Here is a 230086-nt window from a genome sequence, read left to right as displayed (position 1 = left end):
GAAGTAGGAGATGGGGCCAAAAAATGCAGCGCGAAAGTCCACAGGATTAGACAAAATGTGGAAATCATCTCCAGTCCGGCCCAAACAGACAGCGAAAGAAAAGGATAGGGATGAGGGAGGCACGGGAGAAGGGGAACAAAGTGGGTTGCGATTTTCGCCGCTGCAAAATGAGGAGCCTATGGCAGGGAACTCCCCAATCCTCTCAGAAATACTAGAGGTAGTCCAAGAAACTAAGGCTTCAATGGAGTCTATGAGCACTCAAATGGGTGAAGTGAGAGCTGACATTTCATCTATTAAAGATGAAATAAATATGTTGAGACAAGAGTGTAAAGAAGCGGAAGCTTCCGTAAAGAAGTAATGAATGGAGAAATGAAGATAGTTAGACAGGAGCTTGCAGACTTGAAAACAGCCAATAAATCTGTTAAAGATAAGGTCAACGGGGGGCGGAGCTAAGACCGCGATGTGAGAAGACGTGCGGCAAGCGAGCTCCCGCCGCTACCCCGATATACCGCCGTGCCCAGCCTGAACCCCGGTGCTAAGCACCGCTAACTACATACCCCAGACAGGGGAGACCACCTTGCAGCCGCCGGAACTCCCGAAACGCCGCATCCACGCCTCGATATGCCGGGCGGCAGAGCCGGTAAGGGGATGAGGAGGGCCTCTCAAAATGGCGCTGAGGCTACTCCTGCCCGCGCTACACGTGCTGCTGAGGCAGCCAGAGGTGCTGCAGAGCGCCTGGGGCAATTTGCCCGGAATAAACCCAAAGCAAGGGGGGACTGCTGGGCTGGTACCAACTACTATTCCCCTGGGAGAGCAGCAGCAGCCAGGGGCCGTTTTGGAGAGGAGGAGATGTCTGAGACAGAGGCTGCAGAGGAGGAACAAGCCACCAGCCGTTCACCTAATACCCAGCATGATAATTCTCCCTCTGATACAGAAGAACCCACACTTAAGGACATTCTCAAGGCTGTTTCACAATGCAATAAGTCACTGGCAGCTCTCAACTTTAAAGTGGGCTCTATGGCAGAAGATATGTCTATAATGCGTCATGATTTTAAAAAGCTCTCAGAGCGTACTACGGCTTTGGAAGACAGAACATGCGATGTTGAGGATGCACTCCCGCCTATCCAGAGAGATGTTCAAACGCATTCTAGAGCTTTAGACGCTATCCTAGCCAAACAGGACGATCTGGAAAACCGCCTAAGGCGCAATAATGTCCGCTTGGTAGGAGTGCCCGAAAAAGTAGAGGGGACACGACCGACTGAATTCTTTGAAGAGTGGCTGTTGGAGAAATTTGGCAAGGACATTCTAACCCCGCTGTTTGCAGTGGAACGGGCCCATAGGGTCCCTACAAGGCCATTCCCTCCCGGCGGCCCCCCCAGACCTGTGCTGGTCAAAGTTCTACACTATCGTGACCGTGACATCATACTACGCAAGGCCAGAGATATGGAGGGGCTGTCAATTAATGGTCAACGAGTATCCTTCTTTCCGGATTACTCGGCAGAGGTACAGAAAAGAAGAGCGAAGTTCCTGGATATTAAGAGACGTCTGCGAAACCTACAAGTTTCCTACTCCATGATGTATCCGGCTCGCCTACGTGTTGCTGCTCTGGGCACCACTCACTTTTTCAATTCTCCTCAAGATGCGCTCAGTTGGCTTGACACGCATGAGCGACAGTTAAGAGATGACAACAACGGCGCAGACCAGCACCAGGAATAATCCGAACTTTTACTACTGTTTTTCAGGGGCCGGGCCGTGAGTATGGTCTGACATATGGTTGTGGTCTATACCTGGACACTTTGTACTTAACACACAGAGGGGTATATGACATATATGTTATTAGGGGTATGCACAGCGGTTTGCTCGCTGCTATTTTTGAAGAGTTTTTTTTATTTCTATTGTAGAAAGTTCTAATGTAAAGTGTATTTGTATTGCTAAGTTCCGCTCCCACTCTATCTGAGTAGCCTTGGGAGTTGAGGAGAGCTGTGGAGTAGATCTCCCCGTTCCGCACCATAGTGTCTGCTAGATAGCTTTCCCCCACAAACAACGTAAGCGTAGATACTTCCGCCTGGGGGGCCCCTTGTCATCGGGACCTGTATTTTATTAGGCGACTACGGTTGCGCACTGTGTGGGCATATGTGGGATGCTCTTGTTTAAGTTTTGTTAATAGGTTGGGGGGTTGGAATTGGGGGAGTTGACGAACGCTTGGTGGGGGTTAGAAAATACTACAAGTGTATTTGGATATGTTTGATAGCTCTGGGCCCTGTTCGTGGAGCGCTGCTGCCCTCTTGTGGGAATAGAGGGTATGTCAGCCTAGATAAGATATATCTTGTTGCATATCCATGGCTTCGCCTATAACAGTAATTACGTGGAATATACGGGGAGCTGGCGAACCAAAAAAGAGACAGGCAATTTTGGACACACTTAAAAATTATACCCCGGTAATCTGCTGTTTACAAGAAACGCATCTGATAAAAGACACCACAAAATACTTAAGCCCTAAGTGGGCTGGCCTGTGCTACCACTCGGTGCATTCATCTTACTCTAGGGGGGTTAGTGTGCTCTTTCATAGGCAGGTACCATTCACTTGCCATGATTCAATGATTGACAAAGAAGGCCGTTTTATATGTTTGTATGGGGAACTTTGCAATGTCCGCATTATAATAATAGCAGTGTATATACCTCCACCCTACTCCGCTATAGTCTTACAGAAATTGTTATGTTATGTGGAAAAATATCCGGGTATCCCTCTACTTATGTTGGGAGATTTCAATAATGTACTTGATGCTGCCTTAGATAAACTTGGTAACACCTGCCCTCCAGCTGTTTCACACTTGCCCACTCAATTTGGCCGCACAATAAATGACGTTGGATTGGTAGACCTATGGCGCATGTCACACCCCATAGACAAACAGTATTCCTGTCACTCCAGAACGCACAATACATTATCCAGGATTGATTTGGCCCTGGGTAATTCACTAATGATCCCTATGATTCTAGAGACTAAATACTTACCAAGACGTCTCTCGGATCACTCCCCACTCTTAGTACGATTGAGGCCCTTGTTAGAACCTATCAGAGGATTGCGGTGTAGACGCTTCAATCCGTTCTGGCTGACAGTGCTATCTGAAAAGGGACGTATAATAGAACTGCAAACCATACTTATGGACTTTCTTGAACGTAACGAGGGGTCCACATCTCCTCTCCTAGTGTGGGATTGCACTAAAGTCTGCTTTAAGGATAGCCTGGTCAGAGAGGTAGCTGGGGTGAAGCGAGAATCTAGGGAATTTGGGGATATTCTTGGCAAGGCTGTAACGACAACAGAAGAAACATATATTCTCAATTCATCTGAGACTAACAAATTGTCATGAGAGGGGGCGCAAACCCAGTTCTCTGAGCACCTACTAACTATGGCTGATAATAAATGCTTCTTTTGTAGGCAACGGTTTTATGAGGAGGGGGAGAAGGCTGGACACCTCTTAGCTATTATGGCCTCTAGTCAGAGGACAGCCACTCACATATCAGCAATCAGGGGTTCAGATGGCAAAATAGTCACCCAGGATCAAGATATATTGAATAGCTTTAAAACTTTTTACTCTTCCCTATACTCATCTAAGGTCAACCCCACGCAGGAGCAGTTAGGCAGCTTTTTGGATGGCCTTAAGCTTCCCAAATTAGATAGTGAACAAAGAATGGCTCTGGAAGCTCCGTTTACATTAGAAGAGCTAGAACTTGCATTAGATTCTATGACCAATAATAAAGCCCCGGGTATAGATGGAATCCCAGTGGAAATTTTCAAAACTTTCAAAGACATCCTGCTTCCTCGCCTACTCACTCTATACAATGAGGCTTTAGATCTGGGCCACTTGTCACCATCAATGAGAGAGGCGGTTATAGTAATTCTCTTGAAACCAGGGAAAAACCCACTGGAAATGGACTCCTATCGCCCTATTTCGCTCCTTACAGTTGACATCAAACTAATGGCCAAAATGCTAGCGACTAGAATGTCCAACGTCATCACATCAGTCATACATACTGATCAAGCAGGATTTATGCCGAATATGTCCACAGCTGTCAATCTACGCCGGCTATATCTTAACATTCAAGCCTCCCGTAACAGATTACCAGATGCAGCGGTCGTGTCTTTCGATGCAGCCAAAGCGTTTGATAGTGTGGAATGGCCATATTTATTTGCAGTACTCCGAAAACTTGGGTTCGGACCGAAATTTTTAGCATGGGTGCGTTTGTTATACTCCTCCCCAATGGCCAGATTACAGATAAATTCACTACTTTCCTCCCCGTTTCCATTACATAGAGGGACCCGTCAGGGATGTCCACTGTCGCCGCTACTATTTGCGGTTGCAGTGGAACCTCTGGCGGCATCCCTACGATCCGCAGAATCCGTTAAGGGTTTCCAATATGGAAGACATCAGGAGAAAGTTGCATTATATGCTGATGATTTGTTGCTCTTTCTAGATGACTGGACCTCTTCTCTGCATGAGGCAATAGGTATGATAACATCTTTTGGGTCCCTATCCGGGTTTACTATTAACTGGACGAAATCAGTAGTAATGCCCCTATCCCCACAGGCGTGTCCTAGACTACTGGCAGAACATGGCTTATCAATGGTGTCAGTGTTTAAATATTTGAGTGTCCAAATATCGGCAGATCCCACTGAATTTATTGAGCTCAATATCCTACCCCTGATCTGTAGGTTTCAAACGAAAGTACAGGACTGGTGTAAACTCCCCCTTACTGTAATTGGCCGTGCCAATCTTATTAAGATGGTTATGATGCCACAACTATTATATTTCCTTCACAACTCCCCCATGTGGATCCCGGTGAAATTATTCCATAAGGTCAATAGTATCTTTCGGGATTTGCTCTGGAAAAAAGGGATTCCGAGAATTAAGATTGTCACTTTACAAAGGTCCAAGGAAGACGGCGGCCTATCATTACCTAATCCGTGGTTATATTTTATGGCAGCCCAGTTGCAGCATCTCCGTGGATGGGGCGACACAGCTGCGGGTTTGTCCTCCCAAAAAATGCTTCGCCATATCCTAAATAAAGACAATTTATTGGAGGCATTGGAAGGTGGGCTATTTCAAAATGCAGATAGGGAATTTGTGACACTTAAGTGCATAAATAAATTGTGGTGGAAAACGCGCAGTCTGCTAGGGATGGAGGGATATATCTCGCATACACCCATATGGCCGAATATCCAATATCCTGAACTAGGTAAGCTTGCTCCGTTTCCCCAATGGATAAATAAGGGAATCACGACTATTGCACAATTGTATGAGGACAACACTATGAAGTCCTTTGAACAGCTACGTTCTGAGTTTAACCTTCCACACTCATGCTTCTATCAATTCCTCCAAATGAGACATGCAATTACTCAGCAAGAACGCTCTCAACCCGTTAAGAAATCGACCAATAACATTGTAGTAGATATGATAAATAAGACAGGAGACACCAGGGGTATAATTTCTATTAATTATTCATATCTGAGGGATGCACATATTAAAAAATTCCCTACTGATCTAAAATCTAAATGGGAGAAGGATGTGGGAACCATTACTGAAGAACAGTGGCAAGAGGTCCTAGAGTCCGCACCCAAAGTATCAGTTAGCGAGGCGCAAAGAATATCTAACTTATATTTGCTGCATAGGGTTTACTTTACTCCCGTTAGGCTGTTTAAAATGGGATATAGGAGTGATGATAGCTGTCCAAGATGTAACGGTTCTGATGCAGACCTCATTCACCTGATGTGGAACTGCCCCAGATTGCGTCGCTATTGGCAAGAGGTTCTTGACTTGATTGATCAGACATATCCCACTACTATCGCACGTAATCCTCTTATATGTATTTTGGGCTATATGGCTGAGGTGCAGGTGTCTGAGAGTCATAGACTGGCAGTGTTGCGACTACTTTACACAGCCAAGAAACTTATAGCTTTCCACTGGAAAGATACCGAGCCACCACAAATGTCTGAATTTATTTCCAGGGTTAATCTTCTGCTACGATTAGATAAATTTGTTTATCAGAAACGAAATTCACTGAAAAAATTTGACACCATGTGGGGTCCATGGCTCGATACCCCAGGATTAGCCCCTCTGACCCTTACTAGAGATAGAATACTCAGAGGCACTGTAGGGTAGTGGCTATCACTGTCATGTTAAAGGATAATGTGATGGGTGATTATGCGGAGGTCTATGACTCACAGTTTATTGGCAACTAATCCTTTACCAATCCTGTTCGATTTATATCAATATGTACTATTATATGCTTTGAGTTGCATGGTGTGAAATAGGAGATCAACCGGAACCAGGGATATCTTGGATGGACTTTCTCTTGAAACCTATAATCCCACACCGGAAAGAACTCTAACTCAAGCGCATGTATATTTTCTGGACATTTCACCCACCAAGCGGGGGAAGGATGGGGGGAGGGGGAGGGGGGGATTTGTGTTCTTATTGTTTATACTACTAAATGTTTAAAAAAAATGGAAAACTATGTTGTTGGTTTTCAATAAAAATTTATTTGATCAAAAAAAAAGATAAGGTCAACGACTTAGAAAACAGATCCAGAAGATCTAACATAAGAGTAGTAGGCTACCCTGAGAAAGGGGAGAATAATGACATCTCGGAGGAGATTCAAAAATAGCTGTTGGAGATTTTTGGCTCAGAGGGGTTTTCAGAAGTTTTTGGAATCGAGCAGGGCCATAGGGTACCTTTTAAAAAACCTCCGCAGGGGGCTAGACCCAGAGCCATTTTAGTAAAACTATTCTGCTCCCGGGACAGGGATTACATTTTGAGGCACAGCAGGGATATAGACCCTATTCTGGTAAATGGCCACAAGGTTTTTTTCTTTCCTGACTATGCGAGGGAGACGCAAAAAGCAAGAATGAGTTTCAGAGGCATAAAAAAGAGGCTTCTTAAAGCCAAAATGCAGTATTCATTGCTTTTTCCAGCGAGACTTCGGGTGGTGCATAAGAATAAGACCCTCCGAATTGCTTTTTTTTCTCCAATATAAATGGGTTCTAGGGTAAGAATCCTTGCTTGGAATGTGAGGGGCCTTAGTGATAGACTGAGGAGGTGTATGATCTTTGACCTGATTAAAAGACATTTACCAGCAATCGTATGTTTAACCGAGACTCACTTAATAACAGGATCGGATTAGGAAAAAGTGGGTTGGAAAAGAGTATCACTCATTTGGGAGTATTTATTCACGTGGAGTATCAGTCCTTATCCACTCAGATATTGACTTCAAGCTACATAGTAAACAGATAGACAGGGAGGGGAGGTATGTATTTTTATGTGGAAAAATAGCTGGTCAGCAGATTTTGCTGGCATTTATGTATATTCCCCCACATTTCTCTCCAGGTATATTTGGAGAACTCTTAAAATTTAGGAAAGGTAAGATACCCAGTTCTAATAATCGGGGACTAGATAGGATGGGTTTGGGGAAACGGGAGGGAGGAACCACTACTGATAGAACCTCCAAGTTGACCACATTATGTAAAGAACTTGGTTTGGTAGATGTATGGTGCACTAAATATGGCATTAAGAAAGCATTTTCCTATTTGAGCAAAACACACAATATACTGACGTGCATTGACCACTGTCTAGCACACCAATCCTTCGTCCCTAACATTATCAAGATGCAATATGAACCAATAATTGTCTCTGATCACGGCCAAGTGATGGTAGAGATAGGGCCAGAAGAAAGAAAAATTTTAAGCTGAACCCATACTGGCTCACTATATTGGGGGACACGCTAGATGTAAAAAGATCGATAACCGACTTTTGGACGGCAAACCAAAATTCTGCAGACAGATGGACCACTTGGGATGCCCTTAAGGCTCATCTGAGAGGAGCGTTTAAAAAAGGTATAATAGATGCTAAAAGGGCGTCAATCAGGAAGAACGACAGCTTAAAACAAAGTATAAGGAAGCGGGAAATAAGCTGCGGGACCAACAAGATGAAGAGAAGGGCAAAGCATTGTTGACTGCTAAAGTATACTATGAGAGGTTCTTGGAGGGAAAAGCACAACACAAAATGTTTTTTAATGGGCAAAGGTACTTTACGGAGGGAGGTAAAGCGGGGAAAATTCTAGCCCAAATGATTCAACCTCCAAATAAAAATAGCTATATTTCTGCAATTCAAGGGGAGCGGGGTGCGATTGTAAAGGAACCAGGGGAGGTGACAAAACAATTTGAATCTTTCTACAAAGATCTATACACCTCGGGAGCGCCCTATTCAAAAGTAGATTTCGAGGGATACCTAAGTAGAATAAAATTCCCCACCCTCTCCGATCAGCATAGAGAGAAACTTGAGGCACCAATTACTCTGGCAGAGTTACTTGGGACTGTAAAAGGATGCACAAAGGATTCATCCCCAGGGAGAGATGGCTTACCTTTTGCTCTACACAGGAAGTATGGGGCAGAATTAATGTCGTTGCTCTTAGATATCTTGGAGGACCCAGTGGCGAAAGGGAGAGTTTCGGGTTCTATGTCAGAAGCAAACATCATAGTAATTCCGAAAAAAGACAAAGATTTGTTGGAGATGGGTTCTTATCGACCCATCTCACTATTGAACACAGATGTAAAGATTGTAGCCAGACTGTTAGCAAATAGACTCCAGGAGGTTATTACCACTATTATACACACAGACCAGAATGGATTTATGCCAGGATGTAGAATGAACGAATGCATCCACAGGTTGTATTCAGCAATAGAGATGGGGGAGGGGGGGCTCCGCTCCATCCTGTCTTTGGACGCCGTGAAGGCGTTTGACAGGGTGGAGTGGAGCTTCCTTTGGTCCGTATTGGAATGCTTTGGTTTAGGCCCCAATTTTATCAGATGGATCCAGAGTCTATATGCGGTTCCTAGGGCAAGAGTAGTGGTGAACGGATATCAATCGGACCCGTTCCCTCTGTCCAGAGGGACAAGACAGGGGTGCCCCCTGTCCCCTCTACTTTATGCCATATATATTGAATCACTGGCAATCCTGCTGAGGCAGGATGAACAGATAGCGGGTGGGGGGCATCTTGACAAACTTTGCCTATATGCCAACGACCTGATTCTATATCTTCAAGACACTCCTAACATGGTCCCAAGGGCAGTAAAGACGATTGATGAATATGGGAAATGGTCTGGTTTACAAATTAACTGGGAAAAATCTCTTCTATTGCCTCTGGATGTGGGAGTAAGGGAGAAAATGCAGGATAAGAAGATCTCGATATGTGAAGGTAGTTTTAGGTACCTCGGCATCCAGGTCTCAAGTAAGTTGGATAGGTTTGTGTAATTAAATCTAATCCCCCTCCTGGGGGCCATTAGGGATAGAATCCACTGCTGGGACAGATTACCCCTTTCTAGATGATCCTGCTACCCCAAATTTTATTTGTAATCTCTGCCAGCCCAGTATGGATAGAGGAATCATACTTCAAAGTCATAGAAGCAATGCTGAACGACCTTATTTGGGGGCATAAGAAAGTTCGCATGAAGTTGGGTTACTTGTATCGCCCCTTATACTTTCGATATTGGAATTAACGAAAGTACCCGACTTAAGGTTTAGGTATATAGCACAATTCTTTGTAGAAGGCAGGTTTAAATCTTTCGACCAACTCGCAGAAGAATATAATCTTAATAGAGGAGATTTTCTGGGCAAATAGTACACGCTCTAGCGGACTTTAGGAAAAGGAAAGGATATGGCTTGAGGTTAGTATCACATGATTGCATAGAGATTATTAAGAAGGGTAAAAGTATAAGGAAAATGACTTTTAAGATTTATAAGTAACTGGTGAGGAGCACGACACTTAATAATAGACACAAATCACAAGATAAATGGGAAAAATTAGTAGCAAAAGAGGACAATGTTCCTATTGTATGGAATAGTATTTATAGAAATATTAGACACTGTTCGTTGGGCTGGAACCACAGATTAATCCAGCATAGCATCTTACACATGATTTATTTTTCACCGGCACAGTTATATAGAATGAAGGTGAGGACGGAAGATAGATGCCTGAGATGTGGTGGACGAGAGGTGGATTTTGCCCATGTCATCTGGTTTTGCCCAATAATGGGAGAGTTTTGGTTCAAGGTTTTTGCTTATATCTCGAACATACTAAGAACAACAATTACCCCAACAATTAGGGTCGCGATTCTGGGAGATATGGATAGAGGCGGAGTAGATCAAGGCACTCAGCTACTGGTGCAGAGAGTTACGCATCTGGGAAAAGTGTCACAAGAAATTGGGGGAATGCAGGGGCCATTTCCATAGAAGGATGGTTCAATTTGGTGGAGAAAATTAAGAAATATGAAAAAGTATGGTTTAAAAGGCAAGGATCAGAAGGGAAGAAAAAATGGGAGAGTGTATGGGGTAAATGGAATCCGGAACCCTAGTGGCGAGAAAGCTAAAATATATATTTTTTTTTTCTGTTGGCAACGGGGAGGGGGGGGGGGGGAGGGGGAAATTGTGATATATTGAAGACAACGGGATTAATCTTTTTGAAGGAGGACTGTATAAGGAATAATAGGGCAAGAGAAAGAAAAATGAAAAACGGAATTTAGAAATTGTAATGGCTCTGTTACTGTTGCTATGGATATTAATAAAATACTTTTTCACGAGAAAAGGGAGGGGGAAGGGAAAGGGGGGGTTTACACGTTGTAGGTTGTGCACTTATATGTAATGTACACTCACCGGCCACTTTATTAGGTACACCTGTCCAACTGCTCGTTAACATTTCATTTCTAATCAGCCAATCACATGGTCAAGACAATCTCCTGCAGTTCAAACCGAGCATCAGTATGGGGAAGAAAGGTGATTTGAGTGCCTTTGAACGTGGCATGGTTGTTGGTGCCAGAAGGGCTGGTCTGAGTATTTCAGAAACTGCTGATCTACTGGGATTTTCACGCACAACCATCTCTAGGGTTTACAGAGAATGGTCCGAAAAAGAAAAAACATCCAGTGAGCGGCAGTTCTGTGGGCTGAAATGCCTTGTTGATGCCAGAGGTCAGAGGAGAATGGGCAGACTGGTTCGAGCTGATAGAAAGGCAACAGTGACTCAAATCGCCACCCGTTTACAACCAAGGTAGGCAGAAGAGCATCTCTGAACGCACAGTACATCGAACTTTGAGGCAGATGGGCTACAACAGCAGAAGACCACACCAGGTGCCACTCCTTTCAGCTAAGAACACTAAACTGAGGCTACAATTTGCACAAGCTCATCAAAATTGGAAAAACGTTGCCTGGTCTGATGAGTCTCAATTTCTGCTGCGACATTCGGATGGTAGGGTCAGAATTTGGCGTCAACAACATGAAAGCATGGATGCATCTTGCCTTGTATCAACGGTTCAGGCTGGTGGTGGTGGTGTCATGGTGTGGGGAATATTTTCTTGGCACTCTTTGGGCCCTTGGTACCAATTGAGCATCGTTGCAACGCCACAGCCTACCTGAGTATTGTTGCTGACCATGTCCATCCCTTTATGACCACAATGTACCCAACATCTGATGGCTACTTTCAGCAGGATAATGCGCCATGTCATAAAGCTGGAATCATCTCAGACTGGTTTCTTGAACATGACAATGAGTTCACTGTACTCAAATGGCCTCCACAGTCACCAGATCTCAATCCAATAGAGCATCTTTGGGATGTGGTGGAACGGGAGATTCGCATCATGGATGTGCAGCCGACAAATCTGCAGCAACTATGTGATGCCATCATGTCAATATGGACCAAAATCTCTGAGAAATGCTTCCAGCACCTTGTTGAATCTATGCCACGAAGAATTGAGGCAGTTCTGAAGGCAAAAGGGGGTCCAACCCGTTACTAGCATGGTGTACCTAATAAAGTGGCTGGTGAGTGTATATGTATCATTGGAAATATTTTACTCTGTGATTTTGTGTGCAAATAAAAATTTTCTGGTTAAAAAAAAACAAAAAAACATCCTAGAATAGCCCCTACCGAAAGAGTCAGCCTTGAAGAGCAGTTGGTGGATCATAATTCGCTTGAGACAAAGGAGACTGAGTTTGGACAGTCAGACTTTATAAATTTTTTTGTGTGGTAGGATCCAAATCTCCTTGAAGGAAGGGGACTACAGTCATTTCTTGACGGGCAAACGGTTTAGGAAAAAAATAACAATAAAATAAAAGTGGTTAAAACTGCCCTAAGGAAGAGTGACTGCGAGTGTGTGCCGGCACTAGAGATATATAGAAAATTATGGGAAAATTGCTTGGTAGGATGAGAGGCAATTCGGAGGGAAACCAGCACTACAGATCGTGAATGAGAGAGAGGGAAAAGAGGCTGTAAAAAGATGTCAGAGAATGTTGGAAAAGGACAAGTATGCCAAAAGATGGTTGATTGTATGTTAGTAAATGGAAAGGTTCTTAAAAGAACAAAGGCTGGTTGCATAATAATGATACGATGGAAATTGCAAGTGGATAGAAGAAAGTTACAGAGGAAGTCACCAGAGGAGGTTATAAAGAAACAGCCATAGGAAATTGTGTGTTGTATGAGTGTTATGACGATGACGGACAAAAACGTTGGACAGACAAAAGACAAAGACAAAACTCAAGAAAAGTTCTACCTCCACCCTAAAATGGTGGATGAATTGCAGAGTGTATGGAAACAAAGAAACAGACTGGCGGGAGACATGTGCAGTGTGGCACCTAGACCCAGCCCCCACACTGGAATATATCCGGTCATGACTAGATTAGAAAAAGTGCGGGCTCCAACAAAGAACAAAGAAATAGTCTTCAGATGTTTCTCCTGTAGGGGGCATCTCACTTTGATATACTTTAGTAGACCAGTGGTATGGAGAATGATGTATTGCCTAAAGATCTTTGGATTTGCACCCACAGACAGCTCAGCTGTATTTGGCTATTGTTGTAACTATAAAGGACAACTAAGATATAGTACCCAGGGAATAAATGTGGGAGACTGTGCCTGCTTATCTAGGAGTCACCAAAAACCCGGGTAGTAACATATTTTTTACGGATTTTGGTCTTCTGTGGGGAGAGCTCCTGGACGGTTGTGCAGTCCCAATTGGATTCCCTGAACTGACCCTTGCCAGATACTGTAGATGTTCTATGAGTTTATTCCTTTATACAGTCCTGCAGATTATGGCAAAGATATAAATATGTGTTTTGTCTATATCATGTATAGTGCTAATGGTATTTCATCAGAGTTTCCAGATGTGAGGAAAGTCCAGCATACAATTGTGGACATTGTTCATTGCAGGCTTGGACCTAAGACACCTTGTGATGCATGTTTAATAACATCGGACATGTAGTGTAAAACTTTATAAATACACCTACACAATTTGTGTAGGATGATGGAGTGAACTTAGATGTTACAATGGTGTGTTAGATTCCTTCTTTGTTCTCCTGGTATGCTGGGACACGTAGTACTACAGACACCACAGGGAGAAGGAGGGGGCTGCCCCCCCCCTGTCTCAGTGAACACAGGGGGGAGGACATGATGGAATGTTAAGAGACAAAAGGAACAATGAGAATGTGTGTTCATTACTGAGGACTGATAACCCTGACGGCCCTAAGCAGATTTTGGGTTTGATTCACTGCAACTTCTGTAATTGTAATGTTTTAACCAGGAGTAAAACCTCCCCATGATCCCATATTATTAGTCATATTCAGCAGCTATGACTGAAATTATTATTAGGAGCTTTTTAAGCAGAAGTTATATCACCCCTAGAAGCCTTCTACCTACGTCACTGGCTCTATTGATGCTTCTGCTCAGTAACACTGTCCCACAGTATGTGTCCCCAGTATGACTGTATAGGTTATAATAAGATCTAAGGTATTTGTATGCTGTATGTATCCTATTATACAGCATTGATACATCGTCATTGGTCCCAAAACTGTGTTTTTCTGGAGTATATTGTTCATTTTCTATTGTTCTCATTTAAGTTTTAAGCCAAGCACCTCAGAGGAGAGGAAACAGGACAGGAGCTCTGCTGATCGTGTGTAACATGACAACCTGGACCCTTCTTGGTTTTGTATCCTACTGCTGCCTTTGTATAAAAAGCTTCTGTAGTTGTTTTGGACTGTTACTATTTCACCTCTTCATGACTAGAAACCTTGGTTATAATGTGCCCTCTTTATGATGTATTACATTGAATCCAGCTCCACTACTTTCGCTAGATTCAAAGGGGGGAGACATGAGGTAGACGGGTTGTATTTAAAATTTTGTATTAATTTAATGATAAATGAACCAGTTACCTTTTAATATGTCAAAACTGAATATATCATTAATCTGCATTTTGAGTTGTTTGTAGATGGCTTTAGAAACCAGGAATGAGGTAAATTCTACATCAGATATGCAGTGGTCACACAACATGAGGTAACAGAAGCAGAACCACTCCTAACCTACCTGTCTGTACAGGAGGCGGAGGTGAGGGCACTGATGTAGGGGTGTAAAGTGGCAGAGGGTAAGAATGTGAGTCTTTTGGGATTCTTTATGATTCCTAACCTCATATAGTAAGTTTATCAACAACTATGAGACTTTGAAATAGCTGATAGAGGCCTTAGTGTTACAATAAAGGTTCATGCTAGAAGGTAAAACCTATAAACCTATAACACATGAAGTGACCATACTGGTTACTAGAAAGCCTAGGGGAAAGGAACCTGGATCAGTACAGTCCGTGACCCTCCCTGGCCTAGTAGGGTTATCTATACTCCTATCTTTATAGAAACAGGCTTCACAGGTGAGGAAGCAAGACTGGAGTAAAACTGGGACCAAATGGTTGGAGGGTGGACTATGGCAAAAAGGTGACAAGCAATGTCTGCCAAGGGCCCTTAACCCTATGATGGTTCAGTGCACCCACAGGGTGAGACACCAGTCTAAGACTCTATATGCTCCGTGGTGGCTAAGTATTGAGTATCACTTAGATTCACTTTTGCTATTGTCCATTTACACAAGTATGTTTATATATGCTTTGTACAATGTAGGGAGAGTAGTGAAAACCCTCATATATACACTCTGAAGCTGCTTTACCCCTTCCAGAGGTTGCAGATTGGCTAAGTACAGCTACCAAAGGTAAGTAGCTATGAATATATACTTGTGTGTGTGGACCTCTTTTCTGGGTAATCTAAACCCTATCCTGTAACTAAAGCAACTGTAAAGACCACAGCCAGGGATCGAGGAATATGTTAGTCCACTTATTCTAGAGACTAAAGTAATAATCCCTATTGGGGCAGTAATATAGTTGACGAGAGATCTAGGGATTAAATAGGCTTTTCACCTACTGAGGTTGTTTTTAGAATTGCCCCATGGATGAACATATACTTCCCTAAGGTTGTTCAGAGGTGTCATAGAGAATTGGTGGGATGTCCAAAACTTGCAGATACATTTGCATACCAAGATACTTGCATAACCAAGTATCTGTTTCAGTTCCAGAACCTGATAAAGTAGCTAGAGCACAGGAGCAGCACCCAGGTGATGAGATGGTCCTGATGTGACTCACCTGAAAATGATGGTTCAGTGCACCCACAGGGTGAGACACCAGTCTAAGACTCTATATGCTCCGTGGTGGCTAAGTATTGAGTATCACTTAGATTCACTTTTGCTATTGTCCATTTACACAAGTATGTTTATATATGCTTTGTACAATGTAGGGAGAGTAGTGAAAACCCTCATATATACACTCTGAAGCTGCTTTACCCCTTCCAGAGGTTGCAGATTGGCTAAGTACAGCTACCAAAGGTAAGTAGCTATGAATATATACTTGTGTGTGTGGACCTCTTTTCTGGGTAATCTGAACCCTATCCTGTAACTAAAGCAACTGTAAAGACCACAGCCAGGAATCGAGGAATATGTTAGTCCACTTATTCTAGAGACTAAAGTAATAATCCCTATTGGGGCAGTAATATAGTTGACGAGAGATCTAGGGATTAAATAGGCTTTTCACCTACTGAGGTTGTTTTTAGAATTGCCCCATGGATGAACATATACTTCCCTAAGGTTGTTCAGAGGTGTCATAGAGAATTGGTGGGATGTCCAAAACTTGCAGATACATTTGCATACCAAGATACTTGCATAACCAAGTATCTGTTTCAGTTCCAGAACCTGATAAAGTAGCTAGAGCACAGGAGCAGCACCCAGGTGATGAGATGGTCCTGATGTGACTCACCTGAAAAGTCTTTTGAAGGGTCATCCCAAGTACCTGTGACACATCAACGTGTAGAAACTACAACGAGACTGCGACAGCTGAAGAAGGGCGCAGGACCCAGAGACTGCAGAACATGAACCTGTGTATATTGATGCTGCTATGGACATTGTTACTCTTACCACTTGCAGCATCACTAAGAAAGATTGTGATCATAATGTCTTTCATGGGCTATGCAAAAGAAAGCTGTGACAGTGTGTGCGCTGTACTATGTCTAGTAGTACTCAGGAGTTGGTAGGGTGACATGTATAAGGATATAGACCAATAGGATATAGAGATTCCGCCCTTTACAATGGATTTACATGAATTGTGTTGTGATGTAATGTTCAGGATGCTCAGGAAGGAAGTAGGTGAAGTGGTCAGATAAGTCCTGGATGTGTGACTAGCACATGTCAATGTACCATCTGAGCAGTACCTGAAATTATTCACAAAAGGGAGGAATTGTGAGGGAATAGAATCCATTTTCTATTTTGTTCACATACCATGTGTTTTACTATACTCAAATACCATCCCCCCGAGTACACAGATCATCTTTCCGTTACATCCTGTTGATGGCTATTGGAATGTGGACATGCTCAGTAGGTTCCTTTGTCCCAAGAACCTATAAAAACTGTCTGCAACCTAAATAAATTGGAATTCTCTCAAACATGTGAAGGTCTGAGTGATTCACCGAGCAGCTCGTACTATACAATGATTTGGACCCACACATCACAGAGATGGGGATATTTCCCTAACAGCGTTAAGGGGTTAATTTTTTCTAAATGTATGAAAACATTATAAAACCTATATGGGGTATCCCATTGATCGAAATTACCCAAAGAATGAAGCAGACAGGTCATTTGCGGCCACAGTGAAAGCCGTAAAATCCAAGACCACAAGAAAATCGCGCAAATGTGATTTCTCACCATTTTCACTGCATTTAGAATTTTTTTTCCGCTTCCCAGTACATGTCATGGAATATTAAACATAGTCACTAAGAAGTGCAATTTGTTACGCAGAAAACAAGCCCTCATACAGCTCTTTACATGGAAAATAAAGTTATAGATTTTTAAAGGTGGGGAGTAAAAGATGGAAACACAAAAACTAAAAAGGGCCAACAAGACACAATATATGCTACTGACTGAGGACAAGCCCGGTACAGGTTTCGAAATGCGTAGGAATATGCCTTATAAAAGGTCAAGGCGCAAGGTGTACCCCACGCAGGGGGATTAGTATGTATTGATACATAGCCAACTTCTGTTCAAAACAATAAAACATAGGGGAACCAGGGTGGGGAAGGGGACACAGGGGAAAGGAGAAAAGCATACATGTAACAAGAATTGTATAGTATAGAACAGTGATGGCGAACCTTTTTGAGCCACAGTGCCCAAACTTCAACCAAAAGCCACATATTTATTGCAAAGTGCCAGTGTAGCAATTTAAGCAGTAATTTATTTCTCCTTGTTCATTGACAACTTTCAATCCTTCAATCCAAGGACACCAACGCAGATGAAAGAAGGAGGGCAAACTCATCTATCATTGTAGGAAGATTCTGCGGGCAGATTCTTTGAGTTCTGTCTGGTGAACTTTATTCTGGGGTGATGTCCTGGGTGCCCACAGAGAGGGCTCTGTGTGCCGCCTCTGGCACCATTGCCGTAGGTTCGCCACCACTGGTATAGAATATGGATAGACCAAGACTATGTGTGGAGAAGTGCTGGAGCCATGTTGATACATAATGGACCATTAGGGGGGACAGGGATAGAGCTCTCTCGAGGGTGGGGGAGCCTTGTGAAGTGATCCAGGGGTGCCAGATCCCTTCAAACAGTGGCCTAGTCGCTTCAATTCTCTCAAACAGCATCAGTAGGTGGATTCTGTTCTAAACCGCGGTAAAGAATAGGTCCGGAGATTTCCATTTAGCTGCTGTGTGAATTCTAGTCGCTAAAGCTATAAATTGGCCTAAGCAATGGGCTCTGTTTTCAACCTTTACTGGTTCATCTCCTATTAGGAGTACTGCTGGGGTTACAGGTGTTGCTTTACCTAACAGAGAGTGGATGAGGGTTTTCACACGGTTTCAGAAGGAGGCAACTATGGGGAAGTGCCCCAATATATGGGCCATATCTCCCAGGGCATGTCAGCCTCGAAAGCAGTGATTAGCCAGGTGGGGGTATATATTGGCAAGACATAGCACATGGTACGTTCTAAGAAGTATCCTAAGAGACGTCACTGTTAACAAAACCTGCTGGATGCCTTTCGCTACAGTGGTTCAGCAGTGCCTCCACCTTGGCAGGGAGAACTGGATACCCAAGTTAGACTCCCATAAAACGTGACTTGATGTCCGGAGGGGGCGCATTGAAAATAACAGTATAGCAGAGAGATTGTACCTCTACTGAATGGGTCATTTATACAGATATTTTCAAATGCTGCTGGAGTTTGAGGATGTACCGCATGGGATTGATTGCACAAAATGTAATAATTGGTCAAGTTGGAGAATTCTGAGGGAGGAACCTCATTTTTGGATACAGCAATCTGATAAAAGAAAGAAAGTTCTTGCAGCTCACCTTTCCATGTGTTTAGAGTCCTGATTTTAGTTGCTGGTTTGTGGCTTGGAATAGACAGGTGTTTCAGCACACATAGGAGTGCACAGGCGAACCTGTTTGGACTACAGGTGTGGTCATCACAGACTTTGGATGAAACAGAGGGAAATTGCAGCACATCCTCTTAAAAAGGTATCAAACTGTATTCTTAATTCTTTAAAAAACATTGTACAGTGGTTGGACTAAAGCCTATGCATTTCGAGCGTATCCACGCTCTTAGTCATGGCATAAGAAAAGTATAGTGCAGTAAAATATTTAAAACAAGCATCAGGTAATCGAGGGACTCACCCGCGGCAAATTATGTCTGCCAGGAGGGGAAGGAACGCAGGGAGGTTGGTGACCCCTGTCGGCTCCCGTTCGGTGGCCTCCGGTCCGGGAATGGAGCGCTTTCTGCAGCCGCAGAGCGCGGCCTCCTCTCCTCCAGAAGCGCCACGTGCGCCCAAGATGGCGCCCGGACACAGCCCCTGCTCTGCTGTCGCACAGCCGGCGCCGCAAGATCCGCTGACCGTGCAGCCTGGAGAACAAGGCTGGGATGCCTTATTCCAGCCATAGGTACAAAGCAGCCAGCAACCCCTGCCAATGTCCTCCTCAGGGGAACCCAGGGCCCTGACCCCAGTACACCCCAATGTCCCTTTGGGTTTAGCCTCATCATCACAGGCCTCCACACTGGGGGGAAATATGCCTCATGCGCCCATGGACTTTGAAAATCCAGGGATTAACCCCGTGCAGGCAGAATTCCAACTACTGAAGGAGCTGATACAAGCCCTCCCCACCAGGCAAGACCTGGACTCTGCGGTTCAAAGGCTTGAGCTTTCACACAATCAGGCCTTAGAGGACGTCAAAGAGGAGCTTGAGGAGGTCTCTGTGCGTACCACGAATGTTGAAAATACGACCGACATTCTCTTGCAGGGAGAATGTGCAAGTGGATGGCTCGGATATATGTATCTACCCTGATGTTTTGGCCCGCACCCTGAGCATGAGATGCTTACTGCAACCTCTCCTACACAGCATAAAAGAAGCTGGCGCATCCTACAGGTGGGGCCACCCTTTTCACCTCATTGTTCGACATAATGGGACCCCGTTCTTCCTAAGGAGCCCTGAAGACCTCCCTGATCTTTTTTGTTTCCTGAATATACCTCCAATTTCCATCCCTAACTGGCTTGGAACAGATATACCCAGAGTGCCTTCACTACAATCTCGACGAACGAGTGCGTCAAGACGGGGGAGACGTCCCTCACTAGAGGACACCATACCGCCACTTCTATGTTCACAACCTTCTGGAGCTATAACACCGCCACTTTTATCTCCCCATCCTTCTGGAGCTGCCTCTCTGGGTCCGGACTTATCCGCGGGCCTACCATTGGAAGCCTGAAGTTCTCCGAACTTCCTTCATACATAGTTCTCAGGTATTGGCACTCGGTGCCACGCACTGGATTTATGTCCACATGTATGTTCAACTGTAACTTATGTTTGTTTCATTTTTCTACTGTGCTTTTGTAGATGGAGACGTACTCTGAGTTTTGTCTAAATTACATTCACATTTCAGTTTTCCTTAAGGTCTAATAGTCATTATCACTGGGTCACTTGAATGTACCATTTTATTTTTAATGCCATTGCAAGATTTAGCCGTTGCTGATCTATGTCACCATCTAGTGGCATATTTTCTTAATTACTTATATAATCATATGATTAGCTATAACTTGCCCCAGAAGTCAGTTGTTGATTACAGACTAAATGATGTCAACTTGCGTATACTGTTTTGTGAATTTTGTCCAACCTGGGAGGTTTCCTGTTAAATCTCAACATACAACACCATCTGTAAAAGGGTATTGTTTAGGTCTTTACGCCTTTGCAACACTATCCGTATGGCCTCAATAAGGGTACCTTATAGGTAAAAGTAGTCATCAAGGCCCGAGATTTGGGCAAAATACCTCCCAGTGTGTACAACATCTAAACTTATCTGTTGCACAAAAGATAGTAGGTGTTATAGTTGCTATCTCAGAAATTAAGCACTGAGCCTCTCCCACCGGCCTTTGGATCTAATATTTCACCTGAATGCGGGTGAGAGAAGTCGATCGCTCTAAGATTGCAATCGTTCATTTATGCCTGTTGGTAATGGAGCCATGCCTTCTACGTTCCCCACTCTTTCTCCTCCTGGTAGGGGGAGTTGTTTCCCTGGCTTTATTTTCCAGGGACCTAGGGTTTGCTTCCTTCTTGTATCCTAATTCATCCCCTTACCCCCTGCTGAACCTTGGGTCCGCAGGTCGCTCCCACTTTACCCAACTTACCTCCCCATATTCCTATTGTCTTTATTTCTCTCCTTTTCCTTCATTCTACCCCTGTTATCCTATTATCTCCCCTTCTTTCCACTATGGCGGCGTCTAGGCCGGAGGGCAGACGAGACAAACTAACACTTGGCTCCCTTAAAGGAAACCTACCACTTGTAGTGGCAGGTTTCCGATGGCAATATCGGGCACCAGCTCAGGGTGAGCTGGTGCCGGAGCTTATTTTAGTTAGTGTTTTAAACCGCGGTATCGCGGTTTAAAACACTTTTTAAACATTGTAGCCGGCGCAGGCAGGTACGCGCTCGGCGCTTACCGTGCACGCGGCTCTCATTCACTTCCTATGTAGCCGCGTGCACGGTAAGCGCCGAGCGCGTACTTGCCTGCGATACCGCGGTTTAAAACACTAACTAAAATAAGCTCCGGCACCAGCTCACCCTGAGCTGGTGCCCGATATTGCCATTGGAAACCTGCCACTACAAGTGGTAGGTTTCCTTTAATGTAAAGGGACTGCACAGTCCCGAAAAGAGGTCTATCTTGTTCAATAGTTGAAAGGAAGGAAAATCCAGGTTGCCTTTATACAAGAAACACATCTTAGTGAGGCTAGACCGTACAATTTCACAGACAGGAGATACCCAAATGCCTATCATAGTTATACTACTGACCCGAGAGAGAGAGGCACCTCAATTTTCATAGCGGCTTCAGTGCAATGGTCCTTTGTGGACTCATGCTGTGACTCGGAAGGGAGGGTGATTATGGTTAAGGGCAAAATTGTGGACAGCATGTACACATTTGTCTCCCTGTATCTTCCAAACACAGGACAAGCCCAAGCTATGACTTCCTTGGACCTCATAGAGGATTTTGCTGAGGGGCACCTGATAGTGGGTGGAGATTTCAATGTTGCCCTAGACCCTAGCGTTGATACTTCCTCGGGCTCCTCCTTGTCGCAGCATAGTCTACGCAGACTGAGAGGTTTATTACATGACCATCAATTGATTGATACCTGGAGACTAATGCACCCGAGAGACAAGGACTACACATTTTACTCTCCAGTGCATAACGTGTATTCCTGACTGGATTACTTCCTAATTCGCCATAGCGACTTGGGCCTCATCCAGAAGGCGGAAATCGATAATATCACCTTTTCGGATCATGCATTGGTCTCTACGGTACTTAACCTTCTGGACATATCTGACATCCAATGGCAGTGGAAATTGAATACATCCCTCTTAGATGACAGTGTGATCTCAGACGAAATCCGAGATTCCCTGCAGACGCATTTTCTCAGGACCACAGAAGAGGGGATTGACCCGTGTATTGCTTGGGAAGGCCATAAACGCAACATCCGCAGCTTACTCATTACACATGGTGCCCGACGAAAACGGGAAAGGGCTAAAGAGATAACTACCCTGTTAGACAAAATTTTGGAACTAGAGACGTCACACAAGCGTACGCCTACCGACGATCTTCGAATTTCCCTGTTTGAGGCACGTGACTCTCTTAAAACTCTGTTAGTCGGTAAAGCAAAGGGAGTCCTGGCGAAGTGTCGTCGGCACTTCTATGAGTACAGCGACAAATGTGGCAGATCCCTAGCCAGAGCATTACGTATTCAACGATCGGTACTTACATTCCAAAAATCATGACACCATCGGGACTCCCTAAACATTTAAACTCGGACATTGCGGCAACCTTACGTGACTATTATCAATCCCTATACAATCTTGACCAACCTCACACAGCTTCAGCTCGAAATGCATTACAAGATAGAATCCAGACTTACCTATCTGACTCTTTCTACCATCTCTTTCTGAGGAGGAGGCAGAAGCCCTAGAAGCCCCCATTACAGATTTAGAGTTCCAACTGGCCCTTAAAGAGACCCCGGGGCCTGACGGCTTCTCTTTACCGTATTATAAGAAGTTTTCGGGCCTCCTTGAACCACACTGGACAAAGGCTTTCAATGAGTTAGCTTCGGGAGCCTCCCTTCCTAGGGACGCGTTAAGAGCAACCATAGCTGTCATACCTAAACCAGGAAAAGGCAATGTTCAAATTACCGACAAATCTCGTTATTGAACCAGGATCCCAAACTGTTTGCGAAAGTTATAGCAATGAGACTCGCTCCCATACTCCTGAGCTCCATTCACTCCGATCAGGCTGGCTTCCTCTTGGGAAGGGAAGCGAGGGATAATACCACAAAAACCATTAACTTGATATACAAGGCTCAAATGGAACAAATCCCACTAATGCTCCTATCTACGGATGCAGAAAAGGCCTTTGATAGAGTAAACTGGTCTTTTATGTCCGAGGTCCTTCGATCGTTCGGTATCCGAACCAAAATGTACCGTTGGATCATGCCACTTTACTCCAGCCCCTCAGCCTCCATCCGCGTGAATGGCACTCTTTCTGGGGGCATGGAGGGCTCAGCAATTACGACACTATTTAATTTCTCTTCCTCCTTGCTCTCAATTTTCTAAAAATCAAACCTCATTTGAAAGCCTTTGTTCCAGCACTGGGACTGTAAGACATACGCTCTCCTCCTCCTATTCATGTCTGCTAGCCGTACCGGATGACCCTGGCCCTCAGTTTTTAAGGCAATGGGAAACAGACTTACATGTCACACTTACACCTGAACAGAAGGAGCGCATCTTCAAGCTTTGCCATTGCACCTCAATCAGCTCGAGATACCAGGAAGCCGGGTATAAACTCATGGCTAGGTGGTATAGGGTACCTACTCGATTGCACACGATCTTCCCGCTGGTGCCCCCCCACATGCTGGAGATGTGGAGGGGAGGAAGGATCCTTCTTCCATGTGTTCTGGTCTTGTCGGGTCCATGCCCCATTTTGGCAAAACTTGCAGCACTACATCTCGTCAATCTGTGGAGACTCTGTGGGACTGGACCCTCCTCTCCTACTTCTCCATCATTGTGATGTTTCAGCGCAAACATACAAGAAATCAGTATTGCGCTTCCTAATAATGGCTGCCCGTTCTTGCATTCCAGCTCTATGGAAGCAAACCAATCCTCCAACAATGACCATGTGGGTTAACAAAGTAAATGACATAATGCGTATGGAAGACCTTACGTCTTCCTTGCACGGCACCCATGCGAAATTCAGCAAAACCTGGCAACCATGTATCCTCTTTCAGCAATCGTCTGAGTACAGACAACTCTTATAAGGATCTGGGGTGGTCCCCCTTTCCGGACTGCTTCGGTTGTCCTCCTGCCACCCGGCCTAGACGCCTCCTTCTATCCTCTTACTCGCCAACTTGACTACCCCTCTAGCCCTATCCCCTTCCCTTACTCCCCTCATCCTATTACTCCCTATTGTTTCCCTCCCTATGTTTCTTTGGGGAGTTCCTTATGGGCACTTAATTGAGTCTAAGGTCTCCCTAGTGGCTTTTGTTATTGTTTTCTAAAATTACATAAAAATGGTGAGAGTGTGGAGGGAGCTGGGGCGTACACACGAAGAAGTACACCAAAGGTTACATACTGGTATATTTTGTCATTTATTACGGTTTATGTTTGACTGTATGTACTCAATGTTATAAGGACTGCGCTCCTGCTCTTTATCTGTATTCTTACTGCCAATAAAAACAAAACAAAAAAAAAAACAAGCACCAACCATTTACAAAGCAGAGGAAGGGAGATGTGTGCAGACATACCTCGTCACACAGGTAAATATAAGACCGTGTTCACACAAGACCATATTCTTCTTATAATATTAAATGCAACATTTGATACACATATAAACATCTGAAAATAATTCAAGTATGTTACAACACGAGATCGTGCAGCTCAAACTGATATAGACCACAAATGGACATTGATATGTAACCAAATATAAATATTGAATACTTCATTGTATGATGGATCAAAGACCGTTAGTATAATGTATTGGGAAAGGGCAAAAACTCTTATAATTACCAAAGGGGTTGGGATGAAATGTCAGTTCTGTAATTTAAACCTGGGAGGTCACATTACACTAGTGAATATAGGACTGTGTTCACACACGACCATATCCTTACTTCCATATTAGGGGCAATATTTGGTACGAATATAAACATATATGTAAATCAAGTATATTACAACAAAAGATTGTACAGTTCCAAATTATATAGACCACTTATTTATTAAATGTTGAAGACCGTTAGTATAATGTACTGGGAAAGGGCAAAAGCTCTTACAATTGCCTGTGAAATTTGACCACCTAGGTTTAAGAGTGATGCCACACATGGCGTTTTGAAACAGTTTTTGGTCCGTTTTTAAGCAGTCCGTTAAAAAATGAATGCGTTTTTTTTGGAAACGCATACGTTTTTGCCCGTTTTAATTGCGCAAACTTGGAAATCCTGTCAAAAACGTATGCGTTTTCCAAAAACCGTATGCGTTTTTTAATGAATTGCTTAAAAACGGACCAAAAACATGTGTGGCATCACTCTTAAACCTGGGTGATCAAATTTCACAGGTGATTAGTGTACTAAATTTATCAGCATGTATTCTTTCTTGTGAGCAGATTTAGGGTGATGCCACACATAGCGTTTTGAAACCGTTTTTGGTCCGTTTTTAAGCACTCTGTCAAAAAACGGATGCGTTTTTTGAAAACACATCCGGTTTTTACAGGTTTTCGGAATTTGCGCAATAAAAAACGGACCAAAAACGGATGCGTTTTCAAAAACAGAAGCGGTTTTTAACGGAGTGCTTAAAAACGGACCAAAAACGGTTTCAAAATGCCATGTGTGGCATCACCCTTAGGGTGCTGTCCCACGTTCCGTTTTGGCTGCAGCCCGTCCCGGTGGGCTCGGTTTAGTCTCCGTTTGCAAAAACAGCCAAAACGCAACGTGGGACAGCGCCCTGAGGTCTTGGACAGAGGCTTAAATTTTGCACCTGCTGAAAACTTCATTCTGCTCAATACCCTGTAGGATGTAAATCATTTTGGACACCAAAGGATTTTACCGATGTAGTACATCGAGATGTAATGTCTGTAGTTATGCCAAACGATCCATTACTTTCTTTTTCACCTTCAGATAACTCTAGGACAGATTCTATAAAATGTTTTTTTAATTCCGATACCACATTTGTGGTTTATGTTGTAGAGTGTTATCTCTGCAGAGTTCCTTATGTGGGATGCACTACTAGAAAATTTAAACCAGAATTGCTGAACAAAGAGATTCTACAAAGAGTCAAGAACAAAATATGCCAGGTGCCTCTAGACACTTTTCCAGAGTGCATCAGGGGATGTTTCCTCATTTCGTTTTTACGGGATTGAACATGCTATGGTATAACATACTTGAATTATATATATATGCATATATGTGTATCAATTATTGTATTTGAATTTTGGCAATTATAAGAGCTTTTTCTCTTTCCCAGTACATTATACTAACGGTCTTCGACATGTAATAAAAGAAAAAAAAAACAAGAAAGGGAAAAAGCGAAAAAAAGAGAAAAATATACGTTTTGGATTTTTTTTCGAGACGATTAGAGTATTTGTCCGTTCCAAGTATATTTATATTAATAGTCTTTGATCCCTTATACAATGAGGTCTTTAATATTAATATTTGGTCATATACTGTTGTCCATATATCAAACTGTACAATCTTTTGTTGTAATATACTTGATTTACATATATATTTATATGCGTACCAAATATTGCCCCTAATATGGAAGTAAGGATATGGTCGTGTGTGAACACAGTCCTATATTCACTGGTGTAATGTGACCACCCAGGTTAAAATTTCAGAACTGACATTTCATCCCCCCCCCCCCCGACATTTTAAAATGTTTTTCCCTTTCCCTGTACATTATATTAACAGTCTTTGATCCCTCATACAATGAAGTCTTCTATATTTATATTTCATCACATGTCCATTTGTGGTCTATATCAGTTCGAGTTGTACAATCTCCTGTTTTGATATACTTGAATCATTTATATGTGTATCAAATGTTGCATTTAATATGGAAAGAAGGATATGATCTTGTGTGAACACGTCTTATATTTACCTGTGTGACGTGGTCACCCAAATGTGTCTGCACACACCTCCTCCTTTCCTCTGCTTTGTAATTGGTTGGCGTTTGTTTTAAATATTTTACTGCACTAAACTTTTCTTTTGCCATGATTAAGAGTGGGGGATACACTCGAAACGCGTAGGCTTCAGTCCAACCACTGTACAATGTTTTTTTTAAAGAATGAAGAGTAAAGTTTGATACCTTTTTAAGAGGATGTGCTGTGATTTCCCAAATATGACTTTGGATAAAACAGAGGTTTACCTCTGGACATCGGGTGCCGCAAATGGGTGATACCCTTCGTCACTCACCATCGGAAGTCCCTCGATTCTAGTCCTGGAGGAAAAGAGGACTATGAAAAAGGGGTAACAATGAAGAAGGATTCATTTGCAATTTATGTCGGAATCTAAGAAAACGGCAAACTTTTAAGGAGTAAAGTGAGAAGGGGGACAGGGTCTGCAATAAGGGTGGCATTGGGCCTGTCCTCCAGAACAAGCTTGGTAGTGAGAATGGATAGATTAGCTGGGATTCAAGTGACATCCATCTGGGTGCATTTTTGAGAGTGGCAATAGAGGCAAATTGGGCTACTTGAGTCGCTTTATAGTAAACTGTGAAATTGGAAAGTGACATACCACCCAGGCTTTTATGTTTGAACTTTGTAGATAGTGCCAGGTGTGGGCGTTTGTTGCTCCATATGAATTTGGAGATATGGGAGTTGATAAGCTTGAATGTTTACAGGAATTAAAATGGGTAAAGATCGGAAAAGATATAAGAACCATGGTAGGGTAACCATTTTTATTGTATGAATAAGGCCTAACCAGGAAAGAGTGGGCTCTGACCAAATCTGTTTGTAATTGTTGTATTGTTAGTGTGTAGTACCGGCAGAACAATGTGGACCTGTAGTTTGTTAGGCGCACCAAGAGATATGTGATGCAGTGTGGGTTAATTTTTAAAACCGGAGGTATTTACTTGGGCTTCTTGAGTCCTGGCTGGGATATGTAAACAGAGCACTTTGGATTTGCCCATATTCACTCTAAGTCCTGAGTGGTAGCTGGCAAGGTGTTGCGAGAAGTTCGGAAGGGATGTGTGAGGGCTAGTGATGGAGAGGAGCAGGTCATCTGCAAAGAGACTTACTTTGTAAGTATCCTGTGTGATTTTAAAGCCCTGTATATCGAGGTTGGCCCATATGGCTTCCAGCAGAGGTTCCATAGCCAGCGCAAAGGAGCCTGGGGATTCGGGGATAGCCGTGGTGTCCATCTCTGGTAATATGAATATGTGTGGGCTGCAACGTTGGGAGCAACTGGGTGATCATAGAGAAGTTTAAGAGTGAATATAAGGTCTTGTGGAAATGTATAGTGTTCCAGGTATGGGCAGAATATGGTATTGAACGCTGAGCTAATATGGAAGTAAAAAGTTTCAAGTCCAGATTTAGTAAGGATATGGGCCTTTAGTTGCTGGGGAATAGAGGATCCTTTTTTGGTATAGGTATGACTGTAACATGGGCTAAATAGAAGTCTTGGGGCATTTGTTCACGCTGAAGGAGGGTGTTACAGCAAGTGCAGATATGTGGTAGGAGGAGGTAAGTGACTGATAAGCCATTGGAGCCTGGGGCTTTACCCATCTTGAAGTGTTTGATTTTCTCTGCAATTTCTTCATCAGTGACTGGACCTGTAAGGGTTTCTGCAGCTGATGCTGGCAGGGGTGCTGAGTGGACCGTGTTCAGGAAGCTATCAATGCTAGTGGAGTCTAGTTGGGTTGATGGAGTATATAAGGATTTATAGAATTGGCAAAATGTATCGTAGGGAGGGAGGTAAGATGGAGAATACCCTGCTTATGCGTTCCTTTTGTTGTAGGTAACATGTTAAGATTTTGTCTTTTTTTTTTTTTACAAATATGCAAACAAAGAGGCTTGTGTCCATTTTACTGCTCTTTCAGTTCTTGTTGTGAGGAGAGCCTTTAAGCTAAAGCCTAATATCATATATTCGTTTAACCAGATGCAATGTGGGTGTAGTTGGTTTTCTAGTGTGTATTGTAGCTGTGTGCCATCCCTTTTTCGATCGGTCTCTAGTGGTCATATGGCGTTGGTAATGAATTGTTTTTGTCCTAACCGGTTGGTTAGTGGTAGCTGTAAGAACTAAAGTTCGACTTGATTCTATCTGGGAGCAGATTGTAGGATCTACCAAGAGTGCCTGGTTTAATCTCCAGAGATATAGGGATGAGATTTGTGCGCCAAATTTAAAAACTAAAAACTGAGTCATAGTCCGACCATGAGGAGTGTGTCTCGAACAGTGATGGCGAACCTTTTAGTGGCCGAGTGCCCAATAAGCAACCCAAAACCCCCCCTTATTTATAGCAAGGTGCCAACCAATAATTAAAGCAGTAACTTATTGCTCCCTGTTCTTCAACAACTTTGAGTCATATTGGCCTCCTGAGGACAGAAAAACACAGTGGAAAGATGGAAAATTTGCCTCATTTTAGCTTCTTTCCAGTGTCCCAATGTACACAGCCAATCGTGGGGCCAGCAGGAGGTCCTCCAAAGATAATTCAGCCCTTTGTATTCATTCGCCCTCTTCCTACAGTCCCTAGTAACGAAATAAGTATCAAAGTATGACTGAAAGCAGCATCTTTTAAGTTGCTTGGAACTGCAGGAAGATTCTTTGAGTCCTGTCTGGTGTGCTGGGGCGATGGCCCGGGTGCCCACAGAAAGGGCTCCAAGTGCCACCTCTGGCATCCGTGCCTTAGGTTCGCCACCACTGGTCTAGAAGAAAGTAAGGAAAACAAGGAGGTAGTTTCAGTAACTATATAGTCAATTCTTGATTAAGTATGGTGTGCTGATAATAAGTAAGTGTAACCCCGTATGTTGCCATGTGATTCTCGACATGTATCGGCCACGATATGCGTTTTAAGCAATTGCAGGAATATGCGTCTATCAAGACGCATCACATCAGATCTGCTCACAGCCGAACTGTCATAGCAGGGTTGACTGTAAATTTTAAATCACCACACTAAATTATACAGCGATAGGTGAATTGGCAGAGTTTGTGAAATATTGCTTTAACGGTGGGGATTTGGAGGGTCGGAGGTGCATAGCAGTTTACTATGCAAATGTGTCTAGATTGTAACGTGCCAGCTAGAATCAGAGTAAATATCCAGGGGGTTGGAAGGGGTAGGAGTTTGAGGAGTATAGCTACTCCCCTTGTCCTTCGTTCATATGATGCTAAATATACCCATCTGTATTGTGCATGGCAAAAATTGGGGCTTGAAGTAGTAGAGAAATGCGTCTCTTGGAGACAAATAATAACCCATTGGGTTGATGTCTGCAATAGTCTTGGCTCTATGGCTCTATGGCGTTTAAGAGGGGGAATTAAGCCTCCTCACATTATGTGATAATCCTCTACACATAGTAATCTTATGAGGAATAAAGGTCCACCCAGTGTTTATTTCAAACCTGGGAAAAGTGGGACAGAGAGGAATGGTAGAAAACAACAACCCTGGAAAACATTAACATACGGACATATAGTCTGGACAAAGGGGTATCAAGGAGAGGACACATAGTTATGTCCCAACATATCTCCAGGGTCATGCAGTAGTACTAAACATTTTGTGTAAAGTTCAGACGTGCGGATAGAGCATACGCCGTTACATCAATTGGGTAACAGAAGAAACCCATAATAAGAGAAAACAGAAGTGTAAGTCAGCAGAGGTCAACAACTCACGGTTTGAAGTAGTCAACCGTGCCTCATCCGACTAAAAGATTGTCCATTTCAAGTATAATACGGAGAACGTTCATTGTGGCGCGGCATGCTGCACAATTGTTGGATAGGGAAGGGCTGAATCCTTCCTCGTTATAGGGCTCTACAGCTTCCTCCAGCTGCATCGACCATGTGTTGCTCCAAGTCATCTGTTCTAGTAGCAATATCTTGGAGCTGTTTCATAAAAGTCTCTACAGCTGTTGACAACTCCTTGAGGAACGTTTCCTGGATGGACCTTAGGAAATCTTCAGTTGCCATTTGAGTGGGTTGAGACTCCTGAGGCGGCCTTTTCAGGCTGCAGAACTGCCTAAAAACACTGGCCACAGGGATCAAGAGTCCCCCTGAAGCTGGTCGGGTGGGTAAGTGGTAGATATCTCCACTTACAGACTCCGGAGGCACAGGAGGTGGTGTGATGGACCGCAGGCTCAAAATTGAGGCCCCAGATTCTTGAAAAAAATGTCCTGGAGGGCTGCCAGGAGTTGTGTAGGCCTCCTAGCAAGGTTCCTGAGGTGCCAATGAGGGAGGATGGTGTGTAAAAGGGCTAGGATGGCAGTGGATTTAAGTGCCCAAACAGTGCAGCAGATTATTGCGTCCTGGTAGCTCATCTGCTCAGACAAGCCCTGTATATATACATTTTTAATGTAACCTATACTATTTTTCATGAATTGGAGAGCCCAACTGCAATTTTTTGGAGCTAAGCTATAGTCCAAAATCTTGTCCTTATTTATAGCACTATACCCATTATGCGTCTCTGGGTCATCCAAGGCTGCCCCATGGATTAAGGCTAAATCAAAATTGTAAGAAGCAGTTGTGGCTTGGAAACACCCAAAGGAGGTCAGTGTATTTTTACATCTATATACCTAAGGCCGCATGTACGTCCCCATAGACGGCAATAGCGGCACCGATCCGGGCCGCACACCGCAAAAAGATAGAGCAAGCTCTATCTTTCGGCGGATGTGCGGCCGTGTGCCGCTATTTCCTATGGAGGGAGGAGGGGTCACCTCCTCCTCACCTCCAGCACACGGCGGGCATACCGCGTGTGAATGTACCCTAAGGAGGAGAAATACAACCTACTGCAGAATATCAGTCCATTTTCTTTATGTTAACTACATACTGAGGGATGCAAGCCGGACATTCAAAACGGGTTGGGGCAGAGTGTGTGCCACAAGTACCCCAAAGAGGGGGTAGGGACCGCATTAAAATCACCAATACAGATTACAGGGCCAGGGGGCATAGCAGCTAGAATCGGGGGTGCCTGCGGGGGTTGGGTGGGGGGAGGAAGTCAAAGGGGGAGGGATATATACTGATGCAATAGTAAAGGCAAAACCCTGTAGGGCACAGTGCCGTACAACGTATCGGTCGTAGTGATTAAATGGCCACCAGTAACACTTCAATGGAAAGGGCTTTAGATACAAGGATAGACACTCCTCTAGCCTAAAAGAGTAAGAGGAGTGGTATCCCCCTTGTCACCAAGGCAAATTTCAGTGCAAAAACTTGCATGTTACATGGAGATTCCTGATCTATCCAGACAGTATAAATCAACCTGAGCTTGATCACTCACACACAGCAGGTGGGGGATGGTGCAGCGATTGTTTACTTCACCTGTCAGGCACAATACAGGCGGTCACCTACTTAAGGAAGACCCATAGTTACAGGCGGACTCCTGCCCACTGACATGTGGTGAAGCTCTCTGGATGCTTTACTGAAGTCCAAGATTGCAACAATCAGCTCAAGTGTGTCTGTAATGAAGCTTTATTGATCATCCTTGGTCCCATTACAGCAAAAAAAATTAACTCCAATTGTCACTGGGACCAAAAATTTTTGTCTGGATCTACAATTCGACTTCCATACAAATTCAACTTAAGAACAAATCTATGGAACCTATCTTGTACGTAACCCGGGGACTGCCTGTACAGTGATTATATCATTCTCTGGAGCAGTACATACTAAGGCCTCATGGACGCAAGCGTATGGTCTTCTCTGTTCTATATATTCTGGCCATAAAAACAGGATGTATTGCAACAGTATGGTAACTTATTGCACCGAATCCATAATATGTTGGGTTAGCAAATGATGGATGGCTGAGATAATGCACCTCCCACTGGTTCTGGATACTGCACATATATATGGGAGCATACGCATTGTAACGTAAAGAACATATACAGTGGCAAATAGGACATGCTCTATATTTTTATACAGCTTGCTTACGGTACAGTGGATAATACAGCCATGTACTTAGATGGCTGTGTTGCCCATTGGAATGAATGTGGTCATATTCTGGCTGTATTTACGGCCATTTTTAAATGGTCGTGTGCATGGGGCCAGCTATGGGATTAAGCCCTTAACAGCCAGGCCCATTTTTCATTTCCCACCTTCAAAAATCTATAACTTTTTTATTTTTCCATGTGAAGAGCTGTATCAGGACTGGTTTTCTGCATAACAAATTGCAATTCATAGTGATAGTATTTAATATTCCATGCCGAGTACTGGAAAAAATTCCAAATGCAGTGAAAATGGTGAAGAAACACCTTTGCGCAGTATTCTTGTGGGCTTGGATTTGTCATTTATGGAGCACAGTGAAAGCAGTCATGTCTACCTCATTCTTTGGGTTAGTGCAATCATGGGGATACCAAATTTGTATAAGTTTTAAGTTTTCATACATTTACAAAAATTAAAACCTGTAAAAAAAAAATTCTTCATTTTGGCATCTTCTGGCACTAATAACTTTTTCATACTTCAGTGTACGCTGTGTGCAGTGTCATTTTTTGCAACTTGAGATGACATTTTCATGCTACCCTTTTAATGACTGTACGGCCCTTTGATCACTTTTTATTGGATTTCTTATATTTTGCAAAATGGCATTCTCAAATTTCGGCGCTACTTTACGTTACAGGTTTAAACTCCAGGAAAAACTTATTATATTTTGATAGATCAGACATTTTGAGATGCAACAGTTAACAGATTAACAGACGCAAATCGGTGCTAGCACGTGAGCACTCTTCATACAGTCCTTCCGCTCCCGGACATTCAGGAATGTAAAAAATGTGGTAAGGGGTTAAACAAGATATGCTTCTGCATCATTGTAGCTACAGCATTCTCAAGGTATGTTTGGTTCATAATGCATGAAATCAAATGGTAGATTTCCTTTAAGTCCTCTAACATTTCAACTTAAGACTTTAATTGGGGCCATATCAGCATAAGGGAAACAGAAATAACAGAAGTAAAGACTGCATAGAGAGAGGACATAGATCCAAACAACCATACAGTCATGGCCAAAAGTTTTGAGAAAGATACAAAAAATGTTAATTTTTACAAAGTCCGCTGCATCAGGTTTTATAATGGCAATTTGCATATACTCCAGCATGTTATAAAGAGTGAACAGCTTAACGTATATAATCGTGTATAAGCCGAGTTTTTCAGCACAAAAAATGTGCTGAAAAACGTCCCCTCGGCTTATACACGAGTCAATAACCAAAAATGAATTACAAATGGACTAAAAAAAATAATAAACACTTATATACTCACCCTCCGGTGGCCCCGATGCGCAGCGCTGCTTTCCCGATGTCATAGCGGCTCCTCTTCTGGCTTCCCGGCTGCTCTTCTTGCTTCAGAGTGCCCGGGAAAGAACAATGGCAGCGCCGAGCAACCATACCGCAACCAACTTCTCCATACCGTCCAACAGCAGTTTGGTGATCAACATTGCCTTTCCAAGCATGATGGAGCACCTTGCCATAAAGCAAGGGTGATAACTAAATGGCTCAGGGAACAAAACATGGAATCATGGCCTGGAAACTCACTAGATCTTAATCCCATTGAGAACTTGTGGTCAATAATCAAGGGTGGACAAACAAAACCCAACAAATTGTGACAAAATGCAAGCATTGATTGTGCAAGAATGGACTGCTATCAGTCAGGATTTGGTCCAGAAGTTGATTGAGCGCTGCCAGGGAGAATTGCAGAGAAGGGGAAGAAGAAGGGTCAACACTGCAAATGTTGACTTGCTGCAGTAACTCATTCTGTCAATGAAAGCTTTTTGTTACTCATAATATGATTGCACTTGCATTCCTGTATATGATAAAAACATCTGATACACACACATAAAAACCAGAGGGCAACAGATCATGTGAAAATATAATATTTGTGTCATTCTCAAAACTTTTGGCCATGACTGTACATACAACATGACCATACAGAAAACAGACAAGAGCATTAACAAATTCAAGCAAGAACTCCCAACAAGAAGAATCCCCTGTCTAACAACCTTGCAGTAGTAGTGCAGTCCTATAACCACAAACTGTTGAAACAGGAAGCGCTTGTCCCGGGATCCCAACCCCTAATTTCAGGGGTAGATCAGTTATATTATAGAGAGCACCTGAGGGTAATGTTGGGGTAAGGGAAGAGATACGAGTTAGGGAGGCCAATAGGAATGTGCAGCTATAGAAGGGAGAGGAAGAAACTCATTCCTAGCTCAACTAGCTGAAGCATGTTGCTGGAAATAGACCCCAGCCCTTAAATGGAAAGGGGGGCAAATCTTCATAACATTACAACAAAACTAGCCCGCCTTAAGTACAGTAACGATAGAGCCATAGTAATCACTGACTTTAAGGCTTACAGATGGCAATAAGTAGTATCAGTCTTCAATCGGCGGAGGGGGGGGGGCAACTACAGGAGCCCACGGGGCAGCACCCACCCAATGAAGAGCCTCAGTCAGAGAGGCAAAGAAGCGGCCTTCTGACCATCTAACACTTGAAGCCATGCAGGGAAGACAACCAGACAACCTAGTACTTGTAGGCGGCTGCGGAGTTCAGTAAAGTGGGTGCGTTGTTTCCGTACAGAGGCCGAGAAGTCTAACCCTGTTGTTACCAAGCAGAATCTCACCTTTTCTTCTGACTGTCCTTAGAATTGTGTATCTGTCCTGTTCTGCGGTTGCTTTCTATAGAAGGACAGGAAGCAGAGATTTTATGTTTACTTCCAGTGGATAAAAATATGCCCAGGTCATGTGATGGACATGCAGGTGTACGTTTTATCACAGAAAGCAATCAGAGCTATGTGAAAATAATGGTTCATGTGCCTGTGCAACATCCCATGACCATGGACAAATCTCTCTCCACTGGAAGTAAACATAGCACAGATCTTGAAAAACATGAGGAACGGATACACAAAGTATATTGGAAAATTGTAAAACTTTTCCTTACACAAACCATATCAATTATCATGGTTAGCCATGTGTCTTAAAAGGCTTTAGATGCCACACCCTCACTACAGCCTGAGAACTATCAATTTGTGAAATTCTACACCATACTTGGCATATGTCAGCGTATGCCCCCCCATTGTCTTTTTCAGTACACAATCTTTACAGCTCACAATAAACAAACTCATTGTATTTTAAATTCTGCTTTATTAGTGAAAAATCCTATTAATAGAATTCTTCATGGACCTTTTCTATTTTAATCACAAGTGTATGGATTTATTTTTAACAAAAGGTTTAAAAATTGTTTATAGATACATTAACCTCTGTCAGCCAAAATATTTACATTGCAAATTCAAGGGATGTTATGTAGCCGCCTCTTCATTCAGAGAAACCTCCATTCTGTATGGGGATGTTGAAATATTTTTTTCTGGGAAAATAAATATGAAAATTAATGAAAACAAAGTGGCTTGACACGGTCAGATTTATTACTCAGAGTAAAATTGGTTGCAGATTTAGATTAGAACTCATTTTCACAAGGTGTTTTGCATGCGAATATTAAAAAAATATGTAGTCTTAAATTTCACCAATTGTGGAATATTTAGTTTCTAAAGATGTAGAAAGCCACAATAATGTGATGTTTTGCAATACAAATCTACACAAAGTAGCAGTGCTAGAAGCAGATTTTATTTACTGCGTACTGATGAAGCCTTCAGCAACTTTTAGGACAGTATTTTCAGTACCAAATATACAAAAAGAAAACAAATTTGATTTTGGGGGTAAAGATAAAGAGGCCTTACCAGCAAAACGCTTTGGAGCCATAACACGATGCTGGAACATTTGTTCACCATTTTGTACAATATTTAAAAAACTCCAAAAAATGCAAACCTTTTTCAACTTGTTCCACTATTAAACAATCATCTTCCTCGTCATCATCCTCCTCTTCATCTTCCTCTGTATCAGCCTGGAAACCATCAGACTCCAAAGTGGTTACCTAAAACCAGAGAATTAAATAATTGCATTCAATGTCATTACTGTCATACCACTACATTGTAGCATCCTGTGATTTTATCAATCCCCCCCCCCCCCTCAGAACTTAGCCTGTTGCATTATTGTGCTGCAGGGTTGTGACAGGACAGTAAAGAGATTCAATACAGTAACAAGTCCCTGGAAGGTTAGAGCATTTCCAGATGTTTAGGATCACATGACCCTTCATCAGGAGGAAATAACAGGAGCAACCTGCAAAGCATTTCTGAATTAGGGGGCTTAACTTTTGCCACATTTCAGGCTTGAAACAAAGATATAAAATTGTAATTTTGTTGGTGAACAATTGGGACACATTTATGAAGTGGAACAAAATTTATTGGATATTTTAAAGTTTTGTAAAAAAAAATAAATAATAAACTGAAAAGTTGGGTGTGCAATATTATTTGGCCACCTTTCGCCACAAAGACAAGTTTCCTATATATACTCAGAATGTGTTATTTTGTTATCCTAATGTCATTAACAAAAACGCAGCATTCCACAGATATAAATCCCACCTGTATCAGTACTGCTGTACACAATTTCAGTTTTCCCTATACACGACCCTGTAACTTTTCTTAGGGTCAGGTGGCGGCCATCTTGGATTGGGATCGTGGAGTGGACATAGCTTTACTGAATTAGATTAAATACTGTACATAGTGGCACAACTTATAAACTAATTTTTCTAATTTAACTAAGTAATCCAATAAAGCTAGGTTTTTATTTTTTCTACAAATTATATTTTTTGATAAGTGTTCAAAAGTTATTACCACAGAGACATGTCAGATTTATTTATATATAAAAAAAGTGCTGAGCCTTAATGCACAAACTAGCTGCAGCTTTAAGAAGTTAAAAGTACTTACGTCACCGACTGTTCCCAAAGCCTTCGCTTTTTTCATAAATTTTGTGATTGGCATACTGCCAGCAGTTTTCCTCTTGCTTGATGTGGACACTGTCTGCATCTGGCCTCCACTGTTTCCAGTTTCATCTTTGCTACACAAATTCACTTGGGTGACATAAGTCCACTGGCATGGCACAGGAAGGTTTTCATTCTGGAAGCTTTTCAAAACATCAGCGTGCACATACCAACACAGACGATGATCTGGACGCTTTTCATACACAGAATTCTCTGAAATTATGCGCTTCAATCGAGCTTTGGAAGGAATATTAATGCTAGTTTGATTACGAGAGTTAGGGCTTGCAGTTTCAGAACCTGCTGGGTTGCCAGCCTCGTTGAATAAGAACATGCCACGCTTACAGCACTCTTGGAATTCCTTAATAATGGTTTTGCTCCCAAGCACATTTCCATGCAGCAAGGGTAGGAGATGTGCAAGAACTGAAAAGGAGGGAAAAAAAACCAAAAAACCAAAAACTTTTAGCCTTTACTTCATCTTGCCAGCAAACCGCTCCCCTCCCCCAAAAACCAACGTTCTCAATAAACAAGTTGTCCAAGTTTATCATACACTGGAGATCAAAATGAGAAAACACTGTATAATTTCTTAGAGGACCTGTCACCCCAAAAATGACCCCCACAAAATGTGCCCCCCCATACTCCTCACCCCAGCCCCTTTCTCCCCAGACAGGTTTTTTTAAAAATGTATGTGTGTTAAATTGCTTTAAAGCGATCAGACCTCTTACTAAATAAGAGGTCGGATTCTCCTATCTTGAGCCCGGGCAGTCAGCCTTATTCATTAGAGGGACGGCCGACATACCCCCTCCACGCCCCCTGTCTGCGGCGACCTGTAGGAGAATCCGGCAACATCCTGCCTTTCACCTATTGTGAGATCTTGCTACTCCTTACCTCCTTTATTTATCACGGTCTACCCTATTCATGTGGAAAACTCTTCCATATGTCTTTACTTATTGCTGCTACACTTTGCACTTTATTTATTTTTTTCTACCATTTGCCATTGGGTATTGCTGCTATTTATATATATTTGTGCATTATGTTAGGATTACTATAGCAACTGTTTTGGGATCCGTGTATTTTCCATTATTGCACCTAAGTATCTACAGGCGGTCTGGAGGGGAGCATCACTGTAGCCCTGCTCAGTACTCTCAGGAGCACAGTGTTTAAATTTAACGCATGGGTTACATTTTTTAGATGTTTTTATTCTATGTATATTGCTTCAATTTAATAAAGATGCTTTGATTTGTTTATCCGGGTCACTATTGCATCCCTTTGTCTTTGAATTTTTTGGTATGACTTTTTGATGCATGACCATTTCAAATTATTGATTGCAATTATAAGTGCCTGCCTTCCTTTGGTTGTTTGGATTACATCGCATGTATTGCGTAATCGATGCCGGCTCTCCGAGAGGCGGTGCTGTAAATAAGCTGTAAGCGCAGCGCGGCCGGCCGGCAATGTATAGGGGAAAGTCTGCTTACAGATATTTTTGTCCCATGTATCAACTGTGAGGCTCTTGTTATGGCAGTGGTTTAAAGGATTTTTTTCTTCCAGGACACTACATTTTGAAGCAAAGTCATGTGGATCAAATTAGGTCTACTCTCTTTCAATTGTCATGCACAGTTTTTGGATACCAGACTATATAGATTATAAATATAATTTAGCAAAAACTTAAATTTTACAATAAAAATGTATATGGGGAGAGATGAGGAAGACACCTAAAAATTTGCAAATCAAAAAGATCATCAATTTCCGCAGAGGAAAAAAAAAAAAACTACATGGCCTATGTTACTTTTTCAAAATGATTTACATTTTAATGCTTCTGTATTAGATGCAGAGGAATTTCCGCACAAAAAACCTATGTGGAATAAACATGTATCATACACAACAGTACTCTAACAAGACAAATTGTCAAAATCATTACCACAAATGCCTGACCAATATTCCAAGCAATGCCTGGATTCTGCTTGGCATATAGGGCATGTCCCCTCCTCTAGAATTCAAAATGAAATATTTGGTCTTGGATAGTTGTGTGAACTAGCCCTAAGGAGGTACTGCAACTTGAAGACCATAATGACTGGAAAATTCCAAGGATCTAATGGGCCAAAGTGGGGCCATCATTGTCTTCTTTGAATTTGATGAAATTCCCAGAGCATCCCAGGCAAATGGCCAATAGAAGATTGCTGCAGGGCCTAAGAAAAAAAGAAAGGCTACCCAGCCTCCTCTCACTCTTGGTCCCAACACCAGTTGTATACAACCAACCAACTCCTTTTCAACAGGAGAAGCGCTGAAAAGACATGGTACCCTTCAGGAGCTGCATGGATGCGGTGAAGAGTCTGCACTAACTAGCCATTCCATAGGGCTATTTTGCAGTACTTTCAGGGTAAGACCAGAACAACTTTTGGACTGCATTTCACACACTGTAAATTAAGATTTCATATCCAACTACATAGAGTAGTAAAATAAAATTTAAAATAATGTAGAGAAAAGCAAAAAAATGTCTTACTTTCTCGGTCTTGTAGGCTCTTACTGGATTGGAATTCTTGTACCACGTTATCTTCCCCGGCAGCAGGATCTATTATACATGCAGCAAATTTCTGAAGGAATTGGATTTCCAAGGAGCAGTTACCAAGCCAAACACATCCAATCACTAAGGGCTTCAGTACATTAATTTTCTTTCCTTTAGACTGTAGCTCATCCCATTCCTTTGCTTTTAGCCTTTGTAGTACCTTCTGATTTTCTGGATTTTTGCATTCCTACAAAATAGAGAAGTTATTCAGGGAAAGTAAATGACAGTCCGGTTCCAACGGCAGTTTATGTGCCTTACATTTGTCTTTTCCTCATTTACCTCTTGGATCATCATTGCAGTGAGCCGGTTGACGGCCACTATAAGGCTATTTACATGTGTTGCCGATTTTGGTGCAGAAGATATGCAGCGTAATAAAATAGCATAAAAGTGAACTTTGGATAAAGTAACGTAGACTATCTTTTTTCTGTGCAGAAATGGATGCCCAGTACAGAAAATAAAATAATGATCATCCTACTTTTCTTGTGATTTCTTGCATTCTGACATTGAAGTCTATGGGAGTGTGAAAATCTGCATCAGTTTAGCAATAAAGAGAGGGGGGGGGGGGGAAGAAACATGTGGAAAATCCTCCATTGACTGGAGGCAGAAACCTGCAGGTCCTTCAAAGGTAGAAGGCAAACAGACAATTACTAGTCAAAACTAGTCCTGGAGCCAAAAAAAGGGGGGCACTGCTGGACCTTATCCCAACCAACAGACTGACAGGGTATGAAAATTACAGGTTTGGGGGGTGGGTTTGGGCAATAGTGACCACGAAATCATTGATTTTATATTATCCTTTACCAAGATGGTCAGTAGATGACAAAAAACTCTGTAAACTTCAGGAGGGCAAATTTTAAGCAGCTAAGGGAGGTCCTTAAAAAGGCATAAACTTGGACAATGTCCTCCAAAAAAAAAAAAAAAAAAAAAAAAAAAGGGACATCTTCTAAAAAAGGTCTTTGAGGACTTCCGGTTCCGGCGCGGTGATGTGAGGCAGCAGCTTCCAGAGCTCCCGAGCACCGGCCAACAGAAAACCTGCAAGGAAACCGGGAGCGAAAGCAGCGGGCACGCCAAAGACATCGGGACGCCACAGCCATGCCCCCCCCCCCAGAACGAGATCAGTCGCCAATTGGAGCGGGTTACACTCGATACGAAAAGACACTCAGATGAGTTAGATGATATCGAAAACCGCTCCAGAAGAAATAACTTGTGGCTGGTGGGCCTATCGGAGTCAATTCGCCCAGGTGACTTGCAGACCTTTTGCGAAGTAGACCTACCAAAAGCCCTGGGGCTCAAAGGTAGATGCAGAGTGGAGAGAGCCCACCAATGCTCAATTGTTTACCATAGACCTTAATGCCATGCGACCACGTCAAGTCATCATGCGCTATCTTGGATTTCAACGACAAAACCGACAGAGCGTTTCGCCAGAGGAAGCGCCCCCTAATGTTCAGAGACGCAAAACTTTCGTTATTTGAAGATTATTCGGCAGAGGTAACCAAGAAACGTAAAGGTAACTTCAGCACCATTTGCTCTATGCTAGTGGAGAAAAGAATACGATTCCATCTGGTGTTTCCAGCAACACTGCGAGTATTCTATGAAGATGGGTCAATGGGAGTTTACCCTTCCCCAGAAGAAGCGGAAAGATACCTGAAGAAGAACAAGGTCATCCATCCGACATGGAACGTCAAAGATGATAAGAAACGAGCAGCGTCCCCACAACAACGTCGCCGGCCAAGACGTCGTTTTTGCAGCCTGGACTCCAGAGCGTCATCCCCGGAATGCCGGCACCCCTTTCCCCCCCTGAACCGAGGGGACTGAGAGACAGAAGGACGCAAGAAGCACTTGTCGGAGCGGTAAGGGGCTTTGGGCCCAACAAATCAATACAATGTCACGATATAGAGACTTTGTTTTATAAGATCTGTTATAACCCATAATTATACTTAGCGTTATTAGAACTACGTTATTTAAGTAAAGTAAGCTGTAATCCTTCCCTAATCGCTCTTCGCTTTTTTTTTTTTTTTTTTTGAGTGGGGGGGGGGGGGGACACAAAAGTTAGTCTGCAGGTGGTAACATAATGAGGAATCTATTTTTGCCCCCGATGATCAGACAAACGGCTAGGCCGGGGAGCTCGGGACGCTCATCACATACTGAAAAAAGTGAAGTCCCAAAGCCCAAAGGGAGTGCAGAGGCGGGGGAGAAAACTGGAGGGAGGAGAAGAAAATAGAGAATTGCACAATCCATCTCAAAGGCTGATAGAATGTTACTTGTTGATGTCTTATTTATGGGTTGGTTTAAGTTGTATTGTCGTAAGAAGTAATACTCATGATAAAGACATGATATACAGTGTAAAGGGCATGGGGGGAGGGGAAATAGAGCCAAAATGGAGATCTGAACCGAACACCAATCCTCCAAAAAGAGGAAACAACCTCACAGCTGATTTTAAGTTAATAAGGGAGTTATGAAAATAATCACGTGGAACGTGAAAGGATTACGTTCACCGCAAAAAACGTTCAAAGGTATTGTGTCACTTGGGTAGAATGCGCCCGGATGTGGCGCTCTTACAGGAAACCCATTTGGAGGAATGTGACTATTTCCGCCTCCAAAAATTTTGGGTAGGACAGGTGTTCGGGCACCCTCCCAACAGGGCAAAGCAGGGGTACTAATATTTCTATACAAAAATTTCACGGGGAAACTGGTGCAGCATGACAAAGAGGGAAGATGGCCCTCGATTCAGATTGAATTTCCAAATGAAACTTGGTCAATTTATAGTGTGTATGGGCCAAATGACAGAAACAAAAACTTTTTTACACAATTTGCAACAGTACTGCTAAATGATCAATGCGTCCTAAAGATAGAAGAAGGGGACTTAAAACACAGTAATGAGGCCAAGTGAAGACCGAAAGCAACAGAGCAGACCCCAACATACAACAGCACATTCTAATCGAACGGCAGAGCAGTTATTACATGAATTAGCGACTCAAACAGGGCTAAAAGATACATGGAGAGTACTGCACCCAGACGAGAGGGAGTTTACTCACTACTCACACCCACATCTGAGCTGGTCGCGTATAGATTACCTACTCCTATCGGATGGGGCATGCCAACGATTGCTCTCTTCTGAAATAGGGGAAATGATAATATCAGACCATGCCCCAGCGCAGATTGACTTACATGACATACAGCCCAAGGGCACAGACATATTATGGCGCTTTCTTAGAAGGGTGGTGGATGGAACATGACAATGACAATAGTGTACACAAGGAGGATCCGGCCCAATACTGGACCTCAGCTAAAACAGTGCTCAGGGGTAGGCTTATGGCCTATGTAGCCAACTTAAAAAAGAAGACTGAGCAGCAATATATGAAAGCTAGCGACCTGTTAAGGGAAACATATACACATTACTTAAGGAATCAAAACCCAGACACGAAAGCGGCCTGGGATCAAGCAAGGTCAGAACACGATCTCTGGCTGGATAAGAAGGAAGAGCTACACCGTCAGGCTTTTGAATCGGAGTTGTTCCGTCATGGCAATAAGTCAGGCCGCCTACTGGCAAGGCTGGCAAAAGGTAGATTCACACCAGCACATATACAGGCATTGCACACCAGTAGGGGGAGCGTAACCTCCACTCCTAAGGAGGTGAAGAAGATCTTTCAGGACTATTATGAAACATTGTACAAGGACGAGGTACAAGGGATAGAGGGTGGCCCCCTTTTCTTATCTCAAGTCACACTCCCCAAACTTACACAGACGCAGCTAGAAACCCTCAATGGAGAAATAACAATAGAGGAAGTGAGTAGGGCCATTAGCGAATTGAAGAACGGCAAAGCCCCAGGCCCTGACGGCTACACAGCGGAGTTCTATAAAGCTCTGAAAAAACAAATAACTCCTGTGCTGACCACCTACTTCAACACCTTGCTGCAGGGGGGCGAAATCCCCAGACATTCAAAAACGGCTTACATAAAATTACTGCCAAAAGAGGGCAAAGATCCCTTAAACCCAGGGTCATACCGCCCGATTTCTCTAACAGACCAAGACATAAAGCTGATTTCTAAAATCATGGCGACGAGGCTGTCACATTATATGCCCCACCTGATAGGAGACTCGCAAGTGGGCTTCATAAAGGGAAGAGCAGCAGTAACAAACATACGGAAAAGTATTGACAGTCTTAGACAGAATAAAGTACAGTCCACAACCAGGAGAACATCCAGCAATCCTAGCACTGGACGCGGAAAAAGCGTTTGATAACATCAGATGGCCCTGGTTGTGGGCTGTGCTTGAGAGATTTGGAATATCGGGGAAATTTTGCACGTTGTTAAGAAGTCTATATGATTCTCCCAGGGCCCGGATATGTACGGGAGGATTTCTTTCCACCCACTTCTCGTTACAGAAAGGGACACGACAAGGGTGTCCGCTTTCACCCCTCCTATTTGACCTTGCTCTAGAACCTTTAGCAAGATCCTTAGAGGACTAAACACTATACAAGGGCATTGGAGTGGGAGAGAAGGAAGTGAAATTGGCCCTCTTTGCCGATGATATTATCCTTTTTCTTTCTAATCCGATACTTCACCTCAAAATTTGGAAAATTTGCAGGATTTAGCATAAATGCCTCAAAAAGTGAATTATTAGAAATTATGCCAAGTAGCCCGACTGACACATGGCCAAGCACTCTACAAATACGACGAGTAACATCAACATAACTTACTTAGGGATACAGGTGGGCCGGACGCCAGAATCCATATACAGGCGGTCCCCTACTTAAGAACATTCGACTTACATACGACCCCTAGTTACAAACGGACCACTGGATATTGGTAATTTATTGTACTTTAGTCCTAGGCTACAATAAACAGATGTAACAATTATCACAGGTGTCTACCATGAAGCTTAATTGTTAATCCTGATTCTTATGACATCCCAATATTTTTAAATCCAATTGTCACAGAGACCAAAAAAGTTCTGGCTGGGATTACAATGATGAAATATACAGTTCCGACTTACATACAAATTCAACTTAAGAACAAAACTACAGACCCTATCTTGTATGTAACCCGGGGACTGCCTGTATTCTCTAAATTAGCCCCCTCTCATAAGAAAGATGATCAGGGAACTTGAGAGATGGCAAAATCTCCCATTGACGATGATGGGGAGATGTCACCTAATTAAGATGATAACTTTCCCCAGAATGCTATACCAGTTGCAAACAATACCTTTGTTGCTAAAACACACAGATGTGAACACTCTGATGAAGGCCTTTCAGAACTTCATCTGGAGAGGGAAAAGATCACGGATAGCGGCAAAAAAATTAATGCTGCGGAAACTAGAAGCAGGGGTCAATTTACCAAACTTGTGAGGCTATAACTTGGCAAGCCTATTTAGACATGTAATAGACTGGATTCACGACACATCCAAATACTCTAATACAGCGCTGGAAAGGGCACTAGCAGCACCACATGATATAGTGACACTGATGCATCTCAACTACTCCAAATGGCCCCCAATTGCAAGACAATCAATAGTACTACGGGACACGTTGATAGCCTGGAAGGAGGTGAGGAAACTATATAATTTGCCTTATCAAATTTCTAAACACATGCCGCTCTGGAAACACAGAGATTTCACACCGGGGAAGGAAAGCACACTATATAACCCCTGGAAAGCAAATGGGATAAAAAAAGTGGGCAACTTGTTACAGGATGCTGAGCCACAATGGAGTACAGAGGCAGAACTTCAGACCAAATACTCATTAACAGGCTGTGTGACATTTACATACATGCAGATGCAAAACTTTTTACGCGCACAGATACAGAATATAACGGGAGAGGCCTTGGAAACCTCATTCCAATTCTTACTAGGATCGGCACAGAGCACTCGAAATATATCAGTACTCTACAGTGACATAAAGGATGGCATGCTCTAAGGAGTAAAAACTAAAGTGGGCAGATGCTGGGCCCGCAAATTCCCAGAATGGGATGCACAAACGGGGATAGAAAGGGGGTGGGCACAGATAATAAAGTGCATTCTGAGTGAACAATGGAGGGAGACGTATTTCAGGATAGTATACCACGCTTACTTCGGTTTCAACCTCCCGAGGGCACAGGCAAAGCCAGACAGATTAATTGCATGTCCGAAATGCTTGATCCCAAATACAGACGTATGGCATGGACTTTGGTCCTGCTCTAATATCAAAGACTTCTGGAATCAAATCAGAGCTCACATACAAGATAAATGGAAAATTAGGTTACCCTTAGACCCATTGCTCCTCATTTTTCATGACGTAGAAGGGGACGGTAGTCGGGAAGAAGAGTTGAGAGTTAGCACAGTTTTACACGCATTCATACTATCAGCAAAACGAGTAATTATGAATCACTGGATAAAACAGTCCACACCTTCTGTTGCAGAAGTAGTAGCTCAAATGAAATACTTAGCGAGACTGGATAGATTGGAAACAATGAGACAGAAGGAAAAGCAGACAGAGTTTCTTCCGGAAATGGAAGACTTTCATTTCTACGCACACGAACAGGTCGGAAATAGTTTAGTAGAATTAGTGACTCCTTTCAAGCTGACAACATGGTACAATATGGGAGTACTTAAGAACTCTCTGGAAGCCCTCCAAATCTGATAAATGCAGAAGGCAGGATATCGGACAGGAGGAGATCATAGCTTGAAACGAGAACGTAAAACACTAGTCAACACGTCCCCCAGGGACTTGGGCAGTGGGTCAAACAAAACAAAACGGAAAGAGGAACAACATAACACCCTTCCTCCCATGCACTATTTAATATTAATAAGCAAAACCCTGCTGGGTTATACGCTCATGAGATATACATCTATCTATTCAGACATGTATAGCTTATAAGCACTGTTAATGTCACTTTATCATGCTAAACCTGCCTGTAGTAAACAGGCTTGTTATTATATGTTGTTAATTACATGTTGAAAACTTAATAAAATGTGTTTAAAAAAAAAAAAAAAAAAAAAAAAAAAAAAAAAAGAGAAGAAGAAGGTCTTTGAGAAACACATACCAAATGGGAAAAGGCATAAAAGAGAAACAAGAAAAAGCCAATGTGGTTAACTAGTACAGTAGTGCATACAGTACATAAGATAGAGAAGGCATTTAAAGGAAACCTACCACTTGGAATCGTCCTTCTTAGCAGCAAATACCGTGCACCAGCTCAGGGTGAGCTGGTGCCGGCGCTCATCTTCCTTATGTTTTTAAACAGATGTAAAGCGTTTAAACGCTTTATTAATCTTTATATAGAAAGTAGCTTCACCGCACTGCAGTATGCGCTCGGCGCGTTTAAACACGTTACATCTGTTTAAGAACATAAGGAAGATAAGCGCCGGCACCAGCCCACCGTGAGCTGGTGCACGGTATTTGTAGCTTAGAAACACGATTCCAAGTGGTAGGTTTCCTTTAAGCTGCTAAAATGCAAAGGCAGCAATGAGGCATTACAGGATTAAAGAGACAAATTCTGTAAAACAAAGCCAGGAAAAATAGAGACTGAAAGAAATATTGTGAAGGAGTGTAAAATTAACGCCAAGTTCTTTTTCAAGCATATAAATGATAAGAAACTAAAAATGGAGTGTTGGCCTTCTGAAGAATAACCTGGGGGTCATGGTGGAGGGAGATGAAGGGCCAATCTACTGAATATCCCTTTCTCAACTGTCTTCACCCAGAAAAATCCCATGGTGGAAGACATGACGAGGAATAATGTAAATTCTCTTGTGAATGTCAACAGTTTAACCAAGGAAATGTATGTCGCCGCCTCGAAACCACAGAAGACGACAAATCACCAGGCCCCGATGGCATAAACCCCCGTGTACTGCAATGAACCATGTACCACGATGGACTATTAGTTTAAATATTTGAAGATTCCACAAGGACTGGCACATAGCAAATGTGGTGCCAATATACAAAAAAGGGATCCTGGAAACTACAGACTTGCAAATCTAACTTCTGTTGTGATGGAAATATTTGAGGGGTTTGTTTAAGATGCTATAGAGTATCTCACAGTACATAATCTTATAACCCAGCATCAGCATGGGTTTATGAGTGAATGGCCCTGTCAGACTAAACGGATTGGCTTCTATGAAGATGTAAGTTCCAAGATGTAAGACCTGGGGGAGGCTGTGGATGTTGTCTGGAAGTTACCTGGACTTCTCCAATGAATTTGATACAGTGGCGCATAAAAAGGCTGGTACATAAAATGAGACTGCTAGGATTCGGGGAATATCTGGGTAAGCAATTGGTTTAGCGATAGAAAACAGAGGGTTGTCATTAATGGCACAGTCTCCGACTGGGTTGACGTTGCCAGAGGAGGGCCACAGAAGTCAGTATTCAATATTTGCACAATATACTAAGCCATGTAAAGTAATTAATACTGAGGACTATAGTATAGCAGAGGGATTTGTATATGCTAAAGGAATGGGCAGAGAAATGGTTGATTAGGTTTAATGTAGATAAACGTAAAGTCATGCACTTGGGCCATGGAAACAAAAAATACAATGATGTTCTAAACAGTCAGTTAATTGCCAAAATTGGAGCTGAAAAAAAAACCTTGGGGGGTATTGGTGGATGGCAAACCTAATTTAGTGACCAGGAATCTAGTTTTGAGTCCTTCCACTGCATCACGATAGCGCCATCTGGTTCCCCTGGAGCAGATCACCGCTAGGAAGTGGATGTCGGCAGCCATCCAGAGAGATTATTTAAAGCGCTAGAAGGTGAGAGCATTTACCACTTAACAACCTGATATGTATAGTTGACATCCTACACTAGGATAGCGCTTTGTAATTTACTGGGGAGAATGGTATAATAGACCTCCTACCCCCTTCAACAATCTAGATCCAACAAACTAGTACACAGTAGGTGAATAGAAAATTTAAAACTTATCTTCTTAATTCGTCAATTCTACAAAGATAGGAACATACAATATTTAAAAATATAGCCCACGAGGGGCAAGGCTGTACCAGTCGTCAAGGAGCTCAAAATGATGCGTGTGTAGTCAAAGATGCTAGAATACTTAATCAAAGTCCTGGTAATTCTCGAAACCTAAATAGTCCACCGCATACCTGTCCACTTGATGCGAGTATATGCTGGACATGGTCCAGGGGGTGATAAATCTTCAAGGTAGGTAATGACCATCAAAGAAAACCATAGAAACGATGCAGATAAGTGAGAGCCACCAAAGGACAGTTAGAGGTAAGTATAACCTGGTTATTAAAGAAAAGAGGCAGGGGAAGGGGGATAACATCTAAAAGGTCTTAGATGTCCCCCAATGGTCCTACTCTTCCCTAACAGGAAGGGGGAAGGGATCTGGATACACCCTAATGTCTCACCAATGGACCGCAGCCCTATGAAGCTGTCCCCCGTCTGGAACCTCACCCTACACTCGGCCGTTTGGCCCTACACTAGAGAAGGAGGGGAGCAAAATTTGTGGTATATTCACATACAGCTGTCTAGCTTACACATATGTTCAGTTGCATATGAGAGATATCCCAACACCGTGCTAAAAAGGTATATGGATAGGTGATGCTTTTATGTGGTCAAGACCCAACATGGCATGTTTTGCCTGCAAACCGCAGGCTCATCATGGGTACAGTAAACCTAACAAAAATAAAACCACACATTGTCATCATCTTAGTTTCAACACATTTAGCAGACTATGGATGAAAGTAGATCAGAGTTCACTTCTCTGCACCGAAGAATGCAAGAGTCCCTGCCACCACTGATACTACGGATGCTACCTATTTCCCCAGGGAAAGTGACGCCTTTTGCTTCTGTGATGCCCAGAATAATTTACTCACCAATAACCTATGGACAGAAACACTGACTAATGGAATAACCAAACACCTACACTTATCTTTCTCTCAGCTTTCCCTACACCTGTATACTGTATAAACAAATAATCCACAGACAAACTGCCGCCCTCCCCCATCAGCTCAAACTCCACAGGAAATGGCAGGAGAGAAGAGACTCCAAGCTGTGCCCTTATATGCTGTGCTGAAGTTTTACTTAGATAGGCAAGTACATAGATAGGTACCAAATAAAGACCGAGAGGCAAAATATTTTGAGGAATGATTCGGAGGGACACCTGGAGCAGAATGATATATTTTAGGTTTTTTTTTTTTGCTCAGAATGACGGTTACACTTCAAGCAACAAGGACCTAAAGCTGTATGCAAATGACCTGTGAGATGTCCAATGAGTCATTATCATATTCAAGCTGTCCAGCTTATTCATGAGTGGGAGGCACAGCCACACCGCCCAGTGCTTGACCGACAGCCTGTATAATGGTGTAATAGCTTCTCCATGTGCTTCCTGGTGCTGGCGGCCATGCCCCCTGCATTGTGTGTGTGTATATAGGAGTGTTACAACAGCTCCAGGCAGCCATGTTATAGCAGAACATGTCGGGTACATGGGTATCTGATGTGTAGCAATGCTTTACTATACATTACACACAGACATGAGCAGGGGGAGGAGAGGGGAGGGGTAACAGGAGTGACATCACTGCCTCTGACCATGTGACCAGCCTCATTGACATAATTCATACATTAATCATTGTAAAACCATCTATTCTTTATTGACTAGATAAAGGCTGGGATATAATCCTTGTGAGCTGCTCCAACAGGTAGAGGTGACAGAGACCTGATGACAAGTGTCCTGTAAAGTTCATAGTTCGGAGCCATGCCGTGTCAAATTTAATTCCGGATCGGCCCAAAAAGTCTGGGACCTAAGGGGTATACCTATGTGGGCTCCACAAAAATCCCAGGCACTTCTCCAGCATAAACCCTACTGCGCACTCTAGGGTGTTCTTCCAGGTCACTGAAAGATGAGAAGGTAGAAGGGGGATATCATTCCCACTAGCCGACTTCTGAGACATTGTACACAGAAAAAGTGAAAATAAATGTGCACCCAATTCCACGGTCAAACCGCACAGCCAACACACAGAAAAATTAGATAAGTGCACCGAACTATGGGCGCTCCGTAAAAAAAATAAACACACAAACAAACCCCACCTATGTGCACCACGCAAAAAGGACCTACAAATGCACCTAGTTTGCCCCAAGACGCCCCCAAACTACCACTAAAGATACTGCGCAGCACTGTTCACACAGCACACTGAAAAGTGCGTCCAGTATAGAACGTATGGATTCAGAAGGGACAGACAACTGATGGGAAAAATGGAGGAACATACACAAGGAATATACAGGACGCAGGAGGGACAGATAGGGATCAGACAGTGCAATAGTGATTTTGGTGCAACAGTAACACAACTCCTCTCTCCAGCTATTCCAAACCAAACCAAAATGGTGCCGCTAGAGGGAGCAGGAGGTAGATAAAACCACGTTTTTCAGCCCCAAGACGCTGCAATTGGCCAGTCATCACTGGCATAGAGTATTAAAATATAACCGTCATTTCAGAGGACTTTTGATATTATGTGGGGGTGGGGAGTGTTGTAAATATGTCCTTTCCTTACAATGTTACATTTATGTTTTAGGGAGATATCTGGTGTCAAGGGAGAGTTAGGTCACCTCCAAATTAAACGCATGAAGTACTGTGAAAACTCATCTATCAAGTAAAAGGTAAAAGTAAATCACCTCGTCAGATGCTCCACCTTCATCTTCAGATAAATAACCATGAGGTACAAAGAATCCATCATCATCTTCATCATCGTCTTTAGTATCATCATCATCGTCCTTCAATTAAAAACACAAATTTTATATTTATATATATCAGCTTTACCCACCTTCAATCACACTTGTTGTCCCACATGCGTTTGTTTACAGATCCAGGTGCTGCCATCAGACTTCCACCCACCTGATACAGCATCAGATTAAATGCTGCACCTGGTGTAGCAATGGATGGATGACGTCCCCTATATCTGTAAACAAGCATTGGCATAGCACTGACGGGTAGAAGCCAAGGATAACGGAAACGACGTAGGAGTTATGCGTACTTTAGTTTTTACACTACTATTACCCCGCAGGCGTGTTGTATAGTATTTACAAAGCACAGACAACACCAGAAAATTAAAAATAACGCAGAAGTCTCCTAAAACACCAACTTTCCACATTAGAAAAAAATTTGTACATACAAACACAAAACCCACACACTAAACACTGTAAAAAGTGCAATTGGGCGTGTATGAGTGAGTAGAAACTACCGTATATACTCGTGTATAAGCCGAGTTTTTCAGCACAAAAAATTTGCTGAAAAACCTCATCTCGGCTTATACACGAGTCAATAATAATTTTTTAAAAAAATTAGTACTCACCCTCCGGCTCCCGGTCCTCGGCGGCGCCTGCTCTCTTCTATCTTCACGTGCCGGCAGCCGCGTCTATGCGACTTGCCGGCGGGCGCACAATATGATGTAGCGGTGCAGTCGCTGATGACGTCATCAGCGGCGACACCGCCGCATCGCACTGTGCGCCCGCCGGCAAGTCGCATGGATGCGACTGCCGGCACGTGAAGATAGAAGCCGCTGCTGAGGACCGGGAGCCGCCACTAAGCATCAAAGGTGAGTATCGTCGGAGGGTGAGTATTAAGTTTATTTTTTTATTATTCGCTAGGCATACTGAGGGCAGGCTGTATACTTTTAGGGGGCAGGCTGTATACTTTTAGGGGGCAGGCTGATTGTATACTACTTGGGACAGGCTGTATACTACAGGGGCTGGCTGGTTGTATACTACAGGGGGCTAGCTGGCTGTATACTACACCCTCGGCTTATACTCGAGTCAATAGGTTTTCCCAAATTTTTTTGGTGGTAAAATTAGGGGTCTCGGCTTATACTCGAGTATATACGATAAATACTGAAGGGATAGAAATTTCATATTTTCAACATGTGTACTGTACTACAAAGCATTTACCTCTATGGTAAATAAGCATGGACCTCTATTCCAGCCAAACTGTAAAAAGGCTGCACATGAGGTAGGTATTTGGGGAATATCATTGTTTATACACATATCCATTTAAGCAGAAGAGATAATTTTAGAGATTGTACCACCCATAAATATACAGTCAGGGAATCTGAGATTTAAGTCCATATTTAACAAATGCATATAATGGAAGGAAATCTACCATCAAAATCAAGCATGCATACATACATCAGGGACACTTACAGAAAGATTACCATAGTCACCGTGCCTGGATATTTGGAAATGGGTTACCCATGGCCTCCTTCAAAATAATCAAAAGGTTTAAAATTATGCTAATGGGCCTGAAATCTCCATGATGCAGATTCACATGCTGTAACAGTTTTCTGAAACTTTATGTGCTGCAGTGATTACTTGAAGCAGAAGGAGAGGGATTGTGATGCAGCAGAGGGGGAGACAGTCTAACAGCGTGGAAGCCACCCCAGTAGCCTTTCAGACTCATTAGGATAATTGTAAAGATTTTAAAAGGCGGCCATGGTTAACAAATATATGAACATTACCACAAAATCGAGATTAAATGAACTAACTCTTAAATGTCTGTTCTATTCCTGATCACAGGATTTAGGCAAGTGGTGGGAAATTTATTGCGTTAAAGGCCACAGTTAAAAGGGGCACATCAGTGACCAGCAACCTAGATCCACCAACAACCACAGTACAGCACAAAATGCCTCCCCAGAAATTATAAATGCCACAGTTCAGTTATTAATAAAACTCCAAAGAGCAAACACCACATTTAGAGCAGGCAACAATACTAGAGACCACCAGAGCAGACCATAATATTGAAGACTCTCAGAGGAGACAATAATACTGGAGGCCCCATAGATGGCAATAATGAAGACCCCCAGGGCAGACAAATATTGGAGACCCAAAAAAGACAATACTGGAGACCCCAAAGCAGACAATAATATTGGTGACCCTAGAGCATAAAATAATCTGGAGACCACAGAGCACTTAAGTGTGACTGTCAGTAGGGTGTGGACCACAGTTTATGGATTGACAGGTTGCATGTGGCTTGTCAGTGCAGCCCCGATCCCCTTTTAGTTAATCCACAGCCCTCATAACAGTCCCAAAGCCTGAATCCATCATTAAGTGTCACTGTTTTATCCATGCTTGATTTTGATGGTAGATTTTCTTTCATTTATTCATGAAGTAATACACAGCAAAACAAAAATCAGTAAAAAGTTAAAAGGAAAAAAAAAAATATTTTGTTACAACTCACCCCCTCACTATGAGATAGTGATTCTCCAGGCTCCTCCTCCTCCCACTCTTCATCACTGTCTACCTCGTAGTCCAATAGCTTCTGCAAAGCAAAACATTTGGCAAAAGCAACTTAATGAAAAAAACGTATCAATTTACGTAAATGCAGAAATAAAGTTTTATTTTAACAGTTCAACATGTGAAATTTGTGATAACGACTGTGGGATGCTCAAAAAAAACCAAACTGTGGCTATTGGTATAGCGGAGACTGTAGATGTTGTCTTTAGAGGTAAAGCACATCAGTGCTGCATGTGGAGGAGGCCAAATAAATAAAACATTTTATAAAAAGGACCAGTTACCCCCATCTAACAGAGCAAATGGTAACAAATTGGTAATTAGAGGGGTTTCTATTGATGGCAATCAAGAGTTGACCAGTAAGGGGGTTGGCACCTGTTTCACAAAACAACCATTTGTCCAATGCCGCAAAAACAGAACAAATGTAGACGGAACCTATTGTCACATCGTCCCTGCCGCATCCAAAAGCCATTACTACAGGAATAGCTCACTTTCACTTAAATTATAGAAGGAAATAGGAAATTTTGACTGTCTAAAATATAACCTTTTTTAAATATACATTAAAATGGAGTTAACTCTAACTCCACAATCCATAATATATAAAAGTGTATATGATATAAATGGTAGGGTTACCATTGTAGATTAGTGTCTTAGTAAACGTGGGATTTGCTACAGATTAAAGGGGATCCCCTTAGAAATGTTGCACAGTTACCCCCGATTCATTGATTCTTATTAATCAAGGGAAATAAGATCAGTGGGATAGACAATTGAACAGTAGCTCAGCTGTGCTTTCTGTTGAAAGACCTGAGTGAAGTTGCGCCCCCCCCCCCACCTTCTTCAAATCAAACAAAATTGGTGTCAAACGTTTGTGCAGCAGAAATTTTTGTTTATGCCACAATCGTTTTTAAGATATTGATGAGTTTCCAGAGGTCAACCAGCCCCCCCCCCAATATTGCCCAAACAAAACCAAACTGGTGCCGAACAATTAAATGTTTGTGTGTTCTGCCTTGTTTTGAATAAATGAACAAAAAATTAAAAGGTCAAAAGTTCAAGCAGCCCCCACATTAAATGAATCAAACAAAACTGTCAAACGTTAGTGCTACGTTTGTCCAGCAAAAAATTTTGCTTGTGCCACTATCATTTTTAAGCTATGTTCAGGTGTTTACTTAGGTTAAAGGTGTTTAGGATGAACTGGTAAAAAACAAACCTAGTGACACTTCCCTAGTTTGATCACCAGGGGGAGCTAGCAAACACGTACTTTGGAAGAAATGAACTCTGATGACCTCTGGGAAAAAAGTATGAATATATTAAAAATGATAGCGGCACAAACGAAAATTTTTGCTGCACAAACGTAGCACTAACATTTGACACCAGTTTCGTTCAATTCGGTTAATGGGGGGGGGGGGGGGTTTACTTTTGACCTATAATTTTTTTGTTCATATATTCCAAACATTAGCAGCACAAACAAAAATTTGAGCAGCACAAAGGTAGCAGAATTGTTCAGCACTAGTATTGTTTGGGCAATGTGGGAGGGGGGAGGACTGGTTGACCTCTGACGACCTCTAGAAACTTCCATTAATATCTTAAAAATGATAGCGGCACAAACAAAAAATTTTGCTGCACAAACGTTTGACACAAATTTTGTTTGATTTGAACAAGGTGGGGGGCGGGGCAACTTCACTCAGATTGTTGAAAGCAGCTACATCTAAAATTTCCCATATGTCTGCTTTACAGTTTCATTATTTTTGAAATGTCTGGATAATATATAATAATATAATATGTTTTCTGTATTTTCAAGGAGATTTCATAATTGCCTTCTTTGGGGATAATTATTGTTTTTAATGAAATTTGAAAACCCTCTATATATCAACAGGTTTTCAAATACGCAACCCTCAAACTATAAGAAACCGATTAGAAAAAACCTCAATTCTGTCTTTTTTAATTTTATTCTGTTCAAAATAAAATGGGGGATTAAATCTATAATTTTTGCATCACCATTTGCCAAGTAGCACAACTCTTAGTTTTTGGTGTGTATAGCTGGATTAGAGCTTGTTTTTTGAAGGACATGTACTTTACATCACTACCATTATGCATATTGATATGGTCACTTTTGTTAGCATTTTATGTCCAACAGAATAGGTAAAAATCAAAACCCAGGCATTTAAACAATTAACACCCACTCGCAATTCACGATGCCGGCCATGCTCCGTTGCTATTATGGCATGGATCGCTATTAACCAGACTTTGCGCAGAGCAGGAGAAGTTAATATTGAGGATACAGTGTTCTTATACAATCTAAATTTACATGAACTTACAGCCAAATACAGTTAACACTTTATAAAGCCAGTATTCATATTCATTTATTGTGTAGATTTGATTAAAAAAATAAATAAAGTTGATGATTGAAGACATTATACTTAAAAGGAAACCTACCATGAAGATCCCTACTATCAGAAGTAAGAATATACCATCAGATCTCTTTCCTTCATCTGCCCTAATCTGTCACTTAATAATCCAGGAACCTAACTTGTTGAAAATTTACATATTACTAAAATAAAGTTAACTGCAGAGGCTATTAGGGCGTGTACTAGCCTGGCCGGGCATTGGGAGCTAAGGCTAGTACATGCCCTAGTAGCCTCTAGATTAGTTATTTCACTAGAATTTTTTTAACAAAATTATGTTAGGTTCCAAGATTATTAAATTACAGATTAGGACAGAGGGAGGCGGGAGGAATCTACCACCAGATCTACTTCTGATAGTACATTCCTAAATTATAGGTTTCCTTCAAGTAAAACAATATATATTTACATATGCTGCAGCAATATTAGAATGGTCCAAACGCAAGCCATCGTAACCTGGGATCCCCAGGCAGTCTTCCACACTGGTACATTTGTACTTGCCAGGTCTAATGCAGCACTGCAGCTGTCATCTGACACGCTTGGACCATGCCATTAGTGCTGAAGCAAATTTATATTAATTTATTTACACACTCCTATTTCCTTCTAAAATAAACTATTCCCCTTGGTGGTAAACACCGGTATCTTTATCTCCCCATTTCTAGTTCACCCTTAATAGAAAAAGGGGGGCTACAATGACAGCAAGGCTACCATGAGCCAATGGCATCCTGGTGTCAGCTCCCCAATAGTTAACAATTATAGAGAATAAAGCTGCATAAATGGGCATACATAAAAACCGTTTGATCAAACTAAACAGTATAAACAACTATACTTACAATGTCTTGAGCCCAGGGTTTCCGTGGATTAATTATTGTGCTCGATCTTTTCCATGTCCCCCAGTAAGCAGGACGATAATTCTCACAGAACTGCAACAATTTCATTTTGCCAACATTCCGACGCTCCAGCATATTTTTCTCTACAATGACATTATCTTGCAAGACTTCATCTGTACTCTCTAGAATTTGCACATCTTCGATATCACTGCCATTGACAAAGAAAAGATGATCACTTTTCCCAACTTTGTATGAAGAATACACACACAAACACTCTTCAATCTGGTCTATTGCTGCTCCTCAGTTTCCAAAGCTAGTAGCTTCCATCTGTCCATTTACATTCCTTAGTCAATTCAGCAGGCCAACCACAACCATCATTGGTGATCTTGGCACATTTTGCAGAAGAACAAAAGTGTTCCATCAATATGGGAGTCATCCAAGGTCTACGATTGGCTATAGAGGCAAATATGCCATAAAACAGAATGTCACTGCAGGCCTAGTGATATAAACTGAGGAAAAGTAGGTTTGACAACTGAGGGCTGGGGAAGGACTAGCACACTTTTTCAAGGCCACACTGGGAGGTTGCAGTTAAATTGTTGCAGAAGGGTAATAATATTTATTAATATAAAATTAATATCAGTAAAATTAGATTGTTTTATTAATATAAATAAGTCCTAAGCATATATAACAGAATTAAAATTACAAGAAAATGATTACTGCCCGTTTGCTGTGCTTAAATAGCCAATTGAGGCAATTCTAGTAATCATACATTAAAAAAGGGATGCACAAAAATCTTTTCACACCTTCTCAGAAACTTCAACCTACAAATCTGGACTAGGATTGCATGATACGATACCTGAAGCATCATGATACTCGATACCAATACTTTCAAGAAAAGAAAAAAGTATTACCTAAATTCAATGTTTAGGGTGCAGTCACATGGCGCGTTCACATTTTGTTTAGAAACAATGTAAACGTCTGGGGCGGTACTCAGCCCAATCACACAAAACTTTCAATTCAATCATATTCAACAAATATATCTCTGAAGAAATGCTTACAGCATTAATAACAGTTTCTGAGCCTTTTGGTACTGTTGCATGTCTTAACATGATACAGATTGCATCCGGAGAGAGGAGCAAAAAAGACGTTTGCTTGATCTCTGCTGAGAAGGAGTCTGACAAACTAGAAATAGTTACAGGCAATACTATCCAAATTTGTTTTTTTAGGTAATATCATTAATGCTATCTCAGTTCTTAACTATTGCCCTTGAAGCGCAGTTCTTTACCTCAGGTTTAGGGGGAAAAAAAAAAAAAAAAAAGGTCAAAATTAGAAATGGAACAAGACAAGGGTGCCAGTTAGGTTTTTTCTGCACAATTTTTGTGCAGAAAAACTTGGCTTATACTTGAGTATATACGGTAGTTGCTCTCTCAAAACGTAAGATTTTTCACATTTTGAGAAAATTGCCAAAGTTCAAAGCGTTACAACACCCTAGCCTAGAACAATGACAAGGATGTATTATTAAAAACACACAAAGAAATATTCAAGCAAATATTCCGTAAATACTGGTAAATTTTCAGCAAATTTCTGTATTTTTAAATAACTAAACCTAAAAGATAGCACCCTAATTTGAAGTAGTGTCATTAGAAAACACATCTCAAAATCAACAGGATATGTTAAAACTTTCCAATAACAAAGACCTGTGAAATTCTAAAAGTAGGGCGGGGTCAGGAAGATGAAAACGGCAGTAGCAGCTAAAGCTTAAAGGGAACCTATCACCAGGGACCCCATTGTTACTAAAGTCCCCCGTAGACGGCAACCTACGGGAGTGGTACGGTGCAGCAAACATGTGGTTCTGTACCCGTGAAAAAAATAGGACATGTCCTATCTTTTCTCGGCATACAGGGTCGTGCGCCATATTGCTATATGGAGAGGGGAGGGTGAGCAGCTCTTACCCCCTTCTCTCCCCAGCGCTGCCGTGTGCCCGCCGTGCCACGGTACGGTGGGCAATGGCAGTGTGAATCCGCCTTAAGTGTGTGTTATAACTTGCACCCTCACAGAATCCTGTTCTGAGTCCCATGTTTGTTTTGGTTTGGCTGAATTAAAACAAACAATGTAACGGTGCTGCTTAATCCTTGGATTTCAGCCCCCCACCTTTGTGTTCCTGTACAATTATACAGTGTTGTGAGCCGACATCAGTGGTGGGAGGAGGAGTACAGGAGCAAGTCAGGTAATTTCTCTTTTTTTAATGCATCCTAACCAAAACAAACCTGGGACTCATAACAGGAATCTGCCAGGTTGCACAGAAAAGGCAGAAAATACATTTTCGCAATCTAAACCCAGTATTATGGGCTTCTGCAACCTACTTTAAGGAAAAATTGAGTTCCCTGGCGACAAGTTCCTTTTTTTTTTAAATCCTTATATTAAAGTTAAAATTTTCATGTCTCAATTTTTCCGGGTATATTAACTGCAGACTTTATAGCGCCTATGTTTTAAACCACTGGCTGTTAAATACTGTTGCATGATCCATTGAAGTCCACAGAACATGCAACGTTACATGAAGTCCCAAAAGCCTCTGCTGGCAGGTTATGTAATCGGCGGCTTCTCTGTTCAGGTACGATGTGGGTGACCCTATAAGGTATTTTGATTGCCCTGGTAAACTTTCTTAATGTGGCTATCCTCTTTGATCTCATTAGCACGGAAGTGTTGGAAGCTCCCATGTGTTCAGGGAACCAATGTACTGTAACTGTTTTTTACACAGTGCTGATGTCTTGCAGAAAAGCCTTTCATCATTTATAACTATAATATACTATTACTATATACTATTCTGTGAAATAAATTTGCGTATTAGAGCCCCCGAGTCTCAAAATTATTTATTTTTGCATTCCTTAAAGATCATCTACATAAGCTTACCGGATTAAATTTGGTAATTGAGGCACGGTGGTTCTTCCCATTGTTCGTGGTCTCCTGACTTTAATTTCCCGCAAAAATAATGATTTAGCATTTTGATCTTTTAGAAGTTTATCTAATTGCTCTGAACTTTCCTGCTCAAATTCAACTCGGCACAGAGGAGCAACGGCCATGTTCTTCTTTATTTCAAATGGTGCAAACTTCCCACAACCTTGGGTAAAAGTCTAACAAAAAAGAGAATTCAGCAATCAAAATGAAAATGGTACAACAATAGAGACTCTGAGAAAGCAAGTATTTTTAAATATAGTGAACCCACCTTTCATTATATCACTAGTCCACCATTATATCACTAGTCCACCTGTGTGAAAGTTACTTGTCTAGGTCTCATTGTGACCGGGTAAACACTACATTGATTTGTGTATATGATAGGAGGTCTCTTTCACTTCATGCTGATGAACTTTACCACACAGAGACTCTACCAAGGGGAGCACAGAGCCCTATTCTAACTACTGATAACAAGTAGAGAGCTGTTCTGTCACACAACCGTGCAGCCCACTGATCGTATACTTCTGATCTCTTACATTTTGTACTAAAATGAAAAAGGGTTAATACACTGCACCACAAAAGGTAGAGATTGTACCGTCTTTAGCTGCCCAAGTGATACTCTCCAAATGCCTAATGAGTAACACAGAATTTAAAAAAATAAAAAAAAACCCTTAAAATTTATGGATTTATTTATCTGGTTGGTTTCTTCACCAGTGTGGATTAGATGGGTTGTTTATTATTTCTTATGAATGGCACCTTAAAACTATTTAACACACTGACTTTTTTATTACTTAATTCACCTACTATATTGTCTTGGGGGAACAGATTCAGCATTTATATCTTTTAGCTCTTTCTACAGTTTGTGATCAGTGATTAATTGGCTGACCACTTTGACTCGATCACAAAGCAGTGATTTTCCATGTATCACTGTATACAGATATACCTCCTATGGATTTAATGCTAACAAAAACTTTGACTTATTTAACATGACAACCAGTGGTCAATTCTTATGAAAAAAAAAATTACAAATATCATTTTTAACAACTTACCTTTGGAGTTTGAGAGGTTTTGGGTTTTTGTAAAAACCTAGTAATCTCTGCTTTCTCAGCTTTCATGCGCTAGAACAGAAATGGGAGGATATTATTTGCTTATCTAGTTATCAGCCTGTAATTTCTTTTCTATAAAAGTATTATCCATAATAAGATTGTTTCAATAAGGTTTTTAAAGATGGAGATAGATTATCCATATAAGGAATAAGTGGGAAATGGATCTCTCTCTCTGCAGCTTGCATTTCCTTCCTGGTCATTAACTGTCTGTCTCCAGTTAACAGGCTGCAATCTGAAAAAGGAGATTCTTACATTCAAGATGACAACATAAGCATGCATCTAGGTACCACAGATCGCAAGATATGAGCATCTGAAGTGATGGCCCCCTAGCATCACCTAAACTTCATTCATTAAAAAGGCAAAAACTGACTGGCTAAAGGAGGTAAAAAACTGCACACACGGTATCGTAATACATTGGCACACAGCAAGCAGTGTACGGAGAGGGCTCACAGGCCCTCAGAACACACAGCGTTAACACTTGCAAGAAAAAAAAAAAAAAGGCTCTCAAGGTTGTACAGTCTAAAATAATAAAACAGAATTGTTACTGGACCTGCACGGTAAACGCTGTGGAAAAAAAATACGCAACAACGTTCCGAAAAAAAATAATTTTTAATTAATATCTTTTTTTTTGGATGCTCTAAAAAAGGGGATTTAAAAATGATTACGCATTAAAATAAGACCACTGAAAAGAACTCTTCTCGCAAAAAAAAAAAAAAAAAGCCCTTAACCAGATTTGTCAGCCAAAAAATAAAAAAGTTATTATACATATGAAAAGATGGTGATGCTAAAATGAACAAGATTTTTTGTCAAACTTGTTTTTATTCAATAAAATTTAATAAATGACACAAAACCCCCACATATTTGGTATCGCTGCGTCCGCAACAATCTGCATAATAAAACAGAATAGTTTTTAGATCCGCAAAGTGAACTCCGTAAAAAACAACCCTAAAAACGCTCAGAAAAAAAATGTAATTAATATTTTTTTTTTAAATGCTCTAAAAAGTGAAGAAAAGAAAAAAGTTACATGCTCTAAAATAAGACCACAAAAAAAAAATGCTTCTTGCAAAAAATTAGCCCTTAACCATATTTGTTAGGTAAATAAAGTTATGCATATGAAAAGGCTGTGATGCTAAAACTGACAACATTTTCGCCTAATTACTTTTAATTCAGTAAAAATGGGGGAAATTTTTTATTTTTAAAAATCTATATGAATGAGGTATTTCCGCAATTGTGGCAACCCATAGAATGAAAATAAAATAATAATATTTTTATGGTATGGACAATGACCAAAAAAAAAAAAAAAACAAACCTTCCTAAAAATTGATGATTTCATTTCCTCCACCAACAGAGATAATAAAATATCACCAATTAGCTATAGTTGCCCCAAAATTATGTACAGGCGGTCCCCTACTTAAGGACACCCGACTTAGGCCCCTTCTACACTAGCGAGTGTGATGCGATGAACTCGCATCACACTCGCAACGCAAGCTGCCGGGAACGCACGGCACTGACATGCTGAGTTCACTCCCGCGGTGCAGCGTTCGGGCCGTGCGTTCCCGGCAGCTTGCGTTGCGAGTGTGATGCGAGTTCATCGCATCACACTCGCTAGTGTAGAAGGGGCCTTACAGACAACCCATAGTTACAGACAGACCCCTCTGACCTCTGGTGTAGTTCTCTGGATGCTTTACTATAGTCCCAGATTGCAATAATCAGCTGTAAGGTGTCTGTAATGAAGCTTTATTGATAATCCTTGGTCCCATTACAGCAAAAAATGTTTAAACTCCAAATGTCACTGGGGCCAAAAATTTTTTTGTCTGGATCTACAATTATAAAATATACAGTTTTGACTTGCATACAAATTCAACTTAAGAACAAACCTCCGGACCCTATCTTGTACGTAACCCGGGGACTGCCTGTACCAGAAAAGTGCATGTCTTGTGCCAAAAAAGAAAAAAAAAAAAAAAAGCACCTATACGTCCACATTAAAAAAAATATAATATTATATATACACACATATACACACATACATACATCTTTTTTTCTGTAAAACCAATTTTTTATACAAAAACACTTTGGCAATGTATGCACTATGCTCTGTGGGGACTGGGGGAGTGTTAAAAATGGGTCTCCTGGTGACAGGTTCCCTTTAAGTACTAAGCGTATAAGCACGGCTGATATCTTCCCTGGAAGTGCTGCCACCGCTTATCAGGAGAGCAGACAAGGTGCCAACACAGCCAATAACAAACCTTCTTACATAATATTGAAGTTAAGAAACTTTTATTTTTCCTATAGGCTGATGGTACATCAGTATCCGGTATAGTGGTGTGTGCCGTATAGTGCTGGGCATTTAATTACATACTGTATGTATGTTGGGTTCATATCTTGCTTTGAGCCATCCAGCAGCATTATGCACTGCAGAAGGTAAGCCTTTCTGCAGAAAAAAAAAAAATCTTACATGTCCAGCATTTGTTAACAGACTGCGGGAAGGCGTGGTCTCAACTTAATCCAGGATTAAACAAAAAAAATACAAAAACAAATAATGTAATATAATATACTATATAAAATATAATATAATATATACTATAATGTTTATACACACAGGCATTTTTAAATGGTTTGACCAGTCATTAACATTGTCCCTCAATGTGCTTCCAGGTGCAAGCGGCCCCTGCAGCCTGTGTGTGTGTGTATAGGAGAGATACAACAGCTCCAGGCAGTCATGTTATAGCAGAACATGTCACGTATGTGTACACTTGTGTGCGTGGCTGCTCGTTCCTTTGCATCACCTGGGACCGCTCTTGCATACATCAGTGAAAAAGTGTGCAGCGTACAAGCATATATGCACAAGCCTGCTCTCTGCTCCTGATTAGCAGCAAGCACTTTCCTATTCTCTCCATTCCAGGGCCAATTCAAGGGTTCATGGAAAATGATGGTTGTAGAATGAGACACCTTCTGCTTTACACAAGTATGTAACTGCGGGCACTATAAAGCAGGGAGGAGCAGATGTTACAGACACTGGTAAAGTTTATCAGTATCAGTATGTCGTTAACCAGTACCAGGCAAGTGGCTGTAGCATAAATACAGCACACAGCGGAATATGTAGCGTTTGGCTGTCTGCACACTGGAAGCAGTGTTAGCCCAAGTGTGTTTATGTGGATTTTCAAAAAAAAAAAAAAAAAAAGGCTCCGTAGCTTGTCCAAACCCTTTGGTGCATCACAGTATTGATACCAAGCAATTGATCAACAAATTCGATGGCATACAGAAGACACTTGTTGCATCTGTAGTTTTTATGTTCCCATGTACCTCTATGAGAGGAGGGCACAGTTGGGACCTGCTCAGTTTTTTAAGGCCTACAGAAATACATGGCTAAAACCAGTCCAGTACAGTCCAAAATAGCAAACTCATCCCACTTTAAATCCGCCCATAAAATATCTTAGTTAATACCTTACTACCAGTGGACTTTTTACATTTGTCTGTCGCTTCTGACCTTGAAATATCCATACCTATTTTTTTTTTTCAAATGTTACATGTATATAGCTGTAATAAAGCGTATTTTCTGTATAACAAATTGTACTTCCTAATGGGGGAATTGTATGTTCCATTTCGTGCAACGGAAGCTGGAACAAAACTTTCCAAAATGTGTCGAAAAAAAATCCACATGCGTTTGCTCAATTTTCTTGTTGGGTCTGTTCTTTTATCTTTCACTGTGTGCTACAAATGACACCACCTAATTCTTTGGGTCAGTATAATCAGAAGGATACTAAATTTAGAGGTTATACAAAGACTTAGTAGATTTTGAAATATTAAAACATTTTGTACAGGAAAAAATATTAGATTCATACTATTCTGGCGCCAATAACATTACCATACTTTGGTTTACAGATCTGTGATCATGTACACCTGCGAGTGCACTTTCACAAGGCATTATCAACACGTTAGCCTGCCACCAGCTCTTGTTGGATATTATCCCAGCACTTACATAGATTCTATGGGAGCAGAAGCCAATCCAGGTAGCGAATACATAACCAAGAACAATATGCAAAGATATGCGAATCGAGATTATAAAAAAAAAAAAAAAAAAATATGCAGGTTATATTTATATATTTAGTTGCCTTAACCCCTTCACAACGGCCATACTGCTATATAGGTCTTATTTGCACAAGCCCCATGCAGAAATAACGTCTGTAAACATCTTGACCGTGACCAAATTCAAACGGTCATATCTCCTGAACCCTGGCACACAGAAACAAAATTTTAAAACAGAAGAATTTCCCATTTAACACTCTGGCCGCAGCCCTTTTCTTTTTTTGAGTTTTCATTTTTCACTCCGCTGTGTAAAGGTTTGTTTTCTGCGTCACAAATTGCACTTCAAAATGGTGGTATGCAATATTCCATGCCGTGTACTGGGAAGCAGGAAAAAAATATTCCAAATTCAGTGAAAAATGGTGAAAAAACACATTTGCAACATCCCCCACCGGGGCCTAGCCTTTTATCGGGGCCTGGTGTCAGCCGGCGAGGGTGTTGCACATTGTTTTCTTGTGGGCTTGTATTTTACTGCTTTTACTCTGCGCCCCAAATAACATGTCTATCTCATCCTTTGGGTCGATACGATCACTGGGATACCAAATTTGTATAGGTTTTCTAATGTTTCCATACATTTACAAAAAAATTAAAACCTCCTGTACAAAAAAAAATAAAAAATCTGGCGCTAATAACCTTTTCCACTTTGGTGTATGGAGCTGTGGGTGGTGTCATGTTTGCGACTTCTGATGACGTTTCCATTGCTACCATTTTAAAAACTAAGACTTTTGATCACTTTTAATTGCATTTCTAGTGTTTTTCATAATGGCAATAGTGACTTTGGGCACTATTTTGTGTTACTGGGTTAAATGCAGTGAAAATAAGGTTATTATATTTTTATAGATCTGGCATTTTCGGACACGGCTATACCCAATGTGTTTATGATTTTTTACAGTTTATTTATTTTTATATCAGTTCTAGAGAAAAATGAGAGATATGAATTTTTTGGTTTCTTTATTATCATTTTTTTTTTTTTTTAACTATTTTTCAGACTCCCTAGGGTACTTTAACCTAGGCTCAGCCCGTCACATGTCGGTAAGGGGTTAATATGATGTACTGAATGTAAATGGATGCTTAACGGAGATATTTACCTTTCAAGCTCTACTAAAAAAATGATTTTTATGTACAGCTTAGCATTCCTGATTTAAGAATGGATAGCTCCAGTTCTCTTAACCATCCATGCAATTTTTAGATCATATTAAAGAGGAGACTTTCCTATTTAATAGAACACTAAAATTGTGTTTCTACATGCAAGGGTTCAGGAGATATAGGGATTTGAAATTTGCCCCCCTGTCGGTTCAAGGCAGAATATAGCAGAAGCTGCAGAAGACTTTCACTTTGCAGACGGACAGGCACCCTCTGCATTTGTAGTTGAACCTGGAAAAGGGTGATGAAATAATGCTGTACATATATTTACCATATTTTGGTAAAAGTTGCTACTTATTCAAAAACCTTTAATTGGAAAAATGACAAAGCATTTTTTGTAGTCAATTATTGGAAAATTTTATAAAGCAGAAAAACGTATATAAAAAAATATGTATATTAAAAAAATTCTATAAAACTATTCTATCAAGTTATTCTCACATGCCATGGAAAAAAGTAATATATTATATGTAAAGCGTTTCCAGTGATATCATTTAAAGATGCGCACCGCAGAACGTCAAATTTGACCTGGACATTCAGGCACCAACGAGCATCCGTGATGAAGGGGATGAAGGGGATAAAGAGGAACGGTCAGCAGATTTTGACCACCCTGAGTAACAATGCCTGCTGATAAAAGGTTACGAGTCCTCCCCATATCATCTAAAATCAGCTGCCAATGGGGCACTGTACCTTAATAACAGATGTTTTTCTGATATGCAAATTAGCTTTTCTGACTCATGTCTAGGCACTGCAGCCTCTCTGAGGCTGGCAGTGAACCATGCTCCATTATTGTGATTGACAGCGATATGCAGCAAAGACTTACCGGCTGCGGAGAGGGTTCAGCCCGTGAGCCCTCTCCATGCACCCGCAGCTGACCCGTGACGTGCTTTTACGTCATGGGTTGTTAAGAGGCTAAGGTCACACTAGACAAAACAATGCACACAAAATACATGTACAGTCAACGCTGTATTCTGTAACTTTCAATTTCCAATTAAAGTCAATTACCTTGTGCTGAACCAATGGGGATGGATGGCCTACACCTTCAGATTTTCCCTGCCTATTCATATGATCTGTTCTAATAATCCCATTGGAAGGCTCAGGCATAATAATAAAAAAAGTTGCAGTGCCTAGATCAATGAGCAAGTGCCCTGGTTTATCATGCTAACAGATTGCCTGTGTTTATACTGACAGGAGATCATATCCCAGTATGCACAATTTTATGTTATTAAATACTTTTATTGAACTTTACCTTTTCTTCCATCTTGATTCGCTTCTCTTCCTCTTTTTTTCGTTTTTCTTCTTGTTTGGCCCTAAATAATGGTAGATTTGATACAACATAATATAAGTAAACAGGGCAGAGTTTTTGTAAAACCATTACAGGCAATTTTTGCATTTCAGTTTTTTACTCCCTTCATTCCAAAAGCAAATCACTTTTTTTTTATTTTTACGTTACCAAAGCAGTTTTAGGGCTTGTTACTTGTGTGATAAATTGTACTTTTTAGTGGTGCCAATTAATATTCCATGCAATGTACTGGAAAGCTGCAAAAAATTTCAAGTGCAGTGAGGTTGACAAAAAAAAATAAAATAAAAAACTGTGGCGTTCTCTTGTAGACTCCGTTTTTACAGGTTTTATTCTGTGCTCCAAATGACACTATTCTTTGGGTCACGATAATCACGGGATTTGCCAGCGCAGGAGATAAGTGGTCAGATCTTTTAGGAAAACTTTCTCAACATACATTACAATAAATTTAGCATATATAGAAAAGGGCTGGGGAGAGGATTATGGGGGGCATGTTTGGTGGGGGTCTTTTTGGGGGCGACAGGTCCTCTAAAAATAATTAAATCTTTTTCACACTTTGGTGTACAGACCAATGTAAGGTGTAAACTTTTGCGATATGCGCTGGTATATTTATATCAAAATATTCACGGATAGAATAATGGGGGAAAAGTGGCAATTCGGACATTTGGGCACTATTTTCTGTTACAAAGTTCACGGCTGGAAATGACCTTTTTCATATTTTGATAGAAGTGGAATTTTGGGTGTGGCTATACCCAACATGTTTACGATTTTTACTGTTTATTTTTATATGCGTTTTTATACCCCCTAGGGAAAGGGGCGATTTAAACTTACTTTTTTACATGATTACTTTTTTTTTTTTACCATTTTTTTCAGACCCTCCAGGATACTTTAGCCCTCTAGGGTCTGATTGCCAATACTATATACTGCACTAATACTGTAATGCAGTGCAGGTGGTCCCCTACTTACAGACAACCCCTAGTTATAAACGGACCTCTGGATATTTTTAAATTACTGTACTTTAGTCCCAGGCTACAATAAATAGCTATAATAGTTATGAAATGTGTCTAATTAAGATTAGTAATCCTGGTTCTTATGACAAACATTTAAAAAAAAATTGTTACAAAGACCAAAAAAATTCTGTCTGGGGTTACAATGATAAAATATACAATTCCAACCTGTATACAAATTCAACTTTAGAACAAACCTACAGAACCTATACTGTATGTAACCTGCGGACTGTCTGAATATAGCAATTTTATTGCTGAACTCTGCCAGCTATTAAAGATCATTACACATGGCGAACCTACAAGTCTCAAACTTTAGACTGCCATGGCAACTGACCCTCCAATAATGTTGAGGATGGCGGCACCCATGGGATGGCAAGTTAGGTGCCACGGTTTGCGGCAGTAACAGGCGGATATCAGTTGCATTATACAGCCGACACCCACTTCGAATAGAGAGCTCAGCCCGTTGCATTTTTCTGGAGGACTGTTATAGAAATAAAGCAGAGAAAACTGCATCCAAACAAAATATGTAAGCTAAGAATTCAGAACACAAAATTACTTACTCAATGGCCTCAAGCTTCTCTTTTTTCTTTTCCTCTTTAAGACGTAGCTTTTCTGCTTTTTCCTGGTCATCCTTATCTTTTTTCTCTTTACGCTCTTTGGCTTTCAACTCTTTCTCCTCTTCCTTCTTTTTCTTGGCTTCTTCCTTTGCTCTTTCCTTAGCAAGCTTTACTTCTTCTTTAACTTTGTTCCGCTGTTCTTTGTCAGCCTGGAGTTTAACTTTCCTTTCCTGCTGTTCTTTGCTCTGCAGAAATCAAATTTCTAAAACCATTAAAACTGACCCATAACATCAGTCATGGAGTTTGTTCTGGAGCAGCAGGCAGAAATGGCAGAAGTACTGCAGTATATTATAACAGCAATCAAGGTATTGCAAATGTAATCCACGCAGTGAGACAGTAAAAAAATATAGGAAAAAAATTATGCAAGTAAAAAAAGCAATATACAACCTTTTTAAAGGGAACCCGTCATCAGAAATTGGCCTAATAAACCAGTAGCCATATGTTGTCAAGCAGCTTCTAGATTAGGTTTCTTTTACAGACTGGTGTGGTGGCATCAACCAGAAAATTAACTTTGAAGTGAGATTTAAATTGGTTTTATGAAGTCAAGGAGGTGGAGAGTTTAACACTGAAGTCAAGCTTTCCTAGTCTTAGAATTCCCCCTTTACTGTAATTTATGGTCCTGTGTCCATGGACATCATTGATTAGATCTCCTTAAGTCGGTGAGTGATGTCAATCACATTGGAGGTGTTAAGAGGCAGGGAGAGCTTGACTTCAGTGTTAAATTCTCTGCCTTCCTAGAATGGATAATTGGTTCAAACTCACTGGTCAAATTAAGAAATATGAACAAATCTGGGTCAGTGATAAATCATCTGGGAGACAGAGGGCTATAATATGGGATAAATGTAGTCTGCGGTTTTTTGGTTTTTTTTCTTCTTTTTCTGCCAGCGGGGAAAGGGGATGGGTGGGGGGGATTGGTATAGCATGGTAAATATAACTTTTTTTGTACTCTCACGCGTATGAAAAATGATGTAAAATATGTACATAGATATTTTTCTTTTTCTTTGTACTCCCACGTATATGACAAACTATGCAAAATATGTACACAGATTTTTTTTTTGTATTCTTACGCGTATGATAAATGATGCAAATTAGGTATATAGTTTTAATGTCTGTAATTTCTGCATGCTCAGACAGTTTACACTGCTTTACAATGAAAAACTATTGTAGAGCAGTGTATTGAACTTGAACCAGCGATCAGAGCATCGCTGGTTCAAGTTCAAGTAAGTACTGTATTTTTCGGCCTATAAGGCGCACCAAAAAACCTTTAATTTTCTCAGTGCGCCTTATATATGAACTTATACAGAAATGTACTACAGACAAGATGTACTGTACATTTACCAGTGTTTAATAGCTCCATCCCCAGAAATTTCCTGCACCTTCCCACACAGTATACAGGGTCGCTAGCTCCTGAAGTGCCCTGGCACCACAACTAACATTGTGCCCATCCTGCCCTCCTCTAGCACGGAGAGACTGGAGCTGCCATAGTGCCGACCACTAGGCAATCATCATCAGTAAACAATCCCCCATACCTGACAGCCCTGTAACAGGGGAAAGAGAAGGTGCCACAGGGAACCCCACAGGAATAACAACCTGCCTGAGGAGGGAAGGAGAAGGGGCAGAGGGAGACAGCTTAACCCCTGCTGCATCACCCTGCATTAACCCCCAGCAGCCCATACCTCTGAGATCGGAGCTCTCTGACAGCTGAAGACAAGTTTCCCAGGAAGTGTAGCTTGCTTGAACTGTGCACAGGTCTGCCACCTGCTGGTCATTTTTAGGTACTGCATTTGATCCTGCGCCTTATACTCCAGTGCGTCTTATATATGAACCTAGATGTCTTAGCAGGCATTTATCAGAGGTGCGCCTTACAGTCCGGTGCGCCTTATAGGCCGAAAAATACGGTATAAGTAAAAACAAGTAAAATCACTAAACACTACACATTAGAATAAATAAAAAATAAATACATAAAAATATAAGCCCCTAAAATGACATTTTGACTTAATAAACTTAAAAACATAAACACACAAAAAAAGCCACATATTTGGTATTGCCGCGTCCGTGACAATCTGTATAATAAAACAGAATCGTTACTGGACCTGCACGGTAAACGCGGGGGGAAAAACCGCAAAAACGTTCCGAAAAAAGATAATTTTTTTTAAAGGGTATTAATCAAAAATTATCTAAAAAGTTTTAAAAAGTTACGCACTCTAAAATAAGAACACTAAAAAGAACAAATATTCTCACAAAAAATAAACCCCTAACCAGATTTGTAAGCTGAAAAATAAAAAAAGTTACGCATATAAAAGTCAGTGATGCTAAAATTTACATTTTTGCCTACCGTAATTACCGTATATACCGGCGTATAAGACGACTTTTGAAGACTGAAAAATCTTCTGTCTGGTCTGGGGTCGTCTTATACGCCGGTAATGTTTCTCACCTTTCCCGCGATCCACCGAAGCTCCACTGCTACACTCCGGCCGCTGGTGACAGCTCCGTGGGTGCCGGTGTCGCAGAGAATATGACGTCGGCACGCGGCTGACGTCATATCCTGTGAGCCGCCAGCGCTCAATGAGCTGTCACCGCCGGCCAGTGGATCGCGGGAAACGTGAGAATCTCTAGAGAAAATCTTGCCATGCGACCATCAATAAAGCAAGGTACAGTACAATGGACGATAATGTACAATAAATCAAAATACTTTAATATTGAAAGGGCCTATGAGTCTGCAGCCCCATAGATTAGTCAGTGGTTATTAGTCAGTATACTAGGAGGGGGGGGGGGCAGTTTGGCTATATACAGGGGACTGGCTGGCAAAATACAGGGGAAGCTGGCTGTATACTGGGGGGACTGGCTGGCAATATATAGGGGGGGCTGACTGTATACTGGGGTGGTTGTTTGGCTATATACAGGGGAGGGCAGGCGGTGGTATATGGCATAGTAGTTATCAGAGATCGCATTAACGCCTCACCAAGCGGCATAGAAGTATGATGAGGCGCCATTACTCCCCAGAATAATTGCCAAGCGTAAAAGTACTCTTGGCAATTATCCCTGGCTGTAGTGTGTGAGCTGTCCAGAGCGCACAGCAATGGTGTGCAGGACATTATAATGGCAGCGCGCGGGCCGGCACTGCTCAGCTCAGCTCACACTACAGCGCTGGTAGGCTGTAGAATGGAGCTGCTCCGGGTAGTCGTGATGTCACGAGAGGGGCGGAGCCTCCGGGAAATGGGCGTGGCTTACTACGCAGTCTCCTCACAGGAAGTAGAGCTGTAATGGCTGCCTGCAAGTAGAACGTGTTCAGGTAACTGTGTGCATACATGTGTATGGAGGTGAGGGGGCCTGACAGGAGTGGATGTGATAAGGTCAGGGAAGACCTGTATGTTACATGGGACTGCATGTCTTGCAGGTGCTGAGTTGGCATGAGGTGTATTTTACATAGGACTGCGTGTCTGGCGGGTGCTGAGGTGGCAGGTGTGTGTTACGTAGGACTGCGTGTCTGGCAGGTGCTGAGGTGGCAGGTGTGTGTTACGTGGGACTGCATGTCTGGTGCTGAGGTGGCATGAGGTATAGGTTATGTGGAACTGCGTGTCTGGCGGGTGCTGAGGTGGCAGGTGTGGGTTACGTGGGACAGCGTGTCTGGCGGGTGCTGAGATGGCAGGTGTGGGTTACGTGGGACAGCGTGTCTGGCGGGTGCTGAGATGGCAGGTGTGTGTTACGTGGGACTGCGTGTCTGGCGGGTGCTGAGGTGGCAGGTGTGTGTTACGTGGGACAGCGTCTGGCGGGTGCTGAGGTGGCATGAGGTATATGTTACTTAGCACTGCGTGTCTGGCGGGTGCTGATGTGGCATGAGAATGTTACGTGGGACTGCATGTCTGGTGCTGATGTGGCATGAGATATATGTTACGTGGGACTGCATGTCTGGTGCTGATGTGGCATGAGATATATGTTACGTGGGACTGCATGTCTGGTGCTGATGTGGCATGAGATATATGTTACGTGGGACTGCATGTCTGGTGCTGATGTGGCATGAGATATATGTTACGTGGGACTGCGTGTCTGGCGAGTGCTGAGGAGGCATGAGGTGTATGTGAAACAGGACTGCATAAAAAGTAAAAACACGTAAAAAATTACAGACGCAAATTCAATTAATAAAAAACCTTTAAAAAAAACGCCTCCCCCCAACACAGACACCAAAAAAAAACAAACCAAAATTTCTTTTAAAAAGAAACATTTTACAAAGCAACTATCATGGATTTGCAGTGTCAGCTGCAGTCTGGTCACATGGGGAGGGGGATACATTGTGCGTGGGCCGCAGTGTGGTGGTGGGAGGTTTCGGCGACTGTGGTTGGGGGGTTGGGGGCGTCAGCTCCAGTCTGGTCAGTGCATGATGTAACATCACTATAACTGCCTCAATTTGCTATTTAAACACAGAAGATACTGACACATGATTTTCTTATAAAATGAGCGTCAATCAACATTATATACAGCCATGAGTTATATACTTGTATTACTGAAAATTTCATACTCCTTCCCGGCTAAAAATACTCCTCAAAAATAGTAAGAGGAGTATTATTACCCTTCTAGAAATATGTTAGTGCGACCTCTGGTAGTTATATTCTTGTACATAAGGGGCAGTATTATAGTACAGTATGGTAACATTTACAGTAAAATGGACGATGGTAATGTTGTATGCCTTTATTTATGAGCGACAGTTTTCCTGCTATATACCTGCATGTCATAAGAATTTACATTATAAAAAGGACCATGTTAAATTCAAATCTGTTTTTTTTTTTTACCGGTGTTTTGTATGCGTTGGAAAAGGGGTTGTCTTATACGGCGAATATATCTTAAACTCTATATTTTAAACAGGAAAGTAGGGGGGTCGTCTAATACACCAGGTTGTCTTATACGCCGGAATATACAGTACTTTTTATTCAGTAAAATGGGATTTAAAAAAAAAAAAAAAAAAAAAAAAACTATATAAATGATATTTTCGTAATCGTGGAGACCCATAGAATAAAAATAATTACTATTTTTACGGTACGGTAAAAGGCCAAAAAAAAAAAAAAAAAATACAAAAAAGTTCCTAAAAATTGATGATTTTCATTTCCTCCACCAACAAAGAGTTAATAAAATCTCACCAATTAGCTATAGATGCCCCAAAATTACCTACCAGAAAAGTGCATCTCATGTGGTAAAGAAATAAGCCCCTATAGGTCCACAATAAAGAAAAAAAAAAATGATAGCCTGTACAATGTGACATAGCAAATCTGATCTGCATGGCGCTTCCTTCCGTTCTATGCCCGGCCGTGCGCCCATACAGCAGGTTACCACCACATATAGGGTATCGGTGTACTCGGGAGAAATTGGGGATCAAACTTTGTGGAGCCTTATATCATTTTATCCATTACAAATGTTTAATTTTCCACCCAAAATGAGTGTATTGTCAAAAAAATATTACAATTTGTAGACTGCACCTCCATTTTGTTTTAATCCCTATAAAACACCCAAAGGGTTAACAAACTTCTGTTGTCAAAACATTTTTAAAAAAGTAAAAAAACCTATAAAACGAAGTATCACTGCAATCGTAGTGATCTATAGACTAAAGATAACATTTTTATGGAACAAAAAACAAAAAAAAAAAAAACACTACAAAAAGAAAGGAATCCAGAATTCAAACTTATTTTCCTCCATACATTCAAGAGTTAATAAAATCCCATCAATAAGCTAAGGATCCACTAACATGAAGTATTCATAAAGTGCAAGTAATCTCGCCAAAAATATAAAAGATTGTATAGCCATTAAAATGTGTCAATCCAAAACTGCTCTAAATGGCGCAGCTTTCCTTCCTTGCCATGTGCCTATACAGCAGTTTATCGCCACATATGGAGGATTGTTATACTCAGGAGGTATGAGTATCAAACCTTGTGAAGCGTTTTCGTATATTATCCACTGAGAATGTGGACATTTTTGGAAAAATTCCTTCATTTAGCCAAATTAAAATGTCAAAATTACATCATATTTATTTTTCTTTTTTTAATATAAAAAGATCATCTTTACGCAAAAATTCAGTGGTCTGAAGAAATATCAAGAATATACATCTTAAAGGGGCATTTCCATTACAGCATTACATGTATTTTATTAATATGATAAAAAGCTAAATTTTCCAATATACATTCTGTATCAATTTCTTAGTTTTCTAGATCTCTGCTGCCTGTCATTCTATGGTTACTACTAAAGAACAGAAATCTGACCATGGTCAGAAAAGTGTGCATGTTTCCCACAGAAAGATGAAAGAACAATTTCTTGGTTAGTAAAAATTCAACAACACCTTAGGGAGAAAGGGAAGATCAAGTATTATAAATAATATTATGGATTCAGTATCTGGAGGTGCCATCTATGCATACAGATAGCATGAAGACTAGGATGATGTTACAGAAACAAGAAATACAGTTTTTGATGTAAGATTTCTAATATTAGAGTCTTCCACTAGATCATAGGGACCTTTGGATAGGGAATCAAGAACCAGGGTAAGACCCCAAGCAGGGACACAACTAAGTACCTTGTGGTTGATCTTTTTATCCACCTTTGTCCATTAGGCACCAGTCATGGAAGATCCTTAAGGCGGAGACTTATCCTGAGAAGAAGCTTTATGTCCACAGTAAGATACAAACTTTTTCCAAATTTTGTAAGAAAAGGTAACAGTTATAGATTTCCTACTTGCCTTTAAGGTGTCCACAACCTTAGATGAGACACCATTAGAAATCATAAATTCCCCTTCAGGATCCATGCTGCCAGATTTAGTCCATTATGCTTTGGATTGGACCCTGGAAAGCATGTCTTTTTCCAGTGGTAGTATACTGTAATAGGATCCTGAAGAGCCATGGGTGACCTTGTGAATCTTTGGACAGATTAAGATTACTCAGGTTCTGTTTAGATAATGCTATAACACCGCTGTGAAGTACAGTACAAACCCACAATCGCTCTCAAAGCAGCCCGGCGTATTCATAAGGGGGCGGGATTAGTGGACCGCCCCCTCATGAACTCCACAGCGGTGTTAACGCTATCATTGTAACACCGCTGCATTTGTTTCTGGGTGACAGGTCCGCTAAGGTTTCTTAAATTTATAATAAGACTGTGTATTGCTATTGGGATATTTTATGATAAATAACTCCCAGTTGGAGTAGGGATTGAACTTCTTGCCATATGATATGAGTAAAGGGAGGCGGAAAGGGGCTTGAGAGATTGGAGAATTCTATTCTGTATCCATTTTTTAACTGTGTCTTGTAATCAAAACCTTAGAAGTCTTCCCCTGACCCCGGCATAACTTCTTACTTTTGGAAGGATTGTTGCTCGCCAGGGAGAAGAGTAACCCCGTCCTTTGCCACAATAGTCTTTTTGGTCTCTGGACCCACGAATAAATGAAAGTGGGTCAGCATCCTTTTCTAAGATGGTATTCAATTCGGGACCAAAAATGAACACACCAAAGAATAGTATTCCACAGATTTTGGTCTTTGAGTGAACGTCTCCTCCACACAGCTTGAGCTAGAGAGCTCTTATAAAGGCATTTTTCGAGAGCCCCTTCTTTTGCAGAGAATCTAAGGGAATCTGCTGAAGCGTCCAAAAGATAGGCAGTAGCGAGCTTAAGGAGAAGGATGTTCTCCAGTATTAGGGGGTATATTCTTAACGCGGCTCTCCAATTCCCCTAACCAAAAAAGAGAAAGGTTCTTTCAACTGATGTAGCTGCAATATTGGTCTTCATGTTTAACAAAGGCATCCAAGGTCTTTTTGAACAGAGCATCAGACTTTATGATCCATAGGGTCACGTAGCTGAGCTGCGTCTTCAAAATAGAAGTTTACTGAAATTTTTATACAGTCTCTTTTGCAATTGCTCGAGACCCCCAAATAAATAATTTTCAATATTCTGTCCATCTCTTCTATTGGAAATAAGTATCTGGTATCCTGGAGTAGTATCCTGATCCAGTGTGTCCTCAAAGGAATATGACGCGATGAATACGCTCTCATTGGCTCAATTCCTCTTTATAGGTGACCTCCAACCGGGATGACGCCACCCCCAGACGAAGGCTCAATACGAGCCGAAACGCACGTCTGGGCGGCAGTCATCCCCGGACACTGTGCACATTCATCCCCAATACTGTTAAGGACTGGTGTCAAGATTTCAAATCTGTTTCATTTTATATCATATTGGCACGAGCATTGCTCTGCCATTGCCATTACATGGGTTCACGCTACTCCCAGGTGCCTACCCTATATATACCAGCCCTTCCAATTACTTTATACACCTTTATACAATCTACATGTGTCCGGGTATGACTGTCTTTTTCTCTGCTGTATATTTACCCCAGAATCCTGTCATGTATTTTTCAACAACTATTAATTGTGTTTATGTGTGTATGTTTGCATAAATAAAGATTGTTAATTTTTTTACACATACTCTCGATGTTGTCAGATTGCCTCACTCTCTTCTCCTCATCTTGAGGGGTACCATAGGCTTTGCATATTCTACAATTTTGTGGGGCACCTATTTTGGTGTAATAACCTGTACAGGACCCTAACCAATTACATAGTTATCCCTGTACATTTCCGGTTTTCAACTTTTGTCTTCAAAGGAACAAGATGGGGAGTCAGTCTTCAGAGACAGACACTGGGGAAAATAGTCTTGGCTCAGCGCAGGGTTTTGTTTTTTTTTTCCCAAATAAGGGCCCTATGCAGTGGTTGCAAAAGACTCAAACCCATCTTCAATAAAGACCTTAAGATCACCCATGAAAGATGTTTTTCACCGATCATTTGATATCTATCCGGGGGTTGTGAGAATGTAGCTCCTTGTGAAAAAAATATCAGTTCGGTGCCCAAAGCATGTATAAATACCATGTTTATTATTCCATTTAAAAAAAAATGTGCAAATTCACAGTAAAAACACTTTAAAACATATTACCACATAAAAATGTGGAGACGCATTTTGTGGCTGGTACCGAGTTAACAGTCCAATATTTTCTATATACCACTTTTTTTTGTATGTGTCCAACAGCTTATTAAAGCAAATATTACGGGGGGGCGTGGCTGGAGCCTGACCGAGATGGACGCACATTAAAAGAGCTCTACAGCCCCGGTGCCAATGTAACCCCAAAGGAGGGGTTCTACCCTGGCCACTAGGCACAAAAAGATCCCCAGAAGGGGAAAGAAGCCACCAGGACCCCAAAAAGGAAAAAAAGTGGGTGAAACACCGCTCACCCGGTTCCTTCTTCGCTCCGCGGACACCTCCGGAGCAGGACCACGTGTCAGGCAGAGGTCCGGCAGCACACACGCCACGGACCAGCACCCGGAGGAACCGATCAACATGCCTCCGAAACCAACGGCAAGTAAGCGCGGAGCGGCGGTGTCCTCCGCTCCACCGCCCGCACATAAGGGTCGCAGCGCGCCCGAGGAAGCCTCCCGGAACGCGCCGAGCCGCCATCTTGGCGCCCAGCCAGCAGGGCAGCGTGGCTACCCTGAGGCGCAGCAGCGCCTGAAAACAGTGGAGATCCCGCAGCATCCCGATTTGGGCGCATGCCAGCGCCACATTGGAGGGGGGGACCCCCCTCAACCTAAAGGTACTGTCTCACCTGCAGCACAGTCCCCAGATCACAACTGCAGCCAGATGTTGCCAGGCGGGGGGGAAGATGGTGGGATTAGAAGACTCCCTGGGGACCCCCTGCTGAGGTCCCCCCACCTACCGCAGCCAGGAGAATTCATCCCAGGTCTCCCATATGTCCCCAGATCACAAGGGATGGAGGACGAGTTGGGTGCTACCCCCACTCTCGCCCGCTATGCTGCACCTTCCCCAGAGTGGGCGTCATCACCTGAGCACTATAGTAGGGACACTATGCCAGATAAGAGACCATCGACATCAGAACCACTCTGGCACGCTCACCTCCAGAATCTGCCTACTAAAGAGGACTTTAAATCCTTAATTGCCGAAGTCAAAGAGGCATTCAAATCTGAAATTTCGGAGATACGGCGTGATATTCAGGGTATGGCACAGAAGATTGATAACTTAGAAGCTGAACAAGTAGACTCAAGGCGTCAGATTACGCAGACGCAACATGCCGTGCATTCTCACTCTGTCGCATTGCAGGACATGGCCAGGCACCTGGAGGATCTCGACAACAGAGGCAGACGCAACAATATTCGGGTGCGGGGTCTATCGGAGGTGGAGGGTAAAGAGGATGTCCGGATCACGCTACAAGCTCTCTTCTCAACATTATTAGGAGAACCGGACACACAGGTGAAGCTCGACAGAGCTCATAGAGCATTGAGGCCTAAAGTGACGGGGGCGAATCCGAGAGACATCATTTGTTGTGTGCATGACTTTGAATTAAAGGAACGTCTCATGCTGGCGGCGAGGAAGAAGAACTTGGTCTTCAATGGGGATGCTATACAGCTCTACCAGGATCTTTCTGGGATCACCCTTCAAAAGAGGCGGATCTTACGACCATTATTAGATATCCTGCGCGAGAACGACATATCCTACCGTTGGAATTTCCCTTTTGCCCTGTCTGCCACCAAAGATGGAATAATGGCAACGCTTTCAGTAATGGAGGAACTGCAGGAATTCTGCGCCATTTGGAACATCCCGACCCCACGGCTGGAAGATTGGGGGAGTCTCCCCCTTCAACTGCGCCAACCGCAAAACAAGAACCAACCGCAACAAAAGAGAAGACGACCACGAACCAGAGCCCTGTCTCAGGACTCTTATGAATAGAAGAGAATGCTTGCTGATTACATATCCTTTGTGGTTCTTGCATCTGAGGGTTTGATGAGGGTCTTATGTTAGCTTATGTTTGCTTATGTTAGCCTATGTTTGCATATATTAGGGGTATCTATCCCCTCCTTAGTTATATAGGTAGTAATGGGCATTAAGGCACCGGGGTTAATCTCTGGATAGATAGTAATATTTTTTACATTTTCAAATTTTGTGTGATATTATAATTGACGTATTTTTCCTCCTTCAAAAGGGTTCCATCGCCACGTTATCCCCTAACTGGTGGGTCCTTGCTGGCTCTCACCCTCTGGCCCTGACCAAGGGTTTATACGGGAGGTGGTGATTCCAGATCAGTCGACTATACTCCCCCGACTTAGGGGTAGACCGGCTGAGTAGACCTACACCAGGGTCAGGAGGTTTCTCCTCTCCTTGGTTATACAACTAGGAGTTTATCCTTGTTTTCCTATTACTTCCTTATTACTTTTTGACTTGTTTTTATTCGTTTTAACTGTTTGTCTTGTGGTGTGTAAGTTTTGTCTCCCCATTGTCCCCTTGTCCTCTCCCCCCCTGACATATTAGGCCTACATACACTGGTACTCTCCTCCACTCCCATACCAGAGTCTTATTGTGTAAGCTACACATAACTCGTACAACCCCCTCCCTCCCCCAGGACCTGTTTTACTGCATATTGCATAGAAGCGTACCGGACACCTTGATCGGGAACCTAGGCTGGCTCATCCAACATGGTCCAGCTCTTGACACTGAATGTAAAAGGGCTCAACTCTGCCCGGAAGCGCCGACTTACACTCAACGAGCTTAAGAGAAGTAGGGCAGATGTAGTGTTCTTGCAGGAGACGCACTATGATACGACGGGGAATTTAAACTTTGCTAAGCATCTTTACCCGGTATCCTATATGGCGTCCACCGAGAATAAAAAAGCGGGAGTGGCGATCCTATTTTCAGCTTCATGTCCCATAGTGCCCGACATTGTGACATCAGATCCCATGGGTCGCTTCATTATTGTGCAGGGTAAAATGTTTGGTTCGCCGGTGCTCTTATGCAATATATATGCCCCCAACTCATCGCAGGTCCGTTTCATCACCAAAGTCCTGAATAAAATAGCTAAACTCCCAGCGGCACCTTTACTGATAGGAGGAGACTTTAACGTTATTTTCTCAGAAAACATGGACCGGCTGGCAGTCAACCCCTCTCCCGCCAATAGATCGCAAAGCACTACTTCAGCGGCCTTTCGCAGAGTCATCAGGAGATTTGCTCTGTTTGACTTATGGAGAGTGGGCAACCCAGGGGACCGTTCTTTTACCTTTTATTCTGCCCCACATGGCACCCATACCCGTATAGACTACTGGTTTGGAGATATACAATTCTTGCGAATGATGCATACTGCAGAGGTGGGAGACATATCGTGGTCAGATCATGCACCAGTTTTTTTACGACTTAATGAAGGCCTATCTACAACTAGGGTATGTCACTGGCGCCTGAATGAATCCCTTCTTAAAAAACCCCTGATCCAGGAGGAGTTGACTGGAGCATTGAGGGAATATTTCCAGTTTAATGAGGATTCCATCCCTTCTATCCCTATGATGTGGGAGGCACACAAAGCGGTTTTCCGCGGTCATTGTATAGAACAGGGAGCTAGACTAAAAAGAAATAGGGCCCATCTAGAAAAGGAATTAAGAAAACAGATAGCCAAACAGGAGGCAGCCTTGTTAGCTAATCCGACTAGGAGGAGACTGCAACAGTTAATTGAGGTTAGGGAACAGTTGCGAGAGGTCCAGACGCAAGCAGTAGAGAAATTGTTGGTGTTCACTAGGCAAAGATATTACGAGCAAGCAAACAAACACCACTCTCTTCTGGCAAAACAACTAAGGGAGAAGAGGGAACACCAAACCCCCCATATTATACGGGATTCTGGGGGGAATTTACTACATGACCCGAGAGCGATCGCCTCTTGCTTCCAAGAATTCTACTCAAAATTATATTCCCTGCCAAATACCCTGCCCCTGGACGAGACCCTTAGGAAAAAATCACTAGTAGATTTTTTGAATTCTTGCTCCATTCCTGGAATCCCCTCGGAGGCTATAGAGACACTCGGCTCAGAGTTCACATCGGAAGAGATTGAGGAGGTCATTAACCCCTTAACGCCCTGCGCCGTAGCTCTACGGCGCAGAGGTATAAGGGATGTATGAAGAGGGCTCACGGGCTGAGTCCTCTTCATACAAAGGTGGGGGTTTTTGCATATTGCACAAAACCCCCACCGCTAATAACCGCGGTCGGTGCTAGCACCGATCGCGGCTATTAACCCCTTCAACGCCGCCGGCAAAATCGCCGGCGGCGTTTAAAAGACGGCGGCGCGCGGGCGCCGCCATCTTTTTTCCGATCGCCACGCCCCCGAACCTCATCGGGGGGCGGCGATCGGTTGCCATGGTAGCCTCATGTCTTCTTTTGACACGAGGCTATCTGGCAGCTGCAGATTCGTTACAATGAGCCAGTGGCTCATTGTAATGAATGTGCTGCAAAAATGCCATATATTGCAATACAGAAGTATTGCAGTATATGGTAGGAGCGATCTGACCATCTAGGGTTAATGTACCCTAGATGGTCTAAAAGATAGTGAAAAAAAATTTTTTTTTTAAAGTTTAAAAAATAAAAAAAATTAATAAAATATTAAAAGTTCAAATCACCCCCCTTTCCCTAGAACGGATATAAAACCTAATAAACAGTAAAAATCACAAACATATTAGGTATCGCCGCGTCCCAAAATGCCCGATCTATCAAAATATTAAAACGGTTACAGGTGGCGGTGACCTCCGAGGCGGGAAATGGCGCCCAAATGTCCGAAATGCGACTTTTACACCTTTTTACATAACATAAAAAATGAAATAAAAAAATGATCAAAATGTCGCACAGACCTCAAAATGGTAGCAATGAAAACGTCGCCTCATTTCGCAAAAAATGACCCCTCACACATCTCTGTGCGCCAAAGTATGAAAAAGTTATTAGCGTCAGAAGATGGCAAAAATTTTTTTTTCTTTTTTGTACACATTCGTTTAATTTTTGAAAATGTATTAAAACATAATAAAACCTATATAAATTTGGTATCACCGCGATCGCACCGAACTAAAGAATAAAGTAGGCGTATTATTTGGAGCGAAGAGTGAAAGTCGTAAAAACTGAGCCCACAAGAACGTGACGCACGTGCGGTTTTTTTTCAATTTTTCCACATTTGGAATTTTTTTTCAGCTTCGCAGTACACGGCATGTTAAAATAAATAACATTACGGGAAAGTAAAATTTGTCACGCACAAAATAAGCCCTCACACAGGTCTGTACACGGAAAAATGAAAAAGTTATGGATTTTTGAAGTTGGAGAGCGAGAAAAGAGCCGGAAAACCCTCCGTCCTTAAGGGGTTAAGGGAATGCCCAATGGAAAATCCCCGGGTCCAGATGGACTTACGTATCTTTATTATCAAACCTTCTCCCCTGTGTTGTTGCCACGTATGACGAAGGTGTTTAATGCGTTCCTGCAAGGTGCACCTATGCCTACAACTTTTACTCATTCTTACATTACTCTTATTCCCAAACCCGGGAAAGATGCAACTGATTGTGCCAATTATAGGCCGATTGCATTACTGAACGCAGATTTAAAAATTTTTACAAAACTGCTGGCCAATCGTTTGATACAGTGGATCCCTCAAGTAATCCATAAAGATCAGGTAGGCTTTGTACCGGGACGGCAAGGTGGTGACAACACGAGGAAAACAATTGACCTCATAGATGTGGTCAATAAACAAAAGGACCAAGCTCTGATCCTTAGCTTAGACGCTGAGAAGGCGTTTGACCGCCTTAGTTGGCCCTTTATGTTCCAAGTACTTGAGCACGTGGGAATAAGGGGTCCCTTCCTACAGGCCTTGAGGGGACTATATTCAAACCCCACAGCTGAAATTAAGCTCCCACATGCGTCCTCCCCACCTCTGCAGATAAGGAACGGTACCCGACAGGGTTGTCCACTTTCTCCTCTCCTGTTCATACTTTGTATTGAGCCTTTGGCATCCATCATCCAACAAGACCCTAATATCCATGGTATTATGGTCAGAGACAAGGAATTCAAACGGTCTTTATTTGCGGATGATATCCTACTAACGATAACTCAACCTTTAATCTCTCTACCCAACTTACAGGCACGGCTGCAGCAGTATGGCCGCCTTTCCGGTTATAAAGTAAATACTTCAAAAACGGAGGCCTTGCCCCTTAACCTTGACCAACCCCTGGTAGACCAACTGAAGGCCGCGTTTAGATATAACTGGAAAGCAGATGCTATAAAGTATCTGGGGATACTACTGACCCCCTCTTATAATACGCTTTATGCGCAGAACTTCCCCGGTAGTTTCCGGGAAATAAGGACTCTGCTCGACAATTGGAATAGCCTCCCCCTCTCCCTTTTTGGTAGGATAGCGGCGGTCAAAATGACCATCCTACCCAAGCTGCTTTATCTCTTTGAAACCCTACCAGTCCCTGTCCCGCTGGGCGTTCTGAGGGCCCTGCAAGCATCCATAGTGCACTTTATCTGGGCAAAAAAAAGACATAGAATCTCCAGGACTGTCCTAGTCGCCCACAAGTCTAAGGGGGGCCTATCGGTACCGGATATCACCAGATACTACTGGGCAACACATCTGCGGCGCATTCCAGCATGGTCCACTTTGCTGGCATTCTCCAAATGGATGGAGATAGAGAAACTGTGGTTGGCCCCTTTCCATCCCAACTCTTACCTCTGGCCTAAAGAAGCACCGGCGTTGCCCGACTCCCAACTAGGCCCCATCTCCTTCACGATTAAACTGTGGAGAGCTTGTCTGGCCAGGTTCCCATTGGTTTCTAAATGCTCTCCCATGCAATCTTTCTTACACACCCCCCTTATGCAGCAGGCAGGAGTCGGGCAGGAAACTAAACCCTGGCACGAGAAGGGGTTGTTTAGGTTTGCAGACATTGTGGACTATCGAGACTTTGCCTTTTGCGGCATTGCAGGATAAATTCCATCTCCCGCACGCAGCAAATTTTCATTACATACGAATTAGGCACCTTCTACAGGCTTTGAACAGCACTGAGACGGTTTCGACACCCACTACATTTGAACACATCTGCAAAACCGCCACCCACACTTCGGGTCTCATATCCGACATTTACATGATCATACTACACCCGAACTCAGATGAACCTATTACACACCCATACATGGCCAAATGGGAGAGCATAGTGGGGAGCCCAATTTCTCAGGATACATGGCAACTAATCTGGAACAGAGCGGCTAAGACCTCCTTGTGTGCTACACACAAGGAGAATCAGTACAAATTGATGTTGCAGTGGTATCATACCCCATCCGTGCTACACAGGCTCTTTCCTGATACGCCGGACACATGCTGGCGATGTGGCTCGACTGGGGGCTCTCTTCAACACATCTATTGGACATGCCCATTGTTGCAGCCCTTTTGGCAGGAGGTTAAGTCTCTCCTCAGGGAGGTAGTAGCAGTGGACATTCCACTCTCCCCACTGTACTACCTGCTGAACGTTTCCCCCCAACCCATGGCTAAGACGGTTACGAAATTGAGTATGCACATACTTACAGCCGCAAGGTGCTTGGTAGCGCAATTCTGGAAAAGACAGGCCCCCCCCTCCCGAATGGACCTCCTCTCTAGGGTGAGGGAAAAACGTAGTATGGAGTATCTGACTGCCTCTTTGAACAATCGTATCCCACTATTCGACAAGACCTGGGAACGGTGGGACCGTTACTGGTTAGAGGAACGAGCGGGAGGTGAGGAGTGATGTGGTCCTCCCCTTTTGTTTTCACCCAATTGTTACCTGTCGTCATGGTGAGTTTGTATGACTGTCTTTTGTTGATACCCCCCCTCCCCCCCTCCCCCAAACCCACCTCAACCGATTAGGCGTAAGGCTGATGCCATACTGGGCAAGTGTGTAAACACAAGGAAACACTGTATGGTCAGGCCTAGTGTCCTGATACACAAATGGATGATATAGGCTGTTAATGTCTTTTGGAACAAAACTTGTCTTTCGGTTGTACTGTTATTTGAAATACTTTATTGTAAAATATGTACATATTAGCTTTGTTGTTAAATTTCTTTGAAAAAACGACAATAAAAATACAATTATATATATAAAAAAAAAAAGCAAATATTACATCTTCTAGAGCTTTTTGCATCAAAAGATTTTGGTTTAGATTTAGCCACTTTTTTCCTTTCCCGTTTCTCCTCCTTGCTCTTCCTCTGGGAAAGGAAGGATGAGAATATTTGACCGCAGATTTAAACACACCCCTCCATTTACAGGTAAAAGCAAGTGGAGGGACCCAAAGTCTGCCTCATCAGTCATGCAGCAGGATTGGAGACAACGTGGACCCGCATTACTGCAAATTTACATTTCTTAAGGGGAGTCAATGCCCATGTAAAAGGATGTGACTGTCATCCTCGTTTGAGGAGTCTGCCGCTCCGGCACATAATTTCTGATTGCGACCGGAAACATCACTCATGCTCCGCATGACTCTGGGAGGGAAAAGAAAAAGGTGCATGCCACTATCTGCCTCCTTTAGACTTCCGGGCCGCAGTAAGGGATCACTACTGTGGTCAGACCTGCATGTCACTTTGGGAGGAAGGAAGCTCCAACCGAGAGCCTGACACGGAGGGCAGGGATTGGAACAGCGCGTGCAAGTACTCATCCTCTTCCATTGGAGGCGGAGACAGAGGCCCCTCGCTCCAATCTGACAGGATGGACAAGGGTGGGAAGAGATTTTTTGCTGGAGCCCTGGGTTCAAGTCCTATACAGGTCAACATCTGAAAAGAGCTTGTATGTTCTCTCCGTGTTTGCATGGGTTTCTTTGGGATCCCCCGGTCACCTCCCACACTCCAAAAACATACTGGTAGGTTTATTAGATTGTGAGCCCCATGGGGACAGGGACTGATTTGCCACGCTCTGTGCAGCGCTGCGTAATCTGTGTGCTATATAAATGAATTATTATTAACCTCTCTCCTGTTCCTATAGAAGTTAAAGGGCATTCTCCAGGTGGCAGTCATGGGGGAAGTGGTGAGAAATCGGTTTATAGCCGCAAGGCAGTTGTGAAGGCTACATCAAGCAAACTCCAGGATTTGATTACAGTATTTGAAGGGTTAAGGAAAATCTACCATCAAAATCAAGCATGATAAACCAGGCTCCCTTATTTATAGATCCAGATTCACTGACTGATAATCAATATTGGCTATCCATGGCCTCCTTCCTTCCAATATAAAACTATTCATATTATGCTAATGAGCCTTTTTCCAGTACTCCCTTCTTTTACCTGATAAAATCTCACCAGCAGCAGAGAAAATTTCAGCACACAGTGAGGGGATTGCTCCTTGCACATTGGAACAGCCTGTGTAGCTACTGCACTATTGCTGCTATCAGTTCCTGGATCTATGAGTGATTGCCCCTTGTTTATCATGCTTCACTATAACCCCTTCCCACTTTGAGACAAACCGGCATCAGGATACACGGGGTGCCTGTAACTAACAGCCCACACCGCAGTGTAACACCGGTGGTCAGAGTGGGCCCCAATCATGGGAGTTTAACCCGTTAAATGCTGCAATATTAAAAAAAATTAAATAAAATAATCAATAAAAATGCCCATAATCCCCATAACATATAAGGAAACATACAACACACAAAAAAAGTCTAAATCCCACATATATAGTATCACCAAGTCCGTAACAACCCGTAGAATAAAAGTAAATAAATTATTGAACCCTTACAATGAAACCCGTCAAAAAAAAAAAAAAAAACACCTTGGCCCCAAAAACACAAAAGCTAAAATTTTATAGCCTGAAAAAGGGGCCAATGAGAAAACCAAAATCGTGAAATCCGCAGGTCCCTCCTTCCCTTCTGCACCTCGATGTGCACCCATAAAGTAACATGCCAAATTTCGAAAGTGGCAAAATTTTCAAAAAATGTCATTTCTTCTTTTTATGTAAATAAACGCAAAACTCATCAGCCAACATTTACCACCAAAATGAAGAACAACATTGATAAGTGTGATAAATGTGACCCGGGGGAGGGGAGGCCTGCTAGTTTTTCATCACCTTAAATTAGCAAAATTGAGCCACCTTGTTGACAAACTCAGCATGTGGTTGGGCTTCAACAAATTGACACATCACCCGCCCCCCGCGCCTCCCAAGTCTCAAACAAAGAGCCATTAAAACTCTCAAATCACCAGGTTGCATAGAGACAGTTATGAAGTTATGGTCCGTCTCACCAGAACACCAAATACATTTTTGGATTGGTTAATCTCAGGAATTCATAACAATTCATGGTTCGTAGCTCTAGGATACTCAGTTCCAGAGATATCAATATCTCTGGATAGGACCATAGCAACTGGGTCAGGTTTGGTATCAATGTGATCCTGGGATCCACCCGGATCCAATCATACCAGAACCATGACCCCAGGACTTCCCATGGGGTAGTTGTGGCTTCTCCAGGGCTCTGGATGTAATACCAGGTAGGCGTGACCAGTGACCCCTCCTTAGGGTGGACAGAGGTGTGTCCACACCTGATATAATCAGGCACCACTGAAGGGGTCTTCGTCTTTCACCTGGGGGAAAACTTTATCAACAAAGCGCAGGGAGGATCTTAAAGTGTGGACTATCCATCCCCATTAGGCCACACACAAGGTAACCAACTCACCGAACTGCTTAAACTTGTAGTGCTGCCCGTGTAATCTGTGCTCTGTTCACTGTATATATCTATTGTGTGCACTGTATTGTCTAGTGTGCCCTTAAGGCAATTAAATATAATCTAATCTGTGTTGCTCTTTTATCTCGATCATGCTACCGGGTTGGTTCCTCACCCTATATAATCCTGTTACGGACCGGGCTTATATTAAAGGAGAACTGGTGGCAGCATAACGCTGATAATATTCAGTCTGACAGCGGCTAGTGAGAGGGATCTTATAGCAATTCAGGGATTTGATTTAGGGTTGTGCCATATCCGGAAGTTGTGTGGACAACTTTAAATCACTTCCTGCGCCTCTCAGAACCCGTGCGTTTTGGGAGCGCCTGTAAAAGGATAAGTGAGTGACCTTACGTACCCTTCAGGGGTCCGGAACGTTGTGGTTTCCTTCACAATAAGTAACAGTGTTCAAAAGTTATAACCATATAAAGCCACGCATGTCAGAATCCAAAAAATGGGGCTGAGTCTTAAGCTATAATCTGGCTGCGTCCTTAAGGGGTTAACAGCAGATTTCCTTAAAATTCATTATGAAAGGTAAAAGTGAAGACCACACTGCACTGAAGAGTAATATAGTGTAAGGAGTTCACAACAATTCAAAGTGAATTGGTTGTCTAATGGGTCACAACACGTAACAGCAGGTATAACTGCCAAAAGTAGGAGTCAAAGGTATTGCAAGAGTACTTGAATAAAGGAATGGTTGGTACTTTGCTGCTATTGCTTTGATTCCTTCTTTGGCTGGTTCAAGCAGCAGAATTTTTATTAAATTATTTTATACTGTTCCATTATAAAAAATGGTAAGACCATTATACAAATCCCTTTCAACCCTTGTTTTACTCCTCTCATCCACATAGAATGTAAGTTCTTCCGAGCAGGACCCTTACTCCTATTGTTCCATAAGACTGTTTGTACTCTAATGTAATATTATATTTGTATATGCCCCCTATTATTTGTAAAGCGCTATGGAATTTGATGGCACCATATAAATTATTACTTTGGGTAGTGTGCAACTAGTGAACCGGTATTTTTCCCATTATATAACCACGTAAATGAGGTGACTACTGCATGGAATAGCCTGCAAGACTTACAATCAAACATTATAATAAAAACAGGCATTCCTAAAAAAAAAAAATAAATAAATAAAAAAAAAAATTATTATACATACATATACACACACACTTAAAGGGAACCTGTAACCAAGAATGAAAAATTTAGGTTGTACAGATATAGTCACTGCCACGATGGAAACAAATGATAGAATAAATTAATGCTTAAAATCCCATGTTGACACTTCATGGTAAAAAAAAGTGGATTTTGGTTGTAGTTTTGGGGCTTTGTCTCCAAAAGGTTAGCCATCATTGCTCTAGAGCATGCAGATATCCCAGTGCCCAGACAGTTTTTCGCTCAGCTGGATTCGTTCACCTATGTCATCTGAGGGAGTGGACAAAGCTCCTCTCGGGCGCACGTGTGCTGCACCGTACCACTCCCGAAGGGCGCCGTGCAGCCATTGCCATCTATGGGAGACGTATATCGGCTGTATATACGTTCCCCGTGTTCCCCGTGTGCGGCAGTGTGAATGTAGCCTAACCACCTGCCTGCCATGCTTGCTGTACATGACAGGAAGTGGGAGGGAGCTGGATGTGTGTGTGGAGGGGAGGAATAATGCATGGAAGAAACAGAAATAGGAACACAGGCTGCTGCAAATACCACCCTCCATTCCCAGGACTCCCCACACAGGGCTTTAAAGATTAGAAAAAGTTATTGAAACCTGTCACCAGCTAATTACCTTCCTGGCGACAGGTTCCCTTTCACCACTTAGTTCCACCGTACTGCCTATTAATTTCCCAAAAATGCCATAATCTTATTATGACGTGAATTGGCATTGTACAAATACAATCCTTTCTTCAGAGCTGCTAGCAGCCTATAGGGAAACAGGTAAAAGGGCAGAGACTGTGGTTAACTTTTTAGATGATGCTGCATCACATGGAAAAGCCATAGTATCTATATCTATGGATGGGTGATCCTTGCTTTATGCAAAAATATGATGCAAAGACCAATCTTTTAATCGGCAGTACATGGAAGTCCTTGCATCATATTACTGCATACCCCACCCCCTCCCGTGCAAGGTGTGCATACTGGCTTGCATACACACAACTATAGTGAGAAATTCCAACAAATCTCTTCTCTTTTGGGAGCATGCTTTACATGATCACTTAAAACATGTATGGTAACAGTAAAACAAAACATACCTTATTAAGAAACGTTGGTGAAACACAATTGCTTGCATCTCTTCGATTACTCGATGAAACTTCAGGGGAACTGACTGAAACTGGTGAGGTAGTGGAAGAACACCCAGCAGGACTATCTTCTGCAGAGATGTCTTGTTCTTCTGTGGTTGATTTTTCTGGAGTGGTCAATAATGAAGTATTTTCAAGTGCTGTCCCTAAGGGAACTTCCAAGTCAGTGGACGGTTTCTGAACATCAATTTTCTGCGACTCTGTTACTGTGCAACTATAATCGGCACTGTCTACTCTTGAACTGCCAAGTGTGCCACAACCTGGATCGGTTTCCACGCTTGGTAAAGACTGAATTATGTTTGACATAACCTGGTCTGCACCACCATTTGAATCTTCTGTTAAGTCAATAGTGATACTAGGAGTCACAATGCAAGGCGTTTTGGCTTTTCTGAGGTAAAAGTCCAAGGGCCCCTTACCATTAACAGCTTTAGGGAGAGGGCTGAGCTCTACAGTTTCAGCACCATTCTCCAAATCCTCAAGAGAAATATCAAGTGGATGTATTGTATTGTGGGACACTTTTTGTTTTTTTCCCAGTATAACATCTTCTTTGGGCACAGGGTTCAGGCGTTTGAAGGGCAAACGAGCTGCAAAAGTATAAAATAGCAAGCTTAGAATAAGAAAGATTGAAATGTTTATTAGAATTCACTTGAACAGCTTTACACTTTCTCCTTGCCACCCACCCAGCATGATTAAAGGGGTTGTCCAATTTCAGCAAATATTTGATATGGTTTGTGTAAGGAAAAGTTATACAATTTTCCAATATACTTTCTGTATCAATTCCTCACGGTTTTCTAGATCTCTGCTTGCTGTCCTGCTATAGAAAGATTCTGTTACCCCCAGTGAATAGAAATCTGTCCATGTGATGTGACAGAAATGTATGCGCATGCACCATTATCACAGAGTAATAGGAGCTGTGTGATAATAACGGCTCCTGCACATCGACAGACTTCTATCCACTGGAAGTAAAAATAGAAGTTTCCTGTAGCAGGACAGCAAACAGAGATATAGAAAACCGTGAGGAATTGATACAGAAAGAATATTGTAAAATTGTATAACTTTCCTTACACAAACCATATTAAATATTTGCTTAGAGTGGACAACCCCACATCAGCTCACTGCTGCAACCATTTCCGGTGCTTGCATGGCAAGCTGTATCTTGCCGACATGAGCAGCGAGAACCTCCAAAAAGATAAAGATCACAGCACAAGTGCCGGCAATGCTTGCAGCAGTCTACTGACAGAGGGGATGGAATTCTGACGTGGCTGACGTGAGCCAATAGCAGACTTTTTTTTTTATTTGAATCCCAGCCCTCAGGACTTCAGTGGGGACATTGGAAGGGAGCCAGGTACTTTAATATAATGTCCAATTATCTAACCTACACATCCCAGCAACACGACAAAAGCATACTTGCTTTTGTGAGGTTATGGGCTATAGGAACATTTGGGCTTTTTGAATGATAAAATAGTGACTTTGTAGCAAGTTCCCTTTAAGAATCCTCAAAAAAAAAAACATCACACAGAATATGTTAAAAAAAACTACCTTGCACCATCTTCTTTGAAGAGCCTGTGGATGACGATTTAACTGCAAAAACAATGGGGGAAAACAAGGTTTAAAAATAACAGCACATGACACTGACATTATTGCATCTTGCATTTCTTTACCACAAAATGCCTAAACTAAAAGTTAACACTTCTAGAGAAAGTAATTAAAACATGTAAAAAAGTTAACAAGAACGTGCCACGGCTGCATGGCTGAAATCCAACATCCAGCAATCTCCCTGCTGCCTGGGATCCAGCAATCCAATGCAGAACACAGGCCAGGATCTAGTCTATGGCACAGTGACTTTGCTTGAAAATGCTGAAGATCAGGAACACGGCCATCTACACTTATATTATGCATACATCGGAAGGGACTGCAGCTCAGCCAATACCTAGAGATATTCTTCAAACTCTGCTCTCAGCTAAGAGATCGATGAGCAGTTGAATTCCAGAATGAAAATAGAACAGATAAGGGGGGTTATCATTGTTGAATCAATTGCTTATCTACATTGGTCTGCAACACATCAACGACACCGATTAGAATTTGATGGTCTTCATGGAGAAGCCATCAATTTATATTCAGGGCTGTGGAGTAGTAGTCATGATACCGCATATACTCGAGTATAAGCCGAGGGTGTGGTATACAGCCTGCCCTGCCCCAAGTATGCCAAGCTAATAAAAAAAAAAATAAACTTAATACTCACCCTCCGACGATACTCACCTTTAATACTCGGCACGGCTCCCGGTCCTCGGCGGCGGCTTTTTTGCATTCTTCACTAGCCGGGAGAAGGTGGCGGCTCCCAGATCCTCGGCGGCGGCTTCTCTAGTGTGGGCTCGCCGGCAGCTCGCATGGACGCGACTGCCGGCTAGTGAAGAATGCAGAGAGAAACGGGTGCCGCCGCCGAGGTATAAGCCGAGGTAAGATTTTTCTGCAAATTTTTTGTGCTGAAAATCTCGGCTTATACACGAGAATATACGGTAAATTTCAACCAGAGATATTCACTCTTAGAGTTACAATTGGAAATTGAAAGTTGTACATAAAAAACTAATTTTTGTACAACTTTTTGAGTGAATATCTCTGTGAAGCTTCCATACACAATCCATATAATCATATCAACCTCCTCACGCTCTTCTCGGTACATGCATACATATTCCAGCAAACAACCACCGCTAATACCCGCAATCGGTGCTAACAATGATCGTGAGTATTAAACTTTCCAATGCCGCCATTCAAAAAACAGTGGCACATGGCCGCTGCCATCTTTGTTCCGATGGTCATTCCCTGGGATGCCATCAGGGAGCAGCGATTAGGTACCATGATGGCCTCAGGTTTTCATCAGACCTGAGGCTGCACGGCATCTGCGGTTTCATTATTGTGAGCCAGTATAAATGCAGTAGTATTGCAGTATATGGTAGACCACAATCACACCATCTAAGGTTAAAGTACGCTGGAGGGTATAAAGATAGTAAAAAAAAAAGTTCAGAAAAAAAAAAAAAAAATTTAAGCCAAACGCCCCTTTCCCCAGAAGTGATACAAAACATATAAACAAAAAAAAACTTTGGGAACAATTTCCCATAACAGAAAATAGCTCATTTTATACCATTTTAAATAGTGATCAAAAGGTTTCAATAGTCATCAAAATAGTAGTAGTGGAAACGCCAGCTCATTTCGCAAAAATGACACCAAACACAGCTCTGTATAAAAAAAGTTGCTAGCGTCAGAAGATGGTGAAACACTCTCCCAAGTCTTCTCCAAAACTGTTTATGCTAGCCACAATGGGCCCAAATCGGGGGGGAATTCCCTTATGCACTTTAAGGAGGGAATGAAATGGTGCCACAGACTGAAACTTAAAGGGGTATTCTTGTCTCGGTATGCATTCATTTTTTGTTATTAAAAAAAATGTACCTGTGTGAAGATAATTTCTCATAAATGTAGTCATATGTTCCCTTAGAAACGAGACTGTGTCCTTGGATCCGACCACCTCTGCTGGAGTGATTGCACAAAGAAACTAAAGATTTTTGTATATAAAATGTCCAGGAGTTACTGCAGGTCCCACAGCCATCCTGTAGCAATGAACGCTAAATCCAGGTGGTCAGGCAGGACTCAATAGTGCATGTCTGGCCACTGCTGCCAGAGTGGTCTTTTCCGAGACGGTTATTTTGTTTCTAAGGGACCAACATGGCTACATTTATGAGAAATTTTCAGAAACATAGGAACATTTTTTAACCCCTTATAACCGACACTAGTTTTCAGCTCAATGACCAGACTCGATTTTTCAAATCTGCCCTGTCTCACGATAATTGGTTATAACTTCCAAACACTTTAACATATCCCGGTGATTTTGAGAATGTTTTCTCGTGACACATTGTACTTCATGTTAGTTATAAAATTTAAGTTTCGTTCTGAAAAAAAGTGAACATTTGGCAAAAGTCTGTAAAAATTCTTCATTTTCCAAGTTTGAAATGTTCTGGTTTCCAGATGGGAAGTAAAACTACCCAAAAAGCTTGATAATTAACATTTATGGAATGTCTGCTTTATGTTGGGATGATATTTTATGCTTCCGGTCATTTTTCTAGGATGTTATGAGGTGCAGAACTTTAGGTGCGATTTTTCTCATTTTCATGAAAATTGCCAAAACTCACATTTTGAGGGACAACTCAGCTTCCAAGTGACTTTGAAAGGCCTAAATAATAGTAAAACCACATAAATTACCCCACTATAGAAACTTCACCCCTCAACGTATGTAAAACAACTTCTATTAAGTCTATTAACCCTTTAAGTGTTTCACATGGGTTAAAACAATATGGACCTGCGATTTAGAAACTATGGAATTTTTTTTTGGAAAATACATTAATTTAGGCCAAAACTGACAGTTTCATAATAAATTAAATGATGAAACGCACTGCAACATTTGATGCCCAATTCCTCCCGAGTGTACTGATACCACATATGTGGTGGTAAACTTCTGTACGGGCACACGGCTGAGTATAGAATGAATGGAGGCGCCATTCACAGCAGATTTGTATTGTCAAATTGGAAAAAAATATAAATTTTTATTATTTTTTTGGTAATGCAAACATATGAGGCTTATTATTTACAGGATGAGATACAATGTATAGATAATTCATTTTGGGAGTCTATAGCTTATTCATGAGATTTTATTAACTATTTCAAGGGGGACACAAACAAAATCATCAATTTTTATTTTGGATTTTTAGCATTTTTTCCCCCTCCGTTCACCGCAACGTAAAAATAATATTGTATCTTTATTCTCTGGTTCAATAAGATTGCGGTGATACCTCATTTATATAGTTTTTCTTTGCTCAATTTTCCTGAGCAAAACCAATATTGGAGAATATTGCATTGTTTTTACTATTGACAACTTTTAAGGGCCATAACTTCTGTATTTTTCTGTTGTCAGATCTGGTTGAGGGCTTATTTTTTTTCCTAAAAGAGTTGTTCTTTTCATTCATATCATATTAGGGAACGTAACTTTTTTGATCACTTTTTAGAACATTTTTTGTGATGGTGTTTGATGAAAAATTATATATTACGGGAAGTTTTGCGATTTTTTTTTTTTACGTCGTTCACCGAGCGGGTTCAATATTGATTTAGATTTGTTGTACATATTGATACAGACACTGTGATACCAAATATGTACGTGTTTTTGTGTTTTATATACTTTATTTGCATTTCATGTGTAACTGGGGAGATTATGGGACTTTCATTTTATTTATTTATTTAATTATATTATAAAATGACTTTTTTTTTTTCCCCACTTTTCACATTTTCTACTTCATCGCTTGTTCAAGCCTTTACAATGCAATACACTTGTATTGCAGTGTAAAGTGTAAGTAAGTGAGCATACAGCCGGGTTCTGCCTTACACGGCGGGGACAGAAGCTGGAAGCCTCGGGTCACTCGCCGGACCTGGGGGCAGCGGCAGGAGGGATCGGATCCCCTGGTAAGCACACCGGGGAAGGGGGGGGTACGATCCACGGGGGACACACTTGTCAAACATGACCGCGGTGTGAAAGGGGTTAAAAACACGGGATCGGAGTTTTTCCGATCCCGGTTGGTAGTGCCGGGTCTGGGCTGTAAGATCACAGCCCAACACCGGCACTTGCAGGACCCAATGTCCCAAAATCATCTTCTGACGCGCCGCCGTAGAAAGAAGTAAAAAGCCGTTACGGCGGTCATTAAGGGGTTAAAAACATCCAATTGAAAAAATGTTTACATATGGTAAATGAATTATTTGAATTCCCAGATGGAAATACCCCTTTATCAAATATGTATTACTTAATTTTGTTATTACTCCCATGGCTAAGCCCTCCTCAAGTAACTTCTCCAATTTACCTTGGCACATCTTAGTTGGGTTGGACATTAATTTACGATGTGTGTTAAGGTCATTAAGCAATTCTTCATTACATTTTTTTTTTTTTAATAAAAAACGGAATTTAAAAACAACCACCTTTATCTGCCATCTTGACTAATAGGTCTGAATTCTTCTCCATATCAGTTAATGCATTTAACTCATTGCTAGCCATGTTCAATTTGTGAGATTTAACACAACTGTAATAACTTTCTCCGCCAGTTACTGGAATTTATCCAGCAACCCCAATCTAGAGGCAACTGGGTAAAAACCAGGATTACTGGTGTGGAAACTTTTTTTAACTTATTGTTGGCGAGAGGGCAAGGTGAGCAGAGTTCATGGATTTATGCTTGGGAGTGGTGTATTAGGTACATTTCTGCTGACAGGTTCCCTTTAAGATGTTAAGGGGAGATTATCCTGTTAAAAGTGGTTGTCCGAAACTTATTAAATAAAGTTCTCACATCCGGGCGTCCCATGCTGCTATCAATCCGGTCCGTGCGCCATGTAAACAAATATGGCCACAGACGCAGCGCTGGATTCAGCTGCCGGACAGACCCGACAACCATTGGTTCCTGCATATACAATGTTGTTAATAGGGACACAGCCACGTTTGTTTACATGGCGCACAGACCGGAGCGACCGGCCACCTTTAGTTTGGCAGGAATATAGCTGTTTGAATTGGCCACTGTCATAACGTTTAAAAGCGCATAGAAATAATTAAAAAAAAATATATATATATAATATAATATAATATATATATACACATTGCGCAACCCTACCCCAGAGCAAATACTGGAGAACCCCAAAGCAGCCAAAAAAATAAATAATAATTAAAAAAATACTCATGTCCTAGATCCTCTTCTAGCACACTGCAGTTACTTCATCTGTCAGGAGTTTTGCGTCAGAATCAGGACACAGAGCAGGGCTATATCACAATGAGGAAAGAGCAGTACAGAATTGCAGAACAGTTTACAAATAAATACTTACCCCTTCAGGCACATACAACCAATATTAGTAATCAGGCCAAAGTGCGGAGCTGCAGGAGAGGACATCACAGCTGTACCCACTACTAAGCAGCCTCCTGCACCAGTAAATGCCATCATCAGTTATTGACTTTGTCAGAAGGGTGCAGGTCGTAACTTGAAGCTTGACTGGCTGAATAGGGCAATTTGGTGGTAGGTTAGGCACCCCTGGCTCAAAGCATCTAAAGGAGATGAATGAAACCACACTTTATATGCATGCTCAGTTGTGAAGCTCCTCCACTTCATATCGGAGGGAAAAAGCGCTGGCAAGGAATGTATGTACCATTTATAACTGCTAGAGTGAACAGAAAATCAGGGCTGTGAAGTTTGAGTCTGTGACCATTTTGGTGGTCGGTGCCCTGCAAATGTGTTCCAAAAACAATGTACAGTTATACAAATTGTGAGCATGATGATAGTTTTGTAAAAGATTTGAAAATACCTCCCCCGCTGTATTCAGAGAAGAGGATGGATGCGGGGGAAAAGGTGAGTATACAAGGGTTTGGTTTTTTTCGCACAAAGTTCTTAGGACATAGCCTAGGACCAGGTGTTCCATGGCCTGACCTTGGGCAATGCTGCACTAACAGTTTGTATTGCTTATTTCTACAGAAGTGGATCTCAAACCTGCAGGACACAATTCTACACCCTACTGGGATGCAGCACACCTGAAAAATAAGGGCCAAGTTCACATCTCCATTAGGTCTTAAGTTATCTGTATGAATTCTGTTAAATTCACACATTATAACCCTGCAGCATATGGATACACTAAGGATATATTGGGCCTATTCCCTATGAGCCCTTACAACGGAAGGTAAGGACGTATCCCACTGCTACGGTAGCTCATAGAACTGGATACGTCATCCTGTTCCTACCCTCCCGCTGAAAACTAAAGGAGGAGTGAACATCAGCAGGAGCCTGTGCGTTACTTTTAGAAATGCTGCACAAACGCAATGCAAACGCCACACGTGAATGCAGCCTCGGTGTTTAAGCGTTTTCCACAGTGACAAGGCCTAAATAGGAATTTTAACCCCTTAACGCTCTGTACCGTAGCGCTACGGCGCAGAGGTACAGGGAATGTATGAAGAGGGCTCACGGGCCGAGTCCTCTTCATACAAGGGTGGGGGTTGTTGCATATTGCTAATATCCGCAGTCGGTGCTTGCAACAATCGCGGCTATTAACCCTATCATTGCCGCCAGCAAAGTCGCCAGCGGCATTTAAAAGATGGCCGCGCACGGGCGCCGCCACCTTTATTACGATCGTCGCTCCCCCAAACGTCATGGGGGGTGTCCAGAGATCGCATTAACGCCTCACCAAGCGTCAGACGCATGATGAGGCGCCATTACTCCCCAGAATAATTGCCAAGCGTCAAAGTACGCTTGGCAAGTATCCCTGGCTGTAGTGTGTGAGCTGTCCGGAGCGCACAGCAATGGTGTGCAGGACATTACACTGGCAGCGCGCGGGCCGGCACTGCTCAGCTCACACTACAGCGCTGGTAGTCTGTAGAATGGAGCTGCTCCGAGTATCCGTGATGTCACGGGAGGGGGGGGCGGAGCCTCCGGGAAAGGGGCGTGGCTTACCACGCAGTCTACTCACAGGAAGTCGAGCTGTAATGGCTGCCTGCAAGTAGAATGTGTACAGGTACTGTGTGCATACAAGTGTATGGAGGTGAGGGGGCCAGACAGGAGTGGATGTGATAAGGTCAGGGAAGACCTGTATGTTACATGGGACTGCATTGCTTGCAGGTGCCGAGTTGGCATGATGTGTATTTTAAATAGGTCTGCATGTCTGGCGGGTGCTGAGGTGGCAGGTGTGTGTTACGTAGGACTGCGTGTCTGGAGAGTGCTGATGTGGCATGAGGTTTATGTTACGTAGGACTGCGTGTCTGCCGGGTGCTGAGGTGGCATGAGGTATATGTTACGTGGGACTGCGTGTCTGGCGGGTGCTGAGGTGGCAGGTGTGTGTTACGTAGGACTGCGTGTCTGCCGGGTGCTGAGGTGGCATGAGGTATATGTTACGTGGGACTGCGTGTCTGGCGGGTGCTGAGGTGGCACGTGTGTGTTACGTAGGACTGCGTGTCTGCCGGGTGCTGATGTGGCATGAGGTATATGTTACGTAGGACTGCGTGTCTGCCGGGTGCTGAGGTGGCAGGTGTGTGTTACGTGGGACTGCATGTCTGGTGCTGAGGTGGCATGAGGTATATGTTACATGGGACTGCGTGTCTGGCGGGTGCTGAGGTGGCATGAGGTGTATGTGAAACAGAACTGCATAAACAGTAAAAACCATGTAAAAAATGACAAAGACACAAATTCAATTAATAAAAAACCTAAAAAAAACGCCTCCCCCCAACACAGACATCAAAAAAATAAACCAAAATTTCTTTTTAAAAAAAACATTTTACAAAGCAACTATCATGGATTTGCAGTGTCGGCTGCAGTCTGGCCACTGGGGCTCGGCGGCGGCCACAGTCTGGTCACATGGGGAGAGGGATACATTGTGCGTTAGCCGCAGTCTGTACGTTTGGTGTCAGCGGCGTTAGCCACAGTCTGGTGGTGGGAGGTTTCGGCGACTGTGGTTGGGGGGTTGGTGGCGTCTGCTCCAGTCTGGTCAGTGCATGATGTAACATCACTATAACTGCCTCAATTTGCTATTTAAACACAGAAGATACTGACACATGATTTTCTTATAAAATTAGCGTCTATCAACATTATATACAGCCATGAGTTATATACTTGTATTACTGAAAATTTCATACTCCTTCCTGGCTAAAAATACTCCTCAAAAATAGTAAGAGGCAGAGGTCGCACTAACATTTTTCCATAAGGGTAATAATACTCCTCTCACCATTTTTGAGGAGTAATCTCAGCCGAGGAGGAGTATGAAATTTTCAGTAATACAAATATATAACTCCTAGTCGTATATAGTGTTAATAGACTTTGGTTCCATATGACTATGTTTTTACCCTGTACTTTCTTATTTTATTTGTATATGTCCCCTATGATTTGTAAAGTGCTACGGAATATTATGGCGCTATATAAATAAAGATTATTATTATTATAGTTGTCTATTTGTAGAAGAAAATTTGTTACAGCCCCTGTTTTTGTAGCTTCTTGGGACAATTATAGTACTATTTGGGGCCGACGCCGACCACAGACCCCCAACCACCCACAGAGTTGCCCAAGGCTGACGCTGGCCCCAGACCCCACCCACAGAGAGGGCCAGAGCTGACGCCCGCCCAAGACCCCTCCACCCATAAAGTGGGCCAGAGCTGACGCTGGCCCCAGACCCCCACCACCACCCACAGAGAGGGCCAGAGCTGACGCCCGCCCAAGACCCCTCCACCCATAAAGTGGGCCAGAGCTGACGCTGGCCCCAGACCCCCACCACCACCCACAGAGGGGGCCAGAGCTGACGCCCGCCCAAGACCCCTCCACCCATAAAGTGGGCCAGAGCTGACGTTGAGCCCCAGACCCCTACCATCACCCACAGAGCGGGCCAGAGCTGACGCCGGCCCAAGAACCCTCCACCCACAGAGCGGGCCAGAGCCGACGCCGGCCCAAGAACCCTCCACCCACAGAGCGGGCCAGGGCTAACGCTGGCCCCAGACCCCCCACTCAAAGAGCGGCCCTGCGCTGACACTGAGCCCCAGACCCCACCCACAGGGCCAGAGCCGACGCCGGCCCAAAACCCCACCACCCACAAAGTAGGCCAGGGCTGACGCTGGCCCCAGACCCCCACCCACAGAGCGGGCCAGGGCTGATGCTGAGCCCCAGACACCACCCACAGAGCGGGCCAGAGCTGACGCTAGCCGCAGACACTCCACCCCCTGGACCCCCTCCCCCATAGATCTGGCTGATGCCTGACACCGCTAAACTTATTTAATTTTTTTTTTGGGGGGGGGGGGATTGGGGGCATAACGCTTTTTTTAAACTGTCTAATTTTTACTTTTAATGTCATTTTTGGGGTTTTTTAATTACATTTTTTTTACTAGGTCGCATGTGTTCCCTGCTAAACTTATATATAGATCACAGATAACAGTGACCTAATGGTAACAGTCTATTAGATCACTGTTATCAGTGATCTGTATACAGAGTCATGCAGGGAGGATGCATATAGCACCTTCCCTGCAGACTCTCACTGTATACAGGGGCTGCTCTGGCTACAAGATTGGTCTGTCACATAGACAGCCCAATCTTGTTCATAGCTCTGTGTGCACGGTCGCACGCGGCCATGGGGGGGGGGGATGGGCGGAGCTACTCACTGCTTCAGCCCGCGGCCGATGTAGAACGTCATGTGACCTGTGCTCCGGTCACATGACTTTCCATCGGAGCCGCAAGATAGCTGGGCAGGAGAGGAGGGACGGCACTATATTGTGGGTGTTGCCGAGTGTTGCGACGTGAGCTGCGATCCTGGGCAGCAAGCGCCGGCAGCCAAGCACCCAGCCGGCAGATAACCACCAAGCGTATTTATACGCTTGGCGGTTTTTTGGAGGGGTAAATCAGCCTCTACAAGCGTCATAGACGCTTGTAGAGGCGTTATCGCGATCTCTGGTAAGAGGAGTATTATTACCCTTCTAGAAATATGTTAGTGCGACCTCTGGGGGTGTCGATGGGTTGCTATGGTAGCCTCGGGTCTTCGTTTGACCCGAGGCTACATGGCTTCTGCAGATTCGTTACAATGAGCCAGTGGCTCATTGTAATGAATGAGCTGCAGAAATGCCATATATTGCAATACAGTAGTATTGCAGTATATGGTAGGAGCGATCTGACCATCTAGGGTTAATGTACCCTAGATGGTCTAAGAAATAGTGAAAAAAAAAAAAAAAAGTAAAAATTAATAAAATGTAAAAATTCACAGACACATTAGGTATCACCGCGTCCCAAAATGCCCGATCTATCAAACTATAAAACCGGTTACGGCCGGCGGTGACCTCTGGGACGGGAAATGGCACCCAAATGTCCGAAATGCGACTTTTACACCTTTTTACATCACAGAAAAAATAGAATAAAAAATGATCAAAATGTCGCACAGACCTCAAAATGGTAGCAATGAAAACGTTGGCTCATTTCGCAAAAAAATGACACCTCCCTCAGCTCCGTGTACCAAAGTATGAAAAAGTTATTGGCGTCAGAAGACGGCAACATTTTTTTTCTCTTTTTTGTACACATTCGTTTAATTTTTGAAAATGTATTAAAACACTATAAAACCTATATAAATTTGGTATCACCGCGATCGCACTGAACCAAAGAATAAAGCTGAGGTGTTATTTGAAGCGCACAGTCAAAGTCGTAAAAACTGAGCCCACAAGAATGTGACGCACGTGCGGTTTTTCCAATTTTTCCACATTTGGAATTTTTTGCAGCGTCGAAGTACACGGCATGTTAAAATAAATAACATTACGGGAAAGTAAAATTAGTTACGTACAAAATAAGCCCTCACACAGGTCTGTACACGTAAAAATGAAAGTTATGGATTTTTGAAGGTGGAGAGCGAGAAATGAGCGAAAAAACCCTGCGTCCTTAAGGGGTTAATCAAGTTTGTGGACGCAGGCGTTGAGGATGCATAACTTAATTTGTGTGCTCCCTACTTTACAGCAGTGTGAGTTGTGTGTGACAATCGGCCTAATCAAAAGTCAACGAACGTTGAAGGATTTTATTTCATTTTTAGTGGGGGTTAAATATACTAAGAGGGGAAAAGAAAGCCTTTTATGTAATGTATAATATTTGTATTTTTTTTTATTCACATTAATTCTACCGATAACATCTGAAGTAGCCTTGCCTGGTTTTGTCCCACAATAACTGATGCAACTGACTGAAAACAAAATATAGATGTAATATTGTCTTCAGTAAACAGCATTTCCCAAAACCAAATTTACAACTCCTAATGAACTTGGCATGTTCCTCTCCAGCACAGCAGAGTTCTATATGCAAGTACTGAGACTTGCCCTATTGGCTGTTATCAAGTTGCCCACAAATGCATGAAGTGTATACTGTCCATATAGTATAAGGCCACTTTCACAAAAACGTATGAAAATGGCATATGCTAAAAGTACCGTACCATTTTCATACGGGTAGCGTACAGCCACCACATTCATTTCAATGGGCAATACAGCCATCCATTTAATTGGCAGCATTTCCCACTGCCCTGTACTGACAAAAAAAATATAGAGCATGTCCCATTCTCTCCATTATTCCCGATGCGTTTGCCCCATAGACGTCTATGGGATCATTTAAAATATGTGTTGCATACAGTTGTGCAGCACTAACAGTACCTCAATCAGGTGCTCTAAGAGGTGGGAGGCTGCCACAGCTACAGTCCTAAAGCTGTCCACTTGTGGCTCACCCGGGTCATGTACAAGCGCAGGAGCAAGAAGAACCAGCTCAGGAACAAAGTGGTGCTTGGCGAGTTCTACAAAGGAGAGAGTTGTGCAGTACCCAGGGAGATCAGAACTAGTGGGACGTGCGTTCTGTCAGCCAATCATCATTTGCCACGTCGCCCTTTTTTTAATAAAGATATGGCAGGGTCGTCAGTAGGTCAAAAGAACCGGGGGCCATGCCCCGCATCTAACTGGGCTGCATCAGCTGATATCAACCCCCTACTAACCCGTCAGCTCTGTGCACCGCTACAAGGACCCTGGAGAGGATAGGAGGTCTGCAAGCAAGGGCCTCCGCCCCCACATTGGAGTCTGACAGGAGGGAACGACAGTCTGAGCAACAGGGGAAGGAGAAGAAGCCGGGACCGGAAGTAGATGGCAGAGCTAAGAAGAAGGCCAGCAGATGAGTGACACCTTTACAGGAAAATCAAAACAGGGGTCAGGGGGTGTGAGTAGGGGATGGAAGCAGGGATCAGAAGCCTCACTCGTCTTTGTGAATTTATTGTGAGGGTGTATTCTTATGTATATATCAGTGATGGCGAATCTTTGAGAGCCCGAGTGCCCAAACTGAAACCAAAGCCAACGTTTTTATCGCGAGGTGCCGACACAGAAATTTAGCCCAATGGTGCAACAATACCACTTAACAATAAGACAAATAATACTGCCATATGATGCTGCCACCTTTACAACCACATACATAGCATCATTCTGGTAATAAAGACTATAGACAGGCCAATGTTACCAATAGTATTGCTATACTATGCTATACAAATATAGCGATGAATATCATATTACTGCCATTCAGTGAGGTATATTACCGCCATATACTGATTATCATTACCCCCATACTGTGACAGCAGTCCTGAGTACATGCAGGGACTAGTGGACTGTGATAAGTTAGCTTGTTCATGGACCAAATATTACCTTCTTTACCCCCTTTTTGTTTTTGCGTTTCCATTTTTTACTAGCCACAGTGAAAGAGCTCTGCGTAAAAAATTGCACTTCATAGTGATGGTATTTAATATCCAGTTCCCTGTACTGAGAAGTGGTAAAAAATTCCAAAAGCAGTAAAATTGGTTAAAAAAATGCCCTTGTGACATATTCTTGTGGGCTTGGATTTTACAGCTTCCACTGTGCACCCCAAACGACATGTTCTATGGGTCAGTACGATCACAGGGATAACATATTTATATAGGTTTAATAATGTTTGTATACATTTACAAAAATTAAAACCTCCTGTAATAAAAAAAAAAGTCATTTTGCCATCTTCTGGTGCTATTTTTTTTGGCGCTAACTTTTTCATACTTTGGTGTACGGAGCTGGTGTGATATGAGATGACACTTTCAGTGCTACCATTTTGAGGACTGTACAACCATTTGACCACTTTTCATAACATTTTATTACATGTTGCAAAATGGCAAAAAAGTGGCATTTTCAACTTTGGATGCTATTTTCCATTACGGAGTTTAACTCATATGTGGTAAATACAAAGAAGGGGCATGGTGAAGGATTGGGAATCCAATTTGGGAGGTGGTTTGTAGGGCAAAGTGGTCGTTGTGGAGTGGAGGCACAGTTGGATTTGGGATCACCCATATGACAGCTGTCCTTGGCCACATATACACTTGCCTCTGTCCAAAGCGCTCATCACCTGCACGATGCAGCTACTGAAGCAGCATAGCACCCGGTTACATTGTGCATAGGGGGCTTACTGTGGGGTTGTCCTGGCATCACTGGCTACCTTGTGCAGGTGATGAGCATTTCAGATACAGGCAATGTGGCCACAGACAGCTGTCACACAGGGGGATTTGGGACACTAAACCACAAGTATTTCTAGTTAGCTTAGTGTCACCTGCCAGGACCTCTGTAAGTGCACAGCTCTCTGTGTGAGCAGCCCCAGCAGCTCCTGACCTCTTATCTCTGCTCTGCTGCTGTCCTCTCTGTTCTGTGAGCTGCCTCACTCTGTTCTCTTCCCACTGTTTCCCGGGCTGAAGAGGAGGAGGGGCGGGCACTGATCGGCTACTACTGTCTCACTAAGGCATCACTAGTGAGAGCAGAGCTGATCAACTTCATCCTGCAATGGACAGAGCCGGAGCTCCGACTGATGAGACTGGGGAGATGGTACGCGTGCCCTCTCTGGCACGCGTGCCATAGGTTCGCCACCACTGGTATATATTATAAATGATATATCCGCAGGATAAGTCATAAACACTGTAAGGGTGCGAATATATGCCGCATGGCCAGGACACAGCGGAGATGCTTTGTGATGCAGCAAGCCGCATTGATTAATCCCTTCCCGCTCTGCATCCGATATATCGGACGCCGAGTGCAGTGACTTAGCGCTCAGCGTCCGATATATCAGACACAGAGCCGATGCCGGTTCAGCGCAAGATCTGAGCCGAACCTGCATTGGAAAACACGGGGTGCCGGCTGTGACTAATAGCCGGCACCCCCGTGTAACACCCGCATTCGGAGTGGGCCAGCGCGACCCGGGCATCTAACATGCATCTGGGGGGGGGGGGTCTTTCCCCCACGATTGGCCCCCCCGAATTGTTTTCGGGGAGCGCCGATCGTTGCTGTGGCATCAATGGGACCGATCTGGACCCCAGTGTTGCCTGCAAGAACTGCCAGTAAGATGGCATCTATGACGTCATCTTACTATGCAAGTGGTTAGGCTGACACAGCTAATACTCTGCAATACATGAATATTGCAGAGTATTATCATGAACAAGCAATCAGATGATTGCTTGTCCCATGCTAGAAAAAGTGGAAGAGTTAAAAAAAAAAAAAAAAACCCAGTTATTCACTAAAAAATAAAGAAATCAATAAAAATGCTCAAAAGCCCCAAAACATATAAAGAGACATATAACCAGAAAAAAAGTCTAAATCATAACACAAACCCCACATATATAGTATCACCGCGTCCGTGTCAACCCGTAGAATAACAGTAAATCATTATTGAACCCGCATGATAAACTCTGTAAAAAAAAAAAAAACTGTTTTAAATCCTCCAAAAATGATTTTTACCTATTCAATCCCACAAAAAATGCTATAAAAAGTGATCAAAAAAACATATGTACTCCAGAATGATACTGGTGCAAAGTACAACATGTTCCACAAAAAAAAACAAGCTATCAACCAGCTCCGTAGCCAAATAAATAACAATGTTATGCCACTTGGAAGATGGCAATACAAAAATGATACGATTTTTTCCCCACATTAGGGTTTTATTTGACAAATTTAGTAAAACGCAAGAAAAAATATTCATGTATGGCAGGGGTCAGGAACCTTTTTGGCTGAGAGAGCCATGAACACCACATATTTTAAAATGTAATTCTGCGAGAGCCGTACAATATGCACATGCATCCCAGTAGATAGGTAGCCACGGCACATGTCTCTCAGTAGATAAGTTGCCACAGCACATGCACCCAAATAGACAGCTAGCCCCAGCACATGCCCCCCAGTAGATTGGTAGTCACAGCACATGCTCCCCAGTAGATAGGTAGCCACAGCACATGCTCCGCAATAGATAGGTATCCACAGCACATGCCCAAGGTAGAAAGGCAGTCATAGCACATGCCCCAGTAGATAGGTAGCCAGAGCAAATACCTCCCAGTAGACAGGTAGCCCCATCACATGCCCCCAGGCCCCAGTAGATAGGTAGTCACAGCACATGCCTCCCAGTAGATGGGTAGCCACAGCACATACTTGCCCCCAGTAGATGGGTAGTCACAGCACATGCTTCCCCAGTAGATATCTAGTGCCAGCACATACTTGCCCCCAGTAGATGGGTAGTCACAGCACATGCCTCCCAGTAGATATGTAGTGCCAGCACATAATTGCTCCCAGTAGATGGGTAGCTCCAGCACACGCCCCCATTAGATAGGTAGTCACAGCAAAAAAAAAAAAAAAGGGGAATACTCACCTACCTGCTTTCCCTTCAGCATGTTCTCATAACTCCACGCTCTTCTCTATGACCCAGACGCCACTGCCATTTTTGCTTAGGCAATGGCACCTGGGTCATAGAGAAGAGTGGATGCGGCTCTACTCTGACACAGGTGCTGTCACCTAAGCAATGGTGCGGCAATGGCACCTTGGTCACTGAAAGGACGCATGGAGTGGTAACATCCCTGCCTGCATCCAGAGATCAGCACTGTGTGTCTTAGATGTACACACTGCCAATCGCTATTTAACAATGATTTGTCTGAGAGCCAGATGCAGCCATCAAAAGAGCCACATATGGCTCCCGAGCCATAGGTTCCCTACCCCTGATGTATGGTATCACCCGTAATCGTATCGACCCATAGAATAAAGATAACATGATTATTAGGCTAAACGGTCAACACAAAAAAAAGTCAAAAAGCCAGTAGAGAACTGATGCTTTTCTACTCCTGCCCTCAAAAAAAAGTTCCTAAATTTTCAACAATAGGGAATACCAACCCCAAAATGGTGAAGCTGGAAAAAGCATCTCATCCCGCAAAAAAATGCTGTCACATAGCTCAATAATGAAAATTTTATAGCCTACAAAAGGAGGCAACTAGAAAACTAAAATCCTGACAGCTGCAGGGTGCTCCTACCCTTCTGTGCCTCGCTGTGCGCCCATAAACAAGTAACGGCCACTTGTGAGGGGTGTCTGTAATCAGGAGAAATTGCAGAACAAATTGTATGGTGGGTTTTCTCTTTTTATCTTTTGGAAATGTGTGGATTTTAGGGCTAAATGAACGTATAACTGACACAATTTGACCATTCTAAATTTCACCTCCATTTTTATTCAATTACTATGAAGATCTCAAGGGGTTAACAATCTTCCTAAAAGCTGTTTCTGATAGCTTGAGGGGTGCAGATTTGAAAATGGGTTGGTTATATAGGGGGTTTTTAAGCTAAAAATGTAAAATTTCATTCAAAACTGTACTTATCCACAAAATAGTCAATTCTGAAAATCCGGAAAAGCGATATTCGATTTGTAAGCCGCGTGACACCAAAATAAATTATCCAGACATTTCAAAAATGTAAAGTAGATAAATGGGAAATGTTATTCAGCAATGTATTTAGGTGGAAAATGCAATGATTTCGAAAATGGCAAATTTTTCCAAAAATTCATCATTTTTCTTTTTTTTTTTGTCAATAAACACAAAACTTATCAGCCAAAATTTACCACTAAAATAAAGTACAAGATGTGAGGAAAAAACTGTCTCAGAATCGCTTTGATAAGTAACAGAGTTCAAAAGTTATAACCATATAAAGCGACGCAAGTCAGAATCCAAAAAAATTGGGCAGATCCTTAAGCTACAAATTGGCTGCGTCCTTAAGGGGTTAATGGATTATGCCAATAATTTATAACAAAAATATTTAGTAACAGTTTCAGGTTAACAGGACATAAAACGATTACTTAATAATGTTGTTATAAGTTATTGGTACAATCTATTAATTCATGTGGTCGGTGGCATCAAATTGCATCTCTGCTGTGTCCTGGCCACACAGTATATTCACACATTAAATGGTTTTGCTTACTAAAGAAAATTCTCAAATTTCAATCCACTAGTGATGTTTCCACAAAAAAAGATTAGTTTTAACCCCTTACTTTAAAATTTTACAGTTTTATTGCTGATTCCTTTGTGCTATGAGATGCTGTGTACTGACAATTTGTTAGATTATCAGGGTACAGAGTGAAAATTCGCAACAAATCTGCGTCCACTCCATACTACGAAATGTGATGCAGATTCTTGCTTGAAATGACATCAGATCAGGTGAAAAATAAATGTGGAAAATCTGCAGGAAATCTACCATACGTGCAGTGGGGTCTCTTTTTCGAGACAGGTGCACTGTCTTCCACTAGTCCTGTGGAAATATCACATATACATGAGAATATTCCAGTGTTGGGGCAGAAAGATGGGCAATATTGGTGTTGGCATTATTGTCATATCACAAAAAGGGCATATTACAGTTCAAGGTAGAATAGGGGACATTTTAGCATATTATTTGTGTAGTACTCTCTGAATAGCCCTATTACAGTGTTTGGTGGAACTGCATTAGGGCTAGCGGTAGAATGACAATGCTAAGGGACCAAGACTAAAAATGTGTGACAGTCCATAGGTGCCTCCATAAGAAAAGGGTCTTACTTGACATATTTTACATACCAAAGTCAAAGGATGGGCACTATTGGTCGCCCCTTTATCATAGGCTCCATTGCTTTACATTGGGCTCTCCCAGACCTACATTACTTAAATACCGCATGCCATTTATTATGTCAAATGGACAGTTTTGCCACTTACAACTTAGTTTCTGTAAGGGTTTTCAATTGAAGCTTTTTAAATCACTAGATAAACACTGCCCTTGAGTCGGACAATGGAGCAGTGCATAGGCCAAACTCACGTAAATACGTGTGCAGCAGATATAGTATAGATAGTTCTAGCACTGCTTCGGATTGAACACACAGTTTTATCACAGAACTACATACTGATGAGCACGAGCCGACACTCGCATTACCTGTCAAAATCTGCTTCATCTTGTCCCCTGCGTCCTGCGTCGCTGCTGCTCCTCTGCCAGGCATTTCGACAAAGAACCGTTCTGGCACAGGCAACAAAAAAAAAAAATTTAAAAAAAAACTCCCTATCCCCGCTTTCCCCCTCAGCGTTGTCCCTTCCGGCCGCTTCTCCCCGCGCGATTCTGCTTGGCGGGAAGTTTTTGGCTGCAGCACTTCCCCCAGGTCACATGATATTGCGATCGTCTTCCCACGACCAATAAACGAGGCGCTTGATACAATGCAGTAGGAGGATTGGACATTGCTCCGCTCTCTCTTATTGGCTCTTCTCGCCGCGGAAGGACCTGTTGGTGTCATATTGCCTTTATATCGCGCAGTTTTAAAGGTGATTTGAATGTGGCTCTGGTCCTGATTTCTTAGCAGTCGCCACGTTTCTGCGCAGCAACAATCATGTTAGAGTCGTAGCATATGGTCCCATAGCTGTAAGTCATTCATGTAGTTTTAGTAGACGTGTTGTGATACTAGACATATCAGCTGTTGGTCACACACAGCAGAGCAGGGTGTGGACTTTAAAGGAGTTGAAATAGCCAAATCAGTAAAAAAAAAAAAAATAGAAGTAGTTGGATCTTAGTAAAAAAAAAAGGTGTTGCTGTGTCTACAGGTCATGTCAACAAGATGTGAAAGGAAAGTCTCCCATTTACAGACAGTCCCCGGGATGCCTACAAGAGGTTCTGTAGGTGTGTTTTTATGATGAATTTGTATGCAAGTTGGAACCATCTATTTTATAATTGTAACCCCAGCCAAATTTGTTTGGTCTCTGTGACAATTGGATTCAAAAAATTTTGGGTTGTCATAAGAACTAAGATTAGCAAAAACTTAAAGGGGGCACATGCTAGTATGTAAAGCCCCTTCCACACTTGCATTGCAGATCATGTCAGAGTCTGATCTGGGTGCGGTCAGGGTTTGGTCTGTGAAAAACTGATATTTTGCATCAGAGTTCAATCAGTTTTCAGTCAGAGTTTGTTCAGGGCGCGTTCACACGTTGCGTTTTGACCTGCGTTTTCATTGCGTTTGAAACGCATATACAACAGCTGAGGAGAGGTGATTTGCCTAATTTCATCACTGTTAACGCAACAAAGCGTTAACATTGCGTTTACAAACGTAAACGGTAATGTAATTAGGCAAATTACCTCACATCAGCTGTTGTATATGCATTCCAAACGCAACCAAAACGTAACGTGTGAACGCGCACTCAGTGTCTTAGTTTTTCATGCACGATTTCAATGCGTTTTTCGTTACGCAGATAACGCGCGTGAAAAAGACTCAGGACTGAGGTATATCTTTACTATGGCAATTGATACGTGAAAAACGCATTGGACTTGCATGTGTCTCAGAGTGCAATGTGTTTTTGATGCATCTCCATAGACTTGTATGGTGCCTACCGAAAATCTTCAGTGCACAGCTACGAGGAGCTGCGCACCCTCGTCCGACGAATCTGCTGTCTGCGCAGGCCAGCGCCTGCGCGGTCACTGCTCCGAAGCCGGAGCTGCACAGGCACGGGCCTGCTGTTTGCGCATGCGCAGACAGCAGATTCGTCGGACGAGGGCACGCAGCTCCTCGTAGCTCTGCGCCAAAGATTTTCGGTAGGAGAAGAAAAGAGGCTACCGGGGCATGGAGTAGCCGCCCCGTGTAACCTTAGATGCGGCTACTCCACGCCCCAGTAGCCGCATAAGAAAATTTGAATAGAGATAATAAAACTTTTGGAAACAGTGCGGGGACGTCAGGATTAGCCGTTAAAAGGGCTATCCTCACGTCCTATTGATCCACCTACCTACCACCCTATCTACCTTTATAGGTAGATTTGTGGTGGTAGGTTCCCTTTAAGATAAGACCCATCCTAGATCATTTAACTGCCAGGTTTGTGCAGGTATATTCTCCTGAGAAGTACCTGTATAATGCAAACGTGTTACATCATGTGCATGCCAGAAGGGAACTTTCTGAAATTACACAGTTCAAAAAAATGTAAAAAGTCTGCTCACCGATAACAGCATGTGAGTCTTGGTCCGTGCTGAAGATCCCTCCTGGACTGGAGATGAAACACAATTGAAACTCATGTTTGTTGATCCCGTTACAATCTTTCCACGTTACAGTTTAAAAATTGCATATTCAGCTACGCGTTTAACCCCTAGGCGCACCAGGACGTTATAGTACGTCCCCGGGGCTAGATGCTTAGCGCACGGGGACGTTCTATAACGTCCTGCTTCTGGCACCGGCTCACGAACGGAGCCGGTACCAGAAGCAGCGGCTGTCAGCTGTCTAGTACAGCTGACAGCCTGCGCTAACACCCGCGATCGGAGCCGGCTCCAATCGCTGGTGTTAACCCCTTACACGCCGCGGTCAAACATGACCGCGGCGTGTAAGGGTGTTTGCGCTGTGGATCGGATCCCCCGTGCCGCATACCGGGGGATCCGATCCACTTCTGGGCAGCTCCGAGGACTGGCATGTGCCCCGGAGCTGCCCGGTTTCCATGGCAGTCAGACCCCTTCCGGGTCTGACAGTAAACTGTCTGAGCATGCGCAAGCTTGCTCAGACAGTTTACACTGCTCTACAATAAAATAGTATTGTAGAGCAGTGTATTGAACTTAAACCAGTGATCAGAGCATCACTGGTTCAAGTTCAAGTATGTATAAGTAAAAAAAATGCAAAAACACTGAACACTACACATTATAATAAATAAAAAATAAATACATAAAAATATAAGCCCCTAAAATGTCACTTTCCCATAAAAACACTTAATAAAGTATAAAAAACACAAAAACACAAAAAACCCCGCATATTTGGTATTGCCGCGTCCGTAACAATCTGTATAATAAAACAGAATCGTTACTGGACCCGCACGGTACACGCCGTAGAAAAAAAACCGCAAAAACGTTCCGAAAAAAGATAATTTTTAATTAATACCCTATTAAAAAATGCTCTAAAAAGTAATTTAAAAAATGTTATGCACTCCAAAATAAGCCCACTAAAAAGAACAACTCTTCTCGCAAAAAATAAGCCCCTAACTAGATTTGTCAGCCAAAAAATAAAAAAGTTATGCATATGAAAAGATGATGATGCTAAAATGAACAAGATTTTCTCCAAATTGGTTTTTATTCAGTACAATTGAATAAAATACACAAAACCCCCACATATTTGGTATCCCTGCGTCCGTAACAATCTGCATAATAAAACAGAATCGTTATTAGATCCGCAAAGTTAACCCCGTAAAAAACAAAACAAAAAAAAGCTCCAGAAAAAAGATAATTTTCAATTAATACCCTATAAAAATGCTCTAAAAAGGGATTTAAAAAATGTTATGCACTCTAAAATAAGACCACTAAAAAGGACAATACTTCTCGCAAAAAATAAGCCCTTAAACAGATTTGTGAGGCGAAAAATAAAAAAGTTATGCATATGAAAGATGGTGATGCTAAAAGTAACAACATTTTTGCCAAATTACTTTTTATGCACTAAAAATGGGAAAAAAATAAAAAATCTATATAAATGAGGTCTTTTTGTAATCGTGGCAACCCATAGAATAAAAATAATATACTATTTTTATGGTATGGTAAACGGGCAAAAAAAAAACCCCATAAAAATCTTCCTGAAAAGTGATGATTTTCATTTCCTCCAACAACAAAGAGTTAATAAAATCTCACCAATTAGCCTATAGATTCCCCCAAATTACGTACCAGAAAAGTGCATCTCATGTGGCAAAAGAAATAAGCCCCTATAGGTCCACATTAAAAAAAGAAAAAAATTATAGCCTGTACAATGTGACATAGCAAATCTGATCTGGATGGCGCCTCCTTCCCTTCTATGCCCGGCCGTGCGCCCATACAGCAGGTTACCAGCACATATGGGGGATCCGTGTACTCGGGAGAAATTGGGTAACAAACTTTGTGGAGCCTTTATTCATTTAATCCATTGTAAATGTTTAATTTTCCACCCAAAATGAGTGTATTGTGAAAAATTATTACAATTTGCAGACTGCACCTCCATTTTGTTTTAACCCCTATAAAACACGTAAAGCGTTAACAAACGTCTTAAAAGTGGTTTTTCATACGTTGAGGTGTGTAGTTTCCACAATGGGGTATTTTACGAGTCTCACTATTATTTAGGCCTCTCAATGTCAATTAGAAGTTGAGCAGGTCCATCTAAATACAGGTTTTGGTGATTTTACAAAAAATTTGAAAAATGATACCTAAATTCTGAGCCTCATAACATTCTAGTAAAATATGTGGAATCTTAAAAAACCATGCCAACATAAAGCAGACATTTGGGAAATGTAAGTTATGAATTTATTTGGGTGCTATGACTATCTGCATCAAAAGTAGAGAATTTAGAACGTTGAAAATAAAGAATTTTTCCAAATTTTTGCCAAATTTAGTTTTTTTTCATAACTAAACACAAAAGATATCATCCAAATTTTTAAACTAATTTGAAGTACAATGTTTCACGAGAAAACAATCTCAAAATCCCCTGGATATCTCATAGCGTTCCAAAACTATAACCACTTATAGTGACACAGGCCAGATTTGAAGAATGGGGCCGCGTCCTTAAGGCCAAAATAGGCTGTGTCCCCTAGGGGTTAAAATGCACTGTGGGTTCTTCTTCATGGCTGTGTTCAAAGGTAGTTTAATAAGAAAATAATTTATGCAAATTATATATTTTTTAAAGATTTTATTTTTGCAAATTTTATAAATTTTGTACATATACAATAAACCACTTAACGAACAAGAACACTGGCTGATACATATTTACCCAACAATACAGGGGAATAATTTGACAATATCAAGAAGTAGACAGGATGTTATATCACCCATAAAGTGTGTGTGGTAGATTATACATGTTACAAAGAGAGCAGAGACTTGTAGTCAGTCAACAAGTCAGAATTATATAGCCGTATGGGGGTTGACACACCACCTAGCCCAATTATGCTCAAATTTCTGGGGGCACTTCCTATTAACACACACTGAGCAGTAGTGGGGGATAACACTATTAATGAGCAAAATCCACCTCTTCAGCGGGGGAGGATCCCGGTCCTTCCATGTCATCGCTACCACTTTCCGGGCGTAATATAAGACAAACCTATAAAAGATTTTATAGCCTTATTCATGACACCCAGGAGACAGACAGAGGGGGACATTAGGCACGGGAACTCAAAGTGTTGATTGAGGAATTCCAGGACCTCCGACCAGAAAGCATGAACCCTAGGGCAGGTCCATACACAATGCAGGAAGGTTCCAGCTTCAGCCTGACAGCGACATTTATGCAAATTATTTACAAAGTCAGTGGGACTGCAGAGAAATATTTTCCGGATAACAGACAGGAATTGGTTAATAAAGAGTTAAAGTTGCATGAAATTAGCAAGTGTGATAGGCCTGCCTAAATAAATGCTTTTAAACTGCATGTTTGAAGCTTTGGGGTTGGGTATTAGTCTGAAAGACCGGGGTAGGGCATTCCAGAGAATTGCTGCAGCTCTGGAGAAGTTCTGGAGATGTGAGTGGTAGATTCAAATTAATGAAGAGAATAATATTAGATCACTGGCAGATCGAAGTGTACGGGTTGGACGATAGAGTGAGATAAAAGAGTAGAGGTAGGGGGTGCAGCATTATGAAGAGCTTTGTGGATAAAGGTGATTAATTTAAACTGTAAAGGGAAGGAAACTGACAACCAGTCCAGTGACTGCTACAGGCTGGAGGCATCCGTGTAGCATTTGGTCTGAAAGACAAGCCTGGCTGCTGCATTGAGGGTGATTGCAGAGGAGAGAGTTTAGTAAGCAGAAGACCGATTAGTAGGGAGTTACAGTAGTCTAGATGAGTGTGGATAAGAATGACAATTAGTGTTGTAGAGGTTTCAATTGTAAGAAATGGTCAGATTCTAAAAATGTTTTAAGTGGCCTGCTGCCAATGGGTTATGATGAAATCACAGATAGAAATGGAGAGATCAGGGTTAGGTTGGTTAGTAGACGGTGGAAAGACAAGAAGTTCCATTTTCGAAGGATTAAGTTTCAAGAACAGAGATGACATGATATTGGAGACGGCAGAGAGACTGTCACTGGTGTTCTGTAAAGGGAACCTGTCACTAGGAATCATTAGTAGTTCTATTCTTGTACATAGGGGAAGTATTATAGTACTTATTATAATAGTTATATTCAGTAAAGCTCCTCTGCTACAGATCATAAGAATGAGGCACTGGGAAGGAATGCCTACATTTATCTCAAGTACGGCTACAGTTACCAGGAAAACAGGACTCTGGATTTCCAGACCATTTTGACGGAGTTGGAATTTATGTTCGGAGAATTGAGTGAGGGCGGATTCCCACATGTCGTTTTTGTTGCGTTTTTCAAGGCATCCAAAATGCATATGCCTTATTCTTCTGATATGTAGGGAGCTTCACTTCCATCACTGATGTTACATAACTGATGGAAGCATTCGTTGGTGCAGCGATGAGTCCACGTGTCCGCACTGTGTCCTGACACTGGTTGTATGCGTCAAGGTCGGAACCCAAGAGTGTCATCTGTCAGCTGTACTGTACTACTCTCATTTACAACTTCACAACAGGAGGAGCATCAAGGCTCTATTTAGCATGGAATATAAAATGGATAAGAAGCATTCTGTCCAATTTCACGATATTAGAATAATCATCCTTAAATAACTGCCGATTCTCCAGGAGGACGAAAGCTTGGCACAAATTTTGTTAAAGTTGTAGCTATAAAGAGTTGTAGCTATAAAGTCTGCTACTATAGGTAAATGTTTCATCTTTTTACTTTAGATCCAAAGAGTGGGACAAAAGAACTCGGTTATATCAAAGGTTTTCTTGGATGCAGTTCCTATCCATGCAAAACATCCACTTTTGAAAAACCAACAAAGGTTTTTTCTAATGCAGATAATACTTGTAGATTTTAACATCAAAGGATATTTAAAACGCAATAGCGCAATTATCAGGTGTTCTTTGTGTTCTAAAGCTTATGTCAGATGTACAGTTGGAAGTTTAAGTAGGGTCAGATCCAGGTTTCAGTAGGCCCATGGGCAACAGTGCCTCAGTGGGCCCCTTTGCAGTGAACTCACATGGCGGCGTTAAAAATTAAAAAAAAAATTCAGAAACTAAAACAGTCTCCTGTTCCCCAAAATATTCCCTAGTTTATCATACCAAACAGCCCCTTTATGGGTATTTCATATAAAGTCATGCTGTAAAATATTAATACAGGCAGTCCCTGGGCTACATACAAGATAGGGTCTGTAGGTTTGTTCTTAAGTTGAGTTTGTATGCAAGTCGGAACCGTATACTTTATTATTGTAACCCCAGTCAAAAAATTTTTGGTCTCTGTGACAATTGGATTTTAAAAATGTTGGATTGTCATAAGAACCAGGACTAACAATAAATGTTCATTACAGAGACCTCTGATAACTGTTATAGCTGTTTATTGTAGCCTAGGACTAAAGTACAGCAAATTACCAAAATCCAGAGGTCCGTTTGTAACTAGGGGTCGTATGTAAGTGTGGTGTTCTTAAGTAGGGGACCGTCTGTATCATTAACCCCTTAACGCTCTGCACCGTAGCTCTACAGCGCAGAGGTATAAGGAGTGTATGAAGAGGGCTCATGGGCTGAGTCCTCTTCATACAAAGGTGGGGGTTTTTGCATACTTGCTTGCACCGATCACGGCTATTAACCACTCCGTTGCCGCCGGTGGCATTTAAAAGATGGCGGCGATCGGTTGCCATGGTAGCCTCGGGTCTTCGTTTGACCCGAAGCTATCTGGCTTCTGCAGATTCGTTACAATGAGCCAATGGCTCATTGTAATGAATGTGCTGCAAAAATGCCATATATTGCAATACAGAAGTATTGCAGTATATGGTAGCAGCAATCTGACTATCTAGGGTTAATGTACCCTAGATGGTCTAAAAAATAGTAAAAAAAAAAAGTTTAAAAAATAAAAAAATGAATAAAATATTAAAAATTCAAATCACCCCCCTTTCCCTAGAACTGATATAAAACATAATAAACAGTAAAAATCACAGACACATTAGGTATCGCCGCGTCCCAAAATGCCCGATCAAAATATAAAAACTGTTACGGCCGGCGGTGACCTCCAAGACGGGAAATGGCGCCGAAATGTCCGAAATGCGACTTTTACACCTTTTTACATCACATAAAAAATGGAATAAAAAATGATCAATGTCGCACAGACCTCAAAATGGTAGCAATGAAAACGTCGGCTCATTTCGCAAAAAAATGACACCTCACACAGCTTTATGAAAAACTTTATGAAAAAGTTATTAGCTTCAGAAGATGACAAAAATTTTTTTTACTTTTTTGTACACATTCGTTTAATTTTTGAAAATGTATTAAAACACTATCAAACCTATATAAATTTGGTATCACCGCAATCGCACCGAACCAAAGAATAAAGCTGACGTGTTATTTTGAGTGCACAGTCAAAGTCGTAAAAACTGAGCGCACAAGAATTTTTTTTTTCCACATTTTTTTCCAATTTTTTTTCAGCTTTGCAGTACACGGCATGTTAAAATAAATAACATTACGGGAAAGTAAAATTTGTTATGCACAAAATAAGCCCTCACACAGGTCTGTACACGTAAAAATGAAAAAGTTATGGATTTTTGAAGGTGGAGAGCGAGAAATGAGCGAAAAAACCCTGCGTCCTTAAGGGGTTAAAATTACTTTAGCATAGGGTGAGACCATATGATTACACATATATGATATTCTGTTATTCTTAAAGTATTCATGTAGGATAAACATTATTCCAGGATAAACAAATATAAATACATAATAGTATTATGTTATTATATCAGTAGTAGAATGTAGGTTTATGTATAATATATTGATATGCTTTATATTGGGAATCATAGACATAATGAATGAGATAGTTGGGTATATTCCATTGTACTGCATCAGTATGGGGAAGAAAGGTGATTTGAGTGCCTTTGAAGGTGGCATGGTTGTTTGTGCCAGAAGGGCTGGTCTGAGTATTTCAAAAACTGCTGATCTACTGGGATTTTCACGCACAACCATCTCTAGGGTTTTTCAGAGAATGGTCCGAAAAATAAAAAACATCCAGTGAGCGGCAGTTCTGTGGGCGGAAATGCCTGGTTGATGCCAGAGGTCAGAGCAGAATGGGCAGACTGGTTCGAGCTGATAGAAAGGCAACAGTGACTCAAATCGCCACCCGTTACAACCAAGGTAGGCAGAAGAGCATCTCTGAACGCACAGTACGTCGAACTTTGAGGCAGATGGGCTACAGCAGCAGAAGACCACACCGCGTGCCACTCCTTTCAGCTAAGAACAGGAAACGGAGGCTACAATTCGCACAAGCTCATCGAAATTGGACAGTAGAAGATTGGAAAAACGTTGCCTGGCCTGATGAGTCTCGATTTCTGCTGCGGCATTCGGATAGGGTCAGAATTTGGCGTCAACAACATGAAAGCATGGATCCATCCTGCCTTGTATCAACGGTTCAGGCTGGTGGTGGTGGTGTCATGGTGTGGGGAATATTTTCTTGGCACTCTTTGGGCCCCTTGGTACCAATTGAGCATCGTTGCAACGCCACAGCCTACCTGAGTATTGTTGCTGACCATGTCCATCCCTTTATGACCACAATGTACCCAACATCTGATGGCTACTTTCAGCAGGATAATGCGCCATGTCATAAAGCTGGAATCATCTCAGACTGGTTTCTTGAACATGGCAATGAGTTCACTGTACTCAAATGGCTTCCACAGTCACCAGATCTCAATCCAATAGAGCATCTTTGGGATGTGGTGGAATGGGAGATTCGCATCATGGATGTGCAGCCGACAAATCTGCGGCAACTGTGTGATGCCATCATGTCAATATGGACCAAAATCTCTGAGGAATGCTTCCAGCACCTTGTTGAATCTATGTCACGAAGAATTGAGGCAGTTCTGAAGGCAAAAGGGGGTCCAACCCGTTACTAGCATGGTGTACCTAATAAAGTGGCCGGTGAGTGTATATGTTAATAGTTATGTGTGTATATATAAGTTAATTAGTTTAAATTTACATATTTATGAAGTAGAATGCGATCATCTATGGTACTCAGATGGTAAATGGACTAACATGAACCAATAGGAGATTGGGAATATTCACTTGGTAAATGTTAGTTTGTGTATAAAGAGTTACCATACTAGTGACTGGGGGATAGACTCTGTGAGGGAGAGTGAGTAGAAGAGAGACATCATTGGACACCGCCACCAGTATTTTGTCTTCATGTCTCCACACAACAACAAAGACTCTTCGCTCTCTCAAGCTTTGATCCACACCATGTTGTAAGACTGTTATTTTACTTTTATTTTACTTTTTGTGATTTTATTTATACTTTTAAATCTGAATTGTATTGTTACTCTATTTTTGTTGAAGTCCATTAAATGCTTTTTACTTTTCATCTGGAACGAAGGATTGCTTCTGATTTTTTGAAGCATTGCTCATCATCGTGGTTCTTAATTCTCAAATTAAAAATTGCAAGAAATATCTATTTATATTTAACACCCCTCACTCCTTATGGATTCATTAGATACAACCCCTCTCACCCTCATGGATTCCTTATGTACAACCCTTTGGAACACAGAGATAGTCACAATTGGTTCAAACTAAATTTGATATAGCAGGCAGAAAAGAAGTCTGGGACAGTATGACATTTGATTGTCACCAAGGCCAGGTGTCCTCCCTGGAAACTTTTGAACAGGTACATTGACCAAAGCGAGGGGGAGATCAACAGAAGATTTTCGTGATCGTGAAGCCACTGGACCTATATATTGAATTCCAGATTTTCGATGGGAATGAATTATAGAAAGGAGTTTATGTTTCATTATTCATCATTTCAGTTTATATGTCAAAAAAGGGTATTTTAAGCACGGATAGCCTTTGTGTGTTTGTAGATGGGCAGGCCAGCTAAACAGCCTTTGAAGCTACAGCATGGAGGGGCTCCGAGAACCACCCCAGTAGTCTTTCAGACTCATTAGCATATTTGCAAAAAGTTGATTTTAGAAGGGAGGCGGCCATGGATAACAAATATAACAAGATTACCACAATAAAAGTGTTTGGATCTATAAGTAAGTGTCCGTTGTTTAGCCATGCTCGATTTTGATGGTAGATTTCCTTTAAGTTATTTAAGGCTTCAAGTTTTAAAGATTTAGTACACAGGCCAATATCGTTAATAGATGTTGATATGAAGCTATTTTCAAAAATATTAGCCCAGCGATTAGCAGGACTGCTACCGGGACTAATAGGGAAGTCCCAAGTGGGTTTTGTGAAGGGGAGAGCTGCCGTGACGAATATCCGTAAGGTTCTTGCGGTGTTGGACAGGGTCCAGTGCCATCCTCAGGCAAGAGAGAGACCAACATTAGTAGCCCTAGATGCCGAAAAGGCTTTTGATAATGTTTGATGGGATTGGCTGGGGATGGTACTGGACCGTATGAGAATAACAGGAAAATTCCGCACTTACCTTAAAGGGATATATAACAATCCAACAGCGCAAATTAGTACACCAGGGTTTTTATCAGCTTCCTTTAAATTACAAAAAGGAACACGCCAAGGTTGCCCCCTATCACCATTCCTTTTTGATATTGCACTAGAGCCATTAGCTAGATATTTTGAAGATTCTGATTTATATGAGGGCATCTATATCAGGAAGGAAGTGGTGAAAATTGCGTTATTTGCGGATGACGTAATTTTATTCTTATCGGATCCTATGAGACACCTTCCTGGGGTATTCTCAGTAATAAAGGAATTTGGGGAATTCTCTGGATACAGGGTAAATGTAGGAAAAAGTGAAGTTTTAGAACTGAAACAAACGGCTAACGTTAGGGATTGGAATGAGCTTTCTTTAGGAATAAAACCATCTGCCCATGAGATCAAATATCTTGGAATCAAAATAGGTAGAAATCCAGGATCTTTATATAAGCTAAACTATCCCCCTCTAATATCTAAAATAATAATGGAATTGGAAAGATGGAAGAATTTACCTCTATCGCTGCTAGGAAGATGCCATTTAATCAAAATGATGAGCTTTTCTAAAATATTGTACCAGCTGCAGACCCTGTCACTATTGTTACAGCACAAAGACGTCAAAAGGCTTAATAAGGCCTTCACACAATTTATATGGAGAGGGGGTAGAGCAAGAATAGCCCTGCAGAAACTAATGCTCCCAAAAGTTGAGGGAGGTCTGAACTTTCCTAATATTAGGGGATATAATTTAGTCTGCCTTTTTCGCCATGTTCTGGATTGGCATCATAGGGCCTCTTCCCACTCAAACTGGGATTTGGAAAGGGATCTGGCAGATCCATGGGATTTGATGGCGTTAATGCATATGAGATGGTCAAAAATGCCAAAAGAGGTAAAGTCTTCCATCTTGTTAAGAGATACCATAATTACGTGGAAAAAAGTGAGAGGCCTATATGGGTTACCATTTATGATCTCCAAACATATGCCATTGATTAAACACCCAGAATCACCTTGGCAAGGCCATAGGGGGGAGCGACTGGAATGGGGGGAGGGGATTGAAGCAAAAGCAAAGGCGTTGATGAACGAAGAAACACACGGTTCAAGGCCTCGGATATAATAGTTCAATATAATTTGTCATTTCAACGGCAACTAGAAATTTTTCAAATATTGTCCTTCTGTAGAGAAAGGGTGAGAGACATTAGAAAGGAACTTTCTGATCAGGTCTTTGAGGGTCTTTTAAGTATTGCTCCAGGGCATTACACAATATCCTTCCTATATGCAGTAATGCGGCAACAACTCTGGGGTAAGGCGACTTCGGATCTTTTTAAAAAAATGGGGGGAGAGATTGCAAGTGACGGACCCAACTATGCTCATTTTGCAAGGATGGGCAACAATTAGACATGTTATAGTTAATGAAAGATGGAGGGAAACTTATTTTAAATTGATGCATGGGGCGATATACGGCCTAAATATTTTCCCTTCACCCTCCAGACCTGATCGTATTACAGAATGTCAGAAATGTGGAGCAACTTTGCCGGATTTATGGCATGGTATGTGGACATGTGCAAATATTCAAGGATACTGGTCCCAAGTTGTTGAGTATATAAATAGAAATTGGGACACAAACATCACAAGGAGTCCAGGAGAATGTTTATTTCATGACATTGGTGACCAAAATGAGGAGAGAGATGTTGAAGGGGAGGGAGAAAGGAAAATAGTAGAAGGAAGAGTTTCAAATAAGTTGCGATTTCCACATGTGGTGTTGCTAGTAGCTAAACGCTGTGTCCTCTCCCATTGGTTAAAGAGTTCATCGCCCACAGTCCTAGAGTTGATAGAACAACTAAAACGTTTGATAAACATAGATAGGATAGATACTTTGCGACATAAGGAAAAGGGAGCAAAAGCCTTTTTCCAGAAGTGGAAAATATTTTTGCTAAATCATTATAGTAGACAGGATATAGTGGAATTCATGACTCCCTTCCAGTATACTCAATGGTATTGTCAAGAGGATCTCAGAGGCAGATTGGGAGGACTTAAGATCTAGTGGGGCGGACGGGGATTTCTGGGGGGTGGTGGGGAGCAACATGCAGGCACATGGGGGGGAAGGGGAGGGAATGTTTTTGTTTTATTTCTTTTTATGCCTTAAGGGTTTGCATTGTTCAGATGATGGGTCATTGAAGGAAACAGAAGAGTGATCTTACACAAGTGTAAATGATATTGAAAATCTATACTGTTTTAAAATGGCAAAGCTGTTTGTATGTATTTTTATAATGCACTAAATGAAAATTAATAAAAAATTTTCAGTTGAAAAAAAAAAAAAGATTTAGTACATGGATGTGCGGTACAGACATAAAAATAATTGTCAGATAAAAAGGAGAAAATGGTTACAAAGAAATACATGCAGTACAAATGCACACAGTTATTTAAAAGGATAAAAACAAATAAACTTTACTACTGAGATCGAAGACTTACTTGGCTGTGAGGTTTGGCATTAGAGCTTTGGGGATCCATGTCCTCTGAAAAGGCTGTACAAAGACTAACCCTGAGCATCTGCATAGCATAATTTATGCTCAGTGGATTTTACTCCCAACCACCAGCTCGTGATGTCACTGGAAATGGGATGTTCACATGCTAATGTGGCCTATCCTGCCCCTTGATGGGATATATTTGGCAAGCGGATTGTTATTTAATTTAGTGATGCAGTCTTAAAAGTTGAAGTGACCAGGAATTTGTAGCGAATTTTCCTTTAAGGGCCATAACTTTTTTTTTTTTTTTTTTTTGCATGCTACCTTCGAATTTCTAAAGTCGTTACTGCAGACTCGGGACCTGTGGTCCGAATAGAGTTAACCTTATAACTTCCTCCAATCAACTTGGTATCCCGTTCTCTATCACCCCATGCCAAATTTGAGGAGTTCACACCTTAAGTTGGGGTTATGTAATTTAGGATACAGTCCCAAAATTCACAAGGGTCTTATGGCAATCCTCCCTGATCCTATCTTGTTAGCGGGGGCTGATAGCTACGGGTTATGTCCATTTTATTAGGAAATATATAATAAACCCTACACTGTGTGCTTTGAACTGATTACCTCGGGTGATGATGACAGCTAGAGAAGGTTTTATGACAGGTTGTAAAGTGTAAATTGGAATTTTAAGCAGGGCTGTGGAATCTGTAAGCCAAACTTCTGACTCCTCAATTTCCCAAACTTAGACTCTGACTCCTTGGTTCTGTTTTCCTAGTAACATTAGCAATGCTGAGATAAAAACAGATTTTTCCTTTTAAGAGACTTATTCCTCTGATCTGTAGCGGAGGAGTTTCACCACTTAGCATGTACCTTACGTGCAGCCACATTCATCTCAACAAAAAGCCTAGAAGAGGGGTGCACAACCTTAACAGACAGGCCAAATGCAGCCCGTGAAGCCAGGAGTTGAAGTCTGCACCCTGCTGACAGTCCAATGAGCCTTTTCTAATCTCCAATATTTGCTCTGCAAAGCAATCCTTTTTGTTTTATTATCCCACACCATGGGTAAAATATAATATTTATCATCAAGCAAAACCCCCGGTATATAAACCCCTTCACGCTCTGTGGCGGAGATATCCGCCACAGAGCTACGTAGGGTGTATGAAGAGGGCTCACCGTCTGATCCCTCATCATACAGAGATGGGCTTTGCTTCATATTACAGCAAAGACCCATTGCTAACATCCGTGGTCGGTGCTTATTAACCTTTTCTCTGCCGGCGGCGGCGATCGGTTGCCATGACACCCTTGGGTCTTCGTCAGACCTAAGGCTGCATGGTTTCTGCAGATTCATTACAATGAGCCAGTGGCTCAATTGCAGTATATCGTAGGAACGATCGGACCATCTTGGGTTAATGTACCGTAGAGGGTTTAAGAAATAGTGGAGAAAAAAAAAGTTTAAAAAATATTAAAAAATTAATAAAATATAAAAAATTCTAAATCACCCCCTTTCCCTAGAACTGATATAAAACATAATAAACAGTAAAAATCACAAACACAATAGGTATCGCCGCGTCCCAAAATGCCAGATCTATCAAAATATAAAATCCGTTATTGCCGACTGTGGCCTTCAAAACTGGAAATGGCGCCCAAATGTCTGAAACGCGACTTTTACACCTTTTAACATGACATAAAACAAATGTAACAAGGGGGGGCGTGGCTAGCCATGCAACAGGACGGACGTGTTTGAGGAGTGCTCTGCTCCGAGCCCAGCATAAAGGACTAACCTCTGGCTATTTATGGGGAGATCAGGTCTTCTACAAACTTGCGGGAGGGGTCTGCTCCGGCTACCCCCATTTACAACTTTTTTCAGCCCCTACAACAGCGCTCACCCTCCGCAGGTAGCGCTTCCCGCCAACTTAGACCCCGGGCGCCGCCATCTTGCTGCGCGGCTGTGCCCGCATTGAAAAAACAGGCACCTTCTATTAAAAGTGCCAGCGGTCACCGCTCCCGCGCCGATTGCCCGGACCATCAGGCACACCAGCCAGCCTCTCCACGGACCGGATTGCTGCAATCACCGCCACTCGCAGCATCCCGGTCTCTGCAGCCACCTGACGGCGCCCCAGGGTCACAAAGCCCGCCTGCCTCTTCAGTGCACATGGCACCTCCGCAGAAGGTGAGAAATAGGGCACAGGGTGCCCCGCACCGAATTCCTCCAGAAAGTGGGACTGCATCCAGAAACAGCCCACCATCTAAGAGGTCCTTATTTAACCCTTCTGCCTCCTCTGTTCCTGAAGCATCTAGAGATGTTGCTCCTATCATACGAAACCACCTTACACAGGGAACTAACTCCCCTCCATCAGACATCACCGCTCTAACTGAAGATATCCCTCCTCACCCTGATCTTCCTCCACCTAAGGTTGCAGCTCATACTCTCAAGGGTCACCCCGAATTACAGGCCTTATTGGCCCTCCTTCCCTCTAAAAGGGATATGGATGTCCCTGCTGCTGACTTGAAAGGTGCATGGCGCCATGATCTACAAACAGTGCAGGAGGAGATCTCGGATTTGCAGGAGAGGGTAGACGATCTGGAAACATTCAAGACTGAAGTCTCCTCCACGCTTATAGACATGCGAGACCAAATGACAGCAACTATCTCCCAACAACGCCAGTTGATGCTGCAAATGGACGACCTGGAGAACAGGAACAGGCGCAATAACATACGTATTAGAGGCTTACCTGAGGCTACTCAATCTCAAGACAATCCCGACACTAACGGGAATATTCAATACTCTACTGAATCGACCTGTGGATACGCCCATTGAAATGGACAGAGCACTCAGAGCAAAGAGCTCCGATCCATCTCGTCCAAGAGATATCATTTGCAGAATTCATCATTTCACCACCAAGGAACAGATCATGCAAAAAGCTACGATGAAAGGCGATTTGGACTTTGATGGTGTTACGATCACACTCTTCCCTGACTTGTCCAGGAGGACACTTTGCCAAAGAGCTGCTCTTCGTCCATTGCTGTCCCTATTGCAAGATAGAAACATACCATACCGATGGGGATTCCCGTTTGCGCTTCATGTCCGCCTGGGAACTAAAACAATGACCCTCACTCACCATGAGGAGCTTCAGCCTTTTTTACAGGCGTTGGACTTGCCGGATATACGTCTGCCAGACTGGAACGCTCCACTACCGGAGAACCAACTGCCGCAGAAAAGGCGAACGCAGTGGAATGTGAACGCTTCACCGTTTGTCGCTTCACCGAGACCTCAGAGACAGAGACCTCGCGGAAACCTCCCTGAGGAGCAGCTCCAAGAAGACTGACGGGAAAAGCTCAGACAGAGTTACGTATGTGACGCTTCAAAATTGTCTTTGATATGTCTTTATTGATATACTGACCCTCTACATTGTGTTCCTATCTCCTTGCTCTATTCCACTGCCCCGCGTCTGGTTGTGGTTTGTGGATTTGGCTGGTTTATTGGCGTACTTGCCATAGTGACGTGGTAGTGGACTTGAGCGTTATTGATATGTAAACGATCTCCCCCACCTCATACTATATCACCGACACTAGTTTTCAGCTCAATGACCAGACTCGATTTTTCAAATCTGACATGTCTAACGATAATTGGTTATAACTTCGGAACGCTTTAACATATCCTGGTGATTTTGAGAATGTTTTCTCGTGATACATTGTACTTCATGTTAGTTATAAAATGTAAGTGATAAGTTTTGCGATTCGTTCTGAAAAAAAGTGAAAATTTGGCAAAAGTTTCTAAAAATTCTTCATTTTCCAAGTTTGAAATGTTCTGCTTTCCAGACAGGAAGTAAAACTACCCCAAAAGCTTGATAGATTACATTTACGGAATGTCTGCTTTATGTTGGGATGATATTTTATGCTTCCGGTCATTTTTCTAGGATGTTATGAGGTGCAGAACTTTAGGTGCGATTTTTCTCATTTTCATGAAAATTGCCAAAACTCACATTTTGAGGGACAACTCAGCTTCCAAGTGACTTTGAAAGGCCTAAATAATAGTAAAACCCCATAAATGACCCCACTATAGAAACTTCACCCCTCAACGTATGTAAAACAACTTCTATTAAGTCTATTAACCCTTTAAGTGTTTCACATGGGTTAAAACAATATGGACCTGCGATTTAGAAACTATGAAATTGTTTTGGAAAATACATTCATTTAGGCCAAACTGACAGTTTCAGAATAAATTAAATGATGAAACGCTCTGCAACATTTGATGCCCAATTCCTCCCGAGTGTACTGATACCCCATATGTGGGGTATCCTTTTTTTGCTTAATTGGCAAATTGGCAAAATTTGGCAAAAGTTTCTAAAAATTCTTCATTTTCCAAGTTTGAAATGTTATGCTTTCCAGACAGGAAGTAAAACTACCCCAAAAGCTTGATAGATTACATTTACGGAATGTCTGCTTTATGTTGGGATGATATTTTATGCTTCCGGTCATTTTTCTAGGATGTTATGAGGTGCAGAACTTTAGGTGCGATTTTTCTCATTTTCATGAAAATTGCCAAAACTCACATTTTGAGGGACAACTCAGCTTCCAAGTGACTTTGAAAAGCCTAAATAATAGTAAAACCCCATAAATGACCCCACTATAGAAACTTCACCCCTCAACGTATGTAAAACAACTTCTATTAAGTCTATTAACCCTTTAAGTGTTTCACATGGGTTAAAACAATATGGACCTGCGATTTAGAAACTATGAAATTTTTTTGGAAAATACATTCATTTAGGCCAAACTGACAGTTTCAGAATAAATTAAATGATGAAACGCTCTGCAACATTTGATGCCCAATTCCTCCAGAGCGTACTGATACCCCATATGTGGCGGTAAACTTCTGTACAGGCGCACGGCCGAGTATAGAATGAATGGAGGCGCCATTCACTGCATATTTGTATTGTCACATTGTACTACCTATACATTTTTATTTTTTTTGGTAATGCAAACATATGAGGGCTTATTTTTTACGGAATGAGATACAATGTATAGATAATTTATTTAGGGGGTCCATAGCTTATTCATGAGATTTTATTAACCATTTCAAGGGGGACACAAATAAAATCATCAATTTTTATTTTGGATTTTTAGCATTTTTTTTCCCCCGCTCACCGTAATGTAAAAATAATATTTTATCTTTATTCTCTGGTTCACTACAAACGTAGGGAACGTAGCTTTTTTTGATCACTTTTTACAACATTTTTTGTGATGGTGTTTGATGAAAAATTGTATATTACGGGAAGTTTTTCGTAGTTTTCTTTTTCATCGTTCACCGAGCAGGTTCAATATCGATTTAGATATATTGTACAGATTAATACGGACGCGGTGATACCAAATATGTACATTTTTCATGTGTTTTTGTGTTTTATATACTGTACTTGCATTATATGTGTAACTGGGGAGATTATGGGACTTTATTTTATTTATTCAATTATTATTATAAAATGATTTAATCTTTTTTTTTTTACTCTCGCATATTTTCCACCTTTTGGCTTGAAGAAGCGATCATCCGAGCGCTTATTCAAGCCTCTACACTGCAATACACTTGTATTGCAGTGTATAGTGTAAGTAACTGAGCATGCCGCGCATGCTCAGTTACTTACAGCCGGGTCCTGCCTTCCTGTCTTCCGAGAAGAGGAGCCGACAGCCTCGGGTCACTCGTCGGGACCCGGGGCAGCGGCAGGAGGGTTTGGATCCCCCGGTAAGCACACCGGGGGGTCCGATCCACGGGGGACACACTTGCACGCCGCGGTCATGCTTGACCGTGGCGTGTAAGGGGTTAAACACCCGGGATCAGAGTTTTTCCGATCCCGGGTGTTAGTGCCGGGTCTGGGCTGTGATATCACAGCCCGACACCGGCACTATACTGACCTGATGTCCCGAAATCTTCTTCTGACGCGGCGCCGTAGAAAGGCGTCGCGTCAGAAGAAGTACCCTTAATGACCGACGTAGAATCCCGATAGGGCGGTCATTAAGGGGTTAAATTTTGTTCTCCGTAATTTAGTATCTACATGGCCCGGATCACCCCTCTCTAATTCCGGGATAATAGCAACTTGTTCTGTTATTCGTGGTTTTGCCTTAACACCCCCCAAAAAGGTGGAACTGTGATACGGCATCTCAGTTGTTTAGCTAAATTCCGATCTTCCCTGTTTTTTGAGGGATCGGTTCTCCTGCCGCGCATGCTCAGTTACTTACAGCCGGGTCCTGCCTTCCTGTCTTCCGAGAAGAGGAGCCGACAGCCTCGGGTCACTCGTCGGGACCCGGGGCAGCGGCAGGAGGGTTTGGATCCCCCGGTAAGCACACCGGGGGGTCCGATCCACGGGGGACACACTTGCACGCCGCGGTCATGCTTGACCGTGGCGTGTAAGGGGTTAAACACCCGGGATCAGAGTTTTTCCGATCCCGGGTGTTAGTGCCGGGTCTGGGCTGTGATATCACAGCCCGACACCGGCACTATACTGACCTGATGTCCCGAAATCTTCTTCTGACGCGGCGCCGTAGAAAGGCGTCGCGTCAGAAGAAGTACCCTTAATGACCGACGTAGAATCCCGATAGGGCGGTCATTAAGGGGTTAAATTTTGTTCTCCGTAATTTAGTATCTACATGGCCCGGATCACCCCTCTCTAATTCCGGGATAATAGCAACTTGTTCTGTTATTCGTGGTTTTGCCTTAACACCCCCCAAAAAGGTGGAACTGTGATACGGCATCTCAGTTGTTTAGCTAAATTCCGATCTTCCCTGTTTTTTGAGGGATCGGTTCTCCTACCCCCCCTTCCCTATCTTTAACCCTCTATAGCAGCACCCTTCATAACTTACTAGAGCTGATACCCATCTGACACTGACATGTCGGTTCTAAATATTGTTTCCTTTAACACGAAAGGCCTCAATTCCCCTGAAAAGAGGTCGCAGGTATTGTACACTTTTCACAAATGCAGAGCCCATTTACTGTGCATACAGGAGTCCCACTTTAAGACGGGGCATGAGCCGAATATTAACAGCAGGTATTACCCCACCCACATCCATAGCACTAACCCAAATGGAAAGTCTAAAGGGGTGTATTTTTGTGCATAAAAACACCCAATGTAGAATACTTGACAGTGTAATTGATCAGGACGCTAGGTACCTGTTTTTAAAGTGTGACATCCAAGGTTCTATCTACACAATTGCCAACGTCTATGCGCCTAACACTGGTCAAACTAATTTTTTGATAAAAACTCTAGACCATTTATGTACATTCGCCAGGGGTTCCATAGTCCTATGTGGCGATTTCAATATGGTACTCAATCCTCTACTTGACTCCTCCACAGGCCGTTCTTCTATCCCTTATAGCAAGATCAATAGGCTCAGGAAAAGCTTACATTCTTTACAACTGTGTGATGCTTGGCGAATTCAACATCCTGATGTCCGTGATTATTCCTTTTTTTCACCAGTCCACAATTCGTATAGTAGGATAGATTATGTCCTCCTCCAACATGGTCTCTTGTCAACTACAATACAGACAGATATTGGATCTATCCTCCTATCAGATCATGCCCCAATTTTCTGCACCTTATCTCTCTATCGCCTTCCAAAAAAAGACCATTTAACTGGAGACTAAATGAGTCTCTCCTAAATGACTCCCTATGTGTGGAGGAGTTGAAAAGGTATACTCTGGATTTCAACTTAGCACACTTAACTGATAGTACCTCGGAGGCTATAAAATGGGAGATGCTAAAAACAAACCTAAGGGGCATACTCATGAAACATGGCTCCAGGCTTAAGAGAGAAACAGGATTTAAAATAGAATGCCTATTTGCCTCTCTACAACACCTGGAGGCCCAACATAAACAATCTTTACAAGAGTCCACCCTGAGGCAGCTCACCTCAGTGCGTCATGAGCTCAATTCCCTCTTAGAAGTGAAACAACAGAAACTAAGACACCTATGTGCCCGCTCATTTTATGAGTGGGGCAATAAACCGGGTAACTCTTAGCTAGGGCTCTAAGAGATAGACAGGCATCTACATATATACCTTCAATCAGAAACCACAGAGGTATTAAGGTGCACACAACCGAGGAAATTGCTGAGGCTTTTACAACATATTACCACTCCCTGTATAATCTCCCCCCTCCCTCTACGGCCTTCCCCCCACCCAGACCCATGAAGACACTTGAGCAATATATCAAGGATACCGCTTTGCCCACTATTCCTGAGTTGGGGGTAGAACAGCTTGAGGCCCCTTTCTCACCAGAGGAACTTCAGTACGGGTTGAAATCCCTCCTGACCGGCAAAAGCCCTGGCCCCGATGGGTTTACTGCAATTTTCTACAAATCCTTACTTACCGAACTTTCCCCTCCATTGCTACAGGTCTTCAATTCTATTTCCACCACGAAGTCTCTCCCTTCCTCTCTGCTACATGCGCATATAACCGTGATCCCAAAAGAGGGTAAGGACCCTCAGCTGTGCCCCAGCTATAGGCCAATTTCGTTGATAAATACCGACGTCAAAATCTATGCCAAAATGATTGCAATTTGCTTGTCTCGCTATGTGGGTTCCCTAGTCCACCCCGATCAGGTAGGGTTTATACCTTCTAGAGAAGCTAGAGATAATACCCTAAAGACATTCTCTCTGATCCATTACGCAAAACGTTCTTCAGCTTCATTCTTGGCGCTCTCACTTGACGCCGAGAAGGCGTTCGATCGGGTGGACTGGGGATTCCTTGAGGCGACACTAGGCCAAATTGGTTTAGGCCCCTTGATGATGGCTCGCATTAAATCCCTCTATCACTCCCCGAGAGCTCAAATTAGGGTAAATGGATCCCTCTCCGACCCTTTTTTGATAAATAACGGCACACGACAGGGGTGTCCGTTATCCCCACTATTATACGCGCTGGTAATTGAACACCTACTTATAGCAATTCGTAGAAATTCATCCATACAGGGAATAAAAATAGGGGGGACCACTCACAAATGTTCTGCCTTTGCGGATGATGTTCTACTGTATCTGGCTGACCCCCTATCATCACTCCCCGCAGTAATGGAATCACTCAATGTGTTTGGCTTTTTTAGCAATCACAAGAGGGTGGGGGTGGGAACGGATGCGGTGACCACGCCGACTCTGAGCAGCCAATATCCATTCACTTGGAAGAGAGAGGCGATATCCTACATGGGGATCCAAATCCCGTTGGATCTAACCAAAACCTACCCACTAAATTATGGAGCGATATTGGAATCGCTTAAAGTCGATCAAAAAAATATCATGGGTGGGTAGGGTAGGGTGTATTAAAATGACAATTCTCCCCAGGCTCCTTTATCTATTCCAGACCATCCCACTGTCCATCCCAAAAATTTTCTTTAGTAAACTCACCAGTATACTCAACCGGTTTCTCTGGGCATCCTCCCATCCCCGTATAGCTAGGACAACCCTGATATGCAGAAAACAACAGGGAGGTCTGGGGTTACCAGATTTCAGGGGATATTTCTTTGCCTCATCTCTAGCAAGAGTATTGGACTGGTTCCATAATAGGGAACATAAGCTATGGGTCCAAATAGAAGAAAAGTTAGCTAAGGTACCCCTTACAACACAATACGAAGCCAGGGCCCTCTCCGATTTAAGTCAGTCATCAAAGCTAGTTCTCTCATCCCATATGAGGAGATTCTTACTAGCGATCTCCGTAACCCCCGGGCACAGTGGGAATACAATCAACTAGCACACTTTTACCATGCTATTAAACATAAGATAAATCTACACAGAGAATTAACGCCCTTTGAGTTACTGTGCACTGAGCAAGGTGCAATCTCACACACAATCTCACAGATATATGGGCTGCTACTGGACAATTGGGGCAAAGAGGAAATCCCATAAGTTAAGGCCTGGGAAAGGGAGTTAGACAAGTCCTTTACACAGGAAGACTGGGCAAAAGCGTTTGAACTGTGCCACAAATTATCCATCTCATGTAAATCCCAAGAGATGAATTATAAAATTTTGTCGCAATGGTATTGGGTACCCACTAAGTTGAGGTCTATCTATCCGACTTGTTCAGACCTATGCTGGAGATGTCACCAGGCCCCTGGCACAATGACCCATGTTTGGTGGGGATGCCAGCTACTCCGCCCCTTTTGGTCGCAAGTGCGTTGGCTTATCAATAAGCTGACGGGACACCAGCTGGGGGACGATCCCTCGACTCTGCTCCTTTTAATTCTCCCCTCATCAATACCCAAGGCCAAAAAGTCACTCATGGGATTTATGCTCATTGCCGCAAGATCCCTCATCCCTAGGTTGTGGAAGACAACCAGAGTCCCACAGATCTCAGACTGGTTCGGAGAAATAACTCTGCTGCATCGGATGGAAGAACTTACTGCCGCCAAACGAAATACTAGTACCGATAACACGACCCTCTGGGGCCCCTGGCTCACCTTTAGGCAATCGTCAGAGTTCAATACCTTTTCGTAATAGTGTGCACTCACTCTTTCTTTTACATCTAATCCGCTCTAGATGACGACTAGCTTTACTCCGTATCCCCCCTCCCTGTCTTTCTTAGTTCGTATTACCTTTCCCCCCAATGTTAGTAATATAGTTATCTAAAAACTTTTTATATGAGACGTTGGTAACTATCACTCATACAAATATATGACTTATCATTGACTTCATTATGATGATGATGTCCAAGTAAACTGATTGTTAATGAGGTTTTTGCTTTAATATATGCTTTATCGTTAATAATGTATTTAAGTATGGCTTTGTACTATGTGGACCTGCGCGTCCTATAATTCCAAAAATTCAGTTTTGTGCAATGTCAATGCCACAATTGTTTAATAAAGAATGATATAAAGAAAAAATGTAACAAAAAGTGATCAAAGTATGAAAAAGTTAGAGTCAGAAGATGGCAAAAAAAAATGTAATTTTTTTGTACACAATCGTCTAATTTTTGAAAATGCATTAGCACTCAATAAAACCTATATAAATTTGGTATCATCGCATCGAACCAAAGAATAAAGTAGAGGTGTTAATTGGAGCGCAGAAAAAAAGTCATAAAAACTGAGCCCACAAGAACGTGACGCACATGCATTTTTTTTCAATTTTTTCACATTCAGAATTTTTTTCCTGCTTCCCAGTATACGGCATGGAACAATAAATAACATCACAGGGAAGTAAAATTTGTTACGAAAAAATAAGCCCTCACACAGGTCTGTATACGTAAAAATGAAAAAGTAATGGATTTTTGAAGGTGGAGAGCGAGAAATGAGCGAAAAAACCCTGCGACGTAATAAGTTGGTATATAATCAAGATGTATAAAGACAATTCTGTCTGTCAATTCTTAGGACATATAGAGACAATTGGTGTTTAATTCAATGAGCACTTTCATAACTGATGGAAGCGTTCATTGGTGCAGAAGACTGGGTAGTGCCGAGTGCAGCTGTGAAGTCTTTAATGCTCCCGGGTCCTCTCCTGCCGCTCCACTCTGTGTCCAGACTCATTACACTAGTTGTATATGCCGGGTTAAGAGAAGAACAGCTGTCAGAGCAGTAGAGGACCTAGAAGTGGCAAGTACTTCTTGTACTACGCCCAGATCCTCTCCTGCTCCTGGCACAGCTGTATCCTGACGCCAGCCCATACAACCAGCACAGGACACAAAGCGGCACATGGAGGAGAGAAGAAGCTGCAGTGTGGTGCAGGGGGCAGAAGAAAAGGCAGGAGAGAGGATTATTTTTTTTGTCTGCTCTGGAATCTCCAATATTAGTAGTCTTATCATCTGGGGGTAGTATTTATTGCTGTACTGTGGTAGTTAGAATTTCTGGGGTTGCATTTTGTGCTGTACTGTGGTACAGTGCATCTAGGGTGCTGGTTACTGATGTGGCCCCTTAAAATTGAGCAGTATGGTAATATGGCCATTAGACCAATTAATGATGTTCACCATTTCATAATTTTTTAGAATTTATTATGTGTTTGTAGAGACAGCCCATTTTATCACGACTCCACAGCCCTGATTGTAAGAGAAAAGGTGAACTACAACAATAAAGCTTCAACATGTCCTTATTTTTCTCTAGTTGAGGAACTTGAGGCTAGCCGCTCTGTCAACACTGACATCTCCTGCCATTCCCAATGTAGGGACAAATACAAATACAAAGAAATATCAAAAAGAAAAAAATGTTGTACCATCCAATATTTTTCATTTGGCAGAATATAGAAATTGTTTTACAAGATACAAGCCAAACAAATATAACAATGACATCTTATTAATTTAGAATGAAAAAAGCACTATTCTAAACTACTATTTAAAAGTAGGAGTTTGTACATCTCCTGATAGACATTCCACGTCACATTATTAATAATTCTGAGGAAAATGTGGATTTTACTCTTCATGAGTAGATCCTTAAAGTGGTGAGCTTAGTCAGGCATTTCCTGGCAGTTGGATCTAACCAATATGGTAATAAATGTTACTCTCCCTTAAGGAGAGAATTTTATATTTCAATGTTCTTTGCAGAATACAACACAACTCCAAGTTTCTTCTTCTCTGAGATTGTTTTAACAGGACAAACATATTTCAGTTCAGAAAAAAACAGGTTTGTTTGTTATTAAAGGATCTGTTCAGAAGCAGATGAAGAAATGTCTAAAAGCCTCCAAGCTGCATATGGATTAAATTCATCTTGATCTCGGCAAAGAGCCCACACATAAAGCATCCGTAAAACTTTATCCTGTAGAGGAAGGAGAAAAAAAAATTAAAATTGTATGTTAAATACCCACTAAGTGACACTACTACAACACGCAGAAACTTTTTTTTTTTTAAAGTATTTATTTTTGCAGTTTTTTGAAATTTTATACAATTAAAATAAACAAAACCGAAGAACAAGATTGTCTGTCACATATTTCCTTCCCCCCATTACAGGATTATTATGCAACAGCCATGGTAACAGTCAGGGACTTGCTGCGTTCCAAAATTACACAGTAAATGACAGCAGGATACTGTAGCCAGACGTCTTGATACAACACAAATAACTATTGACACATAGACAATCAGTCACACACACACATACAAGCACACTCAGTCTCCTTCATCATGGAGAGGAGTATATATCACATGTGATTATAAGGCTGTATGGGGAGTCGCGCACCATCTGGACCAGATGCGATCAAACTTTTGGGGACACTTCCTGTTGGCATACAGGGACCGGTAGTGGGGAATGACGCTGTTAATGAGTAATATCAATCTTTTTAATGGAGGGGGCTCCTGGTCCTTCCAAGTCATCACACCACTTTTCAGGCGTAGTATAAGACAAACCTAAAGAAAATTTTGTCATAGTGGCCATTGACAACTTCATTTATAATGCCGTGGAGACACACAGAGGGAGACAGTAAGCGTGGGAAATCAAAGTGTAGATTTAGGAACTCCAGCACTTCGGACCAGAAGACATAACCCTAGGGCAGGACCAGACACAGTGCAGGAAGGATCCGACTTCAGCCTGACAGCGAAAGCAAAGCTCATTGGGCATTGCTCCCATGCGGAATAGTCTAGCAGGGGTGAAATATACTCGATGGAGGAATTTAGATTGGATCAGGAAGTCCCTCGCACTCACTACAGATGTGAAGTAGGACAGTTCGACCTCCCTCCAGTCATCATCTGACAGGTCATGGATATCCTGTCTCCAGCATTCACGGGCTCTATCAAACGGTCTGGACTTTTGCTCTTGTAGGAGAGCATAGCACTGAGTGAGTGGCCTAGGGAGGTCCGGGGTACTCATCAGAGTCTCTAGTTTCGAAAATTTCACTGTCACGCAGTTGCGTGTAGTGGAAGCTGGCCGTATCGGGTACAGTATGTCTCTCCCTTATCCCCGGAAGCAGAATTACTCAGCTTTAACGAGATAAGAGCTGACCCACAAATTTCACCCCCGCCGCCCCCCACATTGTCCAGCCTGGGAGGGAGAGGAAGTGAGAAAGCCACGGATTAACACGCAGAAACTTTAAAGAAAATCAACTAATGAAAAAAAAAAAAAAAAAAAAGACTAGAAATACTCACCTCCGCTCCTCTTCACCTTGATCCTGGTGCTGTCGGTCACTAATCTTGACAAACTGGGATCACGTAGAAAACAAACTTATAATTACAAGATGTCCGGGCTGCTAATTATTAATGCCCTCACTACCTCCTTCTCCCAAGCTGGAAGAGGGATCCAAACAAGCCAATAGCAGCAATATTTGTTACATGCAGTGTCATAGGGGGGAAACACTCAACAATGATTGGTGCCAAGGACAGCACCAATCATCAGTATATGGGTGCATGCCTTGTGGCATCATGCCACCTCCCAGAGAGCTCCAATTGGTTGATCTATACAGAACAGTCAATCAGATCTCAGGTGGTAAGTTTAAACTATTGACCTCTGTTTTGCACGTGTCATTCTAGTTTCCGACTGCATCTAGAACAGTAGTTTATTACCCTCTGTCCTGGTAAACCTTTCTGGGCACCACCCAGAATAGCTGCCTGGCATCTTTCTGGGCACCACCAGCATTTCTGCTGCTGCCAGATCTCACTTCTAACTTTTTTTTCTGATCCTTAATTTCCCTGTCCCAATTCTTGTTCTTGATCCCTCCCCCTCTACCCTTTGTGTGTCCTTTAACCCCTTAAGGACGCAGCCTGTTTGCAGGTTAAGGCTCGCAACTTTTTTTTGAAATTTGACCTGCGTCTCTTTATATGGTTATAACTTTTGAACACTGTTACTTATCAAAGCGATTCTGATATTGTTTTTTCCCCACATGTTGTACTTCATTTTAGTGGTAAATTTTGGCTGATACGTTTTGCGTTTATTTACAAAAAAAAGAAAAAAGTGATGAATTTTTAGAAAAATTTGCCATTTTCGAAATTCAAAATCACCGCGTTTTCAGGCAGATAGATTTACCACCTAAATAACTTGCAGAATAACATTTCCCATTTGTCTACTTTACATTTTCATAATTTTTGAAATGTTTGGATCATTTATTTTGACGTCACGCGGCCTACAAATCGAATAGCGCTTTTCCGTATTTTCGGAATTGACTATTTTGGGGATAAATACTGTTTGAAATCAAATTTTACATATTTAGCAACAAAACCACCTATATAACCAACCCATTTTCAAATCTGCACCCCTCAAACTATCAGAAACAGCATTTACAAAGATTGTTAACCCCTTGAGATCTTCATAGTAATTGAATCAAAATGGCGGTGAAATTTAGAATGGTCAAATTTTGTCGGTTATACGTTCATCTAGCCCTAAAATTTACACATTTCCAAAAGATAAAAAGAGAAAACTCACCATAAAATTTGTTCTACAATTTCTCCTGAGTGCAGCGACCCCCCACATGTGGACATTACTTGTGTTATGGGGGCACAGCAAGGCGCAGAAGGGAAGGAGCACCCTGCAGCTGCCAGGATTTTAGTTTCCTTGTTGCCCCCTTTTGAAGGCTATAACATTTTCGCTTTTCCGTTATTTGGGCCATGTGACGGCATTTTTTTTGCGGGACAAGATGCTTTTTCCAGTGTTACCATTTTGGGGTTGGTATCACCTATTGTTGAAAATTTTGGAACTTTTTTTGAGGTCATGAGTAGAAAAGCATCAATTCTGTACTGGATTTTTTACTTTTTTTTTTTTTTGTGTTCACCGTATAGCCTAATAATCCTGTTATCTTTATTCTATGGGTCGATACGATTACGGGGATACCAGACATGAATATTTTTTCTTATGTTTTACTAAATTTGCCAAATAAAACCCTAATGTGGGGAAAAATCTATCATTTTTGCATCGCCGTCTTCCAAGTGGCATAACATTGTTACGTTTTTGGCTACAGAGCTGGTTGATGGCTTGTTTTTTGCGGGACATGTTTTTCTTTGCAACAATATCATTCTGGAGTACATATGTTTTGTTGATCACTTTTTATTGCATTTTTAGTGGGATATAATAGGTAAAAATCATAATTTTTGGCGGGTTTTTAACTTTTTTTTTTTACGGCGTTCATCATATGGGTTCAATAGTTATTTAGTTTTATTCTATGGATTGTTACGGACGCGGTGATACTATATATGTGGGGTTTGTGTTATGATTTAGACTTTTTTGAGTGTTATATGTCTCTTTATATGTTTTGGGGCTTATGGGCATTTTTAGTGTTTTATAAAGTAATTTTTTATTGAAAAACATTTTTTTTACATTTTTTTACATGATCCACCATGGGATATGAACAAGCAATCATCTGATTGCTTGTTCTTGATAATACTCTGCAATACTAATGTATTGCAGGGTATTATCAGTGCCAGCCTATGCAGATGCATAGGCTGACACTTTGCCTTTAAGATGACGTCACAGACGCCATCTTAAAGGTAAAGCCTCCAGGCTTCTCTGGGGTCCCGATCGGACCCCAGAGGTGCCAAAACAGCAATCGACCCCCCCGAAAACGGTGCGGGGGGGCCGATTGTGATGTAAAGACCCCCAGAAGGCAGGTTAAATGCCGCGGTCGCGTTGACCGCGGCATTTAACGGGTTAAACACCCGCGATCGGAGCCCACTCCGACCGCGGGTGTTAGCCGGGGATGTCAACGGTAGATTACCGTTGAAATCCCGCGGCTAACGATGCCGGTTCGGCTGCTATACAGCGCTGAACCGGCATCGTCTCTGCGCAGTAGCTGTACTGCGCTGAGCGCTATTCGCGGGACTCAGCGCAGTACAGCTACGGCGCAGAGCGCTAAGGGGTTAAAGGAAACCTACCACTGCGCGCATGATAAAATCATGCGAGCAAACCACCTGGTAGGCTATTTAATACTGATGCCGGCACATACTTTAGTTCGGCACGGCGATCGTTAGTTTAGCTAAAAAAATGTTTTACTTACATATGAAAATAGCCCTCCGGTGCTACCCTACGTCAACTTCGGAAGGGAGATGCCTTCCGATTTTTAATTATTCCCGCCTCCTTCATTGTAGCCGTCCTCCTTCAGGTGCCGAGAGCCGCGACGTCACCAAGCTCTCGCCACCTATTGCCGTCCGGCTGTGTGAGAGTTAGTATTTGCGCGATAGGTGCCGAGAGCTTGGTGACGTCACGGCTCTCGGCACCTGAAGGAGGACGGCTACAATGAAGGAGGAGGGAATACCGTATATGCCGGCGTATAAGACGACTGGGCGTATAAGACGACCCCCAACTTCTGCCCTAAAAATATAGAATTTGGTATATACTCACTGTATAAGACTACCCCTCTCCCAAATGAAAAAAAGTCTGCTTAAAACTTTGCAAAACAAACAAGAGAGCAAGTGCCTGGTGATCATAACTGTAAGCTGCGATATTAATGAAGATCCGACATGCTTCTGTAAGTGCCGCCTGTGACCCCCAGCTCTGTGACGCCGACCGCTGTGACAGGGCGGCTGCATTAGCATACAGCGCGCCGCCCCGTCAGCGCGTACTAAGCCTCTTCTAATGACTGTGAGAGGCGGACTGCCGCGCATGCGCGGCGGTCCCAGGAAGCGGCTCTCTGCGCGCTGACGGGGAAAAAAAACACCTCACACAGTGCGGCCCCCGTATATCCGGCGTATAAGACGACCCCCCACTGTAGCCATTATTTTAAGGGGTTAAAAAGTCTTATACGCCAGTATATACAGTAATTAAAGATCGGAAGGCATCTCCCTTCTGAAGATGACGTATGGTAGCACCAGAGGGCTATTTTCATGTGTAAGTAAAACATTATTTTTAGCTAAACGAACGATCGCCGTGCCTAACTAAAGTATGTGCCGGCATCAGTATTAAATAGCCTACCAGGTGGTCTGCTCGCATGATAAAATCATGCGAGCAGTGGTAGGTTTCCTTTAACACCGAGTCTGTGTGCCTGTTTTTTTTTCCCTCCATTTTTTCCCCCTGCGCTAATGAGCGACTTGCATCCTGTGGACTACTGGCCCCTGATCAATGACAGACAGATTTGTGGGGGGGGGGGGGGAGAGAGTGTAAATCCTTAGAAACCTTAGAAGCTCACATTATAGTGATCCCCAAGCTGGGGAAAGACCCTGTCTACTGCCCCAGCTACAGGCCCATTTCTCTTATCAATACAGATGCCAAATTATTGGGCTCTCAGCTAGCTCCTCAATTACCTAATTGTATTGTGGATGACCAGGTCGGCGTCGTCAGAGGCCAGGAGGCAGGTGATAACACCATCAAGATTTTACTTCTATTGCAGTTTGCACAGCGCCAGGGTATCCCTGCTTGCCATCTCTCAATCGACACAGAGAAGGCCTTTGACAGAGTCAACTAGTCCTTCCTGCGTAGTTGTTTACTTCAGATGGGGCCGGACTTTGCTATGGTGGACAGGATCTTTGCTTTATATCAACATCCTACAGCAAGAGTAAAAAAGTGAATGGTATAGTTTCTAAACCTTTTGTGTTGTCAAAACAGAACAAGACAGGGGTGCTACCTCTTGCCCCTTTTGTTAGTTATTGTGTCATCTGTGTAAACCCAGGTCTGGGGTAAGTCAGTCAGCGGCCACAAGTACCATATATTTCTATTTGCGGGTGATCTTATGTTTTGTCACAAACCCTCAAATATTTTTCCCGGTCAATATAAGAGCTGGACCGATTTGGGTGTTTAAGAAATTTCAAGGCAAACCTCTCAAAGACTGAAGCGGTAACTCACTAACAGAGTGGCAGAGGGCTCTCCTGTTGCAGTGCATCACAATCTGCTGGGTTTTAGACACCTTCAAATATCTGAGCAAATGGATTCTACGGTTTTTGAGGCACTTCTAAGGGAAGGGTCCCCTCCATACCGGTCTCTCTTTGCCATCTATGGAATTTTGCATGAATGTACAATTAAAAACTACCCCAGGGTTTATAACTGTGTGGGAATCTGACTTAAAATCTTTCCTTTTCTCCCTGAAGAACGTATGCTGGTCTTCACTCTTACACATAAATTACCCATGGCATGATATGCCCAAGAATAGGATTTCAAAATACTTTTTAGGTGTTATATGGTGCCAAAAGTCTTGCACAAAATGTACCTCTCCGTGCTGGATAGTTGCTGGTGCTGTAATGCACCCTCTGCCTACATGCTACACATTTGTTGGGAATTCCCTTCCCTGCGGCCTATGTGGGACTACATGTTGGAAATGAGATTGCCCTGCTTTCTCTCCTGCCTGGTCCTGTGGCGGAGGTAAAGAAGGGCCTCCTTAGGTACTTTTTGGCAGCTACTCGCTGAGTCATACTGAGACATTGGAAATCTGATTTGTTTTCCTTCAATCTCGGAAGGGGTATCTGATTTAGATCACATCAAGTCCATGGAAACAATGGTCGCCAAAGACCACAACAGATATGATTCCCTTCACAAAACCCGGTGTCTGTGGCTGACATATAAAGCCAGCCAGTCCATGCTTCAATCGCTTAGTGCTCCCCCTAATGTCCCTGTACACACTGGTCCTGGCAGTTGTCTAGAACAAACCATCCAAAATCACCTTCGTTTGCTTAGACACAGGGGTATATATAGTAAATTAGAACATTTTAACAGTTTTCCTGCACAAAAACCCTCCTGACCGCTGTAATGGAGATCAGGTGAAATGCTCTCTTCTTCCTGCTGTCCTGACATGTAAGAAACAGAACCTGCAACAATGTCATCAGGTCATGTAACAGCCACATATCCTGTGTATACAGCCTGTTCTACCAGGTTATTATGCCTGTGCTATGCATCTGGTAGCTGTGGGGCTGAGGGGTTGAGCTGCAGGGGAAGGTGGTGGGGGTATTATTAAGAAGAGGATGTGAACTGATTGTATGTAAGGGGGTAAACTAAAAAGATAGGGAGCAGATTTAGGAAATATGGTGGATAGGGAGCTGAGGGCATTTAGGGCTTTATTCATTATAAGGGGTTAAGAGCTAATGAGTGGTGGGGGTGCTCAAGTGTAGCAGAGCTGTGTGCGCACATGCCTGTGTATGTAGGTAGCAGAGCTATTGCAGAGATGTATGTGTGACCAAAAGTATATTTAATTGGTGTCAAATATATTTTTGCTTTTTATAGTGTCCAACTCTGAGCTTTAATCTTATAAGGTGAACCTTACAGTCTGAAAGATACAGTGTCGTTAAGGGGAGAATGCTGCTCTTTTTAATTGGGCATGGTTAACAGAGAAAGCTTTCAATCTCAGTATAAATAAGCTGCTGACAAAAGAATCTTAAAATTACTCCTATTAACAAGACATGTATTTTTGACAAAGATGATGGTGAAAATCTGATGTACACATTTGACTTTATCCTGATCATCTACAAAAATTCTCTAAAGACAAATTTGGTTGGCGTGATAGAAATGCTTATATTCACTCAAAAAATGGAGAGTGGCGTGGCCTAGCTATGGCGGTGACTAGACGTGCTTTGTGCTAGCTCCTGCTTCATCCCAGACAAAAGCTGTGATTCATTGCGATCCAACAACCGATTTTATATCACAATGGGACCTAAGAAGCGTGTGGACCCTAAGGCTCCCTGCACTCCCTTAACCAGGACGGCTACCAAGGGAATCGGCAAGTTTCTTACCCAGGTGACTGCAGCACGAAGTCCTGGCGTGGCGGCCGGGCCTTCTCCATCTGAGTCTCCGCAATCGCCGAAGCCACGTACTGGACACACGGAGACACGGAATTCAGCTGCCGGCAGCGGAGGGGAGAGGATCGGAGCCATGGCCCAGACCCGACATCATGCTCCAGTGAGTGCGGGAGAATCCGCGCCGAAAGTGCCATCCAAGATGGCGCCGGGCTCAGGCCCGGGCGGCAAACTCCAGAGGATTGAGGAACGGAGCCGGACACAGCAGCCGCAGCAGGAGCCGGACGGCTCAGAGGAGCCGATCGCTGACTCGGAGGGGGAGGTGAGGAATGCGACGGACAAACGATCCCCCAGCAACAACATCTCAGGCGGTGGGGTCTTGGTGCAGGGGAAAGGCCCAGGCAGGCTGACACACACAAGGCCAAGCCTAAGCTCTAGCACCATAGTGCAGCAGGGAGTTGTGCCGCAGCAGCCAGAGCAGGAACACCTGACCCCAGCAGCGGCAGCCGGCACCATAGTGCAGCGGATGGCTGAGTCTCAGCATGCCACACAGAGACAGCCATCCCAGACTGCACTTGAGAAGGTGAAGATAGGGGAGGCCCTAGATGCAGGGGGTCATTCTGGGGACCGGATAATGGCTCCATTAGACTGTCCTAACTCTCCAACTATGGGAGCATAGTCAAATCTCCTCCTTATATTGTGAGCCTGGGGCTTACTCACTTAGAGAAGCCCAAATCCTGAGAGAGCCTCATTTAACCCAGCCTGAGCATACTACCCAAGACTCCCTGGGGAATACTACACCCAGAGGACAGACCCTTCATTGTGGGACATCTGGTATAGCTATACCATCAACATCCAAGCAGTTGACAGAGGCACATGAAAACGTGCGTTCTCCGGCTCTATGGTCCTCACAGGAGGAAGAGTGGCCTTCTACACCGACCCGGGGTTCACCATAGGACTTACACATTTCTGTTTCCATACCACCCAGTGGACCGCAAGATTTGGAGGGTCCAAATCTCTATATGTCCCCGTACTCGGAGAGATCTTCCATCTCGCCTCAACGATCACAAATGATGTTGCCACAGGAGTACTCCTCAACTATGCTGACACAAGAATTGGGAGCCCTAGCGGAATTACGAGCTCTCCGAACACATCTTCGATCTATCCCTACTAGGGAGGACATGGAAAGTTACATGGTCAGATTGAAACAGTCATATGCTGCAGAATTAGCGGTGGTGCGAGAAGATGTTCAAAGAGTGACCGCCAATCCCTTCTATCCCTGTGATGTGGGAAGCACATAAAGCGGTTTTCCGCGGTCATTGTATAGAACAGGGAGCTAGACTAAAAAGAAATAGGGCCCATCTAGAAAAGGAATTAAGAAAAGAGATCGCCAAACAGGAAGCAGCTTTGTTAGCTAAACCAACTAGGAGGAGACTCCAACAGTTAATTGAGGTTAGGGAGCAGTTGCGAGAGGTCCAGACCCAAGCGGTAGAGAAATTGTTGGTGTTCACTAGGCAAAGATATTATGAGCAAGCAAACAAACACCATTCTCTTCTGGCAAAACAACTGAGGGAGAAGAGGGAACACCAAACCCCCCATATTATACGGGATTCTGGGGGGAATTTGCTACATGACCCGAGAGCGATCGCCTCTCGCTTCCAAGAATTCTACGCAAAATTGTATTCCCTGCCAAATACCCTGCCCCTGGACGAGACCCTTAGGAAAAAGTCACTAGTAGATTTTTTGAATTCTTGCTCAATGCCTGGAATCCCCTCGGAGGCTATAGAGACACTCAGCTCAGAGTTCACATCGGAAGAGATTGAGGAGGTAATTAAGGGAATGCCTAATGGAAAATCCCCAGGTCCAGATGGACTCACGTATCTTTACTATCAGACCTTCTCCCCTGTGTTGTTGCCACGCATGACGAAGGTGTTTAATGTGTTCCTACAAGGTGCACCTATGCCTACAACCTTTACTCATTCCTACATTACTCTTATCCCCAAACCCGGGAAAGATGCAACAGATTGTGCCAATTATAGGCCGATTGCACTACTGAACGCAGATTTAAAAATTTTTACAAAACTGTTGGCCAATCGTCTGATACAGTGGATCCCCCAAGTAATCCATAAAGATCAGGTAGGCTTTGTACCAGGACGGCAGGGTGGTGACAACACGAGGAGAACAATTGATCTTATAGATGTAGCCAATAAACAAAAGGACCAAGCTCTGATCCTTAGTTTAGACGCTGAGAAGGCGTTTGACCGCTTTAGCTGGCCCTTTATGTTTCAAGTACTTGAACACGTGAGAATAAGGGGTCCCTTCCTACAGGCCTTGAGGGGACTATATTCAAACCCCACAGCTGAAATTAAGCTCCCACATGCGTCCTCCCCACCTCTGCGGATAAGGAACGGTACCCGCCGGGGTTGTCCACTTTCTCCTCTCCTGTTCATACTTTGTATTGAGCCCTTGGCCTCCATCATCCGACAAGACCCTAATATTCATGGTATTATGGTCAGAGACAAGGAATTTAAACTGTCTTTATTTGCGGATGATATCCTACTTACTATAACCCAACCTCTAATCTCTTTACCCAACTTACAGGCACGGCTGCAGCAGTATGGCCGTCTTTCTGGTTATAAAGTAAATACTTCAAAAACGGAGGCCTTGCCTCTTAACCTTGACCAACCCCTGGTAGACCAACTGAAAACCGCGTTTAGATATAACTGGAAAGCAGATGCTATTAAGTATTTGGGGATACTATTGACCCCCTCTTACAATACGCTTTATGCGCAGAACTTCCCCGGTAGTTTCCGGGAAATAAAGAGACTGCTCGACAATTGGAATAGCCTCCCCCTCTCCCTTTTTGGTAGGATAGCGGCGGTCAAAATGACCATCCTGCCCAAACTGCTTTACCTCTTTGAAACCCTACCGGTCCCTGTCCCGCTGGGCGTTTTGAGGGCTCTGCAGGCATCAATAGTGCACTTTATCTGGGCAAAAAAGAGACACAGAATCTCCAAGAATGTCCTAGTCGCCCATAAGTCGAAGGGTGGCCTATCGGTACCGGATATCACCAGATACTACTGGGCAACACATCTGCGGCGCATTCCAGCATGGTCCACTTTGCTGGCATTCTCCAAATGGATGGAGATAGAGAAATTGTGGTTGGCCCCTTTTCATCCTAACTCTTACCTCTGGCCTAAAGAGACGCCTGCGTTACCTGACTCCCAATTAGGCCCCATCTCCTTCACGATTAAACTGTGGAGAGCTTGTCTGGCCAGGTTCCCATTGCTCTCTAAATGCTCCCCCATGCAATCTTTCTTACACACCCCCCTTATGCAACGGCCAGGGGTTGGACAGGAAACTAAACCCTGGCACGAGAAGGGATTGTTTAGGTTTGCTGTTATTGTGGACTATCGAGACAGGAAGATTTTGCCTTTCGCGGCATTACAAGATAAATTCCATCTCCCGCATACGGCAAATTTTCATTACATACGAATTAGGCACCTTCTACAGGATTTGAACAGTACTGAGACGGTTTCGGCACCCACTACATTTGAACACATCTGCAAAACCGCCACCCACACTTCAGGTCTTATATCCGACATTTACATGGTCCTACTACACCCGAACTCAGATGAACCTATTGCACACCCATACATGGCCAAATGGGAGAGCATAGTGGGGAGCCCAATATCTCAGGACACATGGCAACTGATCTGGAATAGAGCGGCTAAGACCTCCTTGTGTGCTACACATAAGGAGAATCAGTACAAATTAATGTTGCAGTGGTATCACACCCCATCCGTGCTACACAGGCTCTTCCCGGATACACCGGACACATGCTGGCGATGTGGCTCGTCTGGGGGTTCTCTTCAACACATCTTTTGGACGTGCCCATTGGTACAGCCCTTTTGGCAGGAGGTTAAGTCTCTCCTCCGGGAGGTCGTAGCAGTGGACATTCCACTCTCCCCACTGTACTACCTGCTGAACGTTTCTCCCCAGCCCATGGCTAAGACGGCTACGAAATTGAGTCTGCACATACTTACAGCCGCAAGGTGCTTGATAGCGCAATTCTGGAAAAGACAGGCCCCCCCCCTCCCGAATGGACCTCCTCTCTAGGGTAAGGGAAACGCGTAGTATGGAGTATCTGACTGCCTCTTTGAATAATCGTATCCCATTATTCGACAAAACCTGGGAACGGTGGGACCGCTACTGGATAGAGGAGCGAGCAGGAGGAGAAGAGTGATGTGGTCTTCCCTTTTTGTTTTTACCCAATTGTTAACTGTTGTCATTGTGAGTTTGTATGACTGTCTTTTGTTGATACATCCCCCCCCCAACCCGCCTCAACCGATTAGGCGTAAGGCTGATGCCATATTTGGCAAGTGTGTAAATACAAGGAAACACTGCATGGTCAGGCCTAGTGTCCTGATACACAAATAGAGGATATAGGCTGTTAATATCTTTTGGAACAAAACTTGTCTTTCGGTTGTACTGTTGTTGGAAAAACTTTATTGTAAAATATGTACATGTCAGCTTTTCTGTTAAATTTCTTTGAAAAACGATAATAAAAATACAATTATATAAAAAAAAAAAAAAAAAGAGTGACCGCCAGAGTCTCCACTGTGGAAGACAATACCTCTACCCTTATCAACCGTGTGGACGCTCACGAGAATATGTTAGCTACGCACACCTTCCAGCTTCAATTTCTGGCAGATCAATTGGATGACACAGAGAATAGAGGCCGCCGCAATAATATTAGAGTCCGGGGTCTGCCTGAAACGGTGGATAACTCTAATCTACATACTACCTTACAACAAATCTTTAATTCTCTGCTGGAGGTTCCGGCTGACAAACGCCTAGAATTGGACAGAGCACATCGCTCCTTACAAGCTAAACCTGCTGCACAGGATCCACCGTGAGACGTCATTTGTAGGGTCCATAAATACCAAGTTAAGGACGCTATTATGCTCAAAGCTAGAGAAGCTGGAGAAGTTGTTTTTCAAGGCACACGTTTACAATTGCTCCCAGATTTATCCCGGCTTACGTTACTCAAGCGCAAAGCGCTTAAACCATTCCTGGAGGAATTGAGGAAAAGAAATATCCCATACTCATAGGGATTCCCATTTAACCTTCATATCCACCATGCAGATAGAAGATATACCCTGCAACATCCGGTGGACGTCCCGGGTTTATCTGCTGCCTTGGGTTTCCCGGCTCCTGCTATCACCGAATGGCCAAGGCTTCCTATTCCGGAGGGTCTGGGAGGCAGTGCCCCACCACTCCCACTTCCGGCGAGGCCGCCACAGAGGGGTGGTCGAAGAGGTCAAAGAGGAAGGGCAGCTCCTCTGCATCAGGCTCCGCAGCCGCCAAGAAATCCTCGCCCTCCAGAAAACCAGTAACTGGAATTGTCATTGGTTGATTGTTGTTTTTCCTCTATAATGACAATGTTCTTTATCTAACCTGTTATTAGAATGGCAGTGGGAAGATTAGTGATAATTTTTCCTATATACCTCAAATGCCATGCCAGGGTCATAGGAAGATTAACCAGTCTGTCCATTTCAGTAGAGTTATGTTATTGCTCCTTTTCAATGGGTTCAAAAGTTTATTTGTGTTGGATACGCTCTCATTTTATGCATAATCTTGTTTATTCAGCTGCAGCTATTTAAAGGGGTACACAGGTTCCGTGATTCTCCTCCCTAGCTAGACACTTCCCCCTGGGGTCTGCGTGTATAGCGAGTTACACACGCGTAGTTACATTGTGCCCCAATTTGGTTTGGGATAACTGATTACTTATAACCTGTTTTGTTTTGTACTTCCCCTTCCTCCCGTGTACAGTGTTGTGTCTTTGAGTGATTGTTGAGTGATTGTTGTCTTTTTGTTCTGATTTTCCTACTTACTCTTTCCCTCACTATCTCCCTTTAATTCCCTCTTGATCTCGGGGAAGTCCCTTACCCAGGGACGTACAAAGTCATCATGAACAATTGGAGGTTGTCCTTCTGCTCCTTTAACGTTAAGGGGTTTAATGCACAGGCAAAAAGAGACCAAATCTTGTATCGCCTCAACAAACAAAAAATATTAATAGCACTATTCCAGGAAACACATTTTACAGCCAGGGCTGTGCCCGCTTGCCCAACGAATTTATACTCTAAATGGTATCACTGCCCGCATCCCGAGCGGAAAGCAGGAGGGGTATCGATGGCATTTCATAAGTCTCTTCAATTTGTTAGTAGACTCGAAATATGATCCAGAAGGTAGATTTATGTTTCTAAAAATCAATATACGAGGCTTTGTCTTCACTATCGCTAATGCATATTTCCCCAACTCTAATCAGGTATCCTTTGGGGTGACCTTGCTTCGTCAGCTGGCGGAATTTGCAGATGGCTCAGAAATAATCCTAGGAGGGGACTTTAATATGGTGATGGACGTGGACATGGACACTACTGCGGGTAGGTCGGCTGTCTCCTTTGCCAAAAGACGCAGATTAAAAGCTGAGCTGCGTGCACTTCGTCTGGTAGACAAGTGGCGTACATTACACCCATCCACTAGAGAATACAGCTATCACTCTCTAGCACAAAACACTTATCATAGACTTGACCATATCTACCTATCTCATAAACTACTCAACATGCTCCCCAGATGCTCTATAGATACCTTTTTATGGTCAGACCATGCCCCGGTTTATGGCTCTTTAGAAGGGTCACCACACCAGGTCCGAAAAAGCGCATGGCGTCTCAATGATCATCTGTTGGATGATGCTTTGTGTGCAGAAGAGGTTAAGTCAGCGATACGGAACGCGATAGAGGAATCCGCTTCGAATACCACTCCTCCCATACTTGTGTGGGAAGCAACTAAACAAACTACGATCCATTTTTATGTCACATGGGTCCAGATTGAAGAGAGTGAGAGCTCATAAACTTAAAACAACACTGAGTGCTCTGGAGGATAAGGAATGTATCAACAAATCCACTCCCTCAGAGACCTTAAAGGCTGAAATATCCCTACTACGACAAGAAATTCTTTCCATTCTAGATCAGAAATATAGATGTGCTAGGGAACGTATGCACAGAGGCTTTTTCGAATATGGGGATAAATGTGGAGCCTGGTTAGCGAGAGCAATACACCCCAACCACACATATCTTCTCCATAAACTCCCCGACTAAAGGCTTAGTACACAAGGAATATCAGATACTAGATGAGTTTTCTAATTACTACTCTGCCCTATACAACATAGCAGATCATGGGCCTGGTCCCACCTCTTCTCTCCCAAACTCATCACTGATAGAGGAGTATTTGGAAACTAACTCTCTTCCAAAGCTCTCAGCGGAAGAAGCTGAGACTCTGGAAAATAACTTTTCGGAAGAAGAGGTGGCACTGGTCATTAAAAATCTTAAAATGGGGAAAAGCCCGGGTCCAGATGGCTTTACAGCCAGATTTTACAAATCATGCAAAGCAGAGTTACTCCCCCTGCTAACCAAGGCCTTTAACTCGATATCCGGGGAATGCCCCTTCCCAGATCAGGCTTTACAGGCACATATTACTGTCATTCCTAAGCCAGGAAGAGACCAAACACATTGTGGTAACTTTAGGCCAATTTCTCTACTAAATGTGGACACTAAAATATAATTAAAATCACTGGCCTTGCGACTTCAACCGTATATTGCCTCCCTGATACATCAAGAGCAGGTTGGTTTCGTCCCAGGGAGGGAGGCCAGGGATAACACCATTAAGACAATAGCTTTAATCGAAAGGGCGAAAATAGCCGGCACCCCCATGTGCTTACTCTCCATAGATGCAGAAAAAGCATTTGATCGGGTCCATTGGGGGTTCCTTGAAAATACTCTACGCTCCATTGGTTTGGGAACGCAAACGAGGGAGAAAATATTGGCTCTGTACCATAGGTCCTCTGCAAGAGTTAAAGTGAATGGGTCACTGTCCCTACCGTTTTCGATCTCAAATGGGACAAGACAGGGCTGCCCCTTGTCACCCTTTCAGTATATACTTGTTATGGAATCTCTGGCCATAGCGCTGAGGAATAATCCGGACATCAAGGGGCTCCAGGTCGGACAGACACAGCACAAGATGTCTCTTTTTGCGGACGACTTGTTACTGTATGTGACCAATCCCCAAATCTCTCTCCCATCAATATTGATGGAATTTGAGACATTTGGCAGACTGAGTAGCTTCAAAGTCAATTTACAGAAATCAGAATTGCTAAACATATCTCTTTCATAGACAGAGCGTCTGGCGTCGAACTTCCCCTTTAGATGGGCCAGCACCTCAATTAAATATCTAGGGGTGCAAATCTCTGCAGATCCATGCTGCTTATACTCCCTCAATTATGAACCATTACTGAAATCAGTCATCGCTGACTTAACTAAATGGAAGGGATTGACTCTTTCATGGTTCGGGAGGATTAATGTCCTAAAAACGGATATTCTCCCCCAACTACTATATTTGTTTCAAACGGTACCCATGGACATACCGCGTGCCTTCTTTGTGACTCTCCACAAAATATCTCGTCAATTCATATGGCGAGATTCTACACCTTGCCTATGAAGGAGCCTCTTGATGAGACGTAAGCTTTCGGGGGGGGGGGGGGGCTACCGGACTTTGTTACTTACCATAGAGCAGCAGTGGGTGCATGTATACTAGATCTTTTTCATCATCAAAAAGACAGAATTTGGGTTCGGTCAGAACTAGAGCTCTCATCTCCTCATGTCCTGGGCTTCTTATGGCTTCCCCAATCTGTCCCGCTTTCTTTCATGTTAAAAAGATTGTTACGAATCTGGAGGAAGTTTGCGCTCGCACAGGGAATAATCACAGTCCCCGGCCCTACGACTCCCCTCCTGGGAAATCCCCAGTTTAAACCAGGGATCCAAGCTAGCTCGTTTCTGGGTTTGGGCCAGGATACCTTACCTAGAATTAAAGATGTAGTGTCTGAAGATGGCATCCGCCCATTGGTTGACATAGGCGCGGGAAATCACCCAGGCCGTTGGCTTCAATATCTCCAATTGAAAAATTTCGTCTCCACACTTGCACCAACCCCTGCATTAACATCTACTCTCACAACATTTGAGGAACTCTGTCTTACCAAAGTTCCTCTTACACATACCATTTCACTGCTATATGGTGTCTTCCTGGCAAAGGAGACTGGAGACGCAAGACCGTATTATGCTAGGGCATGGGAAACAGCCATTGGTAAGGAACTATCAATGGAACAGTGGGACACAGTGTACACATTAACGCATACCCTGTCCTCATCATGCAGACTGCAAGAGCTTAACTTTAAAATCCTTTCAGGCTGGTACCGTACACCGGTCAGATTAAAACAAATCTATCCTCAAGTTTCAGATCTCTGTTGGCGGTGTGAAAGCCAAACAGGCACAATGTTACACATACGGTGGAGCTGCCCTCTAATTGCACCTCTCTGGAGTGATATCAACCGCTTATACAATGCTTTAACTAAATCTCACCTGACTTTTGCTCCGGAACAGGCCTAGCTTTCTGCACTCCCTGGCCCCATCTCAAAAAATAAAAAGGGCCTGCTGAGGCACTTCTTGGTTGCTACACGCCAGATTATTCCCAGACATTGGAGATCGACCATGTCTCCTACAAGAGCTGACTGGGTGGCTTCTATGGCTCACATCCAGAGGATGGAAGAGCTCAAGGCTATAGATGAGGACAGGGTAACAGTGTTCCACTCTACTTGGTCGGCTTGGATGTCCTTTAAAGATTCACCTACTATATCCACTTGGGTATCGTCTGGAGTGGTTTCCTAAATTTGTGTACACATGCTATCTTCTAGACACTGCCTCTTACCGGCACTTAATTTGTTCCCGATGTAATACATAATCCATTTCCTTTTGTCTCTTTTTGTTGTATGTAGGTGTGTGTGGATGTAGACGTCTTTGTCTTTGTCTAATGTAATACCAATTGGGCTCATTATATTGTCACCTTGACTCTGATCCGCTTGATGCTAACCACTTATCTCAACTAATGCAACCTCATACCCTACAGAGCACATAGCTCAGAGATTTAAGTTGCTTTATCATTCTATCATATAATTCATGTGACAAAATGTTCTGTTACTGTACTTTGACATGCCTAAGTAAGGAATTGTATAACTTGTTTTGTACTCTTTTCAATAAATGTTTATTGACCATAAAAAATGAATGGAGAAAACATTATAACCATTAAACATATAAACATTGAAAAATGTATACTTGCCTGATCTCCTTCCACAACTTCCCCTTTTTGATTTTTAAGAACCATAACAAGCTGGGCCTGAAATGTTATAATGAGTACTGGACCTTGTTCCATCATCTTTCCCATTGCGAGCTAGGACAAAAAAAATAAATACTTAAATATAATGTCAATGCAGTCTTTTTATGGCTTTTGATGTCTGTGTAACAAAATTATTTCATTCTATGCACTAAAATGGCTTCAAAATAGTCAGAATTCTTAAAAAAAGCTTCATTTATGGCGATTCCTTTGACCATCCCGGCACTCACTTCTTTCTTTGCTGTGGATTCTTTTATTCAATAGTACATAGCATATACAGAACGCATTTCGGTTTACATCCAAGCCTTTGTCAACTACTAAATGTGCTGCTAAGACAAACATAATATATACAATTTGAGTATGTCCCCTACTGTTGACGTCACACTTGTTGGTAAATCCAGATTGAGGGGTGAGACCATCAGGAGGCGGAGTATGATAAATCAATTACTTCCTTTGACCATCAATCTGTGGTTTGAATGACGAACACAAACTGTCAGGCAACACTAGAACTGCAATTTTAGGTGAAGAATGCAAAACTTGGTTCTTTTCACTTAGCTCCAAGCAGTCTGTGTTAATGGAAATCTATGTGTATTAGGACATCTATGCTCCTGTACTATATTTTAATCTAAATAAATTGTAACTGCTCTTCTGGGCCGGGGGACTCTGGCTATTTAATGCCCCACAGAGCACTTCTTCCCCTATCTTGCTGCTGCTTCTCTCACTCCCACTCAAATAAAAAAATATATATCCATAAATCAAACTAAATGAGGCAACAAAGGTCAGTTTAGATGTCTGTAATATGTGTGCCAATGCATTAGCAGTGCAATAACAGAACATTCCATGGTTCATAAAGGGCATCTACCACCAGGATGAAAGACTGTATGCAAATGAGCCTGTGGGGCTCCAGGCTCCAAGTGTTAATGGAGCCTGGAAACCCTCAGGCTCATTTGCACACAGTCTTTCATCCTGGGGTAGATGTCCTTGAGTTTGAGCAAGAACGTTATAACTGATTTGTAAAGCGCTACGGAATTTGATTGCGCTATATAAATAAAGATTATTATTATTATTAACATAGTTATAAATAATGGAGGGGTGGAGTGGAATAAAAACTTTATTTAAGAACATGTTTTTCAACAAGTTCTGGGTCTTGATTGTAGCCACATAAAGCAAAGAGGATCGAATGTTCATCTGCATTATGTGTATAAAAAAATTATAAGGGGCGTGCATAAATTAACAGAGCCTAATCCACTCTCGAGAGTGGCTTTGGCTCCTTTGCGTAATTTTTAAGAGTATATAATAGAGTTCAATAATGCCAAGGCTCTAGGGCTGAGTAAAAATGATTCCATCCTCTAGATCAAAAGACGAGCAGGAAAGTTACAGGAGTCTACCCCGGCATATCTGATTGTAAATGTCCTTTAATAAACTATTTTGTTACAGCTACTAAGAGATGCTGACCGCTTCCCAAAAATGTGTTAATGCTGACAGATATGTATACATGCTCCTCACATAGTCAGGTTTCCATAATTGGAGAAGGCCTATATTCAAAGCAGTGGCACATAAAAAAAGGTAAATATACAGAGAGGCCTAAATGCTACAAAATATTGCCCTGGTATTAAAGGATATTCAGATAGTACATTTTTATATGACTGGGGAAAGATTAAAGAAACAACATACCCCATAGTTACAAAGAAAAAAAAAACACTTAAGCATAGGTCTTTAACTTGCGGTGTATACTGTACCTTTAGACACTTACATCAATATTGTCAATGTCCAGAACCTTGGAATGAAAACGAAGCCCCATTGCTTTGGCTTGCTGAATTGGGTGAGCTAGCTGGCTGTAAGTCTTAAAAAAAAAAAAATTGTTCAAATGAAAATTATAGAATCGGATAACAAGATACACAACGTCAATAATTACAAAACATACCGTATATTGCCTGCATTGGTTATTTTTTGTATGTAAGTTTTTCACTTTTGAGGAATAAACCAAGCACACTTTATTAGACTGCCGTTTCCTCTCTATTAGCAATACAAAATTAGTGTATAATGGCAGTCAGCATACACTATAGTATAGTATTGGCAGGCCTGGGGGCCTTCTCTATGACATGATGAAAGGCTGTCGATGCAGGGGTAATGGTCCTCAAAACGCTTTAGATGCAGCAGTCAGTATATTCTGGGCTACTGTTAAGATTGCACAGGTTATGTGCCCGTGCAAACACTGCAGTAGGAGGCCATGAGCCCTTTCCATAAAGCCTTAACGACATGGTTTATTATGGCTGTCGCCGTTGAGAGGTTAGTTGTAGGTTCTCAGATGGTTTACAGTCAACATGTCAAATTTTTTTAATCATATTTAATAATTCAATAATATACTTTTAAATAGTACCTCAGAGTGTTTACACAGTGCAGAGGATACTTTCAGTTCTGTGTTCTGTAGCCACACCCACTGCAGTGCCTGCACAGAGTCTCACTTCCTACCAGAACATCGTGAGCAGAGACTAGCATTAAACTACAATCTACAAGCAGTTAAGTGATCCGGGGGAAGGGGGAGACAGGCACATATGTGAGATCACAGATGTAGCAGTCCTGACAGAGTAAAAAAGTCTGCCATGCCTCTGTCAGTGTGTTAGTACAATGTCAGAAGCCAGATGGAAGTGCATATACACCTGTACCCTGATAATCTAACCACATTGTCACCCCACAGAACTAGATGGATCATAATGTGTCTGCTTAGAAAGTCCCTATTCACACCCTGGGTTTTGCACTAAGCACCATAGACAGTGATAGGAGCTAAAACAGCAATAAAACATACTTGTAAAATAAGGGTTAAAATGATCTTTTTATTTAAATTATTTGAAACCATTGTTTTGAATTGTTGTATTAAAATTTATTGTTTGAAATGTTTATGCAAGCCTCTTTGATTTAATAAAGGCTAATTATTATTAATTAACCTTGTGTTGTAGTGCTTCTTTAAGATGGGAATCTGAACCTGACCAATCAGTGACGAGTATTCCCAGACTCAACTTTGATTGGCAAAACAGATACCACCCCAGTTGAAGACTTTTTTTTCTGGAATGGTTCTTAACTGACCCAAAAACAAGTGGTGTAAAAACCCATTCCCCACTGGAACTGGTTCTGAAATTGTTTTTCGAAGTAGAGAGCAAACTTCCAAAAGCATAGCAATAAGTTAATTTATGTTATGCTCTTCTTTAAATAATATCATCTTTGGAATATCTTAACATAACAATTTTTACTTACCGTATATACTCGTGCATAAGACGAGTTTTTCACCCAAAAAAATGTGCTGAAAAACCTCACTTCGGCTTATACAAGAGTCAATTTAAAAAAAAAAAAAGCTTACGTACTCAACCTCTGGCACCCAATGCTAGTCGCGGCTCCTCTTTGGTCTTCTCTCTGCTGTATTAGCCGACAGAGACGCTTCCTTGTGATCCTTGTCAGCAGGCTGGCAGATCGCGTGAACACGTCTCTGCCGGCTAATACAGCAGAGAGAGGTCCGCGCCAAGGATCGAGAGCCACGACTACCATTGGGGCGCCGGAGGGCGAGTATGTAAGTTTGTTTTTTGTTTTTTTTTTTATATGTGCTTGGCATACTGCGGGCTGGCTGGCTATATATTGGTAGACACTCGAGTCAATAAGTTTTCCCAGTTTTTGCTGGTAAATTTAGGGCTCCTGGCTTATACTCGGGTCGGCTTATACTCAAGTATATACAGCAATTTTTTTTTCCCCACAGTTCTCCAAGGCAGCTATGCAAGGAAGCCTGACAAAGCTATCTAGAGAACCAGGTGCTGTTGCACGTTTGATACTCTTTATACCATATTTATTTACCAGCTAAACCCTTTCATGTTACATTTCTTATATTTACTTGCATTTACTTTATTTATTTACATCAGCGAGTATAAATTTATAAGCTACTTTTCTGGAATAATTTAGAGCAATTTTAAGTTCTGGCTTCTTGGTTCCTTTTCCCACTTCTCTTCTGATATAGTTTTTTTTTTTTTTTTTTTTTTTTAACACACAATTGCTGTAAATTGCCATTGTACAATTATAATACATGCTTGCATGGATTTTCATTATTATTAGTGGCTCAAAACACTAGAAAAAAGATCTTTGTATGGTCAAAATTCATGAGATTCCTTTTAAAGGTACAATAAAATAGTGAGTTTATAAAAGATAAAATAAAAATAAAATACATGCTCACCGCTTCGTAGCACCAGTCTTTGAGAACATCAAGATCACCTCTTACAATTGCCTTTAAAAAACAAAAGCAAAATAACTTACAGGAATATTCCTTAAAAAGGACAACATCCTTTGACAGCAAAAGAGTGATTGCACTAGTAACACGTACAGACACAAGTCATGTTAGTAAAATTTAGTTAACCCCCTGCCATCTTGGAACCATAGTGTCCCGCTATCTTTTAAATCTGACACCCATTCATTTGCTCCCTCTTAGGAATAGTACCCTCCTTACCACTATTAGATTTAACTTTCCACTTCAATGCCTCAAATTAGGTTTAGTGCTCCAGAAAAGACCTATATCCGGAGTGTCAATAAAACCTAAATTTAATAATGTCACTTTTCTTAACCCCTTTCCGCCGCGGCCCTTTTTCGATTTTGCGTTTTCATTTTTCACTCCCCACATTCAAAAATCTGTAACTTTTTTATTTTTACATGTACAGAGCTGTGTGATGGCTTATTTTCTGTGTAACAAATTACACTTCAAAATGGTGGTATTTAATATTCCATGCCATGTACTGGGAAGCGGGAAAAAAATTCCAAATGCAGTGAAATTGGTAAAAAAAAAACGCATTTGTGCCGTATTCTTGTGGGCTCAGATTTTACGGATTTCACTGTGCAGCCCAAATGACATGTCTACTTTATTCTTTGGGTCGGTACGATTACGGGGATACCAAATTTGTATAGGTTTTATAATGTTTTCATACATTTAAAAAAATTAAAACCTCCTGTACAAATTTTTTTTGGGGGATTTTGCCATCTTCTGGCGCTAATAACTTTTTCATACTTTGGTGTACGGAGCTGAGGGTGGTGTCATTTTTTGCGGATTTTTATGCCGTTTACAATGTTATCATTTTTAGGATTGTACAACCTTTTGATCATTTTTTATAGAATTTTAATTTTTTTTTAAATGGCAAAAAAGTGGCATTTTCGACTTTGGGCGCAATTTTCCGTTACGGGGTTAAACGCAGTGAAAAACCGTTATCATATTTTGATAGACCGGGCATTTTTGGACGCGGCGATACCTAATGTGTTTATGATTTTTACTGTTTATTTATATTTATATCAAATCTAGGGAAAGGGGGGGTGATTTGAGTTTTTAGGTTTTTTTATTATAATTTTTTTATTTTAACTTTTTTTTATTTTTACTATTTTTCAGACTCCCTAAGGTACTTTAACCCTAGGTTGTCTGATCGATCCTACCATATACTGCCATCCTATATATAGATTTCACTACTCATACATTACAATGTGCTGACAGCACAATGTAATGAATGGGTTAACCCGAAGTAGCTTCGGGTGTTCGTGAGACCCAAAGCTACCATGACGACGCATCGCCGCTCCACGATGATGTCATGGAGAGCGTCGATCCACGGAAAGATGGCGGTAAAACACCCGCCATCGGTGCCGGCACCGATCGCGGGTGTTACCGGTAAGCCTTTGCTGCAATATGCAGCAAAGACTTACCGGCTATGGAGAGGGCTCGGCCCGCGAGCCCTCTCCATGTACCGGGACCCGACATGTGACGTACTATTACGTCACATGTCGGGAAGGGGTTAAAAAACCCTACAAATACTCACCCCAACTCCTCTTCATCTTGAACGCGGCACTGTCCGTTAATAGTCTTGACGCGCTGGGATCACCTAGAAAACAAACTTCTAATTAGCAGCACAGAGCACAGGGAAAAGATGTCTGGCGCTCCAGATTGCTAATTATGCACGCCCCCGCACCTCTCGCCCTTTCCTATGCTGAGTGTATGGGAGAGCGAGGAAACTTCATGCAAGAGGTGTGAATTCAGCATGGGAGAGGGCGGTCAGAGCCCATAGCACCAGACATCTTGTCCCCCACTACGCTCTGCTAATTATAAGCTTGTTTTCTAGAGGATCCCGGCATGTCAAGACAGCGCAGGGATAAAGATAAAGTTGAGCGGAGGTGAGTATTTGTAGATTTTTAACGTTTTTTGCGTGGTTGAATTACTTGAAAAACACAAGTGTCTAAGTGTGGTGTACAGTAATTTTGACTGGGATAAGTGCAGTAAATTTTGTTTTATACTGTAATTCTGCAGACATAGTAAGCTAAATATAGTTACCCGTTACAATGGTACTCATTTGGAGAATTCTTAAAGATTGGAGTCGAGAGAGAAATTTGTTCATAGTAAATATACAACTCTGAATATATCATTGCTCGTAAGCTTAGTGTATTACCCACTGTGCTCTTAATATTATTTTATAACTCATTCATGTGGCAATCAGTCCTGGTGTTTACAATTTCAGTTTTCTCTGGTTTCTGATCCTGGATCTTCTGACTTTAGGGTTGTCAGGCATCTAATCTGACGCTGCATCTCGTCTCTTCTCTGCCCCTAGCTCACACACACACTGGGGAACATTTACTATGGCATTTCCGACAGTTTTGTGGCGCTCTTACCGCATGTTCTATTCTCCAAACCTATTAGCTGGCAGAAAAATAACTTTTTCTGCTTGCTCCGAGTCTGCTCTGAAAAGGGACATGGCTTTGGTGGAGTGGAAACTCAGACAAAATGAATGTGTGGTAGTCATTTATGGGCACTGCAAACTGGCGGAAAGTAGACCAAAAGAAATTTTTATCTAGCAGGGACACCAAACCGTGTTATTACACTCAGTAAAAACACCACATTAGAATATCTGCTGCCTGTCCTTCTGGCGTCCAATTCCAACTTGACGAGCTGTCGGACAAGGTCAGCCACTGATCCATTGCCACAGTGACCATTGCTGCACTCCAGGGAAGCATGCTCAGCTTGTTTTGTCCAACAGCTAGACACATAGTATTTGCGCCAGAAATATATCTACTTTGAAATAAGGAAGAAAAGCGGATGTGCAAACAATTAATTTATTATTTCATCAAAATACAGATTAAAAACATCTAAAAACCCCAATGTAGGGGATGAGAACATGCTGGTCTCTCCTCACAAAGATATACCCCACGTATATAGTACAGATAGATCACAAGGCTGTTTAGAATAATGTATATGCACAAACTACACAAAAATTAATAGTATCCAAAATTGATATCCATAAATGCCTAATAAAGTGCAATGTGCTATAGCTACAAAAATCGATGAACCACTAAAACTCTATAATATATAATACAAATACAATGTCTTTAGAAAAAAATAATGATAAAGAATTAGCGTATTACAAATAGAGTGTAGAAAGTACCACAACAATACATAAATGCAGAGGATGATGACAACCTATAAATAAAGTGCCAAGTGCAAAAAAGTAGAAGCCAAGTGTGTAAACAGTGAGTCCAACTCAATGCAATAAGGAGTACATCACATTACCATGCAGAGTATAAGGAGGAGAGACCACGAGTGCCAAGTGCAAAAAAGTAGCAGCCAAGTGTGTAAACAGTGAGTCCAACTCAATGCAATAAGGAGTACATCACATTACCATGCAGAGTATAAGGAGGAGAGACCACGAGTGCCCCACGCGTATCGCCCGTCACGCGAGCTTCCTCAGGGGATAACGAAAGAGAAATGCACCAGGTTTTTAAATCATCTAATCCCGCCCCCGGGGGTGTGTGGGCTTCCTGCCGTGCCCTGAGGAAGCCCGCGTGACGGGCGATACGCGTGGGGCACTCGTGGTACTCCTTGGCACTTTATTTATAGGTTGTCATCATCCTCTGCATTTATGTATTGTTGTGGTACTTTCTACACTCTATTTGTAATACGCTAATTCTTTATCATTATTTTTTTCTAAAGACATTGTATTTGTATTATATATTATAGAGTTTTAGTGGTTCATCGATTTTTGTAGCTATAGCACATTGCACTTTATTAGGCATTTATGGATATCAATTTTGGATACTATTAATTTTTGTGTAGTTTGTGCATATACATTATTCTAAACAGCCTTGTGATCTATCTGTACTATATATGTGGGGTATATCTTTGTGAGGAGAGACCAGCATGTTCTCATCCCCTACATTGGGGTTTTTAGATGTTTTTAATCTGTATTTTGATGAAATAATAAATTAATTGTTTGCACATCCGCTTTTCTTCCTTATTTCAAATTAATATTGCATTTGGGATGTGTTATTTGCTCATCTACGTTTTTCCCCCTTTTTCCAATTAAATTTCGAGAAATATATCTACACAGCAGCACAATATTAAATATGTAACTCCTTTTCGAGAGCAAGTCAGCAACCAAGCCAGTTCAGACACCGACACTTTATGTAAATGTACCCCACTGACTTCCTGCCGGCAAACACCATATCACAGCTTGAGGAGAGCTACAAGCTACAGGCATATAAGTTCTTTATCTGGGGAAGGGGAGGAAGGCACATCAGGTCTAATCAGTGTGTTGTGGCAGAGCTACGAATGTAATTGTGTGTAATATGCATCTCATGGATATCAACATCTCATCTCTGATCTGTCTCATCTCTCTTTCTATGTGTCACATACTAGTAGAATGTGTAACAAATGACATTAAAAAGTTATGTTTTATTGACAGTCCAAAAATTGGTTGTATCCTAACTGCCTTTGGCAATTACTGACTAAGGTTTAGACTTTAGTTATGTCCCATATAAATGAAGTATCCCCTTTTAGAGCAACTGTCCCCTTCCTTGTGGCTTCCATCTTAATTCATGTTTAATGTCTCCTTTCTGCATAAGTGCCCTCTTTTATAGAAAGTGTCCTCATTTTACCCCATACGCTTTTACCCCCAGTTCCCTATTCACCATATACACTAAATCCCCTCATCTCCCCAGCCCCTTAGCCCCCCTTCCTCCACACACCATTAGCTCAGTATCCCCCTCAGTACCCCTCTATACGCCATTAGCTGCCCATCCCCTCAGCCCCCCCTACATACACGATAAATAACTTAGTAACTCTGCCATCACACTGACTCACAGAATCAAGGAGAGGTTGATGCGCACAGTGAATGCCAGAAAAAACTAAGCCCACAAGAAAATGGTGCAAACGCTTTTTTTTTTTTTTGTTAATTACACCTCATTAAGATTTATATTTTTAATTTATCCCACAGATTATTTTATTTTTCTGCCTACAAAGTTACGGCCTTTGGAATATAGGGGTTATAAAATAGGCAGGAAATAGATCTGTGGGTCTAACTACATGTACTTCTGGTTCTGTAGCTCACCGAACCACCATCCTAATGTGATCTAAAATATTAGTTTCTGATCTTTAAAGTAAATGGATGGTAGTTGTGTCCTATTAAGAAGTAACGTTCTTTATTATGCCGCGTTAGCGGAAATGGAGTAATAAAAGTTATACTAATTATCCTGGGGCGCTCAGGCTACGTCACCCAAGTGCCTCAGGTAGCCTTGGATTTTAATTTATGCACTCTGCCCAAAGCGCATAGAGCAGGTGATAGGTGGGACCACTAGCCCAATGGGGGGGGACTGCATAAATTATTTTCTAATTAAACTACTTTTGAATTATTTTAGAGACCAATTCAGTTTTATAAGGGTTTTTAAACGTCCATTGCTGCCAAGGTGGAAACCCATAGTAATAAATGACATGTTGCAGGGCACTTGGTGCTGCAGATATTAAAGGGAACCTGTCATCACTTTTTTTACTAATGAACCTAATGAAAGTTTAACAAAGCACTATGCTAACTATTGCTCACATGGGTTTTTATCTATTAAAAAAAAAAAAAAAAAGAAGAAGCATACTTCCTCTCCCCAAAAAAATGAACTATGTAAGCCCATCTGGCACCCAGAGGGAATAGGGAGTGTCACAATTCAATGTGTGAAAATATATTGACAGGTTCCCTTTAATTACAGCATGTGGTAAAATGATGCACCACAATTCCACATGATTGATCTTTAACTTATTCAAGACCAAATTACTTTTTTTTCACTATGCACCACAAGCAGCTTTTAGATTTTTTTTGGCTATCAAAGCTATAAGAGGGCTTTTTATCTGCTTGAAAGGGGGTGAGTTTATTTATTTATTATTAGTATGTCAGGCCTTTGACTGGGCCAGTGAGATGTATTACTGCACTGTGCCGTTCACTCTAGATATAGCCTGCATCAGCAACTGGCGCAGATTATAGCACATATTTCCATATTATATATGTTAATACCTTCAGGGAAGAGTAAATTAATACACTTTACCTCTAGTATGTTTGGAATTATATCCTTCTCACACATTTTCAAAAAAGCATCCTTATCAAAGTTTCGATCAACCTTTACAATTTCTGTTAAAACCTCCGACATCTCAGTTTTAGAAAACATTCCACCTAAAAAAAAAACATATATAAAATGTTAGATTTTCTCAAGATAAATTAAATTTTCAGCAACTATAGCAGTTAAAAAACTATTGGGAGGGGGAAATATCCAATATTCCATGTGTGGCCTGACTAACAATCTACTAAATCTTTATTAATTGCACCTATGCCTTTTTTTGATTTGTTATTTTATTTATTTATAATGTTGAAGTCATTTTCAGCTCCGGTTTTACCCATGTTTTATGCTGATATATACAGTTAAAAATGTCATTTTCCACAAAGCTCTCAGTAATTTTAAACAATCCTGCTCTGTGTGGATTACTTTACATCATCTGCAAATTCAGGGACTTATCAAGGACTAATGTGAAACTGACCTTAGGATGTGAAAAGGCAGCACAGTGGAGCAAAGTGGTTAAACGGGTTTTCAAAGGGTAAGTAAAAGTTAATTTGGTCACGATTACTTGGGCGATGCCCACCCCGAAACTTTTATTTCCTGTCATTTCTATTATAATATTATGTGTAGATGTCCCACCTCTTGTTGGTTAAGAGGTCTTAGGGATGTATTAGGGATCATGCAACGTGAGCTTAGTAGAATCCGCAGAAATGTACCCAATAAACCACTACCAGTATGTTGTCAAGCAGATTAACACATTGTAGATCCTGTTTCTTTTATGCCCCAGCATGGTGGATTCATCTAGAAAATCAACTTGTATGCTTGTATGAAGTGATGTAGGCAGAGTTTAATAATGAAGTCAAATTCTCCCTCAGAACGACCCCCTGTGTGATTTACATTATTCTCTTTTGGAGAATCAGTTATGTTGTTCCATGTTGAAGAAAAAAGGGGGTATTCTGAGGCAGAGGGAGCTTGATTTCATTACTGAGTGCTCTGCCTTAGTGACCATTTTACATCCAACTTCAAGATCAATTTTACCACACTGGGCCATAAGAGAAACATTTTCTAAAAATTGTTAGACTGCTGGCCAGCAAACTGATAGTGGTGTATTATGTTTAATTTCTGCTACCAGATTCTCATTAATTATTTTATAAATAAACTAATACCCCTTTTCCTGCATGTTCTATATTTTCTAAACAAAGACTGTACCCTTCAGAGTTCTAGCTGTCCAGCCAGGTCTCACTGTCAAGTTTCCTTACCAAAATTATGATTTTCAATTCAATTTTATTTATGAGGATTCTGGAATTAAAGGGCTATTCCTACTGACCTTATCCTGTCCCCCAATCCACCCCTATTACATTACTTATTTATTCTGTACAGGTGCAATGGCAAAACAGGAGCTAGCCTCAAACAATATTCTAAATAATGGCACCTAGTGTATTTTATAAAAATATCTGTCTATAGGGAATTGAAAGAAAAAAGGGAAAAACAAAAAGGTTAACAAATGAAATTATCTCACCAAAAAGGTCACTGATTTTGTCCGTGAGTGTACGCGATGCTCTGATAAGCGCATTATCACTTTCATCATATTTCATCTTCATTTCAAAAAATCCTATATAGAATACATAAATGATCATTTCATACAAATCTTAATATCTTCTTGACCAATGGTAATTGATGCCTGTACTTCCACGTCAATTAATGATTTACTGCTATTTACTTCATTAAATGACGATATCTCGGAAAAGCTTTACATACATATCATAACAATTTTTATTTTGTTTTTTCATGACATATGAGACTAACTTAATACAATAGTTATATTAAACATAATTTCTTTATTAAATTTGCTGCCAATAAAATAATTTTTTTTGCATTTTTCTAATTAAAGATTTTTTTTTATAATAAGAAGTAACTTTTACCAAAACATGTTATAAATATGTACAACATTATTTCATCACCCTTTCCCAGGTTCATATGCAGAGGGTGCATGTACTTCTGCAAAGTGAATATCTTCTTCTACATTCTGCCTTCAGCTGACAGGCTGGAGGGGGGAACACTTCAAACACCTGTATCTCCTGAACTCTTGCACATAGAAACACAATTCAGATCTACTATTGAACAGCAGAGTCTTTGGTATAAGGATTGTGTATGGATGCTTCACAAAACCGGAGATATCCACTCTTTACCCCTTAAGGACGCAGGGTTTTTTCGCTCATTTCTTGCTCTCCACCTTCAAAAATCCATAACTTTTAAATTTTTACGTGTACAGACCTGTGTAATGGGCTTATTTTGTGCGTAACAAATTTTACTTTTCCGTAATGTTATTTATTTTAACATGCCGTGTACTGCGAAGCTGGAAAAAAATTCCAAATGTGGAAAAGTTGAAAAAAAAATAAAGCATGTTCTTGTGGGCTCAGTTTTTACGACTTTGACTGTTCGCTCCAAATGCTTTATTCTTTGGTTCGGTACGATCGCGGTGATACCAAATTTATACAGGTTTTATTGCGTTTTAATACATTTTCAAAAATTAAACGACTGTTTACAAAAAAGAAAAAAAAATGTTTTGCCATCTTCTGAGGCTAACAACTTTTTCATACTTCGGTGCACAGAGCTGTGTGAGGTGTCATTTTTTTGCGAAATAAGCCGACGTTTTCATTGCTACCATTTTGAGGTCTGTGCGACATTTTGACCACATTTTATTAAATTTTTTATGTGATGTAAAAAAAGTGTAAAAGTCGCATTTTGGACATTTGGGCGCCATTTTCCGTCTCTGAGGTCACCGCCGGCTGTAACCGTTTTTATATTTTGATAGATCGGGCATTTTGGGACGCGGCGATACCTAATGTGTCTGTGATTTTTACTGTTTATTATGTTTTATATCAGTTCTAGGGAAAGGGGGGTGATTTGAATTTTTAATATTTTATTACATTTTTTTATTTTTTAAACTTTTTTTTTTTTCACTATTTCTTAGACCATCTAGGGTACATTAACCCTAAGCACCGACCACGGTTATTAGTGGTGGGGGTTTGCTGCAATATGCAACAACCCCCACCCTTGTATAGAGCTACGGCACAGAGCGTTAAGGGGTTAAAGGAATCATGTCACCAGGGACCTCATTTTCAATCGACAGATTGCAAAAGCCCACTTCAGCTGCATTGCAAGTAGGCCTTTCTGCTTGTCGGGGGGGGGGGGGGGGGAAATGCCCCTGACCGCGGCGTGTTAGGAACGCACCTCCCTCCATGCAGTAATAGTACGTCAAATGTCGGGAAGGGGTTAAAACACAATAAAACCTATATAAATGTGGTATCACTGCGATCGCACCGAACCAAAGAATAAAGTAGGCATGTTATTTGGAGCGAAGAGTGAAAGTCGTAAAAACTGAGCCCACAAGAACGTGCGTTTTTTTTCCAATTTTTCCACATTTGGAATTTTTTTTCAGCTTCACAGTACACGGCATGTTAAAATAAATAACATTACGGGAAAGTAAAATTTGTTACGCACAAAATAAGCCCTCACACAGGTCGGTACAGGTAAAAATGAAAAAGTTATGGATTTTTGAAGTTGGAGAGCGAGAAATGAGCCGAAAAACCCTGCGTCCTTAAGGGGTTAAGCAACATGCAAGGGGCTTTGTTATTGGGGTACCAGCTGGGATCCTCTCTTACATACATAATCTCCATACGTATTCTGTCCAACATGTTCAGGATTAACAGCTGGGCGTGTCCGGAGCTGCTCGTTCTTATTGGCCTTTTCGAGCGAAGCTCCTTCTCCGAAGAGAATGTTCTGTAACTTCTCGTAAAACGTGATGTAACGTTTGAGATCCGAAGCGGGCGCCGGCAGGTACCTACATTTCACACAGCTACACCAGCACTACTATCATCCCCTGCTGCCCAATAATGCTTATTACTGCTTCATCCGAATGCTACAATAGTACTATGCTCTTAAGCCGGATCTACACAGATAACCAGTAATACTACATTACTATTACTCACATTTTATGAACCTTTACAGTAATTCTACAATAGTGCTATTACTCTAATCATTCTAACTGACTGTACACATTAATACTGCACTAGTGCTTTTGGGCTCATCCTGAACTGGTATGAAGTTTTGCTACTACTACTCCCATCATCCACTTCTTATCCCAGCAACTACTATTGTAAATTGCATCATCCTTTCTAAAGGTCACATACCTCTAAGTCATAGACCCATTATGAGGCGCCATTACCCCCCAAAATAATTGCTGTGCGTAAAAGTACGCTTGGCAATTATCCCCTATAGCGCGCAGGCTGAGCGATCCAGACCGCTCAGCAGGACACGTAATACAGTGATGCATGTCAGCGCTGTAGAAACCTGGAGCGAGAGCAGCGCCCCTGGGGAAAATATGCTGGCTGCGCATGTTAAAAAGATATGATTTGTGGAAGGTGGGGAATGAAAAAACAAAAGCACAAAAACCTGATAAACCTTGAGCCTCAATGGCTTAATATTTTTAACTGTGTACTCACTATTAAACACAACATTGTTATCTTTAAAATCCTTCCATTGCTGATGCCATTTAGAATCCTTATGTAGAACAACGCCCATGGACTCCCTAAAATATGAAAATAAATTATCATAGCATACAAATAAATGAGAGAAAAAAAAACACATTAGGGCAGATTTTGGTCATAATTTGTGCCAAAAAGAAAAATAAATTGTTTATTAATGTGGTGAAAGGTGTTTTAGACAATTTTCGTGACTGGATTCTCAGATAAAGTGCATTAGGCGCGGTGTAAAGAGGGGGTTATAGCTCCGCACACCCTTCATGGTTTCCTTTACAACTGGGGCGGAAGCAGTGTATGATAGTTACAACTATGCTATGGGCAATGCATGTCTAGTTCTTTTTGTTCTCCCCTTTATCGTCCATTCTCCATGTTGCGCACACTAAACGTGCCTTAATTTGTGGACGGCCTTGCATATCTATGTTTTGCCCTGTATACCGATACCTTGCCACTTGTCTTAACATAATGCTCATTGTACAACTTATCTTGGAATTATGTTAAATTCCCGGTATGCTGCACTATATCATATTATATCATACTTTGTGTTTTTCTTTTTCTATGTTCTTGTTTTGTACTGTTTTATATTGTTAATAGTACAACTTTGTCTTTCGACAATAAAGAGATTCAACATTATTCAACATTATTTTACACCAGTTTTGTCCTTCTTGCTGGTAATGATATTAACCCTTACAGGACGCAGCCCTTTTTCTTTTTTGCGTTTCTGGTTTTTATTCCCTGTGTTCCAAAAGCAGTAACTTTTTTATTTTTAGGTTTACAGAGATGTGTTAGGGCTTCTTATCTGCGGGACAAATGTACTTTTTAGTGGCGTCATTCAATATTCCATGCAATGTACTGGAAAGCTGGAAAAAAATTCCAAGCAAAGTGAAATTTACAAAAAAAAACAAAACATTTGTCACGTTTTCTTGGGGCTCCATTTTTAGGGGTGTTATTCTGCGCTTCAAATGACACTCTCTTTATTCTTTGGGTCACTACGATCACAGGGATATCAAATTTATAAAGGTTTTATTAGGTTAAAATAGATTTTAAAAAATTACAATCTTTTGTACATAAAAAATATTTCCGCTTCGTCCCCCATGACGGCCCAACCTGGAGGATGCCCCTTGACCTCTGCAGGGACAGGAAGAAGAGAGGTTAAATGCTCCCCCCCCTTGCATCCTCCCGCCAGTGTTCTTCCTGTCCCTGCCGAGGCAGGACAAGAGAGGTGCCCTCTCTCCTCCAGGGGGGGGGGGGGGACGAAGTAAAACTTACGGGTAGTCCTGGCTGGCTAAATCCCGGCGGGCTGGGGCGTTCGGTCGACCTTGTGTCCTCCCTTTCGCCGCCCTTCCAGTCTGTTTGTCCTGGCCGCCGCTCCGCGATCCGTGTGTGAGCGCGCGGCGGCCGAAGAAACTACATTTCCCGGCGTCCCCGAGGTCCGATGACGACTTCCGGTCGCGACCGGAAGTAGCGGCTCACAGGACCGCAATGCATCCCTGGGAACGGGAGCACGGCGCAGGCGAACCCTACAGGGGGATGGGCTCCCCATTAAGGTATTTAAAGTCACCTGGAGCAGGTAGTCACGCTGATCTCAGGTCTAAGATCTGTGTGTGACGCTGCGGTGCTGGTTTCCTGTGCTGTGTATTTCTGAAAATATTTCCTGTGTGCTTCCCCGGCTTTATGATGGCTGATGAGGCAGACCCTACCTTCCTGCATCCTCCGGTTTCTGTAAGTGGGTTTTTTGTGCAGGTTTGGGGTTTTTTTACTGTGTGTAAAAATAACGGGTCATTTATTATCCTCCGCTTGCCCTTTCAGGAGAAAGACCAAGGGTCTAAAGTGAAAGGCAAGGAGGATAAAGGGGATAAGACGAGCAGGTCTGAAAAACCCGAGAAAAGTCGACTTAGGAAGTGTAACATGTGTGCCCACTCTATGTCCGACTCATACAAAAAGCCGATTTGCAAGTCTTGCATCGACAATTTTATGAGAGAGGAAAAGACATCCTTCTTAGATGAATTAAAGGGGTTTATCGAGGAGAAAATAAGTTCTTCAGTGGCCGCTGCTACGTCCAGGCCCCCACCGAGTAAAAAACCTAGAGTGGAACTGGACTCTTCTATATCTGAGGGGGGGGATGATTCTGAAACTCCCTCATGCTCATACGTAGAAGACGATGATCCTACGGACTCACAAAAAACAGAAGACTCACGTCATCTGTTTCAGTTTGAGGAACTCGATGGTCTTTTAAAAGCAATTAGACAGACCTTGGAAATCGAGGAGATTCTTCCCCCTAGATCTAAGGAGGAGGAACTATTTGGGGGATTGAAGGCAAAACGCCAGAGGGTGTTTCCCCTGAATGACACATTAAAGGAGCTGGTTTCTGAGGAGTGGCATGAGCCAGAAAAAAGGGTCATCGTGTCCAAAAACTTTAAGAAGAGACTTGTTTTTGAACCCGAGGAGTCTAAGGTGTGGGACACTTGTCCAAAAATGGATGTGCAAGTTACCAAAATAGTAAAGAAGACCGACCTTCCTTTTGAGGACGCGGCCCAATTAAAGGACCCAATGGATAGGAAGTCTGACTCCCTTTTAAGAAAGGCCTGGGAGACCTCTATGCTCAGTCTGAAGACTAATTTGGCTTCCACCTCAGTGGCAAGGAACTTGCTGTACTGGCTGAATGAGTTGGAATCCCACATCAAGGAGGGGACTCCGAGATCAACAATCTTGGAGAACTTTCCTTTCCTGAAATCGGCAACAGCCTTCCTAGCAGATTCTGCTGCCGAGGGAATTCGTTTCGCTTCAAAGGAGGGAGCACTCACTAATTCTACCCGACGGGCACTGTGGCTGAAACAGTGGAATGGGGACATCAGATCCAAGGCGAAGTTGTGCAGTCTTCCCTTCTCAGGGGAATTTGTGTTTGGGCCAGAGTTGGATGCTATACTTGAGAGAGCATCAGATAAGAAAAAGGGGTTTCCTGAGAGATCGATACCCAAGAAGCAGCCCTTTCGAGACTTCAAAAAGGATTCCTACAAGGATAAAGGGAAAAGGGGACGCTGGAGCTACCCGAAAGGAGGTAAAGGGAGAGGTTTTCTGTTCTCCACCCCAACAGACCCTAATAGAAACAAGAAACCGAATGGCACAAATCGACTAATCATCAACCTGAGAGGTCTCAACGAGTTTATCGTCTACCGGAAATTCAGGATGGAGTCGGTAAGATCAGCCACACACATTATTCACCAAGATGCATTAATGTGCACTATAGACTTAAAGGATGCATATTATCACATCCCTATACACCATTTCTCACAAAGGTTTTTGAGGTTTTCTGTCTTGTCTCCAGAGGGTGCTACACTACACTTTCAATTCTGTGCACTCCCCTTTGGAATATCATCTGCACCAAGGACCTTTACAAAGGTGATGGCAGAGGTGGTGGCGTCTCTCAGACTACAGGACGTACTGATCGTCCCGTACCTAGACGACCTGCTTATTGTTGGCCAAGACAGGGAGAGCTTACTCTTCTCCAGAGATCTCACCCTAGAAACCTTAAAAAGACTGGGATGGATAGTAAACTATCAGAAGTCAGAACTTTCCCCAGCTACTGTGAGGAAATTCCTGGGTGTAAACCTGAACTCAGTTTACCAAATGTCGTTCCTTCCACAGGACAAGGGAGACCACATCAAGGATCTGATAACAAGGTTCAGGAGAAAGTCAGTGATCTCTATCAGAGAAGCTATGAAGATTCTGGGCTCTCTAACAGCCTGCATCTCCTCGGTAGCCTGGTGTCAGGCCCATTCCAGAACACTCCAGGGATGGATCTTAAGATCCTGGAACAGAAGACAGGAGGGTCTGGACAGGAAAATCCCAATCCCACCTGCCGTCAAGGAGGACCTGCTATGGTGGTTGGAAGACGGAAATCTGAGGAAGGGGATTTTTTGGTCAAACAGCCCTTACATCCCAATCCAGACAGACGCGAGTCAGAGGGGCTGGGGGGCAGTTATGCCTCAGCATTTTTCCCAGGGTACCTGGACAGAGGAGATTACAAGAAGGTCCTCAAATTTCCGGGAGTTGCAAGCAGTATGGGAAGCCCTCAGCGCGAACACTCCTCTTCTTGCCCACCAACACCTCCTCATTCTATCGGACAATACAACTACGGTCTCCTACATAAAAAGACAAGGGGGAACCAGGTCTCCTCTCCTGAGTACCCTAGCTCGGAAAATATTTTTGTGGGCAGAACAACACACCCTGTCGATATCTGCCACTCATCTAAAGGGCACAGAGAATTCAAGGGCAGACTTTCTAAGCAGAAGAAGGATCCTACCAAACGAGTGGAGCCTCAAAGAGGAGATCTTCCAGGAGCTAACATCTTTGTGGGGTTATCCTCTAGTGGACTTGTTCGCAACAAGGGAGAATACCAAATGCCCGCGTTATTTTTCTTTGGAAAAAGGGGAGAACAGGGAACAGCTGGACGCCTTCTCTCATTCCTGGGACATTCCACTAAATTAAGGCCTTCCCCCGAATTCCCCTGATCGCCAGGGTCCTGAGGAAAATATTCCAGGAAAATACCAAAGCCATCTTCATCTGCCCAAACTGGCCGAAGAAAAGCTGGTATCCGCTCTTGAAGAAAATGTCACCAGAGGATCCAGTCATCCTTCCACTATCAGAGGACCTACTACATCAGGGTCCAATCCATCATCCAAACCCAGGGAAATTACAGCTGTCTGCCTGGATCCTGAATCCAGCTTCTTAAGCTCTCAGGGACTCTCTTCTGAAGTCATCAAGACCCTGAAGGCAAGTAGAAAACCAGTTACCTTTGCCATCTATCATAAGATATGGAAGAGGTTCTGTTCCTTCTGTAAGGACAGTCCACCTTCCCAAGCTAACCTTAATATCTTGCAGGTGCTCGAATTTCTTCAAAAGGGTTTGGAGTTGGGTTTGTCCACCAGCACCCTGAAGGTCCAGGTGTCGGCGCTTAGTGCTTTCTGTCGACCAGCCTCTCATCGAGCACAGGTGGGTCAAAAGATTTATTAAAGCTGCCTCTAGGTTAGAGCCTCAGACTGTTAAAAAATCATCAGCATGGGACTTAACTCTAGTTTTGAATGCCTTAATGAAGGAACCGTTTGAACCTATTGATTCCTCCAGTATAAAAAACCTGACACTTAAGACGGTTTTCCTGATAGCCATCACTTCTGCCAGAAGGTTAGGTGAACTTCAGGCTATATCGATTAGGGAACCCTACATGAAAATTCTAGATGATAGAATTGTTTGGATGTTGGACCCAAATTTTGTTCCCAAGGTGGTTTCTGACTTCCATAGGAATCAGGAGATTATCCTACCCTCCTTCTGTGAGAACCCTTCTTCGGCAAGAGAACGCGAATGGAGTTCTTTGGATGTAAGACGTTCTGTCCTAAAATACCTTCAGATTACCGAGGCCTGGCGTATTGACTCTAACCTTTTCATCCAATTTCAGGGGAAAAATAAGGGGAGGAAGGCGTCGAAGGCGACTATTGCAAGATGGCTGAGACTGGCAATTGCCTCATGTTATGACCTACAGAAAAGTCCGATACCAGCAGGAATCCGAGCTCACTCGACCAGGGCTATGTCCACATCTTGGGCGGAAAGAAGAGGAGCGTCACTAGATCAGATTTGCAGAGCTGCAACGTGGTCTTCGTCCACTGCGTTCTCCAAGCATTATAGGCTGGACTTGCACTTGTCAAAAGATCTATCATTTGGACGAAAGGTGTTGCAGGCTGTAATCCCTCCCTAAAAGCTTACTAATTTTGTAAGTCTCCAGGTTGGGCCGTCATGGGGGACGAAGCGGAAATTGTGAATTAGATTACTCACCGGTAATTCTATTTCCGTTAGTCCACCATGACGGCCTATATATTTTCCCTCCCAGCTGGATTTCTTCCTTTCTTGTGTATTATTATTTCCAGATAAATTTTCTTTTTGTATGTGGAGCAAACATACTAAATAAATCTGGTTGTATCTTCCTCAGCATGGTTATTTTGTAATCACTGGCGGGAGGATGCAAGGGGGGGGAGCATTTAACCTCTCTTCTTCCTGTCCCTGCAGAGGTCAAGGGGCATCCTCCAGGTTGGGCCGTCATGGTGGACTAACGGAAATAGAATTACCGGTGAGTAATCTAATTCACAATTTTTCGATTTTGCCAAATTCTGAGGCCAATAACTTTTTCACACTTTGGTGTACGGACCTGTGTAAGGTGCCATTTTTTCCAGTATGTGCTGGCATTTCAGCAGATCAATTTAGGACCTATATAACTATTTGATACATTTTTATTCAAATATTCAACAATGTAAAAATGGGGGGAAAAAACTGATTTGGACGCCATTTCCCGTGTTCACAGTCAGGAATAATCGTTTTTATATTTTGATAGCACAGGCATTTTGGGAGCCGGCGATACCCATCATGATTACCCTTATTTCAGACCCTGTAGGGTACTTTAACCCTGTATACTACTGTATTCAATACTACTGTATTGCAGTATATATCAATATTACTGGTGATCTCTAATAGTCTGCAATTAGCCCAAAGGCAATATCTCCAACATCCCAAGAGCATGGGAGTGGTGTCTGTCACAGTGAATTACATAATGTCCTACAAAGTTAAGGATTGGGTCTGCTCCAATAAAAGGGAATTTTCCAGCAGTTTTGACACAACAAAGCTGTAGAGATTAATGGAGAAGAACGGTCATGTGCGGCCGTCTGCTCCATTACTCTGACTGAGCAACAAGGGGTCCAAAAGAGGTACGTGGGACCCCATCGAACCCCCTCGTTTTCATCACTGAGACCCCAACCATCAGCAACTTAGGCCCTATCCTGGGGATAGGGCCTAACTTGTTTTCGTGGGAAAAACCCCTTCAAGAATTCATACATATAAAATACATTTAAAATACAACTTACTCATTAGGCTCAAATACTTTTTCTTCATTAATTTTCTCTCCTGAAAATTCACTCCTCTTCCTCAGCTTAGTTGGTGGCCGATAAGGACCAGTCTGGGCCAAAATACTTTCATCAATCTCCTTCTTCACAGTTTCTACACCCTATATATAAACAAAAAAAAACATACATAATGGAAAGAAATACTATATAAATTAACAGTGCATATAGTAAATATAATGCAAGGATATACTATCCCGTTACCAGCTAGTCCTGATTATGAATATAGCAGTGAGCACTGTGTGGGAAAATAAATATCTTCTCACCACTAAAAGCACCCTGAGATGGTCGGGCAAAAGGCAAATAACAGAAAAAGTTTGGGGGGCGGTTTTACTGGTGGGAGGAGGCAGATTTAAAGGCATTGTAGGGGGTAAGGTTTATTGTGCCTGTTCTTGATGACAGGTTTCATTTAAAGGTTTATTTGTTACATCATACACATCATACAAAAAAGACCAAAATATAAACATTAAATGAAAATATATTTCCTTACATTATATAAAAGATAAGATGTTTGCCTCATGCTTCCTCAAGCTCATCCCACAATGGATAGGTTTGGTCAACCTGTTCTAACAAAAGTTCAGGATAACTGGCATTAAGTAAATGCATCATCCAGTCTTTTCACTTATTTTCATAATGTAGAATAAAATGGATGTAGTAAAGCAGACTGCTGATGCTATGACAAGGGGTTATAATTGTAGTGATTGCTTACACTGGTTATTATACCCACACAAATTTCTCACTTTGTGAGCAAAATCACATTTATTTACACTAACGTTTCAAATGTAACATTTTTCTCAATTATGTGCCAATGCCTTTTATTTAATGTGAATACTGTGTGACAAAGGGATATGAGGCCATTTTAACATTACCTGAGAGATGACCTTGAAAGCAGCAGTTTTACCTATCTTCTCCCCTCCTTTGCTTACAGACTCAGCTGAGTGTTTGGCAGTTTTTGCAGCCTCTTCAACTCCCTCACGGATTTTGCGGCCTATATCACTTTTGCCAACTTCATCAATGCTCTGCAAGTATAAGAGGAGTTGTATGGATACAGGGAACAAGTGACTTTACAGGGAGGCCAGAAACCTGAGAAGCGTGAGGATTAAGAGTGAACCATGTCTGATGCAAATTGAGCAAGATGAATATAAAGAAACACAAACTTTCTCTGAAGAAATAAACTCAAGAAATCATCCTACCAAGGAAAGGAAGCAACCAAGATATATTTGCAATCTAGTCTTTGGCACTGTGGCTGCATTTCTAATTCCTGATAATTTCCTCTCGTGAATTTATCAAGTCTTACCTCTTTCACAGTGTCTGTTATTTCTTCAAACTTCTTTTTGAACACCTCAGAAGTTTTCATTGTTTCAGATTCTATTGATTTCTGTTATTTAAAGGAAAGGACAATCAATGTTATTTTATTGCACATTACGTTAAAGCGATTTTTTTTCCACTGCTAGTATATTATACATTTTAAAAATGTATTAGATTTGGAGTTTCCTAAAAATAAAACCACCCACAGTCACACTACATCTTTTAGGGGTACAAAAACTCCTTGTGATTTGAGCAAATTATCTTGAAAGCTCATGTAAAACAATAAACAACATTTAACATAATATGGTAAATATATAGTATACTGGGGAAATGGTCTGTAAAAACTGGAACATTAAAATACATAAAGAGTATGTGCTGCATGAAAACAAAACCTACAAATTTCCTCCGCGCTTGTTGTAGAGCATCAGATTCTTCAAACTTCTTAGCTTCTTCTCTGAACTTTTTAATATTTTCTTTCATCTCTTTGCTTTTTGAAAGTTCTTGCTTTATATCATCAAGAAGCCCTGCAAGGAATCCTCTCCTTCCTTGTGATGAATAGTAGCATAACTAAAATACAAACAAAAGAACAAATTAGTCTGGAAAAACACAGTATGGACAACATTCTATAGGGTGCAGTAAAGAGAGCAACACTATTTCATGAATATCACTTCCTCAATACTACTTCTGCTTTATTTTCTGTGCTCTTACTCACAGCAGCAATACTGGGTTGCAAAAAAAAAAAAAAAAAAAGAAGGTCAACACTAAATGCCATTTAAGACTTCCACATAATTGTTCAACCCTGCATTAGAATTCTCCACAACAGCGTTTTTACATGTTGTAGTTAAAACTGCATCATAACTCCATTTAGATGCTTCTTTATCCGCTTCTGGTGACATGCCCTCTTTAACCCCTTAAGGACGCAAGGTTTTTCGGCCCATTTCTCGCTCTCCAACTTCAAAAATCCATAACTTTTCCATTTTTACATGTACAGACCTGTGTGAGGGCTTATTTTGTGCGTAACAAATTTTACTTTCCCGTAATCTTATTTATTTTAACATGCCGTGTAATGTGAAGCTGAAAAAAAATTCCAAATGTGGAAAAATTGAAAAAAAAAAAAACGTCACGTTCTTGTGGGCTCAGTTTTTACGACTTTCACTCTTCGCTCCAAATAACACGCCTACTTTATTCTTTGGTTCGGTGCGATCGCGGTGATACCGCGACATTTTGATCATTTTTTATTCCATTTTTTATGTTATGTAAAAAGGTGTAAAAGTCGCATTTCGGACATTTGGGCACCATTTCCCGCCTCGGAGGTCACCGCCGCCCGTAACCGTTTTTATATTTTGATAGATCTGGCATTTTGGGACGCGTCGATACCTATTATGTTTGTGATTTTTACTGTTTATTATGTTTTATATCCGTTCTAGGGAAAGGGGGGTGATTTGAACTTTTAATATTTTATTAATTTTTTTTATTTTTTAAACTTTTTTTTTTATTTTTTTTTTCACTATTTTTTAGACCATCTAGGGTACATTAACCCTAGATAGTCAGATCGCTCCTACCATATACTGCGACTTTGCCGGCGGCGTTGAAAGGGTTAATAGCCGCGATCGGTGCAAGCACCGACCGCGGTTATTAGCGGTGGGGGTTTGCTGCAATATGCAACAACCCCCACCTCTGTATGAAGAGGACTCAGCCCGTGAGCCCTCTTCATACATCCCTTATCCCTCTGTGCCGTAGAGCTACGGCGCAGAGTGTTAAGGGGTTAAGATATGTAAAGTTCAAAAGATATCAGAATTTTAAAAAAGCATAACAGTACATGGCTCTGTGGCGCAATGGATAGCGCACTGGACTTCTAGAAAAAAAAGAGAATAACAGCATGATGTAGTGCATCACAAAGAACGGCTTTTATTTTTGATGCAGTTTTTTTTTTTATTTTTTTTTAAATCATGTTGTTTTATTGTACTTTTTATGAAGACAAGTAAACAATATACAAATGAAAACTTTACGGTACGGTGCTTCGTGCGTGTGGCACCGTAACACACCCCGGCCGTGAAAAGATAGGACATAGGGAATAACCCTATGAAAAGGTGCAGGGGTGAGCAGCGCTTACCTCCTCCGCCTAGCCACCGACATGTGGCCGCTGTGCTATGGTACGGCGGGCACACGTGTGTCTGAATGCAGCCTAAGGGCTATAGACAATACACCAGAATATGTGTATGTTTTGTTTGTCTTGCCACACAAACACCCAAACAAAAGACCAGACACAGAAGGTAAAAACAAAAAAAAAAAAAAAACACACAGCCCTCTCCCCGCCCCTTCTGATTTTCAAAAGAATACTCGCACCCCTCACCCGCCCTTCGCCTTCATTCTAACGCCCCCTGGCTCGCCCCCCCTACACACGTCACCTACCCACTGTCCTGAATTCTCACTGACCTCTTCAGGCATTCTCACGCCTGCCATGTCAGCATATGTTGTACCTTGCGCACAGACATGCGCAGATGAAGTGGTGCTGGCCGCAAGGTCCCGCATTAGTCTGCGCCACACTGTGCTGCCGACTCGGAGTAGCTACGTAGACAGTGAGGTGCAAGGAGCTACGCAAACTACGTTGCTACTCCGAGTCAGGCAAGGGGCGTGATTAGTCTTTTGAAAATCAGAAACGGAGGAGCGGTTTCCTGAGGGTGGGGGGAAACTACTCCTCTTCCGCCCCGCCCAGGGGGTGACTTGACTAGTCACAGAGCACATGTCATTCTAAGTTAATATATAAGTTATCTTTTGTTCTGTAAAACCAATTTTTCATACAAAAAATGTTTGTAGTGTATATGCAATGCTCTATGTGGGGGTTGCTAAAAAGGCGTCTTGCATTTGCTCCGAAAGTATGCCCAAAAGGCAGATTCTCAGGTTGGCATCTAAACGGATGTGAAAACTCAATGTAAAAATTCCCCAAACTTCATATGAAGCAGGCGAGCATCGTACTGCTCACATCTGGGGCTTGTAGAACCAGATCTTATATTTTAGATCTTTTACCATATATTATAGACTCTGCAGGCATATCATCATTTCTGTACTCAGGGTTAGTGGGTAAATACTTAAAGACCCCTTCCCGTACGATGAGTAAGGGCCCAATTTACGATGAACAAGAAAGTATGTTGGAACCAGCCCCTTTATTGTCTCCCAGTGAAGGGCATTTGCCCAGGAGTAAACAGATTAGACTGGAAGGTTATATCTGCATCTCCGAATTGTGCTTGTATAGCTTGGTGGAGTTGCAAATATTGCTAAAAGTGTCAGTCCATTAGATCTTCAATGATTTGAGCAAATGACTTAAGATTCCCTCCCTGTATAATATGTGATAATGCATTCAGCCCTTTCCTTTCCCATGGACAGAAACCTTCTGATCTAAAAGTCTTTAGCAGATTGGGATTGCGCCACAATGGGTCATATGTGCCCCTGTCGCACCCCATATGTACCCCAGCTGCCGCGTTCTATGGAGCTGACTGGTATGGCGCTCGGCAATCTCCATAAGCTCCATAGAGATGAACATGGCAGCCCGCACATGTGCAACCAGCTTAAACATCCTAGGGTCCTTTGGATAGGGCCTAACTTGCTTAGTTGAACAACCCCTTTAACTTACCAAGGTGATTTTCAGATTGTTTTTTGTGATATGTTGCAATTCACCTTAATGGTATATTTTGATTGAAATGTTTTGCATTTATTTATAAAAAGAATATGGTGCAAATTTAGAAAAATTATAGATTTTCTGACTTCTCAATGTTATGCTCATCATAAAGTTAGTAACCTATTTGGGAGGTTAAACTAACATTAACCATATGTCTGCTATATGCTGACATAATTTTTATTAGGATGTAAGGAGGCTTAAAAATTGTAGATTCAAATATTTTAGAGGCCTATTCAACTGTTAAGTGTTTAAGCATCCAACATGAAAACAAAATGGATGTTCTAAATGGAATTTTCGCATTTCATCAAATGTTTATACAGCCCTAAAATTTACATTTTCATGCAGGATAAAATTAGAAAACACTTCTCAGATTTTGTAGTGCAGTTTTTCTTGAGTAAGGCAATAGCCTACATATGGATATAATCCACTTTACAGGTCCATAACAGAAAGCAGAAGTGAAGGAGCGCCATCACACTTTAGGAGGGCAAATTTTGCTAAAACAAACTTCAGGCGCTTCAGGCATTTGCTGAGCCTATAACATACCAGGACGAGTGAAACCCCTTAAAAGTATAGTAACACTATTTTTGGGGTGGCTAAAGCCTACTTTTTTTGCAAGGATGCTCCAATACGGATGTTTTACTTTTATCTTTTGTTTTATACTCCTTATAGCAGTGGTGGCGAACCTATGGCACGGGTGCCAGAGGTGGCACTCAGAGCGATTTCTGTGGGCACTCAGACCATTGCCCAGTACAGAGTTCACCAAATAGGACCAAATCCACCAAACTTTCTGCAGTCCCAGGAAGAGATGCTGCTCTCAGCACTATTTTAAAGCAACACTTCATTGTCTGTTTGGAACTGCAGGAAATGTGAGAAGGTGTTGACAGAAGTGCATTCTCTTTGGAGGTCTTCCTGCTGGACCCAACATTCTTCCTCTACAGAGACCCTGCAGAGAAACTACAATGAGAGTCTGAATTTGCCCTCCTTCTTTTAACTGTATTGGTGGCCTCAGGGGTCTGTTACGATTGAAAGATGTGGAAGAACAAGTAGCAATAAGTTACTGCTTCAAATGCTATGCTGGCACTTCACGGTAAATAAGTGGATTTTGGTTGTAGTTTGGGCACTCTGTCTCCAAAAGGTTCGCCATCATTGCCTTATAGCATTGATGTTATTTATGAGTCAGTTCCATTATGGTAATATTCCATTTATATAGCTTTTTTTTAATAATTTTGGAGAATTAAAAAATCTTTTGAAGAGAGAAAATCAAATCATCGCCGTCTTCTGAGAGGCATTACATTTAGCATGATTGGGTCTGCTAAAGACATACTCTTTAAAGATGGATGCCAATTCTTTTTTGGCCAGTTTGGTACAATAAGAATAACTTTTGCTTTGTCTCTTTGGATATTCCTCACTATTTTGGCGATCACCAATATTGGTGGAAACGCATACATTACTGGAGCATTCCTGGTGTGGCTAAACGCATCCGACTGTGATGCCAGAACATCTGGGTCTAGAGAGAAGAAATGGTTTGTTTTGGTGTTTGAACGTGTAGCATGGCTGAAGTAGTCAGCTACTCTGTTCTCTTCCCCCCTCAAGTGTACAGCGGAGAGAAGCAGGACATTTAATTTGGCCCAGGTAAATATCTTTTTTGATGTACGAGTACAAGAAGATCTGGGTTCCTTGTAGCCCCCTGGTGGCATATGTATGCTACTGTAGTTACATTGTCTGAGAAGACTTTTATGTGTCAGTCTTTCAATCTTAGGTTACTTCTTTTTAATGGCTCCCATGCTGCTCTCAGCTCTCAATGGTTTGAGGATCAAGACCTTATGGAGGGGATAACACCCTACGTTTTCTCCCCATCCTGACTGGCTTGCATATGTCTGTATTAACATAATAGGCCAAGGACGCCACGGTACCCCCATCTGTCGATTCTTTTTCCACCAGTTCAGGGATATCTTTACAGAATGAAAAAATATCTGTAGCTCCCCCGATTTATGTACTGGTGGTGCACGTCATGGACTCCGCACAGACCAAATGCGTAGGAACAAACTTTAAACACGAAATGAGATCCAGTGTGCCACATCCAGAGGTATTAAAAATTCTTGTGCTTTATTATGGGTACGTAATCCCACATATAACATCACCGTCGTAGTCACAACATGGTATATCACAGGACACAAGAGTTAGCCAACTCCGGACAACGCGTTTCTTTTTTTGAATCAAATATTTTTATTGAACATTTTTACATTTTTACCCCAACGAGTACAACACCAGGGGAGGTAAGTACAAATTTTGCCAAAAACGGGAATATTATACAATATGTAAATAGTATCTTACAATCATGTACATATTACAGAATGACCTCAACTTTTGCACTTTATGTTATATACTTTATACTTTACATAAATACTTTCCGAAATTGGCAATCAAACATATTTATGACAATAAATTAACTTACTCTCTTCCCTATACCACCCCCCGCCCTCTGCCCCTTCCCTTCCCCGTGAGCCAGCTCTCCGTAACCACTTGTATTTGACCTCATCCTTCTTGAAAGGACCTATCACTACCTATTTTACTAATGACAATTGATATTCTAAACTTGCCCTTAACGACAACGCGTTTCTAGTGTCAACCGACACTCTTGATCATCTTGACTCATGACTAAGAGTGTTGGATGACACTAGAAACGCATTGGCCGGAGTGGGCCAACTCTTTTGTCCTGTGATATACCATGTGACACTGAAAAAGGTTTGTAGAGGTAACAGTCATGGGCCAACCACAGTCACTTCAAACACAAACAATACTTATCAAATTTACTAATAATATGCATGAAACCATAGTGGTTAAAGTAGAAAATTTTTATTTCCAATAAAAAATGACAAACACATTATGGAGCAACAATCAGATAAAAAGGTTGCACTTTGCCCGGGTGTAAAGAAATGAAAGTCAATGTACCCTTATATACAATAAAGTGCCGAATCAGACAAGAACCAGTTTCTGTCCTGGTATAGAAATAGTTAAAGCTAATGCCTCCAGGAGAAACGGTTAAAATTACCATTCCACCCCTAAGTTATCAGAGACAATTTAAAAAGTTTAAAAAATTATATTAAAAATAATTAAAACGTCAAATAACCCCCTTTCCCTAGAACTAGATAATGAACATGATAGGTATCACCGCGCCCCAAAATGTCTGATCTATCAAAATATAATAACTATTATTCCCGGCGTTTAGCCCCGTAATGGAAAATAGCTCCCAAAGTCAAAAATACCAGCGATCAAAAGGCCTTATAGACCTAAAAATCGTAGCATTGAAAACGCAAAAGTTGCCAAAAATTATACCACATACAGCACCATACACTAAAGTATGAAAAAGTTGTTAGTGCCAGAAAATGAAAAAAAAAAAAATAAGTATAGGAGGTTTTCATTTTTGTAAATGTAGGAAAACATAAAACATATACAAATTTGGTATCCCCATGATAGCACTGACCCAAAGAATGAAGTAGACATGTAATTTTGAGCACACAGTGAAAGCCATAAAATCAGCTGGCGTCTTTTTTAAACAGCTTACAGCTCCACGCTCAAGTTTTGGGATCTCGTCCCTGATACGCCACTTGCGGTGCGCCTTCATACACCTTAAGTTGATGTCTGAGCTTGGCCTGAATCCAGGGACTCACCACGGCGCCTCAGAAAGCAGTCCGAGTGTCTTTAGCTTCACAGAGCTGCAGACAGAGCCAGATGACAGCTCACATATGGCCAGGAAGGAACTGGAGCCCGATCGAGGGCCGAGCTGGTTGGGTAAAGGTTTAACCCTTCACCAACAGATTAGGGATCAACCTGGCTGTCCCAACCGGAGAAGACACAGGAGATTAACCTCTCCACCCCCTGCCCTGTGTAGGGACAGAAATCAAACTGCTGGATGTATGCAGAGGTAGGGCTTCTATCCTCTCTGCTTCCTGTTCCTAAAGAGTTCAAGGGGTAAGCCTACTGTAGGGGCCATCATGGGGGACGAGATGGAAAAATATACATTAATCTTTATGTAAATGAAGTGGAACAGCTCAGGAGTCCCTCCGGTCTCCGGGCCCTCCTACACTCTCTTCTTCCCTCTGCCTGCTATAAAAACTGTATTCAATCTCTAGGGAGCTAGCCAGTAATATAAATGGTGAAGTATAAACCAGTTATAGATTTCCTTCAAGTTTCATGCAAACACCTGTGTGAACAGAGGTGTGCCCTGAGCTGAAAGCTGGGTGGAGCTGAGCGGAAGCGGCGCAAATGGGGGGGGGGGGTGGACCCTTAATCAAGACGAGTCCAAACTAAGCACTAACACTTACCTGTTGTTCAACAGGAGAGCGACGTATCCAATAAGTACTGCAAATAGTTTTTGGAGGAATTCTATGCCAGACAGTTGTAAACCTATGGCCACCAGAAATCAATATCTAGGATGAGAAAAGAATGCAAATATGGTTATTAAATACATTACCTCATAGGCATATTTGCAACATTAAAGGGGTTGTGTCACCATTGCACATTGCTGTAATTGGGTCCAATGCATTGTTAAAAGTACTTTCACCATTTACACTTATTACAAAATCTGCAGGCTTACTGAGATAACTCCTTTTGTTCTGGTTGCTGGCGCCCCCCGGTGGTAGCTGTGTCCCGTCCTGAGCAACAGCTGATCTGGCCGAGTCTGCGCACAGGGAGTCAGTCAGCTGTTCTCCACTACAGATCACTCCACGGGCTCACAGCTCCTCTGCACACTGAGAGATCACCTGACACACTGCAGCCAATAGGAGGTGAGAGAGGAGGAGGGGCAGAGATTGTGCTGTGATGGCCACTGCTCACCAGCTACACAGGAGCCTACAGCAGCAGATACAAGGTAACTGCAGCCAGACATGTCTGCTCAGAGGAGTCCTCCCCTAACATGGATCATAGCAATGTATCAGCCCTTTCCTCCCTCCACCATTAGTCAGGTCACACAGGAGGCTGCAGAGATAACACAAGTAACAGGCTGAGCTCTGATCTCTCCTGATGCAGTCCTCCTCCTGTACTCTCCAACATTCACTGTCCCTCCATGTTACCCTGCTCTCCTGCAAAGGGGCCCCTGTGCCTGACTAGCAGGGAAGTCGCTAAACATCAGCAACATGTGAGAAGCTGTCATCTATCTCTCTATCTATCTATCTCCTATCTATCTATCTATCTCCTATCTATCTATCACATATCTATCTATCACATATCTATCTATCACATATCTATCTATCTATCTATCTCCTATCTATCCATCTATCACATATCCATCACATATCAATCTATATATCTATCTATCACATATCTATCACATATCCATCCATCTATCTATCACATATCTCTCTATCTATCTCTCTATCTATCTCTCACATATCTCTCACATATCCATCTATCTATCTCATATCTATCTATCTATCACATATCCATCTATCACATATCCATCTATCACATATCTATCTATCTCCTAATCTCTCTGTCTATCACATATCCATCTATCTCTCTATCTATCTATCACATATCCATCTATCTATCTATCACATATCTATCTATCTATCTATCACATATCTATCTATCTATCACATATCTATCTATCACATATCTATCTATCTAGTGATTTGGTTGCAATTCCTTACAAAATACACAGAAAGAGATTCAATCAACATGCAAAAATACAAAAGTTTATTAGTAAAAGTCATAAAAACAACTATTGCACCTAATTTTGTACAATCAGTGCATACAAGAAGAGCAAAACAACGTATTCTCACAGCATCATGGTCAGTCAGGCGGACAGTAAAGTGTAAATATGTCTGAGGTCTAGAAAAATGCAGGGACGGCAAAATCCATGCGTATCCTCACTTCAAAGTGACTTCCTCAGGGGTAAGTGGCACTTTGGAGTGATGATACACGTGGGGTTTGCCTCCCCTGCAACCACCTAGACTTCCGCCATGCATGTCAGCCTGACCGACCATGATGCTGTGAGAATACATAGTACATGTGGACTATGTGCAGTGTCCTGTGTAGTGTGCAGGGGGCGCCAGATTCAGGATTTCTAGCACACGTTCTTCATGAATCTGGTGCCCCATGCACTGCTTTGACAGACTGCACCAACTTTTTTTGGTGCACTTTTAACATGGGGCGTGTGACACATTTCTATTGGACTTCTATTGGATAAGTAAATGCAGGGACTATTTGAGCACAGCAGGTGGAAGGAGACTCTGAAGGCTGAGTGCTCTGTAGCACTGAGTTGTGGAATAACAGCCGCTGTCAGTGCTAGGCCCCTCCCACATCTGCTTCTGTATGGAACAGAGTAGAGGCTGAACAAGCATCATAATAACAAATAGAAAGGTATCTTTACTTCCAGGTAACCATTACAAATAGATTTTTGAAATATTTTAACCTCTTTGACAGCTTTTTGTAGTCAATTGTTTCGTGGCATAACCCCTTTAAAGGATAACAATTTTTTTCTTTGTATGCATTTTGTTTATACAAATGCATTAACTTTTGTATCAGCCGGTCTTCAAAATATACGGTAGATCCATGTGCACAATCTCTAAATATACATAGGATATCAAAATTAAAGGACACCTGTCATCAGGTCTGTGTCACTAGTCCTGTCACCTCTACCTGTTGGATCAGCTCACAAGGATCCCATCCCAGCCTTTATGTAGTCAATTCATACATTAATGATTATAAAATCATCTTTTCATTATTATGTAAATGAGGCTGGTCACATGGTCAGGGGCAGTGATGTCACTCCTGTTACCCCTCCCCTCTCCTCCCCCTGCTCATGTCTGTGTGTAATGTATAGTAAAGCATTGCTAGTGTGTGTGCTGCATCTGCTGACATGCTGCATCCTCCTAATACACAGACATCAGCTACACAAGTACCTGACATGTTCTGCTATAACATGGTTGCCTGGAGCTGTTGTATCTTTCACATGCACAAATTTTATTACAAAAAATGGACCAATTGTCGCGGCAGGGGGTTTATTGCTCAAAAGGACACAAAGCTGCCACTGGCAGAGAAAAATTTACCTATATCCGGACAAAGAAGTGTATCATAATATATTATAAAACATCACCTTTATTATTCACAAGTCTAAAAAATGTGTATAGTAGCGTTGCTACAAAGTGCTCTAGGGAATTGATATTAAAAGCACAGTGGGGTAGGCTCAATAAGTCAAGGACGAGTGTTCACTCACTACTCGTATGTCATCAGCCCGACCCCTGATGAAGCCAGCTCGCTGGCAAAACATGTCGGGGGGCTAAAGTGCATGTTTTTTTTTAATTAGCAGTGTGCTTAGGTTCTAAGTCAATTTACTATATACAGCTAGCCAACTTATATCTCTTAGGGACAGCATAGTGTGAACAATAATACTTCATCTAGTAGTGTAGGGCTCTGGTCATGCCATATGACTAACCCACATACACTAACAGAGGGTTAGCATCAATTGGTCTATTATCTATATACGAATACAAATGAGACATCCAATTGACTCTATGTAAGCATGATCTAGTGCAGTGTGTGTGAACAGGCAAATATCTGCCACAACACATTAGACCTAGCTACCCCAAAGTGACCCTCTATACTGGCGACCCAACGGAGTCTGCTATCTATTTAGTCACACAATATTTATGTCCCAGAGATCTTAGATCGTACACATCGCCTTGTGGCGACAATGTGACATACCAGTAGTGAGTGAACACTCGTCCTTGACATATTGAGCCTACCCCACTGTGCTTTTAATATCAATTCCCTAGAGCACTTTGTAGCAACGCTACTATACACATTTTTTAGACTTGTGAATAATAAAGGTGATGTTTTATAATATATTATGATACACTTCTTTGTCCCGATATGGGTAAATTTTTCTCTGCCAGTGGCAGCTTTGTGTCCTTTCACATACACACACACAGGCTGCAGGGGGTGTGGCCACCAGCAAGCACATTTAGAAGCCATCACTGTGTTACACAGGCTGTCAGTCAAGCACTGGGGGTGTGGCTGTGCCTCCCACTCATGAATAAGCTGGACAGCGTGAATATGCTAATGACTCGTTGAACATTTCACAGGTCATTTGCATACAGCTTTAGGACCTCATTGCTTAGGTTTACTTCATTGCTCAGAGGGACAATGAAGGGATAATGCTCTCTAATGGAAGTTTATGAATATATATTTAGTTTAGGGGGTTATTTTGCATGATGGGTTCTCTTTAACCCCTTAAGGACGCAGCCATTTTACAGCTTAAGGCTCAGTCCCATTTTTTGGATTCTGACATGCGTCGCTTTATATGGTTATAACTTTTGAACACTGTTACTTATCAAAACGATTCTGAGATTGTTTTTTACCCACATGTTGTACTTCATTTTAGTGGTAAATTTTGGCTGATAAGTTTTGCGTTTATTTACAAAAAAAAAAAAAATATGATGAATTTTCTGAAAAATTTGCCATTTTTGAAATTTGAAATCATTGCGTTTTCAGGCAGATAGATTTACCACCTAAATAAGTTGCTGAATAACATTTCCCATATGTCTACTTTACATTTTCACCATTTTTGAAATGTCTGGATAATTTATTTTGACGTCACGCGGCTTACAAATTGAATAGCGCTTTTCCGGATTTTCAGAATTGACTATTTTGGGGATAAATACAGTTTTGAATGAAAATTTACATATTTAGCATCAAAACCCCCCATATAACCAACCCAATTTCAAATCTGCACCCCTCAAGCTATCAGAAACAGATTTTACAAAGATTGTTAACCCCTTGAGATCTTCATAGTAATTACATCAAAATGGAGGCGAAATTTAGAATAGTCAAATTGTGCCGGTTATACGTTCATTTAGCCCTAAAATTTACACATTTCCAAAAGATAAAAATACAAAACCCACCATACAATTTGTTCTACAATTTCTCCCGAGTACAGAGACCCCCCACATGTGGCCGTGACTTGTTTTATGGGCACACAGTGAGGCGCAGAAGGGAAGGAGCACCCTGCAGCTGCCAGGATTTTACTTTCCTCATTGGCCTCTTTTGAAGGCTGTAAAATTTTCGCTTTTGCGCTATTAGGGCCATGTGACAGCATTTTTTTGCGGGACGAGATGCTTTTTCCAATGTTACCATTTTGGGGTTGGTATCACCTATTGTTGAAAATTTAGGAACTTCTTTTTGAGAGCAGGAGTAGAAAAGCATCAATTCTCTACTGGTTTTTTTACTTTTTTTTTTTTTTTGTGGTGTTCACCGTATAGACTAATAATCATATTATCTTCATTCTATGGGTCGATACGATAACGGGGATACCAGACACGAATATATTTTCTTGCGTTTTACTAAATTTGTAAAATAAAACCCTATTGTGGGGAAAAATCTATCATTTTTGTATTGCCATCTTCCAAGTGGCATAACTTTGTTACGTTTTTGGCTACGGAGCTGGTTGATGGCTTGTTTTTTGCGGGACACGTTGTACTTTGCACCAGTATCATTCTAGAGTACATATGTTTTTTTGATCACTTTTTATAGCAATTTTTGTGGGATTGAATAGGTAAAAATCCAAATTTTTGGAGGGTTTATAACAGTTTTCTTTTACGGCGTTCATCGTGCGGGTTCAATAATTACTTATTTTTATTCTACGGGTTGTTACGGACGCGGTGATACTATATATGTGGGGTTTGTGTTATGATTTAGACTTTTTTTTAGTTATATGTCTCTTTATATGTTTTGGGGCTTTTGGGCATTTTTGGTGATTTATTACTTTATTTTTTTATTGAATAATTTTTTTTTTTACTTTTTCACTTTTTCCACCATGGGAAATGAACAAGCAATCATCTGATTGCTTGTTCATAATAATACCCTGCAATACTTATGTATTGCAGGGCATTATCAGTGTCAGCCTATGCACTTGCATAGGGTGGCACTCTGCCAGTAAGATGACGTCACAGACGCCATCTTACCGGCAGTTCCTGCAGGTAACACTGGGGTCCAGATCGGACCCCAGTGATACCGTAGCAATGATCGGTGCCCCCCGAAAATGATTCGGGGGGGGGGGGGCGATCGTGGGGGAAAGACACCCCAGATGCATGTTAGATGCCGCGGTCGCGATGACCGCGGCATTTAACGGGTTAATCACCCGCGATCAGAGACAACTCCGATCGCGGGTGTTACACTGGGGTGCCGGCTATCAGTCACAGCCGGCACCCCGTGTTTCCCCATGCCGGTTCGGCTCAAATCTTGAGCTGAACCGGCATCGGCTCAGCGTCCGATATATCGGACACTGAGCGCTAAGTCACTGAGCTCAGCATCCGATATATCGGACGCTGAGCGTTAAGAGGTTAAAGAACAATGAATGATCACTTGATTTGTTCTGAAATCAATGTAATCTCTGTTTATCAACATTTGATAGATATTTTGTAAGGGGCACACCATGCCAGTAGAAAGTATATCAACATAAACACTTATTATTTTGCACAAACAATGATGATCAACAATGACTGCACAGAGAAAGATGAAAGACAACAGTCACCAATCAGTAGGAAGTGTACATGCCGTTGCTTTTAATTACTTTAAAAAATATGCAAATAAGCCTGTGGGGCTCCTGGCTTTATTAACACCTATGGAGCCCCTTAGGTTCATTTGTATACTGTGAAAAGCCTTTTTTGTAAAAACTAGGGCATAATAAGCTAAAAGAAGAGGAGACCCTGCCATAGATGGCACACACCAGCATGTAAGTGTGCTTCATTTACAATCCTTCTTTCTGGTGGTAGATGTTCTTTAAACTATGATTACACTGCATGATGGGATAAACCCTTAACCTATTCCAGTGATGGGCAACCTTTTGAGCTTGGTGTGTCAAAATTCGCCAAAAACCCGAGCATAACTCGGGTGGTGTGTCACCTTGACAAAAAAAAAACATAATTTTGTGATATTTATAGTTTTAAATAACAAATATGTATAATTATTTAACTTCTAGGGTACTTTAATCCTAGGTTGTGTGATTGATCCTACCATGTACTACAGTATGGCAGTACTGTATATTTTCCACATCATCTATTTATTACAATGTGCTGGACAATCTCTCAGCCTCCCGGCTACTGCACCTGGCCGTGTAGGAGCCGAGGATGAAACTTAACTCTCCGGCGGCCGCGTGTCACTGAAAATGGCTATGCGTGTCAGCACTGACACGCGTGTCATAGGTTGGCCATCACTGACCTATTCAGTGCTGCACTGGCAAGCAATTCCTGCTGCAGTGTTGTCGATTACCCATGATTCTCTGCATTATGCTGTCCTCTCTTCCATTTGACTTTTGAGGGAAACAAGCCTTTTTGAGGACTTGGCTGATATGGTCAACCCTTTGGCCTTTATCTGGACAACCTGCTGCTGGAGGATTTCAGTCACTTTGGAACAGCACACCATATTTCCAGAGTCAAATGGATGATTTTGTTTGTGTTCCCCTTGAAATAGTTAATAAAATCTCCCAAAATGAATTTTCTATACATTGTATCTCACCTAGCAAATAATAAGTCCTCATATGTTCGCATTACGAACAAATTTAAATTTATAGCTTTTACAATGAGACAATACAAATCTGCTGTGAGTGGAGGGAGCGTGGCCTGGCTATGGCGGTGACTAGACGTGCCTTGTGCTAGCTCCTGCCTTACCCTTGAGAAAAGCTGTTTTTCTCAAGGGTAAGGCATCCCGAATTGCACCAAAATGGGACCCAAGAAGCGGCTAGAACCGAAGACCTTATGTACACCGTTAACCAGGATGGCTACAAAGGGGATCAGATAATTTCTCACTCCCGTACGGCTGCCTCGACCACACCACAAGACCCTGAAATGGCGACCAAATCCTCCTCACCTGGATCCTCACGAGCTCCGGTCCTGGGAGTCGGGCATAAGGAGGCCCTGCAGGTATCTGCTGACAGCGTAAAAGAGAGAGACGGACCATCAGAAAAGCTCCTGCATTGTGCTCCGGTGAGTGCGGGGGATTCCCAGCAGAAGGACATTGCCAAGATGGCGGTGCGCTCAGATCCCGCCACAGAGCCGCGAGGAAGCGGGGAGCGGCGGCAGGTCCCGGAAGGCCTCTGGATGACCTCCGACATGGCGGCGGTCCAGGTAGAGGCAGGAGGTACAGCGGGCGGGCGGGGAATCCCCAAAGGCGCCCACGACAGGCCCTGTGCCCTTTATATTGGAGGGTTCACCTGACATGGCGGCACACACAAACCCTGGGGCCATAACACAGCCAGAAGCTGCCATGCAGCTATCTACACAGGGTAACCGGGCCCTGACAGCCTCCAGGGCTTTGGTGAAGCAGAGTGGTGATCCACAGCAATTTGCTCAGTCACCCTGCAGCTGAAGAGCAGAACATCGCTCCATATAGTAGTCTGGGGGCTTGTTCAAGAAAAGATGGACGAGAGGGGGACCCTCAATCACCCACCCCCCATAAACATATGCCACAGGAATCCCTGGGAACCAACGCAATGGTTCCATCTACGTCGGTACAGACAGTAGACAGGCATGGAAACATGCATTCTCCAGCTTTGTGGTCCTCACAGGAGGGAAAGTGGCCCTCTACGCCGACTCGATGCTCACCAGCAGATTTCTTCCCATCTGCCTCTGCCCCACATAGTGGACCACAGGATATTGAGAGAGCAAACCTCTCTATGTCTCCTTAGATGAATCTTCAATTTTACTTCAACAACCAGTCAGAATGCTGACACATGATTATTCCTCAACTATGCTGACACAGGAACTAGGAGCTCTGGCTGAATTACGAGCCCTCCGCACACACCTCAGATCTATCCCTACTAGGGAAGACATGGAAAGTTACATGGCCAGACTGAATTACGAGCCCTCCGCACACACCTCAGATCTATCCCTACTAGGGAAGACATGGAAAGTTACATGGCCAGACTGGAGCAATCATATGCGGCAGAGTTAGGGGTGGTGCGAGAAGATGTTCAAAGAATGGCTGCCAGAGTCTCTGCCGTGGAGGACAATACTTCTACTCTTATCAACCGTGCGGATACCCATGAAGCCATGATAGCTACGCACACGTTCCAGCTCCAATTTCTGGCAGATCAACTGGATGACACGGAGAACATTGGCAGACGTAATAACATAAGAGTCCGGGGTCTACCTGAATCAGGAGATAACTTCAGTCTACACACTACTTTACAGAAAATCTTTAACTCTCTATTAGAAGTCCCGGCAGACACACGCCTGAAATTGGACAGAGCACATCGTTCCTTACAAGCCAAACCTACTGCCCAGGACCCACCAAGGGACGTTATTTGCAGGGTCCATAAATATCAGATCAAAGACACCATTATGCGCAAAGCTACAGAAGCTGGAGAAGTCGTCTTTCAAGGCACACGTCTACAATTGCTTCCGGACTTATCCCATCTTACATTGCTTACACGAAAAGCACTTAAATCATTCCTGGAAGAACTGAGACCAAGAAACATCCCATACTCATGGGGGTTCCCATTCTGTTTACATATTCGTCACGCAGATAGGAGATACACCCTGCAGCATCCTGTGGACATCCCGGGTCTGTCTGCTGTCTTGGGCTTTCCCGCACCTGCCATCACTGAATGGCCAAGGCTCCCCACTCCGGAAGGCCTTGGTGGAGGTGCTCCACCCCCTCCACTTCCAGCTAGACCTCCAAGACGGGGCGGACAAAGGGGTCAAAGAGGCCGTGCTGCTCCTCCGCATCTGCTGAAGGATCGTCGTCCTCAAGATAACTAGTAACGGGGACTACTATAAGTTGATTGTTGTCTTCCTCCCACAGACTCAGCTCTTCTACCCCGTCAGCTGACTGGCAGTGTGGAGATATCCCTTGAGCTCTCTTTCATATTTACCCTGCCATGCTATAGTTATAGGAGGTTAGACTAGGTTGTTTATATCGATATAGTTTCTATATTATTTCTCATTTCTGGGTCCACGTGCCTATTTGTGTTGCATACGTTTTCATTTGCACTTCAGCTTATTGAGTCAGATACAGCTACCAAGAGGGGTACACAGGTTTAGTGTATCTCCTCCCTAGCTAGACATCTCCCCTCAGGGGTCTACGTGTATAACAAATTATACGCGTGTAGTTACGTTTCACCCCAATTTAGATTGGTTAACTGATTATTTGTAATCTGTCCTAACTTGTGTTATTTCTAACTTTCATTAATTGTGCTTTGTCCTCGAGTGATTGCTGGCTGACTGGTGTGTCTGTGTCCCCATATCCGATACCACCTTTCCCCCTATTTTTCCTCTTTTTCCTGATTTGGCCTTTTTGTCACAGGGGATTTTCTTATCGTGTGTCATATGATAACATGATGAATAGCTCTTTTCCAAGAAACACATTTTGTGGCAAATGCCGTGCATACTTGCCCAACAAATTTGTACTCCAAATGGTTTCATTGCCCACATCCCGAACGAAAAGTTGGAGGGGTATCAATAGCATTCCACAAGTCCTTACAATTTGGGCTAATAGACTCTAAATTAGACCCAGAAGGTAGATTTATATTCCTAAAAATCAATTTGATATGCCTTGTTTACTGGTGGAATTTGCAGACGGCTCGGAAATAATCCTAGGAGGGGACTTTAATATGGTGATGGACGTGAATATGGATACTACAACGGGTAGGTCATCTGTCTCCTTTGCCAAAAGACGAAAGTTGAAATCCGAGCTATGTGCTCTCCACCTAGTAGACATGTGGCGTACATTACACCCATCTACTAAAGCAGTGATTTTCAACCTTTTTTGAGCCGCGGCACACTTTTTATACTTAGAAAATCCTGGGGCACACCACCAACCAAAATAGCACAAAATGACACTAAAACAGTCATATTATACATATAGTTAATAATATAGATTCTAAATTTATTTTACTCAGTGTGAAACCTGGGCCTATTTCGATAAACACAAAAGGGATATCCTGGCAGGAATGGTGGAAAGACACACACAAAGCTCTTCCCCAACAGTTCTCAGTTTCTCCCTGTTTTTAGTATTTGGTGTTGATTATTATGTGGCTCATATACTGCAACATAAAGGGGTACAATGAGAAGTACTATGGCCATGAGGCCAGAGTACAAGTGCCAGCTCACATACTCAGCATATGAGCTGGTACTTGTAGTACTCCAGCTTCATGACTAAAGTATTTCTCATTTTACATTTCTCATTGTTATATGCAGTATACTGCTGGAGTACTAAAAGTACCAGCTCATACGCTAAGTATTCTGTCAACAGTTCATATACTCATTCAAAAGCTCACATTATTGGTGGGCATTACCTTGGCGGTGGGCAAATGCGAGAGTCTCTCCGCTCTCAGGATGATGCGCCGGCCTCGGTGACGTCATTTTGTCACGCGAGGTTCAAAGCTTGCGCATGTGTTATTGTACACGTCTCCTACATTATAAGAAGCTGTGACTGCGCATTGCCGGGAAACAAAACACAGGGGGCACCCTAGATTGGGGAACTTTCCCTGCGGCACACCCGACCACGTGTCGCGGCACACTGGTTGAAAATCACTGTATTAGAGAATACAGCTACCATTCCTTAGCACACAACACCTATCATAGACCTGATCATATATTCCTTTCGCATAAGCTACTCGACATGCTTCCTAGGTGTTCCATAGACACCTTTCTATGGTCTGATCATGCCCCGGTCTTTGGCTCCCTCGAGGGGTCACCGTACCCAGTCCGAAAAGGTGCATGGCGCCTTAACGACTACCTATTAGATGATTCACTATGTGCGGAAGAGGTTAAGGCAGCGATCCGGACCGCATTACAGGAATCCACATCGGATACCACTCCCCACACAAAATACAAACCATTTTTATGTCTCATGGGTCCAGATTGAAACAGAAAACTACACTGTGCTCTCAGGCCGATAAGGAGTGCATCAACAAAACCACCCCCTCAGAGACTTTAAAGGCCGAAATATCCGTATTAAGACAGGAAATCCTCTGTATTCTAGACGCACAGAGGCTTTTTCGAGTATGGTGACAAGTGTGGAGCCTGGCTCGCAAAAGCTATACACCCCCGTACACCAACCACACATATTTTCTCCATAAATTCTCCAACTAAAGGCTTGGTACACAAGGAATACCAGATATTAGATGAATTAAGTACTATTCTTCTCTGTATAACTTAGCAGCTCCCGAGCCCGATCCCACCTCCCCTCATTCAAATGCACCATTGATAAAGGAGTATTTGAAAACAAAATCTCTACCAAAAATCCAGGTCGAGGAGGCGGAGTACATGGAGAATAACTTCTCAGAAGAGGAAGTGGCACAAGTCATTAAAAACCTTAAAACGGGTAAAAGTCCAGGACCTGATGGCTTCACAGCCAGATTCTACAAGTCATGCAAGCTCTGCTCTGCAACTGCTTCCACTCTTAACTAAGGCCTTTAATTCTGTCTCTGAGGGGTGCCCCTTTCCAGACCAAGCCCTACAGGCACATATCACTGTCATTCCTAAACCAGGGAGAGACCACACGCATTGCAGTAAATCTGCTGTGAATGGCGCTGCTTCCATCCGATGCCCGGCTGTGCGCCCATACAGCAGTTTGCCACCACATATGGGGTATCGGTACACTCGGGAGAAATTGGGCATCACACTTTGCAGAGCGTTTCATCATTTTATTCCTTATGAAACTGTCAGTTTTTGCCTAAATGAATTTATTTCCCCCAAAAATTCAAAAGTTTCTAGATCGCAGGTCCATTTTTTTTTAACCCATGTGAAACACTTAAAGGGTAAATAGACATAATAGAAGTTGTTTTTCATATGTTAAGGGGTGAAGTTTCTATAGTGGGGTAATTTATGGGGTTTTACTATTATTTAGGCCTTCGAGGTGTCCCTCAAAATGTGAGTTTTGGCGATTTTTATGAAAATGAGAAAAAATTGCACCTAAAGTTCTGCGTCTCATAAAATCCTAGAAAAATGAGAGAACACAAAATATCATTCTAACATAAAGCAGACATTCCTGAAATGTTTTTAGGTAGTTTTACTTCCTGAATGAAACGCAAAACTTATCATTTAAATTTTACAACTAACATGAAGTACAATGTGTCACAAGAAAATCTGAAAATCGCCTGGATATGTTAAAGAGTTCCAAAGTTATAACCAATTATCGTGGCACATGTCAGAGTCGAAAAATTGAGTCTGGTCATTAAGCTGAAAACTAGTATTGGTGATAAGGGGTTAAATAGTCCTCTCTAGGAACGCCTCACCAGTGTCTACCAGACCACCAGCAGAAGATTGTGCAATTTTACCACACCACTAGCATACCAATTAAGGGGTGGGTAAAACCAGGGCTGTCATGTTGGAGTAGTGGAAACCGAATTATCGGTAAGTCTAATTCCCGATTTGCCACTGCATCCCCCATGACAGCCCACCTGGAGACTTACCAGATACCGTTTTTAAGGAGGGACAACGGTCTGAAGATTGTTCCTATCAAAGACTAGACAAAATTTAAAGGATTTGCCCAGTTAGCAGCAAGGCATATCTGATCTAGTGACGCCCCTTAGTTTTTTGCCCAGGATGCCGCCGCTATGGTAGAGCGTGCTTAAATATGGTTCCGGCAATGTAATTTCTGGTAAGGTGTAACATTCACTAATCATAGTTCTTAGGGAAGCTTTGGCTCCCTTGTTTTTTCCTGAGAACTGTACAAAGGGATTTGTAAGTAATGAGAAATTGTCCTCTTGATGTCCAAAAAGTTCCATTTTCTTTCTTGAGAGTGTTTTGGTTTTGTATAAAATTATGGTGAGACCCTTTCCTGATTTTTATGGAATTAAGAGACTACTTTAGGTAAAAAAAAGCATCATCAAGTTTTAGAATAATTATATCTTCTAGTATGCGTAGAAAAGGAGTTTTACATGATATGGTGGGTTGTTTCCACACCATGAACAAAACTTCTTACAAATTTTACTGTAAATGGCATTTGTAACCCATTTTCTACTTGCTTCTATGGTATTCTGATAACCCTTTTGATTTGAAACCTTTTAGGATCCATGCCACTAAGGATAGACTGTGGACATCTGGGTGGAGAACTGGACCTTGATGAACAAGTCTTCTAGATAAAGAAGTCTTCTAGAGATAGTTTTCTGAGGGCCGAAAACCAGCTTTTCTTTGGTTAGTAGAGTGTGATTAGAATTAACTTTGTTGGTTCTAGGTGCAATTTATGTATAACCCTGGCTATGGTGTTGGAGGGAAAGCATAGGTCAGTGGTACATTCCAGTTTTGAGAAAATGCATCTAGAACAACTTTGTTGTTCCTCCCTGAAGCAAATAAATCTAGTTGAGCTATCCCCCATTGTTAGCAGAAGAAAGACTTCCTGATTCAGAGTCCATTCATTGGGGTCTAGAAGAGTAGGACTTAAATAGCCTGCTTCTATATTCTCCAATCCTTTTAAGTACACACTGCTGATAGGGACAGTACATTTCTCTCGGCCCACGTGAAGATTTTCTTGGAGAGATGACCAAGGTCCTGTGAGTTTGTTCCTCCTTGTCTTCGGAGAAAGGCCACGGTGGAGGTGTTGTCCGAGAAGATTTGCACATGTGAATTTTTAGATAGTCTGAGAGTCTCCCAGACTTTCCGCGGTTCTTTATAGTTCGAGGACTTCTCTTTGGTTTTTATGGACCAAGTACCAAAATGTTTTTCCCTGGGAGAACTGCCCCCTAACCCTGAAGGATGGCATCTATTTGCAAGGTTAAGGGAGGATGGGGATTCCAAAAAAACTCCTTTTTGAAGACTACTTTTTTTGTCCACCAAAGAAGGTCTGTCTTTAATCCCAAAGGGATCGATACTTTTTAATCCAGATGTAGATTGTTCTTGTCCCAGATCAAAAGAATACAACTTTGCAACGTTCTTGTGTGATTCTGACACCACCTTACACTTGAAATATAATAAGAAGTTAGGGTGCCCAGTGTCCATTGCGGCTCTTATACTGCACTGTTTTTTGAGTTGAAACTTCTTCTTTACTTGCGTTATGATCCTCACTGCCTTGTCCTCTGGAAGAAAGGTGCTTTATCTCCTTGATTCCAACATGACTCCTACTAATTTTTTGGTCTTTTCTAGTTTTCTAGGTGTGTGCTGGATAACAGACAGGAGGAGGACATAGGATAAATAAGTAAAAGGAGACTTGACATTTCATGCAGTTAGCGAGTATTTAGGCAGGCCTATCAAAGATGGGTTTTAAGAGCAAGTTTGAAACATTGGAGGGTGGGTATTAGTCCAAGAGTCTGGGGAAGGGCATTCCAGAGAATTGGTGCAACTTGGGAGAAGTCCTGGAGACGTGCATGAGAGGTCCGAATTAAGGTAGAGATTGGCACTAACTGGAGGCATCCGTGTAGTGTTTGGTCTGAAAGAAAAGCCTGGCTGCTGCTTCAAGAATAGATTGGGGAGAGTTTAGTGAGTGGAAGACCAATTAGTAGGGAGTTACAGTAGTCTAGCCGAGAGTGAATAAGCGCAACAATTAGCATTTTGGAAGTTTCAATTGTCAGAAATGGTCGGATTCTGGACATGTTTCGGAGATGGATGCAGCAAAAGTGAGCAAGAGATTTATCTTCAAATAATAAACGGTTTCTAAATTCTTTAGGAACCGATAACCTTTTCTCAGGTTCATTTCACTCCTGTAGAATAAGGCCCTTTAGTGCTTTATTCATAGGAAAAACACCTCTTTTTTTCCTGGTCTTTAAGCCTCCAAATAATTCCTCTTGTAGAGATTTTGTCTTAACCACATCCTCTATGTTTAAGGTATCCCGTACTGCTTTATGTATCTTTTGTAACTTTTCAGGGGAAAAAAAAAAGTATTTGGTGCTAGGTCCTTCATCAGGGGTATTATTAATCTTCCTCCCAGAAATCCTTAACAGAGTCCACCAAAACCTCAGGTTCGGAATCTGAAGACAACTTAGTAGGGGGTTCACCTCTATTAAGAAGAGATTATTGTACCTCTTCTCAGATTATAGATCTTTGGAAATCAATTAGGGAAGCTTTTTCTGCTCTCATTATGGTCGCAATATCTCCTGTATCTCGCAAGGTCTCCTATATTTCACTGGTATCTTAACATTACAGACATAGCGTCTAGATTTTTTAACAGCTTTGCTGGGCCTTTTTCTCCTTTTACTATTCCTTAGGTAAAGATCAGCAGAATTTTCCATAAAAAAACATGCTCTAACAATATGACACCACCATTTTTATTTGGTGCAATATAATTTATTAAATACCTTTGGATTTTCAGCACATTTTTTTTGTGCTGAAAAACTAGGCTTATACTCGAGTATATATGGTAAGCTTAAAATACTGCTATTCTTTTCATTTGCACTTTCAAATAGTTTACTTTGCTGTAAATAACAGAGAAGCCCTTGTAAATAGAAGGTGGTCTTCCATCACTATTAGTATTTTGATTACAGTAATGCCCCGAGATTGCATTAACGTCTCTACAAGCGTCTCTGACGCATGTAGAGGCAGTTTTACCCCTTGATTATACCCTGATGCGTATAAATCCGCATCTCAAATCTCTGTCTGGGCCGGGAGCTGCAGCCTCTTCATGTCACTGCTGTAACTCCCGGCCCGATAGAAGACTATATGACCAGAGCTCAGGTACTCGGTACAGGCTCCAGTCACATGACCTATAGAAGAGGAGAGAGGCGGGAGGCAGCCTGCACACTGTGATATAGAGGCATCGGCATCATTGGGCTAGGGAGAAGCTTCCTGCTTTGTGCTGCAGTCTGTGTTACTGTAGCAGCTCCTCCCCCGCCTGTGTATCTGCTAAACTCGGCTACATCAGTTCGAACAGTAGAGGGAGGGGCAGGGCAGCGCATGTCAGCCCGGGACCAGCTACTACTCAGCCCTGCAGTCAGTGCCCATCAGAAACACTGAAAAGTATGTATGTCTTTGTGTAGTGTGCCGTGTGTGTATGTAGGTGTGATGTCTGATCTATGCGTCAACATTTTGTGCATTTACATGTATAATGTATAAATGTATTGTCAGTTTGTTTTTTTGCACAGTACTATGGTTTGTGTTAAAATACCCATCCCCCTGCACTGTATAATGCCACTACTCTGTACAACCCACCCACCCCCGTATAACCACCACCTTGCACCATGTAACTGCCGGCCCTGGCACCGTGTAACGCACTGTATAATGCCTCCCACACTGTATATTGCCCTGAAATACAATGTCAATGTTCACAATAGTTCTGTACTGTACTTTATAGTACTGGTCAGATTCACACTTACAGCAAGCCTATTAGACTGTGCCTTTCCCTGTCCTTAAAGGGATTTTTCTTTACTAGTAGCTCATCCAAGAATCAGATGTCAAACACTGTTGGGTGGGAGGTGCAGGATTGTTTAACTGAGCAAAATAGGGTGGCACAGTGAGCCAAAATGTGCAATTGCTCCACCCCAAGACTATTTTCTGTGTATATATAGGCTTAAAGAGGGCCTGTCACCCTGTATAAGCCCGCTAGTAAGCAGCTCCTAGCGCTACCCCAGATGTAGCAGTGTTATACGGAAGGTTTCAAAAAAGCTAGCAAACACTGCAGAACATAGATATGTGAACAGCGCTACAGCGTATTCATGAGGGGGCGGTACAAGGAGGCAGTGACTGCCGCTTGGAGCCTGGCAGTCACCGCCTGCTTATGGTGTGGTGTCTCCCTCATGAAATGTTGGGACGCTGTTTGCTAGCTTTATCGGAAGGTTCCAATAAAGCTAGCAGATCAACACTGCTACACGTGGGGAAGCGATAAGAGCTGTTTACTTTAGTTACCAGCTCCTAGCGGGTTTATACAGGGCGACAGGTCCTCTTTAAGCATCCCCAAAACAAATAAAGTCTTCTCTTAAGTTGACTTTATTCTATAGTGTCTTGTCTAGGGCCTTTGTGTTGCATTGTATTATGGAAACGTTCAGCAGGACATAGCATTAAAGGGACCACAGACCCCACCTGTGCCATCAGCGTGTGATGTTCACTCACATGCTGGTACCAAGAGAAAATACATGCTGAGCGCTAAACACGGGCAGAAATCAGACCTACTCAGACAACTCACAAATGGCAGTATTGAAAAAAAAAACGAATGTGCCTCTGCGCCAACGGATAACACACAAAAACATTGGCCGTATCCATGTAGCCTAAGGCGGGGAAAACATGCAGCAAGTCTGTCCCTGGTACTCCTCAGAAGTGTTGACCCTGGAAGAGATGCATCTGCTCCCTGCACTAGAGAATGGAACAAGTAACAAATAGTCAGCTCCATTTAGAGGAATGGTCAGTCTATTCACTGAATGGAAGCTGCGCTGCAGTGACTCCATTCAGCCATGTCTGTTCCATGTTTATCAGCTTATCTGAAGGGGAGCAGGGAGGTGAACCCTATTAGCCTGGCATCCTTCGGATAAGTCATTTGCAGCTGTACCTGGCATGATAACTTGGCACGGCATCTGCAGTGTCACTGTAGTATGTAGCACAAGAGCTCAGGTTTGCCGGTGCAATGCTTCGGTTCCCTGACATGTTCAGCCATTGCTGTTTGCAAACTGCCAAGGTGGTGAAGTGGCATAAAACAATGGCTCTCGATGTCCTAGCCTCAATCACAGCCTCTGACAAGTGACAGGACAGACGCCCATCATTCAGGTAGAAAGCACCGCCAATCCCGTGCTCCCCAGAAAAATCACAGTAAAGCTACGACACCTCATGTAAACTCACCCGGCTACACTGACGCAAGGCGTCTGCCATCTTTATACAAGACTCCCCTTCGACCTTCGCGCACGTTAGATTTTTCAGCGCATCCGCTGACGTCACGGTCAGGTGGTCAGTCACGTGAGAAACTGCTTACTTCCGTCGCCTATTGATGCTGTAGCATGGAATTTAGCCGGCTCTGAAGGAGCTGTCTATTTTCCATAACTGGGTAGGATCTATTCTCCCTCCATTGGTGAGATCCTGGATAGCTATAGTATATAGCCTTCTCACAGTGAATTGGCTATTTTCCAGAACTTGAATGACTTGGTCCTCCTTAGTCATCGGGAATTAGTAATCTCAGTAGTAGCTATTTATCATAATTTTGCGGGACCATTTATTCCTTTAATGGTCTGGACCTGATCCATCATAGTTTTTAGCTTTTTCACCGCAAATTGTCTAAATTTTATTCCTCACAAGTAGCTTTTCATTTGACTGCAGTGATGCTTTGCAGTGAAGACGACACTACCAAAGAGAGAAAGAATAGCACAAAAATGGCTGAACAATAATCTATTGCGTGTAAAAAATACAGTTAATTTTATTGAGAGACCAAGCAAACAAAAAGAAATACATTTAAACCATTTAAAAATGTAATAAACAATGACTACAGAGCGGTGACCTGGGTGGAAACACCGCTAAAAAGCAGCGCCAAATCTTCAAGTGAGGATATAATACCTCTCTGTATGCCTAGTAGGTCAAACAACAAGTGTTGGAAAAACACATCCAAATACTAAATCCACAATATTGAAAATGCATGTATTCAAGTCTAAACCTTTTAATTCTATGATCGCAATCTGCAACAAATAGCTAGAAGGTAGATTTTGCTTTATGCCCAAAAGTGGTATTTCCCTAGGTAGTGTTAGGTGTCAAGGGTTAGACAAATTGCAAAATAAATACCCATAACTTCCCTAGAAATGCAGCTGCAAATTGCTGGTAGGACTGGCATACAGGAGGCGCTGGCAGGAAGATCCCCACGCGTATCGTCGTCAAGGACGACTTCCTCAGGGGTAAGTGAGTTCACTGGCTCTGGTGAAGACCAGGGCAGGGCCGGCGCTATGGGTAGGCAAAGGTGGCAATTGCCCAGGGCCCCCAGGGAGAAAGGGGAGAATCTCTTCTTTCAAATGAATCTTGAATTTTGTTTCTAGGTGCTATGGATCCAGAGATATTCAGGTTTAAAGTGAGAATATCAGGTGCCATTTTTATATATAAATATCACTTCCGACGGCAGTTTAACAGTTAATATCTCCGTTTTTCTGCATTTTAGAAACACAAATTTAGATTCATATAAAAGAGGAGACTCTCTTCTTTCATAGGAAAAAAGAAGTGAGGTTCTATGAGTCACAGAACCAGAGATACAGCCCCCTGAAGTGTCTCCCCCATCTCCAGATTCTTAGCCATCAGGCTGCAGGGAGTATTAGCTGCACACAGGAGCTGCTGCACCTCACAGATAATGGAAATATTCACTTTATATGTTACTAGTACTACATTTTGAGAAGGGATAATATCAACTAATATTCATGTTTTTAACCCTTCTCTATGCAAATCTAAGAACACACTTTGGGCCACATGTATCAATCGTTTTTTTCTGTTGTTTTTGCGCCTTTTCATTCAGGCGCACCATTTTTTGTGCCATTTTTGCGACTAAATGTGACTAAATGCTAGCTGCGCAGCAAAAAATAACCAGCTTTCCCTCATTTATCCTAGCAATCCAGATGTTTTGATGCGCCTAATGATATTCATCACTTGCGACTTTTCATTTAGGCGCAAAAACGGGCGCAAAAACACTCCAGCCCGGAGCTGGCGTTAACTGAGAAGAAAGCACTGAGCCCCTTTGCAGAACAGCTCATTTCTAGCAGCAAAGCTCATCCAGACACTGCAGACACTAGAACAGATCATACAGACATGAGATACTCTGCAGACACTAGTACAGATAATACAGTCATTAGATACTCTGCAGACACTAGAACAGACCATACAGACATGAGATACTCTGCAGACACTAGAACATATAATACAGACATGAGATACTCTGCAGACAGGAGCTGCAGACTCTATTTACACTTCATCACCTTCTATTTACAAAACATTCTGCAGAATCCTGAGCTCAAAGTAAGAGAGAAGAGAACGTTACAGAATGTTGCACATAGTACTGACAAGTGTCCCCCATGTAATTCTGCACAGTATCACCAGTGTTTCTGAGGGGGATACTGTGCAGAATTACAGGGGTGCAGCAGGAGATCAGCACTGGGGGATCCCCTCCAGGAGAAGCCACTGCTGAGGAGGTCACTGGGTGCTGGGTGTCACACACCTGGGTGCTGCTGTGAGTGTTATCTTCATTCTGGGCTGTGGGAGAAGCAGAGAGGAGCTTGTAGCAGGATCACATGTAAGTGCCTGAATCTAACATTACGCCGAAACTGTGCCAAAATTGCGCCTAAACTGTGTTAAAGTAAAGTGATTAATAAGAGGCAGGAAATTAACTTATCACAGATGGTTGTAGCTTGTGATAATTCTGGCAAAACAGTGCACCAGAATTTAGGCACAACTACTACTCTTAGGCGCACAAAAGTGATAAATGTGGCCCTTTCTCTCTTATTCCCTTTTATTTTGTGATAGTTATTTTTTGTTGGGAAAATTGACTGATACGATGAACATTCAATCCTCTTCGCCTAATGTGACTACACCGCGACCAGAACATGTCCATAAAGTTATATGTAACACCAAAAACACACACATGTCCTGGTATAAAGTTTTTATTTCCCATCATCCTCCATTATTTACACCCATGTTATGACATTCTCACTTTCATTCTTATGAAGCGCGGAGGGTTCTGTTATTGTGATAATACAATGGCGCACATCTAAACGTGACTTTTATTATCTCATTAGAGGGGTTTATGGATATATAGTTATTTATTTGAGTTACCATTGTGTAAGGAACAGACAATGGTACATCTGTGTGAATTTTCTGCAGTTCCCTTTGCTGCATGTTTTGGTGAATATCCACATGTGGGGTCTGTGTGATCTCCTCACATCTTACTGTTTTAGGAAAGTATATTTTCTTTATATAAGTATCTGGATTTGTACATATTTTAGAGGAAATTTTGAATGTTAATTGCCAAATGCATCGCCTGGTTCTCTGCTTTCAAAATTCTATAGGTTTTATGGCGCCTTTACTTTTTATTCTGTTTTATTGCTATATTTTGCAGGTTGTGACTGTCTAAAAATGTCCAGCTGAAAAGCAGATATCTAGTTATTACAGTTTTAGTGATATTATGTGGATTTATTCATGTGAACATATCAATAGGGCACATTTGTGAACTCTACAAATGTCCATGTATTACATTTAGGAGATGTGAAGGTAAATATTTTCTGTTTGGATCAAATTTTTTGCCATCAAAGTCAAATTTTAAGTATTTTTAATAAAATGTTTCAATTTGAATCAAAATTGCATGAAGGCGCCTATGTCTATAAAATCTTTGATGCAATTTTGAAAATGGGGCAAGTGTCTGCTTTCAGAAAATATCGGTCCCCCTCCCCAAATTATTTGGAGTGTGGGAGGAAACCGGAGGACCCGGAGGAAACCCACGCAGACACAGAGAGAACATACAAAATCTTTGCAGATGTTGACCAGCGCTGCAAGGCTGTAGTGCTAATCACGGAGCCACCATGCTGCCCATAAATCTCCCTATCATCTATCTCCTATAAAATTCTCCCATATTACAGTTTGTTTTACCATACTAAAGGAGCCTCTTGCTGACTGTGACTGGTCATAAAATAGTTTTATTTTGGGGCCCCACTTTTAGTTTTGCCCAGGGCCCCACTTTGTCTAGAACCGGCCCTGGACCAGGGTGCCACTTAGACTCCAGTCCCGGGTTGCAACTAGTACTCTCTCCATCTCCCGCGGTGATCCAGAAGGTCCACAGACTCCTCCCTACGGACTCTTCCCATAGAGACTTTCCTCCCGGGTACTCCCAAGTACCTTCCTGTTGTCTGTGTGACTGTAACAGTATGGAACATAATATTCATATACTGCTTAATCTGCAGAGACTGTTTCTTACTGTTAGAAGTTCACATGGTGGTCTAGGTTATGTGCGATCTTTTAGGAAGATCATGAAAGAAAACTTGTCGGATGTCATTCTGGCAAGGTGGAATGTGGGGTTACAAAGTTAATTTTCTGAGGATAGGTACGATGCTTGTTTTAAAGGACACCTACCACCAGGATGAAATACTGTATGTAGATGAGCCTGAGGGGCTCCAGGCTCCATTAACAGCAATGGGACCTGAGTCTGTGGACCCTCTGGACCACCACGGTAGATGCTACTAGTCTGGGGTACCACCAGTTCGTTCCACAGGTGCAACTAGCCCGCGGTGGCAGCCAAGGTAGCAATGCAGGAGACAGTCCTTACCCAGGGTGGCAGCGGGAGAACAATGCAGTAAGAAACAGAAGGACTCCCGTCAGGAACCCGGAGCTGGCACACAGAGCAGGAATGGACTGGCACACGGGACAGGATACGCTGGAGACACAGGATACACTGGGTTCGAGGTTAGAGGGGCAGGGGTACCCATGACAGGATGCTAAATGAAAGTGTAGATAAACCCTGTACCTTGATAATCTAACTCCACAAAAATAAGCTTTTTCCTCAGCATCATCTGACTCTCGCAGAGCTCTAGTACATCCTCTGGGCACAGTCCTTGATGGAGGAAAAAGTAGGAGAAATAATACAAAGGGTCTCCTCTTGAGGTGAGTGACACAGTCCTTTGAAGAGGTAGATGTTACTCTGCGTCAACAGAGAGGGTACTTTCATAGCACAACTGGGGAGAAGTCCAGGACAGTTTCTGGCTTTTTTAAGGGGTTATGGGCTCTGCCCAACTGGGAGAAAAAGAAATGAAAAGCTGCAAAATATATACATCCTGATAAAGACTTCAGCACATCAGGGAGTTATTCACTGCAACAGGGGTTAGGACCTCAGGGTCTGAGAAATGTACCTGTTATGGGTTACAACCCTTGGGCTGGGAAAGCTGGTACTCCTGCAGATATGCAGGAGCCTTTCCTTTTGTCCACCTTTGAGATTTCCGGGTCTGCTTATACTCAAGCATGTACGGTAAATTTTTAATTAACTTTTTTTACTTTATTTACACTTTTTTGCCCCTTCCCCCTGAGACTTGAACAAATGATCATCTGATCACTTGTTCAAATTAATACACTGCCATACTGGTGGGTTATGTAGGTGCTGTAGTCATGTTTGACTGCGGTGCCTAAAGGGTAAAACAGCCGGGATTGCAACTATCGCAATCCCGGCTGCTCGTGCAGAGGTTCGGCTATCACATACAGCCGGCCTGCTGCTGGGATTACGTAGACTCTGCTTCTGAGCCTGTGCGATCCACATGACGTTGGGGACTGCTATGGTGGCCGAAACAGAAGCTCACAATGACATTCCCGAAAATCATGGTGGCTTAAGGTGTTAAGCTAAAAACAGGGTGGCAGAAATTAATTTAGTGCTATGGAAACTTGTCATTAGGCTTATTAGTAAAATCTGGTGACAGGTTCCCTTTAACCCCTTCAGGACTAAACCATTTTAAGGCTTTAGGGCCAAGCTTGATTTTTTAAATTTGCCCTGTGTCATATGTTATAAAACATATGCAAGGTATTTTGAGATTGTTTTCACGTTACGCATTGTAATTTGAAGAAATTGAAAAATTTGGATGATATCTTTTGGGTTTAGTTTGGAAAAAATAAGGACATTTGGCAAAAAATTCTCAGCCTGGGCAATTACCATTACATAACTGTACATCATGGTGCTTTAACTACCCGCAACTTATGACATACAGTTGAATGTTAGGATGCGGGAGTCACTGAGCAGACTGTAATGTTTACATGGAGCAGTTCGGAAGAGGTTAAACAGGTATTTCGCGAATATGAACGTTTCATACTATAACCCATGATGAGATAAATAAATGAATATAACAAAACTCATTAGTCACAAAATGGAGCTTAAATAGTTTGATTTTATGATTTACAAAATTTATGGCCTCTGTAAAGTTGGCAAAGTTATCACCAAGATGGCCGCCACTGGAAACTGCAAGTTCCATGATCCTTTAGTTCTCAGTAACTCCTCCGCCCTCTTATGCTCTGTTTCCTGTGATTATATAACAGACTGTCCTGCTCTGTTACTTTAGTAATGATGTGTAACTGCCACCACTGCACATTACCTCACTGAGATGACCCAACACTGGCCATATTTGACTCACTGCAACCAATCAACTACAGCCAAACTTAGTGGTTATCACATGACCTGTGCAGGCAGGTGCAGGGCATGTGACCAGCACCCATCTTCTGTCCCGTGTCTGCTGAGGAAATCCAGGGACTGATTAAAGGACCAGTAGCATTTTAATTCTTTATTATAGCCTATGTCCACAGCATTTTCTGCTAAGGGGAGCAAAATTTTAAATAACAACTAATTACATATTAGCTTATATTTTGAGTACCCATTTGTATATGAATTATGCTTATTCCTGGAATACCCATTTAACCACTAGCGCACTAAAACATACTATTCTGTCATGGCACTTGTGCAGGCTCAGAAAAAGATCCTGTGTGATGGAAGAAGTAACTTCACATGGTAACGGTTGGCAGGCAACACTGATTGAGGCAGTTTAACCCCTTAGACTGCAAGGTCTTACACATTCTAAATTCCATTCTCCTCTGTCTCAGCACGCCCAATTGGAGGATGTTAATGTGCTCCTATGGCGTACTGGATATGTCTATTAGGGCGCTGAGTCTGAAAAGCATAAATGAACAGTGTAATTTTAATGATGAAGGGTTTGCAGAAAATATGTCTGAGGAATGGGGTGTTTCCCTCTAAATATCACCTGATGAATAAGAAGAGAGTGCAAACTTGTACAAGCACCTAAAGTGTCTCTCCTCTAAGTGAAACTATGGACTCTCTACTTAGCAAAAAAGCTGTTTTTTTACTTTAATGTTGAATATATATTTCACTGACAATTGGAAAAATTTGGAAAAATACTATGTTTGTACTGCTGGATTGTGCCTGCCCAACAACTATTGAACAGAACTCCTAGTTTCCGTATTCCTGATGTGACAAAACATGCAATTCTTGATAAATTTACTGCATTGATGGCTAATGTATCAGACTACTGACACTCAGCAAGCTAACAGCATCTGGGGGCAGGGCTGAGGGCCAAGTGCAATGTCTGTCACTAATAGAGATAAGATAGCCACTGTTTGTGGCTATCAGCAGTAGAGTTGCCCTGCCTCTATATGCTCACATTGTCAGCATGCTGCTCTGCTTCACTACCTGACAGCATCCAGGGTACGGCAAGAAAGGCAGCCATATTACAACTAAGCAGTTCTCTATGTTCTCTCCGTGTTTGCATGGGTTTCCTCTGGGTCCTCCAGTTTCCTCCCACACTCCAAAACATACTGGTAGGTTGATTAGATTGTGAGCCCCATTGGGGACAGGGACTGTTTTGGCAAGCTCTATGCAGCACGTTGTAATCTGTGTGCCCTACATAAATAAAGTAATTATTATTATTGTTATAGTGTTATAGCTAGGCAGTGAAACCAATGTTTCCACCCCCATTAAATTTATTGCAAACTTGCACCCAGCCAGCTGGAAATACTACTATGTCCCACAGTTGCCATGTCAGTAGCAAACAGCTGAACCAAGGTCCATTCCATTGATTACATGGGGGGGATAGGAGAGTCATCTTAGGCATGTGTGTTCCCCTGTCTGCTTACCCCGCTTACAGTGTTTCTTTATTTTGACACACCAAGCTCAAATGGTTGGCCAACACTGACCAGCAGACTTCAACAATCAGGAGAAAGCTAAAAAGTATGCAGACCCATAGAGATGTTATGGAGAGTCACAGTTCTCAACAGGTTACATTTGTGCCTGCGTCATCTTCTGTCCTTATAGAACAGTTGAGGATGCATTGATAGTGTCAGTTTGCTTCAATCTACCTCTTCCTAGTCTGAACACTGGTGAATTCATTCTCCTTGCAACCTAGATTGATATGCATCACACCAGTCTGCCTCCAGCAAACTCTACTGTGCCTCACCAATAGTTAACCTGCTGTGATTGACAGAAGCTCTCTCCACTTCCATTGCCATCCTGTCTGATGCCATCAGAGTACTGTTCCAATCTCTTTCTGGACCACAGCTATGGATTCTCATATAAAGTCTTATGGATCAGTACTCATTTCCTGCTATAGTCTTGTACTTAGCGAACTTTATTATCCTGTCATATTGAGCAGATACAGGAACACAGAAGACAGTGAGCCCTGACACTGAACCCTTCAAAGGCCATACCTGCTTACCTCATGTATTCTAGGCGGTCCCTCCATTTGCCAAATTGTAAAACAAGGATTAAAAAACACAAACAAATAAGTGGAGACAACATAATCAAGGTCAGGTACAATATGTAGCTGTGTCTGGCAGCAGCTATAGTAAAATCATTGATACATTAACCCTTGCCCTGCTGTTCATACACTGCTCACCCCATGTGTCCCACTTAATAGAATTTCCCACACTGCCCCTTCTGCATTGTATTCCTCCTGGCTGTTACTTTGGTCCCTTAATGTCATATTCCAGCGTCTTAGCAACGTCTGTCTCCCTATGGAAGTGCACAACATTATCGATAGCTATCATACTGTCAGTCCTGCTCCCTGCACAGTATCTGCTGTGAGAAATCTGCCACATTATCCGTATTTCATAGCGGAATATATATCTGAATGGGCCCCATACTGTATCTCAGTTAGAGTACATTCACACACTGTCCCTCCAGACAGTCTTACACTGCACGGAGACCTTGCCACCTATTTGGTGCAGCTCAAGCTCTGCAATGCCCACCACCTATAAAAATGACCACCCAGAAACTCTACCATTTTAAAACCCCAGCTCCCTCAAAGAGCCATCACTTTGCATTTGCACAAAAATCCTGAGGGTGTGATCACATGTACGGATTAAATTCCATTTAGAAGCGCCATGAAAGTGCACAGGGTTTCTCACAGCCAATTGCATATGCGCTTCTATGCAAACGCATGCAATAGGTAACCAGCAACCGGTGTGTCTTTCATTTAAACACTACAAGATACTGGGTGCTGATTTCCGGGCACTGATTTACATACAAACGCATAGGAGATTGGCTGCGGGCTGCCCCAGTATGTTTTGATTAAGTTACAAGGATTTAGCAGGGGATTGTGTCACACATGATCGAATTTTGGTGCAGCGACGCCGGCTTTCATGCAATTACATACACCGGGAAGAAGATGGAGAACTCTGTATATCCTGAGCGGGGAAGCGACACATGCAGCATATTGGGCACACGGTCTTAGTGATTCGTGGCATTATCGTCGGAACATGCACTTTCACCAACTCCGAGGGACCAGGTAAGTAAATGTTCCCCAATCTTCCAATGTACAACTAAATTTTTTTTAAAACACAAGAGAGAGATCAAGAATAGCAATAGCAATAGAATCTGCCTGGACCTCTTGTTGCTGACCCCGGATAGGGCTTGACCCTGCATCTCTGCCGCCTGCCTTGACCCTCTGCCTGGACCGAACCACGAGACTGTCTTCGGTTAAGGTACCTCGACCTAAGCTGCCACCGCAGACTAGTCGCACCTGTGTAACTACCTGCTGGTATCCTGCCACAGCAAGTCCAACCCGCTTTGTGGCGGGCTCTTGTTATAACCATGTGTCACTTAGACTCCGGTCCCAGGTGTCGGCTAGTACCACCTCCCACGGTGGTCCAGTGGATTCCCACATCCAGGGGTGTACCAAGCCTTTCTGCTGCATGAGGCGAGCCATAGAGGGACGCCCCCCCCCCCCACAGGGCCGGTGCTATGGGTAGGCAAAGTGGGCAATTGCCCAGGGCCCATTGAAAGGCTAGAATTTCTTCTTTCAAATGTATCTTGAATTTTGTTTCTAGGTGCCATGGATCCAGAGATATTCAGGTTTAAAGTGATACTATCAGGTGCCATTTTTATATCTAAAAATCACTACAAACGGCAGTTTAATAGTTAATATCTCCGTTTTCCTAACACTTAGAAATACAGATTTAGATTCATATAAAAGAGGAGACTCTCTTCTTTCAAAGGAAAAAAGAAGTGAGGCTCTATGTGTTACAGAGCCAGAGATACAGCCCCCTGTAGTGTCTCCCCTCCAGATTCTTAGCCATCAGTCTACAGGGAGAATTTGCTGCACACAGGAGCTGCTGCACCTCACAGATAATGGAAATATTCACTTTATATGTTACTTTATATGTTATATTTTAAGAAGGGATAATATGAACTAATGTTTATGTTTTTAACCCTTCTCTATGCAGAAATATCTAAGAACACACTTTATCTCTTATTGCCTTTTATTTCGTGATAGGTTTTTTTTTTGCAAAAATTGACTGATACGATGAACATTTGATCCTCTTCGCCTAATGTTGCTACATACTCACCGTAACCCAGAACATGTCCATAAAGTTATATGTTACACCAAAAAGTTTTTATTTCACACCATCTTCCATTATTTACACCTATGTTATGTTCTCACTCTCATTCTTATGAAGCGCGGAGGGTTCTATAATTGTTCTGCTAATACAATGGCGCACATCTAAAAGTGACTTTATTTGGGTTACCATTGTGTAAGGATTGTACAATGATACATCTGTGTGACGCTCAGTGCAATTTTCTGCAAAATTAGTTTAGCCTCCTGTGGATTTAACGTTCCCTTTGCTGCATATTTTGGTGAATATACACGTGTGGGTCTGTATGATCTCCTCACATCTTACTGTTTTAGGAAAGTATATTTTCTTTATATAAGTATTCTGGATTTGTACATATTTTAGAAGAATTTTTTTATTTGCCAAATGCATCGCCTGGTTTTATGGCGCCTTTACTTTTTATTCTGTTTAATTGCTATATTTTGAAGGTTGTGACTGTCTAGTTATTTCAGTTTTAGTGATATTATGATGATTTATTTATGCGCACATATCAATACGAGGCATTTGTGAACTGTACACATGTCCATCTATTACATTTAGGAGATGTGAAGGGAAATATTTTCTGTTTGGAGCACATTTTTTGCCATCAAAGTCAAATTTTAAATATTTTTAATAAAATGTTTCAGTTTGAATCAAAATTTCATGAGGGCGCCTCTGTCAATAAACTCTTTAATGCAATTTTGAAAATGGGGTAAGTGTCTGCTTCCAGAAATTATGTGGTTTGTTGGAGTTAATTTATGGTTTGTTGGAGGAACTGGAGGAAACCTACACAAAGACCGAGAGAACATACAAACTCTTTGCAGATGTTGACCAGCGCTGCAAGACTGTAGTGCTAACCACTGAACCACTGTGCTGCCTATCATCTCCCTATCATCTATTTATCGCCTATATAATTCTCCCATATTATAGTTTGTTTCACCATACTAAAGGGAGCCTCCTGCTGACTGTGACTTGTCATAAAATAGTTTTATTTTGGGGCCCCACTTTTAGTTTTGCCCAGGGCCCCACTTTGTCTAGAACCGGCCCTGCCCCCCCATATATGTAATATATCAGATACAGCATAAAAATGACATACAGCGTGCCACCATGTAGTATAAAATGCATACAGCGTGCTGCAATGTAGTATTAAATGCATACAGCGTGCCACCATGTAGTGTTAAATGCATACAGCGTGCCGCCATGTAGTTTAAAATGCATACAGAGTGCCACCATGTAGTATTAAATGCATACAGGGTGCCACCATGTAGTGTTAAATGCATACAGGGCACCACCATATAGTATAAAATGCATACAGCGTACCACCATGTACTGTAAAATGCATACAGCGTGCTGCCATGTAATATAAAACTAAAATTGACATGGCGCAGAAGCCCTGATAAATATACAAACACCAAATACACATATATAAACAGTATATAAAGCAAATCTACACACACACACACACATCTATATATCTATACATATACACACACACAAATCTATACATACATACACAAACATCTATAAATCTATACATACATACACATCTATATATACATATATACATAGAATATGGTTCATAGAAGCCGGTTCAGCCTTGTCCTTGGGCGCGGTGGGGGATGTTTGCCAGAGCCGGGGGAGAATCGGAACAGGGAGGAATCAGAGTTGGGGGGGTTCCGGAGCAGAGAGAGGGGAGCAAGGAGCGGACAACAGAGAGCTGGGAGTGGAGAGAGGGGAGTGGAGATCAAGGAGCTGGGACAGGAGATCGGGGAGCTGGCAGCGGAGACCTGGGGGGGGAGGCGGCGATCGGGGAGCGGAGACCAGGGAGCGGGAACCGGATAGCGGGGGGGCGGAGACTGGGGAGCAGACAGCGGAAACCGGGGAGCGGACAGTGAAGTGCGGAGAGCAGGTAGGAGTATCCCGGAGTGGACTTTGGGCTTATGCATGTGCCAGCCGTCGGTCATGTGACTGGCACGTCACATGACCGACGGCTGGCACATGCATCAGCCCGGGATACTCCTCCCCGCTCCCTGCACTCCACTGTCCACTCCCTGGTCTCCGCTGTCTCCTCCCCAGTCCGGTGGATGGAAGTGCCGGCCGGTTGAATGTAGCGGGCACAGGGATGTGCAGGTACCTGTGACGGCTGGCGGTCATGAGGATCTTCCGGCCGGTACATGTGTGCCAGCCGGAGAGTGGGGTTGTGTGCAGGCCGGCAGCAGGTGAACGTCGGGGGGGCCCGACGCCGCCCCCAGTCTCCAATAGAAGGCGCGCCACCTGAGGCGAGAATCTCAACTAGCCTCATGGCAGGTGCTCCCCTGCCCACATCCCGAATCCTAACAAGCTGATACTTCGTTAACCAGCAGTAAATTAAGGGGAGGCTGAACATATATGTGGTTTCAAAGCCTTGGGCTCAGCGGTGATAGGGCCAGATCTCTGAGATCCATATAGCACAAATTGCAGGAAAGCACCATGAGTTAAATAGGGAGGACAGGTGCAACATCCCGCATAGCCTTTTCTTGGGGCCTGGAGGCAGTCGAAGCCCAGAATACCGGAGTGGCTGGCTATTGCGGCTTAGGGCACGCTGTTGTCACGGTGTTTGGTATGGGGACCGGAGGGCTGTCCTACAGCCTGGCAGGTCTCCAGCAGGTGGTGTCTGCAAGAAATACGGAGGGAGGGGCTTAAGTACTTGTTTCTCCCTGGGGCAACCCCTGAGTGTCTGTAAGATAAGTCCCTGGGTAATGGATGGGGAAGCCCGTGGTAGACAGCCATATCCAGGGATCAGACGGAGGCAACTTTGTGCAAATCAACACATGGTTCTTTATTGAACAACAGGTAGCAGGCAATGGGCCAAAATGGTCAGCAGATTCAGATTCTGGTACTGGAGTGGTCGTGGAGAGTGGTCCACAAGAATAAGGCACCAGCCTAAAGGTATGTGCAAGCTGGGATAATTGAGATGGAGCTGTGTCCAAACTGTTGAAGCTGCATCTCTAGGTTAGTCTCCTGACTCAGTTCCTGTAATTAGTTTCTGTGACAGCACTAAAAGTGTGCTGTACACTGACTCTCACTTCACTCTGTCCATGTGCTTAAAGACCAGGTGCTCCCCCTGGTCAGGTGCCCCCCTGGTCAGGTGCTCCAGGCAGAGGCCACAGCTGCAAGTTACCTTAGTTCTCCCTGCATTATCCTCTGGGTGAGTTGAGCAGGCGCAACGGATGAATCATGAGAGGGAGAGGTTGCTATTCGCAACTACCCCCTTGCTTACACGTTGGCAGGGGTGTTGCACAGGAATAATGGGTAACAACCAGAGTAGATCCACAAAACACTAACTATTACCATTACCGTATATACTCGAGTATAAGCTGAGTTTTTCAGCACTAAAAATGTTCTGAAAAACCCTAACTCAGCTTATACTTGAGTCAAGGAAAAAAAAAAAAAAAGTGCCCCTCAGCAGGTCCTCTTCCATACATCACGGTTCTGGCACCGGCTCCGTTTCACAATCCATTGCAGGCACTGTGATGTCAGCTGCAGGCGACAGACCGTGTGGGAACACAGAGTCGATGCCAGAGCCGCTATGGATAGAAGAGGACCTGCCGGGGGGGGGGGGGGGGGGGCTTGGTGAGTACACTTTTTGTTTTTTTTCCTACAAGCTTTATATTGGGGTAGGGGCTGCAGGCTATATACTACAGGGGGCTAGCTGGCTACATACTACAGGGGGATAGTAGTCTATATACTAGGGGGTGTTGCAGGCTATATACTAGGGGGGGCTTCAGGCTATATACTACAGAGGATGGCAGGCTATAAACTACAGGGGCTGGCAGATTGTGAATATAATATTGAAGGCATTGCAGCTCTAGGGGAATAGGGAATACAGTGCAATTGTCAGGATTCTCTGTATAGGCCTTCCTGTTACCCATTCCTGACTCTGTGCACCTTTTCCTGACCTGGGACTGATAAAACTTGCGCCAGCGTATGATAGCCCCGCCTACTGCATGTTCGCAGCGGCACACATCAAGAGGCTTCCGAGGGCAATCGGGGAAGGGAGCACTGGGAAAGATAGTGATCCAGTTTAGCATCTCATTCCGAGGGAGAAGAGTATAGATCCATGTAGTAGGAGTGGAAGAGATTTGCTACCTCTGTCGGATGATACTGTAGAGTACCATTTTTATCTTTTATTGCATAGCGGCTTTGTTTTTCTTAAGTTGCGGCTTCTTTTTGCCTCAGTTGATGGGCCTTCAGTGTATGGGCCTTGTTCCCGTATTCATAGTATCTACATTTAGAGTACTTTATCATGCGTTCCACATCTATTAAATCTAACTCCCTAATCTTTGATTGGAGGGTTTGAACCCGCCGTAGGAGTTGAGGTGAAGGGTTAGAGACCAACTCCCTCTCGGACTGTCGCAGACTACGTTTGTATTGAGAGTAATGCAAAGTCCTATCTTTTTTCAGCTTCGTGGAAAATCGCCTCCCCTCTGAACACTGTGCCTCCCATAGTATTGGTGTTGAATGAGCTGTGTGTGTATTTTCCTTAAAATAATTTGTAAGAACTGTTTTTAAGGATTCCCTAGAAGTCAGGGATGTCAGGAGAGTTTTGTTTAAGCACCAATGGGACACCCAGGGCATGATCGGACCAGGTAATGGGCCCTATATCTGCCTATGTGGATAGTCTCAGTGTTGGCTTGTTACCAAAAAAGTAGTCGATCCTAGAGTGAGTTCTATGTGGGGGTGAGTAAAATGTATATTCCCTCGCTGTAGGGTAATCTATTCGCCATATATCACATAGGGCAGTGATGGTGAACCTTTTAGAGGCTGAGTGCCCAAACTACAACCAAAATCCACTTATTTACCGTCAAGTGCCAACATGGCATTTTAAGCAGTATCTTATTGCTACCTGTTCGTCCACATCTTTCAATCGTACCGGCCCCCTGAAGCCACCAATATAGTTGAAAGAAGGAGGGCAAATTCAGACTATATTTGCTTCTCTCCAGGGTCTCTCTCTGTACAGGAAGAATGGTGGGTCTAGCAGGAGGACCTCCACCAAAGACATTGCAGTTCAGTCCACACCTTCCAATTTTACCTGCAGTTCCAAACAGCCAATGAAGTGTTGCTTTAAAGTAGCGCTGAGAGCAGCATTTCTTAAGTTGCCTGTGACAGTTTGGTTTGGTGAACTCTGTCCTGAGTGCCCACAGAAATGGCTCTGAGTGCCACCTCTGGCACCTGTGCCATAGGTTTGCCACCACTGACATAGGGCATATTTCATATTTCATATAGCGATTGTGCCGCTTGGGGGGTGGCTTGAGAAGGAAAGGATATATGGTCTACTGTGTCTGAGAACGCTGCATTGAAGTCTCCTTCTATCGGAGTCAGTCCCTTACAGTCTGAAAATAGCTTGGTCAGTACTTTAGTTAGGAAGGCCAGTTGGCCTACATTAGGAGCTTATCGATTACTCAACGTGATATTAATTCTCACAATAGATCCACTAATTATCAAGTATCGACCATAGGGATCAACATCCGCTTCCATTATTTTCATGGGGCAATCATTAGAAATAAAGATGGCCACTTTTTTATTAGGGGCGTTAGAGAGGAAGGCAGTTGTGTACCAATGTTTTGCAAAATGGAAGGACCATGTAGCCGTGAAATGTGTCTCCTGTATGAATGCTACGTCTGCTTTGGTCTGTCGTAACTCCTTTAATAGGAGGCGCCTTTTGACATTCGAATTAAGACCTTTAATGTTAAGTGATAGAATTTTAACCATTGTCTCTGAAGCCTGGTCTTCTGCTACATGGAGTGTTTGTTGGGCAGACAGGAAGAGGCCACAGGGCCCCCCGGACTGGACCCCACCGTTAATCGTTCCCATCAGATATGTGGGAGACTCAGAGACAATCTTATACATTAACCCATGGGTTGACAAGGATATCAAAGATAAATAGAACAAGAACATAAAAATACCATTAGTTTGAGATAGCAACTTCTTCTTGAATCCCTTTGAGAACAGATGGTAAGGATATGTTGTGTGTCTGCTACAATCTAGAGGAGCAAGCACGATCTAGGGGATTCACTTTAGGGTGGGGGGTTGTACCAAGATATGGTAACGATGCATAGACACAAAAAATTATGGAAAAAACTAATTTGACAGTAAATATTGTCAGAAAAGTTAGAGATGCACCCCTAAGCCTTGGTACAAAATCCAGAAATTTTGTAATTCTCCAGGAAAACATAGGGTACCAGAATGGCCATCTCTTCTGGCCGTGAGACTGAAGGGAATCCCCAACTATAAGGTATCCCCTGGTCTCTCAGCAGGTCCAGGAGTGGTTTTAGAGCTTGGCGTTGCTGGAGCGTAATCCAGTACAGATCTTGAAACAACTGAAAGCATGAAATACATGAAAGTCACTGTTTTGAGCAGCTGGGAGCATTTCATACTCTCTTCTTTAACCACAAAGTCCATGACATGTCAACTCACATCCCGAGGAAGGCCGTTCTACCCTTTTGATTGCGGTTTCTGGTGGCCTACCCAGTACCAAGTTAAACAGCCACTTCAAGTATCCGTGGCCATCTTCTTCCCCTTGTTGTTCTGGGATTCCATGGACCCTGATATTATGGCAGCGGGCCCTATTGTCCAAATCTTCAATATGACGGTGAAGATCTATAATGGTTGAGGCTTGGGAGATGACCTGGATTTGTAGGGTCGACATTACTGCCCTGGCCTCATTATGATCATCCTCCAAAATGTCCACCCTTTGCGCCACTTGTTTTACATCATTACGTACAGCTGCAATTTCCTGCCTGCATGCTTCCTTGACTTCTGTAATTAGCTCTCTAAAGTCCTGCTTAGTCGGAAGACGTTGGATATATAATAAAGAGGATCGTGGAGTGGCGATGACTGTTGTGAGGCAGGATTGGAAGGATAGCAGGGGGTCGCCGGCGGTGTGGACGTGAGGCCATAAAGCTCTGGTGCTCCTATTGCAGGAATGTGAGGTGAAGATGGGCCTTGTGGTGGGGCTTCTGAGCAGTGAGCAGCTCCTCCTGGGTGCAAGCTCTACTGCTCTCCATTCTCCTGCCTCAAACCTGGTCTCCTGTTGCAGACTAGGCGAGTGGGGGGGAATGGTCTCCTGAGCCTCATGCACTGATGAGGGGAAGGGAGTTCCCCTTCTTTGTGTGAGAAAAGTTGGGCCTGGTGTTGGAGGGCATAGGAAAATGGTGGGGCATCCCACAGGCTGTCCATCTGCCCACTGACCTGGCTCTTTAGTAAGTTTCCCCCATTTAGATATGACGTCGCCTCCTGAATCTGAGGCAGGGCTGCCTGTGTGAAGTTGTCACTCCGGGTTCTCCGGTCCGGAGCCGTCTCATTGGGGCACGGAGGGCTGGTATGCAGCTCCGGCTGCTGGTTTTGTAGGGCCGCACTGTGGGGCACATTTACTTACACGGTCCTGTCGCGATTCCCGCTGTGCGTTGTCCGAAGAGAATGAACTTTGGCGCGATTCAAAGATTGTGCGCCCGATTTCCTGCATCTGTCGCTTAAATCAGCCGTCTTCTTCCCGGTGTATGTAAGTGCATTGGTTGGCAACACAATTTGAATATTAAATCTGAATCAGTCGGGCCCGCCCCCGATTTCCATCGCATATAAAGCCAGTGCAATTGCGCCACAATCCCCAGTTAAATACCTGTGACATTGGCGCAAATCCCGAAAATGACTAAAATCCGATGAAACTGCGATCCGCGGACCCTTAGTAAATAAGCGGGAGGGGAAGAGGAACGCTCGTCGTTCCAAGATGCAGGCGCCATCTTGCCTCGCTCCGTCGGCAGCTCTCAACCTCCTTTTTTTAAAGAAATCTGCCGCAGAGTAAGCCGTCTCTCCTGGCTCCTCGATGTCTGTGCAGAGGGTCCTTTGCGGTTCCCATCAGTGGGTGAGCGGGGAAAGCTATTGTGAAGCGTATTAGGCTTAGGGTGTGCAGCGCTCACAGACTATGCGACTTTGGCATCCGGCTCCCCGAATTTTTAAATTTTGATAATTTAATTATTATTTAGTCCTAAAATGTACACATTCATGCAAAATAAAATGAGAAAACACATCTCAGATTTTGTTGTGCAGTTTATTACGAGTAGGGCAATACCCCACGTGTAAATGTAAAATACTTTTAGGGGCCCACAGCAGAACATTGATCATTGAGCTTTTAGAGGGTAGATTTTGATGACGTTTTCAGGTGACAGTATATATTTATCATAGTATCATAATTTACAGTTGAAAAAAGACACTTGTCCATCAAGTTCAACCAAGGAAGGGAATGGATTGGATGAAGAAGGGATTTAGGGGAAACAATTCTATATAACATAACCATTAATGTTATTTAGGTGTAAAAAGGCATCTAGACCCTTCTTGAAGCTTTCTTTTGTCCCTGCTGTGACCAACAGTTCTCATAGTAAAAAAGCCCTGTCGCCTCCGGTGATTAAACCTTGATTTCTCCAAACGGAGACAGTGCCCCCTCGTCTTTTGATTTGATTTAATCTGAAAAACTTACCACCATATTTTTTGAATGGACCATTCATATATTTAAGTAGATTAATAATGTCCCCTCATAGTCGTCTCTTTTCCAGACTAATTAAATCTAGTTGTTTTAATCTTTCCTCGTAACTGAGACCCTCCATACCCCTTATCATTTTTGTGGCTCTACGTTGAACCCTCTCCAGCTCCAGGGCATCCTTTTTATGGACCGGTGCCCAGAACTGGACAGCATATTCCAGATGAGGCCGAACCAATGCCTTGTACAGTGGTAATATTACATCCCTATCACGAGAGTCCATACCACTTTTGCTACATGACAAGATCCTACTGGCTTAAGAGGCAGCTGATTGAGAGTTCTCTGCAGAGTTCTCTGCAGGGCCGGAATCCAGGAAGGCTGAAGCTTGAAGCGGACCACTTGTTTCAAAGCTGAGTACAACTGGGACATTCAGGCGTGGAGAAGTGCTTCTCCCAGGAACCCTAGTTGCGTGTATTTCCCGGACGCTGAGGATGGACTGGACAAGTCTCAAGAAAGTGCTCCTGGCTGGCCCAATAGAGCCAGAGATTCCCTTGTCTTCGTCTGAAAGGCTGTTGAGAAGACGGATGAGCTCTATCCACCTTCATGGGTTACTTTGCAGCAGACATATAAGGCGGCTGAGGAGGTCTTTGAAAGACAGGAGCCAGGCAGTGCAGGCGTCGGGTCCTGACTTGCATTTGTTCAAGACGCTGCTCCTCAGAATGATGTGCGAATCGGACGTCAATCCGGATGGCCATGGAGATGAGACCACTCAGAGAAAACGGCAGGTCTCGTGCAGACAGAGCATCCTTAATCTGTCCAGGAAGTCCATATTAAAAGGTAGCGACCAAGGCCGCTTCATTCCAGGCCAGCTCGGAAGCTAGGGTATGGAACTGAACTGCATAGTCACTGACAGATTGGTCCATTTGGCCCAGGCCGGAATTCAGCGAAGAATTTGGTGATATTAGCTTTGACCGGATCTTTCCTGACCTTATTTGACTTAGAGGTTAAAATAATAGCGGTCAAAAGAAAGGCAGGGGGGAGGGACTTAATCTGAAGTAGCTGATTGCAATATGATACAATGACATGCGGTATCAGTAGTGCAGAAAACTTCTTATAATATAAAGCCAAGAGCCATCCAGCCCAGGAGCTTTGCCTAACTTTAACTTGCTAAGGATCTTTTCCACCTTCTAGTCTGTAAGTGGATTATTATGGCGCTTCCAATCTGCCTCTGAAAAAGAAGCTAGGGAAATGTCCTTCAAAAAATCTCTTATAGCGTGAGATAAAACAGAGTTATCATCCCTTCAGAGTTTGGAGTTAACAGAATGAAACACATCATGGATAGCTACAGGGTTAAGGTCTGGACAAACTTGAATCGATTAAATTAAGTTCATTCTCTGCCTTTTTCGCAACATAAGTAACCTTGACACATATTCCTTCTCTGCTCCAAAGTCATGGGGGCTGTGTCCGCATATAGATGCACTGATTGCATGCAGCCATTAGGAGGAGGATTCTAACCTCGGGCTAATGGGGTTTGAGTATAACATCAGACCATCAGACCAATTGAGCTATGGAAGTACTACTCCCAGCACGATGTTGGGAATACTAGCAGAGTTTGTTGCTCATTCGGCGCTTTACCACGGAGTCTGGTGTGGAGCTCAACTCACATATATCTGCCTCTGTGTACAAAAAAAATTCTGTTTCACCATATTGTGACGCCAATAACTTCATACTTATGTGTAGAGAGCTGTGTAATTATGTGTAATTGTATGTGGAACTAACTGACATTTTCAAAATTACAGGTTGGGGCAACCTGGGTAATGGAGACCACAATATCATTGGATATTTATTATGCTTTACTAGCATAAAAGGGCAACAAACACTCTGAATTTCAGGAAAGCAAACTGACAGCGCTCCTTCCTTTCTATGATACAGGCACTGTTGCCTAAGCAACAAAAACGACTGGGTTGCACTAAGGGTCCATTCACACGCAGACTGCCATGTGAATGAGCCCTAAGGACGCAGGCAGCTGTAACATTGTTTACATCAGCCCTAAGCAGTTTGACAATTCCTGAATGATGGCAGCCATGTCCACAGTCAACAGGGGCGTAACAACCGCTAAGGCTGCTACGAGGCCCGTGCTACACAGGGGCCTGGGATGGATAGCCGTTCTCCCAGGCCCCTCTGTCCCTGCTAACAGCACAGCGGTAACAGACGTAGCCACCCATAGAGCCGCCCGGCCACTCTACTACCCACCGCACAGCAGACCAATCTCTTGCTTTGCTGCTTGCCAGCACATCTGCCCTCCATCCTGCATTAAGGGGAACAGCTGGATGACAGCACAACTGAACTTGAAGAACCACCACCCGCCAACAACCCCCCCCCCCAGTCATTACAGGCTATCCTAATTGCCCATGGTTCTCCCCCTCCCCATGCGCTGGCACAGACTCCCACCCGCTCCCCGGACATCACAGCCACTTGCCTGCCTGCAACTTTGTATGTATTTATATGTATCTTTGTGCATATATATATGCACATATTTACTGTAAATGCCTATATATATATATATATATATATATATATATATATATATATATATATATACATACATACACACACACACTCACCGGCCACTTTATTAGGTACACCATGCTAGTAACGGGTTGGACCCCCTTTTGCCTTCAGAACTGCCTCAATTCTCCGTGGCATAGATTCAACAAGGTGCTGGAAGCATTCCTCAGAGATTTTGGTCCATATTGACATGATGGCATCACACAGTTGCCGCAGATTTGTCGGCTGCACATCCATGATGCGAATCTCCCGTTCCACCACATCCCAAAGATACTCTATTGGATTGAGATCTGGTGACTGTGGAGGTCATTTGAGTACAGTGAACTCATTGTCATGTTCAAGAAACCAGTCTGAGATGATTCCAGCTTTATGACATGGCGCATTATCCTGCTGAAAGTAGCCATCAGATGTTGGGTACATTGTGGTAATAAAAGGAATGGACATGGTCAGCAACAATACTCAGGTAGGCTGTGACGTTGCAACGATGCTCAATTGGTACCAAGGGGCCCAAAGAGTGCCAAGAAAATATTCCCCACACCATGACACCACCACCACCAGCCTGAACCGTTGATACAAGGCAGGATGGATCCATGCTTTCATGTTGTTGACGCCAAATTCTGACCCTACCATCCGAATGTCGCAGCAGAAATCGAGGCTCATCAGACCAGGCAACGTTTTTCCAATCTTCTACTGTCCAATTTCGATGAGCTTGTGCAAATTGTAGCCTCAGTTTCCTGTTCGTAGCTGAAAGGAGTGGCACCCGGTGTGGTCTTCTGCTGCTGTAGCCCATCTGCCTCAAAGTTCTACGTACTGTGCGTTCAGAGATGCTCTTCTGGCACCAACAATCATGCCACGTTCAAAGGCACTCAAATCACCTTTCTTCCCCATACTGATGCTCGTTTGAACTGCAGGAGATTGTCTTGACCATGTCTACATGCCTAAATGCACTGAGTTGCCGCCATGTGATTGGCTGATTAGAAATTAAGTGTTAACGAGCAGTTGGACAGGTGTACCTAATAAAGTGGCCGGTGAGTGTATATATATTTACTGCATATGCATATATTCATATGTACTGTATGTGCATATATAGATATACATTAACCTTAATATTAATATAACCTTATTAATATAGATATTACCTTCAAGATAATGGGGCAGATTTATCATGCTGTCTGAAAGTCAGAATATTTCTAGTTTCCCATGACAACCAATCACAGCTCAGCTTTCATTTCACCCCTGCTCATGAATATTTTAAAGGGGAGCTGTGATTGGTTGCCATGGGCAACTAGAAATATTCTGACTTTCAGACAGCTTGATAAATATGCCCCATTGGGGCAGATTTACTTACCCGGTCCAGTCGCGATCCAGCGGCGCGTTCTCCGATGCCGATTCGGTTTCTGCCAGGATTCACTAAGGTCGTACGCCCGATGTCCACTAGGTGTCGCTGCTGCGCTAAAGTCTGCCGGAGTTCACCTTCTTCTCCTCTATGTATGTGAGTGCTATTCTTGCGACACAATTATTTATTTTTAAATTCCGCAGTTTTTCCAACGGCCACGCCCCCCAATTTCTGTCACGTGCGCCAAAATCCCGGGGCAATTAGGTGCAAATCGGAAAAATTTGGGAAACCCAACAAAACCCAACTAAGACCCTTAGTAAAGGAGCAAATAATAATGTATGTTCCCACGTCTGAAAAAATATACATAAATATAACAAAATAAGAAAAGCAGAAGCGATAACAGAACAAATCAATTTTATTGGTTACAAAAAATTAAAATAAATACACTAACAAATGGTCTCCCACTACACAATTACGGTATGTATGCAAAGAAAATCGAAAGTGTCACTGTAGTAAAAGAAGCTACACTCAGATACTGTATTAGTAGGTCAACCGTAAAATAACAAATAATGGTAATCGCAAAGGATAGGATAAATGTAACAAGAAGTGGCCAACTGTGACACAGTTATGAATAAATTGACAAAATCTCAGCATAGTATAATGTCACATAAAGTGCAATGTGCAGTGATACAGACACCAAATAAATAGATAAATATTATTAAATATTATTAATTCATCATATTACCATCTGGTAATATCATCTAGCATCTAATGTATGTAAGGATAGGCCTTTTTAGGGTTAATTCTTTAGTCCCCTGTATCTTTTGTAATCTTTAATTGTCGTAATATGCAAATTTACCAAAGAGGCTACTGGGGCAGTGGCGTAACTAGGAATGAGTGGGACCCATAGCAAATTTTTGGCTGGGGCCCCCTGCAACCATAGGTCCTTAGTGTTACATGGGTTTCCACTATCTTTTTCTATAATGGAGGGGAATAACAGAGACCGGCAGTGGATGAAGCTCTGCAGAAGGTCTCCTTATACCCTGTTTACTTTATTAATAGATGTAATAATAATGCTGCAGAACCATCTGATACATGCACCACCCGCAGCAGAACTCCCCGA

General features: G+C 42.5%; 2 protein-coding genes and 1 long non-coding RNA gene across 4 annotated transcripts; 1 reads left to right on the top strand and 2 right to left on the bottom strand.

Moving 5' to 3' along the window:
- Positions 1-36167: 36167 nt before the first annotated feature.
- On the bottom strand, positions 36168-112004 carry CHAF1A (chromatin assembly factor 1 subunit A). The gene is made up of 14 exons (XM_072113445.1): positions 111718-112004; positions 93474-93515; positions 91887-92518; positions 70051-70292; positions 68433-68493; positions 61904-61972; positions 60813-61033; positions 57906-58110; positions 54621-54701; positions 52067-52165; positions 40414-40663; positions 37864-38336; positions 36866-36971; positions 36168-36407 (listed from the first exon to the last, which is right to left on the bottom strand). The coding sequence occupies exons 1-14, from the start codon at positions 111779-111781 to the stop codon at positions 36343-36345; spliced, it is 2610 nt and encodes an 869-aa protein (XP_071969546.1). The 5' UTR covers positions 111782-112004; the 3' UTR covers positions 36168-36342.
- LOC140065903 (uncharacterized) lies at positions 111976-152664 on the top strand. Its single transcript, XR_011848077.1, has 3 exons — positions 111976-112194; positions 118529-118626; positions 152543-152664. It is a non-coding gene; the product is annotated as an uncharacterized lncRNA (long non-coding RNA).
- On the bottom strand, positions 137854-206185 carry TIMM44 (translocase of inner mitochondrial membrane 44). 2 transcript variants are annotated; one of them, XM_072113453.1, is made up of 13 exons: positions 206027-206185; positions 187652-187756; positions 180047-180217; positions 179640-179720; positions 179212-179361; positions 178307-178446; positions 171366-171451; positions 168380-168472; positions 166855-166979; positions 160706-160756; positions 158246-158335; positions 156439-156549; positions 137854-138400 (listed from the first exon to the last, which is right to left on the bottom strand). In XM_072113453.1, the coding sequence occupies exons 1-13, from the start codon at positions 206054-206056 to the stop codon at positions 138281-138283; spliced, it is 1353 nt and encodes a 450-aa protein (XP_071969554.1). In that variant the 5' UTR covers positions 206057-206185; the 3' UTR covers positions 137854-138280. The 2 variants fall into 2 exon arrangements, with proteins under 2 accessions (XP_071969554.1, XP_071969558.1); XM_072113457.1 differs by lacking the exon at positions 137854-138400 and having other exon boundaries at positions 158232-158335.
- Between the last annotated feature and the right edge of the window lie 23901 nt (positions 206186-230086).

Source organism: Engystomops pustulosus, chromosome 1 (genome assembly GCF_040894005.1).
Source record: "Engystomops pustulosus chromosome 1, aEngPut4.maternal, whole genome shotgun sequence".
Classification (NCBI taxonomy): Eukaryota; Metazoa; Chordata; class Amphibia; order Anura; family Leptodactylidae; genus Engystomops; species Engystomops pustulosus.
The sequence above is the reverse complement of the archived record's forward strand: the minus strand, read 5'-3'. Positions and strand labels throughout refer to the sequence as shown.

Bases quoted from the DNA above. Each gene is read 5' to 3' on its own strand.
- CHAF1A (XM_072113445.1), bottom strand. From the start codon at position 111,781: ATGCCTGGCAGAGGAGCAGCAGCGACGCAGGACGCAGGGGACAAGATG. The intron at 61,034-61,903 runs GTAAGTTGTTAA...CTTTTTTGTTAG, and splicing joins AAACCTCTCAAACTCCAAAG to ACTTTTACCCAAGGTTGTGG. The intron at 58,111-60,812 runs GTAAGCTTATGT...TGTCAATGGCAG, and splicing joins CAATTACCAAATTTAATCCG to TGATATCGAAGATGTGCAAA.
- TIMM44 (XM_072113453.1), bottom strand. From the start codon at position 206,056: ATGGCAGACGCCTTGCGTCAGTGTAGCCGG. The intron at 180,218-187,651 runs GTAAGTGTTAGT...TTTGTATTTTAG, and splicing joins GCTCTCCTGTTGAACAACAG to TTATGCTACTATTCATCACA. The intron at 138,401-156,438 runs GCAAGTATACAT...CTTCCTCTACAG, and splicing joins AAGTTGTGGAAGGAGATCAG to GATAAAGTTTTACGGATGCT.